A 288,358-nucleotide genomic window follows, 5' to 3' on the forward strand; every position below is an offset into this window, starting at 1 on the left:
TGACAGACTCATTATGATGGTTTTCTTCTCGTTTTCTTATTTAATTGTTAGGTTTCATCCATTCAGTATCAAAAACTGTGTGTAAAGTGCAGGACCTCAGTGGTCCAGAGCTTATCCTGAAAGCATCCGATGCCAGACAGGGTACACCCTGGGTGGGACACCAGTCTTTTGCAGAGAAATCACACACACACACTAAAGGCAATTCAGAGTCACCAGTTTATCTGAAAATCCTGTTTTTTGACTGTGAGAGGAAACAAGAGCACTCGGTGGAAACCCACACAAACATGGGGAGAACATAAATCCCTATAGTCTAAGTGGGTTTCAAACAATGTTTGAATTCACAACCCAGGAGCTGTCAGGCATCATCACTACCTGCTCCGCCACTGTGCGGAGAGGAAACAATGAACTGTGTTCATTCACAGGTAGGAATAATTTATTTACAAAAGACTGGCTTTTTGTGCTAATGCAGTTGCCATTAGACAGAAACATGGATTAGGTACATACATTAGGTAGATTAACCCCGTTTGCAGCCACCATGTGATTCTTTGGTCTTATCATCATTGCTGTCCTGTTTGACGAGCTGTGGTTGGACAGAAACAGCACAAGAGGTCAGGGTTAGACCACATGGGATTCCTCGGCTTCTACAATAACGCACACAGCCACAGGAGACGCCAGGGCTGTCATCAGCCGAAGTACACATTTCCCGCAATGACTTGCTTAATTTCTGGAGCCCCCGAGAACACATAAATTCCTTCTCTGAACTCTTACTTTGAATACCAGTCAAGCAGAGTATGTTTTCATCTCAGTGGTATTTTGGTTTACCTTTAAAATGACAGAAACCATGCGAATTAGAAACCAAAATACAACTGTCGCACTCAGTTGTAATTTGCACATGTTTTGTTTCGTTTCGTGGCAGTGCTTCAAAGTACTCCAGATTCATGTTCATAAGTCATCTGACATTTTACTGGAAGCATAATGTATACTTGAAAAAAAAAAAAAAACAGTGTTAAGATTCAAACATAAAAACGAGTTTTCAATTAAAATTTAGTGACCACTGAGACAAAGAGAAACACTGACATAAATTAAGAGTAAGCCATGCTTTTCTTCGCTCGCCTGACTGACGTGCGGTGGATATACGGTGCATCCGGTAAGGTGAGACGTGTATGATGGTCTCCTCCAACAACTGTGGCTCTAAGATTAAGGCTCCAGCTGTGAAATGCAGTCAGCCTCCATCATGCCCTGTGGTTTCTGAATTCACACATATATTCTTGCTTATGGATTTGGCTCATGCAGAAACCCCACGAGAGACTGTGTCTTCAAGAGAGAGCGAGACCCTTCTGTCAGGCACGAGACGCTTGACTGTGTCCCGCAATGAACTCTCATAATCCACTCTGGACTATTCATATATCATTTGCAGTGAACTTTTCTTTGTCTCTCACTGTGGGAAGGATCCACTGTTATCCCATAGCCTCGGTTTTCTCTCTGCATCCTGTTTGTTAAATTATTGGTTGGAAGTCGGAACACAGCTCCTCAGTATACGTTCCTCTGGCTCGTCTCTGTTGTTTCCTATTGTCTCTAGTGTTGTTCAGCGTGCGTTTTGTGTGCTGCTTTGTTCCACGTGTGAGATGGACAACAAACCAGCTGCAAGCAAGACATGTTTTATGATGAATATGAATACTTTTATGAGCAAGCACAGCTGTATAGCCCAGGTGGAACCAAAGCTGGTTCTTTTACAGCATCTTACAGCTTGGCTCCTTACATGTCTCATGTCCAACAGCACAGCTGCCAGAATGTCATGTTGTCACGTCCCGGGGTCAAATGACCCTTGGCCACTTAGCAGTGACAGAATCCCGCTCGCCTCACTTCTCTTTTCAGCTTTGCGTGCCTATGAGCCATCTGGTTTTATGCTCAATGTAATGACCTGCAGCTGGTGTTCAAAACAAAGACACAACCCCCCCCAGATGTGTGGCAGCTAATTGACAAGGGCAGGCTTCTGCAGCTTTTCATTTACTCGTTTGTTGTCTCATGACTCCGTTTGCTGCCAAAATCATGTTTGCCTGCAGATTCCAACTATATCGTTCGAGATTTCAGTCCCATACCTTTTCTAGGATGAAGCATTAAAACAGAGTACAGAATAAATACGCAATGCATGACACCCAATAGAAGCTACGTAATCATTTTTTGATTCGGTGCCAGACAGTATTTGTCCAAAAAGCTTTGGTCACGCAGTGAATTTTGATGTACTTCAGTGTGAACTGACTGTGCAGTAATGAACATGTAGAATATGAGTGTGAGATGCAGAGGAGCACTACACAAATGTGAGAGGCTGATCTACTGATCACTGGGAACCATCAGCTTGGAATCAGTTCATTATTCACATACATGCAGCTTCCCCGTTTTACAGACACTCCTTCAATGGGCTGTATGTCCCGAGTACAGTCGGTACTACGAATGAGACATTTGCATATCTCTACAACATTTTAGCTATCATAATAATGGATCTCACACACACTTTCTGGACCCCATGTCCCATACGGGGTTGCGGGGAACCAGAGCCTACCCGGCAACACAGGGCATAAGGCCAGAGGGGAGGGGACACACCCAGGACGGGATGCCAGTCCGTTGCAAGGCACCCCAAGCAGGACTCGAACCCCAGACCCACTGGAGAGCAGGACCTGGTCCAACCCACTGCGCCACCACGCCCCTATAATGGATCTCCCTGTTACTAATTTGTTCCTTAACTGATGCTGCTACTCAAAGTGTTTTACAATGTTTGGTCCATTTATACTGCTGGGCATTTTTAGTAGCGGACACCAGGTTAAGTAGCTTGCTCAAGGCAAACTGCAGCAGTAGTGTGGAGTATGGTTTGAATGGACAACTTTCAAGATCTTTCTTTTCTACAGGAGCTGAGTGTCATAAATAGCTCCTAATAATTGTGTTCCTATAAAACAACTTGTAATGCCAATTTGTGTAATAAACATTTCAATAGGGAAAATTGGGTCAGGGCAGAACACATTAAAAACAGAAATCACCACTTACTAAACATCTAGCGTACAAAAATTTAAATTAGAAAAGAAAAACCTACCGAAAAATAATTTATTGCAAATAAGCAACAAAGCACATAACAAATATGCAGATTGTGACCCTTTGTTCTTTCAAAATGCTTTATGACATCAAGCTTTTAATGTTATAGCCTTTTCTTAACCATCTCCAAGGGGCTTTCGACCACCAGAATATTTCTTAAAACCCTTTTCACTTTGGCCAGCTATGTTTAACTATAGTACAGTAGAAATTTTTTCATTATTTCTAAATTGTATTGGCAAAAGTTATCAAGTTTGGAGATATATTTCCTTATATTTATTCAAGTTACATCTAAAAGATGTAATTAGGACACATGTTGTCGCAGAACCGGCTGTACCTACCCACGCTTAGCTGTACTAATGTGTTACCCAGTTGATGCTGCCCAGAGGGTCTGACATGTGTCTCTAATGTTTTAAGGAGGAGGGGCAGAATGATGTGGGGAGGAAACAGCAGAGAGGTGTCACTGAAACAGGGGCCCGGAGGCCTAGGGCCCCCAAGTCTGCCTGCACTGTGGGAAACTTAGGAGCGGTGCTGACAGAAGTGTGTGACACGCCACACCATCACAACGATGCTCCCGCACCCCTGCGCTCCCCAAAGAAGGAAACTGAACCCGGGATCAGGAAAAGCCCGAAAGCTTACTTTCCACTCTGTGTCTCAGCCGGTCAGCGCATTAAGGACAGAGGAAATAAAATACACTCCTTTGAGCAATGATGAATGATCAGTCCACTCCGCTGTACTTTAAAGCGCCTTTGTATATACATAGAATCGGACAGCAGTGACCCCTTTGTTGGGCTAAATTCCATGTTCCCTGTATTTAAGAAATGTAAGAATAAATTAGATGTGATTCAGTATAAATAGGAACTTTCATGGTTTTGTTCAGCTCATCATTCATTCATTATTTCTAATATGGTCTCTGTGAAAGTGCTCTGTGAGAAATGCTCTGTTCCTTAGCCCGGCAGTTTCTTTTACTGCTTTTTTAATCAACGCATGACCATTATCATGTTTAATGCTAACAGCTCTATGCTAAAATCCATTGCCACAATAGCATCTTAATAAAATACGAAATACCAGCCTGGACTCAATCAGAAATGTGGACACGTTCTCTGAACCCTAAATTGTCATCTTCAATTTGTCACTTATCTTGAAGCAGTCTGGAAACTGTTATCCAGCTGCTCTGTGCAGCAATTGCTTGCAGATGACAGTCCTGCTCAGAGTAACTAAAAAACAGCCAGACTTGAGGACCATCCAGCGAAGCTGGGCCTTCTCAGAACCCTCGTGGTGGGCTGTCATCTTGGGCTGTCACAGAGGGGACAGGCTCTCTGGGACTGCATATGAGTTGGGAGACATGGGCCCCTGTGTGTTCTGTGTATCACCACAGCAGAAACTCTGCTTCTCCCACTTTCCCTCTGCACTGCCCACTATATACAGAAGTGTTGCCCTTATAAACGTGTCTTAAGTGCTACTGGCAGCTGACAGCTTTGATGCTGGGAGGTGATGTGTTTCTCAGTAGCGTTTTTTTACATGCTTTCATACGGGGCATCTTGGGCTGAAGGGTTCAAGGTGGTCTGGGTCCTTCTTCTGAGCTGATGAAGGTCTACATTTGAGTGCATTGGAGGGCTGTAGGCACTCTGTAAACACCCAGCTGAGCATAGTGGCTGTGAGCAATGTGGGCGGGGGGGGTCCCAGCCATCTTATCCACCTAGAGCAACACAAACCAATTTGGGTTCTCCTTGCTGCAGATGGGCAGTGTGCTGCAGCAGGGGACTCAAAAAACATGCACACACCACTAGGAAAACTGCACTGCCACTACTGAGTACAGGACCATCCAAGGAAGTTTATTAAAAATGCATACATCTATCGTCAGGAACTGCGCAGGGCTGTGGTGATCGAGACGTAAGTAAAACCAGATTAATCAAATTAAACTGAACTTCTCCATGGTCCGGGCATCCTGGTCAGTATGTAAATACATTGCAAGAGAATCACACACACGTACATACACCGATTCACCTGAAATGCATGTCTTTAGACAGTTGTGGGAAATTCAAGAGAACGCTTGGCGAACGTACAAACTCCACACAGACTGAGCTGGGCTCAAACCCATGTTTAAACCCACTGCCTAGGAGCTGTGATGCGGTATCAGTGTGCACCCCACTAAAAATACGCATATATGAAAACAACATGAGGATCAACAGATCATATATTAAGCATTATGGCTTGAAAAGTTGTTTAGTCAGTTTGATTAACATCAGAAGATTGGAATTCCAAAATTCTCAACATCGACGTGAATGAAAAAAACATTTCATCTGTACATTATACCACAAATTTAGAACCTAAAACCCCATATATTGTGTATAAATATAATGGACTGAAAAATGATGACAGGAACATCTTTCACTTTGCTTGGCTGTGGAATTAGAGGAGTTTAAAAACTGCACTTGGCTCGGTTTTTCTTGGCTTAGATGTGTCGGGGATTGGCCGTTTGCCGCTCAGCTCGGAGCAGTTAAAAGGATGAATGTCAGCGTTGGACTGAATGGAGTCTGTGTTTCTCCATGCCCTCGTTCACAGAAACATCTGTCTGTCACTGGCTATTATATTGCAGCATTTTGACAAGCAGTCCTGACACAACGGTCGCAAACATTCTTGTTCTCTCTCACACACTGTTTCACCTTGAGAGTTCAAAACTCAAATAGCTCCAAATACATAGCACTCATTTTCTTAAAAGAATGTTGTAAGAAAGAAAGAAGAGTGAATTACATGGAAAATTTTTATTTCATAAACCTATTCATTCATCGACTGTATTTGTCATTGTTGCTGGAAAAGTGAATAGTAAAATGAGCCAAAGTAGGTAATATGAATACACATAGAAATATGTGAATGCATTCTCTCACTGGTTATACTTGTATAGTAACTGATTCATATTTTACCAGTGAACTCTGAGGTGAGTCGAAAACCTATTAGTTTAAGGGCTGAACTGGCCCCCTGGCATCTGTCAACATCGCGCTGCAAGGGGGACCACTGATTTTAACATGTGCTGGATGTCGCATGGTTTAAAAATCAGAACAACCACACGTCCACATCTCTCCAGTCTTACATTTCTGAAAGTGGCCAAGAAAGCACCAGCAGGAAGTGGCAAAAGCAATGAAAAGGAACACATGCTAAAGCCCCTCTTTGGCACTGATTTAGGTTGATGGCTGATCCATTTTTAAAAAGTCTGCTTAACTTAGCTTGTTAGAGTTATGTTCTGACTGACAGACTGGTCCACCTCTCGCTATAGGTGTACTGTCACATCCCAGTGGCATTTTACCTCAGTCACCCCGCTGCTGGGGTGAATTGACTAAAGTGCTCATACACTGACTAAATTACTCATACTGACTAAACTGCTCACAGACTGACTAAGCTGTTCATAGACTGACTAAACCAGTTATAGAGTGACTAAACCGCTCATAGACTGACTTAATTACTCATATACTGACTAAACTGCTAACAGACTGACTAAATTACTCATAGACTGACTAAACCGCTCATAGACTGACTAAATTACTCATAGACTGACTAAACTGCTCATAGACTGACTAAAGCACTCATAGACTGACATGGAAAGCTTTCTGCTGGCCAGCACTTTCTAGAGAGAATCACAAAAGACAAAAACAGTTCCCGGTCCGGTAAAGGAAATGTAGGCTATTGGCTCAACTAGTGGAGTACCTTCAAAAAATGCAAAAGGCAAACTGCAAACCTCAATATTAAAATTTATAAAAGCAAAAGAAATCCAAAACATGGTCCTTTTAACGTTTTTCCATTGCTCTTTATTTCTCTTCTTGAAGTGTTCTAAGAAAGGTTTGGTTGGACCCGCTGGTGCTCGTTTCCCCTTAACAAGTTCCCCGCAGGTGTGGCCCTCGGACCCTGATAGGGGGGGTCTGGCCCAACGGATTCATTTGTATATTTAAACAAGTGCGGAAGTGCACTAGTAAGCGTATAAGGTAGTGTCCTATGAATGAAATCTGTGATCTGGAAAAGCGAAAGGTGTAGACCTCAGTTGTTCTGTGACAAAATGATGAACTTTTGCCAGTCCTTGTATGCAAGCTTTTTTCTGAAACATATTCATCAACACAAATGGGCTTCAGATTGAAATGGCAGGGCTCTTGGCCTCATGGTGTCACTGCTACAGGCAGCTCTGGGGCTCATTTGGGGCAAATGCTCACTGCATCGTTCATTTGCCCCCAGCGAAACCCGACATCCCCGCGTCAGAACCAAGGAGCCCCAGCGAACAATCAAAGGCTGTCCGTCCGAAGGCATGTGGGGACCTGCTGTGGGGAAACGCTGCCCACAGCTGTCAGACTGATGGAGGCCCACTGTGGCCTGCGGCAGAAAGCCAAGCGCACATCTGTGTGCTTCCCACCTACTTCTGAGCATATAATTTGCCTTTTTGGGGGGTGTTATGCTTGCCCCAGCATGCATTGTAGTGTATTCTCTCAACAGTTTGCAAGCTTACTTTTATAATTTGCCTCATAAAAGGTAAAGTAGCAGTACAGTTCCTTAAGGGACTGTATTTTCACTTTTGAGCTCTTCTCTGGATTTTTTACACTTTTAAAATGCACAGACTAACAATCCTGTATTTTAAACATTTGAATTTGGTTATACAATGCTTTTTGGCAAAGGTAACTTCAAACATAAAATCCAGTTTAATACTCTACACTGAATTTGAACAGAGTGGCTTTTAATTTATGACCTCTGTACAGATTATTTCATGTTTAATTCTTATTTTCTTGCCGTGCATAGTTTAATTGCATTTGACTTAGATGAAGCACAGATGGCTTCGGATCTTACTGCAGTACCGCCACTTGGCACAAGAGGGAGCGCTCTACAACATGACGTCGCTGTCGACATGACATATATCATCCTTCTCCACAAGGGGGCGCAGCTGAAGCGTAGCTGTGATAGTATTTATTCTAAAGTATCGAATACTAGCAAATCAATTATGCTTGAAGTAGTGGAGAAATTCTTCTTCTTCTTCTTCTTCTTATTCTTCTTCTTCTTATTATTATTATTATTATTATTATTATTACATTTAATACTTAATTATTATAGTTATATTTACAATAATAATGGATGAAAATTTTCAGTAAAAAGAAAGATTTTTTGGACATTTTTGTATAATTTGAGAATTTAAACAGCCACGTACAACAGCATTTACTGTAATGACCTTCTTTAGTCCAAAATGATATTTAGGTGTTCTTTTTAACCGTCTCTATTTCCCATATATTGCATTGCTAAATCTAAGTCATATGTCCCTAACTTATGCTGCTGAGCTGATTGATTGGAAAATAACTCCGTTGTTACATTTAATTATTCAGGGACCTAGTAGGACAGGGAAATAAATGGACTTCATTTCCTCCCAGAGTTTTAGTCTCTGAGGTTCATGTGTTCACAGGGTGAACATATAATTTGCAGTGTCCTTAATAATATCTAGAGAAGTAATAAAGATCTGTATTGCTATTAAAAATCAACATAACAGGCAATCACACCTCCTTCAAAAGGGTGGAGGGAGAAGCTAATTCCTAGTTCTTTGGGATTTTTTTTGCAGATGAGACTGTAAAAAGATGCATTTTATAAATGGGTAATATTACTGTACTGTATGGTTTGGAGTGTGGTGAGATGCCCTAGGGTAGTAAAAGAACCAACAGATAAAACACATGCCAGTACTTCTTGATTCTGTCATTCATCTCTTAGTTTTTTGTAACTTTCTGATAAAAGTATAAGATGTAATTTCAGATTAATTCAGATGAAAACTTTTAAGAGAGTAAATTCAAGGAAAAAGCTTGTTAATCTTAAAACTGTCGATGGCAAAGATGAGCTTCCCAAAGGAAGAGCAGAATGTGAATAGGAGATTTAGAAAACAATTCAGTGACTTCTGAGGGCACAACAGAGGGGCTTTCAATGGAAATGAGAGAGAACGTCGTCTCGACTGGGGTTTAGATTAAACCAAACTTATCCGCGTTGGGTCATTACACATTCATGCAACTAGTACACTGGCCCCTTGTGTCATGAACACTGAAGTTCTACATGTTCAAAGATAGGAGTTATATTTTCCAGTTATATTTTTTTAAATTCCTCTCTATGGCAAAAGGAAAGCGAGCCATGTTTCCACTGCCAGCCATTAGTTGGCAATAAAGTAAACCCAAACAGAATACCAATATGGGATGGACATGATTCAACTTTCTTCCACAGTGTTTACAGGTTGTCCTTGTTACTCCTCAGTGTCTGTGATCAATAACAAGGTAACAGACATTACAGAACATACTTATGGGATGAATCGCTTAACAGTCAGCACTGAGTAGGAGAAAAGGTTTTTTAGTCCTTTTAAAGTTAGTTTTAAAATGACTGTTAAATACAGTAATAAAACAGTTAAAATACAAGTCTTAAAAATTATTCAAGAACTGCACATGCTTATTGGTCAAATTGGTCAGCAATTAGAATTGAATATGAGGTGGGTTGCACAAAAGACATATTTTATATGTGTCTCATTTAATGCATTTTATTTTTTATGTAGCTAGAAATTAATGAAATAATATTAAAAGTGTTAAACTACAATGAACTAGCATTCTGTGTATGGTGTACCCTGTCTAATGCCTTGTGCATCAGGGTTAGGCTCCAGAACACCCTGCACTGAGTAAGTACTTTTGCTGTGGATGAAGGTGTTAGAGTACTTTTTCATTTATTATCACTTTATCTGAGGTTTTTACAGAACCAAACCCGTTATTAAATGCAGGGATATGTGTAGCTTTTATTGACTGGGCCTTAGTTGTAAAAATCACTTTGGATTTACAAACAATTGAGTTATGAACAAACTTCCGGTCCCAGTTGCGTTCTTAAATTGGAAAACCAGTGTGGATGACAGCATTATATTTCACCAATTTTTAATAGCTTCTCAGTTGCTTTTTCGTACTGACATTAGTACATTTCCCCTTGAACCTATCTACTCAGTTTGTTTTAATTTTTGTGCTGGTTTACACTAATTATTATCTGTCAGAATGCAACTCTTGGCAGCAGCTTGTTACTGAGTGCCCTGCAGTCATACCATTCCATCGCCCACTTCTCCTTCTCCGGCCTCCTATGACCCATGTCATTCGCCGAATTTCAGTTATTGACATCACTTGCCACAGGCGTTGCTGAAAGCCTTTTTCTGCTTTACCTGTCTGGTCAGACTAACAAATGCAGTATAAACCAACTGAAGGTCAAACTGTAGGCAATACATTCCATGCAAAGGGGTCATCCCAAACACCATATGTGCTAACAATACAGAAAAAATAACAATGATTACAGGAATAAATAGCAATGTAAAAACTCATTTTAATTCTGAGCTTTTCCAAAACTTGAAAAGGTGAAAATGTGTCCAGAACAATGCAGTTTATAGATATTTCTGGTGCTTTTGGGAAATTGATTTTCCAGCACTCCTCTATTCAATTTTTTGTTTTTTTAAACGAATATTTAAAAGTCATGTGGAACAATTTGTTTCTTCTCATGCTCTGTGTATTGAATGCAAATAAACCAATTAGCGAAAACTCATAACACTTATAACAAAACTCATAAATCTGTCATTATGATGAAAGACAGGAACCCACAGCAGATTTATGAGCTGAACGCAAGTCTGACAGAGCTGTGGACAAAACTGTTTTCAGCTCAGGGACATCGTCAGACAGATCCTTTGGTCTGGCCTTCAAACAAGAGCCCCAAAATCGCACACGGGGTGAGTGGATGGGAGGTCTACCACGCAGACGCGGTGAAGGGGCGGCGTCCAGAGGGCTGGAGAAATCGAGTGATGAGATCACGTTCGGCACACGGGACACCTCAGCTGGATGGATCAGAGCAAAGAATCATCTTCTATGTTCTCAGTGAGCGAGATCAAAAACCACACCAGGAGTGTGTGGATGTCACCAGCAGCTGCTTGAGCTGCTCAGGATTCCCACAGTTGCCTTGTTTGTTTATTTATGAATTTTAATCAAAGCTGCGAGTTTAATTCAGTTCCTCCCCGTTGCTGAGGAGGAGAATAACAACAGCTGGAAGTGCAGAGCAGGAACAAGGGGAGTGCGTTCCGGAAGTTTCTGTCCTTTATCGCATGCTGTAGACCTTGCAATCTGCAGAAAATTGCACAATCGATATTATTATTGAAAGGTATTGCAGAGCCTTTAATTAAAACCCGTGATGAAAAATAAAGGTTGTGTGAACAGCCTATCCAACCATCCATTATCAGTGAGTACAGGGTCACAGTGGACCAGAACCTATTCTAGGGTGTATAGGGTGTGAGGAGGAGGGTACCATGGGCATGACCAGAAAACCCATGTGAACAGAAGATGAACATGCACACTCCACACAGACTGAGACAGATTTGAACCCATGTCCCCCCAACTCCAGAACCATGAGGCACCAGCATTACATGGCCATGCCACCATGGTACCCTTTATGTCATAAATGCTACTGCCAATGAATCGGACACTCTTGTGGCGTACCTTTGTGATGCGCTTGCTGAGCTGCAGCCTCGGCGCCTGCATTCAGGTCATCACCTGCGCAGTGTCGGAGCCCCTCTCCTTGGCTGGATGATTGACAGCTCATGCAGACCACAAGCACAGAGCTGGCAACCCCGTTGAGTCACCCTACATAACCATACCAAAGCAAGCAATTAATTATACCTGAAAAATAATTTTTCTGGCATACTCTAAGAATTTTAATGACTTAGTTTCAGTTTTCGGAAGTTCAAAATGACAAATTATGAAGCAGAGAAAGCTATTCTTCATTCATATTTTGTTCCTTTATGCAACCATTACTTAATGTAACATAAGTAATCACCTGATATGAAGTGCGGACCTTTCTGTTTTCTTTTTCATTCAAAGTAACTACCGAAATATGCATACATTAATTTTGATAGCCTACTTATCCCACATTTCCATTGCCTCACTGAATACGAGCATTAATTTCCCCAAATGGAATCGCATATGCAATAATTTCCCACGTAAGTAATGGACTCCAACTTCTTATTTCCATGCAAATAGCCTTCATTACACACTCTGCACACTCCTGTAAGCAGGAAATAAAAGCATGATATAGATTTCCTTTTTCGATCCTGTCTTACTTCATGAAACTGTGACTTCTATGCGTACCTCCCTAATCATTATTTATCCATGTTTCTTGGAAGGATCATAATTCAGCATTACAGGTGTGTGCTTTATGGACTTCATGTTTGTAATCTGAAGCAAAATAATATTTCATAAATGAGGACAGGTGTATCATTCGAGAAAACTATTCTGTATGCAAAAAAAAAAATAAATAAATAACTGACCAAGAATGGGTCTTGACAGAAAACCATATTTTGCTTAACTTTTGCCAAATATTTTAAATGTGTTTATTAATGTTCTGAATCTGAATTGAGGACAAGACAAGAGAGCGAGCCAGGGAACGAGACATTACACTTTTTAACAGAGGGCGTTCCACAAACTGAGGTCAGGAGTGTGTTTTTTCTCTCTTCTCTTCAATTACTCTCCCTCCCCTTTCTCCCTCATGTGAAATGCTAAGAACGGCCGGCCCAGCTACTTCTGAATTATAGATTAAAGAGCCACACTCACTGTGGACAAGCTCAGTGGGTCTGTATAAGAACAGTACAAAGACTGTAGCTGTTGGCCCAGCTGAGGACCTCATTGAAATCACATATGAGGCACCTGTGTCCAAAAACATATAATATTGTGCATGTATATCATATATTGCACATACATAGCATACATATACAGTACATATCCAGGGTTATTACAACCCTGCAACCGACCCACCAGCATGAAACTGTAAACATCGTAGCGATTTTTATTTATTATACAAAACATCAGTTTTTGTTGAGTTTCAGCCCCGCATGGTTCAGCAGACCATTTGCATTTTTTATTTATTTAACTGACTTAAAGATTCAGCTACTTGCAATGATTTAACATTTATACAGATAGGCATCTTTCGGGCGCAATTTCAGGATAATTACCTTGCTCAAGGGCACTACAGCAGGAGGTGGGGCTCAAACCCGGGTTGAAGATTTGAGTGGAAGGGGCAGCTCTCCCCGCTATGCTGTCTACTGCCCCTTTTTTTTAATGGCTAATCTGTAACCATGTTAAACCTGCACCATCACAGAAAAATACGCAAAAAATGTACACTTTTTACTTTCTCACAGTGTTGCTCTTATTGTATAAAGACTGTAGCAATTTCAAACAGTTCTTCAGAGACAATGGTTTTGGTCTCAATCTTTTCACAATAATACTCGGTCCATTTATTGTTATATACAAATCCATGATGTTCAGCTTCACTGCAAAAGATGAATTCACATATGCGTATGCATTTCAATGATAGCCAACACTTACGTTTTTATACAAGCGGTCCCCCCCGACTTACGATGGGTTTACGTTCCGCGAAAGCCATTGTAAGTCGAAAATGCATTTAATACACCTACTGTAACCTACCGAACATCAGAACCTACTATACACGTTCGGCTATTACAGGCTTGCCACCTTCATCCTGGGCAATTTTTTTGAGTTTCTCCTCAAGAGTAATTACCCTTTTCTTCTTTCTTCACCAGTAGCAAGAGACACGTTTGGGCGTTTCTGTGACATTACGGATGCACAAAACACAAAATAGATACAGGGGGTATCTGTATAGCGGCCGCGTGGCAGATGCGGATCACTGCTGCTGCCCAGATTCGCGAGAGAGTGTCGCGCTGTATATTGCTTGCCCGGGAAAAAAATCAGAATCAAAATTCAAAATTCAAAGCACAGTTTCTACTGAATGTCTATTGCCAGCTCATCATCGTAAAGTCAAAAAATCGTAAGTCGAACCATCGTAAGTCGAGGAGAATCTGTAAATGAAAAGGTAAGTAGGCTGATATCTCAGGTGTCATATATACAAATATCAGTTTCAGTCACATGCTGGTCTAGACCTACAATGCTATCCCATGCACATGTCAAATCCGCATTTAATGTTTCCAAAACAACCGACTGTCACACATGTACGCATAATGTATAAAATTCATGGGATGAATTATCCATAGTCATAAAATAAATACACAGTTTGCACTCTAGTATTAAATCCCAGTTTATGTTTGTAATTTACAGTAGGCGTTAAACAAAAATTAAGCAAACCAAATTCAGAAGATTTTTGTTACATTTTACATGAAAGTGATGACATGCCTGTGTGCTTTTGGATTGAAAAGTTAAATCTGCTGCCAAAATGACCGATTGCAAAAAAAGTTTGATTTGAAGCTGTACTGAACATGCACCGAACACAGCAGAGGAGTGGCAATTGCAGGCACTCTGCATCGGGTGCAGTTAAAATCCCACAGATTTATCACAACCTAGTTATCTGAGCACTCCTGAATTCCCACAGAGCTCTGCAGAGCTAAAATCCCACAAGTCACCAATATGTAGGAGACTGATAAACTAGAGGTCACACAGCTAAGTTCCCACAGATCACTGGTGTTGACATGGCTACAACGCAGGTAAAATCCTAGAGATTTTGAGCGTTAAGATACCTGGATAAAAACAAAATCCAGTCTGCAAAGTGGGAAAACAGCACAAAGCTAGCGGCCATAACCAGACCTTCCAATACCCTTCACTTGCTCTTTAGTCTGTTTTTTTCTTCAAGCTTCAGTTTCTTGTGCAACTTTCTCCTCTTCTTCTTGCAGGCTAGACTTGAATATTCCCTGTGCTTGTTGACTCATGAAGGACAGTTCCTCCCACTTTATTCGATTCGCATTGATGCCATCCACCATGGGCTGCAACTTCCTGTTCAGAGTCACCAAAGCCTGGGAAGATAATATAGGTATGACAAGGTATCACTGGCATAATGCCGCTTGGTGGCTAATTTTTTTTAATGCTGGCAGTGCCCTTGATCCGTATAAATTGGAAGGAAATGGTGAAATCAGGAATTACACAGATGGTTTCTGCACCTGGTAAAGAGGTTTACAAATCCCATCAATCCACTCCAGCTGCAAAGCAGGCAGCTCATCCTTCCGATTGCGGTCAAAGATTGCCTACAGGGCAAAAAATTGGGAAGAAAAAGGAAAAAAGCTTGATGCTATTTACCACTTTTCCCAAACTTCAATTTTTTTTTTACCAAACATTTTGATTTCAAATTAAAGTCTCCACATTGCAGATGGATTTATTTATCAAGTTCTTGTGCAGTACCCCTACATAAATGGTACAATATGATGTATAGTTATATAGCACTTTGTCCTGGGCCTTCAAAGGGTTACAGAAGAAAACAAACATCACATATAACACATTTGTGGGAGTAGTTGTAAGAGAAACTTTAAAAGTGCACACTGTGTATTCTGTCTATTCCACAACAATTTAATCGCTCCATTTTTGCTTGAGAGTAGTTTGATAACATAGGTGCAGTGATCGTGAGTTTTGAAATAACAATATTACTATATCCCTTGTATACTGAGGTCAATTTCATACTTACAGCTGGTGTCAGCTTTAGCTCTGACCGCTCCCGGTCACCCTGCTCGAAAAATTCACTGGTTACCAGCTCTGCCACCTGGAAAGACAAAAGTGGAAACCAGGAGGTACCAAACCTTGACACAGCGAAAGAGTGCGGGAAAAAATACAAAAGCCATTCACAGGGCGTGTCTAACCTGTTTGGAGATTTCCCAGGGTCGGGTTACGGCCCCTAGGTCACATGCTGTCATTATCATGGACCTATTTGGGCCAAACTTTCCATTAGAACCAGTACTGGAGACCCACAGGTTATAGCAAAAAAAAAATCTACATCCCAAAGCAGGAGCCACTGACTGCGGACTCACCGGGGGGTCACTTTTCTTACATTCATTGTCAAGGAAATGCCTTCCAAATGAGTTTGTGAGCATTAAAACGGAATGAACGTTCACCTGAACATCTCTCTGTGCTCCTCATTGCTCCAGCTGAACTCCCCAGACAGAACGCACTCAAAGAACTTGCTTCTTTTCCTTAAATAAGAGCCACAGAAAGAGCACAGGGTGACACACAGCAGTGATACAGTATAGCATACTGTATATTTACAGCTAAGTTAAGCTTACATTTAATTTTTTGAAGGCTTCCTTCAATTTACCCTGGAGCTGCAAAGGCTTTGGGAATTCTTTACTTTCTCAGTGAATTTACAGCAACTACAATCACATTACCGTTTCGGGCAGTAACAGTAACAGAAATTCTGTGACGATAATAACTGTATAGTATCGATCACAACTATTAGTTAAATACACACACACACACACACATTTTCAGAACCGCTTGTCCCTTACGGGGTCACGGGGGACCGGAGCCTACCCGGCAACACAGGGCGTAAGGCCAGAGGGGGAAGGGGACACACCCAGGACGGGACGCCAGTCCGCCGCAAGGCACCCCAAGCGGGACTTGAACCCCAGACCCACCGGAGAGCAGGACTGCGGTCCAACCCACTGCGCCACTGCACCCCCCTTATTAGTTAAATATTTTACACAAAATCAATGTGGGGGGCGGGTGATACGGAATGCTGTTATTTTGAATCTCAAGCCAGACTTCCAAGAGTGATCCTTCTGGAGTAATGTTGACCCACTGGAAATGCAAGGTGAGATCAGTAGACAGAATGGCCTGTTTCAGAAGCTGCATCATGTTGCTGTACTCTTCAGAGCACATGCTGGCAAAAATGTTGTGACCCTAGAAAAGCAATTACGCAAAATTAACAAAGGTTGTTTTTTTGATAGCGCGCCATATAATTCAATTTCACCTTATTAAAATCTCTTAAATGATGCCATTGTTATTGAATGTGAAAACCCAACAATTTCATCCCTCTACAGTGTGCAGACCAAAAAAGTGCAGTTCACTCACAACAAAACATGGACAATTACACTGGTAGAGGGAAATGAGTTATAACCTACAACTTGATTTGTTTTCTGACATTAATGCAACGCCACAAGGTGAGTAAGTGATGAGTCCACCTTTGTTGCCTGGTGTTTGGCAACTGATAAAAGCTGGCCATTTGGATGCTTTGTTTATTTGCCATTATTTGTTTGCCACAGTCACCTCGCTCTGAAGAATCATGACAGCATGATTGAAATGGTGATGCTCCAGGGTGGCAGACGTCCCATACAGCTGTGCCAAAGCTGAACCGGACCTGCAATAGACAAGACAGAGATGTGTCAGGGTTGAGTAGTTATGTTACATATGTAGGCTGTCTTCTGCATTCCCGTAGCAGGATGCGTTCTGGTGACACACTTAGCCTGGAAGGCATTGTTGGTGCCACGGTGGTCCAAATCATGGCAGAGACACCCCACCATCAGCGCCAGAGTTTCCATGTCTGACAGGACGTCCTGGAAGCCAGCTGTCTGCGGAGACAGCCAGTAACACCTTAGTACTTCGCAGAAGCTACCAAAGAGCAACGCATGCAAAACATCTCCCATCGGATCGACCAACAAACTCACTGTGATCATGACAAACATGCACTGGGAAACATTGAAGGCGTGACGCCAGTTGTGGTAAGCAACAGTGCGGTAGTTCTTCCTCACGGTAAGCAGCCAGCGACACAAGACCTGGATGAGAAAAAACACTGTTGAGTGAAATCCTGCTCTCATTAGAAACACCACAGTTTATATATAGTATACAAAACCAGTCAAAAGTTTGAGTACTTTCACCGGAAAGTATTTCTTTCACAAAGGGCAGTGTTTAGGTTTTATGAGGAAACTAGGCTCCGCGTTTTCTCAGCTGTTCTCCAGCACTTCCCAGAGAGGTGGAACACTTGTGGGTTCCTTTGCTTGCACTCTGCTGTTCACTCCGTCCCATGCAGGTATTGTGCAGGTGTAATCAAACTTTTAACTGGTACTGTATGATTTCAGTGCCTTTGTGAATAGCAAAGGTGAAACACCAAGAATACACACAGTGATGTTGCATGGATGAAACTCCACATGCTTTGCTTCACATCAGTTTTGGTTCTGAGAACTATGCTCAGTATCTTCTTCCTCTCTGTATTGTAATTACATAAAAAACACAGAGCCAATGGACAGGGGCGTGTCTAAAGGGGTGGCACCGACCCCCCCTGAAATATGATCCCCCCCCAGTACCCCCCCAACACCACTGGGCTAGAATACTGTCAGTCTGACACTGCTCAATGCCATTGGATCAGAACGCTGTCAATCGCTGCCTAATTTGTAGTGTGGAATCACAGTACCATGTTTTTCAACGAGGAGTAGAGACATGAGTCGACCATAGACCACGTCTCTGTTCACGGTATGAACACACTCACTTATATATTCTGAAATATGTGGACTGAGGTGTTGTCGTTCTCTGCCTCAAAAATATGCAAAGGTGAACTCCAGATAACAGCAACAGTAGTGAGTGATGTAGCCTATCGATGGCGGAAGGCTACCGAAGCCATGATTGCCCTAGTAAAGATGACCCTCGATGGTATAACGGCTTCATAGCTAACGTAACTTCGGCAGACTTCCCACGCTCCCCCCGACCTGGTCCTCGGCCCACCGTGCCACCTCATTTAAAAAATCCTGGAATCGCCCCTGCCAATGGACCAGGGCTACTGCTGCACCGCACACAGTGACCTTACCTCATAGTCGATTTTAAACTTCTGAACGACTCCCAGCTCCAAGAACATGCGGAGGGATGCGGTGATCATGGCGTCGTCGTCCAGAGAGAAGTCACTGAAGTGGAACTCGTCTATGCCCAGCTCGCTGCTCAAGGGGATTTTCGCTGCCTGGAAATAGGGCCGTAATCATGGTCCACCAGCAGAAACACAGTTCCCCCAGATGCTGTCATCGCAGATGTGACAGCAGTCAGCAACCAGAACAAAACGCTACAAATCGACCACAGATACTGCAGTATCTCAGTGCAGCCACCACTGAAAAGACGGACTCATTTACACTAATTCACATGTCTACACTTTCAAATAATTTTACAACAAAACTATGTACCACCCTCCGGTTATTTTATCTAGTTTATTTCTGTTATTTTTGAAAATAAGCTTTAATTAAAGCAGGTGAAATTTAAAGTTGAGACAAGGGTATGATTTTCTGAGATCCTTTGTGTCTGACACATGCAGGCTTCATGGTTTTCTGGAGCTCCTCTTTTGCGTTGGGTAGGTTGTGTTTTATAATTCATCACGAACGCAGACCGCTGGAGAGAAACTTCTTGCTTTAATAAAATTCTCCAAGAAGGATTGCGGTGACTTTCCTAGACAAGACGGCATAGACAAATCATCCACAATGCACCGCAGCATCATTGTACCCGTGATGTAGATCACTGCAATCCCAAAGTAGATTGATGTTAAATTTTTAATACACTACACCGCACATACACTGACAAAAAAGGTGAAATAAAGCAACTGAAATAGAAAAAGAAATATTCATTGCCCAATTAGCATGCGGGTTAGGGATGGAAGCTCTACTTGCAACTCCCCTTGTCCGCCAACAGTGCAACTGGGGTGAATGTCCCATGTTACGAGCACTTATGACTGGCATCGTTTTAGCGAAACAGGTCGGAAATGGCAATATATAGGTATTTTCGAAAACATTTACTGAAAGAACACATTACATATTACAAATATTTTGCAAAGTTGCTAATCGAATTTTAAAACCTGAAATATATGTGGCAAGGAGGAGCGTGACCACATCCACTTCCTAGACTGTTGGCCACAGGTGCAGCCATAGTATTTAACACTATGAAGCGGAAGCTGGAAATCCTTTGTTTTTTATTTAATGTCAGGTATAAATTTTTAATATAGGTTTTAAGTCTGTATATGGAAATTTAATTAATATAAAGATTCATTCATTGTAAACAATGCAGACACACAAGCTGAGCTGCCTGTATGTCAGTGTTATTATTGGTAGGTCAAGTTTCAAGTTTCATGCAGTTTTGTTCAAAAATGTTAGATTTAAAATGTAGTTATGACTGTGGTTCCCCTAAAGTGAACATTAGTGAAAGTGATCCAAAAGTGGCATGATCACAAAAGTGTGAAGTCCTTAGCCGTGAATGGCGGTAATGGCAGACAATGACTGTAGCATTATTTGAATCTACCACATGCAGCAATAAACAACATTATATAACATTTTAGTATTGATTTTTGACCATTTCATTTTTAAGTGACCGTATGACCGATGTGTCATGTAAACCATGTGGTTATTATAGTTACCTTCAGCCTGTCCACCTCTACCTTGGAACAAGTGGCATGATAGGACAGCATCTGAGTCAACAGAATGTAGGACAGCCAGTCAGTGTCTTTAGCATATTTCACAATAATCAAGTTTGGCAGTGGAGTAAAGTAAACTGTATTACAGAAAAAAAAGTACATCCATTCACTCACTCAATCATTCATTCATTCACTATTGACGACTGCTTGTCCAATGTGGGGTCGCAGCAGTCCAAAGCCTATCCCTGAATCACTGGGAGCTAAGAGGACTACACCCTGAACAGAAAGCCAGGTCACCGTATGGAAATCACGCACTTATTCACTCACATTCACACACCCTGTGGGTAATTCAGAGTGAATAATCCACTAGAAACACATGTCTGTCCTAGATCCAAACCCACAGCACAGAAACTGTGCGGCACCAGCACTACCCACTGTTCTACCAATACATGTACAAATCAATCAACTACTTAAATATAAAAAATACTTAAATACTTAAAAACAAAACTCTGCAACCACTCAAACCATAGCTAATACTTAATTGTCATTAATCAGTTCTAAAACAGCTGGTTTTACTGTTAAACTTTGCTGGATCTCAACTTCTCCACACTTTGTTTGATTCTGCTGTTTCTCGCAGTGTGATAATTTGCTCGACTTTTTCTCGCAGGATCAGCTCCCTGTAAGATATCTGTGCTCCGAGGCCCGACAGATTGCTCTTCCTCTCCTTTATTAGGCACCAAAGAAGCACAGGACACATGGGGTGTGCAGCGTGTGATCTGATTACACATCCGGTTATCATTTAATGAGAGGTTCATGTACTGTAGGCATATTGGCCATGAATAAATGAAGAGAGGCTGAATATTTATGGTAGCCGGGCATGCTGTTGGTTGTTCCACATGAATAAAAATGAGCCGGTCAGCCTGGGAATACTGGTTCTCGCCAAGAGGAAAGTGAGACCCTGTGAGACACGGGAAGCGAGACAACTCTTACATCAAGTGCCACAGACTGCTTGGCCCAAGTCTTCTTCACCTGGTTGTACATCATTGTGTTGTTGATTCCGAGCCCGCAGAAAATCACAAAGGCCTGGAGAGAGAGAAAGATCAACTTCGTTAGCACGCCATAATCCGAACGGATCCAAAGTGACCATATTCAGCCAGCTGCTAAAATGCATATCACCTCAAAAAGTCTTTGATCCGCATCATTAAATGTCTTCCTGTCGAGACGGTTCAGGATCTGGGCAACCCCTGGGGAAGAGAGATGCCTTTTTTACTTGCCAGCAGAGTAGGAACTAGGCTGAAGAATGGATATGGTCCCTGGCAGAGGACGCACCGATAATCTGGTGGGTGCGGTTCCAGATGGGCACACACAGAATCGACCGGATGTGGAACCCGGATACCTGGTCTGCCTGCAAAAGACAGCACCGTGTTAAAGATGTCATAAGTGTGAAGTTCACACAATTATAGGTCGACAACTGGGTGTGAATGAAGTATACGTTGTATTTATGTTTCTGGGCATTGTTTTCCGTGCTCGTGGGCATGGTGTACATTTATTTGTGTGTGTTTATCACACCAGTTGTGTACATCTGTGTGTGTTCATGTACAGTAGGTTAGGCTTAGGGTCAAGGTTAGGGTTACTACAGGCTACTAGGGTTACTATGCGTGACTACTGAGCGGCGCATGCCTCTGCATCAAAGCGGGGGTCCTGACACACGTCGCTGATGTTGACGGGCAGACCAGTGGATGCCACCAGCTCTGCAATGCTGTTATTGATCAGCCAGTCGGAGCAGGACAGCTTCTCCATGCTGACTTTGTCAAGGAGACACACGGACAAGTTAGAAGACCTAGAAGACCGTCGGCGTGTAAGTTTGCAGTCATCCCAATGTTCAGCCTGTGTTGTTCGAAATGGCCACTGGCATATTCTATGTATTACCGTATGTATTTAAGGGAAAACAGTGTAGATCGCACCTGATCTCGTGATCGGCGCTACAGAGAGGAGACATCAGCTCAAACGTCTGGGAGAACTTCACCACCTGCAGGAGACACAACGAGGGAGACGGAGGGGAGGGAAGGGGGGGAGCGGTGAGAGGAGGGCACACGGAATTTGATGTGAAGGGGCCGAGCAGGCGTAGATACGGAGAGGGAGGAAGGAGCTCCCTCACAGGCGAGTCGATGTCCTCCAAGAGGAGAACGGAGCAGCGCTCGCACTGCAGGAGCGTCAGCGCACGCTGCATGATCTTCCTCACGATCTTCTCCAGGTCCGTCTGCTCCTCAAACAGATCGTTCACCACCTCCAACAAGGCCTGCCAGAGCCCCAGACACTACATCAGGTTTCTTTGTTCACACTTCAATATGTAAAATATATATTTTTTCCATCAAATACAGCCCAGAAATAAACAGGTAGGTCTCAAAAAGCATTTCAGTTTCAGCCTCCATAAATTTTACCTAAATATTACAGGGTATTATAGGGTATATCTTTGTCAGCACAGCCTGTATCTCAGCCCTTTCGACAGCCAACAGCTACCAGTGCATCCTCAGTACAAGGAAAATATTAAACCATGTATGAATAAATTCATTAGTATTTTTCTGAATGAGAGAACTGATGACTGGGCTTGTTTTCTATATATTTTGACTTTTTTGTTTTGTAAAACAGCATACTCTGGCCTTGCCCTCCAAAGTTCCCCGTGGAGCCTTCCATAATTAAATAACCGACCGGCTTGTGAATACACAAAAATAAACAAACCAAACCTACTGGGCCCTGGTGTGTAACTTGCCAGAGGGTGGCTGCATTATTATGAGGCAGTAGCCGGCAGACTGCGGAGCCCTTCTCACCCTGCTCCTCTCGTACTCCTTGCGGGATTCCGAAAACAGCTTGGCGTTGGAGATCGAAATTCCGCAGAAAGGCAGGTACATCTGCAGCACCTGAAGATGGTGCGAAGGCAGGAATCAGAACACAGAACACAGGCAGCAGCATCGCCTTGTGTACAAACAAACACAAGCAGAAGTAAAACCACGAGTCTGCCTTCACCACAAACATCTCTTAATTTTTTTTTGCATCTTCACTAGCCACGTTCTCTTACCGGTAATTGATACTTTCAAAGCATGGGTGCATTGTCTTTAATTAAATATTGATCAGCTGACACTTATTTTAAATATTGATTAGGCTTTGAAAGTAACAGACTGGGTGGCGAACAATCAGAATATCGTCCCTAGAAATAAATGGGTGGCCAGTTTGAAGGATGTTACAGCAATGTCATGTTTCTTTAGGGACAAATGAAATACATATGAGATCTCAGAGCAAGACATCTGATTGTTTGTAAGGCAAAAAAAAGAGAACTTGATGGGTGCTTCAAGATAACAAGTAGGATACTTTGCAGACTAATTCTTAAGCAACTATGTAGAACATTTACTGGTATAACATGGTACTGCCCCCTTGTGGGAAAATGTCAGAAAGCAGTGAAATACATCACTAACCTGTTGCCACACAGGACACAAGGACACTGCTGACTGAGTGTGCGGTATATGATCCTACCATTTATATCCAGTAACTGGTGTTAAATATTTAAATATTGAAAGTCCTTGTCCTGAAGATAGCAGTAAAATAGGTGAAAGAGAATTAATGGCTGTGCCATGACAATTCAGAATTTTTCAAGATAATACTAAAATACAGATTATAAACCATATTAGCATTTAGAACAAAAATTGCAGCTGATATTAGCCAAGAGGATTTCAGTGCCTTGAATGCACAGCGCACATGCTTACAGTGATAGAATGGGGTCAGGGTGAACGTTGGGTTCATGTGGGTTTCAAATTTGCATTTCTCCAAAGTGATTTAGAGATTTTTTTTTTTTTTGCATATCTGCACCGCTGGATATTTTTACTGGAGCAATTCAGAGTAATTACCTTCCTGGAGGGCACTACAGCAGCTGAGGGAGTGGGATTGGAATCAGCAGACTTCAGGTTATAAATCAGTGTCCTTATCTGCTATGCCTCCTGCTACCCTCACAGCTATATTTACAAGTTTAATTATAGGGTAGATACTTCTCGGGGCATTCGAGGGGTTTGCTAATTAGTAATCCTGCATTTGTTTCATTTGAGGTAAATAACAAGCACATCTTTGCTAAGCACAGAAATCATAACTCGGTGGTGAGAAGTAAATATTCTCTGAGTATATGAAACCTGATGCAATGAGATGTGATCTGATGAAACTAGAATATGTGATGCGCTGCACTATAATGATTAATTTAACATGGATGGGTCCCTTTAAAACTATACATGAGAGACAGAAAGGACTGATTGATTTTGGCTGAAAGAGAACACAGAGACCCACAAAAAGTAATTGCAGTGTCCATTTGAGTAACAATGTAATGTTGAATATTCGGCTTAAAACAAATGCCACAGAGAACTTTGGAAGTCTCGTTTATTTGATGTGAACTCCACGCACCCAAACAGACGGAAATATTAAGAGATAGTAGAAAACAGGAAAGTCTGAAAAGCATCATTAAAAAGCTGATGAATACCAGATGACACCGGACTGCCCAATACACCAGGCAGAAGCTTAAAATGAAAACAACAACACAAACAAACGAATCAATGAATGAGTGAAAAGGAAACAAAAACAAAAGTGTCACTGTGCTCAAAAGATCCAAACATTTCCGTAAAAGCAAACCATCCTAGCATACCACTGGTGTCTGGTGGGGGGGGGTTTATTAAACTGTTACGTAAAAGTAATTTGTATAACTTGTGGGGTCCAGTAACACAGCTGGAACTCTGAATGAAGTTTCTGATTTCTGAGTTCCTGGACAAGAGTTCTTTGGTTTAAATTGAGTAACTATAAATCCAGCCCTTTAGGTTAAAACCAAAACCGGGCAAAGGCAGGACTGAAGCTAATCCATTACGCGGCTGTACTTTTTTTAGCTTCACAGTTACTCCCTGGATTTGCATTTCTGTGAAGCTGACTTGACTGATGAGAGACAATGAAGTTGGTATATAAATAGGCTTATTTCATGCTATGATGCTTATTAGGCTGCTGTCCTAAAACTTGCAAATTATCTGTGGTATTATAGCTATAAAGAACATTTAAATTCTTCATATTGTGTAATATTGTTCATTATTGCAGCAATATAAACAAGCTGGAACCCATCCCTTGGTAATTTTTATTTCCCAGCTAATGGACAGAGAACCTAAGAAGGTGTGTCGCATTAAAAGATGCCCTTGGGCCTCCTCAGGGTGTCTTATTGTTTGCAGCTATGGGGTTGCAATACTGAAAAATGAACTGCATGTACAGGTTCCTCCTGTTAAGCCGTCCTGATTTGTTCCTGAAAACAGCCCGAATGTTGAAAAACCAAAGAATAAAACTGAAATTTCTTATTTCGTTGTTTACCGAGGGGAAAATTACAGTTTTCCCAAGCCCATCCCAAGGCACCTCAGAATCACCCTGAGACCAAATGTCATAGGGAGAGAGTTGTGTAACACATTAAAACAGAACAAACAACAATTAATAACATGATTTATTTCCTGCTGAAAGTCATTTTGAATTGTGTGTCCACTGAGGGTTTTTTCAATCGCCCACCAATCTGTAGCGTTTTCTGAATGGTCCCGTGACCACAAAGCTGTTTCCAGTCACACGGATGCAGCGCCAAACATGAACCAGTAAACACAGGCTTCCTCACCATCAATATTGCTAACATTTAATTCTACTTTATTTTTAACTTATTTCTTCTATTCTAAATTATATATACATGTACAAATTAGGTAAAGATTTATGACTTCATAGTTGTTTTTTTCAATTTACTGGGTCTACAGTGTAACAGCAAGCTATTTGTGGACATTTCACAAAGAGACATGTTACTTACTACTACTACCAATAATAACAATACAGACAGACACACACACACACACACACACACACACACTCTGAAACCGCTTGTCCCAACAAACCGGAGCCGCTTCCCCCTTGCGAACCGAAGCCTAACCCGGCATCACAAGGCACAAGGCTGGAGGGGAAGGGGACACACTCCAGATGGGAAGCCAGTCCATCACAAGGCACCCCAAGCAGGACTCGAACCCCAGACCCACCAGAGAGCGAGACCCAGCCAAACCTGCCACACCACCACGCCACCTAATAACAATAATAGTAATAAAATATTAAACCACAATGCATCTTACATCTTGACAGTTTACCAAGAGACCGAATAATGCGGAATATATAAATGCATTCTGGTTGAAACGGAGTAAAAAGATTCCATGCTCTTAAAAGGACAAGGTGCACGTGAATTAAAAGGTGGCAATAGCCAGGGAGAAGAGCCAGCACACTGTACCTGTGAACACCTCCCCGGTTCCTGAATACACTGAATGCATGAAATCTAGATATGATATACTTCCAAAGAGTACGCTGAACAAAGAAATCGGTCTGTCTGAAACCTCCTGGGGACCAGCAGGCAGAAAGGTCAGCATGCCTGTACTTTTGAGGACTCAGAATGGAGCACATCAGTGTGGTTCTGTGCTGAATCTTTCTTTTGACCCATGAGCAAGGCTCTCACAATGGCTTTGCCCTCTGCATTCAGTAACAGAGCTGGGAGAGAAGAAAAGAAGACAGGCGGGATGTGGGTCACCTTCTCGTCATCCTCCGTAAAGGGTCTGCCCCCTGGGTTCTTGTTGATGGCCTGCACCACACCGATGACCTCGCCATCACTGTTGCGGATGGTCATGCACAGGATGGACTGAGTCTTGTACCCTGTCAGCTTGTCAATCTCATCACTGAACCGATGGTCCTGGGGGACAGAGTCAATTACATACCACATACAGTAATGTAATATTTGTTATTTCTTTTTGCTCTGGACCAGAATATTTCACACTGAATTCTGCACGACTCAGTCCTGCAGTGTAACAGTCATTGAGAGCCTGTGTTGATCACTGCCAGGAGTGTAACAGCTTGTCAGGTACTGGAGGACTAACAGATATTTGCACTAGCAATCGGAGGAGTTATACACAACTACATTTGGCTGGCATCAACACCGGGTGGACACACTCCAACTCTGTTACATCTATGATCTCCTACAATGCTCTCTGTGCAGGAAGCCATAAACTAGAAACACAAAAGTAAATTTCAGAGACAGCATCAAATTTCTGTTTCAGGTATAGTGAGGACAACTGCTAAATGAGCAAATAATAATAATAATAATAATAATAATAATAATAATAATAATGTTCTTCTCTAGCTGGCTTACTTAGAGTTTTAATGAATATAGTCATTATAGTAATTTAATATATAACCAACCTTTTATTTGTATTATTATGTTTCTGATCCTTTGTTCATCGCTGTGTAACTGAGTGAGAAGAGCGCTCTATGAATAATAATAATAATAATAATAATAATAATAATAATAATAATAATAATAATAATAATAATAATAAATGAAACCGGTGTCACAAAAAGTGATGGGCTGCTACAGGAAAAAAAAAAAAAAAGCGCACCGGTCCGGAGCGCTACTTTGAAAAAGCTGCGCTGGCCAAGAAACGTCAGCGAACGGAGACGCGCTCGCGGCTCCCACGTGCACCGACTGTCACTGAGCGACCCACCTCGTACGCGTTGGGGACGCTGACCGTCTCTCCGTGCTCGGCCACGTAGCCGATGATGCCTTTGCCCCAGGGCACCTGCACCTCGCCCGAGTCCACGGCGCTGGACGAGGGTCGCACCGTGGTGCCCGAGTGCACGTCGAAGAACTTGGACACGAGAGTCCTCTTGTGGGCCGGGCCCTCCACGAGGAAGAGCGAGCACCTGTCCGCGTCCAAGAGGATGCACACGTTGATGAGGATCTTGTAGCTCAAGTTGGTCATGTCGAGCTCGTTGGAGATGTCCTTCACCAGCTCCAGGAAGAACTCCCTCTCGTTGGACTCCTTGAGCCGGTACTTGTAGTCTATGGCGCTCGACGCGTACCGCGGCACGCTGACCCGCGACTCGAGCAGCGCGCTCAGGATGTGCGCCGTGGTCGGCGGCAGCGAGCTCGCCTTGCGCAGGAGCGCGCGGCGGCGCACGCTGGAGCGTGTCTCGCGCGCGCTCTGGCTCACGCGCTCGTCGTAGGTGCGGTGCGCGGTCATGGCTTTGGACCGCGCGAAGTTGCGTCGGAGCTCCGTGTGGGAGGAGGCGCGCCGCTGCAGCCCGTCCGTGTTCGCGGGGGCGTCGGGGTCCCCCCCGGCGGTGCCGCCCCGCTTCTTGTTGTTGTTGTTGTCCTGGGCGAGCGGCCCCGCCGCCGGGGGCCGAGGCTCCCCTGGCCACGCGCTCCCGGGAGCGCGCTTGCCTCTCCTACTGAGGTACTCTTCGAAGAGGTCCGGGTGCCGGTCCAGAAACGCCTCTACGTCGGAGAAGTCGAACGCAGTCATCCTCCGAAGAGAGTCTAAGAACTTAATAATTTGCCAAGAACTGTTAGTCCCGCGCACGCGTCACCATCGTGGACAGCGGAGAATTTCTGTTTCGCACAGATCGCTTCGTCACTCATGCGTTCGGTGGGAATCGAACCCTTTTCCACCTGTTCCGGCTGCACTGACCATCATCATGTTCGTGGCAAAAATGCAGCGCATGCAGGCGCTTCCATTGAGTCCGCGGTACAGTAAGGGAGCCCAAGATGCGCAGCGCTTTATATAGCCTAGGCGAGCTGTCAGCTGGGGCGCTGCGTGGGGAGGAGGGTGTCGCTCCACACATTCTAAGAACACCCGTGATGGGCTTCAATAACTAAGGAGCGGCGCTGGGCCCCTTTTCCCATACAAACAACGCACATGGTCACGGTGTTAGTATCATCACACACAAGTTTAGTTCCACTTTTTCTTCCTATCATTTCACAATATTTATCCGACACTTTTGTTTGAAGCCACTTGGCTTGCAGTGTTAGTTATTAATCAAGTAACGTAATTGCTAATCCTTAATCTCACAATCAGATGGAAAAGGACAGTTTCATCACACTTGTCTATTTATAAAGCAAGATATCCTTACTGTATCAGTTTAGGGTAAGTACCCTCACCACCGTAGCTGGAGTGGGACTGGAACCCTGGGTCATTTGATTACAAAGTGACAACTCTATCATCCGGTTGAGGAATTTGACTGTAACTGGATCCAACCACAGAATATGTACACTGAAGATTGTACTGCACAAACTTAGTGTTGTTCAAAGAAAGACATCTTTATGTCCACATCACAGATATTTTGACCACCTGGAATATTTGACACTGGGAATTACTTGGCCGTTAGATGTTAATCCCATTATCATCATACACACACATCATCTGATACCGCTTGTCCCATGTGGGGTCGCAGGGAGCCGGAGCCTAACCTGGCAACACAGGGCATGAGGCTGAAGGGGGAGGGGACACACCCAGGACGGGACACCAGTCCGTCGCAAGGCACTCCAAGCGGGACTCGAACCCCAGACCCACCGGAGAGCAGGACCTGGTCCAACCCACTGTGCCACTGCACCCCCCATGTTAATCCTCTACTGCTTTATTTTCAGCGTATGTGATGCTGATCAGGATGGGTTTTTCTTTTCGGTATGGTGGCACAGAATCAAGGCTTTGTTCGAACGCAACATTTAGAGAGCCGCGCTGAACAAACACTCCCGGCGCGTGCGAGACTGCCTGTGCACACTGCAGACAACCAGTTACTCCTCTTCTACATCACTTCGGTAATGCTCCCCCCAGGTCTCAGCAATGCAGAGTGGCTTGTGGAGAGAGCAAATATGAAATATTTACAAATGCCACTGCTCTTCATTATTATCTGCATACTGATTAAAATTGTGTTTTCATTCTTAACTAATATTGCACATAAAAATCCTAATGGTTTTTGGCTCCCTGTGTGGTAATTAGACGTTGTTATAATTACTACCTTTATTATTTTTCTGTTAAATCTTATAGCTGAGAGTTAAAATGTAGCCCAGCATATCCCTCCAGAGCCTTTTTAATGCTGTCAGGGTGCAGCACTCGCAGCCCTGTTTCTGAGGAGGATGCTGGGTTTCCAAGGCAGTCTTTTCTCTTACTTCAGCCTCTGAGACACGCAAGAGGCTCCACTGAGTTGCACAAATTGTAGTTTAAAATATTCAGTTTGTTCTCTGGAAGACCAGGCAAGCACTGCTGCATGCAGCCTTCATGCATGGACTCTGTGTGTCAGTCCAGCTACGATCTGAACAAAGACTGGTGCGCGTCTGAGCATCCAACCTGTTGTTTTGACTTGAATAAGGTCTTTGAGGTATGCGGTCTCACCGGGAACATCGGTGCCCTGGGTTTTGTGGTAAATGTCGTGATAGTTGCATTCCAGTACATACAGGATCTGATCATTCACCAGACCCCGGCAAGAGCGCTGCACATTTTCACATCAGGACGATTGGTGGTCTCACTCAGAAGGGGTCCAAAATCAAAAGTCTGCAAGTCTCTGTTTGGGTTCCGATGTGGTACGATGAGCTCCTCCTCTCCCTCGGAACTGTTGAATGCCTTCAAAAAAAATCAAGAAAGGTCTGAAAACACATCTCTTTTGGATCCACTTCTCTGCCTATCTCCTACCAGCAGCATAAATTTGCATCAAACCATAACTGTCCTTGTATTTCCTACCCAAGTCTCTATTCCATAGACAGGTACTCAGTTTATAATTTTTTTTTGTTTTTAAATTTATTTAGCTAACACTTTTATAAGTGTGTATATTAAGCTACTTATAATTATTTACCTACAAGGTACAGTCATTTATGATTATATAACGATTTATACAGCAGAGTAATTTTTACTGGGACAATTCAAGGTTAGTACCATGATCCTGTGAAATACAGCAAGAAGTGTGATTGAAAAAGAAAAAAATATTCAGCTGAAGGACAGCAATCCCAGATTTACCCATTGCCCCCATAACACTGGTATCAGTCAAAGAAATTGTCAATAATCACGTGTCTCTATCTGAAGCTCTTTTTTAGTTGTGTTGTGCATTTTGATTTACCTAGAGTTGTATGTCACTTTGAAAAAAAAGTGTCTGCTAAATTTATATGTAAATGGTTGCTGGTTCTAGTCCTGGATAAAGTCCTGTTTTGTTAGCTGGAAGAAGTCTAAGTTCTGGAGCACACTTCAGAAGCGATTGTGAGGTAGGAGAAGGAGTATCCCATCACACCTGTTGCAGTTTGTCCAGATGGATTCCTACTCCTTGACCAGTCTTTGGCTCTCAGTTCAACCAAGAGAAATTTACAGCTCAGTAATATGTAAAAACAGAAGAAAAGATGTAATTACCGGTGTGTCATAACCAGATTCCAGGGGACTGCAGTCCTTGCTTCGGAGTGGAGTTTCAAGTCAAATGTGGAATGTCAAACCTCTTCCTCTGGACAACTAATTATTTTATAGGTATTTAATTTGGTGCTTCTTTTTCACCAATCTCATGATACATATGGGAGTCTTAGATTTTCTTTTTTTCCCCCGTGTTTAGGTGGACACATCTGGTAGTCACTTTCTGCACTGGCCAAATGATAGATAGGAATGGGTACAGAACTCCTGCTACTCCACCTCCCATGGTGAGAAGTGTTGGAAAGAGAGAGAGGAATGGTACATGTAATATACACACACACACACACACACACACACACACACACACACACACACACACACACATTTTCAGAACCGCTTGTCCCTTACGGGGTCACGGGGAACCGGAGCCTACCTGGCAACACAGGGCGTAAGGCCGGAGGGGGAGGGGACACACCCAGGAGGGGACACCAGTCCGTCGCAAGGCACCCCAAGCAGGACTCGAACCCCAGACCCACCAGAGAGCAGGACTGCAGTCCAACCCACTGCACCACCTTACATGTAATACATTTACATTTATTTATTTAGGAGATGGTTTTCTCCAAAGCAACTTCCAATGAACTCTATGTAGTGTTATGAGCCCACACACCTTATTCACCAAGGTGACTTACACTGCTTGATACACTACTTACACTGGGTCACTCATCCCTACACCAGTGGAACACACTCTCTCTGTCACTCACACACTACAGGGAACCTGAACAGCATCTCTTTGGACTGTGGGAGGAAACCAGAGCACCCAGAGGGGACCCACACAGACACAGGGGGAACATGCAAACTCCACACAGACTGAAAGGGAATCAAACCCATGTCCTCTTGCACCACCCAGGCGGTCTGAGACAGCAGCGCTACTCACTGTGCCACCATACCACCCTATACAGAAGTCTTTTGAAACTTCAGACTTAAATCACACCTGACTCGGCTGAGGGAGAGAAACTCCCAGAATATCTGCTGCCTTCACAATTCATTTAATTACCTTTTGAAAAGTATGGAAAATAATATTCTCAGACTGGAGAAAGGATTTTTGTTTGGAAGAATTGCATCAGCTTAGTGAGAAACATCAAAGCAAAACAATCTTATTTAAGCAGAAGGCTTTGATTTGTGGAAAATAAATGACCACATCAAAAAAGTATGCATTATTGATATAAGTAGATGAATGCAGTGTGTAAATTGTCCATGAATTAATGCTCTTTTGCATTTTTACTTAAAACACCTAAATGTTTCATCTGCTCATTTGATTTCTTTTTTTGGATATTTTATGCTTCAGTGCTTCAGTGAACTTGTGGCAATAATACAAAATGCATCCTTGGGCTTGGAGATACCCAGGAGTTTGACACTGTGGAGATAATCAATCCAGTTCTCCAAACATGAATATTAACAAGGAGTTTGAGTGGAGGAATTACCTTGAGGTATGAAGCATTCATAATGCAAGAGAAATACTGCAACTTAGAGAGACTAGCTTCTCTCTAAAAAGAGAGCAGAGTAGATGGTCATTGTTCAAGCCAAGTCTGAAAACGTGAACATAGTCGGGGGGAGAATTAGACTTGCTTGAACATTGGACTGGTATGTTCCTCCTTTATCCTTGTGGGTTAAGGACATTTTTAACCTCATTATTGCCAATTCAAGTCAAGGGACTCAGCTTCAGTATCTTTCGGAAAGGCACCCGAGCTGAGTTGCTCCAATAAAATATCCAGCTCTATAAATGGGTAATATTTATGGGATTCTTGGGATAAAATTACCTGTAGTATGTGAATACTAAAGTCAGTGTGTGCTTTTTGGGGTGGCTGCCAGTGATGGGTCAGCATCCCTTCCAGGGCATTCTACACCTCATGCCCTAGGTTTCCAGAATAAGCTGTGGACCGCTGCAACCCTACATTAGGACTACTGTATGTCTACAACTGCTTGTCCCGAGTGGGGTCACAGCAAACCGGAGCGTACCCCGGCAACATAGGGCGCAAGGCCGAAGGGGGAGGGGACACACCCGGGACAGGACGCCGGTCAATCGCAAGGCACCCCAAACAGAACTCAAACTCTAGACTCGCCACACAGCGGGACCCGGCCAAACCCGCTGTGCCACCACACCCCCCGCATTAAGACCACACACACACACACACACACACACACACACATTGTCTGAAACCACTTGTCCCTAGCTGGGTCACGGCGAACCAGAGCCTAACCTGGCAACACAGGGCTCTTTTGTTGCAGCAAAAGATGCCCCTTGGAAGTACTGTATTAACTGTATTACTGTGTGGCCATTCCATACTTAAGCAAACAGCATAAAATCAGCTTTTTATTTTTCCTAAAAATGCTCACTCACTCACGTTCTTTAAACACCTGTTCTTCTTTTGGCTTTGACTTAATGGCACATCCATCCATATTTTGTACTACTAGAATAAAACAAAATACTTAGGTTTACTCTACTATATTTTTGCAATTTTTCTTCAGGTTCCGGAACATCTATTAAATAAAATCCACTGTTTTATGTGAGCGTAAAGCAGCATGCAAAAACTGATGTTTGTCAGACTAATCAGTTTCCTTCTAGATCACTGCTGCTTGTTGACCAATAACGAATATCCTATCTCACCCTATGTCATATACTTCAGTCCTAATGACTTTTTTTCTGGAGGTAACCAATTTACATCAATACAACACATAATTGCTGTTCTCCTTACGCAAGGAACAAGGTCAACTTTAACATTAATTGTGCAAGCTATTGTTATGTGAAATAGGATAATGTAAACTAAGTACCTACTTAAGACAAGTAGGAGTATCATACCTGTAATGTAACACATAACGTTTTTTGCTATTCCTGGTTTATGGTGAGTATCGGTATCCATGCTGCTAATGCTACTGAGACAGCAATTAATAAGATAAAAATATCTAACACACTTCTCTGTGTATGCGTGCATTTGTTTGGTGCTTCTTTGAACATGGACACTGTACACCATCAGTACCACAAGAGATACTCGCCCTGGACAGAGAGCCAGGAGCGGTAACTGGAGCCCAGATGTCTCGGATGTCTGCAAACAAGTGACAAAGAGCCTGGTTGGGTTTCAGCCATCCCGTGAGTCTCTACTGGCTGTTGAGTTCATCCATCCAACCATGATATAGACACTCAGAGATGCAGAAAACCTTAACACAGAGACCACTCATTCTTAGCAGAGATTGTTTTTTTAAAAGGTTATTACTGATTTAATCGGTTCCTTCTAGGACTGTGACTACACCTTTCCCTTGGACAGGACTGGGAGCAGTAGGCAAGTTCTGGTGAAATAGTTAAATTATGTACAATATCTCACTACTTTAAGGCATATCAGATTAACTGATTTCTTGACAGTACAACTGTAATTGATTGATATTTGCCAACCATTACCCCAGTAACTGCAGTAACATCTGTAAATGGAAACTATTACATCACTGAAATTCTCCCTTAATAATAATCCGGTCCATATAGGGATACTAACAGTCATGAAGGCAGAATTTTTGTGTTTTTACATCCTTAATGCTGCGATGCAGATTTTGGTGTGAATTGTACATGTACTCTACTTACCCATGTATAACCAATGGATGAGGCAAGTATACAAATAGTACTCATAATGCTACAGTTGTAATAATTAAAGTGGCTTTCTTGAGCAACTTCTTTAATGTTTGCAGGTTCCGATAAGAATACACAGAAAACGGGAATACACACAATAAGGATGAAATATATTCAACTACTCAATGGCAGTGATTCGTCCCGATGCAATATGTTTATTTGATTAGTGTCTGTTCAGATAGGAAACTCGACACTCTGCAGAGTTTCCATTCAAAAGGCTGATAGAGGAGACTCTGCGCCCGCCTCTCAGGTGTCTCTGGTCCAGGGAGCAGCTGCTAACCCATTTTACCTCTCTCAGCTGAGGTAAGTTTCAAAACCTTCGGAATTGTCAGGAAAATCTCCAACAAATGTTATATTCCAATACATTTTGACTGCGAGTCTTTTATTAACGTTGCATGTTATTGTGAAGTAATGTAGCCGTGCGTTTCTGCCCTTGCAGAGTTTGAACTTTGTTGATGTGAAAAGAAAAAATGGCACTACTGCATGTCTAGTGAAAACACAGCGACGGAGTATGAATGCACTAATGACATTAAATGTGATGACTGAACTATGAAGGCAGTGCATGTAGGGCATTCCTATTCTCGGTCCCTGTGTCCCTGGAGAGCTGTCAGAGTGTGTTGTGACTCTGGAGATTGGTCTCTGTATAATATTTGTCCTACTGAATACTGAGTATTGGCTTGTAACTGAAAATTAATCATCTTATTTAGCCTAATTTTATTATATTAAATCCCCAGAACAACAGTTCCCATCAGGTCACCATTCATTATGAGTGAAAACTACTTGCAGATTTAGCACAGCTGAGTTCATAGGAGGGGGGGTGCGGTGACACAGTGGGTTTGGCCTGTGCCTGCTCTCCGGTGGGTCTGGGGTTTGAGTCCCAGGGAGGTCACAGGTTTACAGTCCCACCTAGTGCTGCAGTGCCCTTGTGCAAGGAACTTACTCCCTTCTACAAAAGTTATAAACGGGTAAATCAGCATTATGTAGCTTTGCACTGTAAGTTGCTTTGGAGAAAAGCATCAAATAATGTTATACTCTTTGATATTCTTTTATTTTTTAGGCTGAAATGTGGAATTTCATTTCTCAGCAGGCATAGCAATTTGTGGCTCAGAGGCAGGAGGCCCCCCATCGAGAAAGACACACCGCATGAGCCACATGACGACACCCCCACAGAGGGCACAGCAGCTCCCTGGGGGTACCGAGGGCCATATGCACTCCAGCTATGGTGGAAGCGTCATACCTGAGTACCGAAAAACATAAAGCACTGCAAACACAAATCGCTATGAGCAAAGTCTGTGCTTCACTTTGAACACGTAGAAAAACATTTAACCAGTTCCCAAATCAGGGATTTTCATTACACACCACCTCTGATAAGTAAAAAGTCCCCATGTTTCAGAAGAAGCACAACACACCTCCTTGTTGGAAAACAGTAAGATGCACTGCCTGGAGACTGTGTTTATTTTTTAAAATAATTTGCTATTGCTCCCAGAAATGTGGCAGTCATGCAGTATTCTGACCTCACATCCAGGAAGAAAAGCAATATCTACCTTACTGACCAGCTGTAAGTTCAGTTGTTGCTGCACGTTTTTAATTTATTGCCAAATCAGAAATCATTTTTACTATTTCTAGGAGGCGGTTCGTATCTCAGCAGTGAAATAGCGCTGATGAACTGGCTGTGCTACTGTTAGTCGCCAGATGGCGCTGTGGCTCTTGTTGTTTTGGTTAATATTTGTAATACTGTTATAAATATAATACTTTTATCATTTTTATCATTTCTTTTGGCTAGTATTTGTTCCACTTAATGACAGCAAGGGAAGTAAAACCATGTACTGTTATAAGAATCAGCGCTCAGAATTTAATTTTATTTGGTGCCATCCATGGGGCCAACCCACACACGCGCGCGCGCACACACACACACACACACACACACACACACACACACACACATCTGAGCCTTTTCACAGGATACAGGTAATTTTAGTGTATTTACTGTATTCCGCATCATTCATACCCTGTCCAGCATTTTGTGCCAATATTTCATTTGAATAAAAACAATGTAATCACTCATGACAAGTGTGATCAATGAATTTCTTGAATTAACAAGCTAAACTGTTAAACTGCTAAACTGCTAAACTGTACTGTAAAAAAAGGTAGTTAAATTTTAAATCAAAATCAGTCCAATGCCAAAAGCTGTAGTTTCAGACCCATCTGCCAGAAATTATCCAAAGCTCAAATTGCTATTTTTAAAGTCTGTAGCTTTGCTGACAAAATAAATAAATATTTTTAAATTCACTGCAGTTAATTTTTTTCAGTAAATTGTTTGATTTAGGAGGGGGTGCGGTGGCGCAGTGGGTTGGACTGCAGTCCTGCTCTCCAGTGGGTCTGGGGTTCGAGTCCTGCTTGGGGTGCCTTGCGACGGACTGGCGTCCCGTCCTGGGTGTGTCCCCTCCAGCCTTGCGCCCTCTGTTGCCGGGTTAGGCTCCGGTTCCCTGTGACCCCGTATGGGACAAGCGGTTCTGACAATGTGTGTGTGTATTAGAAGTTATTAGTATTTCTTTCTACATACTGGATATTTTTTGACTATGTGGTGTCTTCCCCTATCTCAACATCCCTGTTCTTTATAGTGTGTTACTGACCCTAATTGTCTGATGTTCTTAGTATGTCACAGGGTTGGCTTTACCCTCTTTGCAACTTCCTGTGACCCTCACAAACAGTGATTTTCAATGACTTCACTGTGTGATTCCCTGCGATGCCCTCTATTCCCTGACTGTGTTTTCTGCTTCCTGCATCACTCATAGTGAGAAGCTGACAAAGACTCCCATCCAGAGGCAACACCCATTTGAATCCCACATCTCCCGCTTTGCCCTGTTCCCCACCTTCTCTTCCCCGGACGATGCGGATACTGGAGTGCGTTCCACAGCGAGATCCTCCCTGAACCCTCTCATCCCCACCCGTGCTCAGGATGTTACTGTGCTGAGCAAGACCAAGGGTGAGGTGGTGGAAAAGACAAGCAGAACTAGACTGAGTGTGAATTTGTACTCTGTTCAGTTTGTTTTTACTATTAAAAATTGCAGGGGCAGATTGTGAGTGTGTATTACGTATAACTTTCGACAGACAGGAAAGGAAAATGAGAGAGACAGACAGGGTACAAGACAGAGAGTGATGTACTCTTGCATTTCTACACACAGTGCTTATAGTGGGCAGTCAGAAGCCAAAGTAAATACCTGTGCTCTACATATAGGTGCTCCTTTCCGTCATGAAGTTCATTTGGTCGGCAGGGAAAAGGCCCTCACTTGGCCAGGACAGCAGGGCTTCTACCATGTAAGTAGCTCTTGTCACACATTAGCACTCAGTGGGTTTCTTTTCTGCCATTCATTGATTTGGCAGGTATTAATCAAATACACACATTCTCAGAACCGCTTGTCCCATACGGGGTCACGGGGAACCGGAGCCTAACCCGGCAACTCAGGGCGTAAGGCCGGAGGGGGAGGGGACACACCCAGGACGGGACGCCAGTCCGTCGCAAGGCACCCCAAGCGGGACTCGAACCCCAGACCCACCGGAGAGCAGGACTGTGGTCCAACCCACTGCGCCACCGCACCCCCCTATTAATCAAATATTATACATAAATTCATAGTGAAGTATTTGACAAGACATACTTTTTAAAAATTTATGTAGCTGTAAGTAGGTGTACAGTGGTGCAGCGGGTAATGCTAGTATTTCACAGTTCCTGAGCTGTGGGTTCAGATGAGGCTTAGGGTTAGTTTATGTGGAATTTGGATGAGCAGTTCAAGGAAACATCTTCCACTTTCCATTTGACTTACTGCATTCCAAGTCACCAGCAAAGACAAGTGAAGTCCTCTACCCACCCCCTCCAAAGGCTGTTTGCCCCAACCCATCCCTCCGTCCCTGGAGCGCCACGTTGTGCGAGCGGACGGCTCGCATGCTGCGCAACCTGGAGCGTTCACGTTGGGTGACCTCCCATCAGCTGGACTTCACAGGAAAGGACACATTAATTGACGATTTGCTTTGCAATTTGCCCATTCTCTCCCATTCAGTTTGTCTTGATTTGTTCTGTAAAAAGGTATCAGAGAAACATAGTGCACATTTACATTCCCCTGTACCCAGGCAGTGGACCCATGAACCCAATAAAGCTGGATGACTTTCACGAGAAGACAATCGCAATGGTTGCTGGTGTCAGCCCCTATATAGTCCAGCTGGTAAGCTGTGTGCAGCCCACCTAAGATCATTCCTGATCTCTCGTCTCTGTGGCTCTGTAGTATGCAAGCATCTGTGGCTAGTTCATATTGCAGATGTTCATAGTCAGCCTGTTAGGTACTGCAGGATCTAAGAGAGTGCTGGATTCCAGTGCTTCTCCATGAAGTGTAGTTCCCCTCAGGTCTAATAAAGGTCTTCTATCTATCTATCTATCTATCTATCTATCTATCTATCTATCTATCTGTTTGTCTGTCTGTCTCATTGAAAGTCCCAGAATGATTGATGCCTGTGTGATTTACAGAGGGAGCAATCCCATCCTCAGTTTATACCTGCCAAACCAATGAATGGCTACAAGCAGAGGATCCGTGAAGGGCATCACTTCCTGCAGCATCACTGTCCACCTACCATTCAATATGATGGTCACACGGACCAGGCATCTTCCTCCCCTGAGAGGACTGATCAAGGCAGCCAAAATGACAGCCATAAAAGGACACCCATTATGTCAGGTATTCATAGAATTGGACAGTGGTTGTTGTTTGGGCATGAGGTGGAAATGCTGGAACTGGGACTGGCACTGTTAGATTGACAGGAGAGAAATTCTGTCAGTAATCTGGGATTCAAGGCTTTCCCTTCCAGCAAAAAGCAGGTCACCAAAGGGTTGAACAAGCTATTGAGCCTGATCCAATCTGGATCTCCTTCTACAGGTCTGGCCACCGGGCACCCTTGGTCTGATACTGAACTGAGGGAGGGAAGGAGGATCACTTGTACCAGCTTCAGCGGACCCCCATGGTCGCCTCCCATATCTTCCCACAGAGGGATTGGGGCTCCTCTCTCCAGGTCCCGATCCATCTTGCTGGCGCTCCAGGACTCCTTCAGCAAGACAGAAGCCCATCGATGCTTCCAGCAAAGCCTTCAGGGTTCTCCAGCAGACCTGCGAGACAGCATACGCACCGGAAAGCGGCACTGCTTCTACGGGTTCAACTCGTACTACTTCCATGATTGAGTGGCAGAGCAACATGAACAGCCATTCATGTTTGCTGGAAGACCTTGGAATTTAGCTGAAGTACTTCTGAGTGACTATTTTGGTCATAAACGGTAGTTGCAGGCACAGATTATGTCACTTGCTTACTAAAAAGAAAACTTTGAATCAAAAATGCAATCAATGCAATCAATGCACTTTAAATAAGCCAGAGACTCTTAGTGATATACTGTAGTTATTCATGGTTTTTATTTCTTTATTAGTTCTCTAGGGAGCATAATAAATTGGAGACTGCTTGTATCACGATTATCATCTAAGTGTGAATTTGCTGCATGTTCAGGTTGTTGCTATTGTTTGCATAGTTCAGTGCAGTCCATTAGTCAAACAATAAAGTGAAATCCAAGCTGATGTGAATTAGAGTTCCTTCAAGTGTGGATCCTTAAGGGCTTTTTTGCTGCCAAGCATAAATATATCTCTTATCAGTCATGCTACGAAATATTTAACATGTGATGCCAGTAAGAAGAATGTACATTTCTGCCTTGCCATCTCCCAAGTGAAAAAATGTCAGCTTCATTTCTATTGCTGAATACCTATGAAATATGAATTCTCAACAGTTATTTACTACCTTACTTTTCTCACTAAAGAGCTGGTTAATTACCCTCAGATGATGAGAACCCTGAATGATCCCAGAACCGTTACTTGCAATTACAGCCTCATCTGTGTGCACGATGTCACTTGTTTTTATTGAACCAGTGCTGATCCTGAAATGTTTATCTCACTATTAACTCTCCAGCAGAGTAATTAGCATGTAATTGTTCATTACCTTCCCAGAAGAGACAGGCATGGATCAGGGGTGATCTTCATCTGGATTAATGCTGGCTTCCAGAGAAGCAAGCTTGGATTCCTGTCTCAATCACATCCTGCGAGGTGGTTAGAAGAATTTTATTTATTGTCTGCGGTTCATGGGGGGTGCGGTGGCGCAGTGGGTTGGACCACAGTCCTGCTCTCCGGTGGGTCTGGGGTTTGAGTCCCGGTTGGGGTGCCCTGCGACGGACTGGTGTCCCGTCATGGGTGTGTTCCCTCCCCCTCCGGCCTTTCGCCCTGTGTTACCGGGTTGGCTCCGGTTCCCCGTGACCCCGTATGGGACAAGCGGTTCTGAAAATGTGTGTGTGTGTGTGTGTGTGTGTGTGTGTGTGTGTGTGTGTGTGTGTGTGTGTGTGTGTGTGTGTCTGCGGTTCTTAAAAATGAGGGGGTGCAATGGCGCAAGCAGCCTTGGCTGGGTCCTGTTCTCTGGCGGGTCTGGGGTTCGAGTCCCACTTGGGGTGCCTTGTGATGGACTGACGTCCCGTCCCGGGTGTGTCCCCTCCTCCTCCGGCCTTTCGCCCTGTGTTGCCGGGTTAGGCTCCGGTTCACCGCGACCCTGCCTGTAATAAGCGGTTTCAGACTGTGTGTGTGTGTGTAGGTTCTTGAAAACTGGATTATATACATTAGATAGACCTGCTAACATGGCAACAGGAGTGATTTGTCCTCCATGGTGGAGGTGAGTTGTGCCTCACCAATGTCTTTCTATGATGCATTGCTGTTCTCTGAGAGCCTGAGTACTGAGGGACAGGAAACATTCACACTTCAAGCCTCTTTACACTCAAATAGTCCAGAGTTAAAGCAAAGGACCTGAGTTCTGCTGTTTATGTTAATTTAAATAAACATTTTCTGTTTGCTGGCCATAAGTAGGAGGTGTTCCATGCGTTCATCAGTATTTATTGTGTATTCTCATCATCCCAGTGCCACAGTAGGAAAGAACTGCAATAATCTTTCCACATTCTCACTAATTGTGTACAATGTTGTTTTATTGCTCTTCTCTCTGTGGTGTTTTTGAGATTTGAAAAGAACAACAACAGTTTCCTGTTTTCTTTGTGCTCATGCTTCTGAAACGGAAATGAAAAATACAAAAGCGCTTTGTGTTGATTAACAAAGGTTACAAGTCTCAAAAACTTTCTTGAGATTGCTGATTTTTCAGGTGCTTTTAACAGTGAGGTGCCATACGAAGTGCTGAACAGCATGAAAATAAGATTTTTGATGCTTTAAACAAAATCAAGCAATTTCCTTTTGTCACCTACAACTTCACGCTTGATTGGCGCCTAAAAATTCTTCCTGCCATTTATTTTCAGAATAATAAATCTCTCTTCTCTACAAAATCTATACTTTGTTATAAATTCAAATTTTAAACATAGATTCTGTTGAAAACATTCAGTGACTAAAATGTGAAAACCTTACAGTAAATGTACATATTTACATTGCATAACACAGAACAAATAAACATGTAACAATTTAACTGCAATTAATGCCAGCATGACCCTGTGCTACAGAAATAATCCTTTTCTGTGAAGTTCTATATATTAGTCTAACATTTCCTAAAACAGGAGGTTACTTTTTAAAAATCTGACTTTACCTGTGGTTGCTGGGACAAAAATATAGCATAATTCCAATTTATTTAATCACTCTACTCAACCCTCCTATTATACTATATTTGCACTTTATGTACACTCCTTCTTTTGTTTAAATAACATTTATCAAATGCGTCATGTGCATTTCTTCATAAGAAGGGAGCAAAATATAGCTGCTCTTCATGATGACTTAAAAAAAGGGCTATACAATTACATAAGTATGCATAAATAATTTAAGGATCAAATGAGGCCTCCTTCAGTAATAACAAGGGTTGGTGAAACTTCAACAGCTGTAGCATTAAACGGGTTCAAAAGTTATGAAAAGTAATTTCATAGAATTTTTTTAAAGATTTTTTTTTTTTAAATTAAATTTTAAAAGAATTTTTTAAAAAGCTCATTTTTCAAAGAGGGTAAAATATTCATTGCTGATGTTTTTTCTTGTTTTATTAGCTGCAGGGTTATGCACATCTCGGTAGAACACGACTAAGCCAGGACATTTGCTCTTGTGGGAGCCATGTATCAGCCATAGTGAGCTTCGAAAACCCTTTTACGTGGTAGAGGACAGAGGGTCTGTACAAATCTTCAGTTTGTAGCCCAAACTCTGTACTTTTGTTTTGCTTGTAACAGCAAATAAAAAGAAAAAATTGTTCTCTGTTAATATACAAGGTTTTATTTTTCTGTGTGAGCTGGTTTTGAACATTCTAACACCGTTTCATACAAAACAACACCAGGGAGGTTTAAATGCCAGCGGCCTGTGGAAGAGTATACATTATATATATAGTACAGGAGATTTTTAATTTCCATAAATCATAACTAAACATGTCAGCAGGTGGCAGTAAGCGACACACTAAAAACATGCCTCCAACAATTTTCATGCCACCTTTCCGCAGGCAAACATAAAATTGTTATTTTTCCCTTAGCCAATGCTGTTGCTCCAAAGCAGCTTACAATGTTACGTTTGTACACTAAGCTACTTACACTGATTTACCCATTTTTACAGCAAGGTAGTTTATAATGCAGTGCTCTCTCTCTCGCTCACAGTCCATAATCACTTGTCCATGTCAGGTTATATACCCAGTTAAGAGTAAAACAGCAGCACGTGGGGTTCAGACCTGTTCCCTTTGAGTGCGAGGCAATGGCTCTAACCAATACGCCACCTGCTGGCCCTGAAAGACTGCATACTAGTATACATAATACATCATAATAAACAATATACTTCAAAGTTAGTCATATAGGAGTCAAATGAGAGTTCAGTTCCACACTTAGAACACTATGTCCAAGTTGAATAATCTATGTCTTGAGGCATCTTGACAGACATCTTGGAAAAACATTTCTATGTCCTCCTAGACACCCATCCCAAGTTTGTCGAGCGATTCATTGTGCGAATGGCTGACAGCTGTCAAAGAGGTGCATGATGTTCGGGTTGTGTAACTCTAAAATCTCATCGCTGGGGCTGGAGCTGTGTTGCCTGTGGTGTGTTCTCATCCCCAGCTCTGACTAAACCGTGAAAAAATGAGAAGAAGCAGGTGAAGGGAATGATTTGCTCTCACGTACCATGTTTAAGCCTCAGCGCTCAAGTGCTCTACAGTGAGAGTGCAGAAATCATAACCCATCAGTGAGCGGTGCTGATCTGAGCCAGAACGCCAACCACATGTCAGGAGCAATGGAGCAGGGTGCCTTTTTCACTCGGGAGATAGGCCCTTGGTGAGTCAGGAGCCTGATTCCAGCACATCTCAAAACAAGCACCTTCTACAGCAGCGTGCCTCCCACACTCAGAGCAACGAGCAGCATGGTGGTGCAGCAGGTAGTGCTGCTCCTGCACAGTGTCTGGCAAGTGTGCAGGGATGCGGTTTCAGTTCTTCCTCAGTCTGCCTGGAGTTTTTGCGCTCTCTCTCTGTGTTCAGGTGGGTTTCTTCTTACAGTCCAAAAACGTATGTTTCAGGCAAATGAGTTTCTATAAATTGCCCTTGATGTGTGTAAGTGTCTTGAGTTAGTGTGGTGTGTATGGGGGGTGGGGGTGTCACGACTGTCCAAAGCACAGTGTATTTGCATTCTAAATTGTCTTGGATAAAGACGTCAGCCAAGTACACCCTGGTAATCACTGTACGTTGCTCTGGGAAAAGAGATCTGCCAGTTTTCTCTGGATGGTAGTGCGCCCCCTGCTGGCTGGAGGATGCAATCGTGCACTCAAGGTCCACTTTTATATGTGACTGAAGTCTGGCACTCCTCATCCCCAGCCATCGGAACAAAATAAAGTCAATGAGCTATGTTGCTGCTAGCTGGTATTTTTAGAAAGAAACCATTTTAAGACTCTTTCTATGCAATGAATTTGCATAATCTGCACCAGGGAGGGGGTGGCACACAAATATTCACATTACAGTTTTGTTGTCATGGTGACTAGAGGGGAATACCCGATGTTACTCAGTTCCTTGTGCTTGCGTTCTGCTTGAAATACAGATTACAGATTTTTTTCCCTATCTGGAGTTTCCTTGCTCCAGAATTTCCAATAATAAATGTGCATTACTGCGAGGGGCTGAATATGCACATGCTGCGATAACTTCATCAAGGTTGGGCTTGCAGTGCTTAATGAATGTTGTGTGCCCATCAGTTAAATATAAATGCTTTGACACTACCAAATCTGAATGTGAACTCTTTGGATTGATGAGTGATCTGAATTTCAATGGTTGAACATAAAGAATTCTAGATTTATTTTCATATTCAAGATTCAAGATTCAAGATTCAAGTGGGAAGATACACATGTTACTAACCTTTGGATGCTATGGAGCCATAAATATATGAAATGTAAAAGAATACCTATTTCTGTGAATCGTGACAAATTTTTCTCAAGTCCTATTACTTTCTGTTTAACATACTTTTTACTATTTGCAGTTTTCGTGAAGGGATAAGTTCTAATATAGAACAAAGGTGTGCACAGTGACAGAATCAGAACAGCATAGACAGCATCTGGATAAATAATATGTTTGATAACAGAGCCTAACTTTTGCCTTTTCCTCCAGCTGCTATTAATCTCCATGACACAGTCCTTTGGCATGAGTTTAATTCTTTGTGGAAGAATTCTGGGATGGGACAACACAGGAAAAAGCTAGCGCATCCACAGATTTGATTCTACGAGGGATTGAGCACTCGGTCTATCCAAGACCAGGCCTATTTAACAAAGCACACATTTTCAACCCTCGGCTTTCACCTCCCCCATTCTTCCCACTTGAGATGGCCAGGTTTGTCCTTCTCGGACAAAACATCTAGAATGTGGTTCAAATGTATGTGACTTCTCTCACATTCTTAGGTGAGGTATTCTGGAGGAGTATTTAAGAAGGGATGACTATTTAACCAATTTATACACTTTACTATACTGTAACGACCCGCGTTACTGTGTTTAGGTGGGAAGATGTTTCATGTAAATAGTTGCATTGTGGGGAATAATCTTAAATGTGGGTGTGCAACCACTGGGGGCACTTAGGGGGAAAATGATGGGGTGATTGTGTCTATGAGTGTTAGGAGAGAACCTAGAGGTATTAAGGAGGTTGAGAAGGCTGGCTGTAGGTGCAGGTCCTGAAGAAAATGGGGTCATTGGACCAAGAGCATTATTTTCCTGGTGCTGGTGTTCAAATAAATCATTTGTGATGAACACCGCTTCTGCCCCCATTCAAACCCATGGTGCTGTGTGCCACAATACTACTATATACATTATAATAATATATAAAAATATATATATAGGCTAGGGGGCGCGGTGGTGCAGTGGGTTGGACCACAGTCCTGCTCTCCGGTGGGTCTGGGGTTCGAGTCCCGCTTGGGGTGCCTTGCGACGGACTGGCGTCCCGTCCTGGGTGTGTCCCCTCCCCCTCTGGCCTTACGCCCTGTGTTGCCGGGTAGGCTCCGGTTCCCCCGCGACCCCGTATGGGACAAGCGGTTCTGAAAAAAAAAAAAATATATATAGGCTATATTGCAGAGGCATAGCATACTTATTAGGGTGCTAAAATATCATCAATTCTTCCGTATGCAGCAGTAGACAAATAATGAGGGACAAATTACGGCCTGCTTCAGTAAACCCCCTTCCTTGTTATGGCTGTGATATACTGTATAAAACAGAGGAGTACTGGACTCAACCCCACGACTTGTGATCTGGCAAATAACAGCCACGTCACGGAAAAGACACTATTACCGAACGGCACCCGGAGGAGGGCATCGGGCGAGGCATTCCGTTCTGATTGGATACGAGAGCAATCAATCAGACTTTGCTCCTCCCCCTCCTCTCTAAACCGCTCTTATGCTGCTCCGCTGCTCCGAGCACACAGTCCTGAGTAAAGAGAGGTGACAACCTTCCACAAAGAAAACTTTTCAGGTAGTCAGTGCAGTGCAAGTTATTTTACTTTTTTTTCCCCCAGTCATTCTCAAGTAAGTACAGGCGTATGAAGCTGAAGATCCAACTGAAGCGACAGGAACGAACACGATATGACGATTTCATTTTTTTTTAATCGCACGATGATGATGTTGCCCAAGAAACTCAGCACATGAATGTGGCAGTTTATTTTAGGACTTGCAGCAAAGGCAAATTTTTTCCAACGGAACACTTGAGCAGAAGAGGGGGCGGCAGGAGCCCACGCACTGGCCAGGTAACTCGGCTCTCTGCTTCGATACCTGTTTGACAGCTGTCAGCGGACGTTGCGGGGCTCGGAACGCCCTGCCGCGAGCTCCGCGCAACGGTGACGTCATAGTAACGGTAACGCAGCAGCTGCCGGCGCGCGCGGCTCATTCATAATAACGAACGACTTACCTGCCGTCCTGCTTCGCTAACTTTCTAATTAGAGATCCACTTGCCTGTTTTCCCCCAATACGAAGTCTTACAGCAGTGTTAACGTAACATTATGGTACACATATTGTAGTTTGCGGTTTTAGTTAAAGTTATTAATTGCTTTTTTGGCATTTAAGCAATTTTTTTGTTTTCTCAATGAGGCTTGAACTTGAAGTTGATGTATATAAATTTTGCAGCTACACTAGACTAGATAGTGTAGATGTTGGTGCCCAACATGTTGCAACAAGTTTGAATATGAGTAGGTTGCCATAAGTCTTGACCTGGCCAGTTGGTATTTGAAAATTGCAAATTTCAAGCAGTAAGAGCTTGTTCACTAGTAGGACAGGGAGGTGAGGATGCACTGAGGCACTTATTAATAGAGTATCTGAACAGCACAGCCCTGTGATCCATTTTGCTCTTTTTCTAAATTGGGGGAGGGGCGAGAACCTACATTTGTATTTGGATCTGAAAGATTTGTATTATTTTACCACTCTTACCTTCGGTAGAAATATTACATTACAAAAGTACTTTTATGTCATCACATTAAAGAAAATCAAAATAGTTATTCAGAATTTTAAGATGTTTCTATTAACATGATTAACTGTCTCCATGGCAACCCACTTGTCCTCGCCTGTACAGTATTTTAGTGGGATTTTGGCAGAAGAAAAACTTCCAGACTTGCTGCCTGTGTGAAAACAACCTTTCAAACACAAAAGCTCCTTCAAACAAAGGGACACCTAAACTGTTTTGTGGCAGGTTATACTGTATATTTTATATATTCTTTAACACCTCTTTTGTCAACGCAGCTTTTTATGACTGGCTGTTACGCTCCCTTCTTCCACAATGGCACAGTGTAGGAGTGTGTTGCCGTGGTTCTGAAGTTGTTCCGTTTTACAAATGGAACGCATCTATCTTACTGCTACCGAGTGATGACAGTAACATGATGAGGTCCATACTTTTCTGCTGCATTGTCTTTAAGAAGGCTAGTTAACGGAACTCGCCAACAGCCTTTGTGATCTGGGACAATCAGATGCAAGTGGTTTTTATGAACACCGATTTTTTGGGTGTTGGATGTTATGAGGTGGTGTGATGAAAACCTTAGTCTGTTATTAAATCTCAATAGAGACATTACAGAGGATCTCCAGGAGACATGTTATAGCAAAATAGTGGTTACCTAGATACGCCGTAGACATTAGCAGGATAAGAAGCTTGTGCCGAGTCCTTTATCTGCACCAGTTTTCCATCCTGAATATTCATAATGTTGCATTCCCTGTTGTGGCATGCAACTGCTAGCGCTCTTAAATATTGTCTTCATATTTAACCTGTCATGAACAGGCAGTTCATTTAAAAAAGATCGTTTATGGTCCCCTAGCTGCTCGTTTAAAGTCTACCTCGGTACGTAGATTGCTAAGATTTTATTAAACACCATTTTCTTATATGTACAGCCTAGTTTTAATCCATCTTTTAGACCTATATCATAGATGCTACTGTCTGTTTGTTGTTGGACTTTAGACAAGTGCAGGATACGTTTTCCTTGTTGTTGCTGGGTTTTAATTGTAGGACATGTCAGTTTAATCCTCCTCTTCTATACATAGACTACAACTTGCTTTCTCTTAATGTTTCTTTCACTTCCCTCTGACTATTGGAGGTCAACCAGCATTGTGATGGTGTGAGCCAAGGTCATCCATTCCTGCACGGAACTTCAGTGAAGTGGAAAAAATTGCCACCATTTAACACTAAGGACACCGACAGAGATCAGGACCTTCTAAAACTACTGTTTCCATAGACACAGACCTGAAGTCCAGAGCAGAAGTTAGATAATACTCCTTGGGATGGTGGCTGGCTTATGTATAAGATATTTAGTAGTTTTTTCACAGTAAGTCAAGTTGTTTTTTTTCACCCCTTTGACCTGCCACAACTTGGTCTGGCTGTGTGTAGAACTGTAGCGCACCAGTACTATAGTCTCCGAAAATATGTGATTCCCATTATCCAATCATGCGTAGTTCTATATGTGTCACTGTTAATTCATTTACAAATATAAAATGATACTTTCATCTCTTTTAATTGATTTATTTATGGAGCTGCACCAAGAAGTTTACAAACAAATATTTCACCTGTGGGGGGCGCGGTGGTGCAGTGGGTTGGACCGGGTCCTGCTCTCCGGTGGGTCTGGGGTTCGAGTCCCGCTTGGGGTGCCCTTGCGACGGACTGGCGTCCCATCCTGGGTGTGTCCCCTCCCCCTCCGGCCTTACGCCCTGTGTTGCCGGGTAGGCCCCGTGACCCCGTGTGGGACAAGTGGTTCGGAAAGTGTGTGTGTGTGTGTGTGTGTGTGTGTGTATTTCACCTGTGGCATATTGGGGGTTTGTATGTAATTTATTGCGCTGAAACTTGAATACTTTCACGCGGAGTTATGTTATACTTTTATTTTGTTTTGAACTTAAATAAGTGTTATTTTCATGGAAATCCTGCACATCACAGATTCCCAAAGCCCATTTGAAGACCCCCAGCAGGTCCATGGATCCTAGGTTTAGAACCCCTGATGTAAAGGCATTAGGAATTCAGAAGTATCTTTCGGGCAACAGGCAAAAAAAAAAAAAAAAAAAAAACTGATATAAATCCAGCCGCATGCGCTTAGAAACTCTGTATTGTATTTAGCCCTTGAAGCAATGCGTTCAAAATGTTGTGGGTAGTAGAAGACTTTATTCGTTACCCCACAGCGCTTTGTGAAAGTTTGACGAGTGTAGCATCATGTTAATCCCCTTAGCAATCTGGCAGTGGTTCAGGACCAGCTGCCTGACCAGAAGGGGTTTGTGCTTGTGGTGGGGAGGAAGCCCAGCCACAGATACAGGCACAGATACAGGCAGTCTGGCTTTTTTGCCTGTACTGTGGGGTGGTTATGGAATGGCACAGGACTGTCAGCACACAGCGCTCCAGGGTAAATCCTCTCATAAAGGTCTGCTGTGTCTCTCTGGCTCAGGTAAATAACTGTGTTTGTGTGGTCATACTATGCAAATAATTGTTCTCAGTTTTCTCTTTTCATTCACACACCTCTGACAAGCACATTGTAGGTATTCATTGGATGTATTAAAGTAATGCTAACAGATTTAAAGGTTTTAATGGTTTCATCTGTGTGCTTTTGCTCCCACTTTGGGCATATGGACCTAAGTGACCTCATCTGTCCAGGTTTCATGTTACCTGTGGAAAAATAGGCCTTTAGTAACACAGCTACAAACTTGACTTCAGATGGAGAGACTGTAGGTTCATCTTAGAAGGGGCCCTGTTGTAGCCTTGGACACAGTACTTTAGCACAATTCATCACATCATAATCTGAAACCACTTGTCCCATATGGGGTCACAGGGAGCCAGAGCCTAACCCAGCAACACAGGGCATAAGGCCAGAGGGGGAGGGGACACACCCAGAACAGGACACCAGTCCATCGCAAGGCACCCCAAGCAGGACTCGAACCCCAGACCCTCCAGAGAGCAGGACCCGGTCAAACCCACTACACCACCACACCCCGTGTTTCAGCACAATTGTTTCACCAAAAATAATCTAGCTGTATACATTGGTAAATCACTCATTTGTCTGCTGTGTAAATCATACATTGCTTAACATCTGATCATGTGAACTATGGGACATTCTGAAGTGTAACTTTACTTTCCAAGTGTTAATTTTTTCATTTACATCCATTCACATTTATTCATTTAGCAGATCCTTTTCTACAAAGTGATGTACGTCTCTGAGAAAAATACAATGAGTACATCAGCATTTTTCTTTTCTCTATTCAATTTTGTGTCACCATTGCATATTCACTTCGGTATTGACATCTATTAGAGACTGCTTAAAAAGTTTCACATGACATTACACACTTTCTAAAGCTGCATTTTTAACATAATGAAAATAAGTGATCCTGTTTTCCTGATCTTATTTTTGTTATTTAGTGATAGAACAATCTTTTGGGCAACTTACAGCTTATAGATTGATGTATATGCATGTAATTACAGTACTTGCAGAGTATCACAATTATGTCACCCCTAGAATCAAGCTCATTCCCATTTTTGGTGCTTTCTACCGTATAAATGCCATTTAGAGTACAAAATAACCCGAATATTTTACATTTTTCACTATTTGGAAAGTACATTACACCGAGAAAGGTCACAAGCAAAGGGAATAAAAATAGATGTCACATACACTGATGGCAAAATAAAAAAATAGAGGAAAATAAAAGAGTGGAATGTACAACTGTATGAGATGCTTTTACTCTTTCTGACATTCACTCACTCCCTATTGATAACTGCTTGCCCTAGGCAGGGTCACAGTGGTCTGGAGACTGTTCTGGAAGCACAGGGCATTAGACTTGGCAAGGTACACCCTGGGTGGGACACCAGTCCATTGCAGTTGCTTATGACTGAAAAATACCAAAAACATGTAAAAAAAAAAAAAAACAGAAATGAAGGGGATTTTTCAAAGGTTCTTGTTCATGTTACAAGGGCTGAGGCTTGAGCTTAAGCTTGCTGTTGTTCTTGAGTTTAAAAATGGAATCATAGTTATTAAAACTACTTAAAGCAGTTGTTTCCTTTCAGTTTACAACCCAGTGGTATTTGTCACTCTTCACTGTATTTAATGTATGATGTCACCCTGATTTTTATAAAAACAAATACATTTTCCAAATAATAATTTATGTATAGAAATACTTAATAGGATGACTAAGACCAACTAGTTGAATAAATTAACAACTTAAACAAATAAACAATCATAATTGTAGCAACTGAAGTGCAGTTAAGTGCATAAATAAGTGAACCAGATATTAACACAACCATAAGAACTGAGCATTAAGGTACTTCAGCTAAAAAGTTTAAGTAATAAGGTGTTTACTAAAAACGCTGGTGAATTATTTTTGTGGCTTATATGTATTCCACGAGGACTGGTTTATCTTTGAGTTGCTTTCTCTTAACCTCTCCATGTGTTCTCACATTAGATACAGTTTTCTGAACATAAACACACGACTGTCTCCCTCCTTGTGCTGCTTAGTCTAAGTTAGGATGTTATGAATGTGATGGATGAGTTAAAATAAAAAAAAAAAATCTATGAATAAATAAACAATCAAACAACCACTTTGTGTCATCATCCCTAATAGTTATTATATTCAGGCTGCATCTCCAGCTCTAATTTGAGGTCATGCCTCGTGGGCCTTAGAAGGGCTTTGCTTTATCTGTGCTTACACCCATCATTTAGGAGAAGCTCAGAATGTGCCTGAGAATGTTTTTTTGACAATGATGTAGACTGTTGAGTTGGGTCAGCATGAGCAAGTACCCTGGCCTGACCTTCGGAGAGAGCCTGGTTTCTAAGTGCGGGTGGTAGAGAATTTCAGTCCATTACTCGGCACAGGAAGTGGTCTGCTCTAGTAATAGCCTGATACTCTGTTTTTTGTCTTGTTCCCACGTTCAGTCAGTGTCAGTGCATTACTGACTGCAGTGATTGCATGGATTACCATGTTTCTGAATAACCTTTAATACACTATTTCACAAGTCGCTGACCACATACAGTACTTCAAGAGTGCATAAGTGTTACGTCTAAGAAACGGGCAGTCTGCTGACTTCCTGAGGATGTTTAGCAGCAGCGACTCATGACTACGAAGTAAAAGGAGTAAAAGGAGGTGTATTGGTACAGTCGTTGTCATTCGTGTTTCTGCTGTGACTCACTGTGAAGCAGGATTGAGGAGGACTCAAAGAGACCCATTTAGTCTGACTGGAAGAAGTGTGTGGAGTCTCCATACGCATGAAATATTCACAGTGAGGGTCAGCGCTAGAGACTTTTGACGGCAAAACTGATTTACCGGACTCCATCTGCATCATTACACTTTTCAGTTTTCCGTAACGAGTGTATCACCTCGGGGCTGAATTAAAAAATTCAGAGCTCTTTGCCCGTTGAAGCAAGCTAGACCTAGAGCATTTCCTTACGTGAAGTTTTTTTCCAAGAAATATTCTACACTCTGCTTATTTTTGTGCTGCTGTTGCTGTATAGAATGATTAGATCTTTTAAATGTGATGTCTGAGGTTGTCTATTTCGGCTCATTTATTACCACTTTCCAGAACTCTGAAAATCTTACACTGACCATAAATCAAATGGTATGCGGTAGTAAGTGGTGGGCCACCAGGACTCATTATAAGAGATGAGGCAGGAAACAGGAGATGCAGTTGCCCGTTGCTGTGGGCTTTTATTTGCCTAGACAGCGGAGGAGGAAGGAGATGGGAAAGGGGGAGCAGGGAACAGGTAGGAAGAGGTTTCGTGCTGTCGGGGGCCTGGGAGAGTCGGGTCGGTCGGGACGCGGGGTTCGTGTCAGGGTTCGGGTCTGCAGTCGCCTCTATCTGGTTCTCCTCCTCGGTCTCTTCCTCCTACTGCTGGGCACCGGGGAAGAAATATGGGATGAAATCAGCCCCAGCTGTGGCTGCTTTGCCCCCGTCTCCGCCCCCCTCCCCTGGCGGCCTCGGCGTGCTACACTCATCTTTTGGCCTTCTCCTTCACAAAGTTTAACTTATCTAATCCAGTGAAGAACTTAGTGTGCCCATGAAGCTCCTCTGGAGACTGTGACAAGAGCCAGCTGGGATGATTGTGCTGGGGAGACAGTCAGAAAGTCCATAATTGGTTTTCATGTCACTGTGTTCCTACTCAGTTATTTTTATAGGTTCACTGGACAATACCTAAAACACCAGGTGCTGACTGTGCTCAACCTTTTTCCGACCTTGATCCCATACAATAAATGTGTTTTTACTGAGGAAAACCGTGCTGGATTATATGAGCTCAACCCAAAGATGACCAACATTGTATATTAGTGATTCAGTGCTTTTGACAGGGCTGTCATGTCACGAGAAGAGGAGATTACTGACCAGTACGACTCAGCTGGAAGTTGTGAAGCGACAGCAATCTGTACAAAGTCGCCCTGCAGCCGCTTCAACGGGCTGTAGGCAGAGTTGTCTCATCACCGCAGAACGAAAAAATAGAAGCTGTGCACTGGGAGTAGAGAACTTCAAAGTACATCTGTATCCTGAAACATCATGACGAGAAGTGATGCACTTCCTCAAAATTAAAGGCATACGGTTTCATTTCAGTAGTCTGATCATGTTTTTCATGCTGTACAAACTGCTGTCCTTCCAAGAGAAACACAGTTTATATTATTTCGATGAAACTGTTTAAGTGACACTTTTATTCAAATTAATTTAAAGCATTTGACCCAGTTATGCAGCTGGGCATGGTACTGCAGTAAATCAGGGTAAGTGTGTTTGCTCAAGGGTACTGCAATGGTAGCAGTCTATGTCCTTAAATGTTACATCAACTGCACCATGGAAATCATCACAAAGCATGAAGTATAAGTAACAATAGTTGTACAAACAGACTGCTTAACGTTTCTAAGTTGGACTGCTTTATGTGGTATTTAATTGTATGGTGACAAATTAATAAACAATGCTCTTCATTTTAATAACTCACTGGAATATTTAATTTATGTCATGTTTTGGTTATTTTAGTCCCATGTTATATTGTATTTCCATCTGTGATGCAGCAACCACAGAACTGTGAGCCTTTAGGCTCTCATTTTTGATTTGTCTCGAAATAATACTCCCAGAAGGCTCTGCTGAGAGAACGTTGCCTGCATGGCTAATATCTCTGCAGGCTTTAATAGACTTTTCATTCAGCTTTTCATGTTTCTAATCACTTCTTGTATAAAACAAGAAAGTAGAAATTGGTCATTTTTCTGCATTTCAAAAAATGGAAACGTTTTAATGCCAGAATATCTGGTGCATGTTCTTTGAAGCTTTTTCCTATTTCTTTTTAGAAACAGTAATTTTATTATTCATTCATATGAAAGACTAATTTTTTACAATGGAGACTTAGACACAAACTTCTCGTTTCAAAATTATTTATAAGATTTGTTAAAGCTTTGTCAGTAGATGAATTATTCAGAATCAAACAAATATGCACTTTCAACGGATCTTCTTATTAATCAGGGACTGCTACAGTTCATACGTATATTTCATACCCCCCTTTAGGGGAGCGTTAATCATCCTGTGCCCTCTTGTAGCAGCATGTGAGCGGGGATAGCTAGATGGTGGGGACGAGAGTGGTGTGATGAGGGAGTCCTTAAGGACCGTGAGCTGTGAAACAAACATGTTTCTGATTGAATCAGAAAGACTGGAGGAAGCAGCATGATTAGAGTGAAACCCTTAGGGATGAAAAGACTCAGCCTGGTCCCCATACTAACAGATGGGTGGTGATAATGAAGAATCATTATCAAGAATGAAGAATGCAGACATAACTGTGGATATATCTGTGGCCAATATTCCATCTACTCTGAACTGAGAAAAGGTCAAAATAGCCAAAAAATAGTTTCAGCTTGTAAATTGCAAGGTTACTTGTTATGACACCAGAAGTTCGTAGTATTTTTTTCTCTTTAAATGGTCAGCAGGCTGGTTACTTGTCCGACATTAGTTCAGCCAGAGGATGTTATAGACATAGAAAAGCTTCGCTGGTGTGGGTACCACTGACAGACACTACATTGAATGAGCAGCTTCCATCAAATGAGGCCCATGAGCAGAGCATGGTGGAGGAAGTGAGAGATTCCAGTGGAGCTCTCCAGCGGCTTGCTGTTCAACACCTGGTTGTTAAAGCCCCGTCTTAATTCTAGGTTTCCTTCCGTTTCCTTTTGGTTCCAGTTAAAGCATTTTGCCCGTTGTCATCTGACTCCTGCTGTTTTCAGGTCATTTTTGGGGTTGCAAAGACAGTTACTCGGGCGAAACGGACAACATTCAGCCATGGAGGAGGAAAGTGTTTGTCAGAGGAGATCAGAGCCACGCTACCTGTGTCCAGCAGTCCTTCAGCTAATGGTGCTTTGATGAGGAAGAAACTGAAGCCATAGGTAAAAATAGACCAGCCACTGCTTTGGTTTGCATGATTGAGAGCACCTGCTGGAGGCCCAAGGTCAGCCTTGTACCAGGCTTATTGCGGTCCTGAAATGTTGAGGAACCAAGAACATTCTGTGGCTGTGAAAGGATGTGAGACAGTCTTGACAAGATGGCATCACACCACTTTGAAAGAGGAAATCTCTATGACATGGCATTAACAGACTTTCTTTGAAAAGATGGATAAAAAAAATCCCCCAATGGCTGTGTGACTCCCAGAAAGCACCATCAATGTCCTCCTGTGCGTTGGTGAGGCGGACTGATTTGTTAACTTGGGCAAAATTCTCTGGAATTTACAAAGGTTACAGCAACTTCATAGTGCTGCAGCAGGTAGTACTGCTGCCTTCCTGATTTGTGGTTTGGGACATGGGTTTAAGCCTGTCTTAGACTATTTTGAGCTTTCATGTTCTCCCAGTGTTCCTATGGGTTTCCTCTTGGTGGTCCAGCTTCCTCCCAGAGTCCAAAAACATGAGCTTTGCATGCATCGGTTACTCTAAATTGCCTGTACTTTTATGAGTAATTTCCTTGCAATGGACCGAAATGCCATCCAGGATGTATGTTTCTCCAACAAACTCAAGGTCACCACAGCACAACCCTGCATTAGACAAGCAGTTGCTGATAATAAATGAATGGGAAATGTTACAGTTCCTGCAGTGACAAAATGTGCATCACTTTGATCTATATCATTTTGGATTCTCTTTTGCACAATGGTAACTCTGGGGCTACATGTTTTTTAGTTCCTTTAGAACTGCGCTTATATATTGCATCATATTTACATCTATGAGAGATAAAGGGAAGTCAGGGAGGATTAGTGAAGATCCTTTGGAAACCTTAAGTGATTATAACCAAGTACCAATAACAGAAACCCTGCGTTGTTATGGCAATAACATCAATGGTGGTTCTCAGTTTTCTCTTCTTTCAGCCAGAGAGCTTTGATGCACCCTGGCGTGTTTTGACCTTGCTCTTAGTGCTGCTCTACTTTTCTTCCCGCCCATCTCCAGCTCCCGCTGCCGCTGGCCTGTATTTCATCTGCAGAGGGAAAAGAAAGGGGATGGGGCGGGCAAGGTGGAGATGATTAATTGTCATGCCTGTCTGAGTAGGCATTCAGCCAGTGGAATCGTGCAAAGGAGGATGGAAGCCTATCATTCGGCCATCCATCTGGACATATGTCTGTTTCTTCCTCCACAGTCCTCCACCCACTGCACACAAGCCAAGCTGACCTGTTAAGGCACTGAAGCCGTGAGATCCCATGCCTTAGTGCTTTCACAGTGCAAAAAGCCACCCTCTTCTGTTTTCTCTAGTTTCATAGCTAGCTAGCTGAACGACCATCTTGGGATTCCAGAAAATGAGCAACTCTGTCTCAGGCTGAAACACACTTCTGCTGACTTAGGTGTTTTACTGAGCAGAGTTGGCAAAAGGGACTCATGAAATGTCCCCATTGTGGTGTGTCGAACAACAGCTCTGTTGTGAACTGCAACCGGCTCTTAGACCCATGTCCTTGCCTTGTCTCCTGATCACGTTGTGGCCTAGTATGAGATCGTTCCCAATTGCTGTCTGCGGCTTCATTGCTGCCACCCCAGGGAACACAGGCCCACTTTTACAGTCAGGAAGAAATATCTGTCAGTGTAATAATACAGGCTAGTTCCACAGATAGAACTTTTCAGACTATAATAATGCTTGAATTGGTGGACCGTGCATGAAGTGAATACATTTATTTTTGTCTAATGTCTGCTGGGGAGACAGCTCTTTGCCATCTGAAGAGTTTTATACTTCTTACTCTGGGCATCTCAGATGACAAGTCAAGCTTGGGATAGTATTTAGTAGGAGGGGGACAGGTTTATGCAGCCATGAAGAGCTGACAGAGAAAGAAAATTTTCACAAAAGCCTTTATCAAATTATGATAGTGTACATGAATCTGCTTTATCTTATTCTGGTTAACGGCATAGAGAAGATCAAAATTTGCCCTTCCTATATTTAACTGAAATTTCAATTGATGTAATATACCGTAAGATGCAATGATAAATGGGAAAATTAATCCCGTGATAAATGATAAATTAGAAGAATATTGTACATCTCAAAGGCAGAATGTTTCATAGGTTCTTGGAGTGTGCATTTAATTCGGAAAATGCAATTTTCTATACCATTTTAATACAATTGTTGATAGGCTAACAAATTCAAATGTGTGAGTATTTATGCATGGTTTGCCAGGGCCACATGTTGTTTGGACAAGGTTATCAGTCCCACATTTTGGAAACTGGTAGATGCCCTATACAGTTGATGGGCCTCTTTAGTTTTTGGATGAATCCAGGTTTACTGATCCTTGTTAACTCACTGGGATAATCTGCAGACTCTCCTCCTGTGTTTTTGTCTTTGAGTGAGCGATGGGTAAGGGCAAATTTTCATTCTCAGAAACACAGTGATGACCTTCTATAGGCTTAGTCTTGGAAACCCAAAACTTTGGAATGACATCTCCAACGTTGAGAGAAAAGAACGATGTGTGATAATGATCTGTCTAAGGATACATTAGATGATGGACACTTTATGTGATGTTTTCGGTGACAGTATAATGATCCTCTCGTCTGTCCTGCCCTTAACAGGTACGATCGTTAATGGTGTGTCAAGATCAGCTAATAAAGGCATGTATTGTTTCATCAAGGTGATTTTTTAAAGGATTTTTACTGTGTATTTAAAATGACCCCTTTCAAGGGTTTTACCATCCTTTTTTCAGCAATCTCAATGAAAATTAGGTTTTCCTTTAGCAAGACTACATGCTTGCTTTATGGCACTATTTTGGTATTTTTATATCTAGCCATACATAAGGCTTTTTAGGTGCTGGCCTCTGATCCCTGATCTTAGAGACAATCTTCTCATTTCAAGTCAAATTTAAACCGCTGCCTAACTCAGTTGCATTCAAATTTTCCTTGCCTGAGCTTTCTTCCTTCTCGTTCTCCCCAGATGAGTGTGTTTTCAGCAGTACTGCATGTTTTCCCAGGGGTCAGTAATGATTATGCTTCCCATTTAGGTAATGAATCACATATTGGACACAGCCCCTAATGCTGTGATGCAATGGTGTTTTCATAAACAGCTCAAAACAGCCGGCCACGCTCCATCCTGAGATGGTTTTGGAGGGTTAACGTACTCCCAGTGGAGAGAAGCAGTCGCTCAGCATTGGTCAGTTCACAGCTTCCTCTGTTTGCTAGTGTGAGTGGCTGCCACAGAGGTGGTGTGTAAGAACTTGCTCAATGTTTGTGCGGTGTTTAGATGCCTGTGCTCCCAGGCAGGCAGAATGATGCGTGGGTGTTTATCCACACATTTTACTCCCTCTGTTTGGATCAGACCCCTTACACTATGGGCTGCAGCCGGCTGTCAATTCTGGCTCCTGCAACTGGAATGATCATTAAACTGGCATGAACTCAGAGGCTCCTGTTCATTATGAACACCCGGACAGAGCTCCAGGTGTAATCTTATCAAAGCCGTGAGGCAGATTTCTCATCAATAATGCATATTGTACTGCAATAACGTCTGCTGTCATTAAACTCCTGTACGTCTGCGATTAGACAGGTGTCTCAGAAGCTTTTAATAGTCCATTAGGTTCCTTGGGGTATGAGAATAAAGATTTCCATTCTCTCTGTTTATCATTGTATCGGACCGTATCTTTCGGACAGGGTTGTCCATTATTCATTATTGGCGCTAATAGTTCTGAGCGTTCTACACAGACTCCGCTAATGCAGCTTGGGGTCATGATCCATATGTGTTTCATTTATTTCATACTTACAAGGCCTGTGAACTGTTGAACTGAAATACATGTGCATATATACATACGGTACTATTTTCCAAGTGGCTGTCAATGTAGCGTTTGCTCAGAAATTGTAATACGTCACCTACCAATTGTTACTTCATTATCACTCATTTAATGCTAGTAGTGCATTATATTTATCAGTTACTGGACATATTAAGTAATAATATTACAGTAATGAGTTAAACCTGATATTGATGACAGGTTTCCTAAAATTACTGATCTGACCTGATCAGTTGCGGTTTCTTGAGTTCTGCTTTCCATGTTTCCACTTGAAGAACTAGAGGGTGAATAAGAGCTGCAGTGTTGTGTTTCCCTTTACTTGTAGTTCCATTCAGCTGGAAATTCAATGGCTTTCTGTTGCAGAGTGAATACCCACTCAGCTATACTGTGTGTATTTTCCAGGGTGAGTAAACGCGAAGGAACTCTTGTGGTTTTTTTAGGCTCTGAGCAGTACTCTTGGGCTGCTTCCCCTGCTCTCACAGCGATTATATCTGTACTTTTATTATGCTGCCGCTACAATCACGGATCATTCAGATTGCAAACAGCAATGCTTCTGCTGTCTTTCGGAGCGCTCTCGCAGCGTGGAAGACATGGACGCCGCTGAAACTGATTTAACTGAACTTTTCTCCCTTTGTCTCATTGAAGGAAGTGCAATAAGAGCAGTGTAACAGGAGGACTGTGCTCTGGAATAGTGTATGCTGATTTCTTAGTGCGATGTGTGAAATTGTACCTGTGAATACAAGTACGTGTTCGTTTCCGTGTTTACAAACCCCTGTATATCCTGTAATATGACTGATTTTTTTTATCTCTTTGTAGAATTAAAGGCTAGAGATGAGTGGATGTTGGAGAATGCACAGTGCCTAGGGTGTCAATGCATTTTTCATTGGACTACCTGTCAGCACGTGGGCATAGTCCTCTGACCCCGCCAGCACACCCTCCACCCCCGATCTTTAGCTGCCACCCGCCAAACAACAGTTAAGGCATTACACGAAGCAGAAGAGTTTGGCCTTTCCCTTCCTCTGTGTCTACTGTCCATTCAAACGGAAAAAACACACTGAGAGTCAGAGTGCAGAAACAGTTTCCGTCTGGTTCTGTCACGTGTCTCTGCGCGTGTGTGTGTTCGCGTGAGAGCAAAAGGACAAAAAATGACTGCCCCAATTACAGTGTCGGTGTCACACAGGCATTGCAGTCTCAACGTACCATCCCATGCCTTTGACTCCTGTCCTCAGTGGGAGAGCTGAGCTGAGCGAGCGTTGGGTGTGTGCACACAAAGCAGTGAGAAGGGTGGAAAGCAGATGAATAAATGATGGCTGAGGCCGATGGAGGCAGCTGGTCCCTGTTGGCTTCTAAAGAGGGGATTTACTGTGGGGGCGGGGAATGGGGGGAGGGAATGGAGCTGCGTTTAGGTTCAGTTCGGCCTCTGTTTACGCGAGTGTGTATCCCTAATTCCAGAAAGAAGTGTCTTCTTCGGTGCATGTTGGTAAGCCGAACATGGCTTTAATCATCCTGTTCCACCTCCTTGCATAAAGATATTCTCAGGCCTCCTGTTTAGAATTTGTTTGTGCTTAAAATGTTGATAATGGACTCTGGATTAATCTTGTTAAATGTTGGCTTTACACCTCAACTGACACAGTGCAGCATAGTCCTGTACAACATAGTGTCTTTCTTCACTTTTCCGTTTTTCACACTGAAAAGGGGTGTTTGAATATCATACTGCTCAGTTTGTTCCAGAAAGTGTAGCTCTCACAAGCACTGCTTTCTTTTGTATTATTTACTTTTTCCCCATTTGCTGACATACCCTCACAGCAGCAGCCCTATGAAAGCATGTTTTTGCCACCGGTAGGAGTCTGAGCGCCGTGTTGGCGCGGTGCCCCTCCGCCGGCCGGATGGCATTCGATGCCGAAAGTGACACTGACACCTTGCCGCCGTGGTTAACCTGTCATGTGCCCGTGGTGCTCCTGCTTGTTGGTCGCAGGAGATTGAGATCTAGACAGAGCCGAGCTCGCGGCCCAGAGGAGATCCTGCCCATCCATGCCGAGTGCAAGCCTCGTGTTCCAAGGGGGATGAGCTCTTTCATCAAACTGTCCTGTTTTTGTCTTTGTGGCCTGCAGCAGAAGGAACTTTGTTTTTTTAGCAGCTCCCTGCGACTCTTATTCAAAACCCTTTGTTCCTTAAAATAACTTTCAGTCTAAATACTGCTGGCTAATAATAGGACTTGGGTGTCGAGAGATTCAAATGCTTTAATACAGGTACTCTACAGTAGGTACACTTGCAGGTTTAAAATTACTTAACATCTTGCTAAATATACTGTGGCTACTATATACGTGGAGAGGAGTCAAAATGATACAGCTGCAATGAATCTGGTATGTTCTTGGCTGGAGCCGCCAAAGTACCGCAGCTGCATTGTGAATTTTAAAATGTGAATTGTCTTTTGGGTGTCAGCGGTCAGCGAAGTCTCTCATGCTAAGAGTGTGTTGCTGCAATGTTTGAAATGTCTTGCCTGTGTTTTGAATCACTCAGCTGCCACACAGACTGGGGCACTGTGCATTGATTTTGCCGCTGTAGTTCTGAGGTTTCGGAATCACCTGGGGGGCCAAGGGGCAACAGTGCTGTGCTGTTGCTTAGCCATTCCCCACCCACACGTTTCCTTCAAACCCCTCGACCAATAACCTCCCACTCCGTCAGACTAACATCAACAACACATGACATTTAAAGCCTACATGCTGGGATGAAACAGAGTAACGTTTCCATTTGTACCCCATAAACACCGTTGAGGATGGTGTGCACTGCTGCTGCATATCACAGCAGGTGTACTGTTTGTCTGTGCCCAAAACAAGTTGATTTTGTGGAGATTTCTTTATCAAGTGTTTCCCATCTGTCTGCTGGATTTGGTAAAAATCACAGGAGCCTGAGAAATAGCAGCAAGTCACCTGAGACTCTGTGACACTCAAAGGCTCAAGGTTTGAGGTGACCTCACTGCTGTCTGCTGGTCCCAAGAAACAGTCCAAACAAAGGGGGCCTGACATAGCAGTAGGGATGCCGGAGAAATATAATTATCTCTGAGGCATCTGCCCAAGTTGTGTTTCACGATGTGCAGGTCTGATTTCATTATCACTGTGAGCTGATTGCAGAAGATCTTCTCAGAAACCCTTGGTCAGTGTCGGTTAACTAACAATCTTCTGACCTTGATGTGCAGGCTACTGTGGGTCATTCCCTGCTGTGCTCCAGAAACCTGGGTGTGTTGAGGTTGGTGATCATCTGCATAGGATTATAGCATACTGTGAATTAATACTCAAGTAAAGGTTGGTGTAAAGATCAGAGGGAAACTGAACGATGACATGCATGTGTTTTGATATCACTCAGCAGTGATGGCTGTTCTCTGAAATGAGATGTTGTTATCTGGGGTACGAGGGTTGTGGGGCTGTGGGACAGTTGCACAGTGTTGCACTTTTTTTGCTAACTACCGCCCCACTATGTTGCATCTGGCTCTAAGAATTTTGGTTATTGTTGTCTGTTGTGTTATCACTACTACCAGTTTCATCTTTCATTAACGAATTCTTTACTTCTCATGAAGAAGGCATTTTAATTCCTTTGTGAATTTTATATATTGCATGAAGTTTGTAAATTTTGTTTTTATGAAATTTTAATTTATTATGTTAGAACAGCATTGCATTCAGGTTGCATGACTAACCATGAGGCTTCTTACATCACATCCTGAACTAACAACAGACTTCAGTCATGTTCAGTTCAGTTGTCCCTTGAACCTTCTGACTTCCTCATATTAGTATGTGTTCCTGACCCAGAAAAAGTCTTGAGACTTTTCTATCATCTCCTTAATTTAATTTCATAGCGGATGCTTTTATTTAGAATGGCTTCATGGTACATTCCTTAAAAATTAAGGCTTTTTAAAACCATAAATTTATTGAAATGATTGACGTCCGGTGCCTCGCTCAATAATACTGAATGTAATAGCGCGTGAAGAAATTTTAGTACACATTTTTAAATATATTATACTTCCTATGAGTTAACCTTTTAGTCACTGCTCAGCTTATTGCTCAGCTTATTATTACCTTCAAAGACACATGACAACATGGTCTGGTATGGTTGTATGCTTTAGTTCCCCTTTGCTTTGCTCTAAAGCTTAAATATGGCACATACAGGAATCTCTGTACCAATATGTAAATTAGAGAATGTCTGCATCATTGCACCTTTCTTTTTTCACCCTTTTTATGTTGTTAGTCAAGAAATTTGCATTTCATAAGACTTGCAATGTCTGCTACTTAATTGTGATCACAGTGTATACATCCTCCTGAGACCTCCTGAGAGGATTTCTACACTCACCCCTACATTTGGTGTCAGCAAAATGTAGTTAAAGCACTGAATGTTCTCTATAAGGTGCATTAGGACTCAGCATTGTAGTATGAGTAGTTGGGAGGTAACTTTAAAATATATGTTCTCTAGAGTGGACAAAACTGGATGGCTGGGTTTTGTATGATCTGTACGGCACATTCTTGTTTCAAGTGCAGTGCTGATATGTATGAAGTTCTGTATTTCATAGTGACAGTAAAATAGCATACTTTGAAATGTTGCTCATTACTGTGCTACTTGGTTTCCACATACTTGGCAATAGGTGAGACACACTTATGTCAAGATCTCTTTCCCATAATGAGTGAGACACACCCAGGGCAGGCTTTGCATGCCTTTCTAGCACAATGTTCCTCCAGATTGGCCTCATATAGTATTCTTACTCCATTTGTCCAGGGTAATCCAGAGTGTCCAGAGGCAGGGAAATATGACCTGGGAGGAAGATTTCTGCTGAAGTCACACCTCTCCTGTGAGATGAGCTTGGAGGGGTAGACCTCCTCCATGGCCCAGAAGATGCCGTCACCATCCCGCAGCAACAGCAGTGGATCTTCCAAGCATGGCAGCCGACAGGTAGTGTTGTGCAGCTGACACCTGAAATCGTTCGGCCAGCAGGTGACATCATGGCACGCACAGACACCACGCAAGTTGTAATTATAGCCGTTCACTGATAGGAGACATTGCGAAAGCTACCGATATCACCTCTGAACCTATAGGACATACTAAACAAGGTAGCATCTGAATGAAAACATCAGGTTAACATCTTACACCTACTCTTTAGCTGATACCTTTGTCCGAGGTAACTTGGAATGTTACGTCATCAACTCTACAATGGTTTCACACATTTACACAGCACGGTTTTGTTACTGTATTGATGCAGGGTGAGTACCTGGTACTAGAGTAGCAGTAGGGTTCAGACTAGCAACCTTCAGATTAAATAAAGATAGCCTTAACTGCTGTGTCATATGCTAATGATTCCTGACTGTGTACCACCTTATATTGCTTACCACTTCACTACGCAGTAAATGGGAATAATGCCATCTAGGTTTTCTTCTGAATGGCTGTGTAGTCAGACCTGTTACAAACACTGCAAACACCCTGGCGAATCCCAGACACGTACTTATAAACACACAGTCCAGTGCTTCATTCATGCCGCTCACTGCCGAACGCTTCACAAAGTCCAGAACCTGCAGCCACAGAAATGTTGCATTAATCGTTAGCTTTCTTGTCCTTTTGAAAGATCATTTGCAACAGCCTGTTGCTGCCAGTATTGCTTCATGCATTACCCCACAGAGCATGTCTGTAAATGACCACACGATGACCACGGAAACTCCAAAAATTTGAAACCCAAAGGATATTAAAGTCAAAAGTCATTGAAAACATAGTTACTGTGTGGTTCTCACAAAGACCCTTGGTGTCAGGAACAGGTGGATATAAATAATTTTGCTGAATAAGAGAACATCCCTGGTTGCATGTCATGATCGCTGCTGGGGTGGTGCTGAACAGGGATGATGAAACCTCATGAGGGATGTGGACCTTCCTTACGCTGAGCCCAGTGACCTGGTTATGAGGCTGCAGAGCTCTAATCTCATCATCAAGTGTCATAAAGCTGATTACCCTGAGTTGCAAAGTGTTTTTACGTGACGTCTGTTATACGCGCGCACGGTGGCACTGCAAGTGTGTCTGCGTTCTGTAATGTAGTCCTCAGGATGTGATGCCAAATGGAGAAATTAAAAGTTGATTTGAACCAGAGGATGCCGTTACATGTTTTGCGGTGCCGCAATGACCAGCGTTGGGGAATCAGTGTTGTGTTACATTGTGGTGAGGGGTCAGCCAGCGAATGTGCGAGTCTCCTTCACATTCACCACACAATATCCATCAAGGTCTTCAGCGTGCATTTCTTAATTTCTTGAAAAAAAAAGTCCTTCGTGTTTGACATTCATGTCAAATGCTATCCCTACACTGGTACATTTTCTACGTTTCTGAGTTTAGCCCCTGGCATCCAGACAGAAGGGAGGGCGTGTTCTTCATGTCTTATGTCTCCCTTTTCATTTGCCCTCCAGGTATAAACTGTTATTTTTAGACACAGACCCCTCCCTCGTCCCCCAGCGCTCAGACTGTGTCCCAGTTCTTAAGGGAGAAAAGCAGAAACAGAAGACAAAATCACACAGCACTGTTCAGGAAGGATGGACTACAGAGTGAAGGACTTCACAGGAGCTCCTCTAGACAGGAGAGCATCTGAACAAACATCAGATAGTCACAGCCTGTATGCATTATAAAGGGGTGAGGAGTTCATACAGTACATATTTTAATCGGCATAATACTAAGTAGGTATATATGATTGGCTTTGTTTTAGGATGGGGACCTATGGGGACACACAGTTGGAGTGTGAATGTAAAGTGTATGGAATATGGAATATGGTATATGGTATATGCCAAACCCCTGCTCTTTGATCCTAGAATAAAGGAAAGATGTGAGAAGGACAGGACACTGAAAACAAGTTTCCTGAGTATGAGGGATGGAAGAAGATTAGTTCTGACTGGCACTATGCCTTACAATCAGGTCTCTCCATGAGGGCCGTGGGAGATGGGTGAGTACAGGGCTCTGGAAAACAGGGTAAGAGGAGAATGAATGTCAAGACTGAGCGTAGCACATTTTTCCAGTTCACAGCATCTCTGAACAAATGGCTCCACAGCCTTCACGGGAGCAAGGGATAACTTGGGAGATTCCTTTCAATGCCTGTCATTCACTGACGGCAGCTTAGACATTCTGGCTTTCACAGCACTATTTCGAAACAGAACGCGATGAGCCCCGACACCACCCAGATGATTCTTCCAAAGAGTGAGCACAGCCATAATCCGCCTCATACCCGCCAGGATACCGTAAACCCTTTAAAATAGCAGATGGCTTCTCAGCTATGATGTTCATTACTGAAAAATGAAGAAAAAGTGCCCATTTTCCAAGAATGATACAGAGCACATTACAAGTAAAATAGAACCTAACTGAAGACAGAAAGCATAAAATATAGGCTATGCAATCGCAATCAAGAGCTATGGACAAACTGAGACCGACACTTAAGCACCTTTTGCTTTATGTATTGAAAATTATTCTGCAAAACGTGCTTTTGAAAATTATACTATGTAAAGTTATGTTTTGTTAAACAACCATTTGCACATTGTCATTTGATTCACTGACCAATGCTCACGTATACAGTATAATACAAAAGTATTTGCCAAAATGGGGGGTGCGGTGGCGCAGTGGGTTGGACCGCAGTCCTGCTCTCCGGTGGGTCTGGGGTTCGAGTCCCGCTTGGGGTGCCTTGCGACGGACTGGCGTCCCGTCCTGGGTGTGTCCCCTCCCCCTCCGGCCTTACGCCCTGTGTTGCCGGGTAGGCTCCGGTTCCCCGTGACCCTGTATGGGACAAGCGGTTCTGAATATGTGTGTGTGTGTGTATTTGCCAAAATGTGTACGTCTGGTGAATGTTGACTACACTGTGTAGGGTGGATCACTGAATGGTTGATGCACTGAACAACCTGGTCGATAGAACAAAGTATGTTTAATTCAGAAATCACTGTAAATGATTGAGGAATAAAAAGTTAAGGTTTTAAAAGACAGATGTGGTGAGGATAATAGCAGTGCCTACATACTGGGGTCATGGAATAGCTGAATGCTGCAGAGGTAAGAGGTGGTGTGTGCCATAACTCGTCATTGCTATGTGCGTGCGTCTCTGCAGGACAGCTGGGAGATTGTGGAGGGTCTCCGTGGGGGGATCAGTAATGTCCAGGAGCCCCAGAAGCAGGAGGGCTTCCTGCTGAAGAGGAGGAAATGGCCCATGAAGGGCTGGCACAAGGTGAGCTCCTCTTTGCACCTTGAGAACCATGGTGTGAGTCTCACTCTCCCTTCCCAAACACTAGAAAGAAGAAAACGACACACAAATACATGTAGCAGTGGTTAAAGGTGGACACTGAAATAATAGTCACAACAGCTTAAGGGTCAAAAATGGCAAGTGGAATTGTGTTTTCGATGATTGTCGTAATACTTAACCCCATTGGTTCTATTCCCATGTTGTCCTCCAATATTACTTTCTCATAAAGGGTTACTCTCTCATGAGAAGCTGTTTGACTTGTAATTGCAATTCTCATTTTAACTCTGTTAGCTGGTAATCCACAGCCTAATTGGAATAAGTGCATTTGGCACCTTTTACACACCAGGGACGTCTGCCGTTTTAAAAGTTTACCCTTGAGAGCGAGGTAGGCAGAACCCAGCTATTAGCAGCAGTTTCACAAAACAGGGTGGCACGCACGGTGACTTCACTGGTGGGAGTCAGAACTGGTTTCCAATTGACAAACATGTCCTCCTTATTTCTGCAGAGATACTTCCTGCTGGACAAGGGCATCCTGAAGTATGCCAAGTCTGGAGCTGATGTGAGTGCATGGGGACTGTACTACAGTAGCTTCTGAGCACATGTGTCATAGTTCCCCCTTTATCACTCCATAGTGATACAACAAGATGATGCTTGTGGTCTGCTGTAGGCATAGGGGACTTTTGTATTTGGTCGCACAGCATTGAAAGATGGTCTTCCATTTAATCTGTAGAGTTGATTTTGATTTTGGAGAGGAATGAGATGCTTTTTTCCCCTCATTGATTGAAAACTTGCATATTTGTGTATCATGCAGATAAAGTATAAAAGACATCTAGTCTCCCTTCTTCCCAGATTGAGAAAGGCAAGCTGCATGGGTGCATTGACGTGGGGCTCTCTGTCATGGCTATTAAGAAGAAAGCGAAATGCATCGACCTCGATGCAGAGGAGAACATCTATCATTTGAAGGTGAAGCCCTTAACAGACTCTTACACATCTGTCAGGAATACAGTGGGCGACACAGGTGATTTTCAGATCACAGCTTCCACAGCTGAATGTGTGTCAACGCTGACCTACAAACAACCGGTTTGAAGGAATACCAAAAACAGAAGGTATCTGGAAAAGAGAAGCAAACAGAACCCTGAACGAGCCACCATTTTGGTTTCTCTGTCAGCACTGACATCACGATTCCTTATGTGCGTGTAGATGAAGACCCAGGAGCTCTTCGATGAATGGGTCTCTAAGTTGCGTCACCACCGGCTGTTCCGGCAGAACGAGATTGCCATGTACCCCCATGAGAAACCTCTGTTATACTCCCACTTTCCGCCAGTCTCTCCGATCCTGCAAGAGAGTGCCTCCATGAGGAAGGTAAGATCCCTGATGGTGATTCTCTGCAGAGCTAAGCTGTTCCTACAGTATATCAGAATCTAGGCTAAAGGAGTTGGCTCCATTCTTTCTCGTAAAGAATTTTCCTCAGCATTTTCAGCAATCACGTAATATGTGCTTCCTTTCCAGTATGACTTGCTTTTGTAATCGTTTTGAAACGTTTCCTTTGGGTGTTGAGAGAGGCCAGAGTTTTGTCTTTTTCCGTTGTCCTAGTGCTCTACCTTGACCAGGCAGTCGTCCGTCCACCCCCCGGGAAGCTTCCCCGTGACTTTCACTAGCCAGGCCAAGGTGGCTGCATGGCTGCAGTCCTCAGACGACATGGACAAATGCACTAAAGGTAGCTTCCCGGATACACCAACTGCTCGCGGTGACGGTGTGCGGATCCCACAAGCCGCTTACATCACTCCCACCCCTCCACCTCCCGCAGAGCTCTCAGTGTGTGAATCCTACCTCCTGGATCTCCAACATCTGCTGAAGAGCATGGAGGTTCTCCACCGCACGTACTCGGCCCCAGCAATCAGCGCCCTGCAGGTGCACATGCCCCTGAACCTCGTGGACCGCAAGGAAACCGGTCCCCAAATCCTCCTGCAAGCCTTCATTTTGGGGGTAGAAGGGGAGCACTTACACTTTCAAGAATAAAGAACAATTTTGAAGTGTAATTTTTAAATCCGGCACATTTTTGTAAATGCTGAACTTCAACATAGAAGCTGGGCTTATTTATTCTTGTTGTTCTACTGAAGAAAAGAAAAAATATTTCTCATGATACTGTCTTGATTGTCGCTCCTTGGCAGCTGTGCACTGTTTGGCTGTGCTTTCTGCTAAAGTCAGTGGTATTTTACTGCTGCCCTTACTGTGATCTCTCACTGTGACTTTCTGCAAACAGACATCTTAGAAAATGTACCCTTTTTCAGCCCAGACATTAGAGAGCGTAACTCAGTGTTTGTACTGATTTGACGCTAAAGCTCCTTTTCCGGGGCCGCGCCTACTCTCTGTTCCCCGTAGGCCTGCACGTTTGACAGTCCAAAAAAAGAGAAGAGGTTACCCAGGAAGTGGCGCTCCAAGAACTATGGGAAAGAAACCAAAACAACCCTGCAGGTACAAGCTTTTCAGCAGAGCCATTTGTGGTATGATATGAGGCTGGTTCTTTCTTTACTACGGTGTGTTTCGGCATACAGTTTGGACACCTCGAGCGCACTGTAACTATAATGGATAGTGTACCACTGTGTGAGTCGCAGGACCATCATTAGACTGTGGTCACCTGCCTTTTCTTCTACTGTTTGTTTGACTTGTCAGTGCAGTGCTGTGCAGTTATGTCACTTTCAGCTGCTGTGGTTTCCCACTTGTTGTGTAACTTTTGTAAGAGGAGTTTTTGATGAGCGTCCTGCGCATGTGACACAGTGGCTCCTTTGCGTTCGTTCCGCTGCACCAGGTTCCAAGCTGCATTTCCTCTGGGTCCGTCCGCCTGCACGCCTCAAACCCGAATCTCTCCACCGTGGAGCTGGGGAATGACAAGGCCTATCCAGAGCCTCTGGACTCACCTTCGGACGTGTCCAAGCTACAGGGGGATTTCTGTCGAGTGGCAGAAAACTGTGAGTCCTGAAGTTTCCTCAACCCTACAAGAATTAAACACTCTGATGATGTTTTTTCTCCAGAGTTTTTGCATGTCTTATTTGTAGCAGTTTTTTTTTTTTTTTAACTTCAACACTACAGCATTCATGATTTACATTACTATTTGCATTTATTTATGTCACAGATGCTTTTCCAAAGCATACATCACACACACACACACACGTATCCCTCTGTAGAAGTCAGTCTAACAGAAAGTGTAAAGGTGATTGTGAAAGATGATGTGATGTCACTTTATAGAGCAGCTGCGAGGTCAGGAAAGGACTGGATAAAAAGACATATTTCGAGACCCTTCGTGGATTTAGGAAGGGATTCAGCAGTTTTGAGGCCACATCCGAGCCAAAACCAAGAACCTATGGACCTTTGATTTTTGACCTCTCAGCCCGAGGTGGAGGAGTGTAGAGCTCTTTCTTTATTTTTCAATTAATCTAGTGGAAGGCAGTCCTTCAGGAGGATGTATTTCAGCTCTTTATTGTCCAAGATATTGTTTTTGAATGACACCATAGACGGGCATTAAGGGGCTAAGGACATAAACTTGAATCCAGAAGGTTGCGCATTCAAAACCCTGCTTCTGCCGTTATAACCCTGATCACAATACTTACGCTGAATTACTTCAATAACAATACTCTGTTCTCTAAATGGGTCAAATACTTGAAACAGTTTTAAATGAAAGGGCCACTACATCAAACTTAGAATTTTAGTTTACTTCTACACACGTAGCATGTTATGGGGATCCTGGATGTATAACAGAGATGTGGTGTTCTTACAGCTTCAGAATTCTGGATGTGCATATAGTCAGAAATAAGTGCTGTGGCAGAGGAGGGAGCTGTGTGCATGAACCTCTAACCCAATGAGCCTCCCATGAAAGCAGAGAATTCTGCATGTAGAGATGCACTGATGTGCATTAAGTCCTACTCAGGAAACGGATGTGTCTCCCATGAATAGTGTGCATTCTTCTAGATCAGATTTGCAGGACTTCCATTAATCAGTCTGATTTGATCCGGTGCATTATCCTTTGCAGTTGTATTCAAATGGAAGACTTTGCGCAGTGCATTAGGGGAAAAAATGCCGCAGCAAAATTATAAGATTATGTCTTTGTATGATTTCACTGCAGTACATACTAAAAATGGTGTGGAAACCAAGAGAAGAAAATGTTCCCTTTCTTATATCCAAAGTCAATTCCAGTTTAAATTCATATATAAAATCTTTCCTGAAACATTCTCCAAACTGTTCTTTGATGTTCTCTGTACTGGCCACATATGTTCTGTATGTACTGGCATAATTCTTCATTTCCTAGAACAGACTTATTATTTTGTTTCTGTTACTCACTTAGGTTTTTTAGGTAGGAATTAAGCTTTTACTGTTTGGGTGCATCCCACTAACTATGGCATAAATCTTAATTTAGTCCATGTATTGATTTTGTGTTTAAAGTGCTGTGTTCAGCTGACATGATTTATTTCATTACAGTTTTGTTAAACCTTAATTACCCTGTATGCCTATGACTTACTGCAAGGTTCATTTATCAAGCCTTACAAAAACTGTCTCTAAATATGGAGTTTATGCTTTGTGGTTAACTGACAGAATTTGTCTTTCTAGAGCATGTACCTGCTATGAAGGAATGGGGTGACCACAGCGGGTTTCACTCACTCAGTGATTACATTGTGCATTGGTAGAGCGTGACTTTTCTCTTCCGCCTCTGACCAAGCTTTTATTCAACGTACAGATCACGGGGTGTCCCACCGTCTCCCATCTCCACCCTCTCCTTCGCCCCTCCACCTCCTCTAGGTCTGACAGATTATTAAGGATTAATTAGCCCTTGGTCCAGCGATAAGGTTGTGCTGTTTAATGATCCGAGGTTCTCCTCCTTCTCAGTGCCCTGCCTCTTTTTTGTTATGGCTGACACTGTCACATTCGTTTCTGCTCATGGGCCAGCAGTGAGCTGTGAAGCCAAAGCGCTTCTGCACGTGTGGCCACCACACCTCATCATTCGCAGCCGGCTGGAACATGTGCCCACTATCCGTGGAGTGATGATCCCACTCCTTCCCCCCACAATGAATCACTGCACTTCCTGCCTTGAAGAAGCCATGGGGGGCATCCCAGTAGCTCACCCGTGCTGCTAGGGTGCCATCACGTGCAATATGTGTTTCTGTTTGCTCCCACAGTGCATGCCACCATGAAGTCTGCCCTCAGCTCTTTGGCTGCGGAGAGGGAGAGGCTGAAACAAGCGCTGGACCAGGAGATGCCCCAGCCCCCCTCAAACCAGATACTGGGGCTGAAGAGCGCCCTCGCTTCGGTAAGCCACTCTACTCTGTCTCATCGTGTACTCAGCCACACCACAAACTCCTAAAGACTTGAGATTGTTGAGCAGCACTAGCAGAGGCCCCCCTCCTGGGTGGGATCACACTGGTGATGTCCAAATCCTCGTTGGGCTTTTATCGGTGTGGGCTGCAGCCACCTGTAAGGCTGCGTTATTTATTGATGTTTGCTAGCGGTTGTTCTTTCCTACTTTCACAAAGTCCTTCGACTACTTACATACCGAAGCACTTTGACAATGCGCTGCGTCCCCTCCAGAGATTTCAACTGTCACACTTTTGTCCAGTTACTTTGTCACAACGCCATCTGCTGTTGAATCATAGGCAGATCCTCAGAGGTGTGTGGGAAGCGCTGGGTCTGCAGGTGGGCAGGCAGGTGCACGAGAGCTGTGTCCTTGAGTCAGTAGCGCCCCGTCCACTACACGTAGCTTTGCCTTACACTCGTCCGTCCTGCCCCTGGTTTCATCTCCGTCCTCGGCGCCGACAAAAACAGGGCAGGATGCGGCCGCTCACAGTTGGTCGCCGTCAGTTCGCATTTGAGCGTCGCTCGTTATTTCTGTCGTGTGAGTCTTTGTCCCTTTCCAGGCTGTTCTCTGAGCGTACACGGAGGGATTCGTGCATAATTCATATCCGTGGTCTCGAGATGCTCTTCCTGGCCCGCGTGCCATTCTGGGAACAGCGAAGAAATGTTCCGCTCTGACAAACAGGGCTCTTATACTCGCACAGAAAGTGCGAGGCCGAAACGAAACCTGGCCGCTCGGACTGGAACGAGTTACCTCTCCGGTCTCTCTGAGACACGCGATGGTACAGCGCGTGTCTGCGCAGCTGTATCGGCCTGTTCGCGACAGCCGGGGGACCTCATTAGCAGAGCCAAGTAGACCACAGGCTGGTGCTTCTGTTTCCTCTGCAGGCACCTCTTCAGGGTTAAGTGGGACATATTACTTTCCCATCAATTATCTTCTTAGTCCCCCAGAGGGTTTTTTTCACATACAGTATACTGTATGTTTTCATTTATAGCTTCGCAAAAAACCAGCTGGCTTAGTCGTTCATCTTCGATATCCGTCTTTTTGCTTATCGTTTCTGTGGAGATTAAAAGAAGATCTCGGTAAAGATGCCATTAGTGAACATCTTTCTCCGTGGTAGCTGTCACTGTAGAGCTTTTTACTGTAAAATTAATAGCTAAACTATTGCTAAACCTAAGCTTATTAGCTTATTATTTAAACTTTACAACTTTAATAATGACAAAAATTCTTACTTTGCTTAGCTAAATCAGCTTAGCCTAGCTTACTTAGCTTATTTTTACTTTAGGTTAAATCAGTTTTTCTTAATGGAAACGGAATAATATGAAATATCTGATTCGTGCTGATAAAAACGTGTAAACAAAAGAGCATAAAATAAAGATCCGTGGCCATAAATTCAAATGTCAATGATGTAAAGAGAAACTTGGGAAGGCTACGTTCTTACGAGGATCATTAGCTAAATTATTTTCGAACATAACGAACTGAGTCTGTGGAGCGAACGTACCCCTCGTTCTGATGTAATCAACCTTTCTGATTTTTTTAATTTTGTTACGAATCTCAAACAAAGTGATAAAACAATTCGAAACGCAGGAATTCGGTAGGCATTTTCAACTCGGTGCGTGATCGAGGCGCATTTTGAAGAGAGGCGTTCGGTTGAAGCGCTTTGTGTTGATTGTGTGTCTCAAACAACCGCCGTTACCTTTCCAGGCCGTAGCCCAAAACTCTGAGCTGAAAGATCGCCTGAGCAGGATACACGCAGAGTCGTGCATCGTAGAGCCCGCCGTCCTTACTAACGTCAACACGGGCCCCCTGCAGGTTGGTGCGGGCGCTGCATGTGGACGTCCCCCTTGCCGTGGCTGTCGCCGCCCACGCTCGTGTCTCACTCGCACTGCGACACTGATGAGATTCCCTTTTGTGTCGGCCGCTTCCTCGGCGCGTGTCCCTCCCTCCATCAGCTTTTTGTGTTCCCTCGTCATCCGCCCCGCATAACGCAGAAGGACTGTGACACCAGTGCGGTTTTGTTGACTGTGTTATGCCGCGGAAGTGCGCCGGGAGCCTGAACGTCCACGTAGACGTCCCGGCGGCCTTTCCGAGAACCCCCAACAGCATCTCCGTCAGTGGGTGTGCTTTGTGAATGCTCCCTCGAGTGCCAGTCGTAAATGCTCCGCTGTCAAATCACGCCTCTTCGGAGTTCCGTTTATAATTTCCGGATGTATTTGTTCATATTGTTTTTCCTCACGGTTCACAAAAGCTTTGTTTTCCTCAACCTGTCAGTCCTTTGCACCGCACTTGCTCGCCGCTTCACGCCAAAAGTGTCCGGTTCAAGGCAAAACCTGTTTAAAATAGCTTCCGTTCGTCGCAAGGCACCCGAAGAACTTTTCTGCAGTAGCTTCCGTGGAAGTTCTCACATGTAGTTCTTCGGCAATACTTTTCAGTTTTCGACACATTTAAATCACCGCACCTGTTCTAATGAAACGTAGTTGTATAATCATTAGCCTTTGTTTATTTGGCCCCTTCTAGCAAAGTCTATTACTTATTGTAGTCATTAGCTATATTAAATATTTCCTCTCTGGAAGAACCTGGTAGTGATATACTGGTTAAGGCTGCTGTCTTGTAGTCTGAAGGTGTGTGGTTCGAATCCCAGTCCTGTAGCATGCTTGATCAAGGTACTTGCCCTGAAAGGATACAGTAGGAATACCCTGCGGTGTGAAATGGCTCAATCATTGTAAGGTTGATTACCTAACATTGCAACATGCCTTGAACGAAGGTGCCATCGAAAGAATAATGAACAATGACGGCACTTGTATGCGCGTTCGTTGTTTATTATCATCTCACTAGTCTTTAGTTTTGTTTGAAGAAATTAGTGTCTTATCTTGGACCTATTTTTGAAAATATATTGCCAGTAAGTTTTGCCCCTTTTCTATCGGTATGATGTGTTCGCCCTTAGAAACAGGAGTCCACGGATGGGTCCCGTCCTCTCGTCCACCAGACGTCCAACGAGAGCAGGGCGTCTGTCACCGAGTCTCTTTCCGAGTTCTTTGACGCGCAAGAAGTGCTGCTGTCCGCCAGCTCCTCGGAGAATGAGGTGAGGGAGCCCGCAGCCGCCGTCATGGTCCATGTTGCATCCCCTTTTAGCTCTCCCGCTGAAAAAGTTCAATTTCCTGCCTTCTGTAAATCCCCTCAAATGCACGCTGTGGGTTAAGCCAGATTGGTGACATTAATCTGGACTAACCGTATCAGCAAATATGTATAAGGCCTAATCCTCGACATCGTAGTAATGGGAGTGCTGACAGCTTCTCCCACAAGCGAAGCGCCTAGACGCACGCGTCTTCCCGTTCACGCCGACGCTGGCGACTCCGCTGGAAAACACTGGAGCACGAATTCAATTGCTCTCATCTAAAAATACACCGCTGAGGAAGCGAGGTGTGAGAAATGGTCTCTTCCTCGCCGCCCTCCCCAAAACACGCTCCCCGAGGCGTCCGCGTCGACAGCACGCAGGTGAAAGAGATCTGCGGGCTGCTGGGAACCGCCCGGGGTTGGAGGGGCTGCGGGAGCACTGAAGGGTGTACTTTACCTTTCAACAAGCGGCAGACCTGCAGTAATTACACTTGTGTTCCAGGCCTCCGATGATGACTCATACATCAGCGATATCAGCGACAACATGTCCATGGACAACTTCAGCAACGAGGTGGAGAGTGAGAGATCCAACCCAGGTGCGGCACACAGTAGGGCTGGGGTGACAGGTCCGCTCAAGTACTAGTTATCGTCTCCTCGGCAGATGGGAGAATAAACATCTGTATTTTCAATATCGAAATGAAAAGTGTGCTTTGTTAGCAAGAGCCACCCCACCGGCGGCTGTTTTTCTTTCTGCTCTTATTGTAATGGTGCTGCATCCTTCTCGGTGTCCTCGCAAGGCGAGTCTCCAGTCCACAGAGCCCTGTCCTCAGCCAGCATCTCACCCTCCCCCATGTTGTGAGGTGTTAAGGCGAGCGAAGGAAAACAGGAAAATACAGGGAAATATTGTAAACACACTGTCAAAAGACTGCTGGGTGATGCAAAAACAGCTCTTGGATGACTCATCATTGCACACGTTATTATTATTTCAAAAGCTGAGATGAAGCTGGACTCGTGTCGCTCCCATTCCTTTCCATCGGGAGAAAGAGCGAAATGCATAAGTGGGTCCGCTGCGGTGAGTTAGCGGGGGGAAGTATCGGTGGGCGTGGCGTGCGTTCTTAGCCGATGCGCTCTGTGCCACCTCCCCAGGCTGCGTGCACAACGGCGACCCCCACAGGCGGCGGTCCTGTCTGCCCTCCCCGAGCCCCAACACGAGCAGCCTGAGCCTGTGGAACATCCTGAGGAACAACATTGGGAAGGACCTGTCCAAGGTGGCCATGCCGGTGGCCTTGAACGAGCCGCTCAACACTCTGCAGCGACTGTGCGAGGAGCTGGAGTACAGCGAGCTGCTGGACCAGGCCGCCGCCACACTGGACCCCTTCGAGCGCATGGTGAGCATACACGACCCTTGTGACCACATGGCGACCGTAGGATCCCTAGAACCACACACATACAGTACCAGTCAAAAGTTTGAGTACGCTCACTGGAAACTGGTCTTTGTCCACTAGACGTTCATTAGCAATTCTGATGAGGAAATGAGCCGACATGTCTTCCCAGTCCTTCTGCAGCAATATCCAGAGATACAGAACACAAGGCTCGACATTAACAGTTGTCTGACTGTCCGGAGCAGCTGATTTGTTTTAATTTTCTTAGTCGGAGCAGTGGAGCCTCATACTCGTCTGACGGACAGGTGAAGAATAAATTAAGATGGCTTATTAACAGACTGAATGCAAAGTAATGACTTCGGTCATAATAAAGAAACCTTGTAACGTCACTAATCTCCATTTGTTTTTCAAATCATTTTCTCACTAGAAAGCATCAAAATCCGACTCAAATAAAACAAAACAGCCAGAATACCTTGCTATTCTGGGTGATTTATTTATGTCGAAGCCTTTTTCTAAGTGTGCTTCCTATGACAGTAGACCGATTGCCTCGCTTTGATAGCAGTTCGCAAGGCTGTTTCTAACGAGACGTTTCATTTTAGAAAATTGGACAGCTTCAAAATCTGATGGGACATTGAAATGTAAAATATACTCGTCTCGTGGACAATAAAACGACAAAAAAGAATTTTTAGTCCTGGTACACGTGTGGGTCGCTTTGCTTTTATTTCTCCTCTGTACTGTACATGGAGGACCCTTCTATCTAGATGGTGTGTGTTGGTCTCCGCAGCACTACTCTTCATACATACACACAATACACTTCTACTTCCACTGAAAGTCCAGAAAGGTCCGCCTCTCTTTAGCCAGTCAGCTGCTCATTGCCCGTTCTCCCTGATGGTCCAGACGGCGCTCCCCAGTGGAACGCAGTGCTGTTTTCCTCACTAAATGCGTGCGGCTTGCAGTCGGACGCGAACAACGAACAGCGCGAGAGTGGGCGTGGGCGTGCCCCATTGTTCCATCTCCGCGCGGTGCCACGCTATCGACGCCGTCCGGGAAATCGCATTTTGTGGGTATTTCATTACAGGGCCAGCTCGAGCTGAGTGCTCTCGCTCCATCGCTTTCTCACACTCCTCCGTGAGCCAGTGTACACTCAGCGGAACCCCCACGCTGGGAGTAACTGCCCCGACTCTGGTCCTCCTCGCATCCAACCATTAGCAGGGCTATAATGGCTCCTCTGCTAATATGTGTGAGGAGCAGAAGCTGCACGTCAGGAGATGCTTAGAGGAAATACTTAATGCGGTTTTCTCCCCACAAACCCATTTACTCCGCACTTCCGGCCATCTCTTCAGCGATTTGCTTACAGCAAGCAGGGTGACACAGAGGCCTGGGGAAACTTGGCTTCGATGCCGAGCTTTCCGGAGCAGCCGTGACCCGGTGTCTCATTTCTGAACCTTATCTTGTCCAGTTTGTTGGACGCAGTCAGATAACTCTCGCTGGGCTGTAGTTCTCCAGCCGGGAGGATTTTTTAAATGTAAATTTTAAATTATGGGCAGCACTGGGTCACAGCGATACAGAGATAGACACAATATACAAAGAAACTGCAAATACGTCCACATACATAAAACAAGGGTAGAGGGTCAAAAGATCTGCAGTATTTAACAAGTGTGATCACATAGTACTAGCTAATAATTTCCAGAAGGGTGTCCAGCATTCCGAAATTCCTTTGAATTGTCCTCCAGATAAAATATTAATTTTGCACGCAGCAGAAAATTAAACACCGCGGTCATCCATTAATGTACAGAGGGAACTTGAGGAGACGACCACACCAGTGAAAGACATTAATATGATATGATATGATAAATTATATCATACATTTATTAGACTCTATAATTATATAATTTTCAATTAGAAAAACAGGAAAACGGGAAACATTTGCTGGAGGTTAATTCAACTAAAGGAGGTTGTACCCCTTGTTAAATACAAAGGTTCATAGTAGTTTTCTCTGGCCTGGACTGTGAATGTTTACACGATGTATTCGGTGTTGACAAGAAGTACAACTCTATTTTATTAGTGTGAACAGATTGCGTTTGTCCATTATTGTGACTTAGTTGAACATCAAACCACATTTTATGGATAATTAATGCAGACATTTGAGTAATTCCAAAGTGTTCGCAAGCTTTTTCTTGCAATTGTTGATACCAGGGATGTGGTGACAGGTTGTACCTCTTACTTAATTACCATGACAGGTAAGGTAATGTGAGAGAATAAACAAGTTCAACACCAGTGGCGCCCTGTCCTTAATGTCTTGACACTCTCGACATGATCTTCCCACAGGTGTACATAGCAACGTTCGCTGTCTCGGGCTACGCTTCGAGCTACTGCCGTGCTGGAGGGAAGCCCTTCAACCCCGTCCTGGGAGAGACATACGAGTGTGACCGTCCGGACAAGGGCTTCCGCTTCATCGCAGAACAGGTGCGGATCCACCGCTTCACCCACTTAGCCCACCCGTGCAGGTCCGTTCGGCTCTGATGGCACTCGCCGCACATGCCGGTGACCATAAGTAGCTCTTAAGTAGCAGCGCCGTGACCTCCAGTAAAACCGTGACCTCCAGTAAAAAGGCAAAGAGGTGGGTACATTAGGAAGCTGGGCACTTTTCCTCCAAGTTCCCTTTTAGCTGACAAGGCGAATGCGCTGCGAGTCCTGATTATGTGTGGAGACTGAGGGAGTACTGACTTTGTTGTGAATGTGTGTAAAAAATAGATGAGGTGCGCTGTGTAAACATGAAAATATGGTACATGAAAATCCAAGACCCCCTTAAAGAAATCCCAAGGCTGAAGTTTTGAACGACAAGATAGAACAGCTGATTTTGCGTTTGTGGTGTGGTGTTTTTGCTTTGTCGCTGGTCGTGTCGACTCTCGAGAAACTGCTGAGAACTTCTAACGCAGCAGGGCAGTTATTACAGCGGTACACTGCCAGAACCCAGCTGGGCTGCAGGACTGGAAAAAAGACCTTTCATAGAAATATAATAAACAAGACAAAAGGCAGCATAGACAACAACTAGGCACTGCGTTTATCCCATGTACATTTGGCTTCTCTTCTTAAAATAGAAATGTCTTAAACAGTTTTCAATAACTGCAATCATTTTCTATTTTGTCTAATACTCTACCCTTAACATGCAAATTGTAGACGTTAGTTATTGCTTCAGTCACAGTCGCTGATTAATAACGCAGATGTCCCTCAAGTTATTTGAGGGTTTCGTTCTAAAATCTCTGATATAGGTAAAATAAATAAAATTACACTGTGAGGCTTATAATTTTAATATTTTAGTAACACCGAGCTACGTTAAAATAAAAACTCAATTTAAAATCAAAACTAAACTTTGGAGTATCAGAGGCTTAAGTGCAGCTCAGTCAACCAGAGGTTACAAAAAAAAAAAAGGAGGTGCAAAAAAACTAAGTTGAGGACCTTTTCCTGATGATGTGAGGTGAAATGCGATGTGTGCGGTAATGGTCTTTACCTGAGTCACCACTTCACCTGATCGATTATGACTCAAACTGAGATGGATTGGAATCTACGTCTGAACCCAGAGGCCAGGAGCTGAAAGGCTACAGCGCTACCCACTGCACCACCCATGGAAGAAATAAATACACTCTTATTAGTGTTACATGGTGCAGCTCTCATCTACAATGATTTCCGTGTCTCCTCAGGTCAGCCATCACCCCCCTATATCAGCATGTCACGCAGAGTCCAAAAACTTCATCTTCTGGCAAGGTGAGGGAGCTTTGTCTACAGAAAACTCTAAACATCACCGTGCCTTTAGCGAAAGGCTCTTCCGATCACCCTGTCTGCGATACCAGGGCTAGTGAGTCTAGTGTCTTCGCTGGCTGACGCTCTTACTGCTCTCTGGGTCTTTCATCTGATGATTTCAGACATGCGATGGAAAAACAAGTTCTGGGGGAAGTCCATGGAAATCGTCCCTGTGGGCATCACCCACGTGGTCCTGCCGGGGTGAGTCTCCTGTCTGCCTCGTCTGACAGGCGTGACGCGCTGAGCTACGCAGACCTGAGCGGACACACATCTGACTGACGAACACCCATATGCCACACCTCAGCTATGAGTCTGACAATAACACGCAGTTAAAGACGGTTTACGGTTCAGCATTTGGCCCTGACTACTCAGAAATTACCCAAACTCATAATGTATAAATGTATACCAGTAAGTAAAAAGTTGATCTGTTAAGTTTCTTGGGTGTGGTAATATAAGACATGACAGATTTTTTTCCAGTAAAGCAACAATTTTAATATGAGAAATTACAAAAACAGTGTTATCTAGCAGCTGAATTTTGACAAACTGTAAAGACAGCAATAACAACATTGGAATGCTTACAGTACTATTAATAAAAAGTGTAAAAATACAAATATAATAGCTGGGCAGATTTAAAAAAAGAAAAAAAACAGGTACGGATTGAACTTAAGTTCATTATATCAGAAAATAACTGTTTTTGCAACATGTTGTCAGTAACAACAGGGGGTGGCACGGTGGCACAGCAAGTAATGCTGTTGTCTCACAGCGCCTGGGTGGTGCGAGAGGACATGGCTTCGGTCCCCGCTCAGGCTGTGTGGAGTTTGCACATTCTCCTTGTGTCTGTGTGCATTTCCTCTGGGTGCTCTGGTTTCCTCCCACACTCCAAAGACATACTGTTCAGGTTCCCCTATAGTGTGTGGATGACAGAGAGTGTGTTCCACTGATGTATGGATGAGTGACCCAGTGTAAGTAGTGTATCTAGCAGTGTAAGTCACCACGGTGAATAAGGTGTGTGGGCTGATAGAGCTCATTGAAAGTCGCTTTGGAGAGGTGTCTGCTAAATAAATAAATGTAAATGTAACAATACAGACTGGCCTGCAACGCCATGTTTGGGGTGACCAACTTGAACAATTTTTGCTCTTTTCATGCACCTTTTCTTCAGGCTGAGCTGTTGGATAAATGTATCATGGTTGCCATAATGGTCATATAACATCTCTAGTAACCTTTATTGATACATTTTCATTTTTATTTACTTAGAAAGATTATACTGTTGTTATGTTCAGATGATGTGGAAGAGAAAATTCAGGAGCTAAAATGGGCACTTTGCTTTACAATTTGAAGATAACTTCAGGAAACATTTACCTAAGTAACATTTATGTTAAATTACAAAGAAGACTAGTTGGCTGCCTAGATGTCTGTAATTTGATAGCGGAATATTGTGAATGTCTCCCGGAGGTTCGGATTAAGTTACAGTTGTACAGACTGAAGAGACACGAGTTCCCTGTCTAAAGCTGCCACTTCACTCTCCAACTACAAGCCAAAACAAATTAAATAACATTGAAATTAAAACCCAGAAAAACACAACTAGCTTGTAGCTTTCTGTCTTCTCCTTTTATTCCCTTTGCCTTCTGCGCTCCCGACAGGTGTGTTCTTTTTGTGAAATGACTGGCATTCAGCAATTTGCACTAATGAATTTTCACCCATGGAATTTGAAGAGAGGGGGGCGCGGCAGTGCAGCGGGTTCAGCCGTGCCCGCTGTGTGGCAGGTCTGAGGTTTGAGTCCTGCTTGGGGTGCCTTGTGATGGACTAGCGTCCTGTCCTGGGTGCGTCCTCTCTGGATTTACACCCTGTGTTGCCAGGTTAGGCTCCAACTCGCTGCGATCCCACTCTGGACAAGCGGTTGTTGATGTTGTTTGGAATTTGAAGATAGCAGGTCACTTTCAAGCAAATTTTATCGGGCAACTAATTTTCTAGGGAGCCCTCTGGCAATTGCTTACATTTACATTTATTTATTTAGCAGACAATTTTCTCCAAACCGACTTCCAATGAACTCTATGTAGTGTTATGAGCCCACACACCTTATTCACCAAGGTGACTTACACTGCTAGATACACTACTTACACTGGGTCACTCATCCATACATCAGTGGAACACACTCTCTCTGTCACTCATACACTATGGGGGAACCTGAACAGCATGTCTTTTGACTGTGGGAGGAAACCAGAGCACCCAGAGGAAACCCACTCAGACACAGGGAGAACATGCAAAGTCCACACAGACTGAGCAGGGATCGTACCAATGACCTCTTCAACCACGCAGGAGCTGCAAGGCAACAGCGCTACTCACCGTGCCACCGTGTTTATATCGTGTATTAGGTAGAGAGGGCTCTGCTCCCCCGTGGTGTGATGGTGATGCATGAGGTTGATTTTGTACCCCTGAAATGTTCTTACTTCTGGAATGACAGCAAACAGGTGTAGTGCCACACTTGCTTTGGTATCTGCGCTCAGACCCAAGCGGTTCTGGTTCTTTCCTTCTGCACCTCCACCTTCCCATCCAGGTTTGGCGATCATTACGAGTGGAACAAAGTCACCTCCTGCATCCACAACATCCTGAGCGGGCAAAGGTGGATCGAGCACTACGGCGAGATCTCCATCAAGAACCGCAGCAGCGACATATGCCAGTGCAAGGTCACTTTCATAAAGGTGAAAATCTGCTTATATACAGTATGAAAGGACAAAACTCATATATTCATTGACTAGTCTTTAGTTTCGCCCCCTCAAATGTATTCCGTAGTGAATTTGGTTCAGAGGTCAATAACTGACATTATCTGGTCGTACCGCTGTGCATGAGAGACATTCGGTAAACTGTTCACTGTGACAGCAGTTTTACGTCTTTATTTGATAGCCTTTATCCGAAACATATGATCTAATGTAGCTCCCGTCAACACCTGACACTTACGCAACGCAAATTAGTCTCTCAAGAATTCCAGCTAACATTAAAATTGACATTCAGCGAGAAGAATGTGTGTAGCTGTTCAATGAGACCTAAGGAGGTTGTACAAGTGACTGCAGTGGATTACTGCAGAAAGGCCCCAGGGTCAGACAGTATCAGCATCCCTTTTCATCGAAATTATTCTCTTGAGGCTGCAGCTCGGCACCACGGTAGAGGTTCTTCGACAAGAATTGCGTTAGCTGTTCACGCTTATTGTAGCGCTTTCTGTGGGCCGTAGGCAAAGTACTGGAACTCGGCAGTGAACGAGGTGGAAGGCTCGGTCACCGACGACAAGGGCAAGGTCATCCACACGCTGTTCGGCAAGTGGCACGAAGGCATGTACTGTGGGAACCCGCCGTCGGCCACCTGCGTCTGGAGGGCAAGTGAGTGACCCCGCGGAGATAGTCGGCCGCATCCACGCAGTTGCGATACGAGTCGCATACAGGAAGAATTACCCAACTGTATAAATGGGCAAATCACTGTAAGCCGCTTAACACTGCAAGCTGCAGCGGAGAAAAGCATCAGCTTAGTATATAAATGTAAATGTAGTATCCATGGTGGATTACTGTAGCAAATCGGCTATTTTGGATACAGAGCAGCGGTGTGCAATTAACAGCACGGCAAGGCTGAACTGATTCAGTAAAACATCCAGCTTTCTAGTATGAATGGAGAACACCGTCCTGTGTAAAATCACTGGCCAACGAGCAATGTGCTGTGATAGTAATAGTAACGGTGAAGAATGAAGCTTTACGCATTACGCAGTGCTGGTTGCGGACGCACGAGATGAGCAAACCGAAGCTATTATTTCCGTCGTGTGAGCAGATGCGATGCCTCCAGACCATGAACAGTACTACGGTTTCACCAAGCTTGCCATTGAGCTCAACGAAGTGGACCCAGCGATGAAGGCGCTACTGCCCCCTACTGACACAAGGCTGCGCCCTGACCAAAGGTAAATCGACGAGTTGGGGCACGAGATCGGAAGTGGCCTTTGTTGTGGTAAAGCTGCTGTCTGGCTGCTGCTGTTGGTTTTAGCTCAGACAAATCCAAGGGAAAATGTGTTACATCATACTTGTATCAGAAGCTTTTTAGCCCTATTAAAAATCAGAACTTCAAAAGGCTTTTATCGCAGAGCATTCGTCTCATATCGTAAATAACTTAGCTTTGTTTATTGCTCTCGTTCAACAGCTGAATGTATAATCTCAAATGCTGAGACACGCACGCACACGCGCACACACACACAACATGTTGTAGGTCTCAGTGGACTTTTCATGGCTGGATGTGGTGTGGAAACAGCAGGTTTCTTGGCCGTTAATGTGTAGATGATCCCTCCGCTGGGTGCTGCACAGAAGAAACACTGGCTGGGCTCCAGGTCGCTGGCAGGGACTTCTGAGCTCCGCTGCCAGACAGACAGCTTCAGTATCACACACTTGCTGTCTAGCGCGGAGTAGGAGCAGCGTTAGAGGGACCCCATCGTGCCGCTGAAGGCCTCCTTTCCCTGCTTTTCCATCAGGCTTCTGGAGGAGGGGAATGTGGAAGCCGCGGAAGTGCAGAAGCAGAGGATAGAGCAGCTGCAGCGGGACAGACGGAGAGTCTTGGAGGAGAACAACATGATGCACCAACCCCGATTCTTCAAGTAGGGCAAAAGTCTCCTTCTCCAACAGGAGAAACCCCAGATCTTAGTTTCCCAGTTGCAGTTTGTTGCTTTTTCATGGTTCCAGTTCTGCATGTGCAATGTGTTCTTTCATGGATTTGGTGTCTGTGCAATAAAGATGTGTGTGTGGTTGTGCGTGCATGTGCAATGCGCCGAGTTTTCTTTTCTCCTGTGCGTTTGCAGGAAACTCAAAGACGATACCTGGGTGAGCAACAACACATACTGGGACCTGAGGAAGGACTCAGGGTTCTCCAACGTGGACTTCCCTGTGCTGTGGTGACCAGGTCCTCTCTCATGTGACGTGTCTGCAGACGGCAGTTTCAAGGTTGTTCAGGCTGGCCCTGTTCACCGGCCCCGTTCATTTGCTGTTCATCCTCGTGTTTTTGCTGCGGTCCATCTGGTTTGATGCCTTAATAGAGAGTGCTTTTTGGAAAATGATGTAGCTTTTTTATGCAAACATATACCGTATTCTGAATGTAGCGAAAATATGCAAAGTGGCATCCCTTTGGGCATCTTTGGTGTCATTGGCTGCACGCGGGCCGCTGTGCACTGAGAAACCAACAGAAGCATAGTGGCTCCCTCTTGTGGCCTCGCTCCTATACAGATGGGCAGAAGAAAAATCACTGCTCTTGGATGTCGATTACATCGATGGTGCGCTGTCTTGGAGGTCTTCGCCGGCAGAGCTGTACTCTGTAAGAAACTGTTTTAACTCCTGAGATTTGCTACCTCCTCGCTGGAATGGCAATGAGATGCAACTGACATGGAAATAGCGGCTGTACTACATTGCAAAGACTTGGCACTCTTCCATAGCCTTACGCATTAAACGTGACTTTTATTCTAACATGGTTAAAACCTTGTATAATACTGTATGTTTGAATATGTATGAAGAATGTGTGATGAAAAGAAGTATGCCATCTTTAAATTCTGTTATATCAGCATTTTACCCTAACTGCTCTACAGCTGTAATTTTGCCTGTATGTCCATGTGAGCTCTACACATATTTGATCTATAACTCAGTGTATCATACTATTTGGGCACCAATCACTATCCTGTAGTAACCTCTGACTGATCTGATGTATGGCACAGATAATATAAATAATGATATATAAGCTTGATTTCTTGCCTGTTCCTAAATCAAAAGTGAGGTAATGGGCTGGACCAAAACAACATATAGGATTATAACTATTCCTCAATGCCCTGTTTCACCTAATTATACTGTATATTACAATTTGAACATCTGCACTGTTAAAATAAAAGGGACCTGAAGCCAGGTATTACAGCATTTCACTGTATGATCATTTGGGTATTGATGGTGAAAAGTTTCTAAGAACAGGGCAAAGATTTTAACACATATTTATATTTTGGGCAATATTTTGGAAATATTCATGTTACCATTTTCCACAATATATTCTTAAAATGACCTTTGAGCTACTATTAATACATCAGCAAATGAGGTGTTTCAATTTAAAATAGACCCAGCTGTGGAGTACGGCCTGTTTTTAAAGTACTTTGCAGTATTATGTATAAGATGCATACATTAAGATTTTAACATCTAATTGTAATACACATATTCCCAACTATCCCAAGCATGTTTAGCACGTTGTCTGCTCTTTATGTGTTTGCCCACGTCCTCGAACCAAATGACTGCACCTGCCCCAGATCAGAGCCCAAGAGTATAACAGGCGCTGTTCTGGTTCACCTGGTTGCAGAACCTCATTGAGTCAAACTGCTTCTCCTGCGAAAGCCAAAAGATCCCCACTTAGATCCTCGTCCTTCCAGTCCCTCTCCGCCCTTGTCCTTCGTTCCGTTTCCTGCCTTCCCGGTTTCGGATCTCTGCCTCATCTGGTCAGCTTAGATTCCTCTTTCGTCCCAAGAACAACGTCAGCGCTTTGAACGACCCACGCCTGGCCCTGACTACGATCCCGGATTGTTCCTTGTATGTGCTACAATAAACGAACCCATGATTGGGTCCATGCCAACTCCTCGGTTTCCCACCCTCATCCCCGTGACATTATGCAAATTGTGATTACTTATGTAATTAACCGCAGACCTAAAAGAGAAGTTTGTGCCTACCTAAATGTCTGTAAATGGCATGCAAAATGTAAAGTAATGAAGCAAAGGTTCATTCGTTCCCATAGCTAGTGTATCTCAGTGACAAGCGTCTTAATTCGTTCATAAATCAAAAGCCACTTTTATCACTTAGTGATGATTAATAAAGCAGTCTTCTCTCAATTTATTTGGGTTTGTTCTGAAAAAACTTAAGACAAAATATAATAACTTGTAGGACTTTCATTTCATTATTTTTCATCAATTTCATCCATGTATCCATCCATTATGAGTAGTCACTGGTGCAATTCCGGGTCACGGTGGTCCGCAGCCTGTCTTGGAAGCACGGCTGATGAGCCATTGTACTGTACACTCTTGACAAGACACAAGTTGTTTATTAACTTCAAACAACATAACAATCAAAAGGACTTTAAAATTCCTGAAAATGTAAAAATGAAAGAATATTTCCTCTCCACAATATGGCTGAAAACTGAAATACAGTGACTGTTCAAAAACCCATTTAGTACATATTGTTGCCTGATTCATCCCATAAACATGTGCAGTGTTCCATTCTTGTTATTGATCACCAACAATGAGGATCATTTGACACGACCCGTAAAATGCAGAAGTGAATTAAGCTAATCCTGTCTCGCCCTTCAGTACTGTTTGGAACACTTTTACTGCCAACTAATTGGTGGACATGCAACTACAAGCTGCTTTGCTCAACAAGCAATATTTCAGAAAATGGATAAGTTAAGAGAATAAAATATAATGCATAATTGGGCAAAAAATGTGTTTGAACATTTGTAACACACTGAGAAAAATGGAAAGTAGCTCAACTGAAAATATTAAAACAATACATTTACAATCAACTTAATACATGAGAACATAATTATATTGCATAAAGTCCAAGTGAAATTCAACACAGTCACCAAAAAGTGATGTGATCACGCTGAAACAAAATGTTCCAATCTATTTAGACTTCTAACAGACAGCGTTCACTCAACATGATTTTAACTGCTTGTTCAATTTACTTAATTAAAATTAGTTAATGCAACAATTCTTTTGCATTTTGTCTCATCTTAATTTCATTGTGTTCAATCCATCTACATTTACTTAATCCGGTTGTGTTGGGACTATGTGAATAATATTTGTTGTGTCAGTGTATTGCTGAAACAACTGAAAAAGGGAGGCTCTACTAAAAATATATACAGTATCTATTTATATAGTATATTGTATTATATATAGTTTAGTTATAATTTATTATATAGTTTAACATTCGATCAATTATTAAATATATATGAATGACACGTAATTAATAATAAATATAATTAATATATTGTTAATATATCATGTTATGCAGATGACATAGGGATACATGTTTTTTCTGTCTTGTTTTCTGGAAAAAAGGAGAAAGCCTCAAACTTCTTTTCGAGATGATGAAAACAAGACAGAAAATGTTGGCTTCAGTCAGTATCATGTTCCGAGTCTCAATTGTTTGTGAATGCGTGTTTTCACTAAGGTTTATCACAGCTTCATTTCTATGGGAAAAAAAATTTGATGGACTTCTGCTGAAACGTTGCCCGTGTATTCAAGAAATATAAAGTTTACTCCTTGCATATTTTTGTCTCTGCCTTCAGCGAGGTTTTTTTTTTTTTTTTTTCCCCGTTTGCGCGGGAGCAACTTCAAAGTGTGCGAGCGCGCGTGCGCTTTGCAAAGCACGACCATCGATCTGGAGAACGACACCTGAGGGGACCTGGTAATTCAGTAGACGGTAAGAATTGCAATAAAAATCTGATAGTATTCTGAATAGCTGTCCACCTAACGTTAAATAATTTTTTTTTTTTAAAAATGTGTTTTAAGAAAACCCTACACTTTTTTAAATCATGTCGACCGTTAACAGATTTAGGCCTATTTCGCCGGGTGTCGTGATCCTCGTTTCGCGATCGCGATAGTCGCGACAGTTGCGCGATCGTAATGTTTTTTTTTTTTTTTTTTTTAACAAATCACACTCATTCGTGATGGTTGCGACAGTTGCGCGATAGTCGCGACAGTGGTCGTCGCGGGAGTGGCCTCTCGTGCCGGTTTGTAGAGCCATTGTACCGAAAAAGTACCAGTGAATAAGTATTAATATTTACATCATGTGCATTTTAGCAGATGGGTTTTCCCCAAAGCTGCTTTCAATGAGCTGTATGTGTTATGAGCCCACACACCTTATTCACCAAGGTGACTTACACTGCTAGATACACTACAATCATGACATGGGTCACCCTCCAGTGATGGTGGTAATGTGTATAATCAGGGTAAGCACTTTTTTGATGTTGGCGGGCTAAAGAAAACACTCTAGGCATTCACCTAGAAAATTACATTTTCTCATACAACTACTGTTTGTTCTCTGTGCTTGTCTTTTATCTGAGAATGAGTCTTTGCATGAGTCTTCCCCTGAAAGCCTTGATAACTGAGCTTTACCAGTAATGACCATTGGCCATCTAACTGGCAAATCTTCTCGCTGCTTAGCCAAGTTCAGCTCAGCTAGATCAGCTTTCCCGCATTCTCCTACAGGATGACCGGCTACTCGGTGATTCCCCATTCATCCACCTCCATTCCAGGAAAGAGCAGATGGCCACATGCCACTACCATACTAGTGAATGCAACTGTGGAAGAGAAGAAGATAAGGCGAGAGAGATGGTATATCTTGGGTTACTTCCAACAAATCCAGCCTCATCCAGTCAAGTTAACATTTTAGGTATTCCTGTCAGTTTCCTTAATATTGCAAAGGAATAAAAAAGATGAAGGACTTGAAAAATGAATGATAAGTACAGATAGAGAAATTCTGCTCAAACACCAAGTACCGAGCTTCACAAGGCTAATCATCATCACAGATGACAAATTATGCTTTAAGTGCATCACATTAAGTATTTATTTGACGGTTTAACTAAAAGAACTCCACAATAGGCATCGTTTATTTTTCACTCCAAGCTCGAATGACGATAACTAAGCGCACTTTGAAACATTATCTTCATTTTATATTGTCTATCATAATAGAGTCACATGGCTGTCATTCTAAAGGTGCTATTGCAACACTGATCTCATTCACCAGGAATGTACTTTCCACTGCCTCTTAGATTGTCTTAACTTTATAGGGGAGTTTTCTCATGTACCTGGAGGAAAAGCAGACATGTTGATATGCATCTGCAAGTAGCAAAGACAGCTTTATTTACTGTGGTCAGGCCAACCCCATGTAACCAGAAGAGCACATCAATTTAAGATAAGAGCCCAAGAGTCATCTAATCAATTAATCATCCAGCTTTCGGCTTGCGGGAGTCATCATCTTAACCAGTTTGGCTCTGTATTTACAGAAAATTTACAGAGTAACATAGCAGTAAAAATGTTAATGTATTTATATAGCCGGATTATGTTTCAGTGATTGCTAGTGGTACATGAGCACCCCCACCCAACTATATATAGGGACCACGGATCTAACTCTTACGCATTAGACTTTATGTGAACTTTATTTTTATGCTTACTCCTCCTACCAAAACACCTACTCTCTTATCCAGCCCCTGATCTACTGATTTAGTGTCACTAGATCAAGGAGGGAATTTACCAGAATATCTTTGAAGACTCTATTCCCTCAGTTTATAAGGCTCGTTTTATTCAGAAAATCCCTTTTCCAGTGGGGAAAAAATATGCATGTTATGGTAAAATATCGCCATATCTCATTAGTCAAAACTACTTCAGTAGTCAACAGGTGTTTTCAAAGCAAAAGGAAACAGTTATGACAGTCTCCCAATATTAATTACTGTAAAATACAAACTCTATAATGCTGCACAGCTGTCTATCTGCACTCCTTCAGCTCTTCCATTCCTATTAAGTACTGTACACGTAACAAACGCTCACAGACAAAACATGCATTCATATGACAATTTTTATGCATTTGATTTTTAAATAAAAACAGTAAAGAAAAAAGAATGTAATCTCAACTTTTGGCCACACACATACAACGTGGGACAACAGAGATATTGCATTTAAAAACAAAACATTATTTTTAAAAACATGGTATGGCAACAATTATTAAGGGCACTTATCAATTAACAAGGGCCAATTATTTGATCACTCTGAATTCCATCAGAGGTACTGGGTCACAGCCAAAGAATTTACTGTTGTTTCTGGTGCTTTTCCCAAAGGCCTTTCACGCCTTATATTAGGGAGTGTAGGTAATATATACAATTACTCATATTTAGACTATCTGTCATTAAATGGTTTCCAGATTTCTAATAAGAAATCTAATAAAGCCTTAAGGTTAGTATGCGAGGAAAATACCATTCTATGGTACAGGTCACATCGGTGTTCAAAATGCAATGATATGTATTGCAAAGAAGTTTGGACTCTACCCAGGAAATGTGGTCTCACTAATAAAATAAGGTTTCCTTTAAAATTTTTCATATCCTACAAAAAAGTGTTAATGATATTGAAAGGATATCAGTGATTTATATGAATTTTGTGAGTTTTGGAAAGTGTATCATCGAGATACCTGAAAGTAAAAGTAAATTTCACATTTTTTCTTGTGTTTTTTTTAATAAAGCTGTGTACAGTATTTGGTAAATATCATATCCACAAACAAAAGTGGTCAAATGCTAAACCTAACCCTAACCCTACTGAAAACTGAGATGGGACGATATGTCAAGACTTCACAACATATTAGAAATAAGAACACGAGACACCCTTCAGTTGTTTGAGCTGTATAATTGGTCTGGAATGCGGGTAAACAAAAAAGGGGAAAAAATGTAATTAGAGTTGTGTGCATTCTTCTTACAGTATTTATTATTTATGTAACTCTATATGGTTGCTTGCTTTAGTGTAAAAAAAAAAAAAAAGAAACTTTTAAGAAGACCATTGACAGCCTGCAAAAAACAAACAGGTGGATCCTGGATCTGATCACACCAGAATTCTCACAGGAAGCACAAAGGTTGTTATACTTTGGACAAATCGTGTGAAAAGTGGATTCTCTCCAGTCGAGACGATGGCAATGGCTGGAAAAGTTGGAGCCAAACGATGAAGACGAGCAGCCAGCAACCGGAGGGATGGACTCAGCTACAACGACAATTGAACTGATGCACCCCTTCCAGCAGCGAGGACACAAGAGGAGGACAGAACATTCCAGAAGTACTGTATGTAGGGAGTCACTGAGAGCCCACGTTGACTCGAGGGCACTTAACACTAATGACATCACCCCCACCCAGGCAGGGCGCGAGAGAGGCGCTCGCTCCGCAGCCAGGGCAAAGGGCGGCGTCCCGGTGAGGGGTGTGGTCGCCGCTGTCACGTGAGCCGCCGAGTGGGGGGGGGGCTACGGACTCCTCGCTCGTCGTTTGCATGGCTGGAGGCCGTCGCGGTTCGTCTGTATTATTTCGTCGCTGTGTCCGTCGTCTCAGCCACTGCACCTCCTGTCGTCCTCTCACCTTTAGCGCGGTTTTCCACAGGTAAGAGAAGAAAGATTCCGGAAATCAGTGAGTTTTACTGTGTTTTTGTGCTTATAGCACGACGACGGGGTTCTTTCTTTCGTTTTTTTTCCCAATTCAATTGCTCACTACTTGCTGCTGCTCAGCTGCTGAATTTGCGAAGTAGTAAGTTTCCTATTCGCTGATGAAGAATGATATTTATTATGAATAAAGAATGCTGCGGGCTGTGGCCCGCAGTTGACAGTTGAGGAAGTGCTGTTCGTTCCGTTTGTTCTCCTCCTTCGGCACAGACTAGTTGTTTACGCTGCTGCATCACCTGCGGGACAAGCTGTGATTAATAAACAACAACTGTTAAAACATCCATTTGCTAGGTGAAATTTGAATTAAACTTTTCGAGGGGTGACGCCTTGCATGATTGGTGGGGTTTCGTACTATTTTCGTACTATTTTCGCTTTTGCTGTGCTTAGCTGGTAGGGTAGTGGTTAGAGCTACTACCTTTGGCCCAAAAGGTCGCAGGTTCGAGCCTCACCTCCAGCCTGTACTAGTACTCTTGAATAAGGTACTTACCCTAAATTGCTCTAGTGAAAAAAAAATTACCCAGCTGTATAAATGGGTAAATAATTGTAAACTCAACACTTTAACAAAGTGTCAGCTGAATGAACAAATGTAACTAACATGATGGTGATATGAAATATGTGTTCAGGGACCTTACAGCTCACATCATGACGGTAAGACAGGTGAGGAACAATCCAGAAGGGGCACTTCATGTGGCTGGTTAATTTTTTTTCCTTTGTGATGAGATTCTGGTTTTATCACGTGGTCAAAGATGGGGACCAAAAGACTTAGCTGAGTGTAGAAGAGGCTCATGGTGACTCCCCCCCCTCTGTTTCCTTGGTGATAGTGGCTGTCCCTGGAGGCCTTCCCCTCGTCACCCTACCCCTGCTCTTTCCCAGAACCCCGAGATGTTCGCCAAGGCTACCAGCAACTTGCTACAGCAGATCGACCCAGATGGGTTACTGATCCCAGTGTCCCGCCTGAACGATTCAGACAAGCTGGTCCCCCTATCCCTCGTGGTGAAACGCAAGCGCTTCTGGTTCTGGCAGCAGCCCAAGCACCTGGTGTCCGACTTCACTCTGAATGATGTGTTGACTGGGGATGATCCTATGCAGCCTGGTATGGTCATTCTAGCAGATAAGATGAACGTGTGCACATGGCGCACCATGTCAAGGTAGATGTTCTGTCCAAAAGTTCAGACCCAGTTGACACAATTTTGCTGTCAAACACTGACGATTACACCCCAGTTTGTATTTTATTGTGCACAGTCTGGGTATCTTTGCTTTTGTTAATGTATCAAGAACTTGTCTGAACACTTGTTCACACGCTGGTAGCACAGCGGTTTACTCTGGGTGCTCTGGTATCGTTCCACAGTGGAAAGACGAAGTATTGTAGTGGAATTGGTGAAAGATGTCAATATCTGCACTGTGAACATTCATCCATTATCAGTAACTGTCTGTCCAATGCAGGATTATGGTGGTCAAGATGTTATCCAGGAAATGCTGGGCCATCACATTCTTTTGTGTATGCAGGCACAAGACAGAGAGGAGAAAGGGAAAGATGGAGAGATTGTGATTGCCTTGTGATTGCCCTGTGATGGCCCGGCATTTCCTGGATAGCGTCTTGACCACCATGATCCTGCATTGGACAGACAGTTATTGATAATGGATGAATGTTCACAGTGAAGATATTGACAACTTTCTTGGCTATGATCATGTATAACTGCTTGTTTCCTCCCCGCAGATGTAGCTGAGACAGACTTTTTGAAGTACAAGGGCACCTTTGGGGACATCAAGAGGGGGAAGATGGATGCGGAAGTGGGCCAGCTGACAGTTAATGTGGAAGGAAAGGGTTCCTCCAAACTGCAGTCTTCCTTTGGTGCTTTAAAGAAACAGGAGGTTGATGTCCAGAGGCTCTTGCAGGAATCCAGGGGCAGGTGGGTCACTCAACTCTATACTTTCTGTGGGATATAGTTACCATGGTGACAGGAGGAACTGTATGCCAAAATCAGGGCAATGATGTTTCTCGGTCAGGGTTCTGGACTTGGAGCACTGCCTCATCCAGCAGACCCGTGAGAAGCAGAATGAGGCGTTTGGACTTGTGAAGGAGAGAATCCTAACCATGGAGCCCTGCTTCATAAGTGAACAGGTCCAGGAACAGGGCGAATGTGGGGCCGTGCTGGCATTTCGCAAGCCGAAGAAGATACAGGTGGGAGTGATGATGGGCTTTCAGTGGCTCTTGGGGTAAAGTGACTCAGTAGCAGTGCCTTTTGAAATTCCCACCCCTGCAGGGTGCAGGCTCTGAGTGTTTTCACCAGGATGTCTACTATAGTTCTGTGGTATTTCAGTACTTTTGGTAGGAAAAGAAATTTTGACATTACACTTCTCAGAAATCTCACTGTTGTTTTTAAACACTAAAGTTTGTAGCATTTGTGTATTCATCCTTGTTAATAAACGTGATATTGAAGTCGTTCAGTTAAGGAATTTCCATTGTCATGGATTTGTTGTAATTGCTTTCTTGCAGGTGTACCTTGCACTTTTGTCAGCACTTCTGTAGCATGAGACCTTAGTGTCTGTGGGTCAGAGGATGATTTGTGCATTTTTTTTTCTTTTTCTGTGTTAATAGCAAGGAAATGGATGTTTATGACAATTCCAGATTACATCATGAAAGTAATGAATGCTGTTACAGTATCTACTGCATGATGGATCTGAGATGTCCTGCTTTGTAAATTTGGGGCAAAGTTGAGTTTTACATTGGTTACATTAACTAACGTGCTATGTTTAATAAATATAGAAGTATGTATACATGAATACAATGTGTAATAGTAATACAGTACTGTGCAAAAGTCTTAGGCATTTAGATGGTTCACAAAAATATGTTTTAGACCATTATTTAATGTCTTCTGCATTAGTGTCAATGGGAAAGAGCATATTTTAGATTTCCAAGCTTTCCTTTTGCAAAACATTACAGTATTACAGTAAGGGTTTTGTATGTCATTAAAGTATATACACACACACACACACAGTCTGAAACTGCTTGTCCTGAGTGGGGTCGTGGTGTGCCGGAGCCTAACCCAGCAACACAGGGCGCAAGGCTGGAGGGGAAGGGGACATGCCCTAGATGGGACGCCATTCCATCGCAAGGCACCCCAATCGGGACTCGAACCCCATACCCGCCAGAGAGCGGGACCGGCCAAGCCCGTCGCGACCCTGCTCGGGACAAGCGGTTGTTGACGATGGATGGTTACTAAGCTTTGTAGGAAGTTTATTAAGAGCATTCTTACTTTACAGCTCCCCCCCGCCCAAGTGCCTAAAACTTTTGCACAGTATTCTACATTGCTGTGTTAACAGGAAAAGTGTGATTCCCCTGGTAGTGGTTAGATCTGCTGCCTTTGGGCCCAAAAGTCACAGGTTTGAGCCCACCCTCTGGCTGCAATACCCTTGAGCAAGGTACTTATTCTAAATTGCTCCAGTAAAAAATTACCCAGCTGTATAAACAGGTAAATAATTGTAAATACTTCAATATTGTAAGTTGCTTTGGAGAAAAGCATCAGCTACATGAATAAATGTATGAATGTAGTGTTTCATCTGCTTTGCCAATCTGATCATGTGGAAAACTATGAAAAAAAAACCACAGGTAATGCCTGGCTGTGTCAACTCTCACTACACTGCACAGGTTTCCCTGAATAACGACGGAAATATGCAGATGGACAGTGAAGTGCTGTTGGAGATTCCTGCCCATACAGTTGTTGCGTACAGTATCATTGAGCTGGAGGTAAAGGCTAATGGGGAGTACGGTGAGTGAACATTCCAATTTTCTCTGTACAGTCTCTTTATAAGTCTAAGATGATGTATTATAGTCATTAATTTAATCCTTCCATCATTCCAGAGCTGTGCCTTCTGCCAGATGTTTTGGGTGGGTTTGAAGTGGACTCCCACAAAGGGACCCAGTTTGTCCTCTGTGAAGCAACTGGGAAGGACCTGCAAACTGAGAAGACAACGCTCAGTGAACAGCTTAAAGGTAGTGTCAGCAGAGCTGTATGTGTATCTGTGGCTGGAGGGTACTCTCTTTATTGAGCTGTTGTGTATATATTAATATAATATGAAGTCTCTAGGTGGTCAGTCTCATGAGCTGTGAAGTGGCACCAATAAACCAACAAATGCTCTTTATGGGGTGACCTCTATCCTACCATTTCATACATAATCCATAATTGACAGTCTGTGCCACAAAGTGCTTTATATTGGATTTTATAATATCTATAGTGCACCGTAGCTCAGATAAACCAACAGAATGAGCTGTGAAGAAGATACGTTAACTCAGTCTGTGGTTCTTTACCCAAATATCAACAATATGTATGTAAAGAGTTGCAATGCATCTACTGCTAATATTACATTTATTTAGTTGATGCTTTTTTCCAAAGCAACTTAAAGTATTAATCTTCCTACAGTTTTTTTGCCTATTAATACAGCTGGGTAATTTTTACTAGTGCAAATACCTTGCTCAGGGGTACTGTAAGCCAGAGGTAAGATTTGAACCTGTGACCTTTGAGTCCAAAGGCAGCAGCCCTAACCACTATGCTGCCAGCTGCCCCTATATGTTTTTTGATTTTCAAGCTGTAGCAGATGTGACATTACAGTAGTATTTGAAAAATGGAGGTTGACAGAGTGGCGTGAACTACAACAAAAGGTAGAAACTTCTCGCCAGAGCCTGGAATCTCAGAATGCCATTACCATGAGCATATGGTTCAGCGCTAGTTGACTTTTCCTACATGCAAATATGAAACCAAATATCATTGCAGTTTAACAAGATGCTGTGTCTCTAATACAAGAGCTCTACCAGTTTTTATCTTCAGGGGTCAGAACTTCAGAAGTGCCCAATGAGGTCAAATGGGTGATCCTTCTGGATGGACTTGAGATGGGACTTGGTGCAGTGTTGTAGAAATATTCATATCTGTTTGGAGATGCCAGTGTTGCCTTTGTCATGGTTGAATTTTCACATTGTTAGCAGATGCTTTGTTCCAAAGTGATGTATAACTATTGTACAGTATTTAGCTGATGCCTTTATCCAGGATGACTTCTAATTCTAGACCTACTAAATTCCCTGCCCTCATTCAGTCATCTGTATAGTGTGTGGTTGAAGCTGAATGGATCCTTGGTTGTAGGCAACCATGTTCCAGAAAAACTACTCCAAAGTGCTATCCCCTGGAGTTGTATTTCCTGCAGTAACTAAGAGGCCACTGGATTGCATTGGATTGCAAAGGTTTTTTTTTTTTTTTCTCCCCCCCCTCATAGAAATGGGGGAACTGAAGGTTCATATCGAAGAGCTGGCTGACCTCCCCCCACAAACACGATCCAGGCTGTTTCAGCTTATAAAGGAAGCAATGCAGGACAGGGCAAAACTGGCAGTGCTGAATGATGTGGTGAGTAGATATAAGAGCATTAACAGATAACAAAACAGAGGCATGAGGAAATATACAGTGGCAAAAACCCTTTTCTGACCATACCTCCCTGGGCAAAAGGAATCTAGAGGAGTAAGCAATCTTGATCCTGACATTGATAATCGGCAAACACTGGTTCTTCTGCCATTTGGTCACAGCTGGATCAGCTCTGCCAGGGCAGGATGCCTGACCTGGGGCAGCTGGAGTTGTCCTCTCAGAGACACATGGTCCAAACCCTCTTAGACCTGCTGCAGCTAGATGGTCAGGAAGCTGGGCAAAAGAGAACCTCCCCACTTATAGCAAGCTATATGCTGGTCAATGCAATGGAAGGTGAGTAGCAGCATGCTGTAAACTGATGTCTGCTGTTTATCTATGGTGTTACCTGAAGTGAGGTCACCCAACTTCAGTCCTGGAGGGCCTGTTCTAGGAACATATTTGGCTTTTCCCTCACCAATCAGAGCCCCTTTTAGGGGTGGCACAGCAAGTTGTACTTAAGCTCGACAGCTTCTCCACTGAGAGATAGAAGTTGGCTCTGTGGGTATGGAGTTCATGCTTGTGTTGTGTGTGTACTTCAGTTTCTTCCCCCAGTCTTCAGCCATAAAGCTGGTTTTGTATGATACCAAGTGAGACCTACTTCTGAGATCTAAAGTTCAATCATTGATGCAAAAAAGCAACAACTGTTTCCTCTATCATTATGGTCTTTCTTGCAAACTTTGATCATATTCACATGTGATTAAATTGCAGAAATGAATGAAGATGGGCTAACTGCTCTTGGCTACTGTTCTAGTGCTCCAGTTCTACAGGCCTTGCAACAGCTGGTGAGTTGATCAAGTAGCAACAAGGTCTCTAACACTGCTTTGTATGTTTACAGTTGTATAACAGTAAACAGCATTTTATTTCGGAAGTGTCTATTTTAATTTTTTCCTCTATTTTCATAGGTGCAAACATTAGAAACAGCCAGTGAGTGTTCCTTGCAGAGTAGTAGTGTATCCCCCCTTCTTGAGGAGGAGATTTTTCAAAGAGTGGAACGTCTTTTCTCCTGCTGCAAAGTGACACTGTGGCGAAAGTCCAGTGCGGTGCTAGCAGAGGCAAGGAGTCCAGTGAGCCTTGCTCCACTGCTGTTGTGCATCACCATTCATGGGCTTGCTTCGTTGAGCAAGTAGTATGTTGTTCAAGGTGGATGGTTGTAGGGCAGACCCAGGAGTGCATTTCCTGGTTTGCTCTGTGAAGGTATGAAGACACTCTTTCCTATGTTTGCTGCTTTTTCAACTGGTCAGTTTTTGAGGCTTTGCAACAGGTCTGAGAGCTTAACAGGAAAATGCATTTAAGATTTAAAATTTCTACTAAATGTTTACTATAGGACAGATGACTGGGAGGTGGAAGTGGCTCCATAGGCAGGACTGAGGCCAAAGACAGCAGCTTTATACCCAAATTGACTTTTAATCAGGAGACAAAAATGGAGATGTGGTTCCTTTAAGGCCAAAAAAAAAAAAAAAAAAAAAAAAAAAAAAAAAGGTCCAACAGCAACAACCTGAAGTCAAGGAAAGCGCCAAACCAAATACCACCACCCACCAGTCATCCACAGGGATAGTATTGCTTCTCCTCTATTCTCAGCCCATGTGTGAACGTGGCTGGGTAGGGTATACGCTGGCAGCCCATCACACGCATTGCCCTCTATGCCATTGCTTTATCTTCCACCACTTTGCATATTCTGTTAGCTCTGATTACCTGAAGACAGACCACTTTTCTATTATATATAGTTAAGTTATTGTAAATAACTGTACATGCCACTCATTTCACATAAAGGTGGGGCTGACTGGCATGGTCTTGCATAAAGATGCCAGCAACATGACAAGAGCAAGATCCTTGTCAGCCTATCCTTTCCTAACTTTTAAAACTAGCTTGTTTTACAGCTGTATACATTTATAAATGTCACTTCCCTACATATGTCATTATTGGTGTGTCATTGCTTATGGCCAGACAATTCTCTTATATACACTGTTTATTAATTCAAATTCATTAATGAAGTGTGATTAATTCAGCTGACAAGAAACTAAAGGGGGAGAGCTGAAATCATGGTGTACTCAGTCACTTACTTCAACAAACCATTGTAGAGCTGCTTAAGTGACAAAAATGCCAGCCTGTCTGAGGTGACACAGCACCTGCTTCGTAAAGCTTCAGAATAGCTGCTGTGGGGGGAAAAAAAGCAAAAAGTCAAAAACTATGAAAACATTCAAAAAATTATCACTCTAGTTTATTAAATTTTAGTTCCTTAAAATACAGGCCTCTATTATAAAATACTTCCCAGTTCCCAAGAACTACTAAATAAAAAGCTAAATAAATTATACTAAATTTAAAATTGGGATGACAAGGGCAGGAGGATCTCTGCAATTCAGTACCACAAAACACTGAAGGAATAAGTTATACTTTGCCTAGAAGCAATAACCAAGACACACTAGACCATGAACACCACAGAAAGGGAGGAGAAAAAACCCTCACATGACAAATGTATACTGCAGCAAGTTAAGAGGTCAAGGATTTAAAGTAAAAAAAGTTGTCTACTCACTGAAAGGAAAATGTATCCCAGAACCTGGAATTCCATACAAATTACAGCACAAACAACAAATGAAAAGCTATAAAAAACTAAATTCTCACTTTAGGGGGGAGGGGGGGGAAAAAAAATTCCTTAAAGTAGGTCTAAAAGCTGCTAATGTTGCGCAAGAACTTCAGATGAGACAGGAAGGGTGATGGATAAGACGACAGACAAGTTACAGGTATGATCACCATGGTTACAAGGCATGTAAACAATGAGATGAAACAGGTACTTTAGTGTCTCCAAAAGAGCCCTGCTCGCCCCATTAATAAATAAAAATAAAAAAAATCTCACGAGTAGTCAATATTGTTGGAAAATTCTGCAGCCAAGATGCAGAAAAGGATATAAAGTGATTTAAGTGTCCATTTCCCCTTCATAGCCTTTAAAACTCAAGACTGATAAGAGTACAAACATGTTCGGCAAAAAAAGTTTTATAAAAAAATAAATAAGTACACTTCCCTTTGGTCTGAGTACAAAAATTGATCAGTGTACTGAGAGGTTTGTGGTATTGCACTGCTGGCACAATTCTTGGCTGGTCACCCAGTGACCCTACCGGCTGGGTGCCTGGTTCAACAGCAGCGGAAGCAATCAGTAGACCCAGCTGACTGGGACCCACTGTGGTTCTGAGCACAGCCGGTCCACAGCAGCCTGCAGCTCCTCGAACGCCTTGTCCAAGTTGTTGTTGACAATGGTGAGGTCGAAGTAGTGGCTGTAGGCCCTGCAGATCCTGGCGCTCTCGTCCACTGTCTTCTTCAAGTCCGTGTCCTGACAGAAATGGAAAGAGGAACAGGTGCACAATTTACTTCCTTAACTCATTGCAACTGCAATTTGTTTGAGTGAAATTCACCACTAGGATCACTGTGGAATGAATAACTCAACATTGTAATTTTGTACCAGTCTTACAGAACTTCCCTTCCAGCAAAAGGTTCTCAAAATACTTCTACAATAGCAACATGGCAGACCAAGCTAGTGGTAATGAAAACTCCCCTGCTTCCTAGGCAAACAGTGCCACCAAATGACCAGGCTAAATATCAGATGGGACTACTGACCGTGAGCAGTTTTGTGGTGATCCCTGCATCAACTACAGCTTTGTGCATTGCACGCAGTATGTCCAGCTCTGGAGCAGCTATGAACACCACAAATGGCATGAACTCCGATGTCCTCAGCACCTTCAGGGCCTACAAACAAACATCAGCAAGAGCTCCAGGATATTAAACTACAAACCAATATGGTAAGAGCTGCTGCCATTGGACTGAAAGGTTGCAGGTTCGGATCTCACCTCCAGCTGTATTACCCCAAGCAAGGTACTTATAAATAGCTCCAGTAAAATTACCCAACTTTAGAAATAAGTCAATAATTGTAAAGTACCTTAACATTGTAAGTCGCTTTGGCAAAAAGCGTCAGCTAAATGAATAGTAACACAGTTCAATAATGCCCGAAAGATAGATATCTGTGCAGTAGTGTGATGTTAAAACAACAGTTTAAAGTTCTTTCAAGTGTGACTGTACATAACCAAAAGTTAAAAATTAACATTCCATTCTGCACGTTGTGGGCAATGTCCAACAGCATTCCTTCATCTTAAAGTTCAAAGTCAGATTCATACCTGGGGGTTGACATCCAAGATGCAGGTCCGGCCAGTGTCCACCACCTCATGGATGGAGTCAATCTTGGTTCCGTACAGGTTCCCATCATACTCGCCGTGCTCCAGGTAGCGGCCAGCCTTGATATCTGCCTCCATCTCCACTCGTGTCACAAAGCGATACGACTGACCATCCCTCTCTTCATCACGAGGATGCCTTGACGTGACTAGCACAAGGGGAAGACAGTAGAAGGGATGCAACGAGAGTTTAATCTCATGTTCTCCTCAGTCGAACAGATGGCGGTAGCGAGGTTAAAAAAAATTGAACAGTAATAAGAGTTTGCATCCTTTTAGGGGCTGTGGTAGTACATGGCACCTAACCCCAATATCTCATGTTACAACTCGGTATATAGAAGGGTAAAACAAATGGTTATTAAAAGGGTTGGGGGGGCGTGGTGGTACAGCGGGTTTGGCAAGGGCCTGCTGTGTGGTGGGTCTGGGGTTCAAGTCCTGCTTGGGGTGCCTTACGGCAGACTGGCGTCCCCATCCAGGGTGTGTCCCCCTCCAGCCTTGCCCCGTGTTGCCAGGTTAAGCTCGAGTTCACTGCAACCCCACTTGGGACAAGCGGTTGTAGACATTGTGTGTGTGTGTGTGTGTGTCTGTCATTAAGAAACAGGAAGGAAACAATATGTCCAGTTCAGACCAGCAGAGGAACTCACAGGGCACAGTGGTCCCAAAGTGAGAGGGGTTAAGCACCATGAGTCGATTCTTCAGGCTGCGCCGGCCCACACCCTGAGCTCCGATCAGGACCAGCGTCTTCCTCTGGAACGGGGGCATCTTCGCCACCTCCTCATAAATTTGCAGCTCATGTCGGTCAAACTCTGATGTCCAGAGACCACAAGCAGCACTTAAACCCTCAACAGGTACCCACACAAATGAGGGAGGGAGGGAGGGAGGGAGGGAAAACTATAGGGAGTGGCATTATGCCTCACTTGTCAGCTATCCATATACCTGCATTCTTTGCTGTGAGGTACATCATCTTCTTCTTCTTCTTTCCAGTTATGGTCCCACAGAGCATACCTGTTCACAACATTCAGTCAGTGTTCTGGTCTGCCAGCAGAGGGGGCACATAGCCTAAAGCTCACACCACACTGGACATGCAAAATAAGCCAGGTGTCAGGTCCTATTTGGCACTGGTGAGGCAGCAGAGCTATGTTATGCAAATGAGGTCGAGTCTTAGAACAGGGCACAATAAAGAATGTGTCTGCATGAACGTATGCAACAAGGAAGTGTTGGAACTGCAAAACTGAAGTATACCTGACCCGTCCCAGTCTCTCCGGACAAAGGCTTTCCTCTTCTCCTCAAGGAACTGGCTGGGGATTAGTCCCGTGGCTCCACCCACCACGCGGCTTGCCTAGGATACAGAAAGGAAGCCTCACAGTTTAACAGCTTTTAGCTCTTTCATCCAGAAAGGCATCAGCTTCCTGTCCACCGTGTCCAAGAATAAACACCATTTAAGGTGGACCTGGTGGTATGTGCTGCCTGCACTGCCCTTACCTGCCACCAGTTGGGGTCCTCCCGGTTGACAATCTGCAGGATGTCTCCTCTGGAAAAGGCTAGCCCTGCCTCCTTGCAGGGGATCAGACTGTCATTGGCTGGATTGTACTCGAAGTGTGTCTTCAAATAGACCTAAAAAGCACAACACTTTACATGTTAGTAATCAGCTTCCCCCTGTGACATTTGGAACAAAGCCGCATGACAAATCATTCTGCAGCCACACTTCTTTAAGAGATTATGATTATGCAAAAAACTGGAAATGACAAAAATTAAAGGCTTCCATCTGTGTGATTGGAAACATGACATTTAATTCCCTGATTTTCCAACTCCTCAGACTTTAACCTACCCAACTTGATTTAATCGGCAGCTGCAGACTGGTTGATTTCTGAAAACAATCACTGACAGACAGCAGTCGGGCTGGGATGAAAGTTACCACAGTGGGCATGTCCCTGGGACCAGGATTAAACAGTATGGTACTCCAACAGTATGGAATCACTACAACTCGTCACAGCCAGTCACATTCTCCTTAGGGGGCTTCCTCTGGGAAACAGGAAGGGCACAACAATACACAGAAGCAGTTACACCCCCTCTCAGGGCTGGCAGGAACACTGCCAACATGATGACCCTGGGGGATGTGCCACTAACACCACATTTAGGGACTGCCACACACACACACACACACACACCAAAAAAAACCATTAGCATCAACACACGGGAGAAGCTTGATGTAGGCTGTCAGAACTGCCTTGCTCTATAAAGCCACACCAATAATCCTCTTAGGTAAACAGATGGGTCATATCAACAACCTGCTCACTTTCTATTCACGTCTCAAGCCTGGATTTCTGTGCTCCACAGATCAATGAGCTGGTGATCCCTGACCTTTGATTTATGTTTTCAACAGCAGCAGCAGCAACAAAGTCCTGCTTTCTTTCCTCCAGGGGAACAGATATAACTAATAATTCTGCTATGTCTCCTTGACATTTTTTATTTAAAGTAAAAGGAGTGTGGGAGTGAGAGACAGCAAGAGAGCAGAAGATCATCTTAGCCTAGCTTCACAAAGGAGTCTAGGACATTCCTCCAAGCAGCCCCCCCCCCCCAGACCGCTGCAGGAGTGCAGGAGTTATTAATAGAGCTCCCGGTCTTCAGTTTCAGCCAGCTGCTGCCATGCCCACCTCCTACACCTAGAAGACCTCCTTATTTAAAGCTGTGACAAATGTAGGCACAAGAAGAGTGCAGATGCCTAGGATACAGGAGAGCCTGCCCTGGGATGCACAGTGCTCAAGGGACAGTTTCTCATGGGCTCTCTGCCAGGAGCTGTGGCATGGCTGAAAGCATGTAGAGTTACTGAGCCCTGCCTCTTGTGAGCCACAGCATGTGTAGCTTATTATCCCAGCCCCCATCATGGAATCTGTTATGCCTAATAAAGCAGATAATTTTGCTCCAAATGTCAAAACTGCAACCACTTCATATCTGTGAAAGAAATTCACAAATGAAGATACTGCTAAAGATATGAAAAACACAATTTTAAAACTTTTTTCTCCAAAAAACACAGGTACAGACAGAAGTCTGTGTACATACTTGATGCAGATCCATACCAATACATTCAGCAGTAGATACCTTTATATATTGCTAAAGACCTGAATGCCAGTACATGAGTTGATGGGACAACTCCTAGCAGAAGTGCCACCAGGGCTGACCTTGCATGCCACACCTGTGTGGGGAGTGGTGGGTCCCTGTAGCTGGGCAGGATCTTGAGCGTGATGCTGCCACTGCACTCCTTCAAGGTTTCCTGGAGCTCTGCAGGGTTGCTGCCCACTTCCCGCCCGTTCACCTCCTTGATGATGTCGCCCACGTGCAGCAGGCCCTGCCGGTCGATCATGCCGCCATGCAGGATGCGCGCGATCACAAGCTCGCCCTTCTCCACGCGGAAGGTCACACCCTGAGTGACATCAGCCATCCGTGTCATAATGACATTATTGAATGTGTTCTAAATTCAGGGGTGTGGAGTGCTGGTCCTTTCAGGCCATGGGATGTGTTCTGGTTTTTACTCCAGCTCAGCCTTATCTGGGATGTTGACAGAATGTACCACACATTTTACTTCAATCCAAATGTTCTTGGCAAGAGCCCACAACTGTTTTTCAGTGGTGTTAAACTAAATTATTTAGCAGTGGTTTGAGGTATTTCTTCTAATTTAAAATTATTTCTGAAAATAAATATTTTATTTGATGTTTAACTACTGAAGGTGTAATAAAATATTCCTTGATTAAGTGAAAGGATTAAGATAATTACAAGCTTTTAAGGACAGGGAAAAGTTTATATTAATTTGGACTGAAATGACAATGAGTTCTTGGCGCATATGTGACGTGAATAATGTGATATTTTGTCAAAGTTCCAATCAAGGCTTTTCTTCACCTGACACAGCATACTGTTGATCACAACCATCACACATATGGAGACAATCTCCCTCAGGGAGACAGAATCTGTCAATTTCAGTGGTCACAGATTACGATAAACTATACACCTTTTATCTGAGAATTATGGATAAAAATGCTCAATACAAAGTACTTCTGTGTGAAAAGTACAAGAGAACCAATACATTGGTATGAATGATACTACTAAAACTCTCACCAAGGGTTCACTGGTCTTCTTTTGTATCCCTATCACCCGCACGGCATCTGCCTGTGTCAGAGAATTGCCCACTGCTGTCTCCTTAGTGACCTCTGAAGTCTCGGTCGGAGCATCATAACATTTGGAGGCAACCATGTCGTGAGCTTCTAACAGTGCCTGGGAAATCAGAAATCAAAATCAGGACAAGAGCTCATCTTCCAGTCTACAGGATACACTCACAATTTTGTTGCTAAATAAAAACCAGTCTCAATCATTTTAAATATTGATCAGCAACAGCACCTGATTTAATATTTTGTTCCTTCTGGTCATGTAACGTCCCACCAGCAAAAGGCATCGACTCCAAGTCAAATCTCAGAACTAAGGTAAGAGTTAAATTCTGAGTTCATGGTATTCCCTCCCGCCTGCCTGCAAAGCGCACCTGGAAGTGGGGTTCCTCCAGTATGTGCAAGAGCTCCTCAGCACTGTTATTCTGGTTTCTCAAGCCCCGAATGTCCTCCAAGATCTCCGTCACTAGCTGTACGTTGTTGGTCCCCACTGCTTCCAGCTTCACGTCCTCCAGTCGCTCATGCGCCTGGGTGGGTCAGGGAGAAGGGCAGCTTTAACAAAACACAGGCACCGCCTGGGACCATTTCACACACATTCGATTTGCAATTGGGGAAAGATGTCTGGAGAAGGATTCACCATAACAGTATTAATAGTTTGTTTTTATAGGCATATTCAAATTCATAATTTCTTGGTTTGCTTAATTATTAAAGTACAGGATACAAAAAGAATGTAGGCAAGAATTATGGCCATTGCATCCATCTATTCCAAAAGTAAATATTTATTGGAAATGCCGAAATTTAGACAAACATGTTACTCTTTTCAAATGTTCACAGATCTGCTTTTACTGGAAATGCAGTGTGAGGGCAGGAGCGTATTTTGCTCTTCTCTAATAACAGGACCACTGTAGTTACTGGACCTGTCTTCCTACAAATGGACAAGGACAGGTCACCTGGGTAACCATGAATAAACATGCTTTGTGGCAGCAAAGACTAGACTACAGGGCACGTGTCTGTTTACATTTCCACTGAAAGTGGGTACCAGTCCTGGACCCTCTGGCATAGATGAATGTCTCCTGTGATGTTACGTGGGCTAAGCTACTGGATGATACCGAGAGCGGGTCAAGTCAGGATGGGATGGACGTTTCACAAACCGACCTCGGGCTTTGCTCTCCATCCCATATGCTTACATTTGGATATTTTAATGCTGTACACAGTGAACAATGGGGTACCTTGGCGAGGGATAGAATGATGGGGCTTTCCATGATGCCTCTAAGGAAGATGAGGTCAATGTCATGGGCTCCTGTGGATTTGGGTAGGTCCATAAGATTGTCCAGGACTTTTCGCATGGCTGAGAGACAGGGAGAAGCCTTGTTACACTCAAATTCATACACCATCACAGAGCTGGCCCTCTGAGCTGAAGAAACTCTTGCTGACCTACTTAGGCAGCGCAGCAATGTAGAGCCACGTGAGAATATAACCGTCACCACACAAATCGCAGAAGAAACCACAACCTCTAACTGAGGACACTGCACTGTGCCATGTTGCAGGGGAACTGATCAGAAGCACCCATGCACACTTGTCAAATCTGCTTCAATATACCAGCAAAAAATCAACGTGTACACAAGGCAATATGGATGTACTGTGTTTTTAAACATTTTACACATAGTATTGTGCACTGGAAAAAACACACGCAAGTTACACGCTGCTGCAGACGGTGCGCCGCCATGGTTGGGCAATATTGATCTTCAAACGCCGGAACTAGCAGGCATTACAGTAATTCCCTCTATTATCATGGTGAGAGGTTCACTTTGGGAATTCTCAGTGCATTAGTGTTCAGTGTGCTTCAATCCCACAATGCTTTGCCAGCCCACAGTTGTAAAACCTTGCCCCTCAGAACTGGAGCCACACGCCCTAAGAAAATGACTAAGAACGTGGGCTTAGGAGCCAAGGGGTTACTCAAGTATTTTGAACAAAAGCCTTTTAAGAACTTAATACACTTAATGAGCTCAGCGTCATTTTGCAGAACTCGGATCGTGCCCTGTATTCATCCTCTAGGCCTTTGAGGGACAGTAACACACAAAACCATCAAGGGCATTTTCCTTGCATAATGCACATCACAAAAAATTCTCATACTTAATATAATCATTGCCACTTTACATATTTCCGGTTTGATTCTTGCTCCATATTGAAACACTGGTGCTGTGGACGTCACTGCTGGTTTGGGGCAGGAAAATATAATCATGACAATTTAACAAGCCTGAAAGGAAAAGTTGGAGTTGGAAAGAATGCAGCATCCGCACTCTAAAAATTCAACATAAATTGGAATCCTCGGATGACCTTTCAGAAGAATTTATGCAACTGCAACACTAAGACTTTAAGTTAGTACATTAATGGGTTGTTACACAACAGGAAAATAAACAGAGGCAACATGAGATCACAGTGCATCACAAGGTATAAAAACATATGATTGAGGAGTCACACAAGCACAGGGCTTCATAAAGTCTGGACAAGTGTAACTTTGGCCCCTGCAGGCCATTGCCAGGGATATAAAGTTTCCCATTCTACACAACAAATTGAGAAAAATGCCTGCAAATTTTCAGCTTCATCAGAAGAACCGAAGAGAGTAAAAGACTTCGTGACTGACCTTGAGGAAGAATCATCTCGCTCTGACTCAAAGGGACAGGTAAACTGGGCTTTCAATGAGAGATTTAATGCAATTCTGAACTGAAGCTGGCACTTACACATATCCCTCAGTCTCTCAGTAGAATTGCAAAGAGCTCACACTCAGTGCCTGAGGGAAGAAACGGAACCATTTGCCTCCCTTTGAAAACATCCCAGAAAGTACTACACACAGTCTCTCTCTCTCTCTCACACACACACACACACACACACACACACACACACACACACACACGCGAGCAGTGTAATGGTTCTCACCTATACCAGTTTAAAGTAGGAACATGAAAGATTAAAATGGACACATTAAACAATGACATGGAGACGGAATTTTAGGCTCTAATGCAAAAATCTCTGCAGTGCACCAGCACGTGTCTTTTCCATTCAAAAATTTCACACAAGGCTCTTAGCTCAAACAACCCCACAGACCATAGAGGCTTAAGTCAAATATGATGAACACTTCATAGCCCTTTTCTGAATAAGTTAAATAGCAAAAGTTTACATTAACTTCTCGTGACAGAAGAATCTGTAGTAAAACTAATACGCAGCAACAATTCCAAGTTATATTTTTGATACCATAAAATAGGCACAGTAGGGAATAAGACATTAAAGATTCTTATGTGAAAAGAGAGAGAGAAAACCCCCCCCCCCCCCCCCCCCCCCACACACACACACACACACACACACACACACACACACACGACCATTATTCCCTGTGCCCCAGCAAGAGTGTGGCGCTCCTCTATTCAAAAGTGTGTAGTTTCTCCATTTTGGCCCCAGTTCAGTGGAACAAACTCTCTTTGTACCTCTGAATGGCTGAACCCCTCCCAGGACTCAAGAAGGGTCTCAGAGCCCCTCTCTACTGTCTCCATATGTGAATGTCACCTCTATGGGCAGTAAGGTGTACCAGCAAGGTGGAGATACCATACACTCCTCTTTGATAACTCTGCATTTGTACCTAAAGCTATGTGTATGTTCTGGTGGTACTTTTGCACACCCAAAGTTGTACATAGTTTTGGAGAAAAGCATCTACTAAATTAATAAATGTAAAGCACTTTATTACTTATGAGGTGCAATCTGATTAAGCAGTCAATGGCAGCACCGTAAAAACCTTGCCAGCTACAGAAATGCCAACAAGGAAACTTCAAGACATCTCAGCTCTCAGAGAGGAAGTGCACAGAACACAGATGCCTGGAGAGTCCTTTCTGGTGGACTATGCCCCAGGAGGGGTGGAAGGCGATGATGATGTAGAAACGGTAAGATTAGTCTGTTTTCCAAAAAAGATTCTGACTAAAACAGTTGAAATGCTTGCAAGAGTTTGGTATGCTACAAAATAACTAAATTTCACATTTTAAATTAACTAAAAAGTTCTACCAAAAAATGTACAGAGAATGCACAAAGAATGGATCCATATAGTATTTTTAAATACAATGCAATACACGCGTCTATGTCGAAGGAGTAAGTTTGTTCACCATCCTTCTTTCGTGGGCTAACACAAGCATTATTCATCAAAGCGAAATCATTCTCCTGTACTCAAGTCTCCATTCTCTTGTGCTGAAGTCTCAAACAAGACATGAGGCAACTGCGAGTCATCGGTTAACAACAAAAAAAAACAAAAACTTCAGATCGTGAAAGAAACCCACACAAACACAGAGAACATGCAAATTGTGAAGAGAAAGCCGGGGGCAGATTGCAACCCACAACCCTCGAGAAGTGAAGACAGTATTACCTGCTGGACCACAACAACACCCAGATAAGAATAATAAGGGATTTAAAACTCTTTAAAATGTCAAGTATTACTACCTGCAATAAGTTGAACTGGACAAAAAGCGTCAGTTAAACAAAATAAAACGTGCATTTAATGCCAACACAAGCAACAACGGGGCAGTGAGTTTGACAGACATCTGGAAACAACAATATGGTTGCTGAAACCCCGGGCCATGACAACACAGAGGGGGATCTGGCTCGGAAAACATCCAGGGCCAAGCACAATGCGCAGAAACCAAACACACAAGTGCTTTTCCAGGCTGTCAGAACACCGCATCATTTCATCATTTCAATCCTGATCATGCTGGCAGGATCATGGCTATTCATCACATCCAAATATTGAAAGCAGTAACTAAAGTTCACCTGCAAGCTTCTCTAGAACAAGGTACTCCATAGCCCTGAGCTTTCCCTGCCAATCACTGGACACGTTTCATGTGCGTATTAAAGTGACATAGCAAAGTGACCATGCTACACTGCCTGAACAGAGGTTTGCATGTGCACATGTGCAGCATTTCACAGAATAAAGGCAAGGCAGATGTTATATAAGGGGAGCTTACCTGAGGTGGACTTGGCATTGGCCACAGTCATTTCACCTGCACACAGGACAATGTCACTGGCAAACTCAGAGGCAGAACTGGCCAGCGCCAACTGGAATGGTCTTCAATCGCTCCAAAAATAGGGCACCGGGGAAGCTGGAAAAGGCAAGGACATCACATTAGCAATTCAAAGGTGTGACACATTTCTCTTCATTATAAGAGAGATACTGCCCTAAGGCCCCCCCCAAAAAAAATATCGAACTGCCCTGTTAATTGTACAGTAGCAGTTAATTTGAGTACACTTGCAGGAAACTAGCTGTCTTTACAAGACACTTATTAGACAAGCCTGATCAGAAAATGAGCCTACACGTATTTCCAGCTCTACAGCAGCAATTCCCAGAGCTCTACAGCACTTGTAGGTCGCTTTGCTTTCACTTTTCTGCCAAATTCATCACATACAAGTACTGCCCAGCTGCATACTGGGTAAATCACCAAGTAGCTTTGGAGAAAAGCATCAGTAAAAATAAGTACAAAAGTAAATGCCCAAGTATTTCCAAAGTTTTGACTAGTGCTTTGACATTGATTTCAACAGCACAATGCTTTCTGGGAAACAGACCGTTGGTTAAAATATTTTTATAAATATGCTATACATATATTTTATATACACACACACACACACACACACACACACACACACACACACACACACACACCTTCTAAATAAAAGTTTCAGGCATCACTTTCCCCACTGTTCTCCTCTGAATTCAAAACCCCACCATACTGTATATTTAATCCAGCTAATCTTCCACATAGGCCGGCGCACGTAAAAATTACACTTAAATATCTTCATGAGTATGACAATGTGAAACAGTTCACTGTAGCATTTTGAAGATGCTCAGAGCATTACATACAGCAATTCCACAGAACTATATACGGAAACATGGCTGTAGTCAAGCAAAATTCACAATATCTATTTTACACATAAAGATTACAGGTTGTTGAATCATACTAATCAATGATTTACAGATGCCTTGTAGGCACCACCGATAATGCCTTGGTGGAAAAATGGTGACATTGCATCACGCTTGCGTCAGGAACCCGTGTGAAGTCCTTGAGGACAGAGGAATCTGGGCCCAGGCGAGCAACACTAACACTGTAATGCCTTTACTTCTACACACTGAGCGCGGGAGGCAAAGGGGTCCGACACATTTGCTGGAATGTTTGAGACGTTCAACGGAGGTCAAACTCAAGTGACATGATATACTCAGTGAACGTTTACCAGAAGTCTTTCTAGGAGCACAAACACAGACTTTTAAACTATTTGCAACTAGTAATTGCAATGTATTGCTAAGAACACTCTTAAGCATGTCTGCTTTAAATAAATCCATCCATTATCAGTAACTGCTAGTCCAGCATAGGATCACAGGGGTTCAGGGCTTTTCCCAAAGCACAGCATGGGGCAAGGTCCACGCTGGATGGGACACCAGCCCAACACAGCACAATTCTACACTCATTCACTGACACACACGGCAATTTTGAGTCACCAGTTTACTTTAAACATGTGTCTTTGGGCTGTGGAGGGAAACAGGAGGACCCAGCAGAAACTCACACAAATACAGGGACAACATGGAAAATTGGAGGACTGCGATCAGCGTAAACCCACATCCTAACTCGCAGCCCAAAAGTGAAATTAAACAATAAACCCGAGAGGCACCGGTTTAGTACTAGCCAAAAGCATTGTTTCTCAAAGTGCTAAGTTCTTAACCTCAGCACTCAACACCCATCTATTCCACTGTGGCTCTGCCAGAGAAAATTAGGTGAAACTGGTCCAGTAACACTGGCTGTTTCAAGTCCCAGCTGTGTCCCCTATAGCCAACACCACCTGAGGTGTCTGCAACCTGTTCATGAAATGAGCACCAAAAGTGCCAGAGTGATGCTGGGTAGCACTGGGAGGTGTCACCTGGCCTCATTCCTAACAGCCAATAGACACACTGATGCCTGCCAGCTCAGTTCCCTGCTGTAGACCCTAAAACCAGACACTTAACTCAAATGATTCCAGTAAAACAGCTGTGTAAACAGGTAAAGCCTGCAAGATACTTTTGATCGAAGAGCAGACCTAGTAACAACATTGTGTCATTACGTCCAAACTCTAAAAACTATGACCTGATGCAGATGTTGTCACAAACTGTATAAATAGAGAGGGACAGATGTTCTTAAAAACAGACATATAGACTTCCTACTACACCATTTTCCACTGGTTTCCCATTCAGAAGAAACACACTGCTCATCTAAAAACCACCTCTTCGCTTCCCAAGAAATCACACACAGGTCTTTTAGAGAAGAAATGAAACAAGTCAAACACACATACTTATCTACTGCTCACATCCACAGCTGGACCTGCAGAGAAGAAATCAAACAGGTCTCTCTCTCTCTCCTCATCTGTTGCTTGGGTCAACAGCCAAACCTACAGAGTCACTGAAGTAGGTCTGAAACACAGGAACACATACACTATGAACTAGCTAAGGTGCAATGCGGGCAGGCTGGCCTGGTTACACCATGTGCTACTTTCTGAAAGTGGAAACCAGGCACAGTACTTCCCCTCTGCCTGATCACCACGGACCACACTGGGGCTCTGTCCATTAATAACAATGAAACAAAGAGACAAAACCCAATGACGGGGAAAAAAAACTGAGTGAAAGAGAGCGTTATGTTTATAAGTTGAGCAAAACTAATTTAAAAGCTAGTTTCTTTATCATGCAATCAAGTGTAAAGAGTTCCATGGAGATGTTCTAGAATGTGGATGGGCACAGATCCATGGTGATGTTCTAGAATACTAATTAGTGCACCAATGCAAGGGCAGACTTGAGTCAGACCGCGTGAAAGGAAAAACAAGTTATGAGTTCCGCGGGGGTTGACGATACATTATTTCTAGGAATTAAACTTGCATCATTTCAGTGCTAATAAGAGTGCATGTGTCAGTCACAAACCCCAGGCCAGAGAACTTGCACGTTGAGTGTAATAACACCCGCCCACCAACTGTGCGTTGGCCAACAGTGCAACTCAGTGGAGTGCGACCCGCATTTCCACAGCTGTGAACACCCAGAATTCTCATCTGTCCAAAATTAAAAGCAGCAGGATGTAACAAGCCAAATCTACGGACAATCGGACAGGTCTGAAAGTGGGCCTGATGGGAGGAACTGCATCCCTACCTGTAAACTTCCTTCATGGTAATGACTGCAAGCTGCCAACACTGGAGTTCAATTTTTCAATCTACCCATTATCAATAACCACTTGTCCAAGACAGAGTCATGGTGGTTCACAGGATATCCCAGAAGTACAGGGGTTAGTCACAGTACACTCTGGGGGAAAAAAAGCACCACAGGACAAAATTGGGTTTCACCAGAGAACTACATGTATACTTATTCATTCAGCTGACGCTTTTCTCCAAAGCAACTTGCCATTATTTACCCAGCTGAGTAATTTTACTGGAGCAATTCAGGGTAAGTACATTGCTCATAGGTACTACAGCTAGAGGTGGGATTTGAAACTTCAACCTATGGGTCCAAAGGCAGCAGCTCTAACCTCTACACTACAAACCAGAGGCAGAGCTGAGACACAGAAATGGAGGTGCCTGACAGAGAGAAAACAGGAGGGATATCCTGATCTCAATTTTTTACTTTCTTTTGTGTTTTCTCAAGGGCCAACTAAGGCAAAAAAAAAAAAAAAAAGCTGTTTTCAAGCAACAGAAAGCATTCTACAGGCCCAGAACAGGAAAGGCATGCCACAGCTGGAGTAAAAACCTAAAAAGCAAAGCCACACAAATAAAACAAAAATAAAAAAGTTAAGATGAGGATACACAGCTTGCATTAGATCACCCATATCATATTTAGCATTATAGTTAACAAATACAACTAGTTATCACCAATAAAATGTTCAGCAACTTACAGTTATGTAGCTATTTATATAGATGAACAAAATTTACTGGATCAATTCAGGGCAGACACCTTGATCAAAGGGCAATACAGCAGAACCAAGATTTGAACTTGGGTCTTCTGACTGGAAGCTGATTCCTCTAACCACTATGCTATCTGCTTACCTACATCTTTTTTGGAATAACACAGAGGACAATGAAAACGTCATCTTCATTATCATGGCCACAGACATGCTGTAATGGTTTAACTGCTACTGTACATGCTGCAGAAGTGATTCCATAGTAAACACACAGCAGCTCATGAACTGCCAGAGAATCCCTAACAAAGGGAGAGGCATAAACTGCTTTTTAAGAAAGGGGGGGGGGGGGAAATCCATGCTATACATGTGACAAGCTGCAGAAAAATCATTATGTAACTACAGCATCAACAGGTAGTTCCCATCCTCCATCCCACCTACTAACCAGAACCCTCCACCTCCTTGTGCATTTGCTTTTCCCACCCTGTTTTTACTGCACTTACCATGTCATGAATTACAACTTTCCAATACAGGATGACAGTAGTAATTATACTGTTATGCAACACTGAATGATTTCATCCAATCATTCTGAGCATGATTAAATGTTTTAAATTTGATTACACTCCGCAAAGGCAGCCATTACAACAGCATGTGTTGGACAGCCTAAACCTTGCGTTCCATCTGTGGCGCTCCTAAAAATAGGTCGAGCCCCAAATGACCTGGTGACCTCTAATGACCTCAACCTCATCTCTGGCCAAAACGATTGCTCAGCAGGGAGACAACAGCCGTGCTGACATGTTTTCCCAGTCCACACATGTACACATCTAGACATCTGCTCATAAATACACTATTACAGTATTTATTTATTCAAAAAAATTGCCTGAATTCAAAATAGCCATTTGGCCTATGGTGTTATCTATTTATACAGCTGGGTTCTTACGGACAAAGATTCTTACCGAGTTCCTTACTGAACTCAGTATTTGCTGGATTCAAGGCTGCAGCCTTCTGATAATAATAATTAAAAAAAAAAAAAAAAAAGTTTAACACAGCCATACAGTTAGTATCCCACATTAAAATTTTTTATTTGCCAATTTTTAATTCCAGATATAACACAAACAAGTAAATATTAACTCTACTACATAAGTATACATTGTGTTAAATATGACTATGCAGTCAATTCTCGCAGGAAACGTAGACTGAACACCTAGGAGAAAAAGACATCACTTGATCGATACCATCTTTTTGCCTTTGCAAAATCACTACGGTTTACATGGTGCCCCTGAAAATTTAATCCAGTGCATGTAGATCACATCTCAAATGAAAATTTAATCCAATGTATGTAGATCACATCTCAAATCTTATCCTATTAGCCAGTCTATGCACTTCTAAGGTTGCTTGGCACTTAAAGAAAACATGGAAAAAACATTGTTAAATCAGGAGGTCAACTGATTAAATCAAGTATTAAATTGCTGAGGTACAACAAAAAATGTGGCATGCAAGAACAACATGACGAACCCTGGTACACCACACTTCCTGCAACTTCCATTCAGTTCGTGAAATTAAATGTGGCTTTCCTTATCCTTATTTCCTTGGCTCACCCTCTGACATGTTTCAATGCCCTAGGTACCACTACAGCCCTCAATTCCACAATTTAGCAGGCTCGCTTAAGAAAAGTGTGCAGTCACCAAGGCTGGATTCTACAACAGGAGAGTACGACATAGTTGCACTTTGTGTACCACAGTACACCGTGGGTGTCCTGTCTCTGTGCTTCCCAAAGAAGACAACACATACAGTAGTGCTGAAGCTTAAGACAACCACTGAAACTGAGGACACCTCTTTGGATAAATGCGAGAAGCTGGACACAAAATTGACATTTTGCAAAACGTTAGACAGGACAGGCAGGGTAAGATGGAGAACCTGATCAAATACCACATTTGACAAAAACAAGGGCCCTGTGGGATCATATGAAAAACTATACCCAAAATTCTCAAGCAAATAAAATTCATCCAACTTTGACCCACTTCTCAACCAACAATGTCCTAGAAACCTTACTGACAAAACATTAACCTTTGCAAAGTGCTAGATTTGAGTCCTTTCAGTCAGTTAAATGTAAATAAACAGGGAATAGGCAGTTTTACACACACCCACACACAAACTTCTGTTGAAAAGAAAAGACAAATGCTACAGAATCTCAAGAACACCGTGTCCTACAGAGATGAGAGATCCTGGGATGATACATAGGAATGAGGCATCGGCCTCCTGGCAGCCTGGTCACACTTCCATGCTGGGAGTAGAGGTGAGTTCTCAGCAGTATTCAGTCTTGCTCTGCTACCAGCTGTTAGTCATGCAATTTCCTTTTGAATGAATACAGCTTTCCTTCAAAAGTAACAAGGACGTATGAGACAAACATGGTAAAAGGTAGTCGAGTAAATAAAATTCTGCAGAATGTTTAGTGCACTGCTCGCAGAAACAGCGAATGAGGCAGGATACTTCTGGACAGGACACCACGCCATAACAAATCAAATAGACACACTCAATCACTCACATATTTGTGCACTAATGGCAATATAGAGTCATCTGAAATGTGTTTAGACTGGAGGAGATCTGTACAAATACAGGAAGAAAACAATAGCCTCAAAGACTAAGTCGTGCTGGCAAACTGATATCCATACCAAGTAAAATAGCCTACTGTAGATTGCCTATAAGTTATACAATTTAAGCTTATAAAAACATGTGCTGGAGCAAATAGAATAGTGCCTGAAGAGCTTCATCTCAAATGCTCAATCTTACTTTTCATGCGTTATGACATACAAACTTCTACAGGCATAAAAAAAAGCAAACCTTTATTGAATACTTCAGGAGTCCATTATCACACAATTCAGTTTACTATAACTGAAAGCTGAAGCATCTATTTATCTCATACCCTCCTGGAATACATTTTTTAGTACATTTCAGAAATTTCTTTGTTTTACTGCTAAACTCCAACACCACCATGGATCTTTAAAAGACTATTTCAAGCATCAGTAAGATAAGTCATGCTGCCATTGTGATCACATTTGCAAAATGTAAAAAATGGAACTCAAGCAGCCATCGACTACAGTGTTTACTGTTCTTCTAGCAGGGATTCAATTCATTGTATGGCAGATTATGGTGTAGGCAACTACTGATAAGTAAACATCATGGTATGTTTCTGCTTTGCAGAAGTAATTGTTTATGTGTAGACATACCCCTAGACTGGTCTCCGTTACCTGGCTGCTGTATGTCCAGATCAGCAAGTGAAGCAGCTCACACTGTCTATTATGAGCACTTTCATAAGTGCATTAAAACCAAGAGGATACAACTCTGACAACTGGAGTCCCCCCAACTAAAAACTAGCATCTGCCTCTTTAGTAGCTGCAGAACAACTGGAAAGGCCCACTGCTTTATAAGGTATCAGCAGAGAGAATAAATCACAACAGCAATAATCTTACAAATGAGAAAAATATGAACACAAATGGGGGGCACAGTGGCACAGCAGGTTTGGCTTGTCCCTGCTCTCTGGCAGGTCTGGAGTTTGAGTCCTGCTTGGGGTGCCTTGCAGTGGACTGGCATCCCATCCTGGGTGAGTCCCCTCCCCCTCCAGCCTTATGCCCTGTTGCCAGGTTAGGCTCCGGTTCACCGTGACCCCACTTGGGGACATGCAGTTTCAGACAACGTGTGTGTGTGTGTGTGTGTGTGTGTGTGAGAGAGAGAGAAAACAAATGCATAAGTGGTACATCTTGATATTAAGAAAATTTACATAATTCTATAAAGAAACCACACCATATAGTTAATCTTTCCAACAAGTAACCCAACAAAATGACTTGCTTCCAGTAAACAGGTTTTAGTATGAAATATCCCCAACACCTATTTTACATGGAGCCTAAATAAACTTAATAAATTTTATGAAATGAAAGATTCAACCACTCTAGGATTTAGCAAAAGGCTCCCACTCTCTTTAAAAAATGTGAACATGGCCTGGTGCATATATTTAAAAAGTAAACACTGGTTGACGACTAGTAATGGGAGTTATTCAATTTAAAAAACCACGCTGTATACCCGTTTTTCAGACACAAATTAATCCCAACTTTGTACTAAACTGCCCACAGGGATACTTCACTGAAACTTGAAAGGCTTAACTGTCTAAAACAAGTCCTACAAGTAATATTTTATGCCACAGTGTGAAATATTTAGGGACTATTAATTAATATTCTCAAATAATTCGACTGATTCTGACATTACAACACCGCTGTAAAGTCAACATCAAAAATCGTATCAACTGTCGGTTTGTCGCACCCCGTTCGCAAGTAACTCGGTGCCGCTTCAACCGTCTCCATTTCCAACTTTAACCGTCAGCACGCGTGACAAAGGTAACGGATCCGCCGGTCACGAGGCACCGAGGGCGTGCTACCTGTCCTCGCGCCGCACACACAGTAACGGCTCAAGCGGAGCCAGAGTCCCGCCTCGCAGCTTCGCGCGCTGCCTCAAGCGCCGCTGCTCCGCCTCAGCAAACATCCCCTTCAGCGCTGAATCACTGAAATTTATTAAGCATTTGAGTTTTGTCCTAATTTTAGAACGTTATTTTACTTCGAAGTCATGTCATCTAGCTACACACGACCGGGGAACCCACATGGCTTCACCGAAAGTCAAGCTAACCGTAGCGAAACGTAGTTCTAAAACAAAAATGTACAAAAATCGTGCTAATTCGCAACTGTGTGACCGACTGTCCACGTCCTCACTAATTCAGAACGTTCATGTAACCCCGCGAATGTCGCCAACTAACTTCGGGGCTCAGGCACGGGGGTTGTTGCCCAAAGTTCCAGCCAGCGCGGGTGAACGGCTCGCTGCTGACACGCGTCTCGAAGCTCCGATCCGCAGACACCGGGCTCAGCCCACAGGCGCCGGCGGAGGAGTTTTAAAAAAAAAAAAAAAAAAACCCGTCGGCGGAGTGTGCGCCGGGACTGTGTTATTAACTGGAAAAGGGTCGCGTTAAACACTGACACGTGCGGCCATTTTTGTTTCCACAATCAAGAACACATGGGGACGAAGCTCTGGCGTAAAACCAAATTACCCGGAGTGTTTCTTCCGCTGTCCTTAACACACGCGACTTAACAGTGAGAAACAGCAAGCGCTCTTCACAAACCCGCCTCGCTGTGTCAAGCGCCCAGGCATTCCTTGTCCGCCGCTACGGTTCGAGCAGCACACACAATCATCATGTAGTTAGCTGGATGGCCGTTTTTACCCGCTTATACGGCAAGTTAGCTGGCCGTACAATGGAGAGGAGGGTTAGTCTCGTTTATCAAAGCCAACTGTCAAATGGACAATCACAGCATGTTAATACAGACCAACTTACCTAGCTAGTTAACTAGCTAATATAGTTGTGGCCCCGCTATCGCCCGTCCAGCGTTTAAATGCCCCGACAGCACGGTCGACAGAGGATGCGCAGGTAACTATCCGCGCGCTCAATGTCAATCAAGTCACTAAGATCCGCCCCCTTAGGTGACGTAGGAGAGCAGAAGCCGCGGGGAAGCGGTACGGCTGCTTTCCAGGGTTTTCTGAGTCTTTTCAGAATTCATTGTAGTTCAGTATTGCAACGGTATTTCTAATATTAGTGCTTGATTGCATCTACTCGAAAGACTCTTCTACTTGACAAAAAGAGAAACATTGAGATCTGTCACAATATTTTTTTTATTTTGTTGATTAGGACTGGTTTTGAAAGCTGTTGAATACCCGAAAGTTTGTTATTTGCAAAATCGTGTGTTGGCAATATGAAGATCTTCAGATATGAGGAGGGCAAAGGGACACTATAAAATCGTAATGATTTATTTGTGTTAGGGTAATACTGACAAAAACAGGATAATGGTTTCATTTGTCCTATTCAATTTCATTTACACATCAATGCTATCAAGCACACTGATAATAATCATTCATGATGACGTTATATTTTAGCAGACAATAACAAAAAAAAGTGTAAAAGTGGAATCATTCAAGTTGGACAATGAAACAAAATTGACTTTCTAAGACAATAAAACAACAGGTCACAAGGGGATTGTGGGGTAGTTACATTATGTACTGTGTTTCCCCTGCAATTATAATACATTCTTCTGGGCACTGCACTTCACACATTATACTGGAACTGGCTCACTGTTCTTTAGTTTGGATTCCTCTTGCAATCAAACCTAATTGCGCAGTCGAATGTCCTTCATGGAATGTTTCTGAATTAGTAGTCGACTTTGTTCAGGGCTTGCGGAAAGTTTCAGATTACAGACATACTACAAGTTCTGTGTTTATAAATTATTCCTTGTTATCAGATGTAATAAATTGGGTAAAATAGGATGGAAAATCCAGTTTAAGTCTGTAATACTTAGAAAATATGGTAAACTGGTTAGTTCAACTGCTTTGTTGCTATTGTACATTTTTTGGTGCACTCCAGATAAAATGTGCTGGCGTAGTATAGTATAGTATTTCAATGATGAGATTACAAGCAGTGTAATGTAATCTTTTCTTAGTCCATGAATAAAGGGCAGTTTAGATCGTGACACTGCAGTGCACACAGGCTTTCATTGCACATGCTGCTAGGTACGGCTGGCACTGGGACCAATTTCCATTCAGCTGCTTTCTGCTGTCAGTCACCTCCTGTCCATATTCAATGTCACTTTCATGTTCTACAACTGAATAATTCATTCAGGTTCAAGAAGAGAAGTAAAACTTGTTGTTAATAGAGGAACAGTGTTACCACTTCTCATTCCTGTCTGCTCTTAAGTCCAGACTATCTTCTGTTTTCTAGTGTAATTATCATCACTACATGCAGCAGTTTGAAATAACAATGATCACAATGCAAATGTCAGCATTAGCATCAATTGATTAATACATTGCATGCTTACCGTTAATGGTTCTCTAACATGGCAAATCTTTTTGTTTGAAAATATGTCATAATGTGACAAAAACAAAAGTGTAAGGCTACTTATATGTATACTGTAAATCTGCACAAGTTTGTATCCAGACAGTTACATTTTCAGGAAAAATGTTACTATAGAATATAAATAACTGAATAAACTCAATAAAGTCATATTTTTACATGCCTTCTGCATATTACTGACCTATGGCAGACTGTTGTATTCCACTGAAGAATACTGGGTTTCAGATACAACACTGAGTTTAAATCCCACTGATACATCTACTAACAGCCTGGTGAACACTTGTTATTAGTGTAGTAACATCCAAGTGAAGGTTTATGTTTCAAGTAAAAATGTCCAATTTCTGTTTCCATTTGCAGAAGCAGTGCTGGTGTTCTGTGGGAATTGTCAAAAGCAACCACCTGGGAAAGATTTCTGGGAAACTATTAGAGCAGATCCTTAAATAATGAATTTTAATAGCACAAATTCACTGTACAAAAAACATTTTGTTCACATATAATTGCCAGAGACAAGGTAATTTCAATAAATGCAAACAAAGAATGGCATAGAAATACACTTCTGTAAATGCCGGAGCATTATGAACAATAATAGCTGCTAAACCAGAGGGCAACTGAACTTGACCTATCATTGGGTCTTCTGTGTTGAGAGGTGTAACATAGAATAGGCTTTGCTGATCTCACCATGCCAGAGGTTCATTGTACCTACAGGTACAAAGAGAAAACACAGGTTAAAAGTAAGAGCCATTAAGAACACCTTGGTACAGGACTGATTTCAGATGCCTTTAGATTTCTCATTTATTTGTTGATCCAAAATGATTCACAACTCCGAGTACACACACACACACACACACGCTGTCTAAACTGCTTGTCCCATACAGGGTCACGGGGAGCCGGAGCCTAACTCAGGGCATAAGGCTGGAGGGGGAGGGGATACACCCAGGACGGGACGCCAGTCCGTCGCAAGGCACCCCAAGCAGGACTTGAACCCCAGACCCACCAGAGAGCAGGACCTGGTCCAAGCCACTGCGCCACTGTGCCCCCACTTCAACTCAAAATAAACGAGTGCATTTCATCAACAGTTGGAGAGATACGGATAGAGACATGTGATCCACAAAGTGCAGTCAATTAGTCGAGTACCACAGTTTTCCCACCGCACATTACATGAATAGTCGCATTTAAAATTGATAGAGAGAATTTTTTAACAGATAAATTAGTGAAGGTTTATGAAGCAGGCAGGAGATCAGGAAAGGGTAGAAAAGAGATGCGTTTTTGAGACACTTTCAGTATTCGACTGCTTTCAGTATTGGCGACAAAAATTGAGAGATCACGCCATATTAACTCTTCTTATGTGTATGTGTTTGAACACAATGTATTACTAAACTTGCCAGAATGTTTTTTAGCCTACAAATACATAGGAACTCCTGAAACATAAACCTTGTGATGTTGTTGTTGTTCCATGCAAGAAATTTCCTTTTACACACTGATCATTAAAAAAATGTGCAAAACTTGTTGCAATTATCACAAAATTTTATGGTTTGACTTATTGTTGAGCTGGAGTTAAAAACTGTTTATTGCACTGAGGTCAGAGTCAACGTGACATGCAGAAATTCAGAAAAACAAATGTGTGTCTGTTTAATGAACGTATCAAAGAGTACCAAGGGCACAAGACTGAACTATGACACTTGACTTTTGACAAAGAGAATTCCTTAGCAAGTGTTTAGCTATCCTCACCCTCATTAACCCTCCCCCCACACTAGCTGAAGCCGCTTGTCCCAAGGAGGGTCACGGCAAGCCAGAGCCTCACCTGGCAACACTGGATGTAAGGCTGGAGGGGGAGGGGACACACCCAGGATGGGACACCAGTCCATCGGAAGGCACCCCAAGCAGGATTGAACCCCAGACCCACCGGAGAGTAGCACCTGGCCAAAGCCGCTGTGCCACCACACCCCCAGTTTACCCCCATTCACCCCCCATTCACTCCCTTGTGACTGCCATCCAGGAAGGTCCTTACCTCCACTGAGGAATGTTCTCTGCACTGTCCCTCAATGCCAGGTCACTGAACAGGGAGTCTGCTCTCGACCTTTTTCCATATCTATGGGTTTGAAGTCAGATTACGTGTAAATCCCTCTTTCAATTTATATGCCAATGAACTCTTATTTCCCTTAGCGACAGTCTTTAGGATGACTAACCTTATTAAAAAAATATATTTACATCACTATATTTATGCACACAGTATTGTGTAATTTCAAGACTTACATAATTCATTGACCATTCACCGTTTAAACTCGAATATAAGATGAAGAATAGAGTTGTAAAGGAACATACAACGTATTGCTTGCTGAATATCAGCCCACCTTTGTCGCGTGATGAGGTTGATGTAGTGCCTGAGCGCGGAGTAATACTTTTCAAGGTCTTCCGGTCCCGCGTTTTCTCCGGGGCTCACCGGCTTCGACGGGTATCCGTCCGCCAGCATTGTGATACAGCAGAGCGCGCAGAGAGCCGCGAGGCCGAGCCGCATGTTCAGGAGAGCGCGCATCTCTGGACGCACAGAGACACACTGAGGGACACCCAGAAATAGATTTTTATTAATGAAACATATCGCCACCACTTCCTGGTTTATCTTTAACACACTAAGCTACAGATTACTTTATTTTACAAAGTCTAGCAGGTGTAAGAGATCCTTTTATCCCGTCCATTAGCATTAATAATTAATATAAAATACCTTAAATCATGAGTCATCTTAAGATAGTCAATTTTGCAGTTCACACATAGACTGAAGTATAATTAGACACATTTCAACATTAAAATACAATTCTCAGACTGCAGTAACTTTAGGCCACAAGAATTTTATTTTTTACACTATATATATATATAAAAAGTGGTTTGGCGAAAATGTTAATAAAATAAGTCCGTACAAAGTACGAAGCCGATGATGTACTTTGTACATACATACTTTCACTTTGTACTATACTTTGTACATACTCTGTGCTAGATGGCAGGAGCGAGGAGGGATTATTATTATTGACACACTAAAGCCAAATAGAAACTGTTTGGGCCAGTCACTAATGGAAAAATAAACGAACAATAAATGTCAAAAATATAACAGAGATTTGTGCACAAATATACATCCACAAAATTTGCTAGAAAATGCAAGGATGTGTTCTGAGTAATAACGGATTGGCCCTCTCTGTCCAACAGTTTTTAATTCCATAACTTACTTAGCAAATTAATTCTGCAACTAAACTTTGATCACTGGAATAAATATTATATCTGCAAAATCCTAGAATTAAACCATTATTCATATTATTCCGTTCAGTAACTAATCGTCAATGCCCTAGTAAATGTATTTCCAGCCAGTGTATTATTTCGGTACCAGTTTCGACGTCCGCGATTCATGGATGAGTGTTAACACAAATACATAACAGTTGGACTGAGGCGAGAATAAAGCTGCAAATGTATAACCAGTAGGGACTCTTATTACCGAAACTCTCACGTGGGTTTTTTTTTTTTTTTAGTTATTTACACGAAGAAGGTGCGACGCACACAAACAAAGTTTGAGAGAAGCCGTAGGTGTGGTCACCCCTTCCTCCCGCGCGCGCTCCTCCGCGGCTCAGCCGGTTCAAACTCGTTCCACGTGAAACTTAAGTTTGCGAACATCTGGAACAATCGACGAGGGATCGTGTTAAAGCAAGGCAACGCAAGTAAATGTACTCACGTGTGTTTCTGAGGAGGACTGCAGCCGTTCCCAGATCCTCGTGTCCGCAAGTCTCCCCCGTGCTCTGCGAGCTGTCTGTGACGAGTCTCTGCCATTCCAGTGAATATATATAGTGCGCAGGGCGCGCGCCGCCGCGTGACCTGACGGAATGCAATACATCGCGGAGGGTGTGCAGTACCATCTTCTTCGCCTTAGGCAATGAACTGTTTCGGTGCTATTTGGAATGGTTTAGTGGTCATCACCATCATCATCATCATCATCATCATCATTATTATTATTATTGAGAGTGTGTTCCACTGATGTATGGATGACTGACCCATTGTAAGTAGTGTACAATACTAGCAGTGTAAGTCACCTGTATAGGCTGGTAACACTACATAGTGTTTATTGGAAGTTGCTTTGGAGAAAAGCATCTGCTAAATGAATAACTGTAAATTTATTATTATTATTATTATTATTATTATTATTATTATTGGATTTCACAGCTTTTCAGTTGGTATTAAAACTATATCTGCTCAAGAGACCAATTGAGAGAAAGTATAGCTGAAGATCTTGGTAGGGTTAGATTCCAGGATTTAGGTATAATTATGGTTAGGGTTGGCTGGTCAAGAGCAGCCCAAAGGAAAATACCTAGTTATTAATCACACGATGGATACAATGCATATCTCCGCTTGTTTTTGTAAAATAGTGATGGGGATGCAAACAGTTGTCAATTTTTTTTGTCCTGCAAAGTTACCAGCACTCTCAGAGAGATTAGAATAATGGATGGTCTTAAACAATAAACACAGCGAAAACAACGATGCTTCAGACAGAACAAATAAGAGTGACGGCAGACTTGCAGCATCATCAAAGTGTTGTCTTCAAAGTACATTTGAAGGCGTTTGCCACAGAACTAAAATAAATGTGGTCAGTAAGATAGGCTTACCACCTGCTGGAGCTCTCCCAGTAATGGTGCTTTCTAAGTTCTCTGCTCAGATGAAATTATTTTAACTGTGAACAGGGAGTAAAAAAATGTTCCGTTCAAAAAGAACAATTTATACTGTTGCTTTTCAAAATATCTCTTCATTATTTTTTGACTGGTAAAACCAGTGGAAAACATCACTAATTCCAAGAAATATAATTCTGGGCAAACTGAAAGCAGCTTGTCTGAATGCATAGACATGGTTTATATTTTGCAATAACAGAGTTGCATTTAGGCCTACTGCTTTGGAAGGGGTACAGTTTTATGGCAACACATTTATATTCGTACCAGTATTGTCTTTAGAAAGAAATTTTTTCAGTCCATAGGTAAAATTTTGTAATAGCAAACATATATTTGTTTTCACTGTAACAACTGGACACAATTTAGTTTGTCTGTGATAACACATTACAGTAAAAAAAAAAAACTATAATGCAGGTTTTTCAAAATACGTTTAAATATGATTTTTTTCAACATCTCGGTGGTCTGATAATTTTATTAGGTTATGGAGACATAGAAACAAAGCCGTAAAAAGTTGAACTTAAACCTAAATTAAAGTTTGCAACTGTGTAAAGCGGGGTTTACACTTCAGATGAATATTGTACAGTGGAAAAATGGATCCAGTATCGCTTTGCTTCTTCTGTGCTTACAGCAACATATTTAAAAACAATCTACAAAATTCCATAAACAGTAGAACTGGCACATCTATTCAAGTGAGCTTCATCAGGCTACTGTAGTTGTGGCGCATCTCATGCTTTTACAAATATTTTTTTTTCCTTAAATGAATGTTTATTAAAAGATAAGAAAATGTTTACCTGTAAAATATAAATGTGAATAAATAATCCTTATAATCTCTTAAGTACTCTTGATATCAACTGTCTTCTACTTGGCTACAACCCATTTTCAAAATTGCCAGGCCTGCTTACAGCTGCTTGGTTTAGCCCTATGTGTTGCTGGATGGGGTAACACACCTTTCCCCGCATTTGATTTTGGTCAAATTTATAGTTGCAGGCTCATACTAATCTTGTTCATTAATTTAAAAAGGCACCTTACAATGTTAGTTTTGTAACTTAAGTGAATTACAATAATTTACCCATTTACACAGAAGAATAATGTTACTGGGCCAGCTGTGGATCAATGCCTTACACAAGGGCACAAGAGCAGAAGGGCTGTAATGAAGAGTTTTGTCCCTCCATATAACTGTCTCACCCTGATTTAATTACCTCTGTAAAACTCGATTTATGGTTGACCAAGAATTTTCATTACAGGGAGATTTTTAACAAAATTTTTCAACCTGGATTTGCCATCATAGCAGGATTTTTATCAGAAATGCTGTGCTATCAGGATATAACTTTAGTTGTATATTTTTATTAGACTGCTTTATGAAACATATACCAAATACACACACACACACACACACACACACACACACACACACACACACACACATTTTCAGAACCGCTTGCCCCACACAGGGTCGCGGGGAACCGGAGCCTACCCGGTAACACAGGGCTGAAGGCCGGAGGGGGAGGGGACACACCCAGGACGGGACGCCAGTCCATCGCAAGGCACCCCAAGCGGGACTCGAACCCCAGACCCACCGGAGCGGTCCAACCCACTGCGCCACCGCACCTCCTATATACCAAATATTTAACATTCATTTTCTGAACTGATAGTAGGTGGTACCAAAAATTTCAATGTTGAGCCAAAAACTAGGATTCTAAGACTAAGATTTTGCCATGAGAGATAATAGATAAGGTTACGGGAATTATATTGCAAGTTAGGGCTGAGTTTACAAAGAACGAGTGCTGTTTATTATCAGTGTGCATTTGAAAAACATAACAGGTTGCATTTGTTTTACTGTTAGTCAAAAACAAAATATAGTTTTGCAATTAAAAGCGTTCAACAAATGTTCAATGTGCATGTGTTTTGGAATGGAAAAGATTAACTGCAAATTATATTTTCATAAAAATATTTCAGCCACAGTAAAATAATACATTATTCTTGCTATACTTAAGCCTGTAAAGCTGTGAATACATAATCCTCCACCAATGAAGAAAGAGTAAAATTGTTAAGAGGATTAAAGAAAGTAGAAAACAAATGAGATTCCATGTGAGTCACTGTAACTCCATGGCAAACACAGCCCAACACCATCTCCAAGGTCCTTGGTATTCTATGGGGAAAAAACCCAGAAGGTACTTTTGTATTTCAGTCCAAATATTCTTAGTGTTTGTAGCTCAGCAGAAGGTGACAACTGCGTTTTCTAAAAAGCTTGTATGTTATTGTGTCAGTGGATGAACTGAACAATGCACCCCATAATGGCTTCTATGCCATAATCATCACTGGATTTTATTTATACTGGTCAGTATGTACTAACATTCCTTACTTCTTCACACATATGATTAATACAATCATAAACATGTATCATTAACCTTAATAACTGAGTTTACAGTTACTGTTCACAAGTTCAGAACGAGGTTGCCAATGTGAAAAGGTCTGATAAGGTAAGGTAAAATGTTGTTTTTAAGGATCCTCATGCTGATCTACCCATTTATTTTGATGGAGCTTCATTTAAAAAAATTCTTAAAATATTAATACATTTTCTCAAGGAACTTAATATGAATCATTCCACATTCCAGTCAAAATTAAAATTAATGATTAAGTTCTAAAATTACATGAGTATGATTAAGTTCTGAGCAAACTTTGCAATATGTCTGATCAAGTGCCAGATAACCCGTGAAAGATAATACTGAAGATGTAAAGAAAGATTTAATTACAGAACTTCAGCATCTTTTATTTTTTTTCTGATTGCATGTGAAACATCTTAAATTTCCATGGGGCTCTGCAGAAAATTGATGCGATTATATTTGGGGATCTGAAGCCTATTTTTTTAATTTTCAGGTTCACAGTATGTTATTATTTGCACCTGTACCTTCCATCGCCACTTCAATGTTGACAAGTTGGCTGAAAATAACATTATTACACTACAAAAAATATCTAAAAAATTAAAAAGCACACCTGGTGTGAAGGAAAATGCAGGAAAAAGAAAATCCTCCGAAGCACCATACCTTGGTCACTCGTGAAGTACGACAGAAAAAACACAAAATATTTTCAAGTCAAAAACTGCAGGAATTTTTAAGCAGAAACTTTTTCAGAGCTGGGAAAGATAAGGAGTCAAACTGAGCTAGAACTCTAAGACAAAAGCCTGCATGCCATTTCATTTTCTTCTCAAACATGTGACACTTAATTCATTATCACAGGCCATTATCTTCAAGCAGGTACTTTCAAAGTGCTTAACTGCACAGAAACCAAGAAAACCCTTTAAACAAGGTTCACTGTAATGAAAATTGATGTTCTGTAATAGTGAATCATTTCAGAAGCCTGGAGAAAACAGGGAATTTGGAGTTCTGTTTTAGCAAAGCCAGTAGGTAGCTAAGGACCCTGATTTATACTTACCTTGAACTGCTCCAGCCAAAAAAAAAAAAAAAAAAAAGTCAGCTTTATAAAAAGGTAAATCCTTGTAAGTAGCTTTACACTCTAAGTACCAGAGTAATATCATTAACAGATACACAGAACAGTTTCCGTTTAATTTTCAAGAGATTAATCTATCTGGGTCTGTGCTGAGGAACACTGAACGGGTGATAAAGTTCTGCGGATGTTAATTTTATTGGCATGGTTTGGTGTCTAAAACTAGCTTGTCAAAGAGAAGAATGAAAAGTGAATTGCAGAGATTTGATACAGGATTTGATTGTTCTTAACTGAGTAAATGATTATGGAAAGTTTGCAGAAACAAGTAAATATGATTCAAAACAACCTGTAATCTTTTTTCCACATTGTAGAAGTACAGTATATAGGCAGAAATGTGTCTATAGTGGGGGCACATCAACCTAATGACACTGTTTACTACGGAAACTGAGTTCTATCAGCCACACACTGTGGGGAAACATCCTTAAAATATAAAAGGAGAGCATGAAAGTTAACTCAGAAGAAATGAACAATACAGATTAGTATTACACACTTGTTCACCTTTCATGAATAATTAAAATAATAAAATCCAACCTTTCATGAGAAATTACTGTGTTTATTTCATTGTAGATTGTGAGACTACCCAGCTGTGTTAATTAAAAAGTGGCAAGAGTTATGCTGTGGTGCAAGGAAAAAAATTCAATCCCTCTACCCAGGAGGGAGAAACTTTAAAAAGAGCAAACTGAAGAATCCCATCACCGCCTGTCTGTTTACCGACTCAGAGTGAATTTAAAATGCTGCTGATGACAAGTGATCGCGGCAGTATGTGAGCATTGCTGGAGACAGGAAGAGACTGCTGAAGAACGGTAGTCTCACTGTGACAATCAAACGTACGGGACTGTTTTTGCATTCTGCACTTGTAACTCATAATAAACACCCCAGAAGACCAATAGTTCTGGAGCTTTGTAGAAACAGCAGGATCATACAGAAGACCAGGATCCAGAGTTAAGGGTCATGAGTGACATTACACCGCTAGTTGCTTTTCGATCCCTATCAAGTATGCTACAGCAGAGCTGAACACAGCATACGTTGTCAGTCAAAAAATTTGAGCACACCTTAGGGAAACATTTCGCCTTGTTTGACAACTTTAATTTTCAAAAATTCACAGGAGGAAACGAGGCTTCAAATCTTCTCGGCTTTTCTGGAGATGCAGGACATCTGTGGGTTGCCCTGCTTTCACTCCTTTCTCCACTTCACCCCATACAAGTTCTGTGAGTGTGTATTCAGACTTTTGTACTGTACATGTTATCTAGCTAGAATGTATATTCTGGTGTTGTTCACATAGCTGGTTTGTGCCTTCCCATCTGCCTATATAACTCAACAGCAAAGTAAATGTAGCCAAGGACAATAATGTAACATTTTTGTATAACCACATAAGTAAGGGTTACAGCACTGGGATTTGCAGGTTTCAAAGCGAACATGAGGAATGTTGTCCTCTTCAGCCAGAAAGAAACCTGAGCTCTATCATTAAATACACCACTTCAAATAAGAACACGATTTTTGCACTGATATGAAACATTACTGATAACACGTACCCAGCGAAATATGTGTTGACCAGCTGATATAGCAGAGGGGTCTCTGTGGAGAATTCCACCAAGAGCCTCTCCTTCCTAACCCACCACATCTGCACCCATATGTTAGTCTCATTGCTGTAGAAGACTTCTGGGATCTCTCCGAATCAATGAAAGCTGAAACCGGAAAAGCTTAGTGACTAATTGAGGAAGCCTAGAGATAGCATTAAAAAAAATAAAGAAATCAACCAGTCTTATCTGTGGCTTTCTTCCTGTAATGAGCTGGTCTGTGCTCAATGCATTGCTCATTCTCATATCTCTACATCTCCTGCTTCCAGCTCTCTGCAGTCACCCAGTTAATTGTGTGTGAATTCTGTGTCCTCAATCCACTTTGGGTATTCCACTCCCAGATAGCTTCAAACTATCTCCAAGGCAACAAAGTAAAATGAAGAAAAAAACTACACTGTTCAATGAGCAGAACCTAAAACTGGCATTAATGGCAAAAAAAATGACAATTAGTATTAGTTACACATTAGCTTATGGTAACGGATGCCAAGTTACATTTCCTAATCACATTATGTTCTGTTCTTTTTGAGCAGAAGGACAGCAAAATATTTACTAACAGCCAAAAAAACATTAAGTTCAAAAGTACCATTATCAAGTACCACAAACATCGTCCATTGTTGACAGTGGTTCTGTGGGTCTATTTTTAAAATTTCTTGTTACAGTGTCCACAGCTTAGAGCTGTGAAGTAACAATGCATTTGGGTGCTATTCTGGGTACCGGGTGGTTCCAGCTGCCATATCCAAAGACGACTGCTGCAAGGTAACCCTTTCTCAACTGATTCATGACCTCAGGATATTCCAGCCTTAGTACCTTTCAGTAATAATGTTACCAAGAGCCAATGACTAATCTGATACTATTCAAAAAAAAGTTCAATAATCCTGATGTGATCAGCAGATCATCACTAAAAGGACCCTGGTTTGAATCCCACCTTCTGCTGTAGACCCTTTCAGCAAGGTACTTACCTTGAATTGCTCCAGAGAAAAAAAATACTGTATTGTATAAATTGGTAAATCACTATAAACTGCTCAATATCCAAAGTCACTCTGAAGAAATGCATTAGCTAACTAAATGTAAACCATATTTTAGAAAAGTGGAAAAAATGAACAGATATCCAGCAACAGAGTCCTCTACCCATCTCCTGGACTGGTGACACTGTAAAGGCGTAAAGCAGTTATTTTTCAAAATGAAAGTGACAAAAATTTATCAGATACAATTTCTTTCAGGGAAAAAACTACAAAAGGGCTTTTAACTGATAAAGATGCTGAGGAATACTAACAATAATTTTCTCTGGAAAGCATTTTTCAAGGGAGACATATTTCGGGTGATGGGAGCTGGCAATTTCCCTTCCGGCAACTCGATCAGACAAACAGCGTGAGGGTGGAAAGGACAGAGTGAGCAGAACAAACACTACAGGCCTAGAAAGGCAATCTTCACAAGACAATTCAGGATATTTTGTATGGAAAAGGCTATGTCAAGGTCAAAATTAAAGTCAAATTGTGTTGTGTCCTGATAAAAATTTCCTCCACAAATCTGCATTTCTAAAGGAGAAAGCAAATCCCGGGAGGGAAACGTCTGATGCTTTTACCTGCTTTACTGTGGAATAAAACCTGATATACCACAGTTTAACTGCTTCTCACAGCTTGGATGAAAAATGGTTTGAAGGAGACGCGCCCCCCCCCCCCCCTTCCAAAGTTGAGACAAATGGGGGAAAAAAGACAAATTAGTTCAGCCTTTGAATTTTTTTTGCCTCGTGATCTTTACTTATTAACTTCAATGCAACAAAAATGGTCAAAGACCTACACATTTTCAGGGTATCTCAGTGGGAAACAACAAATAAAACTCAGAGCAAACACTAATCTGCAGGAATGATAAATAAAACATCTGCAAGAAAAGTTGAAATTAATATTTTAAACTAAGGGAAATGTATGTATTCAACTGCTATTTTCTCACAGCTGCTGTTCAAAATGAACCTCCAGGAAATAATCATCTGAAAGGACTTCAGATGCTGTTAGCCTTCCAGAACATCTCAGAAGCTTTGACAGCAGAGCTTGGAGTTTGGGATCCTGTTGAGAAAATTTCAACTTTTTGCAAGTGTTTGACACTACAGCACAGTAAGATATTTAAAAGAAAGAAGTAAAAAGCATAGGCATTTCAGACACTGCTTGAAAAGCTTCGGAATTACATACCATTTTCAGTTTACTTATGTCAGGTGTTTGTCTTTCCATTTCCAGTTTAAAGCTGAAATCTGGGAAGTGTACCTGCAGAAAACTAAATGTCTATGAGAAAGACTAAAGCAGCAGTGTTCGATAATAATTGGCAAGTTATGTAAGTGAAGGTATATGCACGTGAAGCCAAAAAAGGAGAATCCCATACTGGTACTAGTCCATGTTCCAGCTCACTTACACCTTTCACTTGCTTGTGAAGGAGTATAGGTGCTCCACAAATGTTTTGAAGTATGTGCATGAGGTCTTACCCACAGCAGCAGGCATCCAAAGGTGTACATATCGCTGGCTGGAGATGGGGACTGTCCTTGGCCCACTTCAGGAGGGATCAGACTGAGGGACCCAGCTATCATCCCAGCATCAGAAATTCGCTGCTCCTAAAATAAATATATGGCAGCATAGAGTGAAACCCAAAAAACTACTGGTCTGTCAGCCAGCTGCATTTTTCAAGGCTGGGAAAGGAATAGTTATATGTATCAGAGGAGATGCTAATGAACCACTGTTAATAGATATCTGTCTATTAAGAGCTGAGCTGGAATCCAAACCAGCATACACAGAGGTCCTGCAGGAAGAGAACTGATCTGTAGGATGCTCTGTTATTGCAAGAGAATCTTACTAGATAAAAAGACAGGTAAAAATCCATTTCTGGAAGAAAAACAGCTTCCTTCCCAGGACTGGGACAGTTTTATTGCGGAAAGCCGAATTTCAGCCAAGCACCACCTTGGCATAAACGAGACAGAGGGGAGAGAGGAAGTTTGTGAAAGATTCTCACTGTTGTCCGGGTGAAGTCGAAATCACCCACCATGCCTTGCTGTCGCTTTAGAACAAATACATTGTTGGGATGCAGAGACCCGTGGGTGATACCGAACTTGTGGAGAGATTGCAGCCCCAGTGCAACGCCCCTCATTACTGCAACAGTTTCCTAAAGGGAGGGAAAAGGGGGGGGTCTTTTTTTAAAGATTCAAGTCAAAAATAACAAAAACATAAAAATTTACATTAACAGCAATAAACACAATGCCAGAACTCACAGCAGTGTTCAGAGGATTGCTTTTCTGCACAGCTCGCAGGGGACCATTGGCAAAATACGGCACCATAACATACACCAGTGGGTCAGACTGACATGAAAAAGAGGCGAGAGCTGTTTAATGTGCTGCAACAATGCATATGGGAGGAAAGGTTAAAAATGCAAGGGTCCGAAAAAAGAAAAGAAATGGTTGGAAACGGAACGCGAACCCAAATTTATATTTCACATTAGAATTGCCCTTTTGTAGATATTTCAGATGTGGAATAGGAGCAGATGAGTAACAGGAAGAAAAAAATTGTTCCAGACAGAGAGGATATGGAAGAAGGAAGTGGTGCAGTGTGTATGACTGCTCTCACTCATGTACCTTGCCAAAGAAGAGAGCCAGCAGGGGCAGGAGCCCAGTCTCCTCACTGGGGGCACTTGCTCTGTAGTACTGCGTTGCTCTCTCCAGCATCCGTGCCTCTGCCTCCTCGTCAACGGAGTAGCCCTGGAATCCACGAAGAACCATAACAGATGACATCTCAGTCACTGAGGTGACCTTTTGTCTGTCCTCTCAGGCCTAACTTTAACAGATATGGTGTATTTCCACAGATGCTGAGGTGTTACCTTAAGCACAACCCTCTGGCCTTGAAATTCCGTGCAGACCAGGGGCCTCCTTGCACTCAATTCCCGGAGGGGCTCAGCACAAAACAGGTCCCGGTCCAGACTCTTCACCACAAGCCCATCAGTCCTCTGCACAAGTAGCCCCAGACAGAAATCAGCAGCCAGCCACTAGCACTTAACTGACACCTTTATTGACAGTAACATATTATGCTAGATATGTTGCATTAAAGTCTTACAGTCTTCAAAACAATTTAAAATAACACATATACATAAAATAATTCAGATTCCCCCAGTCACCTGAAACACATATCTTTGGACTACAGGAGGAAATCCATACAAACTCCAGACAGGCTGAGCCATGTTTGTACTAACCTCTGAACAGAGCCCAGGAGCCACCCATCACCACAGACACCATTTGATTGATTTGTCAATATGTCTTCAAAGTTGTTACTGCAGTAAGAGCTATAGGGCCAGCATCTTACCATGTAGCTCAGGAGGTCTGCTTCAGGGTATAGAAGAGGCAGCTCAGGGAAACTGTCATTTGCCAAGGCACTCAGCTTTCGCTGAAGAACAAAGGGGAAATTAAGGGCATGATAAACAGGAACTTCCAAGTTCACAAATAGTTCAGGTTAAACTATCATACTCTTGTTTGTCAAAATTAGAAACACTGTGTAAATTGCACGCCAGCAACACTGCATGCCGACTAGGGTGCCAAATATGTTCAGTCATGTTGGCTCCTAGGCTTTAGAATTTCACTTTATTTTGGCATTTAGCAACAAAAATTGTAGGACAAATCTTACATATTCCTCTTTCTCCCGACTGATCTCCCGAAACAGTACATTTCGGGTCTCAGCAATTTCCTCCTTTTTCTTCTTGATCTCTGCGAAATCCTGCTCTTCTGCCTGAGTTCCATGAATGATAACAGATCTTGGCCAGATATCCATCTCACTTAAAACCTGAACGTTGCCAAAGAAGTCTAAAGACTACCAAATCTAATCCATGCGATTAGACAAATGGGGATTTGATGTTGGCAGCAAATACATTAAAGCCTTGCAAAGCTAAATCTTTTAAAATAAACCATGCTTTAAAATGTATCCAGTTCTCATAACTTAATCCATGGTGTTATTTGCCCACAGCTGAAAGCAAGCTATTTTATTCCAGCACTAATTACAAGTTTGAAAAAAGTCCCAGTGGTCAACTGTAATTCCTTTTAGTTTTCCCTACTACCTACACATGTTTAAACAGCCTTATACATGTTTGGTTTTTAACCATAAAACCTTGCAGCTTCTCACCTCCTCCATGCTGCCCTCCTCCACCATTTTCCAGCGCAGCTGTGACCTCAGGTTCTTGATTCTCTTCTTGATGGTTAACAGCTCTTCCACATTTGGTATGTTGTCCTGCCTCTGTAGAACCTCCTCCTTGAACTGCAAACACCACAGCAAGTAACAAGCGGACAGACACAAACATATCACAATCAAACGCAATGGAATATGTTTTAGTTCCTTAGCTGTCCACTCATTTACAAAAACCCATACATAATGTCTATATGAAGTCCCTTAACAGAAATGCAAGCAAATTTTTCCTCACATACAGTACCAGTAAGAAGTTTAACTGAGTGACAAATGGATGCGAAAAACTAGACAGACGAGTGAAAGCAAAGCAACCCACAGATGTCCTGCATCTCTTGAAACTGCAGCAGAAGAACAGAGCAGACATGGCTCATTCACAAACTAAAATTTTTAGCTGAATCCTTGTAATGGGGGAGGGGGAAGTTTCAAGTAAGTTTACTCAAACTTTTCATTGGTGCTGTATGTCCGTCACAATAGCAGAGAAACTGATGAACACAGTATCGGTGTTTAGGTAAATTAAATGTAATTCTACAAACACAATGAACTCTAAACTACTTCAAGATTTTGAGCATTGTCTTTGTGTTAATCCTTTGTACTTCTCTCACCAGAGTGCTCAACAGGTACTTTTCTTGGATGCTGCACAGAAGGTTCTGCTCCTTCTGGATCTGCTGCATCACTTTATAGAAAGCACTGGAGACTATCTTGATGTCTTGGTTGTTCTGCTCCTGTGGGTTGACATCACAGGCTATGTTTCACCAATGCCATCTGACCAACCGGATGGCAACTGTCAACTGGGCTGACACTCACTGCCAAGGAGACATTCAGCTCTTTGCAGAGGTTCATTTCCGCCCTTTGCACAAGACCATCCACACTCACAGGGACGTCACTCAGGGACACGCAAGTTTTGTTTGATAGATTTAGGAGCTGGATGGGGGAGTGAAAGAGAGAATCCCAAAGCGTGTCAAACATTAACATCTTTCTATGGACAAAGGACATGCAGATCTGCTACTGAAACGCTGACCCCCCCCCCCCAAAAAAAAGAAAACAGGGCAGCCAGGGCACCTAATGGTTCTAACAGTTTTCATTAACAGAGAACAGAGCATTTGCATTTCTATTGTTACTTTACTTAAAAGCAAAGCTGACTACCAAAACCATCAGGAACCTCTGAATCTGCTTATGAGGTACATACCATACCACGTGACCAAATGCATCCCACCACATGACCCCTAAGCTTCAGAATACCTTGGCCATGTTGTCAAACCAGCAGCACAGAGACTCCAAAGCCTCTTCAGTTGCCTTCCTCACAGCCTGGGTTTCCAGCTGCTTCTGTCTCTTCCATTGGCAGAACTGTTCAAATACTTGATCTCCAACATCTTCCATGGAGAATGAACCAAAGACCGCTGACAGAGATGCACCCACTTCCTGCAGGACACAAACGCTTATTACAGATCTTTTTTTATATTAGATTAACTGCACTAATTACTCAAAGAAATGTGTTCTATGTGGAAATAATTCATTTTAAGTGTGGCTCTGGCTTCAAGGACACTGAATGTGAAAGGAAAGCCCGTCTGCTGCACCTGGAGTGTGTCCATGCGTCCCCTGATCGGCAACTTGTCCACTTCCTGAATGTAGTTATCCACGGCAGCTGCCAACACTTTCCTCACACTGTTCCTTTTCCCAATCAGATTATCCAGTTCTTCTTTCTGCCGCATGAAATTTTACAGCATTAATTACTTTCTGCTAACAAGCGCCACCAATTCCATTAACCCAAATACACATCGTTTTAATAGCTTACACCGATCTTCAGTCCTACAGTTAAAGCAGGACAAAACATTCATAGTGCAAACATGCAGTGCGTCATTTTAAAAAAAAAAAACAACACTATCTTGTTAATAATTTAAGGTCCTACTGGCCATCTGATATGCCAACAATTACTTGCTTTAAAAAAAATGTAGAAAGTCTTTTACCTAGATACTGTGTTTAATTAAACTCTCAATCATGTCCAATAATTACTTATGCAAGTGGAGTACAGGTTAGAGCCACTTCCTTGCACACAGTGGACCCAGGTTTAAATCCTACACCTGCTGTAGTGCCCTTGATCAAGTTACTTATTCCCAACTGCTGTTAAATGGGTTAAATATTTTAAGCTGCTTTGGAGGAAAGTGACAGCTAAATGAATAAATAGTAAACAAATTCCACAGATTTTTTTTTCCTGGCCAAAGCTGTGGTAGATCTGGCTGCTCACAATGTACTCCATCCAACCAGACAGGTGTTTTAAAGGCAGGTGTACTCCCTGCCAAACCCATTACTGTCACATCAGACAGATGCATACGGCAGAGAGCTGCTGCCAATCCTGCCATATTGGCAAGCTGTTTGTGGCTGGTTATACGGTATCTTACATACATGAGAAAGAGATACATTAAGCTTACAAAGAATATTACAACTTTAATGTGGAGTGTGACTATGACTATGGTTTTTAGTAGATGACAATCATAGTCCCTCTGCTACAAGTGAGGGAAAGCCCAGTCATGAACACTCACCACATAACAGGCCTTCACCATATCCTGCAGCAGACTGTACTCCTTCCAGGCAACATCAAGCTCCTCCATGGCAACCGGGGTAGAAATGCAGTTGTTTGTGACAACATTGATGGACTGTAGGAGGCTGTTCCCCAGGGTGCTGCTGGGGATACCCTCTCTGCTTGAGAGACCAACATGACATCATGCCATCCTGCGGTCTGGTCATCTACTTTCTCTTTACAGCAGACTTACTCATCTCAAAACAAATACACTAAGTACTAATCTATTTAGACCTAAGAAGTTAAGATATGAATGTGACCTCTCTTTACCTGTTAAGCCAATGGATGGCAGTGAAGTATGTCAAAGTGCCTTTTTTTTGAGAAGGGGTTCTAAATCTTTAATTCTGCCTACCCAGAGTGTTTGCGATTCAGTGCCAGTAGGAAGGCATATACTATTATGATGAAATGATGAGATGAAAGTGGTGAAAAATGCTGTGCATGGTTATGAGAGTCAGTCAACTATTGGGATTGTACAGAAGTTTGTTCAGGAACCGACGTACTACATGATTTTCTCAATAGGTTTTAGTGTAAAAGAAGAAAAAGTCAAAAAGTTGTGTGGAGGCAGCACCTGACTCCCCTCACTGCCTCGACCTTTTTTGCCAGTGCGGAGAGTTTGTCGCCCACTGCTCTCTCCAAACGCTTATCAGCCTCCTCCACCTTGGCATCTGCTTCCTGCTTCATCATCTAGATACAGAGGTCAACAGAGGATGTAGAAATACAACACGGTATAATATGCATGTCTGTCAATGGGTTAATCTGCCTCCAGACAGCAAGATCACCTCTTTTCAATGACCCACAACCGTCTATTTGTCACTTAGAACACAACCGCACTGCAGTTGCAAGGTAAACAAATCCTGGTACAATCTCTAACCACAATTATTACTGCGCATAAATGCACTTCCATGGACCACTGCACAGAGACTGACCTTTGTAGTAAAACTCTCTTTGATTTGTTACAAATCAAGAGAAAGGTATAAAGCTGTTCATCTCTATGAAGCATGACAATGAAGTGATGTAATACAGCGAGGCAAAACAACTTGATAAAGAATGGCCTTTAACAGCAGCAGACAAGCATGGAGTATCCAGTTGCATTTTAAACATTAGAGACAAACCAGCCAAAAGAAAAAAATTCATTTTAAAAAACTGCTGCTATAAGGGTGAGATAAGAAAAGCTTTAACTTAATTCCCAAATAATCTCTTCCCCATGATAGCAGGGTCTGCTAACCCCTGACCTCTCACCTGCAGCTTTATCCCAGCTTCACCCAGCTGAGTGAAGAGGTTTTCCATATTTTGCTGGAGAACCATCTTCTCCTCCTTCAGCCTCTCTACTTCAATTGTGCTCTTCAACATAGCTTCCTTCACCCTCTGCACAGGAACAACAATTTAGGCCCCACTTGGGAACTGAACACACAAACCTTGACAAGCACAATCTATCCGTTTGCAGTGAAGTGTGATTACGCTGTCTACGACTATGCTCAAGAGCCAAATGTCCGCCCATCAACACTGGTGGTACCCTACTCCAAATTCAGGGGTCACACTGTAGTTGTAGAAGGCTCACAAAGACCGGGGAAGAACTACAGAAAATACATTAATGTAGCAGGTCCTTTCATCCAAAGCAACTCAGTGGATAAGGGTATGAAGATTGCATTAAACAGCCAAACAGGTACACAAAGTATAACCAATTCAATGGGAATCACTAAATGTACTGCAGATGCGGTTAATCGCGTGACGACCCGCATTACTGGTATTTAGGTGGGGAGATGTTTTGCATAAATAGTTGCATTACGGGTAACTTGTAAATAGCGTGTGTAACCACTGGGGGCACTTGGGGGGAAAATAATGGGGTGACTGTGCCTACAAGTGTGTTGGGGGGGAGCCTGGGGGCGCTAAGCAGGCTGGGAAAGCTGACTATAGGCACAGGCCCTGAAGGAGATGGGGTCCTCGGACTGTGAGCATTATTTCCCTGGTTCCGGTGTTCTAATAAATTGTTCATCATGAACGCTGCCTCCGAGTCCCTCTTCGCCCCATCCAAACCCACGGCGCTGCACGCCACAATAGCAACAGCTGTTGTTGTTCACATCCCATGCTTGCATCTTAAAAAACTATCCCACTACCAAAGTCAGATAAGAGTCACAGAAACGATACGGTCATATCCAATTGCTAAAATGGATGTTTAAGAAGGGTGTGTGCAATTGTGCTACGCTAGCTAAGTGGACAGTACTTCAGCCAAATGTTGCCTGAACTGGTGGCTCTTTAGAGATTTATCTGTTAAAGAAAACAAATTAAAGGACATGCAACCATGATTTGAACCACTTATAGAACAAAAAAGCTCAGCTGACCTTATGACCGCAGAGATCTACAACTCACACTGTGCCCTTAAAGTCCCATATGACAAAGGTTTACCTGGAGCTCAGCATGAGCCTCTTGGAGCTCCCTCTCCAACAGGAGGGTGTTCTGCTCCTTGGCACTCTTCTCCACCTTCAGCCTCATATTCTCCTCCACCAGCTCCTTGTCCAGCTTCTTCTTCAGCAGGTGGGCAGGCTGGAGGGCTGTCGTCGTGCTCTTCTCCCTGCAAATGCAACCGTTACCATTTAGTAACTGGAGACCTCCCCGAAAATCCTCAGTTATCTACATTATATACATTCAATGTGGCAAATTTTGTACACACAGCCATGTGCATATACTAGGAGGAAACCAAACAGTTCAAAGAAACGATCACGGCACTGCACAATTTATAATTCTTAATATTTTTAAAGTAACCTTCAAAGTGGTAATTAAATGCTTCATTTGTCTCTTGTCATGGGGGTTCAAAGAAATACCTAAATATACATCAAAGCTCACTGACAAAAAAGTCACTTAATTTAACACTGTCCTACATAAAAACAGTACTTCTTGTCCTGTCTGCAGGTGTCTTACTTGAGCAACTGATGTTTCTGATCAGGTAACACGGGTTTCAATTTGGGCACATGTCCAGCCGAGCCCCACTTCTCGCTAACTCCCCGATTTACTCTCTTTGCCCACAGAATGGATGAGTCCTGGAGCTGGGAAGGGCAGGGGCTCTCCAAGTCCACAGGGATACTGAACTCGGCAAACTTCATCCTGAGAACCTCCTCTCCAATGTCCAGGTCACCGAGGTAAGCATGAGCCAGAATGATCTCATCCAAACACACAGACTTCTTCTGGATTCGCAGTTTCTTCCCACAAATCAAGCTGTGCAGGAAGAGCTTTCCCTGCATGCAGCATGCAAGGAAAGCATTGACATGCAAAGTGAAAGGTCCAACACTGACCTGAAGAGAGCGCTCAGCAATTCATAGGTTTACAGAATATCCCAGCGGGTTCTGATCACCTGCAAGAAATGATGTGAATCTTCTTTACTAGACAGGTGGAAACCCCAGAGCTTGAATGTCTTGGCCAGGCTGTCTGTCTGCAGGTCTTCCGGTAGCTCAACTAGACACGATCTGCTCACGAGCTCCGTATTTCCATAATCAATATACAATACTTGGAACTGAAAAAAACAAATAGCAGAAATGGTTTTAAATCAAGAACTCATTTCCAAAATCATTATTAATGTACTTATAAATATTTATACAAACAGCACAGATAATTGCCATATCACAAATGGAAGAAAAACCAAACAGTCTGATGCATGAAGACAATTATGTATGGAATGTTTTTTGTACAGAAAAAATACATAGATCACTAATGCATACCTTTTCACCATTGTGCTGCTGTACTTTGCACCTGTACCAGCAGTTGTCCTCTGAATACAGTGCTCCATACACCTGTACCAACAGAAAGCATTCTGTCTTAAGAACAGCAGTGTCACCCAGATAGGATAAATGCGTGCTATATGTATAAGCACACTGTCCGTTCTGCATCCATTACCTTTCGAGGAACAGGATTGCCCGGCAGCCTCTGTGCCGTGGGACACTTCTGAGACAAAATACCAGTCATCCTCTGCACAGCCTGGTCATCATTTACACTCTACAGTTACAAGTAACACATGGTTACAAGCCAAGGTGTGACGTTACACCACAGATACACACACACACATTTTCTGAACCGCTTGTCCCATACGGGGTCGCGGGGAACCGGAGCCTAACCCGGTAACACAGGGCGTAAGGCCGGAGGGGGAGGGGACACACCCAGGACGGGACGCCAGTCCGCCGCAAGGCACCCCAAGCGGGACTCGAACCCCAGACCCACTGGAGAGCAGGACCCGGTCCAACCCATTGCGCCACCGCTCCCCCAATAAATATCAGACATTATTATTATTAACTAGTAATGGCATTATTAATTATGTATCTTTTTGGTTAATCATATAGTTTTAGGTACTTTTCCTGGAGAAATTCAGTCTAAGTAACTTGCTGATGTAGCCAAGGATACTGCACAGCAGGAAGCCGAGATTGAAGCTTCAGGTTACAGCTGAACGCCCTCAGCTGCTACCCCAGAAGAACATGTGAGACGACGTCTCAGACGGTAACACTGTGACTGTGTGGCTTCACGAAGAGCTTCGCGTGACCCCTGCCTGTCACTCCCAGCAGCCGCACGCGGTTCGGCCACAGACCTGAGCCCAGAAGGTGATGGCGTCCGTCACGTGAGTGACTCCCACGAGCTCCACTGGCACACAGAGACAACAGTGAACGTCAATCACTTCTCTCTCGCTAGGGCCCAAACACGCAGAACGGACTTTTTGCGGTCACTTACTCTCCTCCAGGGACCGGCGTTGTGGTTCTCTTCACCGGTTCGGTTCCTAACGAGAGAGAGAATCACACACACACACACAGCCTCGCGAACAGAACCGGTGCCAACGACACACAGCTCTCTCCTGCGAGTGTGTGTATACCGCCAAACTAATGAAACCAAGCAAGAAGTAAACGGACACAAACTACCAGAACGACTGACTGAAAATAGTGCGGCATCATGACCATCATCATGTCGGTGCTTCCAGCCAGGCCGCACGTTCAGAGTCCGTAACCAGAACTAAGCCTTAGCCTAAGGCCTCGATTTCTGCATTACGGACATTTCTGCTGGTTGTTTCCAAACACTAGCGAACGTGGATTCCACCACGAAGAGTCACTGAACAGCTGAAAGCTCTAAATTAATTCAAAATTACCCAACCCTGGGCCGTCGGCAGGCTAACGGACTCCACAGGCTACCTAGTGGATCCCTAGTGACCACACTGCTGGAGCCTCGAGCTGCCCAAGTATTTTTACTGATTATTATTATTATTATTATTCATTTTATTTCGAAATGTGAACCCTAGTTACCAGTTACGATATGGCATACGACCATGGCATAGCGCATACTGAGCGTTACCTCTGGATCAGGGCTACCGGACCGGATTGAACTGGACTGGACCGGACGGTACTGGCAGGCTGTCGCGAGATTATCGGCGCTAGTTATCGTCCCTAATTGAGCGGGAGCTCGAGGGCGAAGACCCCGCAGTTCGCACGTTGTCCGCACGTTCAAATGGCGAGAGAAGAGGGGTCAACGGGGGTGTCCAACGTGCGGACCGCTCGAGTTTCAGTACAAAATGTTAATTTATTAAATATTAAACATTAATAAAACGTCCTCTATACCCTAAACTTAACTGAATCACACACTATAATATTTCTACTTCGACGCACAGCGCACTTGAACAAAATAAAAACAATAAATGTTTCTATTTAAAATATGTGACTGATCTTTGTCGCCCTCGGATCAATTCACAGCAATGATCGCGTCGCTGTATTAAGATGTTGATATCACATCACGAGCAGATCGGACACAGGATTCAAACGAGCTATTTCAAACAAGGGTTCGGGAGTGGGCAGAAGAATATTCCCCTTTACCGAGGTCTCTTTGACTTTGTTGTAATAATATTAATACACGATTTTGTTTTACTGCGGAATTTCCCCGTTGAGCATATGCGGTTTTCAGATGGCATGGCCGGACATTTAGAATATTTTCTACATTATTATTGTTTTTAATGCTACTAAAATGTTATAATAATAGTGTATCCCAGAGTTGTGAATTTTTCCTATTCGGAGTATGACTCGATGATGTCGTCAGAAACGCCGGAGTGGAACTGAAGTGTCACAACTGATTATAACGCTGCGGATGTGGAATAAATGGTCGGGTCAGTAATGTCCACGCGCGCTCACGTGCAGCGCTTGGGCGGGAGGGCACGATACCCGGCTGCTCCTGGAGACACCGTGGTCGTGTTCCTGCTGCCCCCTATTGGCCGCACCTGGAATTAATCCCTCAGATTTGAACTGTTGAATGAACAAACACACCTGTGTGAGAAAGGGGCTCAACTGGACACATTGTGTAGTGCAGCAAATTAAGGGCTCCAGTGCTCAGTGGAATTTCTACAATATTCCTCTTTTAGTGCTGATTTTATAATTTTGTGTTCACATACAGTGATGCCCACAGGGTGGACAGCTGGTAGCATAGTGGTTAGAACTGCTGCCTTTGGACTCACAAGGCCACAGGTTGAGGGTGACATGTCAGTTTTGGTGAGCGCCTGCTGTGGTGGGTCTGGGGTTTGAGCCCTGCTTGGGGTGCCTTGCGACAGACTAGCATCACATCCTAGGTGTGTCCCCTCCCCCTGTGGCATTGCACCCTATGTTGCCAAGTAAGGCTCCGAGTTGCTGCAATCCCGCTCAGGACGAGCGGTTGTTGCCACTGGTTGGCTACAGCTTCAAATTTAACCTCTGGCTGCAGTACCATTGAAGAAGGTACTTACCCTAAACTGTTTGAATAAAAATGATCAAGCTGTACAAATGGGTAAATAATTGTAGGTATCTTAACATTGTCACTTTGGAGAAAAGCATCAGCTAAATGAATAAATAAGTAAAATCAGTAATATGACATGCAAGATTCTATGTGGAAATAATACCAATCAAGGTGCTCATGTCTCACTTGTGGCTGACAAGGTGATGGATGTAAGAAATTAAATAACGTAACACTGATAAGATAATTATACTTACAACTGAATACGTTTTCATCAAAGCCAACAGGTAGCGTAGTACTTAAGAGTACATTTACTTGTTTCCCATTTACTTTGTGTATAACTCAGTATTCAAACCTAACACTGCAAGGTGTTTCAGACAAAGCTGTCAGCGAAATAATTTTTAATACACACAGTTTCCTTAAAAGACTGAAAACATACAGGCACTACAGTTTTTTCAAAAATATTTCATTACACACCCCTTAAAAAAAGTACCACACTGAATAAGGGACAAAAAAAAAAAAAAAGTATAAACAAAAAATGCAGAATTCCATAAGCAAAATGGAAGCATTGTTCAAAATCTGTCTTGTACAGTGTGAAAGAAACAAGTACCAACCAGTTCTCTACAGATATTTTTCTTTCTATGTTGTAATCAAAGGCATCCCATGCATTGTTTTCAAACACTACACAACCAGCACTTGGCATTAGGTCCCTAAAGACCTTGTGAAAGTCCTGAAATGCAGCGGTCATGGTTAGTGCTTTTATTGTTACCTATTCTATAGGTAATTTAATTAGCCCTCAAAATAAAGGCATCAATGTTATTTTAATGTCAGATCAAGAAAAGCACCATCATTTCTTGTTGCCTACAACTGTTTCACACCTCCTCCCTCTCCAAAACCTGAGCGCCAATCTTTTGATTTGTCTTCATATATGAAATCTTCTGGTAATATCTCAGTAGGCATAAGACTCAGCTGCTCATCGAAAGAACGAAGAGTCCACAGTTTCTCCAGCTCGTACAGCTCCCTGGTCTCTGGAAGCATGAAGTGGACAACAATATGTCCTTGGGGAGGAGAAAACATATTTGTGAGCTTATAGATATCCGAAAAACAGTGCATGCACACAAAGAAAAATTCAACAGATAAAAGTATAACACGACTTACCAAAATCTATACAGAGCCAATCTTCAGAATTCCTACCCTCAATCCTCACATGTGGGTCAGCATCTGTCTTCATACTTTTATACTGCCAGAAAGAACTTATCTGATGTTGGGTGCCTTAACATTTGCACATATAGATTTTCTTCTTCAAATCAGAATATAACAATCCAAAATAAAGAACAAAAAAGTCAACTGAAGTTCACCATTTCCAAAAGTACAAGTGTTGGAAATTCATAGATTTCCTACTGATATATAATTTAATGCCACAAGAGAGGGGACTTAATCCTCCATCTAGTACAAGGGCCTGTTTTAACTGACCCAAAGGGGGACACTATTACTATGGGACAACTTAGCCCTGGTAAACTATTTGTAAGCAAAGATTTAAAAAATGCATTTCAGGCAAACTGGTGAATCTAATGTGTATTCAGTGTGTGTGTGTGTCCATTGATGTCTGCTGTCCCATTCAAGGTACGCCTTGGCTTGAGCCTCTGGACCACTATTACCCTGTAGGCTGTGGATAGGTGGGCCTGTCCAAGCTCCCTCCACTTGGTATTATTGAAAAAATGGAAGTAGATGTTCATGCAAGCATCAGTTATGAGAGAACCTAAAAGACAATTACCACTTTGAGAGAATACTCCGCCATGGCTATAAGATGTCTCGTCGAGGAACCGCTGACCACGACGAAGTAGTCTACGTACTTCATCTCCTTGGGCACGTTTATCACGCACACGTCTGCGGCGTTCTCCTGGCGTAAGAGCGCCACCACAACGTCGATGTTGAACGTGCAGGGGGGTCCTGTGGGGGGGAGATTGAGTGAGTGACATCACAAGGGACACATCAAATCCTATACATCATGTCAATCTGTTATGTCTCTGTGCTAATGTGATGCACAAATTGTATTTTCTGTGAGATGTATGTCACTTTGGAGAAAAGCATCTGCTGAATGAATAAATGTAAATCTGCTATAAATATTGACTCTGTACCATTGCAATTACCTAGGCTATAATGGTAAAGTAAACCAACTTTACAAATTAAGAGTTATAAACTTGTCTTGAAACAGTGGTGCACGATTGAACATCTGAATAGGCAAGCTGTGTGTGTGTGTGTGTGTGTGTGTGTGTGTGTGTGTGTGTGTGTGTGTGTGTGTGTGTGTGTGTGTGTGTGTGTGTGTGCGCGCGCCTAGCACCGTTTCCTGACAGGCTCCGGACCAGGGCGGCCCTTTACTGGAGAAGGGTTATCGATGGTGAGACAGAGACAGCGCTCGGGTTAACTTACTGACGTGTTGCTGTGGCAACTACTTACGTTTTCTGACATCCTCGTCATCAGTTTCCAAATCCGCTGCGGACCCGTCATGTCGCTGCTGGGTCTGAGCCTCGGTCATCACGCCTGCGCTATGTGTGGTAAAAGTTTTACTAAAACTACTGGCACTGCTGCGGTGGTGGTGGTGGTGGTGATCGGGGTAAAATCTCATCTTCCACGAGTATCGGTCACGGCCGCGAGAGAAGAGGGCGCCACGGCGAGAAAGAAAACACGCGGCCGTACTGGGACTGTCCTCCTCCTCCTTCTTCAAACTGCCACACAGACTAAGACTTCTCGTCGTCGTGTTCGCGCGAACAACATTCCAGTACAATACTTGAGGAAGGCTTCTTCTGCAGGAGCTCAACATACACCTAATACTATAACTGTTCATTTCTCTTTACAACAAATGTTGAAATGACCAAAAAAAAAAAAAAAACTCTAACTCGAAAGGTGATCTCCTGGCAAGAAGAAGAAGAAAAAAAAATAACCTTCGGATGCAATGCAGGTTTGCTATTGGTTGATGTTTTATCCAATCACCGAAGACGCCGCTGTCTGACACTTGCACGCATCGGACGAAGTACGCCTTAGCGCCATCTACTGTAGCGGAGGGTGCATTTTTGGCGCTGGAAAGCCTGATCACTACGTTTGCATTTACTGTGTTCATTTAGCTGACACTTTTCTCCAAAGCGACTTAAATGTTAAGCTTCTCATAATTAGTTACCCATTTATACACTTGTGTAATTTTTACTGCAGTAATTTAAGGTAAATACCTTGCTCAAGGGTACTATAGCTGGAGGTGAGACTCAAACCTGCAACCTTTGTGTACGAAACAAGGTAGCAGCTCTAACCAGTACACTACCAACTGCCCACACTTAATTTCCTTTCTTATTTACTCCTTGTCTTACAGTGTTAGGTTTGTATACTGGGCTGCTTTCAGTTATGTACCAATTTATACGGCAGGTTGAGTCGCACGGTGGTGCAGTGGTTACTCTTGTACTTTGCAGGGTTTGAGCTGCAGGTTCAGATCCAGTTTAGGGTGTGTGGAGTTTGCATGCTGTCCAAACACGTGTGTGGAAGAAGACACTGGTGAACAACTACCTTACCATGAAATCCATGCAAGCGGTCACTATGAGACTGGCCCTTAGAGCACATTCGCTTTTTCCTAGGCCAGTTTAGTACCTTGCTCAAGGGTAACAGCAGGAGGAGGGATTTGTTCTGGGGACCTTCCGATTTCAAGATAGTGGCTCTAACCTGTGCAGTACATGTTTGTCCTAACTTACTAAGGAAAAAGTAACTCAGAGCCTCCTGTGGTACTAATGTGTTACTGTCAACTGTAACGAATCCTCTCAGTTCTGCAGTTATACACCCATAGATGGGACTAGTTGCGTAACTTGCCAGATGTTTCAAGGGACACCCAACGGTGGCCAGAAGCAGCTGGCACTGTCGAGGGACCCTGTCCTTCGGGAGCTGAGGGAGTGGATTACCATGATCTGGACAAACACCTAGCAAGAAAGGCTCACTGCTGTAATTTCCACTTCTTCCAGAATGAGCCAAGTTGTACTGCTTTAAAGGCCTGAGACCTGGAGAGGGAGTGCGAGGGATCAGCAGGACTGCAGGATCAACAGACACACAAGGACAGAAGGAAAGAGTCTCAAACTGTGCAATCCACCAAAATGTCCTGCTGCATAGTGCAGTGTGCGTGTATTTCGGTGTGCTGGGAGACCTCCGCTTTATTCCGATAAACATGTTTTTAGCGTGCCAGAGAAGGTCTTTATGTTTGTGTCACGTCTTCTGCTTTGCTTGTGGTCACACCACATGGCTTCCTGAGCAGACGCCGAAAACATGTTGATCTGCAGAAAATATGCAGAATCAAAAATCGCCTTGAATGTCTCCAGTTAAAAAAGAAGTGGCATAGTAAAGATGTGCTCCCGAATAAAAAAGTTACACAAACCCACGAGCAATGCATTTAAAATTGTATTTCAGTGTGTATACCACTGTGCAGTGCACTAAAATGAGTAATAAACAAACAAGTACCATTTTCAATAGTTCCTTAGGTTAAATGTTTAAATATAAGATTTTAATGCAAGTTACTGTTGATGTTCTGATTCATTTTTCCCACATATTTCAAGTTCATTTTCTATTACAGTCATTTTAATGAATGATTGTGAATAGTTTATATGTTAGCTTTTTTGTGCCATGTAAACACTAAAATGACATACTGAAGTATATCTCTCACACTAAGGTTTTCAATAATAATTTTCTTTCCACTAAAATATTCTCACTGCGGGGGGCGCGGTGGCGCAGTGGGTTGGACCGGGTCCTGCTTTCCGGTGGGTCTGGGGTTCGAGTCCTGCTTGGGGTGCTTTGCGACGGACTGGCGTCCCGTCCTGGGTGTGTCCCCTCCCCCTCCGCCCTTACGCCCTGTGTTGCCGGGTTAGGCTCCAGTTCCCCGTGACCCCGTATGGGACAAGCGGTTCAGAAAATGTGTGTGTGTGTGTGTATTCTCACTGCTGTTGGCAGTTTTTAAGGGTTTTTTTTTTTTACAGGTTTAACATACCTAGAAAGTCACCTCTCAATAAACTGTGGCACAAATTAATATGTCATGAAGGAATGGACAATAGAATGCATTTACATGTGGAGAATAAATAGAATCATGTCTCTGGTTTTATATTTTTTATTATCCACAGCAATATTTACTGCACGTAAAAGATGACATAACACATTGATTTCTATGACTCACCTTCCAATAGCCTTGAGCACCAGGCTGAGAAGAAAGACATGAATTTAAACAGGTCTGTGGGAAAGTAGCATGTTGCACGCGCACACACACACACACACACACACACACGCAAACTGCTTGTCCCGAGCAGGGTCGTGGCAAACCAGAGCCTAACCCGGCAACACAGGGCGCAAGGCCGGAGGGGGAGGGGACACACCCGGGACGGGACGCCAGTCTGTTGCAAGGCACTCCAAGCAGGACTCGAACCCCTGACCCACCAAAGAGCGGGACCCGGCCAAACCTGCTTCACCCCCGTGCCCCGTGCTTTCTTGATCATGCTATACTGTATCACACTTGATAAGAATATATGTTTCAAATTTAGTATTTCAGACTGTGAAAAAGGTGGAACTTAAGAATGGTGTGGCGCATCTTCAGAACCGAGACATGTCCTTGATGGAAGATTTTTGCCTTTTTATTGTGCAGGAAGTAAGTTAAAATGTATGTTCATTAAGTTTTCTTTAAAAGAAAGGTACAGAATTTTACTGCTGGTAAATAAAAACAGACCTCATATAGCACATCATTTTCTAGGCATGTGTTTTCAGCTCACTGCGAACATCAGCAGAGCCATAGAGTTCGACACAAAAGCAAACAACCCTGAATCACGTTGTAAAACCGACAGCATTCAATCCGAACCTTGAACCGCGACCAGTCAGATCCAGAAAGCTGAGATACTGTGGGTCCCAGGGCTTCGCTCAGCAGCTGACTCTTCTCACAACTTTTCTCAGGAATGTAACTTATTAATACAAATAAGATAAGATGGAAATAGACTAGTTTGTTTAGCTGGAGGTGTGTGTGTGTGTGTGTATATATGCTGTATATATATATATATATATATATACAGTATATATATACTGTATATATAAGTCTAGTCCATCTTGCACTTCCCTCTGTATGTGTATGTTGTATCAGGATGGCGCTCCTTCTCTTCACGTTGCTCTCCGTACTCTCCACGCTGGCTCCCGCGCTGTGTGACTTGGAGGAGATGCCCTTTGTGGAGCCTGCAGGAAGGCGCTTTGCTGGAAGGAGCAACTACACCATCCTCACTGTGCCCAACGGGGAGCAGTTTGGGAACTGGACTTGGCCAGAGATGTGTCCTGAGGGATTCTACGCCGTGGGCTTCAGTCTCCGGGTAAAACACACCTGTGCAAAGGCAGCACTTCTGAAGAGCTGAACATCGACAGCAGAAACACCACTGACTGCAGCTAGAGCTTCAGCCAGCGATTTCATTTTTGTGTGCTTCATTCCCTCTAAATTATGCATCCATATATGATATTGATATATAATATAATATAATGATATTTCAAGAAATGTTAAGTTCATTTCATTTACATCCTAGCAAAAAGTGTCGAAATAAAACTGATTAATGAATCGATAGAATTAAATTGGTGGTTTGTGTTTATCACGTTCGCCCTGAGTAAACTCAACACGTTTACATGTATGAAGAAGAACACCTGTCTTTTTCTAGGTGGAATCAAATCAGTACGGCTCGGATGACACGGCTCTCAACGGCATTCGTCTCTTCTGCTCCCGGCCTGGAGACAGAAGCTACCTGTACTTTGTCGAGTCTCACACTGGATAGTATGTATTTATGTCTCTTTTGCCCACGAAGATCAGAAATAATGTTGTTGAAAGCGTTTGAGAACTGCTCATGCAATCACGGGTTTAACGGTTTCCTGTAGAATTAATGAGACAGTTGCAAACTGGCTTTGAAAAAGTGTCATGGATGTAGACAAAGATGATTATAATTATTAGTATAACAATAATTATTATTATCATTGCTACTTGATATTTGCTTTTGTCAAAAGCTTTTGAGTTTTGTCCGGGTGAACAGGACTCAAACTCACGACCGTCCAACGAAACCCCCAGGTCTGTATACTTAACTGCCGCTTTGTTGCAGCTTCGGTGACTGGACTGATCCTCAGTGGTGTCCCGGTTCCGGCATCCTGAAGTCCTTCCAGCTGCGCGTCGAACCTCACCTGGGCCTTTTTGGGGACGACACCTCGGCCAACAACATCCGCTTCCGCTGCAGCACCAACCCCACGCTGCAGGGCCAAGGCATGGACTGGGGCGAGTATGGCCAGTGGAGCGAAGAGTGCAACACGGGGGGCATCTGTGGCCTGGAGACCAAGATGGAGGTCTACCAGTATGCGCTGGATGACTCCTCGCTCAACGACGTGCGCTTCCACTGCTGTTTCTAGAGCCAGAGGAGGAAGGTGAGACTCATGTTCTAATGGTAAGTCTTCAGATCAGTACTTCTTGAGGAAGAGGAAAGCATGTAGAATGACAGGTATACTGTTCAATACCGGTCCTCTCGAGACTGGGTTTAACTCTCTGCATTCAGTATGTAGTTAGTTCATCTGTCACAGTAATAGCTATTGGAATAATGTATAACAGCTTTAACATTGACGATGTATAAACAGTGTAACAGCACACCTCAAACTGAAGGTGTGAATTTCACAGTGTATGACTTTGCTTGTGTTGGTCTCTATGTAAATATTTTTTTTTCGGATAAAAATGTATGTTTTACCTAAATTTTTAGGTGGATCCTCAACTAATGTCCAATGTCTCTTTTTGTCTTAGCCTTGTCCCCGTTGTCATTCTCTTAATGACCAGCAGACGGCGCCATACAATCAGGCCCATGACTTGAACAAGGAAGACATGAAGATTTTCACTCAAACCTTTTGCAAATCAAAAATAAACCGATAGACTAAGAAAATAAATTAATTAAATAGGCAAAGTGAAATTATAGCCAAAGGTCTCTTTTGAAGAGTTAAGTTTACAAAGTTCATCCTGACACATCCAGCATGCTTCGAAAACAATACACAGCAGGTTTTTATTTTTTTTTTCAAAGCTAGTCAAGTGTTATTATAATAAAAAAAGCAAATTAAGGAAATGTGAGTAAAGTCTTTTTTGCTTAATTTACACAGTTCACCTGCAGTGGGATCTGTTCGAGTTAAAAATGTTACATATTCTTACTTGCTTACCATATTCTTCTTGGAGGATCTATAAGAAATAAATAATTAAAATAGAGGAGCGCCAGCCATATGGACACGGAAACTCTGATGAACGGAAGCAGAGGCACAAGTACAGATGTTTCAGCAGAACAAGCGGAGGAATCAGTAGCTGAAACATGGACAGGCTGGACAGACCCTCAGAAGATGTGGGGATGGAGAAAAACAGCCCGGTTTGCAAAGGATTTACTGGCCTTCATGACAGGAAACAAAGCAGTGAACAACTGACTCACTTTGGCAGGAACCACAACAGCAACCTGGGTTTCAGAAAGAGCTCTGCTAGCGGAAGTCTCCACCTCTAGAGCACTTTCAGAAACCAGAGCTCCTAGGCAATCTACCAGTGTGAGGACAGCGTGATGACACCCAAACAGGTCGACGGTCCCACTCACAGCACTTGTTTCTATTATTAATATTATATTAGCCTGTGCCGTCTACAGTAATGAACGCCTACTTGTTCTCACCAGATATCACGTGTGTTCTGGCAGTGGCACCTTAATTTCCTCTTTTTTCCCTTTATTAAAAGGTGAACTTCAGGGTGCGGCTCCCTGAAACGTGTCCGCCTTATATGCATGTTCAGTGTTAGGCACAACGTTGAATAGCCTTAGAATATGTGTACACACGTCATCCAGTGTCTGGTGATGTCATTATTCGGATTGCTTGCTCGTATACAGTAATAACGCCGACAATCTCATAAAGACTCATTGTTACTTTGATCAGTAAGGATTTGAAGCACTTTCTTTCCATCCAATACTATTACAATACTGTGTTTTGTCCAATTAGTGTTTTTAAGAAGTTATATTTTAAACATATCACCAAGATGTGCCTAGTGCTCATATTGTCACATCACTATTAAACACATATACTGGTCACTTTTTTTTTGTAAAATTTGTCAGTTTTTGTGGCTGAACAGCATTTAAGTTTCTGTGCAATAGCTTTTTACTATGCATTTCAGTGGTAGTTTGGTGTTTGATTGCCCCCATTTTTTTCATGAAAGCATCTTAATGAAAAAACAGGCTTAAAGAACTGCTTGCAATATCTTTTGAGAAGAAGAGAAGATTGGTTTTTCTAAAGATGGCTGACACATGCAGATATCTATCCTGTGATTCTATTATTATGTTTCTATTATTTTCTTGTTCATTTTCTTATTCATAAGCTGCTCTTATTCAGGCGCACTCACCTAACATAATGAACAAAACTACTGGCAGCAGTGATTTATTTGAATAAGTAATACTCTATATGGTATAGTTTCATTATAATGTAAAAGACTGTTATAAGCAGAAAGGTCTTAAAAAAACACACACACACACTGAAATATCAGAAGCAGTACAACCAATAACCTCTTTTAGAGTAGCTATATAATATTCTAATTTGTACTATTGCCATGTTTGCCAGATCCACTCCTGTAAAACTTGTAAGACACAATTATAGCTTCTCTGATCAGCTTCAGAATAAGAGCAGACCCATAAATTTAATTATTTTTAATACCAGACCAAACCTTTCCCTTGCCAGTTCAAAAACATTAGGTTAGAAGTCTTTGTGGGTTTAATAAAGGGTCCCTGCTGCGATCCTTCTGGAAACAAAAGGAAATGATAAAAAAGGAGAAGTGCACAAATGTCACACATTTCAGAGCCACGATATGCCTTTTCTTTTTCAAGGACATCTGCTAGTTCTCCTGTGGTCATTTGTGTGATGGTGCCCCCTCCTCAGCACATCGTGGTTAACGTGGTTCTCTTTTCCCAAACCACATTGTTCCTCACAAAGTCATTATCCCCCACTGCATTGCAGTGCCGCTGACAATATTACAGGAGTTTATGTCCCCACATCTTCTTTTTTCTGATCTTCCAAAATTGGTGTGTGACACTCTATGTGGGTGTGTTTGTTGAGCAGCGGTAGCTCTGAATTAGTATTGGTAAATATGTACTGCAGATATTTACCGGCAGTCTAAGCACATTTTAATTCTATCACCAGTTCCACACACTTAAATGCATATGATTTTTACGAACTAAAAAGCTAAAAGAAACAGTAATAATCTCGTGTTCACTAATTGTTTGGCAATTCATTGCAGTAAAATAAAAATGTGTCGAATAAAAGGCATACAATTCAAAAATCTTAATTTCTCATTCTTTAAACCCACCTGATTTTTTCAGACAAAGAATGAAGAGAAAGTTAATGGGGGAAACTACCATTGGCTAGATCAACATCATCTGCTACCGCTTGTCCCGTACAAGGTCGCGGGGAGCTGGAGCCTAAGCCGGCAACACAGGGCTTAAGGCTGAAGGGGGAGGGGACACACCCAGGATGGGATGCCAATCCATCACAAGGAACCCCAAGTAGGACTCAAATCCCAGACCCACCAGAAAGCAGGACCTGGTCCAACCCACTGCGCCACCACACCGACCTTAGATCTACATCTATTGATGAATAATTTGAGGACCTGAACAGCCACTGACAGCAATCTAGAGCAATGCAAGTAACACCATACATGTCTACAGGTGGTTGTAAGATTTAACGGGAGTAAACATGAGTTAAATATTTAGTTACGTTCTATAATTAATTGACTTTGCTCATCTCTGAGGGGAGATGACTTAGTCACGCCAGTAAAGTATGTAAGTAGCCTTATGTACTCTAATTTTGGCAGTATTTTCAAAACACACCTCAAGAAATATTAATATTTACGTAATCACGGTCACATTTACTAAAACGCAAGGGCTATATTGTCAAATGTGCTATGTGCTTTTCAGGTGTTTTTAAGAAACATTTAAGAACTATTCTGCAGCAGCAGCACTGTAAAAAACGGTGTCATGTGTTTTTCAGTTCCCAGGCAAATGGTAAAATATCAACACTAATAGAGACTCGAGGTCCTCACACCACATGTGATTCATTACAATGGCTTGGGAAGAAAGGGAAAAGCCTTTGTTACACAAAAGCCTTGACACACATCCCGCTCAAAGTGGATTAGTGCTCTGTGTTGAAGCCATTCTGAAAATTATTTTCAGCATCATATATAGAGTTGAACCCGTTGACGTGAGCACGTGCAGAGAGGAGGGAACCTCAAGAGAGCCTTGGTGTTGGCCAGCGTGTCCACACTCTTCTGGAACTTACTTTATGCTTATAGACGGACATGTTGACCGACAGCTGCAATGGGGGAAAACTGACTTCAGGTGAGGATTAGCTCCATCCATTGTCGATAACCTCTTGACCAATGCGGGAGTGCGGTGGTCCAGAGTTTTTCTCGAAAGCGTAGCGCGTGAGGCTGGGAACACCATGGATGGGACTCTAGTCCCTCAAAGGGCAAATACACGATTTGAACAGCTGAACCACAGTTCCATGTGAAGCACATCTTTGGACCGAGGGAGGACACCAGAGAAGCTGGAGGAAACTCACACGAACACAGGGAGAAGAGGGAGAAGAGGGAGAACAGGTAAACTCCACACAGACTGAGCCGGAATCGCACCCACGTTGAACCCCTTGTGCCGCCCCACGTGAGAACTCTTCCTGTACGGATAGGATGGAGGATTTTACAGTGTCACCGTGAACACGGTTTACATTCCAGCGAGTGTGCTAACGAACGTTAACACGTAACAGATTTGTTTGGATGCCAGCCCCTTGCAACAGATGTACCATGTCCCGTTCTTCCTCAGGCATAGGTTTACGCCAATGGTCACAGTAAAATTAACAAAGCGTTTCTCTTGTCATATTTCAGAGTTTTTACAATCGCTGGCCCGTCTCCAGTCACTGTGTATTGGAAACAGGGCTTTTGGGAGGCATCTGCACACAAGTCAGCATTTATCCACATGCGAACGGTGATTGGTGGAGGCTTGACCCACAAACACAACCTCCGTGGGAATGAAACTGTTGTTTATGTAGTTAGAAGCTCGCTCAGTTCCTCCGCTAATTAAAAAGCTATAAACACCTACAGTAATGAACCTGAGGCTGCTGCTGTGGCCGACGGGGGCAAGTCGGTGCCATACTAGGCTGCTCGATTAGAGGATTTTACACCCCGGAGGGACTCTCATAGGCATCACCTCATCAAGATTACCGTAACCATGTTGCTACTTTAGAGACCAACTCAGAGACGGGCTGTTGTGGTCTTTGCTCTCTCCTCATTAACATTCCTGCTGCGATCATCATATCGGCGGAAAGAGGACAAACGCTGGAATGGACACTTGTGCAATTTTCGAGACAAAAACAAGCTGTTTGATGCAGCGAAGGGAGCTGCATAACGGAACTCCTCAGCGGAACTGGACGTGTCCTGCCGCGTCCGTACGTAAAGAACCATAGTACTTGCAATGACTAAGGTGTGGCAAAACAAATATATTCATGTTAGAAAATAAACACCAAAAAAGCAGATTTATAATATACAAATTATACAGATGTCAGGAACAAACAAACAAGACCGAATGACATCTTACAAGGAGGTAATGAGCGCAAAGTGAGTCGTTTCTCTAAAGATGATGGCAGCAGTAACAGCAGTTCTGTACCCAGAAAACCACACACAAGCAACACCAAGAGCAGATGGCGAGAGCAATGGCTGCAGCAACTACAAACACTTTTAGACGGTGCAGGTACCGTGGTGAAGAGAGACCGCGATTTCTGTCCAGCAACAAGTTATGACACGAAAGGGTTGCAGTCGTCAGGGCTCCTGCTGAGTGCCTTGGCACTGCTTAATGGATGAAGTGCAGCCCCTTATGAAATGACAGCACACTTCTTGTACTCTTCATTGACATCACGATCTTCATCACTGCCCACTCCTAAATCGACCCACTTCAAGTGTGTACTTTAAATACACTTGGCTGTTTTTCCAACGGAGGTAAAAGTGAACTGAAAGCATACGCGCACTATTCTATTGATACTTATCCTTTTGCACCAAATTGGCCCAATTTAGTACAGTTTTTTGCTTTGGTTTGCTTTATTTGTCATTCCCATATTATATTCTGCGCCTGCACTTTCACAAGTCACGAATATTGAAATATATCCATTTGTAGAGGATCATTAAAAGCGATCTTTCATAGTCCACTAACCCCAGCCGAGGATGCAGCGTGGTCAGGAAGTGGGTACTTGTACCTCCAGTTATGTCATTTACCATAGAACACATGTCACTCCTCCACTGTAGTCACTGCACATTGTATAAAGAACATGTATGCCCCAGAAAGCCCTGCTTATTGTTCGTTACATACGTCGTGGACATGTCTTCAAGAACACATGCATACAGCAAGAGCAGAATGTCCTGTTTGCAATCAACACATTTAGCAGCAATTATAAAAGCAATGAAAAATAAAAACAGTGATTTTGGCAGACTCAGATATTTCATTCATACGAACTGCTTACAGTTAACCATAAAGGCATACAGTATTTGTAAAAAAAATAAAAAAGAATATGAATAATAAGTTTTTTTCAAATGCCAGTATATTTTCATAAACGACATCAGCTGGAAAAAGTATTTTGACATTTTGACACATTGTTGAAAATGTAATTTTGCATGGTTTTGACAAACCGCAGTGCGGTTTCAATTTGTCCAAGAGAGTGGAACATCGATAAAGCAGTTTAAAACATGACCTCTGTCTTTCTCTCAAGTCCACGAACTTTAACTCCCTAAACACGTTATCCCGCTAATTCTGAAAACACAAGGTTGTGGGCATTTTATTACGTCTATGCTATATAACCATAAACATCATAGAAAGCAGCGTTAAATTATCCATAACTCCATAAATGTAATATTAACAGATGTTGAATTTAAGTGGACTCAGCAGTTTAACAGCGATTCTGAAGTGGGATCCTCATGGTCTCTGCCCATACCGTCATAAGACACGCATCACTTTACTATAGATTTACATGGCACACAACATCTGACTGCTTTGTGCTTCTCTTTCTCCAAGCTGTCTTTTCACAGAACACGTATAATGAGTGTTTAATTACGCAAAAGCTGTAATTAAATTTCTATTGACAAGCTGTCTCCCTAAAACGGCTGCAGCTTATGTGGGTTCACTGGAAATGCCTGTTTTTACATGTCTATTTTTTAAACGCGGCTGTCGTGCAATACGCACTGGCCTATTCCCCTCACCTATTTGCAGGAGTTCTGCGTCTCTGACACGGTCAGGTCCGACCTGGTCGGCCGCACTCGACCGTGACGCGTCCTAGGTGGCGGTACAAGCTTCGACAGGAAGCGGTCTACTGCGTTTACTGGTTGTGATTCGACTCAGCGGCCGATAGCGTGAGCTGTACTGCTAACTGACTGAACCGGCGGCATGTTGAAAAAAAACAAAAGAGAAAAAAAAAACCAGGAAGTTACACCGCAGCTGTTGGCAAGTGTCAGTTCTAGTTTTAGTCAAAAACTATTTTCAAACCTTTTAAACCACTGCGGTGACTGCATGGATCTTTATTAACAACTGGGTCCAGGGGAAACATCTGTATTTATGTACGTTGCCTATTCCCTGCCAGAAATGGGTTTTCTTATAACAAGCGCTTTAATTGGACAACACTTATCAAACACTTCCTGTCGTGATCGGTAATACAGCAATAACTAACACAAGCTGATGTTCTCCAATAGGCAGAAAATGTAGAGGCCTGATGCAGGACCATAAGCTTTTGCAGACCATATACCACTGACTTGCCTACCCTCACAATCAAAAAAAAAAAGAAACTTCATGGTGATTTCAGTGTAAACTGCTTAAAATGTCTAATCTATGCAAAATACATCAGCTTCTCAAAATATATCCCAGCTTTACCGCCAGTAGTAGCGAGCTGCAAAATGCCTTTGTTTCCTCTGGAACGTGGCCTGCTCTGGGTCAACGGAACAGGCCATGTGTCTGAGTGTGTGCCACAACACAACATGGCCATTACCCCACAATAGTTCTCACACCTACACAGTATTTATTTCTGAGGGAACATCTGGACATTTCTTAGTCACCACACAAACGCAAACAACCATTTTTAATGTTCAACTGCAGCCCATCGCAGAATCCAAAGAAATGATCATTCTGAGTGACAGGTAGCACATAACTTGTAGATAGCCAGGCGGAGCTGTACCTCTGCTTGTCGCTGTTGGTCAGGAATGGGTGAAACGCTCAAGTGTCCCCTATGCTAGACAGGGTCTCTTACTCTGACCCTTCTGTGCCAAGGGCTGCTGAAACAGAGGAGGAGTCCACAGCCTCTGGGATGCTTTCAGACTCCACAGAGACCAGAACTACGACTTCACTGTCTTCTCTGCTTAGCTCCGATTGTCTCGCCACGCTGTCTTCGCAGGCTACTGATCCACGTCCATCTTCCCTCCCTCCTTTCTGCTCATTTGGGTCTCCCACCTTGTCCTCCATCCCGTCACCGATGCGGGCAGCTGAGTTCTTTGCATCGTCCACTTCAGTGAGTCCATCCTTCACTTGTCCACGCACCACCTCTTCTCCAACCTCTGCTCCTTTCTCGGTCTGTGCCTTCGACCTGCTTTCTTGTCCCGCTCCGGACTCGTGCTCGTCTCCAGGTTCTCCACCTCCCCTCTCCTCACCATCTTCTGCACTGCTCCCAGCCTCTCCAACTTCCCCCACAGCTTCTGGTCCTTGCTCTCCCTTTCCCTTGTTGCCTTTCTCCAGGCTTAACCTCTCACTTTCCTGGTTGTCATTATTCTTCCTTGCCACTTCCTCATTCTCCCCTCCTTCATAGGTCTTTTGTTCGTCTGTCTCTTTCTCCAACCCTGGAGACTCATTTTTCTTCATTTTCTCCTTTGGCACATCTTTGACAGAGTTCTTATTGGATTTATTCCTGGTTTTGAAGTTAAGTATCTAAAGGGAAGCGATAAGTGTGATATGTTAATAACGGCACACTATTTTGTACTCTTCTCTTGAACATTTTGAACATAATGACACCCTTTCAACTAATCACCTAGTTCATTTGTTTGATTAAGATGTAAGTGAAGTGTAAGGCAGTGGTACAGTGACCAGAAAGTTTTAAGAGTGTATAAAAGGTGTAAAAAATAAACTTCAAATAAGACCATAAGGTGATCAATAAAAGACTACAGAGAAGAAACCCATGTAAACTCTAAATATTTTTGAAAACAATGAACTCCAGCTGGATGTGCATGACAATGGAAGTTATAAATAGATGACTCAGATCATCTCGGCTTCAGTCTGTAAATGAACAGAAATAATCCTGAGGGACAGACTTGATTCACCCCCGGGGCACAAGCTAGCTCTGCTAGAAACTGTTAAAAATAACAACTAACCGGTAAACTGAACAAAACAGCTTTAAAATGACAGTGAAATATTACAGTTTAGGAGGAAGAGCTCATCGCCTGATGTAAGCCTTCTGGTTCTGTTTTTGTGGAGTGACTGTTAGAGGAGTTCAGTGGCCTTGCTTTCTTTTTGCCTCCCGGGGTCACCCACAGCAGTGTGCTGCAGTTTTAGTTTGGAACAAAATAATCACTTTGTGCAACTACAAAACAGAGTCAAAAAGGTGAGAGGTCAGTTATGAGGACCTGTGAGAGCAGAGAGACTACTGCCTGAGAAATTTCCCAGCGCGCTCTACAAAGAGAGGGTCCACACAGTGGCTAGCGCTCCAGGGTGAACGAACGCGAGCTCTGACATGAACTTCTGCACGTTTCCCTCCCTGGGTACGGTCACACCCCATGTGGAGGGGAGTAGGATGGCTGCAGACTGTTATTCCATGGCAACAGTGCTCTAAGGAGATCTCTGCATGTGCCAAGAAAAACAGGCGAAGGAACGTGGGGTCGGGTACCTTGGATTCCTTCTTCTTGCGAGGCAGGATGGGTCTCTGGAGGAAAACGATCTGCTTGGTGGCCAGGCTTCCATCACTGCAGGAGAGAAGATTAATCACACATGGGTCCCCGCTTCCCGTCTGCGAAAATTACCCCCGCACATAATTACTGCAACCTCTCAGCACCCTTAATGGATGCTTCAGAACCTAAGCAACAATTTCCAGCCTCGTATGAAAACAACATTCATCACCACTTCTCTATCTTTACACAAAAAAGATCACCTAGAGCTGTTTTAGAAATATTTTCCCATCCCATTGAGATTAACTCCTATTTTTTAGCCTTCAAAATGACTATGGTACCAAGGGGGAAGAGTCTAAAGTGGGTTTTCGTCGGCTCCCAATGGGAGAATGTAAAGACCAGTTCCAAAATCCTGGAGACAAGGCTAGTGGAAAATTCTACTTCCTCCAAAAAAATTGTAGATTGTGAACCTGTGAGACAAAGCTCCTTCCACTCCTCCATCACAATGTAGTCAGTGTAGTGTCATTCTCTCAGTGAACACAACGATAAAGTATATGGGACCTCAACAAATATAAATTTGTCCCTGATAATGATACGTGAACAAACAGATGCTAAATAAATGTAAAATATCAAAACATTTATCTATAATACTGATTTGATTAATTGCCCAATTTTCCAGTGTTGTGTATGACTTCTGAAAATTTTTTTAAAAATATTACTATAACTAATCAGTGAAAATGTGACAATGTCAATATTCCTCCAGTCCAATAGGGGGCAGTGCACTCTCCAGCTGGACTTGTTACTTGTTTAACTCAATTGTTGGTGCTCAGAAAGTTGGCCAGAGTCCTCACAGACCACAGATACTAGTGAGAGATGATACTGAAGTGTTCAGAAAACAAGCGCAAATGCTTGACAGAGACAGAGTGTCATTGAGGTTTTGCCTTCCCAGATTACGGGGTCTTAGCAAATGAGAACTTCAAGTCAATCAATAATGTGATGAACCAATCCACTTTCCTTGTTTCACGGAGAAACATGTCTCCTTAACTGCTTGAATGGAATTAGTTTTTCTTCCCATGGTGATGTCCGCCATTAGCGGGACCACAAAATATTGGCAATGTTGCTCTGTAAACCTGTACACGAATACTGGGGGGCAAATTAAGGTTTGAATGCCCCAAACCCAATTGTTAGACCTGTGATCCCACTGATCAAATTAGAGCATAGCACAGTATACTTTTCTTACACTGCTCCGTACTAAGACAATGCAGCACTCAAAAGGCACTGCTTTCATTTCCACAGTCATTGCTAGGACCTTCTGCTGAACCACTGGCTGGGAGGACTCTTGTGCAGGTGGAGTGAATGAGCTGGTCTGAATCACAACTGGGATGAATGGTTCAATAAGGTCCATTGCAGCTTCCATTCTCCCACGTTTCCACCACTTTGTACAGTGGTACAGGAGAAAGTGTCATTCACCTGTTAGTCTTAACAAGGGGCGTTGGCAACACACACGTGAGTCTCCATCCATACATAGCCAGAGACTGGAGCAGGGGGATGTAGTCAGTCTTCACAGCAGCACCCTGCAGAGAAAGCAGATGCACGCACGCGCACACACACACACACACACACACACACACGCGCACACACACACACACACACACACACACACGTGCAAACGCACGCAGTTTGTCATTCCTAAACTTGAAAGTTTTACGCTGAGAAAATTGAACTTCATTCACGATAAGACTTGCAAGTCATTTTAATTTTCAGGATTAATTCACAGTCTTCCAGGATGTACAAGACAATGCAGCTTTATAATTAAAAAGGTGAAAATGCATTCAGGTTCTTAACGGAATCAATTCAGTGAAGGGTGAGGAAACTATCTAGATGAAAACGATATGCATGCTTGCTTTAATTGTAAGTATATCACAGCCGACTGCGCTGATTGTTTTTTTTACGATCACCAAGACTCAGAAAACAAATATTCCGTGCTGTTAAGATCCTACATGCCATTTGCGTGACCCTTTACTCAGTGTTAACTGTCTTCATCAAGGTAGCACATTATTAAAATGTTCATAATCTATGAGAATACTCTTTAGTATATATGTGATTTTTTCCGAGGGTAATAAAAGTGGATGTTATTTGTTCTTACGGTCAAGTTTAATGTGAGCACCTAACATCTTCAGCTGCTCACACAATGCAAGACAACGGTGTGTTTTGAGTCCTTGGCTTTATACTCTTCATGTGTGCAGCTGTTCATGTGGAACTTGGATGGACACGCTGCTTTCGGGTCTCGCGGCCCGCAGCGTCTGCAGGAAGTGGGCACGGTTTGGTTTTGCTGCACGCGTTCCCTGCTGTCGACCCGAGGCGGAAACCGTGCCACGTGTCGACTGTGTGAGACGCGGCTCGCAGAGATTCCTGGAAACCCGCTCATGTGCTTGCACCACAGATATGGGGGGTGGGGTCAGTTTCATCCTCCAAATGCCTACTGACATCCACCGACCGAAGCAACAGTAGAGATAGGGATTACATTCAAACTGGAACGAGCATCACCGCAGCCTCAACACTGAGCCTGAGAAGCCAATTTACCCCAATGCATGCTATTCCACACATCGGTAAGGTAGTGGTTAAAGACATGCACTTTTAACCTAAAGGCTGTCAGTTATATTCTCAGGAGGCGCTATGCTTTAATTCCCCTAAATAAGGCACTTTACCTGAATCGCTCCAGTAAAATCTTCACCTGTACACATGAGGGGAAACTATAAGCTGCTTTGGATAAAAGTGTAGGCGAAGCAACTAAATAATAACAATGACAGCCGAGTGCTCCTTTGAAGTCCCGAAGCTGTCAAAGATGATGTTCAATTAACCTTTCTCAAATCCAGATTTCTCCATTTTTGAGGCTGAAATGACGCTCGTGTAGAACCGAACTGCGTGCAGTCGGTACGAAAGAAAACTCGAATGAGTAACACGTAAAACTGAAGATCAGAGCAGAGGCAGTTCTCAAACTGGGGCGTAGGATGTTCTAATACAACTCAGGATTACACGGTCTAAAACGTGTTTCATCACACGGCGTGCGAGGCCGAGTCAACTTGTTTCAACACAGGGGATGTAGACAACGTGTAACCTGTGTTCAGAGTGTGCTGCGATAGTGTAGAGTTTACATTAACACACAGACATGCTGTCAAGAATCTGCCAGCAATACGTAGAGGCCACGTACACTCGGACTCTTAAACGGGACTCTTGGGGGATCTCCGAGATGGGATTGGTCTGAACAGACTCTGGTCTAAACCAGGTTTAAGAAAAGGCTGTGGTAAATCCCAGAGGCCCTCCTGCAAGACCCTAGAGCACAACCCTCAGTAAAATATTCAGCTTCATAAATGGGAAAAATCGTCTACTGTGTCGGATAAAAGCACGAGATAAGTAACAAAATAATTGTTTAAAATGCATTTGTGGAACTTCATTAAGTTCATTGCAGTTCGATTCCATTTTGACTCAGCATGCCATTATTGCCTGATGGGAGAATTCCCCTTTTGCGTTTTTCCTCTCCGCATATCGAATGAACCTGAACGTGAAGCCGGACTCACGTTTGAGGCTTTCGGCCCCGGTTTCTGAGTGGCAAGTTTAAAATAAATGGTAACAGGGATAAATTATTAAACGCCGCCCAATTACTGGAGATGAAAAGGAAGACGGAGTGCTCATTCCTCAAAAAGACAGGAACTCTACTCATCTCATTATAAGTACATGCATTTAATGTTAAGTTCATTTTTTCCAGAGATCAGCATGTGGCCTATGAACTGCGAGACTTGCAGTCCAAAATAACTGAAAAGTTACTTTCAAACTGATTTAGCCGGATCAAACGTTATATCAAAATTGTCTTTTTTTTCTGGGATGTTTATTCATGGAAATTTCAGAGCTGGAGACAAAAAGCTAAACTGCAAACAGATAAATGTAAAATGATGAATGCTTTGAAAACTGCTCATTTCAATTGGAGGACTGCAGCGCTATTATGCTAAACAAGTTCTGGCTTCACTCTGGAGTGAACTGAAGTGACCGTTTTCATTTCTCTCCTGTATATAGACGTGTTTTAATGTGCCACGCTGGCAGGAACACATGCAGGTCTCTGACGTGAGACTTGCTCTATGTAGGAGCCACTCTTCAGGGGGTCTCAGCTGGAATTAGAACATCACAAGGCCATTTTAATTACATTTTGTTGCAGTTCGGTTTCTGCCGACCGCGACTGAGTGGTCCTGCATACCCTTTTCTGCTTTCAGTTCCTGAGATTGAGGACTCTCTACGGAAACTCCCATAGTTCCCTGGCAACATTTACATTCATTCAGCTGACGCTTTTCTCCAAAGCGACTTACAATGTTACGATACTTTACAATTATTTACCCATTTATACAGTTGGGTAATTTTACTTGAGCAATTTAGGGTAAGGACCTTGCTCAAGAGTACTGCAGCTGGAGGTGAGATGTAAACCTGCGACTTCTGGGTCCAAAGGAAAGAGCTCTAAGTGCTACGCTACCAGCCGTCCCTACGTGCGCGCTGTGCGGTTTTTCAGACCCTTGTGCTTCTCTCTTTGAGAACGCCTTCCATCGAGCGTCTGGTCAGTTGCTCGACCACATTCCATATCCATGAAAAAAAGTGCTGCCCTGATAAGGAAGGAGAACATCTTGGCTGCAAGACGCTGAGACTTTCATGCATCAGCAGAGAATGAGAACAAGGGCAGCAGCACCCTAAAATCTTCTTTTCACAGAAGTGTTGAGAACAGAAGAAAAAAGAACTAAAACGAAGAAGGAGAAGAAGCAATGACGTGACAAAGTAATGACCCGAAATAGTTCCCATTAAAAACTGGGTTCTTAGAAATCAGTGACTCATGGAAAGATTCATCACAGTATCTGATATCCCTTGTGCTTCTGAATCAGCTAAAAATGAAAGATAAAAGCACCGTCTGAAAAACTGCAGTTAAACGCAAGGACGGAGTAATACAGAGGGGATGCTTTAGACATGAATTTGCTGGTTATTTGAATATTAATGCTGTGAATCTGAGGCCATTTGAAGAGACACAAAGAGACTGCACTGGCAACAGATTCTGTCTCAATCACTGGAAGAGTGTTTCTTGAAGCATAAATACATTTATTTATTAATAAAGTTATTTAATGAAATGCAGCTTAAGCATATCAGTCACTAAAGTTGATCCGAGTTTCCTACATAAACATGAGAGGAATACTGGTTTCCAGAGAGCAAATCTCCAAGGAATATTTCCTTTGTAGAGATTTTTTTCCCTAAACTTTTGCATGCCAAACATACACAAAAGTACTGTAATTTTCTTTTTTCTCGAAAAAAAAAAAAAATCACTCAGCATTAAGGTTGCTAAGAGATGCATTTGAAATTTCCCTTCACACTAAAAGGTAAAAGAAATACACACATTACTTTTTTATAGTGAGGGCAATACAGTACGTATAGTTTAAATGGCTAGTTAAAATAACTATGAGAGACTTATAAAAAGATATTTCATTAGTGAAACCCAGGTTTAATCTGGGTTAACAGGAGAGTGTTTTCAGGACACAGACTTAAAATCTGAGCACTGTCAATTAAAGCCCCCAAAGGGACCTTGGTGCTGAATTCAAAATAACTGCACAAAAAGGGAAAAACTTTTGGATAAAAACGTGAGCAAAGCAACAAAATAACAATGAAAGAATATTCATGTTGAAGCGAACACAATCCTGCATGTTTTTATGATGTCTATCAAGTAATTCTAAAAAGGCCATCAACACATGTTCCTGTTTGAGATTCAAAGCGAGGCAATGACAGCCCGAGAACACAAACCGCCACTGAATACCGATTTGATTTCAAATGTGGGAAACGAGCATAAAGACTGTCACAAAACTAAGGGTCCCAAAAAGCTTGAGGTCTAACTCAGAGCAGAAATAAAACAAGCGGGACCCTTCAAAGACATCTTCACGAGAACGTACATGACTTGTTCAACAAGCGACTTAATTAACAGGCTGTCAAATGACACAGAAGAAGATATTCTTGAACATCACAAACTGTATGATTGGAGAGCTGTGATGAATAAAAAGTAAGTAAACAAACCTGACCCTTGTCACGGTGACAGCTTCACACTTAGAAACAATGTTTTAAATACCCAACAAAAGTTTGTACTGTTCGAAACAAAATTTATTCACTCAGGTTTATAAATAGGCAGAGCAGAGCCACTGACGGTTTCAAGTATGTGGTCTTACTTTGTACAACCTCGCAAAATATGACGAGATGCAGTTTAAATTTGAATGTATAGATATAAACGCAATATATGCTCTTGTACGAGTTCCACGGCTGAATTTGCTACCTTGATGTGCTCCATCTATCTTTTCAGTTTGAAAGGGCTGGAGTACAATTATCATGAATCCTATTCTTTCTACAACAAGAAGCACAGTGATTTATGTAATATGATCATAATTAAGAAAGCATGAAGGCTTAAAATGGAGATATGGTTAGTGGCATTTTTTTCCTGCTAAAATGGAATCAATCATTTCGATGTGTGAGCCTCGTGAATAAATAGACTCAACATACCAGGGGTTCTTTAGACATTATCTGGAATGTTTGCACAAAAAAGGTATTGGGCTTCTTCCACGCAGCACTAATACACTGAAACAGCTACAAACAAGGCAGGCGCTTGAAAAAAATGCAGCTTCCCAATCAGCACATGCACACGAACTCTATAGTGCTCTTAAATGACAGTCTTGCCAGAGCAATCATCTGCAGTCATGGACGCCTGCAATGTGGCTACGTTGCCTGGCAACTCCATCGCTCTTTAAGGGGTGCCACAGATTTCTGGCAAGATGCGAAACACAAGCTCTCTTGCTTCCAAGTGTACAAAACCATGCTTTACCCCTACACCCGATAAGTGTACAGACCAGTGAATTAAATGCCCACATGAGAACTTGTTTGTTCCAGTTCTCCAGCATATACAGTATATTATGACAATATGATATACTACTGAAAAAGAGAATATTTCATGACTAGTCATCCTGCAATTGTCGACAAAGTGCTCGGCAGCCATGTTGCTCAGGGGGTGCCATTGGTCCAACTGGTTCTGTTCGCTGAGGATGAAAAGCAACGTCTTTCAAAAGATGTTATACTTTCAACAGACAGTGCTCATTATGAGTTAATTATGGGATGTTGAGAGAAACTAAGAGGCCTTTTTAAACTGCTAAACATATATTGTCAGAAAGTGGATGGATAGCAGCAAAATGTGTCTAGAAATAATTTTATAAGGTACTGGCAATTTCTGTCATTGCTGTTGTATTGCTTCACAGATATTTGTTTAGCTTGCACTGCTTTCTGTTGTATATCTTATTATTTACTTGGACTATTTAGAGATATTTTCAGTCAAACCTTTCCAAGAATCAAACAGCAGTGCTCTTTTTGGGGTTTGAACCAGGCCCTTAAATTTGCTCACTTCCTGCAAGACCATTTTAAGCAACTAAAATAAAATATTAAAGTAATCAAAAATATTACAATTCACCTTCCTTCTAAAAATTCCAGTTACTGCACCCATTTGAGCAATGATCTGGCTTAAAAATGCAACACTGCTAATACAAGCGTTAAAGTGCTTGTCATTATTACATTTGACCTGAGATGTTTTTCAGAGTTACAAAATACCGTACATTTTAAGTCAATTTCTGCCTTTCAGTTCCTGGATCACATTGGTTCATGAATGAGATAAAACTTTCCGAGCCCCTTTTCGACCGCACAAGCAACACCATTTAAACTTTATTCTCCCTTTGATTTCCGTTAAAGTAGCTCTTACTGCTTATCAGTAAGGCTGTGGTACTGAGTGTGTGATATGTGCTAAGGATGTACACTTGTCCCAGATGTCAAGAAACAATGTTCTGCACATCGCGATTCACTGAGGCTGAGACTCAGTCCAAAGCGCCATGTAAAGCTCCCTGTAAAATAAGTAGTCACAGGTATGGTTCCCAGGCACAGAGATACACCACATACAGAGAAAAAAACCCCAGCAAGACCATTGTGGGGTTTAAGTTGAACTAAACTCATCTGATCAGTAGCAGTGACTTCACTTGTTGTTCAAAGTTGAAACAAAACAGGGCTTTTAATCGGAGGAGAAACGGCTCGACGAGGAATCTGTAAAGGAACAGACGCAAACGTAGAAGTACTGTCTGAACTCACATCGATAACGGTCCACTGCTCTACCACGATGGCGTCGTACGCGGTTGCTGCGCCCGACTCCCCCTCCGGCCCCTCTTGAAAGATGAAGACACTTTCCACAGACTTTGGAGGCAAATCTGCAAAGAACAGACCCAGATTCAGCAGGAGTCCTGAATTACACAAAGGAAAGGTCATTGCGGTCGGGCCAAAACAAGGCTGGCGCTAATTAGGCGTTGTTCGGCAAGCCAATTACACACTGGAGGCTGTTAATGATTACACGAGCCAGTTGTGTTGTCATAGATGACCCCCAGTGAATTACGCCTTGTAGATTAATTGGGCAGATTAGCCAACCAAAACTCTGATCGGCAATTAACTTTCTGAAAGCTGAACTGAAATTTTTAATTATTTCATTCTACATTGTAATTAAGTAACAAAGCAAGGAGGGTTTCTTTCTCGTAGCGTTTACGGATATTTGTTTACTTCATCCCCTACAAAGAATTCGCCAATTTTTATATTCAGTTCAGTTCAATTAATTTTCATAGTGCCCTTCTCAGAAAGGTTGTCTCAGTGTGCATAACATAATTTCAATATCATCTGTCTGTACAACTGTTGTTTTCAGCAAAAACATTTATTTACAAATATTCTGTTCTCCAGGCTCAAAGCAAGGAACTCAAATATCAGCCTGTACAATATTAGTTATGCATTCATTAGATGAGCATAAATCACGAAAATTGCTTGGCAAAATATGTATGTTTTTGTGTTTAAAATAAATTTGTTACTAAAGAGTGGTGATATCCATAGTTGGGACAGCCTTCTCATTTTATATGTAGTGCACATACCTTACAATGGTACACAATGTAATGCCTTGTACCTTTTATATCTTCCCCTTTAAGACAAATATATATATATATATATATATATGTGTAAAAATTGCATCCTGACTTCCACTTTAAGAAGAATGCTCTGAAGCCTTAATGGTGACAGAGCTTCCCATCTCTGCTCCTTCACCATTGCAAGCATTATCCAATTCTACAGAACTCCTTCTCATGGCCTGAGTGCTTTCCCATTATTTCCCTGACATTTGCACACTAATAATGTTTGCACAGGCCTGTCTCTCTTCTTCAGGACACTCAGGATTTCATTATTACTCTGGATAATGGGGATCAGGGCTCGGGTGCAGGAAGGGGGGAGAGCAATGGGATGTCGAGGCTCCTTTCTTCTTTCCGACAGCCATTTAGGCCGCACTCGCTCAGGTGGAGACATCTCCATGCGCTTTCAGACACCGCCATTGTCCGCCTTTTGATACATCCCGTGTCCTCACTTGGGCAATAATTGAAAATCGAGACCTAGACTGGGCGGTCTCACTTGAGTATTCAAAGTGACATTTGGGGATAATCTGGACATGAGGCAAGAAGGCAGCACAGTTATACCACTGCTGCTGGTAAAATGATTCCCTTTGCTAGTGTGGGCAGCTATACTCTGGACTGTGTGTGTATATATATGTGTGTGTGTGTGTGTGTGTGTGTGTGGATTCAGGTTTGTAACTGTCTGCTTGAGGTCATTTCCTGCTGGACGAATGAAAATTCGAAATAAAGCCAATATGTCCCATCTTCTACATGATGTAGACCTGGCAGATGAGAGGAGTCATGGGCGCTCTCCACGAATCATCAGCGATGGTTCAGGTATTTTAAATGGCACAAGCATTGGTCTTAGAAACAGGGACTCCCATGCAGTGGCAACTAAATGTGACGATACCAGCTGATACCACTGCTCTAAAAACTTGGGTCGCACACCCAGAGTCACAGAGAATCCGAGAAGAGGTGGTAGCGCAGTGCGCACACGCTCGCAGATACACGTGTACATGAAAATAAGTGCTTCCCCTTTTTTCAAATAACATGTAGACAGTTTCAAGTGTGACATTCAAAGTCAGATTAAAACCTTTAGAAAAGTGAATGCAAATCCAGATGGGTTTCTGCACACAGTCATTAATATACATCATACAATTTTTGATATTTTTGCAGGTGTGCATGTTATTACCACCATATATGCATGCTTTTTGTAGGAAATAGCCTCAGCTCAGTGTACCAATGGGACCTTTCAGGCAACATCTACACTACACTGTCTTCTCTGCCCTAATTCACTAATATGGCAGATGTAAAGTGGAACAAAAATCCTTAAAGAGTGCAGCTCTGAGCCATGAAATGCATGAAACCCTAACAACATTCTTAAATAAGTGCTTCTTTCATGAGGGGAAGGCACCAAATCTCCAGAGTGATGACATTCTGATGTCAGACTCACCGCTAAAGGACAGAATCAAGAGAAGCGACACGTATGTGTGTGTTTGCCTTTTGTAAGGAGTTCATCATTTCTGTACCTAATATTGCTATGGTTTTCTGGAAAAAAAAGTAATTTTCATTATTCGCTGTGCCGAGACCATTACTAATGTCTTATGAACAAAGGTACTGATGCAGCTTCTGCGCTGTTTGCCAAACATTTTCACATACACGGTGAGCTGCCACTCTTGTTAGGGCAAAAGACCTTTAAATCTTTGCTGTTAACCCTTGGTTCAAACTCCATCACAGTTGCCTCACTTGCAGGCATTGACTCATTCTACAGGCCACACTCCTTTCCTGAGTGCTTTCATATTCCTTCCTATTCTAGCCATGTCAATCAACAGAGTCCTAAGTGATGAGACAGAAGACAGGATAAATAACGCCGATATTACAGGTGACTTTCAAATAGACAAGAATTAAAACACACAGTTACTACAATAACCTTTGTCAATATTGCCACAAATAACTTTTGATTTGATTGTCAGAGTTGTCATTATGCTATGTTACTGTGAATTAAAGAGGACAAACTAGGCATATACACAATGTGACTCCTGATTGGTAGATGTAGTAATAAACTTTTGAAAGATATGCAATTTGGAGCTGTGAACCCATAGGTTCCCAAGTTTCTTAGAACTTGATAATCTTGTTTTGGTATTAATGCCTTATGAAAAAGGGGGTCTGTACTTTGATATTGCCCAATAGGAGACTCCAAGGAATTCTTCTTTTCAGTGTTGCTTTGAATACAATCGAAATGACCATGCAAAGTTCATAAAGTTGCACATCCATAATAGGTTCACAGCCAATTTGCTTTAACACACACAGGGAGCGTGTTTTTCAATCCTTGGCTATTATATCTGCAGATTTTTCTGCAAGTGACTTATGGAGGTGCTTTGCAACAGTTGGATGGGTGCATGCAAATGCCTCCATATCAGTCTCAATAACAATAACCCATCCATCCATCCATCCATCCATCCATTTTCAGCACTTCTCTGGGATGTGTTGCTGATGACCCTCAGCAAACTACAGGTTGAATACACCCTGGAAGAGACTCCAGTTTTCTTTTCCCTTTGTGCATGTTTCAACTTGAGATTGGTTTTAGAGTACTGTTGTTTTTGAACATTAGAGGCTTTTCTACCATAAGAAGACAAAGATTTGCACCACAAACCACAGTTCAAGCTACATGATTCAGCCATGGTCACTAAGACCTCTTGCCCTGACCATGTGATAACTACACAGCAGAAAGGTATTTAAGGAGCTGAGCTCAGAAGGCAAACAATCACGAAACTAGAGGCACTTGCCAAAAAGGATGAAAGGGTGAATCACTGAAGTGGAACAAGGCTTTTGAAGGAGATGCATTTTTGTTGGGTTTTTTAAGGAATGTCTTTATTTTTCTTTCGAGTCTCTTTGGTCTCTGCCAGGATTAAAAAGAAAAAAATCTGTTTCTTTTCCTTTTTTCAGCTGAAAGTTTTTATCTTTGTCAATAGCCCAATTCTCTGACTATATGGCGTTCATACACAATGCTACATTGGATTCCCCTGCAGTCCTTCGGTGTGCAACGTGGATGTCAATCAATACAGATGGCGAGAACTAATAATAATTGCATGCCTCTCCAAACATAATATATGCAAAGATGTGCAAATTTGATATCGGCTTAATTATCTGTGTTTCAGAGTTGCTGATGCATTTCTTTCAAGTGATTAATTAAATACGACGCCCGTTTGCACAACCGGGTTGACAGAGGAGCGATCAAGATGAAGTGCCATACTTTAGAAAGTGGCAGTAGTGTTTCAGTTGAGTTTTGAGCTCAGCGGCCTCATCTTCTTCCCATGCTGATCCCCAAACCCTTTCAGCCAGTGGGTGCCCTTGACTGCTGTGTTACCATTCAAACTGAAACATGAGAGGATTATTAGTATTCCCCAGGTTTCTGTGGAGAAATTAGGTAGCCGCTCTTGCTTTTCCGTACCGTTTTTGCTCCCGAGGTGGAAGTATCCATCGACCAGTGATGAACCACTGTTGAAGTGCTGGGTCATGTGATCCAACCAGCTGGCTTCCACCATGACGACCTCCTCATCCCGGACCTGGACTCGGAGGGGAACCTTCACCGTGTAGTACTTCAGCAGTCCTTGGCCCGTCCCAGGGTGGTTGAACAGGGCAAAGAGCTCAAGTCCTAGAAATGTGGAGAGGAGAGAAAGTGCAGACTTTACAATAGTGATTAATCTGAGCTCCTGAAGCCCTAGAAGAACTCTGCACTCTGTAACCTCACATCTGAAAAAACAGATAGCGTTTATGCTTGCAACATGCAAGAGGGATGAGTTTCACAAAAAACTGTTGCAAAATGAACAAAGACACAGAGACAGTTTTTGCACTGTTTACCAAATATTTTTTCATCAGCAATGAGCTGCCAGATTGCACTGTCCTCACCCACCAGACAAACCCTGAAAGTCTACAGCTGCGGTTCTCAAATCTTTTGTTGCACAACTCGGAGTCATTTGTCCTAAGCAAAACTTGCACAAAGAATTTTGTCGGACAACTTGTCCTCGGGGAAGGCTGTAAACTCAAGCGATATTACCCTTATGTCTGGGCCTCACACTTTCATCAGCTGGATGGGAGCTTCTTTCAGCAAGTCAGGGGAAATCATCTCTCAGTCCAGCTCAAAAGGTTGCCTGAAGTGGGTCACTTTTTGAGTCAGTGGTGTAAGAGAGGAAAACAGCCCTTGCGTATCCACAGAAACAAAATCCAATGTTACCCTGCTGTTTCTAGACGGGATGTTTTCTAAACTGTTCTCTTCTATTTCTATTTCACTATTTCTTCTTTTTCCTCATTTTGCTCTCTAAAGCACAAAGTTCCTTAGAAGAACCGCAACTGTTTCATATGATTTTACTGAAGTGGCTTCTACATGATTAGCTTTCAGTGCACGACTCATTTAGTACCTTTCACCTTTAGAGTTAGACAAGTCGACTGTGGTGAAAAAGCCCCTCTGTGTGTGTTCTACATAAGCTGTTACCTGAGTTGCTTAGGTGAAGAGTGGAGTCAGTTCAGGACCTCAGATAATCAAATTGACATTCCAATTGCTCCCAACAGATCCAGAGCTGTTTCTGCAGAAACTGGCAAAGAGACTCTTCTCACTGCTGGATCTTTTAATCCCTCTTTTAATGTGGGCTTATAGCAAAAAGCTGAGAAGTGAAGCTTTTTAATGCAAATAGCTTTAAATACAGTTAAACTAACAGAAAAAAAAAGAACATTCAGCAGTGCCCAAGATTAGCCTGATTGATTAACATGCTACATCTATGTGCGGTCAAGGCACCCTAACACAGTTTATCACTTCCTATATGCTGTCAAGGATGCCCCAGTAGAGATCTGAACAGCCTTGCTCCACAGCAGGTACGGGCCCTACAGCAGACTCCAGGCCAAACTACCATAGTCTAGTACTTCTAAATAATGAACAGTTTTTTTCCTCTCTCCTGAAAACATGCATGTATCACTGTTTGTAATCAATCTTGCCCTACGTTGAATCATTTTCTAATTTTGTGTTGATGAGCATGATCTTTTTCTTTGAGGTTATTGAATATATGCATTTACCGTACCTTTATATACAAACTGGAGATAAAATTATCTTTGCAAATTTTTTTACTTCAGTCATTTTTATTTTTTTCTTTACCCATTACAAATTAATGTAAATCAAATATTCAGCTTTCAAACTACATGATAGACTTTCTTAGGACCCTACCAAAGCAAAGATGAACAGACCCCTCAAAGTCTGTGAAAACTGCAGTAAAATTTCAGCTCACATTGACTACAAATAACCGACACACACACACACACACACACACACACACACACACACTTTCAGAACCGCTTGTCCCATACAGGGTCACGGGGAACCGGAGCCTACCCGGCAACACAGGGCGTAAGGCTGGAGGGGGAGGAGACATACCCAGGACGGGACGCCAGTCCGTCACAAGGCACCCCAAGCGGGACTCGAACCCCAGACCCACCAGAGAGCAGGACTGCGGTCCAACCCACTGCGCCACCGCACCCCCAACAAATAACCGACAATATAACAATATTAGAAGTTACAGTGCTGTAAAAATGTTTGTTATACTTGCACAATTCTTTTAAACTGAAATGAAGTATCAGTTATGTTTTACATTTACATTTATTCATTTAGCAGATGCTTTCCTCCAAAGCGACGTACATCTCATGTTTTAGAAATTGTAGAAGTTCAGCTCTTGTCTGAGGGGAAAAGAGCCGAAACATACAGCATAGGCTGCTTTTCTTTAAATTTTTAGTTTGGTTTTTCTTTTTCTCTCTCTGTCTTACAAGTTTGTACCTCAATTTTTCTTAAAAATGTTCTGTAAGTTCCTCTGCAAGTTGCAACCTTATGACTTTTCTCAAAAAAAAAAAAAAATCCCTGACTGTGCAAAACTACTTCATTTAGACAGGTTTCACACACACACACACACACCTTCTGAACCGCTTGTCCCATATGGGGTCGCGGGGAACCGGAGCCTACCCGGCAACACAGGGCGTAAAGCAGGAGGGGGAGGGGACACACCCAGGACGGGACGCCAGTCCGTCGCAGGGCACCCCAAATGCGACTCGAACCCCAGACCCACCGGAGAGCAGGCCCAGGTCCAACCCACTGCGCCACCGCGCCCCCTTAGACAGGTTTCATTTAATTTTAATTTTTTTTTTTACAGAAATTGGTGGGAACAAAACGAGTGAGTGAGTAACGTGATACTGCAAAGGAGACTGAGCAGTTACCCTTCAACTCTGTATAAGGACAACACACAATGTTTTACATGAAAATCTGCAATGACAACAGTCACTAAATATAAACCAATAACCTCTCAGGCACTTTGGTGGCTCAGAGCAAATGATGTCAATTTGCATGACACAAACATGCAAGTTTTGCAGATAGAGAAAAGTTTCACAGTTTGACCCCACTGGGCACAAAATAAAGGAAGCAAGCAAACAATTTCCTTGTTGTGGTAATGGTTTAAACTCTGTATCACGCAGGGTCTTGACAAGAATGACTAATTCAGGGCAAGCGATGCAGTAAGCAAACGCTGAATGCACGGGTTCCTGCCATTCGTGACGCTTGAACTGAATGTGGAAATAAAAAGTGGACTATTTTTCTTTCTGGTTCACAGTGAGTTACACACTGAGCCTACTTGGTGATGTTCTGGATTTAAGTGTTGGGAGGAAGTATGAGACAGGTGTCAAACTCAGCGAACTCCCCGACACTATAAATAAATTTAAAATGTTTCGTTCTGTTGTCTCCATGCCGCTCTGAAACTCCAACCTGTCTGGCCCAGTTAAATGTCAGATTTCTCTGTAAAAAAGCAAACTCAGGCACGTGTCTTCTGACATTTGTACCTTAAAGCGGTATCAGACTGCCTCTCACCTCTTAAGAAATTACTGTCATTTAACTGTTGTGCTTACTTAAAATGTTACTAATTAATATGGCAAGATCGTTGCTGAAGAAATGGAGGTCAAGCTCCAAAAATGCCTTGTGGGACCTGAATGAGAAAACTTACAACTGCAACAGTAACGTCTGACTTAGTAAATGCTCACTGATGAGCTACTGTATTTATTCGTGCCCTTGGAGGAGGAAAATTTCCTTCCCTAAGTTATATATGGAGAGTGGAATACAACAGAATAAAAAAATTACAGTACAATTTAATTCACATTCGGGTATTGAATTGCAACGATCACACTTCCCTTAGAGCATACTCACACCTGTTTCTTCTCAGAATTTGTGCAAATAAAAAATGACAAACTTCAAAACAACTTTCCGCAATAAATCGTAATTTACTGTAACACCACAACATTTTTTCTTCACTGCCCTTGTCTATTTTTGCGTAAATTTAGGAGGGAGGTGTGTATTTCCACTTTCTGTTGCTATTTTCCCTCAAAGCTATTGATATATGCAAGATGCTGCTGCTTTCTCTCTGCCATTTATTCCAAGTCCTACCCTTCTTGAAATTTTGGTTTCATACTCATGGTCTGTAGTATAAGCAACGAACAGGCATGTGGTTCTCACAGAAATACATACAAGGGCTTATCCTGAGGCAGATAAGACCAGTTTCTCCTGGGGAAGCTGCACTCAGAGAGACAGATACGGATCCTCTGTTGTAGATTCTGCTTTAAATACTGACTGCACTAGAATCAAAGGATTAGATCAAGACTGGTATAAACACACACACTGACTGGAAGCGATTTCAGTTTACACTGGCAAATGCAAACAGACCGGGGATGTCTCAGCACTGAGTTTTGGAATGTCTCATAAAAAAATTGGGTGCAGCGCGGAGAAGATTGCAAAGGACCTTTGACCAACACACAAGCTGGTTCCAACCATCACCAACAGAGAGACATGTAGAAGACGACTGGCTTAAGATGAATGAACAGGAGCAACCAGAAAGATTTTTAGCTGTGTTATGCAGCTGTGAAGTGTTCTCTGTATGACATCCATACAGGTGAAACTGGTCTGTGTGCTGCAGGTGCACATGGTATAAGTTAGAGCCATTTTTTCAATCTGTCTGGTCTTTGATTCTGACCATTTCACAATAATTCTTCGTCACTACGAAGCTTAGCAAATATGCAAACATTTGAACAATGAATCTACTTTTCTATATCTTGGTGACATTACTGAGCTTTTCTGGCCTACAATTTCCTACTGTCAGTTTAGTTATGACACAACATTTTTCTTGTATACAAAAACACATGGCTTGTACATATAACGGCACTTTTATATAATAAGACCTTATGCAAACCTTGCTTTGGGTCAGGTTAATGGTGGCTTTAGGGAGGAAGCTTTAGGAAGAGGTCATGTAGAATCACTATTGTTATTCCAGTATATCCATAGGACTCAAAGAATTCAATGTATGTACTTCTGTATTTATTTATTTCTACATTTCAGGAAATTTAAATTTGTGGAAAAAGCCAGACTCTTTGGAGAAAACTGTTTTCTAAATTAATAAATGTAAATGTGAATGTAAACTCACCCTTTTTTGGCGGAGAAGGTTGTGTCTCTTTGTCTTTAGCTATTTCCTGTGCAGTTGCTTTATTATTGTTATCCGGCATGATGTTATTGTCCGTTATTTCCAGTGGGTGGTCGTCTGTTGATGGGAGGATGTCTGGTGATGGAGACACTTGACCTTTAGAGAGCTCCTCAGCTCTGTCACCAGTGCTCCCAGTGTTCCCAGTCTGGGCCTCAGTGTCATTTAACACCACCTCTTCAAACTCAGAGTCTCTGGTTTTTGTTTCAATCTCTGTTTGAAGGTCTTGTTCTTCCAATGGACTCTGTTGCTCAGGATCCTGGTTTTGTTCAGCCTTTGACCCTTGGACAGAACTAGGGCTTGAGTGAAGGGACAGTGAAATTTCATCTGGGTCTTCTTGTCCCAGGACATTGAGTGCTCTGCTGGGCTGCTGAACAAAACCAACAAATGCAATTCCCTGTTCTGCAGCATCCTGGATCTGACAGAAACAAGAGCATACGCAGTCAGTGGGATGAAAAACATGAGAAAGCAAGGTTTCAGTTACACAAAAATGTCATATACTTTCACATTTTAATTAAAAAAAATTCCTGTCTAGATTTAGTTGATTATATTCCACTGTACAGCCTAATGATAAGACAAGAGTATTGTAGAAAAAAATAGCTCAACAAATTCTTCTTTTAACAAAGCAGCATGATGACAGGCTATTGGCTACCCTGTCATTGTACCTTTGGTAAAAGTACTTAACCTACATTAAACTGATAAAACATTTAGATGTATTAAAATTTGCAGGCCACTCTGGATGTTATAGAGCTTCTAAAGAGAATTCTACAACAACAGAAATAATTAATGAAAGTCTGGAAATATTGTTACAGTTTAAGAAAATTTAGACAGTTTTGCTTGTGCAGTTATGCTATTGATACCTGTGATATCCTTGTGAAGCTATATTATTCTTATTCTTATTCTTATTATTCCAATCAATTTTTATACAGCGACTCGTGTTATGTACATCGATTCATATGGTGGTAAAAGACCAATTGCACTTAAGAATCACATGTCTGCATCTCAGTCTCTCTTCCTGCTGATGTAATGAACACATTGTATTTTCTGTGAGATGTACGTCGCTTTGGAGAAAAGCATCTGCTAAATGAATAAATGTAATGTTTACAGTATTGGAAAAGGGTATTGTTGAGTAATAAAAGAGGGAAAAGAATTAAAAGATAAGAATGGTAATTGAGCACTAAATTCATAGAAAATGTGCCCTGTTTTCATGTGCAGTATTTAAATGATGCTATTGTGGACTGTCAAGAAGATTTGCATGTGTGGAAAAGAAAGTAAGAAAAAACCAACTGATGTATTCTTGGACAATAATTCAAAGACATGAGGTGTAGAACTATCTTTACACTGATCTTTTTCTGTTACAAATTATTTCTGACATTTCCTGTCAACTATGGCTTTATGCATCGTCAAACATTTCTAAAATAATAATACATTTATATCAGTCAAACATCATTCATAAAGGCAAACATCTTGAATGACATTCACAATGACATTTCTATGTTAATTTTGATTGTAACAATTGAGAGCAATCTCCAGAAATAATAACCTTTTAATGTTGCAGTCATGTAAATGTGGTATTTAGATATATTGAATCCTTTCGGTTTTCTTTAAAATTAATATTTTCTCTAAGAATGGTAAGAAAAAGACAATTTTTATAGCCCCATGACCTCAAAATTCAATAGTAGTTATCAGCTTAAGGCTCTATAGTATCAAACACTGACTATAATATCAACCACCCACAGACCTGTGGACATTGTATCAGTGCCTGACAGTTCAGATCCTAAAGTTTTGAGTCACACCAGGTAGCACACCGGTTAAAGACAAGCACATGAATGTGAAAGGGCCATGTTGCAGTACTTTTCAGGAAAGTGACCTTTTCAGGAAAATAGCCATCTTAGAGAAATAATTGACTGGTTACTGCATGAAAATGCAACAATAATGTTAAAATGTAATTATGCAAATAAAGGGTAGTTCAATTGTATGTATCCTGTAACTTGATTGTCCTGGTCACAATACAACATGTCTTTTACAAGCTAACAGTTTTAACAGTTATAATTATCCAAAAGGTCATTTACAGCATCAGATGTCTCCATTAATACTGGGAGGCAAGTAAAAATGTCATAAAGACATAAAAAAAATCTTTCCTGGACAACTGAAAGATACAAAAAAAACCCATAGATTTATGGTATTACGCAACAGTATTAAATGATTAAATCATGTATATACATGTCATCTGTACGGGCAGCTGGTGGCATTCTAGTTACACCTACTGCCTTTGGACCCAAAGGTCACATGTTTGAATCCCAGCTCCAGCTGCAGTATCCTTGAGCAAGGTACTTACCCTAAATTGCTCCAGTAAAATTACCCAGCTGTACAAAAAAGTAAATGATTGTAAGTAGTGCAACGTTGTAAGTTGCTTTGGTGAAAAACATCAGCTAAATGAATGAATGTAAATATGACAATGTTTCAGAAAAGTCATTTGCAGGAAGCTTTTTCTGCAATTTATACTGAACTGAAACACACATTTGACACCTTGCATTTTCCCTCTGGATCCAAAATCATTTTTGACTAGGTAATTGTGTCACATCAATGTACCTTAAATCCAATGTAGACATTAATATACCAGTTCAGCTGAAGCTGAGCAGTTGATAAAATCGCCACACATAAGGGTGACTGCATCTCTCATCTTACCCGTTTCAGATAACCCTGTATGAGCTCAACACTGGGGACCTGATCAGCTGACAGACACATCTCCATCTCCAGGCGGTTATCACTCTTGGCCTCTGGCCTCTCAACACTGTAGAAAGTGAAAGAGAGAACAGCGGCCCTGTCTTCGTTAGAGACAGACAAAGCTGTGATAGTGAAGAAACATAAAACAATCATACTCACAGAAGCCAGTGTATTTTGGGTAATAAAATCATACACATCTGAAGTGAATCCTATTGAAGAGGGTACCTTTCGAATGATCAGTGTGCTATTGAACACATTTGCCTTGAATTACTTTGGACTGAACACTTTCAGTTGTACTGAATGATACTGCCCACTTGACTGAAACTGTCTAAAATAAATAATCATAAAGTAAGCTTTGAAAGACATTGATTACATGTCACTAAGCATAAAGCACTTCAAGCCATGTCAGTTAAAAAGATCAGACATGGACATAGTATGTTGTGAGTCATTAACAATGATCCCAGTAGGAGCACAATATTTTTAGAGGGTATGTTCAAAGTCTGTTAAAAATATATATTTCATGATTACAAATTAAAACAACAAAAACATTTATATTCATACATCCAGGAAGGTAATGCCCAAAATGAATATCTTGGCCTGATTTTGCATTTATTTTAGTCTGCATTTGGGAGCTGGGGCTAATGTATTCTCAGAAAAGTTCTATTTTCAACACTCAGAATTGTGCTTCTGTTCCTGCAGGGTCTGATGCTCTATTTCCTGCTGTCCGCTACCCTGTCCTGTTGACATTAGGACTGGGGGCCCCCACCTACCCAGGGCTTCCAGACACATGCCCGCAGGTATGGATTAAGTACGCTCCAAACGAGTCCAAGGAGGCTGGAGGTTTATGACCGAATCGGTGGTTTGAGCTAAAGTACACACCGTTCTGATCAGGGGCTCAGAGTCATTTCTTTCACAGTATAGAGCATCAGAACCATGAAATCCCAACAGCAAGTTCACACCACAAATTCCTGACAGTACTCTATGAAAACATAGGGTTCTGAAATATTGATAGTTGTGCAACTCAGTTGCAACAGCACTAGTACATGACAATTGAAAGTATCCACTAGCCTTTGCTAATAACTTCTTTTCTCCATATATCTCATTAAAAAAATCAGTTTAAAAATAACTACATTAAATTTTGGACATATTTTTTATTCCCAGCTTTTCTAAAATGAATTATATGTAGTTTAAAAATACCATTGCGACTTAGCCGGTAGATCCTTTCACAATGTACCCACGAATCTCAGGGGTTTCCATTCTTTGCCAGTGGAATTTAGCCCAGACTGATTTACTGACAAGAATCTAATACAAAAAATGTCTATTTTGTTATTAAGTGCTTCTAACCGTAGTACTACAAGAGCTTTCCATTGCTGTGTTTATAGATATGCAATTTATAGGTAAAGCTATAGAAGCAATTTAAGCAATTTGCTTAACGTTGAAAGAAACAGCATTTCTATTTCAAAAGACATACACCACTAGTGCACATTTAGTCCTTGGCTAAATATCCTTCTCTGGGAATAATAGTAACAATTCCATTCTAATGTGCAGCAATTGCCCCATGGACAGAGGCTTTAGAACGGATGATGGGACCGGAGAACGGTTGGCATTTCATCCAGAGGAACTCGGAGTGTCACAGCGCAGCAAGTTACGATAAAGCATTTACGCAATGCTACGTTGTGCTAAACATTCGCAATCGTACTGCTTCCTTTTAGCTAGCTGGTGTTATAGGGGTCAGTTTGTTCTAAGCAAGCCAGGAAAAAAACATGCCTTTCTCTGCAGTTTCTCCCTTGTTTTGTTCTCCGTTTTTTGCTAGCTAAGAGAGAAACAGTTTGCTCTTTGATTTCTGGCTTCGGCCCCTCGAGACTAATGCTGATGTGAGCTGCCGTTTACAGGGATGCATGCTGCGATTCAGCGGGGGTGTTTGGCAGGAGCCATCAAAGGATTTGCGTCCTTCCTCCGTTCCCTCTCTCCTCACCTTTACTGTGATCCACAGGCTGTCTTTAGGTACCCTTTTTCTTTTTATTATCTCTTCAATGCGGAAGGCATCATTCTTAGAAAAACTTATAACCACCAGCTTTTCCTATTGTTTCAGTATCACAAAAAAGGTCAGATTTTTTTCCATCCATGTTAATCTGAGCCTTGCCAATAATGCTAAATCTCACTTCTTTGCCTGTTTAACTCAGCGGTGTTGAGGTTGGGTTTGGCTGGGTGGGGGATGTGTTAGGGAGATGTGGCAGCGAAAACTCAGTGCTTAGGCCATGACCTTGATGACTGGGATTCCTAAGGAAGGAGGGAGCATGGAGAAAGGACTCATTTTCATCAAAAGGGGGCTTTATTCAAGACAGACAAGACTCTCAGCTGATCCTGGCCTCTATTAACTGTTCATCCATGACAACGTAGTCTTGCTTTTTTTGTACATCGGTTTACAATCAGCCTGTATTGTGCTCATGGCTCAATTATTATTCAGTACTTCAAATAAAATTGACATGACTACCTCAGGTAGAAGATATTACCAAGTGAGAATACCATTTCTCAGCTCTTTTCTACATCTGCTAGTGCAATATTCTTAGGAAAACGTTATCTACAGCAAGCAACAACACAGGAACGAGAGATTAAAATATGGCCCCAGTGAAATGACAATCTAAAAGTGTTCATGTGAAGCTCAGTGCGGATAACGTTTTGAATTATGGATTCATTTCTGAGGAATTCACAATAGATTCCTGGACTGTAAATTAGATTGGTGGTGGGGGGTGGATTCCAGAGATACTGGAGTCTGGTAGCAGTGGCCTGGAATGTGGCTACTCCAATGGCCTTGAACTGGGAGAAGCAGACACCGCTCCCGGCAATCGTCAGCGGTGGTCACACGCTTGTTTTGGTGAGCACATGGAATGAAGTTTATAAGTGGGACCTTTGTGACATTCAAGAAAGTCCTGTCTGTGCAGAAAGGCTCTTTGTGCAACTCAGTAGATACTTGATACTTGGCCTAAACGTAAAATCTTTCCTCAGTCTTAAAAGCAAGCAGATAAAAATGTTTGTTCTAAAATCTAATGTTAAGCTGGTCATAAACAACTGCTACAATCTCACCCTGAAACCAGATGATTCCCTGATAGAAACCGACAAGGCTCGAGTCAAACACTTAAGGAGCAAATACCTCCATAAACCATCAGTGTATGAAACAATAGCTGCCGTAATATTTATCCGAAATTCCTGTCCTCAAAGAAAATGGATGTCGTTGTTTGAACAGCTATTGCTGAATCAACATTATAGCCATGAAGGCTTTAAAACCGGGTTGAAGATCAAATGTGACACAAAGATAAATCATTTTGTCTCAGTGTGTAAAAACAGCATATGTGTAAGCAGAGATAGAGAGAAAACAGGCTGAAAACAAGACCAGACTAATGTTTTGAGACAAAGGCTTACATATAGGCCTCAAATCCTGGATGCCTGAGTTAGCTTGAGATGTTTTGAGAACTGGAGAGGCAGGATGAGTGATGCCGCTAGGGCAGGGGTCAGCAGTTCTGGTCCACAAAGGCTGCAGGGTGTGTTCGATTTCACTTCATCTCAGTATCTAATTGCTTTTTTAAGAAATTATCTGGAACAGCAAATCAACGTATTTCTGTGCTTTAAGAGTAAATCAGAAGCTAATTAAAATCTATTTAGAAAGCTGTAGGCCCACAGATCAAATGGAGCTGGTGGACCCTCCTCCCAACCACCATCAACCCACCCTTAGTCTCCCTTACTTGTCTGAGTGCCGGATCAGGACAGCCCTGTAGAGTAGACGCTGTGCACTGGCTGGCTCGGAGCTACAAGGGTGGATGAAGGGGTGCACGGCCGCCAGAACAAACCCCTGCTGGTACAACTCCAGCATCTGGCCAGGCAGCTCCCTCACGGAGGAAATGCAGAGCATGGATGTCCCATCTGCAAAGACAAAGCAAGAAGACTGTTTAGTGCCCAGGAGAAGCAACACCGTGTAGAATTATACAAAAATCAGGCAACTCAAGGTAAGTAATAGACCAAAAAAAGACACAAAAAACAAAGCTGAGGTCCATGCAGGTTAGATGGCAACAGTCTATGCTAATGGAGGTGAGCCCTGGAGCTTGATGCATGGTGATGCTCTGGTTATTGCATCTCTTAATTGATTTCATTATTTAGATAACTCAGCTCCTCTGTTGTTTCAGGTGTTCAGTAGATCAGCTGCTTTTTGAAAGACAAAAAAATCCCATTTCCACAGTGTGGCCCTTATGGATCATGGTTCAGCTACTCTGGTCCATATGTACTTCTTTTGAGAAGATTTCGGACATTTTTGGAACCGCTCGTCCCATACGGGGTCGCGGGGAACCGGAGCCTACCCGGCAACACAGGGCGTAAGGCCGGAGGGGGAGGGAACACACCCAGGACGGGACGCCAGTCCGTCGCAAGGCACCCCAAGCGGGACTCGAACCCCAGACCCACCAGAAAGCAGGACCCGGTCCAACCCACTGCGCCACCGCGCCCCCCTTTGAGAAGATTTTTAAATGTTTATTTCTTTTTGCACAGTACCACCTGATTTAACTCATTAGTTGACAGTCTTGTTTAAGAAGATGAGGTGAAGGGTATAAAACCTGATAAAGCTCTGCTTCGTTGGACCAAATAACCCATATGTAAGATGATTTGCTCACAAGAGTGATGGCAGAGGAGGTGCCTTGGTGAAAATGGTATGTAAATGGTCGCGGTCCTGCACTGTGACTTAAGACTGGATAACTGTTAGTGTTACGGGTTAAAGAATTGGTTTTCCTTTCCATTTTACTCAAAGTGAGATGAGCTCATTTTACTGACCTCTGATATCTCCTCATTAGTGTTTCTTAGTGCCAAATTATCAGGACCTCAGACTAATGAAGGATTTGACTGACTAGATGATTTTTCAAGGGGAGCTTTTTCAGCAGTCAGCAGACTTTAAACAGCACGGAACACAGACAACAGTAGGGAAGGAAATGTGACCCCATGGTCAAAATCAGAGGTGTGCGAAACAACTAGTGCAGATCCTGTCCAGCAGCAAGCTCAGAGACATTGTTATGTTAATGAACTGCGTGGAAAGGTCTCTGTTCTCTGGTTAACAGGAAAATACACCATAACCGGCACGTAACCTATTTTCTTGATAACAGCGGTCGCACCAAAAAATTCTTCAGCGGAGGCTGTGCAGTGTGATTTGTCACATCTGAGCAAGATGTCAAGCCGGCATTGCAGGTAATTACAGTGCCGCACCAAACAGCTTGAGCGGAATCTCCAGGGGAACGACATGTGGCACTGAAGCAGGACGGGGGTCACGTGACCTCAGTACAGGACCAAGGTGCGTGAAGTTCTGACAGCCTTGGTGACAAGAAGTGCAATACAGGCAGAAATGGGATGTATGAGGCTCCGCAAAGAGCTCTGACAGTGTGAGAGAAGTGGGTAGTGGCGTGTGTTTAAAAAATGTAAATTTAGTAAACGGTACATTAATGGTTCTGTGTGTTTGGCATGTGAGCTTCCATGGCAGAATTGTAAATGGAATGAAAAAAGCAAATGAAAAAGGCAATTTTTCTATATTTCCAAGAACTATCATTTATTTATTTAGTCAAAACTTTCTCAAAATGAGCTTACAGTTTTTGTATTCTAAACTACTTAAAGCTAGTTTTACCCATTTTATACAGCTGGATATTTTTTACTTGAGGGTAAGCACTACAGCAAGGCATGGAATGGAACTTGGGTTCTTTCATTGCAAGGTGAATTGTAACTACTCAGATACACACACACACACACACACACACACACACACACACACACTGTCCGAAGCCGCTTGTTCTGAGCGGGGTTGTGGCGAACCGAAGCCTAACCCGGCAACATAGGGCGCAAGGCTGGAGGGGGAGGGGACATACCCAGGATGGGACGCCGGTCCATCACAAGGCACCCCAAGCGGTACTTTCACCCCAGACGCACCGGAGAGTAGGACCTGGCCAACCCGCCAGCTGTGCCACCGTGCCCTCCCTACTCAGATACCCAATTTCTTAATATTAGGAGTTTTTCCAAACTAGTATTTTCCTTAGTTTTACTCAAGCATGATCCAAATCAGCTGAGTAATGCTGACTAACCCCTTGCGACTAATGATGGCATACATAGGGCCCACACGTGGGAGTGAACATGGGATGGGGGTCTTTGATCCCCCACTGCATATTTTTTGACATTTTACACTGCCAGATTTGTATTTGAGTCATGGATTTATCGTTGCCTTCAGGCAGAAAACCAAATAACAAAAAAAAAAAAAACATAAGTACAATACAGTACACAACTTATTTTTTTGCATATCGTAATAAATGATAAATCAAAGTAATGCACCAGCTTCACAGATCACAAAATCCAAACATTCTCATAACATCTGTATATCTTTAATTAATCCTGCATTTTAATTTGGGTTTGATTGTGCAATTGCTGCTCTGTTCCCCGAAGGCAACGTGCGGTGTTTGCTGCCACTGTGAACGGGAGGATATTAGCATGACTGGATTCCCCTGCTCACATTGTGAACCCTCAAGTTGTAATGAATAAATATGGAATGGCTTCCATTACAGTCCAGTGGGGAAAGCCCTGGGGTGGGGGGAGGGGAAGCAAAATTAAGACGACTCTACAACTCTTGTTGTTCTCCAAACTCCTATGGAAATGAAACGTCGATGGAAAGAAAATCAGAACCAAAGGGCCTTTGTTCAAAGTGAAAAATCAAACAGAACATATTTTTTTTTACCACCGTATGTAAACACGATAGTGCTGAAGTGGACTTTAAAGCATTCATGTTTGCGCTGCAGTGGAGCCAACGTGTCTACTGACCGGCCGTGGTCTAGCAAAGGCTCCTCGGCTACGCGCGGGCGGGACGGACGTATCCAGAGTCAGACTCAGCCTCCTGGCGTAAAGGCAAAGCTGGCTTTTATTTACAATGACACAAATTAAAAGCAAGCACAAGGCACGGAACAGCAAAGCATTTGCCAAAGAGGCCTTAGAAATGAAAACTATAGGGAATGCGGGGCGGAGGGTGGGGGATCCCAACTGTACTCACTGCAGGCAGCACCAGCTGTCTCTGCCTCTTACTGTCTCCCCATCGCCTGAGCTTTTATCCAGCGCTCTCATTATGGAGAGTGGCTCCAGCTGCGACTAATTGGGGAGAGGTTCTGAAGCAGCAGGTTGTGGGAGCTGCAGGCTCTCCACACACCCCGACAACTTTTTTTACATGTTTTTTTTTTTTTTTTTTTTTTTTTTTTAATTAATTTCCTCCCCTAACACTTTCATCGTGCCTTTTTTTTAGCTGGCAAAGAGTTGTGCGTGTGTATACTTTCAGTATATACACACACATGCGTATGTGTGCATACACATACATATGTTGACCAAACAACATAGTAGCTCACTGACAACATAAGAAAAGTAACTGACATCTGGGTGGTTAGCAAGAACAGGGACAATCATTTAAGAGCTTTCGTGAAGTACACTGTGACAAGTACCTGTGTCTTGCTCTCTTTGGTCAGTTCAGACAATTCCAACATTAATCCAAAGAGTGGACCTCACTCTATACACTTCTACCTGTGTGGTATGGAATCAAGCACAGGTGATTGCCCAGGCCCTGAAATATGGGTAACTTTGTCCTCAAACTAACTACTCGCTGAGGTTTGCTGCAAAGTCCATATACGTACGAGCATGACATTTCATGCGATGCAAGCAATTGCTCAGGGTGGTAAAACGTCTCGCTTCATTGGCTCCACCTCCTGATGGAATGATTGAGCCCAGGTCACTTTGGGAAAATATCTTCTGCTGTGGATCAGCACTCAGGTGGGTGCACATTTCATTCATGTATTTCCATCAAGACGTGGCAAAAGGTGATTTGCAAGTCAATATCACTATAGCACATTAGCCAGGTTCACAGACACACTGAATCCTACCTGTGCACTTTGATTTTGGACTACAAGGCCCTAAACACTGTGGCTTTCTGACAGAGATGTCTTTTCATCGGTCCTGGCATCTGTCAGCTTCAAAGCTGCTGCTCATGACACATTAACAGACACGGTGAGATTTGTCTCTGAAGCATCTGTCAAATGTGAACTTCCAAGACTGTAATATTGCACTGAACGTGCTGGGAAAAGACTGGAATGCGTGGTAGTCAGATGCTTCACAGACATCTACAATAGCAAGCAAATATAGCTATATATAGCTTGTACCATGGTGACTGCGTTTCTATCCAGTAACCATGAATAACGCAACACCCTATTTTAAGCAGTCTTACTCAGGAATTTCACAGATGTGTTAATGACAAGTTTGTTTCTGAATTAACTAAGAAATGTAGAGATGATCTCATCCACAGCAAATCTTCTTGAGCACTTTCAGTAAATATTTGAGTTTCATTGTTGTAAGCATTTGAAGAAATGTTGGCTACGCAAAACAGAGAAGCTTTTTTTTTTTGTTTTGCTTCTCAAATGTTTCTCCCTTCCACAGAAACATTTTGACTCTTGCCTTGCGGTTACAGTAAAACAGTTCCCTTTCGGACAAGGTTAGCCCAGCTTCAGATTCACTTGCAGATACTACCATGGAAGACAATTCCAGCTTACTGCAATGCTTAATAAGTTAGACAATTCTCCACTGTATTGTTACGCCGTTGTTTTTCTGAAGCTGTGCACACAACAACAAATGAGTAAATATGAAATGAATAGTCTGAGAGATACGAGCAAAAAGGTTCTGCCAGTTTGTGCAGCTGAGTTGCTCGGGGACGCAATTCAATCCGATTAGCATGATCCACGATAAGGAAACTGCCTGGCATGAATTAGTTCTGTGACACTGGACGAGGTGATACAAGCTCATTCACAATCTGTTGTTCCAGTTTCTTTCCCTATCGAAAGCAAGCATGTTTTCAGTGCTGCGGTAATAACTCAATTTGCTCTATGTGGAAGATCAATTCCCATTCAACACTGAAGCAAAAAAGGAACACAGTTTGAACGTTAATTTAGTTTCTAAAGACGTCATTCAGTACTTTAGTTTTTCACTGAAGAGCTTTCAAAGAGAAATGGTTTTGACTAAACATTAAGTGTATAATGTCTCTGTTCATAAGTATCTATGATATTATTTTAAGCAGTGACAACTATGGCCATTAACTTTGGTGCGTAATTGTATTCAGCTGCTATAAAAAGTAACATCCTCTTCAGTCTCTTCTGCGCAGAACGCCTGAGCTCCATTGGTCCTGTCTAGGCGGCCATCCACGTCATCAGTTATCATTCACTGCGCCGGCGAAGAGACCCCAAGGGCACCACTCAGTGAGTTAATTAAACGGCTAACGAGCTTTCGGGAGGAAAAATGTTATGGTACTCCAGGCTTACTTCCTCAAGCTCCGTGGTCTCAGCGTGTCTTGGGGTGAGAATCGGAAATGAGTACTGAACACGGGCTTCGTTTGTCTCGACATGACACTGAGCAGATCGACCTGGAGCCTAAGGACATGTGTCCTGTGTTACAGTGCCATCTGAGGAATCAGTACCGTATCCATCGGAAGTTCTTCCGATTTTTCCATGGTGAGAAAGACTTGGAATCTCTCCAGCACCTCTTTGCAATGCAAAGACAAAACTCAACCCTCATAACACTAATGGGTGCATCTGTGCCTTTATTACTGTCAGTCAGTTCAGCCTTCATGCTTTGAAACTGTGAATCTCAAACATTTATTTTCATTAAAGCTTTATGTTTCACAAGAACATTGCAGTGTTTCGTATTCTGTCTCTGAGAAATTACAAAATTCAAAAATGCTTCACATTTATGTGTTTAAACTTTGGGTGACCATAAAGAGTGCTTCTGGGAAAGCTCTGTCCTCCTTTTGTGTCCTTACTGCTAGAAGGGGTGCATCAATTGTCACTGTAATTGAGCCCATCCATCTGGTTGCTGGTCGTCCGCTTCATCTTTCCTCTCCAACTTTTCCAATCATTACCATCTTCTCGAGAGAATCCAATTTCCTCATGATTTGTCCAAAGTATGGTAACCTCAGTCTCATCATTTGTGCTTCCAGTGAGAATTCTGGTTTCATTTGATCCAAGATCCATCTGTTTGTTCTCCTGGCTGTCCATGGTCTCCTTAAAAGTCTCCTCCAGCATCGCAGTTCAAAGGAGTCAATGTCTTTCTAATCCTGCTTCTTAAGTGTCCAGCTTTCAGATCCATATAATGTTAATAACAGCCCATATCAGTAAATATGTAAAATATAAAGTGTTAAATATTATGTGTTCTAGGTGTTCAAAATGTACCGCAGGGTACTATTATGATACCAAATACAGAAGCAATGATATAGTAAGTTCAGTTCTAGTCACATTATTCAATGCGGATACACGAACAAGAAAACAGCCAATAATTCATTATGGCAGGGAAATTATTTATAAACAGAGGCTAGTCTCTGAACCTCTGAATCACCAAACATCAGATTTTATTAATGGAAACTCTAAGATGATATTTTTTCCCTCTGATGGCAGTTGCTTGGAGACGGCTCTTGAAGGGTGAGTAGCGTGAGGTGTGTGTTCATCGGTGAGGTATTAGTTCAACCCAGCAGTTCAGAGGCTTATAAACAGCATTCCTGGTGAAAACCCACGGAGCGCATATATCAAAATTTGATAAATTTTGTTTTTCATCACATTCTTTTTCTTTGAGAAGTGCTCCATTTGAAAGCATATATTTACCTTTCTCATATCCAGAACTCACCTTCGTCTGTGATTTATGTCAGAGGAGCTCCAGTAGAGAATATAACAAATCCCTCAGTGTGACACTGTCCATGAACTCTGCAGAATAAATGTTGCTCAGTTGTACTAGTATGGTATCAAAACCAAGTTTAATTTCCCCTGAAATTATCAAGACACCTGAAGGATGTTTATAGTAGAAAAACACGTACGATAGTACTCAGTGATAGTTACAGTGTATGGTTATAATGCAAACCACATGCACAACCCACACCAAAAAGGTTGGCAGAAATCTTCATCTGACAAGCATACTCTGTGTCTGTAATTCAAGATAAGGACCATCCTCAAGGGCTCTACAGCAATGAGAGGAATTGGAACTGAACCAACAAATTTCGCATTGAAAGTTTATGTCCTTTCACCACTGTTAGCTTCTGTGACACTGTAAATATGTGAATCTGAGCACCTGAATTTTAGTAGTAGTAATTCGCTTCCTTAGCAGAATCTAACTGCTTATTTGTTCCTCTTACAAAGGGTCCAAAATCCAAAGTCTCCAAGGTCCAAAATCACAAAATCACGACCCTAATGGTGGAATGAGCTCCCTCTCTCCCTCTCCCTCTGCTGATTGTTCCCTCCAGCTACATAAGTTAAACCATCACCGTCTTTATGTATGTTTGCTACCTGAATGTCACTCCTACAAGTAGGTAACTGATTACATGTTGCATATGATTATTTGAGCATATATGTGTTAAATGCCTATAGCACAGTGCTGAAGTACTGTGAAAAATACTCCATAACCTAGACTAGTTAACTACTGAGTTGTATAAATAGTACTGGCCAAACCTATAAGTCAGTTTAAAGGATCTGCAAACAGGGCCACGGTCTAAACATGTGACTGTGATGGAATCTCAGGGTACATGAGAACGGGACTGACGCATACGCCCAAGAGCGATTCTAACAGATGGCATTCATTGCAATGGAATAACTGGTGCTGCTCAGCATAAAAATGTCCCACACAGTCCAAAAGTTCAACTTGCAGTTCAGTGTGCGTGCAGGAAAGGCAGGGGAGAGTTGAGGAGAGTTGAAGAGGGCTTTACTGGAGGTTGAAGGGTATCCCACGTGAAGGCCTAGGACACCTACATACCATTGGGATTGCTGGCTTAAATGTACCATAACAAGTCTTTGCAGACCATTAATTGCTGCCAGAGTAAATATAAGGAAATGAGTCAACATGTCTTGCAGTCCTACAAACAGCTGCAGGTCTCCTTTTTATATTAAATAAAGCTTTCAAACACTGGCTGAAAAAAGTTAGACTTTCAAATATTCAGTCTAACGTTCAGAGGTTAAGAACTAAAGTTTAAATATGATGCAGCTCTGGAATGTGTCAGAAGAGGATTTGACGCTGAAATGTTTCTAGCGTGTCGAGTTGCCTGTGAAGTTCTTGCATGCTGCACGAACCACAGTGGCTGTGCAGAACTCATCTCTATAGCCCATTCCACACGTCGGTCCAAAACTCCTGCTCGAGCTGTGAGGCAGCAGAGCTGGAAACACAGTAAGGGGAGCCACCGAGGCGGTCCAAATGAGTCAACAGTCGCAATCTGTTCTCGCGCGCTACAGGAGCGGTGTCATGCGGAAAATTCCCCTCCTTTCGCCTCCTTTGCTTACACATACACTTTCAAGATGTGCTTTGCTTCAGTTCATCATTCCACCGGCTCCAAACTGGCTGACTGGCAACTAAGTTGGGTCGCTGCTCTACGGAACTAAACTTCTGTCCATTAAAGAAACAGGACTGGCTCAGCACATTCATAAAAGTAACCGCTTTGAAGCAAACAGCATCAAAAACGCATTTGTGCACATATATTTATCTTGAAATTACTCCTTGATTAAATCCTGTTTTGAAATAGTGGGAGTATTTTACTTTGGTGCTGCACACTAGCATGGATTATGACATGTGCATGAGTGATTTTAATTGTGTCACCATAGTAAAGACAGGTAAACTCGGTCGAAAGAAGTGCATAAGACAGTAACTGTCACGCCCCCCATGACGGCGCAACAGGGAACACCTGCCACCACTCGTTAAACGCAGCTATAAGAACCGAATGCGACACACAGCACGGTGCGGAACCTTGTTCGGCCTTATTGATCACTCACGCTCCTCGCCCTGCTCCCCGCTCCTCGTCCTCGCCCTGCTCCTCGTCTCCGACCCACTGGTTTGCCTGATCACTCGCCTGTTTCTTGGATTACGGTTCTTGGATTTGCCCCTTTGGATTCTGTTTGCACGTTGGTTACCCTTTGCCTGTTTTGACAATGTCTACCGAACCGCCCCATGACCAAGCTTCCTGTGCTCCGCACTTGGGTCCGACGCAATCGCGCCGGGGAAACACCAAGACAGTAACATTTCCATAAAATTCCAGTCCTCACCATTTTCATTATTTTCCCCTAGTCCTCATACAATATACTGCGAATCTTCATATCAAAGTTTTGAAGAGCGTATATGTATACGAACACAGGATACCTGCAACTAAACTGAGATATTGCCCAATATTCAGAGTTATTGAAACCTCAGCTGGAAAATAACAAGAAACTCGTCTATATTTTCTTCATAGACGTTTGAACATTTTTCGATCGATATTTTTTCAGTGCCTTATTTCGAGAAAGACCTTCAGGTTTGCTCCCTCTTGGAGTGAGTCAGAAATAAAGATGTGAAGGAGGGGAAAAGAATGGAGTCTTCCATACTCTGTTGAACTCCGGTTGTTTACGTACTCTTGTGCCACAGATCTCCAGATTGAATTAGGGCAGAATCAATACTGCCATATTGGATCAGAGCAGGAGGACAATTACGGCCAATAAAGCTCCACGGGAGTACAGAGGGAGAATAGCGCATTTCTCTGGTGGGCTTCGCACAGATGCCTAGCTGCAATGTAGGAGCTGGTAATAACAGCAGGAGCCAGGGGCGACGGCAAGCCTCCCAAAAATGAATGGACGAGTACGTATCTGGACCGCCTCCTGCATCACATTCTGCTGCGAAAATTTGCTTCTATAAAGGTGAAAGCTATTAAAGGCATGTTTAAAACCAGATGAAACGGTAAAGTAAGAAAACGTTTTCATAGCCGACATGTGCTTCGTATTACGGAGCGGGTCTATTATGGAGTCTGCAGAAGAAAAAAACAGAGCAGGCAAAATGCTCTGTAGCAAAATATGAAAATGAACGTAATCTGGTTCAAAAGACTTTGGTCTCCAACGCATTGTGCGGGGCTGCGTTCTGACACGGGGGCAGATAAATAGACCCCAGGAGGAAGGAACTGCATAGAGGCCTCCATTTCCTGTTGACAAAAACAGTAAGGCAACGGCTGACAAAGACTTTTCTTAGGGCCAAAGGGAAGAACCGGTGTGTTTACACCGAAATTTCTTCATATACAGCATGTACTTTTAAACTACTACGAGACAAGAAGCAAGTACTCGGCCGAATGCACAGAGCTGGAGTCTGAAGTAGGGCAGTGCATATGGAGCAAGGCGATAATTTCATTGTCTGGTATTAAGCGTGCTTAGGAAACCATTTCTGACATAAATATATAATTTCCAGGAAATGTTTTAAAGGTGTGGAGAAAATTACATTAACTTTGTGGAAGGCAATAAGTGCTAATGGTCACCCGTATCTGGACTACGTATTGTTTGCAGATCACTGCGCTTCTGTTCGCATCTGTCATGTTCTTCATTAAGCCCTGGGTCATTTTCGGGGTATTTCAACCCGAATTTACACACATACACCTCCAGAGACTTCCTATTCACAAAACACAGCAGCACAAATGTCAGAGACCTCTGGCATCTATCCACAGCGTATACTTGCAGGCCATACTTCCACACGGTGTGGTGAGACAAAGGCGTAAGGAACTTAGCCCAGCTAACAAGGTTTGTCAGCCTCCCAGCACAGTGAAATGGTAATGAAGCCTTTGACGAATGTAGCTATATGCAGCGGTCCCGAGGAGCGGGCAACGTGACCAGCGAAGCAGCGCAAACCGTATTCATCTGAAAGTGATGGGCTCGCCGAAAGGACCGTTAAATCGCTGGAATGAAGGGCTCCGTGACACGGTTCACAGGGCCACGGTTGAGATGTACATTCCTCCGCAATGACTGAGGACGTGCGGTGGCAACCCCATTACGTTTTCATTATGGACATAATGGATCACGTGGCCAGAGGGATGCAAACGCCGTAAATGTGGACTGAAATGGCGTTAAGCAAATGGCTTTGAGTGTCACTCATCAGGATGGAAACGCATTTCCTTCATTCCAGACAGGGAGCAGACCCAGATGAAATCTCCGCTGTCAGCTACATTCCCTAATCCTTACAGTAGACAGACTTTGCCTCAGGAATCCTGCTAACATTCACTCTGGGACTTCGGGGTGGATGGGCTTCTCCTTGGCCAGCCTCACCCTGCACGACGGGTGGTCTTCCTGCCCCCGGCGGCACAGTACGAACCCTGGCAAGTACTCAAGGTAGTCTAGAATTATTGGAAACTGGACATATTGTACAAAGTTTGTCTGATCTGTGTCCTCCCTTGGTAAGCATGTTTTGTTTTAAATATTCTTTTTTATTCTCTTATCAGGGTGGGTCTTCGTTACAGCCGCGGTACCACTCACTTTGCATTTACCATCGTTTTCAGGTGGTGCGGGCTTTATCTGAAACCCCAAATTAATATCTCAAATATCCATGGATTACACTGCATTTTCTTGTATTTTTATTTTCCATTTTAATGTCCCAGTTCAGATGTGTGTTTCTGCCTGTAAAAAGGAGTTTGCATACAAAGCATCTAGTACGTGCCAGGAAGCCCCGGGGGTGGAGCCCTGGCCCTCCTGACCGCTGCTCATGGATTCTCTGTCGGTCAGTATTCTGTTGCCAGACTCCACCCTTCGACACTTCCAGCATAAGGGAGAGCTTGCCCCCCTCGCTGCATGAGTCCCAAAGGTGGAAGAATGTCACAGCCATAAACTGAGGTGTCAGAGCCAACTTAATCTTCCCCTTCCCTGGCAGAACAGTGGCAGATTATTTTCCTGCTACGCAGCTCCTGCTCAAGGACAGCTCAAGCTCAGATGCTGGGATTCTGCTCCAGAGGTCATCGAGGCGCTCAGCTTGAGCGCCTTGGTCAGTTTGGCATCTCGAGGGCCACCCACCTCTGTTCACACTTCTAGGCTGTAGCAGGTGATGCAGCACATCCTTATATATGTATTCCATACAAGCTAGTAGAGGTTTATTAACATATTCTGGTATATGAAAGGCAACTTTTAATTCTATTATTGCAACCTGCCTAGGGGGTATGTAATGCAGCTGGGTTCAGTTAAACATAACGCTTTGCAACTCATTTCTTCCCTATGTGTTTATGAACAAATCTGCTATACATAGGCACATGCAATATTACTTCTGCAAATGCACTGCTTACATTCATTGTAATTTAGTGTGCAAACGAATCGTAGACAGTGGCTGATATGAAAGAGCTCTGACACAAATGCAGCAGGAAACAGAACAATTAAGACTCTTGTGTCAGTATAACCTCTCTGTGGTTGCGGGTTGTCTGCAATTATATTTTAATTTGGTCCAAATTATCCCAAATTTCATGCAGGCGATCTAGTTTGCATATCTGGGTCACATAACCCTACAAATGTCAACGACTATGTTGCACAGAAGTATGATGAATAGGAAGTGTTGTAAATAAATTCCAGAGTGTCGTCAAAAAAAAAAAAAGCTGTTGTAAAAATTGTGAGTCGGTTTCAGATCTCTGTTTAACTCAAAGCTTACTGCGATGCAAATCGGGGAAATGAGTGTGTCTGGAGGAGGAAAGAAAGGATGGCAGAGGGTCTCTTGGACAGAGCTGGGGATCACCAGCATGGCTTTGCGTTAAGCCGCGAGGACGGGGTCGGATTTCCGCGCTCGGTTTTTTGTGCATTACGGAAGCGCGGCGCAGGATTAATTTGAACATGAGACAGAAGTGTCACAGAGCCCGTCGGCGTGAAACACATCTTACCGCCCCGGTGACAGGCCAGCCTCAATCCGCTTTTTGTGGAAGGAAAAAAAAAGAATTACTATATTTAGAGGGAGCCTCCTGAGAATTCTGATCAGCACCCAGGCCGAGCTGTCGATGTGAAAAAGACAACACCACCAGCCTTGCATCTCATAAATACCTCAAATCCTGTCTCCTTGTAATGCGTGGGTGAGGAAAGTGAAAGGTGGTGTAGAATGGAAGGGAATGTGAGGCACGTCGTGGAATTCTGGCAAATTACACCAGAGCTCTATTTTCTTCTTCAGTTTACAGACAGGTCAACAACACAAGTCAATGATGAATGGCACCTTTTAAAAGTCTCATTCGTGTATAATATTCTGTGGGATTCTGCACCATATAGCAGGTCAATGACAGCATAACATGCTATTTTGTTGTCACTTTGTTGGTTTTGTGACACCGTTCTCCATAGAAATGACATACAACTTTACTGATCTACACTGTTTCACTAGGATTTAAACGGGCAGCCTTCGGGTAGTACGTTAACATCCTTAACAGACACACAACCCATTGCCCACCTGCAGACAAACAAGTTTTGGCCACAAACCCAAATTCATTTTCATGGATACAGAGCGGCGTGTGTCCTGGCAACCTGAAAAGTACAGGTTCACCACAGCAGACATGAGAGAAACACATAATGAAAGCTAAGCAGCACACTAATGAAGCAGTTCTGTTCCTCCATTACTTATATTAGCTCTGGATCACGGTTTCAGCCGTCCAGATTGAGGAAGGTACAGGGAGATCACAGCTGCAAACATGTGATTATCAAGACAGCTTATATAGTATGCATGAAGTTCTTTAACAAGCCAGCATTGGCACTGAAGCAGGCTGGGTTGCGTTCGAGACGGCTTTCTATTTTGGAGTTCCTCTTCAAAATTAGGTGACCTATTATAAGTGTTTATAAAGCAATTATAAAAAATATATGATCGCCAAATGTTGCGTTACACCCTTTTATCTAGCTTCATTCCTAGTCATTAGTACAAGTTCTACGCTTCTTTTTGGGGTTTACGGACAACAGACCTCTTTTACTTGAACTGATGCCACTGGTGCGTTTGAAATTTTGAATTCTGCATTTGATACTCTTTGCTTTTTACTATAGTTTCATCCATTAATTCCGTGCCGGCGGCCAGGTATGACAGGACACCTCACCGATGTACAAAATTTGACTTAATCGCATAAAATCCATTGAAACAGCTGATCATTCATTTGTGCTCAAATTCCTCATGTAGAGGGTGCCACGAAGCCTTACGCTAATGAGATGGAAAGAAAAACATTTATATTATAAGTAATTCGACCGGAACAGAACCCGAGTTAGCCATGTGACAGCGATCAAACAACCTGTTCTCCAAACCACTCCACCCCACACACAGCTCACATTATCTCAGAAAGCATTAACGCAGTGCACAGAAAGAGTACTCGCTATTGGTAGGCCGGACATATGCAAAGATCTCGCAGCAGATCATCTCAGAGGACGGGGGTGGACGGCTACTCAGGCTACTCACCGTCTCTCCCCAGGATAAAGTCCAGGAAGCGGTAGGTGTAGGCCACTCCCACCTTGGTTTCCACCTGCGGTCGCTTGAGAGTTGAATAGATCTTCCCTGGACTGTTCTCATCCGACCTCTTCAACTTGGGGAGCCTGCAGCCCATCTCACCTGCGTTGTTCTGCACCTGAGCGAATGGGGGGAGGGGAAGGGAAGGGAAGGGGGTGGAGCGAAGAGTGAGTCCACCTCCCGTGTAATTTTCTTGAGGCAACTGGTGTCAGAGCTCAATCCAGGTTTGGGAAAAGTGAAGCAGCTAGGTCCGGAAGGTATCCACAGAGCGTCTCTGCCCTCCAGGACTTTCTGTGGGGTGGGAGGGGGTGAGAACCAATAAAGAACGGTGCAGTAGATAAACGCCTCCAAATAAATAAATAAAAACATAAATAAGCTTTATATTTCACGGGTGCCCGAGCCTGTTCCTGCAGGGGTGGAATTAATGGAGACAAGCGTGGAACAGCAGCAATCGGCCGCCGAGAGCCAAGAGCCGCTTGTCACACAAATCCAATGTGACAGAGGTGCGGCGTTTCCACCAGTTCCGCCACTGGTAGGTAATGCGCCGTCGCAAGCCGCTGATTAACCCTGGGGATCAGCTGACGAGAAACACACTTTATTATGTTGGCGTCTAATTACACCGTGCCGATCCAGACAACCGACTAAGTCCGTGGGGCCATTGTGCAGAAGAAGAGCGTGGTCAAATCGTTAATGAGCTGAACGGGAAGCGGGGAAGGTGAAAATCAATAGCAAAGAAATGCACCATCAAATTAGTAATTAGGAACTGAGTTAATGCATCTCAAGCACCACCTGAAGAAGGTGCCAGCTTTTATTATGCTGTGCACAATAACGGGAGGATAGAGAGCGTCCCACATCAACTTTTCTTAATCACGGCCACGGGAACAAACCCGGAGCCGTGCGCGAGCACGGTGACAAATTGCAGCCATGTAGACGTCCCACACGGCCTGCAAGCGACACATTAATGAAAAGGGTGCCCTCAAAGAAACAGTCGGTAAACAATTATGATGTTAATTGAGCCAACGTGTTCTTTAAAAAGTACTTCAGGAAGTGAGCGTGCAGAACACTGGGAGTGCTCACAACAGCCTGTTATCTTCAGAAACCAGAACATTCTTACAAGAATTTACATAAAAACGGCCTTTCTTCCAAGTGCCACCGAGGAGCGTGCGCAATAATCACTCTCCCGCTATGTAAAACACCAAACATTTTCTACCTTCAAAGGCAGAGAAAACACACCCAGTCCTTATTAGAGGCAGCGAGTGAAGCGGTGAGCAGTAACAGTTAAACAGTGTGTCTCCGTCACACACTTTCCCCGCTCCCGTCTCCTCTCCGTTTCTTTGGGTCCAAGGGGAGGCTGACTGACTAATCTGCATGGCGGAATAAATCAGAACAAAGAGAAACGTGAAAAACGAACGGAAGAAAGACACACGATGCAAACTCCGCAGACTTGGCTTATTTGCATCGCTTGTGGATACACCGGGGTGCTGGGCTTGTTGCGTGAAAGGTATTTTTAGATCAGCCCAAGAAAGTGGGAGTTGATGATCTCAGAATGACTCTGCCATAGCCAGCCACACATTCGCAGCGGAAAGGTATCCTCGCAAAGCTACGCTTCCGAAAAATGTCCCGTCCCAGACAGACGAAACGGAATTGCACCGCAGCCAGCGTGTGTTCAGAGATCACCGTCGCTGCAAGAGTGAGCGTCATAGGAAGTGCTCTGTTAACAGATTGTGGTGAGATGCTGCGTTTCCCCTTCTCTTCCCCAGCTATGCCGCAATACTGGGGCCAGAGGAGGCACAGTTGTTGCAGCCATCCCCTTCCGGGGAAGGACCACGGTCTCAGTCCCACTGTAACACGGTGAGCAACATACTTTGAACTGCTCTCGTAAGAAAGGCTCAACTATATAAATGGGCGCATCGCTGTAAGCAGCTTCGGGCGCACACGTATGTCGTCGTAAGTCGACTTGGACAAAGATGCTAGCAAAGTCGTGATAAATAATTGAACACATTGCTCAATTTGGGCAATGCTTTCTTCTGTTTCTTTCTTTTTTAATAAGTTTTCCATGCTTTTATGAACCTTGTTCTTTCAAATAATGTTTTTGGGAGGTTAACTCATAGGCAGAAGTCTGACTGGAGTGCCTTGGAACACCAGGAAGACCCGCATTTTGCAGGTTTGGGGCCTTGAGGAATGGGATGGATGGGAATTAGGAAGGTCTAAGGTCACCAAGCCAGCAGTATGACTCACATCCAAATACAGAGCCAGGCTAACAGATTTTATGATGCTAAGTGTTACATAGAAGAATGTGACATTTTGCTGCCATTTCCTTCTGAAGGGCTTTTTTGGTGGTGTCAAGAGAGACCTTTGCATCACCTCCACTTTTTGGACATCCCTCTTCCTTCCTGTCATGGCTGCCCACTTCCACTAGGCAAGCATCAGCAAGGCAGGAGCTGAGGCCTGCGGAGGACAGTAGTAGAAAGCAGAGGGAGAACGGTCCAGCCTGTAGGCCTGGAGGTCCAGATGACCACGAATGGAGAGGAACAGACTGCCAGGCAGATGTGGAGAGAGCACACTGGAAATGTCTTTTGTGTAAAAAATGAGCAGTGTCCTTGTGTCCATCACAAGGCCAAACTCGATGCTATTTTTAAAAGAAAGATGCATTTGGCTTTTTCGAGCAGCAGGAATGCAGGATGTACAGGGGTAAGGAACTGTGTGTAATAACTCACTATTTAACTGAATTCAAGGAAAATGTATGCATACAAGGAAAAAAACGGAGTGTGTATTAAATTAGCCTATTTTCGTCCAAATTATTTTGTATTTTCATTAGTAAGAAACTAATCTAGAGTATAAAAAATGTTTAAGACCATCCGGCAGCCTTGCCTTACTGCACAGCCCCCAGCTCCTGCCAGACCCAAATGTGTCCCACCGTGCGCTAGTCACAGTTGGCTGATGACATAGCTGGGAATCAAACTATGGTATTAGCTACAGAGATGAGCCTGTGCTCTGGAGAAGCACGCATTCATTGGCGCAGTCACTCAGGAACATCTAATTCGACCATTTTTAAGCTCTCCAAACCTTCAAAGACATGCAACTTTTCAAAGACTTGCAAGATTTGGGAAAGACAGTGGTTTACCAATAGCTGGGACTTTAAGTGGCGACCCGGCGGTGGCATTCTTAACACCGCACTCTGCAAGCTCGTAATAGGATAAGACAAAGATGATGAAACGATATGCAAAAATAGGAAGCTGGTTGCCTGATGCGCAACGCAAATGCGCCGCCGTTCTCAAGCAAGACTGGGAAGGAGTCAACGCAATTTGAAGAAGGAGCCCGCAGTGCGTCTGCACCTCCCTTGAGGGGAGCAGGGCCTCCACATCAGACCTGAACCCTCAGCTAACCATTTATCGTCTCAAGGCCCAAGCTCGGCTCCTGCCTGTAAATTAAACAGAAATGCAGCAAGCCATTGCCATGGGAACCAGCCTCTCGACTACTCCAACCTTAGGAGAATAAAGGACACCCATCTCTCTCACATAATAGTTCTTAAGACTTGCTGATGGCACACCAGCTATTACACTCCTTGCTCCTTCCTGTTGATTCATAGATTTTTTTCTGAACAAAGCAATAACGATGCACAAAAACTGACAAAAAAGTAAGAAAGCTTAGACATTTCAAATATATATAACAATAGAAATATTTTTTCAGTGAAAAATAATGAACTGAATAGTATTATTAATTAAAGATCCATCTATATGTGTTATGAAAGGAATTTTTCATTTTAAAATGCACACATGAGATAAGCAGTACAAATTTTAAATCAACTTTACACACCAACAGTTACTCATTTAGCTGACACTTTTCTTCAAAGTGACATACAATGTTAAGGATACCGTTATCACAAGCTCATGATTATTTATCCATTTACAGCTGAGTAGGTTCACCAGAGCAACTTAGGGTAAGTACATTGCAGAAGAGTACTACGGTCAGAGATGAGGATCAAACCTATAACCTTTAGATCCAAAGGTAGCAGGTCTAACCACTACTCTACCAGCTCTCCTCTAAACTGTATCACTAATGTTAGTATAATTTTTAGGGAAGGACAAAGTGGACAGGGCAGTGCTAAGACGCTGTTAAATTGTCCCTCTCAAAAATCAATGGCCCATCATTTTTACTCAAGCTGTAAAGAATTAATTTTCAGTCACCACAGGGTCTGTATGACATAAGGAATCCGCCTGGGCTGTTAAATTTAATTTCATGAAATTACTTTTCTTTTGGGGGATGGGGATCTGGTCATAGTAGTTATTTAAAAATGATAAATACATGTGTGCTGTGTACATTAGATTTATGCACATTACAGAAAAGATAAGTGCATTTCCAACACCGCGTGTCTGAGGTTAACATAACGGGATCAATACAACCAGTATTTTTTCACATCATTGATTGCAAAGATCTAAACAAATTAACTTAGTCACAGCAAAAATTTTACATTTTTTTCTAAAGTTTAACTAAAAAAAACAAGATTTAACAACTGATAGACAGATATTCCTGAAACGGAACATACATAGTATCATCTCCCAAAATATCACAGTACAATGGCATAAGATTTGAAAATAATCTTTCAAATAATCATTTCATTTTGCATAGATCATGGAAAACAAATGTGGATTACATGAGACCATAATCCACTCAAACTGCTGTCCAGATCAGTGAAATGTAAAAAAAATCTATTCATCTTCCACCAGGATCCCTGACAATGAGCACATGTGAAATGCTTCTGCTAAATTTAGGTTTGAGAGAATGATTAATATAAAAGCAGAGAACATTACTCTGGTGGCTTATTCTCATCATAAATTTGTCTTTTTCACACTCCTGAATGGACACCTTGAAGTCATTCTGATTATGCTTGCATAATTCACAATGCGCTCTGATTTAACAAATACCACATACTGTTGTGTTATTACAGACAGCCTCCTAGTTCTAATGGAAATTTTTATCTTTATGTATTCTGGATGGGGGAGATGGATATGGGTTGAGCTGCTCCATCAAGCATTTAATGTTTGAACTTCAGTCTGAATTGCACGAAAAAAAAAAATCAGAACCAAATGCAAATTAAACATTGGACAATCTAAATGAATAAATGCAGACTTAAAATGCATATGTGATTAAATCCAATATATATTTAACTAATTTCACATCGGATGCACACTCAAAATTTAATCAAATTTGACCTCTATCAACGGGGCTATTTAAATTGAAACTGCAATGGGTCATTTCTTGCATACATTTTTAGATTTCAGATACGTTAAACAGCAGGTTGGTGTAATTATTAAGATTCCGAACCCGTGATGATAAAGTTGCACGGTAAGCTCCAGGAGAAGCAGTGCCGTTGTGTCTTTGAGGCGAGTACTTAAGCTCAACGTCCTCACTGAATACACAGTAGTACAAATGGGTGGAAAGTCAGAGAAGATGCAGAAGGCAAGCCAGGACCCTTCTCGCAGCACATTGTTGCATTTCACCAAGGGTGAGATTGAACCTGCGGGTCGAGCCCTGGGAGGACCAGGGGCCTCCGCAGACCCCCATCGCCCCAGATTCCACAGCGAAGGGGGAGATCTAACCCACAACTCTCGGTGCCTGAGTTACATCGATGCGGTTAAATCTCTCCGGTCTAGGCGGCTGGAACTTATTAAAGGCAGCCCCCACCACCCCTCGAACTCTCTCTCTGACTGCCGGGGAGGCAATTTACTGTGTCATGCACATCTCATTTACGGCACAGTTGGGGTTCGTGTGACTGAGCCAGGTGAAATGTGTTGCTCTGGGTTCTCCTGTGACTGCGAGGCGGTTTGTAATGCTACGGTCCAGCGTAAGTCGGTGAAGCACTCCGTGCGCTCAGATGTTTACACTGCAGCTCTGCTGCTGTGCACAGCACACATAGCACAAAACGTACATCCATGGTACAGAGTATACACTATGTATGTGCACTAACTTCAGACCCCCCTTCACTATGACTCAGTAGATAAAGTGCAAGTTTCAGAAGCACTTTTCACTCCATTCCTGCTTCTATCATCCCCAAGTTAAATCGATAAACGGAACATTTTGAGCAACAACAACAACAAACAGTTACCTGTTCAGAGGCTGAGGAGGCAGAGTTAGCACGGGCTTGTCTCGGAGATCAGTCGTGAGCGCCTGGGCTGTCTTGCAGACACACTCATCTCAGAGAGAGCAGCGCCCAGCTTGAGTCCACAGAAATCCCCCCTCGGTGTTCTCGCGCGCATCCGAGACGGGAGCCGCAGGCTTTCGCTTGTTTTCTTTCCCAAGCAAAGACTGCCCGGCGACGGCGACAGCAACAGTCAAATCTCAGTCCCCCCAGGCAGATTGGCTCCGGTCGCCCCCACGGGTGAGCGGCACGCGTCTCACCTCCTCTCTTCCTCAAAGTACGGCTGAGCTGTGCTCTGCGAGCTCAGGGAAACCACATCCTCTGACATCTCTGCCTCCTCGGCTCTCTCTCCTCCTCCTCCTCCCACTACTGCCTCCCCTCCCCTCTACTCCCCTCCCCTCCCCTCCCCTTCCTTCAACTGGCAAGATCTGTCTGACCCTGGTGCATTTTGGTTTGCCCCCCAACCCCTCCAGCACACACAGACATGCACACACACACACCCAGTCAAACCAACAACCTCCACTCCCTCACCAGACGGAGACTCCCCCTACCACTGCCACAGTTCCACTCGACTGTCCAAGGTACCCAACAGAGAGGGAAAGGAAGTGGGGGGGGGGGGGGGGGGGGGGGGGGCAGGGAGGGAGACGGGGGCAGAAGGAGAAACGTATGTGTGTGTTAAGGGGCATAGAGGGTGGGAAGACAGAGGTCATGGGAGGCAGACATTGCCGCGACAGTCCACTTAACGTGCGTGAACGCGATGCGCCGGCCGCAGAGGTGAGAGGATCCCATCTCATTCTCTTCTGAACTGAGATGTATATTTAATAAACCGCAGATGAGACCCCCTTTAGCAGCACATCTATTATTCAGCGACGGGTGCGAAAGGGCAGTCAGGGGGGACAGGTGTCTGACATGGAGCCCTGTTTACCTTCCTTAATTAGCTGACGGAATGCTGCTGGGGTCTACAAAACACAGGACAACTGGGATCTGAGCGTCATCTGGAAGCAATGCAAAGCGCATTCATAACCGGAATGTCCTAGTCCAGAAATAACAACAAAAAAAAAAAAACTGCTGGGCAAAGAAGCCATGAAAACCTGTATCGCTTAATGATGAAACATTGATTTTGAAATCAATGAAACATCTGATTTTGGCAGGGCAGCACTGGTCGCGAAACCCTGAAGCAATTACAAAACAGGCCCGCACACAGTCTCACACTCCCGTACAATGAAGAAAGCTTGCTTGGGTGATTTGTCTCATTATAATCACAAACTTCATGGGCAAACGAGCAAGTTGTCACAATAACGCACAAATCTGTACAAATTCCCAGGGAGGACATTTTCACAATACTTGTCAAGCTCTTTTCACGCGTAGGCTGTTTTCCCGTTTTTTGCAATTTGGCTTATAATATCTCAGGTTGGATGAGCTGTTAATTGGATAGACCCCCTGTCCCTTGACAATTATGTACTTAAAACATCTACAACATGTTACAATTCTGGAAGAGATACGGACATGTCCGCACATACGCGTGTGCGTGTCTATGTGAGTGAGTGTGCGCTATGTAACACCAATAGTCCTGTTCATTGTATGCATGTTGCTTATGAAAAGGTAAAAGCATATTCATTCCAGTATGTATTAATAGTGAAAAATAAGCATCTCATTTGTTTTCTTCATGACTTAAAGAGTTGGCTGTGTCACTACCCCTTGAGAATTCAGACCCATTTGTGGTTAGTTTACAGCAAGTTTGATGATGAGAAATGTCCATAAAACACTCACATTTATGATTTCCATTACAGCTGTTGCGAGATAATTGCATCGGAAAAAAGTCAGCAAGCACACGGTAATCCACTGGAATCAGGCTGGTCAACCCTAGTTTAAAGAAGTGTGGAATCTGGCTTCTGTAAATATTTCTGTACAGCTTATAAAAAGCCTATAGTATGGCAATATTTACATATGACCTTTAACAAAGACCATATCAGTGATTAATGGATAATGATTTAAATGATAAATAGAATGTATGACTTATGAGCATGACATAAAAAGAAACTTAAATGTATTACGTATGATAGTAGTCACGTAAATAAGGATCCGTGATAAATAGTAACTTTAGCTTTCAGGTTTACACTTTATCAATTTAAAGAGCAGAAACACCACAGAACAAATGGGCTTTAGGTACAGTCTGTAAAACACTTGCAGGGTTTTCTACCCCGATTGCTAGCGTTGGGATAATTCCGGAGCCACTTTGTCTCCTTGTTTTCCATTTCAGACAGATCTCATGGAAGAGAGATGAGGGAAATGTGGTGCGCTCTGATCTTCCTGGGGATTCTACTCCACCTCTGCCTCTGGGCCCAGGGGAGGAACCTGCTGTCAGTGGTATAAACGCAGCCCCACTTCACATGCCGAGGAATCCTCTCCCTTCAGACAGCCCTGGTCCATAAGTGCCGAGGCAGTTTCACCATCTAAGTGGCCCGGTTCCCCATGGAAACAGCACGAAAAGCACCCGACTGTGGCAATGAAAAGGTTTCTGTAGAGGACTGACTAAAAACATCTACTGTGACAGGTACCTTTTTTTAACAAGAATCTTACTCACATTTATTCATCTGACTGATGGCTTTGTCTAAGGCGACTTATTTTTGGCTATTGTTACTTACAGTGATCCGCCCATTTAAATAGCTGAGTAATCGGTTCAGGGTAAGAACCTTACTGAAGGGCGTTGCACCACAAGCGAGGAGCTGAACAAGACCTTTTGCCTGTAAGGCCACAGCCCAGTTACACATATTTATAAAGGGCATATGTTCCTCTGGCAATAAAAGCAGAAGTGATCAGTTACCGCGGTTTTAAAGTAGTAAACCAAATTTTGCTGTGAAATGCCTCCCTGAAGGTTTTCTCCCTTTATGAGAAACATTTTAGGTCATTCAGCAGCCCAATCTTATTTTATGTCCATTAAGGAAACTATCACCAGGAAGTCTCTAGGAAAGAAAAACAAACAAATTACACATTTAGAGCTTGTGATGGTTTTTTGTGCAAGTTTTACACCTTGGAAGTTAGCTGCTTGGAACTAAACCTTTTGGGGATGCGACCTTACGGATGGAAATCAGAGACAAAAAAGATTTTTGCACTTTATTTACCTTATAATGACTATGTTTATACTGGCAGACTCATGCCCCTAGTGTAACAGTGTTACCATACACTAGAAATGTTGAAGACATCTATTCGCATGGGCCCTCACATGATTAGTTAACACAGAGTGTTGGTACCATCTGCTATTGCAGTATATCAAAATCGTACCCAGTGACACCTAAATGACTCTAATTCGCTAGCAAGGTGATTAATTTCCAGGGCGTTCTTTGGTCGAAATGTGCAAGAAACATCACTCCAGTCTGCGTGTGCCTTGTTACCCAAGAGCTGCTCCACGACAGCCAAGATACGATGTAGAAAAAGTTCATGGATTTGACGGCTCTTCGCGAAACACATCGCTTGGAATCATTCGAAGTTCAAGTGCTGGTGCTGACAGATATAAATCGGCTTCGAGATGTTCACCAAGGAAAAGAGGCCGACCTGCAGGAGAGCCAACAGCTCGTCCAGATGGAAACAAAGCCTCACGCTACACTATCGACTTGGCAGGAAGGAACTGGAATATCGCACATGAAGTTCAGACCTACAGACATGTTAATCGCACATATGATGCACATTTAGAACTGCTCGCAGTTTTTCATTTCCAGGCTGGTGTGATTCTGCCAGCAGGGAACTGTAGGAAAGTATGGCGATGTATAAAGGAATGTCGAGTGCTTCGCAACACTGGCCCCTGGTGGTCAGTACAAAATACACACACATGTTTATCAAAAAGGGGGGGCGCGGTGGCGCAGTGGGTTGGACCGGGTCCTCCTCTCTGGTGGGTCAGGGGTTCGAGTCCCGCTTGGGGTGCCTTGCGGCGGACTGGCGTCCCGTCCTGGGTGCGTCCCCTCCCCCTCCGGCCTTACGCCCTGTGTTGCCGGGTAGGCTCCGGTTCCCCGCGACCCCCTATGGGACAAGCGGTTCAGAAAGTGTGTGTGTGTTTATCAAAAAGGCTGTGATATGATACAGAAATGTTATGAATAAAATCGCCGTATGCGATTCTGTACAGGAGTGCTCTTTCTTTTACATGCCTGGCAGCCTTTCAACTCTTCTTTATAAGTCGGTGTTTATACTTGATGCGCGCTCGTCACAGTTGCGTCTAACAAGTTACAAGGAAAGTTTTTCGCCTCATTTCTCTTCGTTCAGCTAGAGGAGCTTTTGAAAGAAAACATTCGTCCATTATGGGCAAGCAGAGGTTCATTCTTTTTTGAGTTAGTTTTGCCAGAAAGCTGCGGTTTGTCTCATTTTGAAATGACATGTTTCTTGGGTACAGTTTTACTGAACACACTTTATGCTCAGTTTGATTGTTACCATTACGACAATAATATTACATAAGAAAATGTCAAGTTTGACAGAATATATAAGGTATGTTAAAGTGACATCAGTTCTTAATGTTAAATACACGTGCCCCAAACTAGAGTGTAACGTAAGCAGTAACAGCAGACTTTTTTTTAAAGGTAAACTTCAGTTAATTTTTCAGAGATCTATTTTATTTATATAAAACGCAGGCCCCAGGGCAGCATTATGACCAATTTTCACCTGTGATGATGCTGTAGAAAATGTTGAAATATGTGAGCACTGATTTGGTGAACTTATTTGGTATTTGTCGTTTAATTGTTAAATGCTGAATGTAACTTTTTATTACTGCAAACACACATTCCCAATTTTGTAATAAATCTTGTTCCTTCTGCATCCGAATCTTGTTCCTTCGTTGTTAATTGCACACCACTACATCCCACTGAGACCATCATTTTGATTCTGCATTGGTCATTCAACCAATAAAGTATACTGGTTGCTCTTCAAACTGTTAGGCTCTTAGGGTTATACATGCTACAAGGTCACCTTAACCCTGTTAGAGCACATAAAAGTAGCTAAGTTTGTTGATTTCAGTGTTCGATTTTGTGTGTGTTATTTGTTAAATCAATGGGAAGTGGCTTAAGGCAGTGCTGTGGTGGGTGTGGGGTTCAAGTCTAGCTCAGGGTGGGTGGAGTTTGTTTCTCCTCTTGTTTGTACCCTCAAGACATGTGTGCAAGGAGACACTGGCATACCATGTTCCTCCCTTGCTTTGGAAACCGTTAAAGTGGTTGCTATGAATCGAAATCAGCTTGAGATTACCATCCATTTGTTTATTAAATCAGACTGTTTTATGTACAGCATTTTTACATTATTTATTTATTTAGCAGGTGCGTTTCTCCAAATCAGTATACAACTCAGGGTAAACAAGAGTACATTTCACAAAAGGCAAAGGTGTTCTAGATTATGTAAAACAGATTTTATGGCTCATATGACATAGCACATTTACTGCACATTTGGATAGTGTGTGCAGTCCTACAGCAGCACTTGTATATGTCTGTATATGCAGTAGGTTAAAGGGTGTTGCAGCAGTCCATGTGGGGTATCACCATGGTCGGGGCAAGGAACTTTGGAGAGTGTGTTGTGAGATATGAGTAGATCCTATGCATGTTATGCAAGAGATATCTGCCATGGTTATGGATTCATTTGCTTTATGTGCTGCCTTGAGTGCTTCAGTGTGTTGTTATGACTTATTAAATCACATTTTAGAAGCATTCACACAGAAATCCAGAAATCTCACAACTGTAGCTAGACTGAACAAATCACGTTCATATAATGTTATTAACAACCTAATTTATTAGGAGATTGTGGTCTTTTGTAATTATTTCATTAGTTGTATGGACAGCATCTAATTTTATTGCAATGGCAGATTTAATTTCTTGAATGGATGCATATTATTTCCCCAGCCAGACTCAAAACTATTTTTAAGATGTTGACATTTCTAGTGGCTTAGAACAGAATGTTTATGTTTGCATTTAGTTGAGTTAATGTTTTCAGGGTAAAAGAGTAAATTTACATAAGTATTCTTTTTTGACTCCTCAATGCTGTGCTTATCTGTAGATTCAGATTGATATCTGTCAGTCTTCATTGGCTTCCATCTGTTTCAGTAGAATAATCAGGCCTTTACGCCATGCTGGTGACTATTAAATACCTATATATTTAGTAAATATGAGGTACATATGTTTATTATACATTTTTAGACCTTTCAGAGCCTGCTAAAAATATCTGTTCAATCAATTCACTGATTCATACTCTATATGCCTGTATAACCCCTATTCAACACCAGATGAAATATTTAATATAATTTAAATCTAAATGCAAATATTTGACGTCAGTCTCTTGCCAGAACAAGTCTTAACCTAAAACCAATTTTATTCTCCCTGTAACCCACACATTTCTGAATGCATAACATTTAGAAATAAGAAGTTAAATATGTATACTTTTTATAGCAACTTATTTCCCAGAGTCACTTATTTTCGCTCTCCTGTGTAGCACTGCCCATTTTGCTGTTTATCTGTGATTCTGTGTATGTGTTTGTGTGATCTATGATCAAAAATGAGACTTTGTACATATTGTGTGATCTATGATCAGAATAGTATGTGTGCTATGGGTTTTTCACTCTTCATTACTCATTCAGTAAACAGCAGGGTCTTCAGTCATTGTCCAACATGCTGATTTTAAACTTCTGAGTTTTCTCCATTAGGTTATTTTTTTCTGAAAATTTCAGAATCGGTCAGATTTTATCCTGCTGGGTTATTCAGTTTTTATGTGAGATTTGACCCACATAATTCTTGTCATCCAGGAAAAATCCAGTGTGACAGGAGTGGCCATAGGCTAGATGTTATGTCCTGGTGAAGTAATCCTCCCGAACAGAGTTGGATCACTTTGGATTATTGTTTTGTTTCTTTTTGTATAGCTCTTGGATTTTCAAACGTTCCTTGAATAGGCACTGACTTCTCCCACTTCATCAAGCAGACAAGAGGTGGTGCAATTTACATGCCTGAACCTTAACACATGGTTTGCTCAAATAGAAATATGTGCTATTGTTCTTCTATTTGCACATTTGGCCATTAAGATCGCCTTTGTACTACACTCCGTACGCCCTCTACAGTGTAATGTAATCTAATCTGCCTTGTTTTTGTAAACGTTCTAAAGAAATGTAAAAGTATTGTAAATGTCACCTTCAAGAATAATGGGGGGCAGTGCTGTCAGGAGCCCTATAGGTTGTATAAAAAGAGTGCCAAGCTTTCATCAACTCCCAGAACACCCAGGAACGACCAGAGCAACTTTGGCTTTTCTTACTGAAGGATAAACGGTAGACATTTTTTCAAAGTCTTTTTGCTTTTGTGAGTTTTTGAAGTTTCTCAGAATGTAGAGGCCTGCCTTAATTGCACCTTTTTATAATTCACACTGCTTGGTTGTTCATAGAGCAGGAAATGTGAGGTGTTGATGTCCAGGTAATTTGGTCTTGACAGACTGGTTTGGTCTTCAGTGTTTCTGCGAGATCTCAAGGAGGAAGATGTTCATGTCCAGCGTGTACATCCTCACTCTGTTGCAAGTGTGCCTTGTCTTTGGAGAACTGGTAGGTTAGTATAATGATTAGTATTATGTTGCAGTGTGTTTACCACAGCAGGCAAGATACCCCAATTATAAGGGTAGGGCATAAAAAGTGTCAAAACTTTTAATCTTTCAGAAAAGTGGTCGTAAATTCAATTAGTCTGTCTGTGTAGTTTCCTAGTCGCATCAAATGCATATGTACAGACATGGTAAGTTATAAATTTTGCAGTTAATATAGTTTAATTCATGTTTTAGGTAAAAGTAAGTAGCATGATGTTATGAAAATGAAATGTTCTTGATAAAGTACTGTGTGGGCAATGAAAATTAAATGTATTAATGATCTGAATTAATTTTTTTTACTTTTTTGTCCTACATGTGTTGCTCAAAGACACGTAAGTACAACATGGTGAACACATCGTACTATTAGCAGATACAAATGATTCAGTTCGTAGTGTGAACTGGACTAATGCAACGGTGTGTGTGTGTGTGCGTGTCTGTGCTGGAAGCTTTGACAGAAATCTCTCCGGAAAATGCCACTGTTCAGCAACAGATTGTGGATTTGCACAATGCCTTTAGGAGAGCAGTTGAACCTACAGCTAGCAACATGCTGATGATGGTAAACCTCTTTTTCTTTATTTCCTCTCGCCTGACAGTGATGTCTCTGGGTCACTATTCATGAATCCAGAGCTTTCCCTCCATCTTTGCATTATATAACTCTTCGTTAAAGAGCTAAGCAAAGGCTCATGGCTTGTTGGTGCTGATGTCTCTGCTGAACACCACATCTCAAAGTTAACAAACATTGAGAAAGTGGTTGAAACTTCTGCTGCTTTTCAGATCTGGTAAAGAGTTATGAGTTGCTCTCTTTTATACTTGTTGCTGACATGTCAGGCAACAAGAAAGGGCGCTAAAGGAAAATACTCGTCACAGTCAGTGTACCCTTACCTGGCCCTGTGATTACTGCTTTGTGCTTGTCTGAAGAAATACGGGCCATGCTGATGTTTGCTTTTCCCTGGAATACACCAGCGAAGCCTGTATTTGTCACTCGGAGCTCACCTTTCCACTTTCCGCAGAGCTGGAGCGAGGAGGTGGCAGCCAGCGCTCAGAAGTGGGTGAGCCAGTGTGCCCTGCGCCACGGCCCACCCAGCAGCCGCATGGTCTGGGGTATGACTCCCCTTCTGTCTGCTTTTGTTTTTTCAACTTTTTCAAAACTTGACACTTTTTCTGCGACTTTTCATCACGTTGGTCGTAGGGGTTGTAGCCCATTACTACTACATCGTTTACTCCAGCTCTGCAAACACTTCTAGACAGGTACCTTTCTGTTACAGATTTGAGTTGCTTTATTATGATTAAGAGGCTATTGATGATATCTGGAGTCATAGATCCAGTAGAAGAACACACTATGTCTATGTAGGGGTATTTCTACGTGTGACTTTTATACTACACTAACCCACCCCCAAGTTTTATGACAAAGCTAAAAAAAATTAAATCAATGTATGCAATATACAGTGACACAGAGCACTAATACGGAGTTTGTTCGTTCTATTATTTATTTTCATAGACTATCAATGTGGAGAGAACCTGTTTCTGTCTGATAGCATAATGGCTTGGAGTGATGTCGTCGGGGCCTGGCACAGCGAAGTCAAAAATTACCAGTATCCCAGTGGATCCAAAAATGGCGGACAGATCGGTCATTATACACAGGTGACTGTGTTACTTTTACTATAAATCAGCATTAATTTCGAAAGCTGTGTTTCTGTGGCGTTTGAAAGCCCCATTTTACCGTTTTGACAGAACAACACTGTCTTGTTATGGGTTCTGGTTATTACGCTAATCATTGTGCTCAATGAATCTGTGAAGAAAGATGTTTAAATGAGAAGATAAACAATGGCAGGTGTGTAAATAGTGAACTTTCCTTCACATTATCCGTTGTTATAGGTTGTGTGGTATGGATCTTATAAGGTGGGATGTGGAGTTGCCGCCTGTGAGAACTCAATATACTTCTACGGATGCCAGTATTTTCGAGCGTAAGTCATCCTCACCAGCACCCTTTCATCCAAAGCGACTTGTCGCTAAGGCTGATTTATAAAACTGAATATTTTACTGGACCAAGAGTAGAACAGCAGGGCTCCTCCTGGAGTTTTAACCGCAAAACGTAAGGTTACAAGTCTGTCTTTAGCAGCTATGCTACCACCTTGCTGCTTCTGCACACTGTTTAAAACAGGAGTCCCTATCAAGACTGTAGAGCCCAAATCACTCTGTGGGAGTGAAGACGAAGTGTGAGTGGACAGCATGCTGTGGTAAGAGCTAACCTGTGACTAAAGCACTGCTGCGTGTTGCAGAGGGAACTTCCGAGGGGTTCCGCCGTACACGGCTGGCCCTCCCTGCGGTGAATGCCCGAACAACTGCGAGGACAAGCTGTGCAGTAAGCGTCAAATTCCATGCTCTCCCGTGTATAAACCGAATTCGTAATCTTTATGTAACAGAGTTTATGTACGCATGGTGCAGTCAGTAAGTTTTAAGATCGGCTGCAAGTTGCAAACCATCGACACTTGCGGTGCAGCAGCATCACGTGGCGGTCAGTGTGAGAACTTACCGACTTGACCTTGTGTTTTGAGGGGTGGGGTATATGCATTATTCTAGGTTTTTTCAAGATTTCTGCATATCCCTTTGCACACATTTTCTGTGTTCCCATGTATGGTGTTCTTTACCTCTCCAGCAAACCCATGCCCCTATACTGACAAATATAGGAACTGCCCCCAGATGATGCAAGAGGGAGGCTGTGGCAATACCTTTGTGAAGGCCTGGTGCCCAGCATTGTGTGAATGCCAGAACAAAATCAAACCGGTAGCAAGAAAGTGATGCTCTACACATCACGAAGATTTCTGCCATTTAAAAATAAACATATTAAAATAAGTGTTTTGTCATTTCTCGCTGTTCCTTTGTTTAAAAAGGCGTATTTCATTCAGTATGTAATCACAGCAATGACAGAACTGATTCTGAGAAGCAAGAGTTAATGGGTTATTAGATACTAGTCTGGAACAAGCAATATTTTTTTGCTCAACTTCCTTGACTGCTTTGAAACAGCAGATAGTTGTGTATTTAATACTGTAATTAACAAAACATTAATTGCCTTCATTTAAAGAGAACATTGATAATCCCGCACATCTAAGGTGGAAATGCATAAAACGAGCTGTGAATAATTGACACTTGCTAATTATTGTTGTTTTCTAGTCTATAATTACAAAGTTGTAAAATGAATCTATAATAGATATATCTTGCCGTGTGCAATTTGCTCCCTCCCACATGCAGAAAGCAGTTGGCTATCTGATTACCTATGAAAGACAAACTCTTTTGTCTCAGACATCATAGAAGTTTAAAGAAATGTTGCACCAAGCCTTTACATAGAGAACCTTGTCAGACATAGTCACAGAACATTAAACAAACTTATGAACTGTGAAGAATTTCATTCAGCAGCTTTTCATGAATACTTCAATAATACAGGAAAGTTTAATCTTCAAGAAAAGGTCTGAATGCAGTTGAATGCCTGTATGTCATTGTTATGCTTTAGTTTTTCTGATTCTTTGTTGTCAGTGAATAATCCTATGAAGCTGATTTCACTGACTATAAAATGTTTCGGTGTAATTACAGTCCCATGCAGAACAATATATACTGTACACTCATTTATCCATGCTTGTCCCGCGCTCGGTTGTGGTCGTCCAGAGCCTAACCCAATGATGTTGGATACAAGGAAGGGTACAAGGCAGAGATAAGCAACATCAGCAAGGTAATCTAACACAGGCTCAGATCAACTTAGAGCCACCATGTCACCCGACACGTCTTTGAGCTGTGGTAGGAAATCCACGTGAACATGGGCAGAACATGCAAACTCCACACAGACTGAGTCGGATTCAAAGCCACATCTGAATCCACACGCCATAAGGTATACCTGTGAGGCACCAGTGCTTCCAGCTGTATCACCATATTGCCCTGAATATAAGCATGTTTTTAAAATGTTGAATGCAGTATATGCAAATATTATAAAGTATACTATATATAAATACTGTGCATACAGAGAGCATTAAGCATGTCATTATTTGTGTATGTCATGTATTTTGCGGTCATTTGTAGAACTCACTCTTGATAGCAGCTTGCCCTAAGGAAGGGTCATGGTGGTTTGGAGCCTATCATAGAGCCATAGGCTGCTAATCTTAATGCACACACTGTCTGAAACCACTTGTCCCGAGTGGGGTCGTGGCAAGCTGGAGCCTAACCTGACAACACAGAGTGCAAGCAGACACACCCCAGACAGGACGCCAGTCCGCTGCAAGGCACCGCAAGCGGGACTCGAACCCTAGACCCACTGGAGAACAGGACCCAATCAAATCCACTGAGCCACCATACCCCCTCACAACTGGAAATATTAAACATTAAACATTGGTAAATATTAAAATAAAAATTGGTTAGTTGTGGTCACATCTGATATCAAAAGAAAAAAAACAAGTATTAGTATTGTTAGTCTGAATGAAAGTGATGGGGTTATAACAGATGTGGAAGAGAAAGGATGGAATTCTTGCATTTTTGTTTCTTTTTTACAGAATTTGCAGCTGCAGCTGCAGCAATATTTATCCACCATCAGGTGTCCCTGTTGTAATATTCATCAGCAGACCTCCTTGGTAGGGCATGCTGTAGTGTACTATTTAATATTACCCGCCAGCACAGCACTGCTGACCTTAGATGAACGCGTTTCACTTTAATGTTCCCTCAGCAGAAGTCTGTGCTCTCTTCAGTAAGGCGCGGGGTTTGTCCAGCTACTGCATCTGCTTTTCGCTTTGTCCCTCAAATTTATATAATGAATATTTCTGAACCGAGCGACATCAAGAAGGTGCCCCGCAGCTCCAGGCCTGTGGGTTTGGATGGGGGGTGTTTGAATTTGGTATGTTCTCCCCGTATTTGTGTGGGCTTCTTCCTGGAATCCGAAGACCTGATTCAGGTAAACTGATGACTTTGCTAAAGGCCCTTTGTGTGTGTGAGTGAATGAATGTTTGTGCGATGGACTGACATCCTATCCACGGCGTACCATGCTTCGTGTTCTATGCTTCCAGGATACACTCTGGACTACCGCGACTCGTCACTCTACAAGTGGTTATTAATGACATTGATGATGGACAATATTTCTGAACTGAAATTCATCCCGTTCTTAGGTTGAGACCTGTCATGTCATCACATGTTATAGTCAAACCTCAAGTTCTCATCATTAGACTCTTTAAGGTTATTTCACACTTAATATTTGGTCATTAAAGAGAGTCTGTCAGTTAAAGAGTTAAAACAACTGGCACTGACTGCTGCTCATTCTTTATGTTCACTGTGAAATATTTGTTTCACCCACCTACCCCTGAAAAATTCTGGCCAAGACTCTGATGTGCTTTTTTCACTTAGCACTTCTATTATATTTTGGCATGCTACCCAACACGTCTATATTGTTCCGAAGGTACTCTGATACCTTCTCATACTTCTCAGCTGCACCCTTGGCTGTGTACCAGCTCTCTGTCTGTCATTAGATGCCATTGTCCTCAGGCAACAGATTTTGGGTTCGGAAATGAAGATCAAACCATGGTGACACCGCGGTCATTCTGTTGCCATTGTCCTCTGTTGGTTCTTCATATTGCACCTCAATCAGCCCAGCCAAGTACGCTTGCCAGACAGCAGTAATAACAATAAATACACTTTTGGCCTGGATCCAGCATATCTTTCCAGCTATCAACTTCTGTTAATTGAAATGATCTTGATGGTTTTTATAGAGTTTTACTTATTATTTGAAAAAAAGAACATTATGCACTTGAATCCAAAAAGATTTATACATAACCACTGTCTTCAATGTCGGGAATATACAGTCTTAAATATACAGGATATAATTACCGTCTTGAATATTTCAGCAGGGTTGTTTCACAAGATTTATGATCATAAATATAAACCTTTATGCTCTGCAACTTGTATTATGAATCCACTTATTTGTTTAATATAAAGCTTTGTCTCAAAAGTCTAAAGTATAAGTAAAACAACAAGACGAGACTTCTTCCCACTGTAGAGTCATATTACACTGCGTAACAGCATTAACAAATTAAGATGATCTGATAAAGACCTAGACCATTCTCTTATTCAAACAATGAGTATACAAATTTAATCTGTGTTAAAACTAGTTATAGTACTAATAGCACACATGATCAAACATGTATGACTTCTGATTACTACTAACGAGCTCTTTATCTTAAAAACAAATACAGATAGGGAGGTGTTGATATCAGCATTTCTTAGAATTGTTGGCGTGTAACAGATTATATGAAATTTCAGCACATGCCAGTACAAATTAACAGGATATTTAATTATTGCTGATATTGTTCATTGCCACTTAATGTGTCACATGTGAAAAAGAAAAGTTTATGTGTGATGTCATTCATAACACCATGGCCACAAGACGATTGAGTTTTGACTGGTACCCTCCTTTGGTTTAATTTGTGTTGTATGAGTGACACTTTTCTAATAGTCATGAGAGAAACCTATAAAGTGAAACTCACACACATATCATCCGAACTGCTTGTTCCATACAGGGTCAGGAGGAAGCAGGAACCTAACCCAGCAACACAGGGCAAAAGGCTGGGGGGGAGGGGACACACCCAGGACAGGATGCCAGTCCATCGCAAGGCACCCCAAGCGGGACCAGGTCCAATCCACTGTGCCACCCCACCCTCCCTAAAGTGAAACTCTTATTTACTTATCCTTTAAATTGCAGTTACTGTTAAACTGTAACCCATTGGTATGGTATTTGAAGAACACATTCAATTTGACAGATACTGTTCTGAAAATGTACAGTGGACCCATTCAGTGGAGTCCATGCAGTAGGACCCATACATTGGAGATCATATAACAGCGTACATACAAACAGTTCGACAACCAGGGGCGTAGATACTTACCTTCCGCCGACTATACCTCTGCCTAACAGACATACTGTTTTTTTCCATGCATATCATAACAGGTCCCCTGCCATTACAATAGAATATGTTGGGAGTGGGGGGGGGGGGGGGGGGGGGCAGCCACTGTTACTTGGACCCCTGAGGCTTATTTTTCTTCCCTTCTGCATGGTGGGAGTTTTCTGTTTTCTTTTCCTCAGCTGTCAACTGCCTTATCATTTTTGCTACTCTCTGTATTATACTGTAAGAGGGGTGTGGTGGCCCGGTGAGTTTGACCAGTACCTCGCTGTGTGGTGGGTCTGGGGTTCCAGTCCTGCTTGGGGTCTGCAGCAGTTCCGTGTTTCTCCCTGCATTTGCCTCCCCTGACATGCAGAGGAAGGACCTGGCAATCCACCTGTCCCTCCCTTGACTTGCTTTGAAAACGATGTGAGCGGCTGCCATGGGTCAGGCTTGACTTTGCACCTTGCAAGCATTATGTACACACACACACACGTTGGCTGAAGCCCCCTGTCCCGAGCGGGGTCGTGGCAAGCTGGAGCGTAACCCGGCAGCACAGGGCATAAGGCTGGAGGGGGAGGGAACACACCCAGGATGGTACGCCAGTCCATCATCACAAGGCACTCGAACCGGGACTTGAACTCCAGACCTGCTGGAGAGCGGGCCCTGGCCAAACCTTCTGCGCCCCCTGCATGCATCGTACTGTATTTTGAAAATATTTTGTATTGCATCCCAGGCTTTATTCGACACCCTGTCACCTAGGTGAGAAGAGCGCTCTATGAAAATAAATAGATGCATTGATGACATCGATGCGGTGCAATCCATGCACAGACATCCCAGCTTTGAAAAACTGATTGGAAAGGAAGCGGAGTGAAAACTTGTGGGACTCTTCTTATAGCGAGGACGGAGGAGGTGCTGATTTCTGGAAGACTCCTAGAATTTCTGGGAGATTTAGGATTATCTGCATACCGTGTGTTTGGTCAAGTTTGTAAAAATGGAACCATACTGTGAGATTAATCCAATGGGGCCTGTACAGTGCGGTCCATACACCGGGGTACATTTACATGGCCACCTATAGTGTGGTCCATACCGAAGAGGGAGGCCATGACAGGTGCTGAAGAAGTCCCGACCGCACTCATCACACCGTGCCTGTTTCTCTGTCCTTTTCCTCGTTTTTACGGAACAGACAGTGTCAGGAGGGAGACACCGCAGGTCTCGGTAGTCCCACACTGTCCACTACCCGCCAACAACTGGAACTCAGCGCCTGAGCGTGTTCAACCAGATCATGGCAGGACTCTTCATTCACTGCCACGTTTGAAACCCGCACCACACCACACCACACCAGCATCACGTTTGCTTTATGTGCTGTTTTGACAGAGATGGACATTTTCTCCAAATTACACGTGTATGATGACACTGTATCTGGTAAAAGAGAGTGGGAAGCAAAAAAGATACGGTATGAGATCCAGCAAAAATGAACCCCTGGCTGGTTCCAAAAAGAGTGAATAAAGGCGGAATACATGATGAGGAGGGAAGGAGCATTAAAGGGATTTAAAGAGGTTTATTTGCGAGTGACCGGTGACACACTCGGGAGCGAATGAACACTGAACAGCGAGTCCACGCGCAGCAGCCACACGCGTCGGACACACACAGGATGCTAGCGCACCTAGCGCGCGTGCAGCTAGCGCCGGCTGGTCTCGCGCGGAGGTGCTCTGCCTCGTGCACAAACGCCGCGCGCGCCCACTGACGGACCCACAGTTCCTCACGCACGCGATCATCTGCAAGAGCCACACAAACGTCTGCGCGTTCGCGCGAGTCCCCCGGCGGCTTTTATGGCGGAGCCGGGTGGCAGCGGTGGAGTTTTTCCGGCGCCGCCGTCGTCGCCGGCTACGGGTGCAGGTGCGGGTACCCGTGCCCGTGCCCGTGCCCATGCCCGTACGGAAAGAGAGAGCGCGGTGCCTGCTGGCGGTGCGGACGCGGAGGCGCGTCGCGAGGAGCCGCTGACGAACGGGGAGGGCGGCGGGGCATCGGGCGCGGGCGCGGGCGCGCTCCCGCTCCCGCTCCCCTCCGAGCGGCTCGAAGCGCCTCCGAAGAGCAGCATTATCAAGGTAAGTAGAGACTTGGAAACCACGTTCTTATCGCTCCATTCAAATTTCACGGCGTGCAAAACTGACTATGATGAGGCTGCGCTGGCCGTGGCGTAGCTGTGGGTCACGTGCAGCCAGGTGTTCGTACATCTGTACCGTATCCAGCTTTACCTGACTGAATACCTGTACTATACTATAGCATCACTGGTCTGGACAGTCAGCCATGCAATAATCCTCCTTTTGACATGATCATGTAATGTAATGCGATATGCATATATTCACATTCGTACAAGCTTGCCTTCATACGCAGCTATATGGTCTGGACAGCAGGTGGCGGAATGGTTAAGGACACGCACTTGTAACCTGGCGATTACAGGTTAAAAAGACCCACTTCCCGCTAGTGCTGTAGTGTTCTGAGCAAACCGCTTACAGTTACAGTCAGTTCCTGTTGAAATGGGTGAAAAGCTGTGTTTGTTTGAAAAGCATCAGCCAACAAATAAATAATTACATGCATAAATTTACATTATATTTACATTTATGCATTTGGCTGATGTCCTCCAAAGCAGCACAGAACCCAGAGTAAGCAAGAATGCATTCCGCAGCAGATGGAGAGCTATAGATATAGCTCGCATATTCTGACATGTAGTATAATGCAGCAGAATAACATCTTGTTAGGTGTTCCGGGGTCAAGAAAAAAAAATATAATTAATATTCAGTAGAGTTCTACACAAATTAGGCTGGTTTGAACAATGGAGAAAACTTTTTTTTTTGTTCTAATTCGAATAAAGCACTATGGTTAAGGGATCCACAGCAGGGCCTCTCTTGGGACTTAAACCCACAGCCCCCAGGTTACAATTCAGTATTCTTAACCGCAACGTTGTGTCATGTCCTAACAGAAGCAGGTGCGTGTTAATGCTGTTAAAGATGCATTTTCTTACTAATCACAGGCCATCCATTCCACGAGAAGCTTCGGGTGACCCTTTTGGCATATCTGATGTTACCTCCTCTTTTAGGAGGCTTGGGACAGATGTCGCTTTGCCTTGGCGCGTGGACGGCGGCGATGGACACGGCCAGCAGAGCTGTGTGTTTTCATAGATGTCAAAGTCTGGAAATGTTCAGCGCCTGAGATTCCACTCAAGTGTGAGAAATCAGACGTGAGGCTCACGTATTGTTGACGGGGGAGGGGCTGTCTCGTCGGTCTCGCAAAGGCTTTGTCAATTTATTTGGCCATAACACCAGTTTGCATCAGATTTCACCGCTGAGAAATATAATGTTTCCCCGCTTAGGCGAGGAGTGTGAGATGTGGGGCAAAGACGCAAGGCTCGCACTTGAAACGTGTGACTTGAGAACTGTTTTGGACTTATTTCAAAGCAGATAATTACCCGGGAATGTTGGCTGTATGGTGTGTTATCTGCCATTAATAAGCAATGCAAGAAATGTTGCGTCATTTCTTTATCCTTGACCATTAATTCTCTTGCAAGCTGAGACACCCTAGATTTAATTTTTAAAAACTGTTATTTGTCTCATGTACAGGATGTACAGGATGAAAAAGGCTGAAAAAATGTTCACACGCTATCTTTTTTGGAGTGGTTTGAATAGGATGTTTCATTACATGTCTTATCAAATATTAATATGACTTTATTGCACTCAAACGATGATGCGCCGTTAGAGCCGCAGCCATTCTTTAAGGCCTGGGATCAATAACAGATCTATCATTTGACATACTAATGCGTTAAAGTAATAGCTGATGTCATCGTGTGGTTTTGTTGCTAACATTTCAAAGCCAAATATATTGCAGGCACATTTCATATTTTCCGTTTTTACTGGAGGTGGACAAACGTGTCCTGTTTTCGTGGGATGCCAAAGCCGTATTAGGTGAGCATGCGGGTCAGAAGGTGTGATATTCCCAAGGGAGCTCTCCATGCCATTCCTTATCTCCTGTTCAGCCAGTATCCATTTGTCCTCTGTCCAGATGAAACCCGTATTCCTCGAGTGACGCACGCTGACACTGTGCCTGACCTCTCTGTAGCGCTCCTGTCGGCCGGGTGCGAATTCATATTTGTGCTCAAGAATTTAAAAGCGCTTCGTGCGTATTCTGATCGCCCAGATAACCAGCGAGAAGGCTGACCATGCAAAGCGCTCTCTAATGCAGCTCTTGTGCGCGCTCTCTGGTTTTCAGCACGTTGAGCAAGTTCGCCGTCTCCCCGCAGCTTTGAAACTAGATGTGCATTTGTAGGGCGTGGTTTTACATTTTGATCGGTTACTTTCAAAACACTTGTTGAAAACCGTGGCTTCCGTGTGGCCTTGGTGTCCTTTAGAAATTAGTACCATGTAACTGCTCACCTCATGACCTGAAAGCCTTTCTTTTCGCCTGTTATCTTTATTAATATTTTGTATTTGGCTGATGCCTCTGTCCAAGGTGACTTACAATGGGGATACACTGCAACGAACACCCTGTAACGATTCACCCGTCTGTAGAGCAGGGCAATGTAACACACTCACACTTGCACATGCATTATGAGCAATTCGGAGTCACCGGTTTACCTGAAACACATGTCTCTAAACTGTGGAAGGAAACCAGAGCACCTGGAAAAAACCCACATGAACGCAACGTGGGGCGAGCATGCAAACTTCCACAGACTGAGTTGGTCTCAAAGAACTGGGTTGAAACCCACAGCCCAGGAGCTCTGAGGCACCGGCACTAGCAGCTGAGTGGTCATGTCTCACCTTTATTTTGCAAAAGTGGAACGTTGCAGCAGTGAACGTGAACTAAATAAATACACAATGACCGAAATACATTTTGCTGAGATTACAGTGTTAAATAAAAAACTTAAGTGAGCAAGCAGCTAAAAGTATTTGACTAATTGTGCACCAGTGGAAGGACAGCGAGAACTATTAATAATTTTTGTACGGCTACATGGTAATCAATATCGGCAAATGATGTTAAATGTCCCAATCAAAGAGGCCGCTAATTGGGTCTTAACAACGAGCCGATAAATCATGAGGACAGTACCTTAAAAATAAGTGTTTAGATTCACGGCATCCCTTCTTTCTCTTTTTGCTTGCCTTTTTACTCGTGAGTATTTTTCCCTCAGTATCCCATGTCTGTAAACACTATATGTTCATTGGTACATTTCATCACTGATCTGCCCTTCTTGGAATCGGCACTTTGGACACTGGGTTCTAGCGCGAGTCCTTTTGTGCCGGATGTCTTTTGCCTCGTTTCCAGTATCTGGACCGTGCAAAAGCACCTGCTTTGAACGTGTTATATTTGTTCATTTTGCACTCTGTTGCAGTCACTGGATAGTTTAGTTAACTCTCAGGAAACACTGCTCATTTTACTATGAATCATACCATGAGTAGTCCAGCTCAGCAGAAATCCATTAGACTCATTAATCCTCAATCTTTAGTGAATTAAAAACCTCACTGTCATTTTACATTTTCCGCCCCATTAATGACGTCCAGACACGTCCTTATTCTGAGTGGAAAGGCTCTTTTTTTTTTTATTCAGACACCTCTTGCAGATCTCATTTTGGGAACAGAAACAAGAGGGCGGGACCCAGACTCGCATGTACCGAAGCGACACTTGCGTAATCCTCTCACGCAGCTCGGCGGTGTCCGCATATTAGCTGGAGTCATGAAATGAGGTGCGGGGAGATGCGTGCGGAGAAACGCGCAGCCGGAAAGTCGGGGCCCAGATGTGAACTTACTGCTTCCTCCTTGTGTCACATCATAACCGCAGTTAACCAGGTGCACGTCACCTTTCACAAAGTTAATTCAGATCACTTTCAACTTCCGGTAAAAAATAAGCTATACCTGTTGCCCTCGCGTACCTCATTTATAGAACAGCCGCCAGCCGATTTCTTTATTTTTTTGCAGGCGGTCTTTCGGCTTGTTTTGGTGGAAATCGTGCGGACGTTAAAAATTCATTCAAGTAAACATTCGGGCATTTATAAAACTGACGGCTTTAAGAAACCCGTAACGTTCCAGAAACATAGGCACGTTGCCAAAACAATGGAACACTTGTAGTTTAGATCCCCAAAATTTGATGGGAAAAGAAAAATGGATGGGAGGGAAGACACTGCTGCAAAAGCGCCATATGGAATTCAGAATATTGAAGAGAACAAGTACATTTCATTTGCGTCGCTGTGTTCCGTATCTCCTCTCTCCTGGCACGTCTTCCCACCTCGCCACCTCAATATGTCAGAAATTGGAATTGTTGAAGAGATGCTAGGGAAAGATCCAAGCTTTCATCCAACTGTTGGAACCCTGATATTTATGTAAAAAAACTGACTTACGAGTAGTTTATGGTGTTGGACTCCGTCCAGGATGACTACTGTCACAATTTGGAATGCAGAGAAAAGACGTTTTTACCCATGCCATTGTTTCACATCAGATAACACCATTTAACATGCTTCTCACAAGTGCATTAGAGAGATTAGACACATTTTTGGGACCTGAAGGGAAGGGATTTGGCTGTGGTCTGCACCGAGGAAGTGGCACTATCTTCATTGTTGGCAGTTTTATCAGGATAATTACCTTTTCAGCATAATTAGCTTTGCCTTGAAGGTCTTGTATGAAATTGTATTATAGGATTCGGGCGGCAGATGTATAGAGGGAAATTTTGTACTATTCACGCTCTGACGGATCTATATTGCGATAATGACTGACATTTTGAATGCTTTACTACGTATTGTTCTCTGTCTGGCTCAGGCAAACTTTTCAGAGCTGTTTTGATGCTTCTGCTGTTGGCCTGACCAACAATTTTCTCCTGCCTGCGGCTTGTTTGAAATGAACATGCTGACTGATTTTAAAGCTTAACAAGATTTTCGTGCCAAAATTCCAGAGAGCAGCCCGTAGCGTATAAGTCAGCGCATCGTGACCGGGATGTGTACTTTCATGCTGTGAATTACAGTGACTTGTGGATACTTATAAACTATGCCACTGTAACGTGAACATTCTATATGTCTCTTTCAGGCCATGTTTTTTTTTCTTTCTAACCGTGGGGAAAATGTTGCTGCTCTAGGAATTTCCATGGACTTGCTTGGACATGAAAACGGTGGGGTTCACCGCAGGTTGGCCTGCAGGCATTTTTAAAAGCTAAGGATTTAGGATTATGACCCTTTTACCTCTGGTTTTACCTATAAGAGGAAAAATCTGTGCTTTTCTTGCTTATCCTTTAACACTGTACGAGCAGCATCGCATGTTGGGGGGTGAACGCCAAAGCCAACAGATATTTTAGGCTGGAAGTACATCCGAGATGTCATAGAAAAGGATAAAACACTGTGTTTTTTACGAGCTATTACATGTTCATAAAAAACCTGGCCTAGACTAATTCCTGCCATTAACATTTGGTTGTCCATTTTCATTGAAAGGAGGAGTAGAAAAAGGTATTGAAAGGAAAGTCACGGGAAAAACGAGTCAATGGGCACAATTGTGGCTGAATGTCTTTCTCGTGATAGCACTCATCTTTGTATCAGGGTCATGAAGTACCTCCATCTCTTGCTCTGACACTGGCTGCAAGCATGTGTAAAGAATGTTGCATCTCAATGGTGAATTTATTTCTGCATCTGCAAGAGATTGAGGAGGGTTCAGAAGCGACATCAAATTGCGAGTCGCTGCAGGCAGTGGCAAATTGTAGATCAGACAAGATCATCTGTTCACGATGAGGTCATCCTTGAAGAAATGCAGATATTAGGTCTGTCACTTAAGAAATCCGGCACAGGATACGGAATCCTTCCCCCTAGGATTATTTCCTTTTCTTAATTTCTAGAAACAATTGTAGGTTGCTAAAATCCGTGTTTATTTTTTTATTTTTTAATACGCTTCAGCTGTATAATCTCTATGTTTACCATGGTCTTACCAACACGGTTGTGTTTCGATTGATCCAGTATGCAGCGTTGACCAGCAAAGATGGCAAAACATAGTGTTTTACCTTTCGGAAGAGCTCTCAAGTCAATAATAATTTCATCCCCGTTTTTAATCTCTTCTGGGATGAAGGTCCCTGGAAACAGGCATTCTGTTTTTCAACTGAAAATGGTAAAAGGGAAACCAAGGAATTAATTCAGACCTGGTAGCACTTAAAGTTGTTATAAATCCAAAGGGAAAAGAGATGGAAAAACTGGCTGAGGTTCAAAAACCAGCTCTTAAACTGTCATCTGGTTACCTTGGACCTGTTTATGATCATTATTTACTGCGTGTGGTGCATTACTGTGTGAGATGTAGCACAGGAGAGGAACATAAACATCTGCGGGCTCGGAGTGATGCATAGCAACTCGACTCAACTGGGATACTGTAAACTGGTGACCGTGTCGGCCGTGTAGCAGTGTGTCCGTGCGAGACCTTGGTCTGCTAGCGCTCAGTCTCGAGCGAAGGACTGAGGAACTGGAGAGAGATTTCTTATTACAGATGCTCCTCAACTTACGATGGTTCGACTTACGATTTTTACACTTTGTGATGGTGAGCTGGCTCAATAGACATTGAGTAGAAACCGTACTTCGAATTTTCAATTTTGATTTTTTTTTTCCCGGGCGAGCGATATACGTTGCGATGCTCTCTCGCGATGCCGGGCAGCGACAGCAATCCACGTCTTTCTTTGTGTTACACAGAGGTGTGTATTACTAGGTGTATTAAATGCATTTTTGACTTAGAATATTTTCGATTTACAGTGGGATTCGTGGGATGTAACTCCATCCTAAGTCAGGGACCACCTGTACTTATAAACTTATTCTCTGCAGCATGACATCGCTCACATCAGTAATGTGTTCAACATAGTTATTAATGATTACCACTGCTACATTTTCATGATTTTGTCACATTTATAATTTAGATCAGGTTTTCATTTACACTAGAGTATCTTCAATTAGTTCAGTTCTGCATGTTTCAAGCTGAAATTGGCCGTTAGTTCCCGCACGCAAAAAAAAACACTATCTTGGGCACATGTGTTATTTAAAGCACAAAATACTGAGTAAAGTAAATATTGCATGTTTGATTCGGTTAGCGGGGGGTGCGGTGGCGCAGTGGCGCAGTGGGTTGGACCACAGTCCTGCTCTCCAGTGGGTCTGGGGTTCAAGTCCCGCTTGGGGTGCCTTGCGACGGACTGGCGTCCCGTCCTGGGTGTGTCCCCTCCCCCTCCTGTGTTGCCGGGTTGGCTCCGGTTCCCCGTGACCCCATATGGGACAAGCGGTTCTGAAAATGTGTGTGTGTGTGATTCGGTTAGCAATATGTAGAATTTTTTTATATTCTGTGCTCCAGGTTTTTTCCACATCTGACATTCACGTGCGCTTCGTTGAATTTAATTAAGGCTGCTTTAATTTTTTTTAGCCCTAACCTTGCTGTCTAAACCGGTACAAAATTGCTGCTGAGCCATTTCATGAAATGGTTTGAAGATATTGCATGTTTGTTGATTGGGAAATTTTGAAAAGAAAAGGGCTAGAATGGACTCCCTTTGTCTAGTTGATTGCCAGTGATCATGGAGCATAAAATGAACAACAGTTTGTTTTAATTGGCAATGAATACATTGTTCTCCTGGGAACGCATTTGAGTGAGCGCTTTTTTGACCGCAGCAAAAATACGGTTGGTTCCGTGTTGGCAGTAGATGGACTTTGTGACAGCTGTGGCAGATGACGGCGCAAGGCATCACTGCTAAGTAACACCGTTACTTTCTTGGAGGTGTTTTGTGGGCTTAAAGCCCTAAATTGCAGTCTAATGGCTCAAAAGATTTGGCCAGAGTCCAGGCCACAGCAGCATATGCCAACTAATCAATAAGAACTGCACCGGAGGTAAAACATCTTTCATCGTGGTAAAGCTGGGTGCCATTCAGAAACAGAGTAACTGCCAACACGCTCAGCCTGTTGATTACTTCCGCAACCCCAGTCATTTACCTCATTTACCTCGACTGTGGCCTGTGTCACTCAAAATGACCACATGTGCTAGTAGTTCTCATCTATTACTCAAAGGCCCAGAATGAGATTTTGTTCACATAACCTCTATGTAAATGTGTTTTTGACTATGCATCTGTCTAATATCCATAGTTGCAATGAAAAAGCCAAAAATCTATTCACGCATTTGTTTGAATTCAGGGTCATGGTGGTATATCCTGCGAGAATAGGGTGAGGAAGAGTACACACTGGATGGGGCACCAGTGCATTAAAGGGCGATGACACGCGCTCATTCACTCAAACGCACATGCACTGCGGGCAGTTTAAAGTCTCCAGTTCGCCTGAAACACGTCTTTGGACTGTGGGAGGAAACCTACGTGAACATGCGGGGAACATGCGAACTCGGCACAAGCCGAGCAGCATTTGGACCCGTGTCTAAATTCACAACCCAAAGTGCCGTGAGACACCAGTGCTACCTGCTGTGCCACCATGCTCCCCAGTTCAATGAAATAAGACTGACAAGGTTCTGAATTTATTCTTGGGAGATTAATGTATCTGTGGATATTATGATTTTCTTTATGTCCTTTGAATATTTGTTACGTGTTGAAATTATTGTTTCATTAAAATTATTGATTTTATTTATTCATCGGTTGCTTATGAGTTTTGTAAAACAATTTCCTGCAAGTGAAACATTTCCTGTCAGTTTTTCAGGAAATCATAATTTACAATTGTTGCCCTTAAAATGTTAACACTGGTTCTAATAAAGCAAAACCTGTGCTTTGCGATGTATTCTTTAGACACCTGAATCATAACTTACCGTTGATTCAGCTCAATTATTGATGCGTGTTCCATAAACCTGAAATACTGCTGTTCCTACAGGTCCTGAAAAAGTGCACTCAGCAAAATTGAAATATAAATTTGATCTGAAGGGTATTAGAGAAGAATAATAAGAGGGCACCACATAAGTAATTCTATCTGCAGCTTTCATTCAAATTTGAATTTTCAGTGGAATAAAGCAAATGATGTAAAAGATGTAACAGTAAAGCTAAGTTAATGATTCAGTGAAATTTTTAAACCAGGCCCCTAAGGAAATGTGGCCTGCTTGCGTTGGTGCTGTGAATGAGTTGGAGTACTGTGGGCTGGGTATGCAGCTGTAAAGCTTTGCTTTGTGTGTTGACATCAACTTTCTGAATTCCTTGATGAGATGTTCAAGAGAAGGGAATGGTTGGGCAGGTCAATGTGTGCGGCTTGGTTGAGCCGCAATTTTAAATAGCTGAGACTCTCCCTTATCGGGCGCGGTGGTGCAGCGGGTTTGACTGGGTCCCGCTCTCGGGTGGGTCTTGGGGTTTGAGTCCCGCTCGGGGTGCCTTGCGGTGGACTGCTGTTCCATCCTGGGTGCGTCCCCCTCCCCATCCGGCCTTGCGCCGTGTGTTGCCGGGTTGGGCTCCGGTTTGCCGTGACCCTGCTCAGAATAAGCGGTTTCAGACTCTGTGTGTGTGTGTGTCTCCCTTATCCCAGTTGTCTGAAAGTCTGATGAAACCTGCTAGATTTTGCACCTTGTTCTCCTGTGACTTCATGGACAATAAAACGCTCATTTCACGTTCGAGTATCCACCTGGATTGCAAGTTCCAGAAGTATTTTAATGGTAAGAGGCCAAAACATCTGTTAGAACCCTTCTGTGATGAGTACTTCTTTTTGTGATAAAACAAATCACTTTCTGTATATGAACAGTGAAAAAAGTAAACTTCACTGCAGTTATTCCAACTTTAGTTGTAGGCTTTTTTTTTTCTTTTTTATAACTGTTCTATCGACATTGTTATGAATGGCCTTTGAGGTAAAGGTTTATGTAGACAGCAGTAAAAATTAAAAAGGTACTTTGGATAATTACCCTCGGGGTGTTTCCTGCCGTCATCTGTTCATAAAGAAATCAAGGCTGTGTGAAAATTGAACAGTATTTGTTCTAATGTGCTGTTTGACGTTGATCGAAAGAACATATCAGAATAAAGTGTAGTGAGTTGTTTCTTATCTGCCATTTCATTTGACACCGTTTTGTGCCGCTGTGGCTTTCGTTCCTAAGTTGGCAGTGCAGTGGCTGAAACACTTGTATGACTTGCCATAAAATGAGATACTTACAGAAATATTTTGAATGGATTTGAATACACGTTAACACACACACAGTACATATGAAGTCCTCATGGTCGTGATTCATATTGCTCCTAAGCACATTTATATCAGCTTTCTTCAGCTATTTTTGGGCATTTATTTTTAAACATAACACTTCAGCAGCCTGAATGTTGGCTGGCAGCAGCCAATGCAGCGTGTCAAAAAAGTCTGATACTTTGACAGACTGACACAGTTCGGATTTATACATTTTTTTTTTTTTTCTCTGCAGGAATCTTTAATTAATGTATTGGATTGCTTATACGGGCACTTATGAGGTTTGAACATGACAGCTACAGGTTGCAAGCGTTTGAAAATAACCTTTAATATTTTGCATTGGAGAATAATGCTGTGCTTCTGGTTAGGTCCAGCACAGTTGTGTCCCCTTCGTGATTCAAACCCTTATGCCGCCGTGTCCAGTACTGTGTGAGATACTCCAGCCTTGGAACTAAGAGGGGCTCCTGGTGGATCTTCTGATGTGAACTAGAGTTCTAGAGTCATACACTGACAAGCCCATCATTACTAACAAATTTAAACAAATGGATCCATTAGCATCTGCATGCTGCAATTGTGAAACACTCCCAAGTCACCATGAATCACAAGGAAGTGACCTTATTAAATTGCTCCCATTGCACTTAAAATCCATTTTAAAACCATTATATATAGAGCTGTCTTGTCTGCTGGGATATATGTCACTTTGGGATTTGGTTGGCTAAATCAATTCAGTCATTATTTAGACAGTAAGTCAAGCACCCCGTCTGTCCGACCAAGAATAAATTGCTAATTAGCCGTGCCTTGGGCTTTGGCCTTGGGCGTCTCGGGCTTCGCTTCGCACCCTCTGGCCTTTCCAGAACTTGACTGATAAGATGAGAAGGCTGTTGCTGCATGACCACCACCCGCTGCCCTCAAGTGAGCGACATTTTTTTAATGCCATACTGATCATGATGGGCAGGCATCTCAGATGTGGACAGACTGTCTGGGGACATTACGTGGGCAGCTGCTTGGAGTGGTGCAGGGCTACTCGGAGACAGTCCCCGGGGGCTTAGCTCAGGACTGCTTTATTCTAACCAGGCAGTGAACCAACTGACTCAACTTTCTGTCTTGAGTGAATCAATGTAGCTCCTTTTCTGAGCCTCATTTGTGTAAATAGAGGTGGAAAATCAGCTGAACTGCAGTGGAACAGCCCAGGAGTTTTGGGTAATGGACTGTGCACCTGAGCATGACAAGTGGGAGTCCTGTTTTGGGTGACTCTGTATCTGACATGACCCCTATTGCTACAATTCCATCTGAATAAATGGACGTGTTAATGAACTGTATGAGCTAGACGTAGGGTAGTGTCTACCAAACATAGTTCATAATTCAATGCTGCTGCCGTTTTTTCCATTATCTTGTGATCGTGGAATGTTGAGCATGTGAATAATAGCATAGCTATCCATTCTTTCTGACGGCTCTACTTTCGAGAATTCAATTTTGGTCCTTTCGATACAGAATGGGAAAGCTGTGTGAAGAGGCGGAGAGTTTGATTCTTACTGTGGCTTTGGGGCAGCTGGGGAGTGTGTCGGGGGTCATTTATATTCTTTGTCATGGCATTTAACATTGTATAGTTAATGAAGTTATGACCCATACCTTGGATTACAACACGCTAGCAGAGAAGAATGTCAGAAACATTAACTCTGCAAGAATCAGGAGAAAGGAGAATCAGAACTGCATGAAATTTGTCCGGAAATGTAAAGAAGCACTATTGTATGTTCTTTATGCTCTGCTGAATGCACTTTTTGTACACACTGAGATGTATGTCCCTCCAGAGAAAATAATACGCTAAATGGAAAAATGGAAAAATGTGCCACAAACTAAATTACTCTCACATTCTTATACAGAGCTCAGGAGCATTACAGGCAAAGCACACATCCGTTTCTGACACATCAAAATTAATCAGCAAGGACAACAACACAATGGGAAAAGTACAGTGTTGGCAGCAAACTATCAAACAACACTGCTGGCTGCAGCGCTGATGACAAATCTCATCTGCACTGGCCTTCAGCGACATTTATGGTGAGCATCACAGGTGTAAGATGAATTAATCAGCCAATCTGCCATCCATTGCAGGTATCCGGAAAACAGGCAGAGAGAGAGAGAGGGGAAGTGAGAGAATGACAGCACGCAGCTGAAAGAAGACAAGGAATCCGACAAGCAACAATGCCAGTTCATATAGAATGGAACAGCTCTCATCTGATGTCATATATAGTACGGATCTTCCTCGGAACATCTTAATACAAGTGCAGAATGGTTTATTTTGATGACACTTTTGAGCATTAAAAACAAACAACTGAGCATTAAAAAAAAGAATTAAAAAATTGATTATTAAAAATGTTGGGATTTTTAGATCGGAATCAATTTAAGCATCCGTTTGTGGCAAAAAGACAGGCTTCAGAGTTTCTTCATGCTATCAAAAAAACTATATTGTCTGGCAATTTTATGTAATTTTAAGGAGTAGTTTAGCCCTCCAGCAATTAATGATTGGCAGCAAAAAGTTATTCATCATTATAACTATATAATTCATTATACCTATAGAAATTTATATAAATTTAGTCTATATAATGTTTGATTTAAATGGCCTTGGATAAAGGATTGTGCTAAATAGGAAATAGTAATAATATGTACTCAACAAAAAAATTTATTTTGCCTGAAACTAAGGATGTTTTGCATTGTTACTTGTGATGTCATGACGTTCTGAATGGTCAGGGCAAAGGACATAGCTGGGGGTCGCGGTGGCGGAGTGGCTTTGGTTGGGTCCTGCTCTCGGGTGGGTCTGGGGTTCAAGTCCCACTTGGGGTGCCTGGTGACGGACTGGCATCCTGTCCTGGGTGTGTCCCCTCCTGGGTGTGTCCCCTTCCACCCTGTGTTGCTGGGTTAGGCTCCGGCTCCCCGTGACCCCGTATAGGATAAGCGGTTCCAGTGATGTGTGTGTGTGTGTGTGTGTGTGAGAGAGAGAGAGAGAGAGGGTGTAGCATTGGGCAGCCCCCTACAATGTGAAAGAAAAAACCAAGGTGTTTCTTTGCCTGGATCATAGTAGATTACATAGTAGTAAGTGTATCCTATGTGAAACATTCCCTGGTGTGGAGGGGAGATTGCCCCTGTGCCTCCCTTTTACAAACAGTTTGCTTTGAAATGCATTTCTCTGTTAGTGACAGGTCAGTTGAATTGATAATAGGCTGAATTAGGTATGACCAATATGAATATTCCCTATCCAGTATTGAACAAGGGACATTGTGAGTTTTATGGATTTATTAATCTGTCAGCCATGAGGACATTTTACTTTGGAATTAAACTATGAGAGTGGTTTGGCATATTTTATAAATACTTTATAAATGCATTATAAAATCTATATTCTTCAGTGAAAATATATAAAATCTGTACTCAGTAGAGAGTATAGGTTTTATATATTTTTTCCACTGAAAATTGCAGTTTTGCTTTTAGTTGCATAAGTTTTATAACAGAAACACATAGTGTAGCCAAGCGTATACTCAGTATTGTGATTTGTAATCAGTCTGCTTTTACACTCCTTGCATTGCTTCGTCATCCTATTGCACTAACATGCCTTTTGCCACCTTGAGCTAAGATGTTTCCTGTAGATGAGTGTTGAAATGCTATGATACAAAGGATGGGAAATGTTCCATACCTGTATCAGCGGCCCCTTCTTGGTCTCACACAGCTGCAAAGTGACAGATAAGTCACAATTCTTGGTCATCTGCCCAAAACTGCAGCTTCTCTCTTCTTCCTCTTGCTATTTATAAATGTTAATGTAATGAAAGATCTGTTCATTTTATGAAGGAACATCTTAGGTTTTGTCCCCTTGCTTCTTCCCTCCCTACTGTGAGTTCTCAGGGTCCAGTTGTTGAAGTTGTTGATGCACCAAATGCATCATATGAGGCTCATTCAATCATCTAAACTCCCAACAAGAGGATGAGTCAAGTGGGAATGAGCTCTTTAGGGATGTCAGGCCAATGGCCAGTGGTGGCAGAAAGACAAACAGACTCCTTTTATCGAAGATTGAAATGCTTAGAGTAGAACCAACACAGACACAGCGACAGCTGTAAAACATCACAATGATTGTACCCAACTTGGAATCACATCAAGGTCCAAAAACTGAGTTTACAGCAACACAGTTTGTTGATGGCTCGCTGATGGACAAGATTGTATCCACAAATATAATGAGCTGCTGGGAAACTGGTGGGACGCTTTTTGAACAAATGAACTTCCATTTTTTGCTTGAGGAAGTGATACAACAATGGGAGAGGGTGCTCGGAAGGGCAGGGTGCTAACGGTTCTTAATGACTCAGGCTTTAACTAAGCACACAAGCTTCTGGATTTTTCAGTTTCAGCAATGTTATGAGGCCTCTTACATATATGTCCTCAAATTTGTGTCCTATAGGTAAATCTTTTACTCCTGATTTTAATTCAGTGGAGTTTACACAAAGAGTTTGGAAAATGTCACTTGTTGCTTTTCACTAATTTTTTGCAATAGTCCATGTGAAGCACTCTGGAACAATTTGTGGAAAGGGTGCTATACAAAAGTAAAGTGAAAACTAAAAACGCTGGTGGAACTTCCCTGTCTCACTGGCCAAATTTGTACTCTTTTGAATTCAGTACAAAACTTTAATTCAATCTCTTAGATGTTTTCTCAGCAATAACTCGTTTTATAATGTTGTCTAGTTGAGTGCATAGTGAATAAAATGTCTGTATTTTATGGGAAAGATTCAAAATGAACGTTTGAAATCCTCCACACACAGACTCAGCTTTGGGTGTACCAGTGTGCTGCTTCCTATGAACCTTGGTTCGCCTGAAATGGCTGGATTCACTGTTCTGTAATGGGTTTAGGGAAATGGGAATTTGCAGTAATTCAATTAATGGAACCAGTGTGGGCTGTTCAGGCTATGGCCCTAGTCATTGTACTTGCATTTTCCTAAAGGAGCTCATGTTCCCACTGTAAAAACAATAGCAGTAGCATATTTGGTATTCATCATCTCCAATATTGCCTTTGATAACTTTATAATACCTGAAGCTTCATGAACCTGTTTTATTGAGAGATGTATTTTATATGCTCAGTTTTACTGTATGTATATTTCCATGCCTTAGTTGCTAATTCAGGGTCACTGTGGTCCAGAACCTGAATAACTTTGGTTAACACAGGTACATAGGTGCAGCACACAGCCTAAGTGGGATGCCACTGCATTGATTTCAGTCTAATGATCTGTTATTAAGAAACAGGGAAAAAAAAAAAAAATCACTAGCTATTTGAAGGGTGGCCCAGTCGGTTTGGCCGGGTCCTGCTCTCTGGTGGGTCCAGGGTTCAAGTCCTGCTTGGGGTGCCTTGTGACAGACTGGCATCCCGGCCTGGGTGTGACCCCTCCCCCTCCAGCCTTGCGCCCCGTGTTGCCAAGTTAGGCTCTAGCTTGCCGCAACCCCACTCAGGAAAAGCAGCTTCAGCTGTGTGTGTGTGTGTGTGTGTTTCACGTACACTTTGTGGAGGCTGTCAGATTTTGACATTATACAAATTTGAGTGATGTGAGACTGCTATACTTAGAGTCCTACAGTACTGAACGTTCCAGTATTTCAGACAAAGCAATATTGTTGTGGGTGTCCCCATCTCTAAATGTCACTGTTGTGGTTGCTTTTCTCTTCATGCTTGTTGAAAAAATTTGATCATGAGATAATGTTGCTTTGGTTTGTTCTTAGTCACGATGCAGTTGTTGGAGAGGAACTTTAATAGATCTGCTTGTGCACTGCTAAGTACACAGTATATCCAGTAAGACAAAAATAGCCTGCTTTATCTCATAGGAATCTATTCAGCAGTAAGATTACCAATAGATGCTTACCAATAATCACTTGTTGAAAAGTACAAAACAACAGTTGTCTGTCGATCACCTAACAAAGTGTAAATTTGAGTAGTGGATGTCTTTCATTTTTTTGGATCACAGCTTCAGTGGATATGGTGATGAAGATTAATTTTTTTAATTAGCCATAAGTACATGTTGTGGTGTTTAGTTTCTTTTTAAAAAAAAAGACATCTGGCAAGAACAAAACCAAATGGCTTTAAGCTTCTTGTTTTTCTGGCAAGTTTAATGGAAAGTTCGGTCACAGGGTTTCCCCACGGTAGAACTTCCGGTAAGAATTTGCCTGTTGTCTGCTTGGTGCATGGTGCATAACAAAAAGTTATATATTGTTATCTTTAGGAGAATGAACTTAGATGAAATCAGTATTCTTTTTGGAGCAATTGTTTAGGGTCCTGTTTCAGAAACAGAATTACATGAATTCTCATTATTAGTAAAAACTTATTTATATTGTGATGAGTCATAATACAATGCTACATTAAATTTGTTTGTTACATTCTTACCTTCGATTCTGCTAATAATATTACTTGTCTGATTGTCACATTCTGAAGCAAATTTCTACAGGTTTTATATAGTTGATAAGGACTGCACACCCAAAAATATGGTGTTCGATATTAATATCTGCATAGCTTTGGGACTCATTTTAAATCCAGCCAATTCATGCTGGGGAGCTTGTTATTTAATTACATATGCTTCCACTATGCGTTTCCTGATATTGATCGAAAGAGGAGACCATGTGAGGCCTCAGTCTTCCCAAGTTGAGAGCTAAACGACAGGAATCAATCAACGCTGAGCTGCACATGCTTGTTGAATAGAGCCCAATCATTTTCTGAATGAAGTTGATAACATTTCACCTCTCAGTTGTTGAAGAGGAATGGCTTGAAATCGAAAAGGTCAATGTTTTCCATTGGCCATGTTCTGTGAAGTCAAAACAGCTACACAAAGAACAAATATGGAAAAATGTATTCTTAAAAACAAATCTGCTCGCTGTGTGGTTTTGTGTTTTTCTGCCCAGGTGTGTGAAAATCATAAATGTGTGTAAAATGGCGCCGTTGTACCAATATTCAAGTTATCTAAACAATTCAACTCTAAAAGTGAATAGTAGGCCTACAGTCTATGTAATTGAGACATGAAAAATACACAAGCACCAGGTTTACTTTGGGACAGATCCATGCGGTAAGAATCCGAGTTGGAGAAATCACTGTGCAGTTGGTAGAGCCAATGTTTCTGCAGGTGGCAGACTGTTGAAGTGACATGACTGCTTATGCATTGATACCCAGTGATGCAAATCACAGACCCTGTCCTGTGGGTATAGAGGAAGAGGTGTGATGGATATCATTGGCAAAATGCAGGTCTAGGCAGTGAGGTGTGGAAATATGAAGGTTTATAGGAATGCAACTTAGTGTGAAAAGGTGATAGATTCTCTTTCAAGATAGAGTATTGCCATGTTATATAGAATATCTGTTTTTCGATGTTCACGGAAAACAAAGGTGGGAACATGGGCGCAACTATCCTTAAAATCTTCAAAAACTGATATTTTGAAGGAGGGCTCCCTTTGTTCAGTAGAGAACAAAAACTAAATGTGCTGTATGTTGCATGTGAAAGTTTTTTCCTGTCTCCTCGTGCATCTTCCTTTCTGTCTACGGCCTTCTCATCTTTGTAAGAAGATGAACTCATTCAGACAACAAACCTAGAATACAAATCATTACACCTTCTTTGTGAATTTGAGTCCCATGTGAATGTCCAGGGTTCAGTGCCTTTGTTATTAAGACCTTGCTCAGAATTCCACTTACTCAGCTATCTTTTTCAGCTGATTCTTCTTGAGATTATTACCTGGGGAAGTGATGGAAATACCTCGTATGTCTTTCTGAATCATCACATCTCAATAAAAATGTCTTTGTGAATCATTAAATCTCAACAGAATCTTCCTTTGTTTGACTGAGAAAAGTGCTGAGCTGGCATATGAACAGGCATTTTTCATATGGAATGATTAGGTAACGATATAAAATATGGAAGCTATAATCTACATTTAAAGCCTTATAAAAATGAGTTTATTTAAGTTAATGTAACCCTGCTATATTTTGTTAATTGCTTTTGATAGCTGATAGAACTGTATTTGTTTTATGTTAAACACCGGTTTCAAACAGCTTTATGTAAAGAAACAATAGGTACATGTATCACTAGCCTTGGATTATAGCCCAATTTTTAACGTGTGGCTCTTCCTTTTTCAGGATGGCACAAGGCAGTACAAGGAGAGGAAGAAAACGGTGTCTTTCAGCAGCATGCCTGCAGAGCGAAAGATCAGCAGTGTGAGTGACTGCATTGGTGCCATGGTGGATGGCTCTGAGCTCAGGAAAGTCCGCTCCAGCTCACGCATTTACCACCGCTTCTTCTTGCTTGATGCTGACATGCAATCTCTCAGGTGGGAACCATCAAAAAAGGAGCCTGAGAAGGCTAAAATTGACATCAAGTCTATAAAGGAGGTGCGGACGGGGAAGAACACTGACATTTTCCGAACTAATGGGTTATATGAACAGATATCGGAGGACTGTGCCTTCTCAGTCATATATGGGGAAAGCTATGATTCTTTGGATTTGGTTGCAAACTCAGCAGATGTGGCAAACATTTGGGTGACAGGGCTCCGGTACTTGATATCCTATGGGAAACACACTTTAAACATGATTGAGACCAGCTGGGACAACCTGCGCTTCTCCTGGCTGTCGGATCTCTTCTCTGAGGTAGATGTCAAAGGTAACAAGGAAATAAGCTTGTGTTCTGCTGTGCAGCTGATCAAGGACTTTAATCGTGGACTGAAAAATGTTAAAATAGAACTGAAGTTCAAAGAGTTGCGCAAAACTCACAATAAACCTGGGGGTGATGTCACCAAGGATGAATTTATTGAGGTTTTTCATGATCTTTGCACTAGACCAGAAATTTACTTTCTTTTAGTTCAGTTCTCGAGCAACAAAGAGTTCCTTGACATCAAGGACCTGATGATGTTTTTGGAGGCTGAACAGGGGATGGCCCAGGTAAGTGAGGACACCAGTCTGGAGGTCATCCGGAACTATGAACCCTCCAAAGAAGGACAACTTAACGGGTGGCTTTCACTTGATGGCTTCACAAATTACCTCATGTCACCCGAGTGCCACATATTTGACCCTCATCAGAAGGTGGTGTGTCAGGACATGAGCCAGCCACTCTCACACTATTACATTAATTCGTCACACAACACTTACTTGATAGAGGATCAGTTCAAGGGTCCCTCTGACATCACAGGGTATATCCGTGCCTTGAAAATGGGCTGCCGGAGTGTGGAGCTGGATGTGTGGGATGGCCCTGACGGTGAGCCAGTGGTGTATACAGGCCACACTATGACATCACAAATTTCATTCCGTGGCATTATAGAGGCTGTCAATAAGTACGCCTTCATTGCATCAGAGTTCCCATTGATCCTTTGCTTAGAAAACCACTGTTCACTAGAGCAGCAAAAGGTCATGTTCCAACACCTGAAGAAGATCCTAGGAGAAAAAATTTACACTGATCCTTCCAACCCTGAGGAGAGCTATTTACCTTCCCCCTCTGCTCTTAAAGGTAAAATTTTGCTAAAGGCTAAGAAGCTGGATGCAGATTGCAACAACTCAATAGGAGATGTGACCGATGAAGATGAAGGAGCAGAAGTGTCCCAGAGGGTGAGAAGTGAAGCAGGGGAGTCACATAATATCACAGCACCCCAAAAGTTCCAGCTATCCAGGGATCTCTCTGACTTGGTAACATTGTGCAAATCAGTTAGGTTCAAGGACTTCCAAACAAGCTTCCAGAGTCAGAAGTACTGGGAGTTCTGTTCTTTCAATGAAGTTCTTGCCAGTCGATGTGCCAATGACAATCCTGGGGACTTTGTCAACTACAACAAGAAGTTCCTAGCTCGGGTTTACCCAAGTCCAATGAGAATTGACTCCAGCAACATGAACCCTCAGGACTTCTGGAAATGTGGCTGTCAGATTGTGGCTATGAATTACCAGACCCCAGGTCTAATGATGGATCTGAACCACGCCTGGTTTCGGCAGAACGGAAACTGTGGGTACGTGCTGCGCCCAGCCATCATGAGGGAAGAGGTGTCCTACTTTAGTGGAAACACTAAGGACTCTGTTCCTGGGGTGTCTCCCCAGCTCCTACACCTTAAGATCATTAGTGGGCAAAATTTCCCTAAACCCAAGGGATCAGGTGCCAAAGGTGATATTGTTGACCCATATGTTTATGTGGAGATTCATGGAATTCCAGCTGATTGTGCAGAGAAAAGGACAAAAACTGTCCGTCAGAATGGGGACAACCCCATTTTTGATGAGAGCTTTGAGTTTCAGATAAAACTTCCAGAGCTAGCAATGGTGCGATTTGTGGTGCTGGATGATGACTATATCGGGGATGAATTTATAGGACAGTACACCATCCCGTTTGAGTGCTTGCAGCCTGGTTTTCGGCATGTGCCCTTACAGTGTCTAACAGGGGAGTCGCTGCCACATGCATGGCTGTTCGTCCATGTAGCCATCACCAACCGACGGGGTGGGGGCAAGCCTCACAAGCGAGGGCTGTCTGTGCGGAAGGCCAAGCGCAATCGAGAATACACCACGATGAGGTTACTGGTTATCAAAGCTGTTGACGAAGTCTTCAAGACTGCAACGCAGCCCCTGAAAGAGGCCACCGACCTCCGCGAGAACATGCAGGTAAAGACTCCAAACACACACTCTGTTTCCTGAGAATTTCCATTTTTCTGATTACTGTTTTTTTTACGTTACTGTATGTTGACTGAATGAAGATAGCCAGAGCAATTAAGTTTAACAGGAAAAAAAAGACATGATTTAGCATTTTAGAGAAATGCAATAGTTGTATTCATTTGCTATTAAATAATCTAGCATCCTCAGTGTCCAGCTACATTAAGTAATGGAGAAATGCTTTCCTGCTTTGATAGATGTCTTTAAGAACGGTCATATCTGAATCCACAGGGCACATGATCTCATGTAATGGTTTGATAAACACAAAATTAAAGTTTATTTTCTATAACCCTAGGAGGCACCAGAGTCAGTCTCATGTAGACTGTCTGGGAAAGCTGGTCTGGCTTATATCAGTTCTGCATGAACTTCTGTGCAGAGTCTCCAATAGTTTGCAAGTCTCAGAAGTCAACTGAGTGACATTTTTGGTTGTGCCTTACATTGTAAAGTCTGCTTGCTGTACCATTTTAATATTTTAAATTAAAAACTTGTTGCATAACAAGGATTTCTTTTTGTGCTATAGCTCATGGCTGTAATAACACTAAAAGCAGATTGCAATGTGAATGATGGAGGTGACCTCTCTTGGGTTGTCCGAGGTACAGGAGAATGGAAGGAGGCAGAAATCATATAGATGCATTGGTCTTCCTGTTGGGCGGTATTAATCCGCTTTTGTTAATTATTTTATACATATTTAACATTTTTCTATACTTTATTGATAACTTTAAGTATGTACTTACTTGACCTGTGACACAGGAATGAAAAAATTAAAGCATGAATATGATTTTCTTTTGCTTATCGAATTCTCTGTAAATTCCCCTGACTTATACATATTTTATTTCTAAAGTTGGAATCCAGGCAATCACACTAGTCATTAGGGAATCCGGTTGTGTGTTCTTATTCTGACTTCTAATTAGAGTCTTAGATCTGTTGCCAGTGGGTTGCCTGTTAGGCTAACTCTTCACCAGCATATAATACTGTACAGTTGTTTTTTAACACTTGATATACCATCTTCCTTTGTCTCACCACAGAATGCCATTGTGTCCTTCAAGGAGCTCTGTGGACTGTCTGCAGTGGCCAACTTCATGCAGTGCATCCTGGCCCTCTCTTCTTACTTGACCGGAGCAGACAACACCCCTCTTCTGGTTTTCAACCTCAAAGACCAGTACCCCACCATAGAGCCTCATAGCTTGCTTCCTGAGGTGCTTAAGAAAGTTGTGGCTGCATATGATGCGGTGAGAATGCTGGATTTGTATCTGGATCAAAAAGCACCAGACAGGAAGGTCACATCTAAAGAAATTCATATATAATTATGCATATATAAATAGTTAACTTCTCAGAGTGGAGACCATGCTTATCTTGAAAAACAACCAAAAAGAGTCATGTTGGAAAGTCTTACAGAGCTGCTAAGAACACTTTCAATGCACATATTTTTGCAAGCTGGTTTATGATTGGCAGGAATGAAAATAATATTAAACATCATTAATTTACCAATACTCCACAAAGTTTGATAATTTACCTGGGTAAAAAAAAACTGAAATATTTTTCAAGCTGCCAATTCATGTGACGCAGAGATTGTGGCTTATTTAAAAATGGTAGTACAAGTGGTGCAGATGATATTTTACTCCTCTAAAGACTTCAGTGTCCTTTAAATAACATTAAAAAATGTCTATAGGCCATAGACTAATTTGATGTACTGTTGCTGAGTGTACCTGTGAAGAAAGATAGAAGGGAGGTGTAGTGTGTGTGAATCAGGCTCTTGTAAAGTTTAAAAGTACTTGTCAACACAAGTTGCTGCCATAATACATGTTACTCTTTGCTATATATCTTACATGTCAAGTATCTTTTTTATTATACAATATAAATGAAATGTGTGCTTTTATTATGAGCAAATTGCAGATCTCACTTTACCTGCATTCTATGTGATTGTTCAACACTTAGTGCTTTCATCTAATCTTTCGTTTTTAAAATGAATGATGTTCAGCTATCTCGCTATCCTAGCGCAGTAACAACCAAATTAGAAAAAAAATGTGCAGTGTCTCTTCATTTTACTTTCAAATGATGGCATGAAGTTTCACTCTCTAAAAAGATGCAGCTCGCACCCATTGCATTTTGTCAGATTTGTTCAGCTGCTGTTAATCAGCCGTGATGGATGTACACACCTAATCTGCTAGATTTCCGGACAGGCACTTAGAATGTGTTAGAAGTAATTATTGTATAGTTTATGCATTTTTGCCAAACGTTCTAGGTATTTGTCGGTGCGTCATGCTGCTGTCGTCTTTCTCTTCCTGCTAGATGATCCAGACCAGCAGGGCCGTGATGGAGAAGTCCGATGCTGTCTGTGAGAGGATATTGCAGATTCAGAGGACTGGTAAGAATGGGATGCCGCCACACAGTGACGTGGGAGCATGGGAACGGTGGAAATGGTGTGGAGCGCAGTCTCTGCCAGATGTCACAACCACAACCTCACACGTTCTCCGCTGCTGAAAAAGGTGGTAGTTCAGCTGCAAACGCTATGGGGACGCTAAGTGATTGACTTAGAAAAAGCTTAATATAATTTAAAATCTGGGAGCTGTTATTTCATTTATAAAATTTACAATCTTCCTTTTATCGCGAGTCTATGACATGTACTTGAAAAACATTTTCTGTGATGCATTCATCATACAAATGTTTCATGTGGTGTTTCCAAACACCAACTGTCGCTATTGCAGCACAGTTGCTAGGAGTGTCAGGACTTCCACACACTTTCTTTTAGCAATGCACAGCTCACTCTGTTCACATCCCCAGCTCTGAAAGCACATATGAGTCACAGCAGCTCACATGCCAGAAGGGGATAAACCAACACAACTGCAGCCCCTTATTTACAGTGATTAATAACGGTCAAGCTCTCTCATATTATTCCTGTGTTTGGTTCAAGGATTTCTTACCATTTCATTTTGACGAAATGCAGTAGTGGAAGCTTATTGAAAAAAAACACCAAAAAAAGATGCTCGATGGAAATATCAAGCTTGAAACAATTAATTTGCAGAGTTTTTTTTTTTTTTTAAATAATAAATTAATAAATACAGTTATGAAAAAAACACCTTATATTTTTCCTGAAAATTAATTGAGGTCCTGGGTTATTTAGAAGGTTGCTGGATCTTAATATACATCTAATGAGAATAAAACACTGATCCTAAACGAGCAGTATGCTGGCTTTTTGAAAATGAATTTCTGGACATGAAAGGGCAAGAAAATGCCATCATTCTATTTTAATTGCTATCTCATCGTAATGTATTATTGTTACTCCATTAATATCATATCTTTAAAATTTTAGTAAAGGTTCTGAGTACTGAATACATTACACAGATTTGAAAGTTGGAAGTAGTCAATTGCATGTTAGAAAATGAGTCTTGCACTGAAAGTCAGTTTTTTTGTGATGAGCGGAATTTAACATTCAGCCAGTGACACATCTGAAATATATGCATGAAATATACTTAGAGGAGAAACGTATGGAGGCAAATGGTTTGTGAACCTAATAAATGCACACCATCTCATCCAAAAGAAACCAACCCAGTGGAACTTGACCAGTGGGTCTTGTTTTGGCTCCAGGCTGGAAATTTGAATTCAGACAAGCTCTGTTTGGAATTTCTGCATTCTTCCTGTGTTTTATGGGTTTTGTTGTTTATCTGTTTTTTTTTTTTTTTTTTTTACCTGACTGCAGCCAGTCATGGTTACAGATTTACATCAATCATCATACTTTCTCATGCATCTTCATGCAAACAACATGCAAACTCCACAAAGAAAATACCCTGGCTGAGTTTGAGTCCTCCATCCTGGGGTTGCTGGACAACAGAGCTACCTTTTGAACGAGGACGTTGCCCTTTATTTCCTCCTGTAGGAAAGCTTCTTTGCTGAACCCACTGCCTTGTTGGCTCCACTGAGCTGACACCAGTGCTAACACTTTTGCCACATTAGCACAAAACCTGAGATGCAGTGGCACATCTCCATGGCGATGCACTGCAGTCATTTACCTGCCATAGCAGATGATGGGATCGTTTCACTCATAATCTCTAAATTTTTTCATGATCTCGAAAAGCAAAGATATGCTTTTCCTTTCTTCATCGAATGACCTGAAGATATCTACAAAGTAAACAGTGCACACCAGGAAAGTCTGTGATGAATGGGTATATTAATTTATCCTTTGGTAAAAAGGACTGCATGTACTCCATGTTTAAACCATTTTTTTACTCACTGCATCACCTAATTGTTCCGTTTTGTGTGATTTATCATTCCAGTGTATGTTGCTGAACTTTTGGACTGAAGGAAACTGACGTTAAAAGATATCAGAACGTAGATTATCCTTTCCGCTATGTCATTATTGATTTCAGTAGTCTTTCTTTCAGCTCAGAGCATATATCTACACTTTATGTATCTTGCATTTTATGATTAAGATTTAGGTGAAATAACCCAGTCTGGCTTACAGGTCGACGCCACATGCAATATTCACTGTCTTCTGTCTTGGCATACTAAGCACTTTCCTTTTCAGTGGGAAAAGCCAGTAATAAAATTTTTGCTGAGGGAACTTTGGAGGCTGCGCTGTCTGAGCTAGTTTGCAGGCTGCAAGGCTAAACCCTTTGGAAGTCATTTCCTCGCTGCATTAACCTCAATAAGCTACAGGTCTTTCCTGCAGGATTAAGAATTTATTAGTTTGACGTTATGAATTTAAAAAAAATATATGTACTTCCCCCAGTAAGCGTCTCCGTGCACAATTTAACGTACAGACGTTTTTTCTTTACTCTCGAACCCTGTAATGCATATTGACGCCAAAATATTGCTGTGGAAAAGAAAACGGAAACCCTGCGCAGTGTGTGGGCGATGTTGTTTTCGTGAGAGCTGAAAAGGCTTGAACCTGGAACGATTCTTGTTATACCATGAATCAGACTGTATATGTTAAAAGTAACAATATGAATGAGTATTTATATGGTAAACGTGACCTTTGAGTAGCTTTTGGCATTTTTTTCCACCGGGGCAATTCAAGTGAAGCGAAAAATCCTTTATCGTCTTCTTCGTTTGTCTTTTCTATGGCACATTTCAGTACAAATCCCCTTTTTGTTTCTTTCTTTGAGCCGTACAAGCGCAGAACTTTATAAAGGAGTAATGTGACAGATCTAGTTGTTCTGTTCTATCGTTAACAGTCTTTGGTAAGCAGCGGAGACCTGTCAAAGGCCTAATAAAAACAGATATCGTGCTGCGTCGTCAAGCGCTGGGTTTCCAAAACACAAATGTTGTGTAAATATTGACGTTCAGATATCATTTACTTTAACCTGAAACCAACTGAACACACTCATAATTGAGGAGAGACTCCTGACTGTACAGAAGCGAAGCGTTAGTCGTGCTTTTTTTTAGACGTACACTTTCCACTTCACTAGTGAGATACGTCCAGTGGAATCTTTTGTCCTGTAGATCTCTGACAGATTTTTTTTTTTTTTTTTTCCCCCCACCTCTTTCCGGCAGCAGGGAGTGCATCTCTGCCATCCCTAATTCGGCATGACCCACGTGTTCTTGCACAGAGTATTAAACGGTTTGTCAAGACCTATGCCATTATTTATTTTCAATGAGATGCACAACAACAGCAGCGCAACTTTTGGATAAGTACAAATATTTGTATGAACATTTGGGACAATTGATTAAAGTGCAGAAACACCTGCAGCGCTAGGCTGAGTTTGCTCCGCTGGAGTCTGGCGTCGACCTGAGATCCATAGGCAACCCTTACGCTGCGTGGTAAAAATCCCTAGCCCTGGCCCATACGCTATGAAACGAGAAAGCCTGGCAAAAACTGCATGCCTCTCTTCTGGCGTGCACTGGGCCTGTGACTAATTGTTAGCACTTTTTGTAATATGCAAATGAACTGCTAGGAACTGCTAGCCCTGCGGGTCATGCTCTGTTTGAAAAAGGAATACTGTTTGCACTCATCGACTTTGCATAGCAGCAAAATACTTCTATTCCTATAGGATTTTATGAGTGAAGTAGCATTCACTAATGATTTTCAAATGCTCTCAGTACTCGCTCTAATTAAATCTCATAAATCTGAAGTTATGTATGAAATGAGCACTGCTCAGATGCACTATGAAATAGCATCTGCTTTAAGGCCATTTTGTTTCATGGAAGTTTTTTTTTGTGTGTAAAAAGTTTGAGTTCAGTGAAAAAGTTTTTTTTTTTATTCCCCCCCCCCAGTTATGAACTGATTTTTGTTTCAAACCACTGATGAAATCTATTATTTATGTGGATTCATAATAATTAATCAGAAAAATTGAATATCTCCCCTTTTCGGCAGCTTGCATGCAGGTTGCTAAGCAACCTCAATGACAGAGCAGAAGTCAGGTGCAGCATCTTCAGTGCTGACAGTGCTTATAGGGCTGCTGCGAATTTGTATGTAGAAAACCTCCACAAAGTGAACTACATCACTGAATTACGTTATTAAAAATAGTCAGTCATCGATGAAAAATGCGATGGTTTACTTTTTTGCCATAGAAGGTAGAATTTTCCATAATAGCTAAATAGTTATGTCATTTTCTTACACATTGTCGTCTTGTTAGAGGCCTCTCATCAGAACAGTGTCTTTTCACAATGTCTTGGGATCTGCTATTGTACTAACCTTTGTAAGGAGACCAACTACTTGTAGTCCATCCTCAGCTGACAGGCTGTGTTTATAAATATTTTAATTTGCTGCTTTGACAACAAATGACCCTCATTTTACATGCCACCTGTTACTGATAATAGGAGCAATGAAAACAGCTCTCACTAGGACAATTAGCTTTTCAGCATCATGCTGGACTGATGTGAGGCTGTGGGTAAATTATCTGTGCATTGATGCATAAGGACTCCATGTTGACATGTACTGTTGATGTATGGTACACCATATGGTTTCTCCTAGCAATGGAGTTCCATGACAACCTACACAGCCTGGCAGTGAAAGAGGGGCTGAAGGGCCGGAAGCTGCACAAGGCTGTGGAGAGCTTTACCTGGAACATCACCGTCTTGAAGGTGAGGAACCTCTGTGCAAAGGGGCGTCTTGTCGGCTAACATTCACAAGTTTGCTGTCTAGGAGTTTCGGACTTTGGAGGTTAAAAAGGCAGCAAAAAAGCTTAAATTATGTGTTCCAAAACCTGGATACATGAGGTTCCTTCAGAGACAGGTAATCGGAGTGCAGTGTGCATAGTCATCAATGCGATGTTTCATCATGCTCAGGAAAAAGGAGTTTCTAATGTATTTAAGAAATCTTTGAAATCTTTAACTAATATTCCAGGTGAGCTAAAATGCAAAAACTAGAGCTCTGTGGAGCATGTAAACCATCTTGGGGCTAGAAGTGAATTTCATGGGTCACCTGCCCTGTAATCCTTCTCCATCAGCACAGTTTATGGATGGGGGCAGACTGTTTCACTGTTTGTGAAATCAGAATGTAGTTTACTTTCTTTTCTTTGTAGTTGTACAGCAGAAGCTCTTGCGTAAAGTGGCTTTGCACATTTACATTTTTTTCATTTAGCAGATGCTTTTCTCCAAAGCATCATACATCTCAGAGAAGAATACAATATAGAATGATTTTGTGTGATTCCCACATGTGGAATTCCTATTGATTGCCCACCAGAACAGTGTTTCCTTAAACATTCCCTGCCTAGAGTTGTAGCTTTGACAACGTTACTGTTGGCTGCTGAATTTCACAGCTTTTGTTTTTTTGATAATTGTTTGCTGAAATTAACATTTATTATTTTGATGAGTGATACATTTGATGTATTTGTCCAGGAAATAGTCTGTCTTGTTAAACACAGTTTTAAAAAGAGTAATCGTAGAGTGGAAATGGATATAGTGGTTTGTTAATCATAAAGTCTATAATATTTATAGTCTGCTTAGACCTACAGAGAATTATAGAGACATTAATGGGTGATGCATTGTGCTGTACTCAGTTTACCATAGTTCATATCACATCATTTATTCCTCACCTGTGTCCATGATGTCAAAAAAGGACTGAAAATGTTAAGCTGCAAGTGAGATAATAAGCAAAATTCATGAACGACTGGGACAGTTGCACTTACTATAGTGGATTACTTTGTTGTGGAAGTCAAACACCTGGGCCAACAGTTTGGCATTCAGTTTGTGTTGGCATTTGCTTTTTATCTTGATGTCATTTTACTGTTAGATGACAGAGCTTTAGAACAACTTGCATGATTTCAGGGCTCTTTTGCATCCCTTTAGTGGTGATATATGAGCTGTTGCCTGCAAGCAAAAAGCAGCTATTGTGACATTTAGTACCACCCAGGAATGTATTATCACATCAACATTTCAACAGCTTTTAAGTGGAATTTTAATCAGACTAAAACTCAATGTGTTCATATTATCTGTTAATTATAATTTCTATGATTCTTGCTGATTTTTTTTTTCTAGTTTTTGTAGTTAATCACTTATGCTCTATTCATCTGAGCGTCTTCACTTTTCCCTTTAGTGGAGACACAATGAGGGCATTTGAACATATAAAGGATAAACAATTTATTCTTTCATAAAGCAAATTGTAACTATATCTGTCTAGACATTTTTGCTCATTTTATGTTGTCTGTGAAGATTCTCAATCATCCAGGTCATGGTATATCAATAAAACAAAGGCAACTGGACTTACATGCATTTTCTTGAAACCATTTCATCACTCATCCAAGTGGCTTCTTCAGTTCTAAAAGACTGGTGGGGAGTTTTGGTTTTAAACTTGGAACATCTATGGGTGGAGCCCATTTGAGACTCACATGACTGGGGTCTGTTAACAACCCAATAATCACCTGCCAATTGGAGGATCTTATTGAAATTAACCTGGGTGGTGTCCTCTTTTTCTACAATTAGCAGTACTTAACGACCCATTAATGGCCAGAACCACCAGACCCAAGGTGTAAATGGTACAGCTGATGATTTGAATTTAAATGCAATGTAGTACAGTCACCCACATGAGTTTGGTGGGTGCAGGGCAAAGCAGAACTACATGGAAAATTGTAAACTGACATTCTTTGAGGTGAAGACATCCACAGGGAGGTCAAGGTGTTTTCATGCTGGTGAATAAATATGTTTACGGCCGGTACATGGTGCGTGGGTCTTATTTTTCCTTTACATTGAAATGCTCGTGATCTGCTATTAGTTGCTGACATGGCCAAAAACCTAGTGTCTCTTTCTATTCAGGGCCAAGCAGATTTGCTCCGACATGCCAAGAACGAGGTCTTGGAGAACTTGAAGCAGATTCATTACGCTGCACTCAGCAGCAACCTGTACAAAAGCGGTACGGGAGGCGGAGCAGGTGCTGTGGCTGGAGGTGTGACCGGAGGCGTGGCCGGGACGAGGCCCCGTCGTACCATGGAGACTCTTCCTGAGAAGACGGGGCTACAGGAAGAAGAGAAGAACCTTCCGGACAGAACACTAAGCCCCTGATGTCCCACAGAGTCTCCAGCAGTGGAAAAGGAGTAAACGCAGTTACTCTGTTGCAAAAGGTATAAAGTACACTTTGGCGTTCATAAGAGGTGCAGACTGTAGAAAAGCTATAAGGTGATGAAATACAAGGCAGGATGCTTACCATGGTAGTGTATGATAGTATACATGCGTTTAGTGAAATGTAGCAGGGCGCCGTGAGAGAAAGCTGTTTACAGTAATTACCTGACTGATCTACCCATGACAGTTCTCACGTGTGTACAGAGCTACTGTATACTGCGTGTTTTTTTTTTTTTTTTAAGAACTGTGCTGTGATTTTTACCTCATGAGAGTCATGCACCTTTTTACAGAAAAGTGAAATACCTTTCTCCTCATTCTTAAAGCTGAGCATTTTGTGCATTTTAACAGACCAAAAAACTCTGGGCTGCCAAGGGTGATGAATTTGACCCTCAACCTTTTACATTCCTGTTTGGGAACTGCGTCTTGCGCACTGCAGCGGTGCTCGGGAGTCTCGGGCCGTGGCGTCCGCAGAGCACCGAGATGTATTCCCGCAGCTGATGTTGTGAATTGTTAGTGTAAATTAATAATAGCTTCTGAACCATTCCAGATGTTTACCCTGTCGCTTGGTGGATACATAAATAGAATACTACGTCATTGCTATTAAGCTGCCAATAGAAGGAGAGCATCAGGAAAATTATTTTATTCTGGGCCTAATTGCCTTCCCCAAACAACACTTCCAGTCAGGTATTGTCTCTGTTGAGTTAGATTTCCTGGCGCTACATTGTACCAACTGAAAAAATGATCTTTTACCCTGAGTATACTACCAGTGTCTCTGTTGATAACCAAAATTCACCATTTATGCCAATGAAAAGACATGCAATATAATGTGAATTTGCAGTTTTGTTCTCGTATGTTAACACTCTAGACTCCAGTGTGAACTAATAAATCGGCCTGAAGTGCACATTTTGTTTGTAACCATAATTTAAAATCCCATTATAATTTTATATGGAATGTGTTTAAAGAATTGTTTTTTAAATTGTTTTCATTTTCTTTAACATCAAAACAGAATTGGGCCATAGCACTTTATAGAGAGAGAAACCAAGAAAATACAAATACAGGCTTTCGTCACATAACAAGACCTCGAAGATCTTCTCATAAAGAGAATGTTCCGAAAAAACACTCTTCATTACCAGGAATTTACATGAAGAAACAGATCATTTATCCTGCGATGGACAAGGATAGGTGTAACCCTCCTAGCCTGGCACCCATTGCTTTTGGAACAGGCTTTGGTCTATCATGGCCCTGGTAACGAAAGTGAATGTATGAGTGAGTGAATGAGTCAGTCAGTCAGTCAGTAATAATGCATTCCCGAACCACAAAAGTCTCACCGGTTTATTTAGTTGATGCTTTTCTCCAAAACAATTCCGAATATTAAGGTAATTACAATGATTTACTAATTTATACGCCTAGGTAATTCTACTAGAGCCATTTTCAGGCAGTACCTTGATCAAGGGTCCTAAAGCAGGAGGTGGGATTTCAACTTGGGTCCTTCTAGCCCACTTGTGAACGTGCCGCTTCTGTCATAATTATTATTACCTACCCAAGTTATTTTTGCAATTACCATAATGATTGGTAATACTTGTAACACCTCTCTGCTGAGCTATTTGTAAATTGCCATTTGCCATAAAAGAAGAGTAAATCAAATGACAGTCATTTGTAATGATAATGCCTTTCAAGAGAATTCTATGCATTGCATCACTTCAAGTTTTACATAAGGCATTGAATAAATTCATACATTTAATTCAGAGAGAAAAGTGTGAAGAGAGTCTGGCTGTCCCGCTAGGTTTCTCACAGCTGAAACAGATGTTGGAGAAACCAGGAAGGTACCTGATGCGCAGCAGTGACATCCCAACTTCAGTGATTCAGTGACACTGCAAGTTCAACAGCAATATGGAACAAGTACATCTGTTGTATATTTCTGTGCTTTGAAGCAAGCACCGGGAAAAAAGTGATAATAGATTGCAGACAACCTGCCCTGAAGTGCTATGAAAGATCTCCCATTGGAGGTGCCCTCTACTGTTGAACAAACCCTCAGTGCCGCCGCCTCTTCAATATTACATCAGTAAGCAGGCAGGCCAAAGAAGAAGACATGAAAGCTGGACTGCGGTAATTGAAATTGAAATTACACTTTTTTTCACACCGTTTGCGCCTTCAATATTGCATCACGGAGCCGGGAGAGAGGAGAGGACATGAAAGCTGCTTATGTGGTAATTGTAATTAAAATTAAATGTTTGCCAGTGCAGTTAGCTGTTTAATATTACATAACTGAAGAGACAAGATAAAGAAGGAAACATGAAAGCTTCCTTTGTGTTATTTTTTTACAAGGGAGCGTATAATTTATAAAAAAACATCTGCTCAACACAGTTTAAGGCTAATTTTAAAAGAGGTACTTCCATGCCTTGAGTGAACAGAGTGACACGGATGCCTTTGGAGTTGTCCGTCGGGGCGCCCCAGATGCCCCCCCCCCCCAGCTCTCGCCAGTCTGTTAAACATCATTAGCCTCGCTCTGGAGTGTACACATATCCTCATGGAGAGCCTTCTCCTGTAAATGAGCCCCCCTGGAAGCCTGCTCTCTAAAACCCTGTGCTCTTAAATTGAGCTAAACTAATTTTCTCCATGTCTGCTCTGCATGCCAGCGTCGGGCCCTGCAGGGCTGCGTGCTAATGAGCGGGGCGCAGGGTCGCTCCTGTTTGCGTCGCCCGTCAATCAGGGAACGCCGGGGGCGGGTGGCGGTGGGAGGTGTCGAGAGTCACCTTTGACGCCCTCTTGAATTTGGATGACGTGCCATCACGCTGCCGTGCTAAAGGACGTGCCTGAAAGTTCTAGAAGATGCTTGAAATGCCAAAGTCGCCCAAAGCCAGAAGGACCCGGCCGTTCCCCTCAAACCCCGCCTGAGGAAGTGTCAGGAGCAGATTAAGTCAGGCATTACCCGTTTTCAATTAATTTCCTGCTCCTGGATGACACCCGTCCCAGTTCCACTTCTCTAACATTTAAATTTAAAATACAATTTATACATCTCCTGAACTGGAGACGGACATTTCTGCAGCTAAGATGATTTAACCCCAAGGTCACTGGTTGGAGTCGCATGAGGAGCCCTGCGGTATTACCCTTCAGTGGTGTACTTAACCTAAATTGCTCTAGTAAAACATCCGCCTGTTCAGATCTGCAAAATGCGTGATTCTCTGGATGCACGTGTCAGATAAGAAGTAATTTTGCGCACGATAATGAGAGTGAGAAGCAAAGACTGGTTAGGGATCTGACAATAGGTGACTGCACTTGTAGATAAGAATAATTTTGCGCATGATAAAGAGCGCGAGGACCAATCGTTGCTTATTATCTGACTATAGACGACAGCATTTATCTCTGCTTGTGTCCCCTGTCCTGAGAGGAAATGCAACGTAAGGTTGCGTCATAACTTGTTCCCACCTTGGGCGGCCTCTCTGTCCAACGTGACTGAATAAGCAGCGTCGAGGGCGTGAAATATGTCTCCCCCAGTCCATTTTAGTGTGAATATTTCATGCTCTGCCAGACATTAAACTGCACTTCCCCAGAGACGCTACTCCGATGGTCTTCTGACTCGCCCCTTTCGCAACGCGCTTGCTCCGAGACGAATGGCAGTTCACGTCCGGAAGATGAACCGCGAGGGGGGCGAAACCACACGGAAGAAAAGGTGTACTGTAGTACGCACTGATCTGTGCCGCTGTAGTAAATAAGGCAAAGCGGGCAGCGCGCCACTCTACTCTGCCAGCTATGGGCTGTACTGCCACCTCCAGTCCAGCGCTGAGCACTGTGCGTGGAGTTGCACAAAGATTTTACAAGCACACCTCTTTCTGTGTGTTCATTCATTCTTTTATAACAGAATTCTTCCTGACATTTATTTATTCTTTGTTACGAAAACAGTTGGCAGTGCTGTGCAGAGACAGTGTTGGAACTGCTGCCTTTGGATCCAAGGGTCACGGGTTTGATTCTTACATTTAGCCGTAGTACCTTTCAGCAAGGTACTCACCCTAAATTGTTCCGGTAAAATTACCCAGCTGTATAAATGGGTGAACAACAGCAAGTACCTGGAGAAGTGTCAGCTAAATGAATAAATATGCTTTGGGAGAAGAAAACACTGATTTAGTGGAAGACTTCACTGGCACCACACAGGCACTGTTCACTGTGATTATCTGAGCAGTGCGTCAATGTCTGCAGCAAGGTTTCACCGCGAAATCACTGCCCTGCAGTCTGCAGCGGGTTTCATCTGGTGACCCTTCACTCATTTTACAGAAAGCAGAGAAGAAGAGACTGAGGAAGTCTGCTCCTGAAGGCGATGGCCCCTCTCAGCGGGCAGCTAGTGTAGCCACATTATAGGGTTACACTGCTCAGTTATTTACCCTGCACTCTCTTGACCTTATGACCTGCAGGGGAATCTCTCATCCACGTGAACCGAGAACTCAGAGTTTGGTAAGAATGATCTAAAGACGAACGTCTGCCAGTCCAGCGGTGCTCTAGGAAGGAGATCACACGCTCTGCCTGTTTCTCCAGGGCTGTAATGTTCACAAGGGTCAATACTTAATGCAATTAGCACGGATGTTCCCATCCGTGAGTACCGGGCCTCTCCCTCACGTGTTTCTCCGTGGCTGCTTGTAATGACGGGAGGTGGCGACGCTTTCCTCCAAGGTCACGAAGCTGCTTGTGCATTTACCCATGCGACAGTACCTGGATAAAATGAGCAAAGAAAGAAAGAAACAAGCGGTGGGTAAGTTTGTTGCAGCTGGCTTTACTCCCCACCCGGGGAAACGAGGCCCGCTAAGTGAGCTCAGCCCGACCGCACAGGATCAATGCAAACGCTATTACTGAACACAAGCAAGAACAGAGCATGAATAAGTCATGACCTCAGCAAATCTACTTTTCAATGTAGCCACAAGAACATAGCATTCTCTTCTAGGAAATGCTCACTGTACTTCATTTAATTTTGTCATTATTCTAATAAACCAAATATATTTGTAATGCGAAATGCCAGTTTTGTTGTTCATGCTGATGAATGGAGGAAAATGAAGACATATTAGAGACTCATAACCACATCACTACTACTTGTCTTGAAGGATTTACTCTATCAGTGACAGCGAGTAGATTTGCAAGGCGGGCTGCAGGGGCCAGCGGGTAGTGCTCTGGTCACGGTTGTTGCATCGAGGTTGAAGGAGCCAGGTTTGAATGGCCATTCCTCCTCCACTGCCCTTGGGTCAAGGTGCCCCGAATTACTCCGGTAAAAACGACCCAGCTGTATCAACAGCTAGATCATTGAAAGGAGCGCCGTATCCTGACTGTGCAAGTGGCCTTGGACAAAGGTGTCAGCTAAATGAATAAATGCTAATGTACGGTGCTGCAGAGACTTCAAACCGTCTCCTCATCATCAAGGGTCCACATTAGTTGAAAGACATCTGGGCAACTGCAGTCTGCAGTTCTTAATCACCATTTCTTATTACATGGGGGGAGAGGGAGAGAGAGGGAGAACCAAGAGTTAACCAAGAATCAGCGGCGATGTGCAGGTAATAGCTTGTAATTATAGTTATACAGTGGAAATTCTCTAATAGCTCCTTCACAAGATTAGTTCTGACAGTTACACACATCAAGAATGATAAAGAAAACTGGAGATAATGAACAGAGGCAGAAGGAAGATGTGGAATGAGAGAGAATGGGGGAGACTAACAGGTCTCTGTACCCTCTGGAATTCCCTTCGCTGGTTTCAGTGTGTGTGTGTGTGTGTGTGTATGTGTGTGTGTGTGAGAGAGACGCTCTCTTAGCGCTGAGGGCTTTATGGCTATTTTAAATTCTTAACCATGCACTTGGCTCAAAACAAGGGCATCTGTTACCCGAGTAAACAAAAATAAGCATAAAGTGACATGTCTGTGCTCTGGGGGCCACATCCAACATAATTGCTGTCAACCCCGGTGCCGCCAAGTAAATCACACCTATAGTAAGAGACGGGAGGGAAGAAAACAGGCCTTGGAACGCAGTGAAAGCTCACCTGAGTGAGGAAGCCTAAAACAGGCAGCGCAGGATCCAAGACAAGTCCTTATAACATTAAGGGGTGTGTTCAAGTCCCACAAGGGCCCTGACGTAGCAGTCTTCAGCAAATTATTAACCTGGGATGTTCCTGTAAAAACAGGTTAAGTATGGAGGGGTGGGGGGGTTCAGATTAAATCTTCATAATTAAAACGTCAGAAGCAGTGGAGTCAACTTATTAATTCTGTAAAAACTCTTGAGGGGAAGCGTTGAAATATAAACCTCTAACATGACATCAGAAATACTGGCAAAATCTATCTATCTATCTATCTATCTATCTATCTATCTATCTATCTATCTATCTAGCTAGCTCAGTGTGGCGTGGCGTATTGCGATATGTTAGCACGCCATCTAGTGGCCGCCTCTTGCCGTTGCAGAGGCCTGCGACGAAGCTGCGACAACAGCGGGCCGACATGGAGACAGTGCGCGGCTGTTGCCACGGCAGCAGTTAGCTGGATATGGGTCACAGCTGGAAGAGGATCACAGCTTGTGTGTTCACCTGAATCAACATCTCCTAATAAATGGAGTAAAGGTGCTGTTCAACAACATAAGAAAGTCAATTTGTTATCCGCCTGCACCGTCAACAAAAGTAGACTAGTGAAATGCCAGCTGGACGCAATGAGAGCACCTTCCAGCCTTGGCCACTAGATGGCGTGTGGAGCCCAGGGAAGCCATGGCAACGAGGCGGCGTCATCTCGTGTAATTATGTGTTGGCGGGTAGGGGCCTGTCATCGGAGAGCGTCTCCAAAACCCAAACACGGCCTTCGACAGGCGTTGACACAAGCAATTGTCGTGCTCTCCTTTTGGCTCGGCTCAAAGGGGCGAGGCTGTCAAAGAAGTCTGGTTGCCAAGACCACCTTGTCCCCGCGGCTTCGGTACACGAACCTGACCTTGTCCACAAATGCGGCGACGAGAAAACAAAAAGAATAGAAATAAAAACTTCTCGGCATTCCATTTGGCTCCATGCTACGAGGGATATTTCGCGCCTCGCGTTGGGATCGGATGCACGAGCCCGAAGCTCTTGAATATTCCGAGGCTCGACATTTGCACGTTCGCTCGCGCGCGGCGCTCCTTTCACGGGAGACGTTTTCAGAAAGTGGACAATTTCCTGCCTCCATTTCCTCCACTCAGATGCTCAAAGGCGGCTCCAGCAGCCAAACGCCAACCAGGGTATCCGTGCCGTGGCCCCGCCAACAGCCACAAATGCCATCTCGGCAGCGCGGGCCGCTAAATGGCTCCTAACTCTGCCACTGCGTTCGGAAGGGTGTGGGGAGCGCGCTGTCATTTGTCTGCAGGAGGTGTAATAAAATCGGTGCCCAAAGTACATTAAAATGGAAGACAGCGTTGAGGTGACTCCAGCTCCTAATTAAAAACAGATGTGTCCATTTAATATCCCTAATACTGCAAGGGAGAGAGAGACAATCACTGCAGAAACATCTATTTTGCTTCATTAAATTGAGAGGCCTGATAGCAATGAGGAGAGAAATAATGAATGGAGACAGGCATGTTTATAGGCTTGTTTAAATAGTATTTTCCAAAAGGAAAAAAGAATAAATGAAAAAACTAACCATGCTACATTTTTACAATAGCGCTACATCACAAAAGCTGATATATATTTTTAAATAAAGCTCCATCGTGAATGACATATACAACTGTCATCAGCAGAACTGCTAACAGGCACGTGTGAGCGTTAATTGTAAAACACGGCAACCATTACTGGGCGTAACAACAAATACGTAGGCGCTGCAGGAATTTTTCCAGCAGTTTGTAAAAATTCTTTATATAATTTATAGGTAATGGAGAATTTCAAGATGCACATCTTCACTGAAATTATGCTCAATATGCAGAATCCCCATTTTAAAATCTGGAGTATGAAGTCCGTGGAATGCAATATTTCTCTATGTGAGGAACTGCGTTTCTGTAAAGATATTGGCAAATGTATGCTATATCTACATCTATATCTCTATCTATATCTATATATCTAGCTGTAAATGTATAGTTGTACAGTGACTCTCTCTCCTCTCTCTCTCTGTCTCTCACACACACACACACACACACACACACACACACACACACGTCTTCACTGAACTGACCAGATTTGAACCAAAGATATCTTAGATGACGTGTTCCTTGCTGCTTTTGGAAAAGAGATGTGTGCACAGTCTCAGTGGTAAACAGGACTAAGCCAGAAGAAAACCATCCTTGCTTTCATATAAGTAGATATAAACGGTGAAAAACTATGTGTCTCAAATCAAGGCAAAAAGTTATCAACACTTTACCTTGTTTCATGCTTGTTAAGCCAACCAAAATGGCCTGATTTACAGACTGTAAGACATGGTACACATAGAAAGTCCTTTGAGGACTCAGTTACTTACAGACTTTTGATCATGTTAAGGGTATGGCGAGGTAAAAAATGTAACCATAACCTCTGCTGAAAAAAAAATCTAGAAACTGGGATTTGGTGAGGCTCATTGATGTTATGCTCTTAATTATCACGTTGGAAGTGTGAATGTTGTCACCAACTGACATACACAAAAAGCCTCAAGCCAGGGGACAAATCATCAAGTGGAACACCCGTTCACACCACCCACTAGGTCAGAGTAGTGGAGATGCAGTACATTGCCTCTGCATCAAGCCTTTGACTGCAGACTGTCTGGGAATGACGGTCATCCTGAAGGTTGCTTCTTCTGTTCATCCTCAGAACTGAACATCTGCACTATTAGCTTTGCCGCAACACTCCAGTTTACAGTAAACATTTAGCACCCAGAGTGTTTTAGGGCATATTTATGTACAATCTGAAAATACAATCTCTGTTTGTCTCTCACTCTCTCACTCACTTTTGTCAACCTTTACCCTTGTCAGGGTGCAGGGGTCTGGAACCTATACTGGAATCTCTGGCTGCTAGGCTAGAAGGGATACAACCTGGACAAGACACCAGTCTATCACATTCTGGTTCCTATTACTTATTATTTAAATAATAAAAACATGTATTTGCATTTCTTCAAAAGGAAAGTTTGTTTGGACTTCTTATTAATACTACACACACACACACACATTTTCAGAACCGCTTGTCCCATACGGGGTCACGGGGAACCGGAGCCTACCCGGCAACACAGGGCGTAAGGCCAGAGGGGGAGGGGACACACCCAGGACGGGACGCCAGTCCGTCGCAAGGCACCCCAAGCGGGACTCGAACCCCAGACCCACTCGAAAGCAGGACTGTGGTCCAACCCACCGCGCCACCGCACCCCCTTATTAATACTAATTTTGCCAAAAATATGGCTTGAACAAAGGAGATTTCTGAGGACCTCTGACAAAGAGTTGTTGATGCTCACCTGTACAGAAGCATGATAGAACTCCACGCTGGACTGGAAAAAGTTACAAAACCATTCCTAAAGAATTTGGACTCCACCATTCCACTGTCAGGCAGATCATGTAAAAATGGAGGAAATTCAATAACACTGTTATTTTCCCGAAAGGTGGTCAACCAACCAAGATCACACCATGAGCAAGGCGTGTCATACTCCAGGAGGCCACAAAGAAACGCAAGGTAACGTCTACGGAACTAAACACCTCGCTTGCATTGGCTAATGTCAGTGTTCATGAGTCCACCATAAGAAAAATACTGAACAAGAATGGTGTGCATGGCAGAGTTTCAAGCAGAAAGCCACTACTCTCGAAAAAGAATATTGCTGCCCGTATACGGTTTGCTGAAGAATATGTGGATAAGTCAGAAGACTATTGGAAGAATGTTGTGCAGATGGATAAAACCAAAACAGAACTTTTTGGCTTGAATGAGAAGCATTATGTTTGGCTAAACGCAAACAGTATGTTCCAGCGTAAGAACCTTATCCCATCTGCGAAACATGGTGGTGGAAGTATCATGATTGGGGCTGCTTTGCTACTACTGGACTAGGACAACTTGGCATCACTAATGGAACTATGAATTCTGAATTGTACCACAAAATTCTACAGGAACTTTGAAAGTGAATCATGCAGCAAGACAACGAGCGTAAACACACAACTCGTTCTAGCAAAGAACGGTGGAAGCAGAAGAACGTTGATGTTTTGGAATGGCCTTGTCAAAGTCCCGACCTTCATAATATAGAAATGTTGTGGAAAGACCTGAAGTAGGCGGTTCATGCAAGGAAGCCCACCAGCATCCCTGAGCTGAAATTGTTCTGTAAGGAGGAATGGGCTGAAATTCCTCCAAGTCGATGTGCAGGACTGATCAACAGTTGCCAGAATCATTTAGTTGCAGTTAATGCTGCACAAGGGGATCGCATCAGTTTTTCGATGCCAAGGTTCGCATACTTTTGCCACACATGTATATGTTGATTTTCTTCAATAAAGATATGAACAAGTATAATGTTTTTGTCTCATTTGTTTAACTGGATTCTCTTTATCTATCTTGCATGAAAATCTGATCACAGTTCAGGTCATATTTACACAGAAATACAGTTAATTCTAAAGGGTTCACAAACTTTCAAGCACCACTGTATGAAGCATTTAGTAATGTTAGAATGTCATTTAAATTTTCTAACTGAACTGAAAAAGAACAAAATAAAAACAATAAATAAACAGAAATTTATATCCTTCTGTCGAGCAAATAGACTCCACACCCAACATGTAATATCAGCTAATTGGCACTGGATTGATCAGTTGTGAGAGCTGTAAACAAGGCTCAGAGGAGCACTTCAGTGATCTAACCTGGTCTTGGAGCCAAGGGGTTTGCCGGGTGTCAGTCTGGTAAATAGGGCTCTGCGTGCGCGCGTGTGTGTGTGCGTGTGTGCGCGTGTGTGTGTGCCAGCCTCGGGTGGGGCACACTCCCTCTGGGCGCCTATCACCCACCCGCCAGGCCCATGGTGGAGGGCCCCTTCATTAGCAAAGCCTGTCTCGGAAGGATTACTATTAGTGATGTCGTCCCCTGAGCCACGGTTCATGTGCTGGGGTGGCTCGGCGAGGCGACAGGTGGCCTGGAGAGGCGCTAATACCTGCGCTAATAATCAACGCCGGGCCTGGATAATGCCTGCGGGGGGAGAGGAAGCCGTGCGCTGGGGCCACTGTCGGGCACAGCCGGGGGGACACTTCTTGAGGATGGCTGTAATTAGGAGCCAGTAAAAACACTCTTCACCAGAGGGGTAATCAAGGACACCAGGGCTTCCGTAACAATAATAATTATCAGCAATGAAAACAATCAGCTGCGCGCTTACTATTCTATTACAAGGAGGCCCCTGTACTGACCAGGAAGCTCCACGAAGCCACTTCTGACAGTGGCAGCAGAATTCCTCTTCAGATCCAATCTGACTTTAATGCACATAACCCAGATAATAAAGACACGCTTATTGTAACCCGACCAAGGGGTCAGAAAGACAGGTTGTGTGGCCATTGTGCAGCGAGGACGGGAAGAGGGAGGGGGACCTGTGCAAATGTCACTCACTCGCAGGTCTGCTGTTCGGGAGAAGCAACCACTTTCATCGTTATCAGTGAAAGGAGAAACTTTGTCACTGTAATAATACATTTACAATACAGCTGATGAGGTAAGTTGCTGGACACTTTTTTTTTTTTTTTTTTAATGAACACAAAGAACGCTGCATGTCCAAATATACAGGGGGTGGTTTGTAGAATGCTGTTCGAGCCTTAAGGATATATTATGTTTATTTAAATTTGTGGGGAAAAACCACTTCAAACTCACATACTATCCTTCAATATTATATGACATATTGAATAATGGAATCTGAATAAAGCTGCATTGACATAATACGTACCCTACAGCACATTAAGCGTTCCTGCCCATAGGATTTTTGTATGAAGATAAAAAGACTGTTGTGCCCTTGGCAGGACTACGCTATGCCTGTGTAAACTATCAACTTTATCTACTTTACAAAGCTGTTTTGGTTCAATGTGTTGCTGTGAGTTTTCTCCAACGTATGAAACACATAGAATGTATTTTTTAAATAAAATCTCAGTTTCAGCAGATATGAAAGGATCATGTGTCAAGGGCAGATTTACACTGTGACTACTCATGTAAATTCAAAACGCTGCTATTTATTTACGCTAAAATCTTGTGTTTAGAAATAAACATGAACTTTCAGCACTTTGTTTCTGTAGAATCGGTCCTTCACGACATTAAATTTTACTTTGGATCGCTGTAATGCGATCATCGAAGATCCCACACTAACTGGCGAGGCCTTTGGCGAAGGAACCTTTGCTAATAAAGGGAAGGAGAACGAAAAAGAAGGGAGAAGCTCTTTGGAGATTTATAGAACACGGCAACAGAGTAGCGAAAGTTGAACTCTGCCGCACGCAGTTCCAGGGGGCTGATGGGGTACGTCTCGAGGGAGCCATTAGTGGCGCGATCGGCAGAGCGGCACGGGGGACGTGGTGCAAGTCATGAGAGAGCGCCGGAAAACTCACAACACACTAACAACACCTGTCACCTCTGCGCCTAATGAGAAACACAATTAGCAATTAACACTGCGATCTGTCAGGGCTAATATTGGCTCCTCACACACACAAAAAGCCAAGGGTGAAATAAAGAGCATATACCTTCCTTAGCACTCGCGTCTAAGCGTCTAAATGTAAGGAATGAGAAAGATAGGCGACATTCTCCAGTAGCAAGTCATGAAAATGTTACACGTTATAGAAAATAGCATGGACTCACACATCCGGCTTTAATAATTCACATTCTTTCATTTGGCAGATGTTTTTCTCCAAAGCGAATTAAAATTCAGCTATGATGTCAACAGCTGAGAAATAGAGACACATACAGGAAAGCAAACGTAAAAAGTACAGTTGGTTGGGTACCTCTCTTCCGTACATGCTTTCTGCTAAAGTAATTATTACAGCAGCGGTTTAATGGTGCCATCAGGAAACCTGGGCCGAAGTGTGTGCGGTGTTTAATTATTAATTAGCCATTGTTATTTGCGTTTTTTGTAATAATTTTTAATATTTCAATGTAGAGTTCAGTTGGGAGTCACAGTCTTGGAGCAGCCATGATTGTACTAATTCCGTTTTGCGATGTTCGAATAAATCTGATACAGCAAGCAGACATCTGAATGTATTTACTTGCAGCAGTATAACGTAGTAGTTAAACTATTAATGTAATTAAAGCGACGTAATTTCATAGTCCCGGAAAAAGCAAACCATTCTATAGGGCTCCAGCTGGTGTGAACTTGTATTAACATATGCAGCTCTGAGTCAGACAAATTAGAAATAACAACCATAACAAGGATGATAATAATTATATGTAAATATTTAAATATGGGGTCAGTTTTGTATAAATTTATAATATCAAAGACATCTGGCGGAGAATAAAATAAATGTATTTTGTCCACAGTCATCACATTTGACATGACACTTGAATGTTAAGCTTGAATATTGGAAACAGTTGGATGGGAAGAGAACAATCGGCACATTAAGTGCTACGCTTAGTCCCAGCAGAGGGTGATTAGAGTAAAGCAGGAAGGACATTCGGATCAAACTGGCCTTAAACTTTGCGCTAAAGCTGCAGCCACATGCAAATGATGTGCCGCTTATGTGATGAGAAGATGTATATGAAGGCGACCTGCGTTACACCCGGAAGGTGACATTAATAACTCTAAAAACAAAATGTGAGAGCGGTAGCCGGAAGGTCGGCCCATTGTTCCGATGAGATGCCACACCGGGACGGGACACACCCCACCGAGACACTGCTCCCCAAGAGCACCGGCTTATTACCCCAGACTGCTGACAGCGATTGCACCCAGTCGAGCTGGCACCGGTCCACGCCAGTTCCATTCTAATTGGATGAATGGTTTCGGAGACATCTCAGCGATGATAATTGTGGCAGCGAGGCGGGTCAGTGGGGATTTGAAGTGTTAAATCCAATTCTGAGTTTGTGTCACTTGTTCAGGGGATGTACCGGAGTACGGACCATATGTCACAGTCCCCAACTCCGAGAGATGAATATTCAAGAGAGGAGAGTGAGTAGCGGTACTTGCCTGCATCCTCAGTAAGGAGCATGTTCCATCTTCAGGACAGCGTTTGTCTAGCGTGTTGCTGTGCTGTTACCATGGACACGAGCACAAAGCAAACAAAATGCATTATCAATTTGCATGTTAAATGTGAATCAAATTGGTATCGCTTTTGTGATGTTCAGCAGCAATGCACTTCCAGCGCTGAGATTTCATGAGCCGAACTGTATTTTGCCCAGTTTTGTTCCGCACACTCGAGCTGTACAATTAGCTGTATTTGAGAGTCCGGAGAGACTAGCTGAAGTCTAACGGGATATCATGCTTCCGCTGAGGCTTCAGTAGACCAAAGTAGGTCTGAATGTTCAATAGCTATAAATATAAAGGACTGGAAAGACAGACCATGTTCCAGGCAAAGGGCTCATTAGAAGGGGCCCTTGACTATGTCTGTGTGAACGCAGGGTCGTCCCTTCTCGCGTTCTCTACGCTGATGTCAAGACTCCGCTATATTCAGGAGGGCACCGAGGACTCTTTTGGGACTGTTTAAGGTCTCGGTCTTTTAATCGTAAAACAATTTTTAGAAATGAGCGTCAAGCAACTCGTGAAAAATGATATACTTAGACTATGGAATATGCAATGTACTGTGGTTAATGAGCACAATTTATTTCTCATGGTAGAGGATCAATTTAGTTGAGCGTGCACGACATGAGGATATAAAGCTAAATGCAACTGATAAGTCATATTCAGTAGAATGGTCTACTGTCAAATTACAAATGGACAAAAAGCCCGTACAAATGTGAAAAGCTATTAATATGTTGGCCAACATCTTAACTAAAAGTCCACTTGAACTATGCGTGAACTGCGTTAACCAGCTGGCGAAGTAGCATAGTTAAACACACAAGCAAACAAACAGCTTGAGAGGGATTTCATTCAATTCATTATTCAAAGAGGAGTACTGCACGGTCATAATTATGAAGTCATATAATTCTGTAAAATTAGAGCAGCATTTTCACCTTGGCTGCCCTCCTATTGGCTGTTGTTGTGTAGATGAACAAACATCCTGCTGTTGAACTGCTGAACTGAAGTGACATTTGGCCCAACTTACGACTCTTACAATGTGCAATATATTGTTTAGATCATTTATTTCCACTGATAAATAAAAGAAAAAATGAAACTATTTTAACCCATTCACACCCCCCCCAAGCGGGATCACTGAGTTTGACAACACTGGTTTTGCTAAGTGTCAGACCACCTCTAAAGAATAAAGTTTTAAATTTTTCTCTGTTAGAAATAATCATTTTTTTTTTATGATGAAGCAAATATGTCTTTTCATACACCTCAGAAATTCATAAGTAAAAACACATTTTACAGCAAATGTACTACTTCAAAAAAATGTGTAATAATACGATGCAACGCCAAATTAAAGTTTTACAGCTATTTTTTGATCACTATCAACTCAATTTGTACAGTATACATGAAACACAAAGGTAATAAAAATAAAGTGCGTTCAAATTATGGCTTTGAACTAACAAATAATGCTCAATTTTGTGTGCAGTTTTGATGATAAATCTGAACATTTTTATGTACAGGACAGTTTTGACTTCTGAAGACCAAAGAAGTTTTAATTTTAATTATCTTATTTTGGGATGTTTAAATAAAATACAGCCAATATATCACTGAATACAGCTGCTCGTAATAATATACAGTAGAATCATATGACTGATCTAATTTGCTTACCTGTAGTACTAATAGTTCTATTAGAGAAGTGACATTAGATTAGCGACATCGCTGACCCTAACCCTAACCCTAACCCTACGGCCTTCAAGCGCATCACTGTCCTTTCTTCGTTATGGCCTGCATCTACACAGTGATTTGCGTTGATTCACGCTATCGTTGGTAAACACCGGTAAGATTCTGGCAGAAACACCGTTGTGTTTCTCATCAATTCCATGTGCTGTTACTCAAAAAATGCTGATGTTATCTTTCTGAAAACATTTTATTACTTTGCACCAGTTCTGCACGCAGCTCCCCATGTAATGAAAGCTGATTGAAACGGTGCCATCCGACAGTCTGACTGTACTTTGAGAATCACGTGTCTGCATCTGCATCTCCTTGTCTGTGGCTGAGATGCACTTTGGTCTTCTTTCGGTTGTATGTCACTTTGGAGAAAGAGGTCTGCTAAATGAATAACTGTATAAAGCCCACTGCATTTTAATTAGAAAATCATAAAAACAAGTAAAATGTTATTAAATGACTGGGCAAAAAAATATTTTACTGTTCAAAATAGGCACTTTTCTCACAAATGTTAAGGCAAATTTGTATTTAACAGTCATGGAAATTTCTTTGAAAGTTATACAGTTGGCCTATAAACTGTGAATTTGCCTTCCATGTGACTGCAGCCAGAGCATCACGCAGCGATTCGTCTTTGTTCGGACTGTCATTTCAGCGGGACGGTCGACGGAGGCTTGCTGGGAGAACATCCGGGCTCGTCCGGCTCCAGCAACGCCTCCCTCCCTGCTTCCGGACCGTTCGTGTTTGTAACCGTTGCGGAAAAAGGAAGCGAGACCGTGTCTTCGGCGACACCCCGACGCAGTGGGGCTGCAGTCACCTCGGGGGGAGAAACGGAGCCGTACTCGATACTCGGGGTTAACATGAAACAAAGCGCAAAAAAAACCTTTCTTGCCGGCAAAAGAGCTCAGTAGCCTGCAGGTGCAGGGAAACATCTGGTGAGACAGGAAGCCGAGGGTGCAGAGGACTCTTCAAATGACAAGTTTTAATTGGGCTGTGTGTGTATGTGTGTGTGTGTAGAAGAGGGGGGAATTAATACCATGGTGGTAATTAGATCCGTACATTATCTCTAAAACCCCATTGTCGGGGCATCAGGCATCCAGGAGAGTTGAGGGCGTACTGTAGCTATACGCTACCGATTGAGGGTTCTGCGATCAGCAGCAGATGAGAAGAAATGATGATTCGGGTCTCATTATCTTAGTTTCTCAGTAACAGTTCATTTTGGTCATGCGTTAGAAATTGAAATACGGCGAAATAAGAGCAAAAAATCTGGGAAATAATCAATGACGTAGGGATATTTCACTACAGAGTCAAGTCAAAGCCCGAGTGGCTTTACTGTGATTTCTGCCATAGACAGCTGGTACAGGACGCAGTGAAACGAAACAATGTTCCTCCAGGACCATGGCGTTACACAGAAACAACACAGAGTTACCAACACAATAAACAATAAATATAAATAATGTATATATATATATATATATATATATATATATATATATATATATATATAAACATAATAATGAATATAAACAATAAATATACAATAAATGCTGTAAATGTAAACATACTAGTTAAGGAGCAGCAATTTAAGAAAGAAAAGTGCAAAAAATTGCCAAGGGAGTGGAATGGTGTTCAGTTCAGTACGTGTGTGTGGGTTGGTGTCAGACCAGTCCCTGGGTACTGAGGAGTCGGATGGCTTCGGGGAAGAAACTGTTACATAGTGTGGCTGTAAGGGCCAGAATGCTTCCGTACCTTTTTGTAGACGGCAGGAGGGTGAAGAGTTTGTGTGACGGGCGCGTGGGGTCGTCCGCAATGCTGGCGCCTTCGCGGATGCAGCGTGTGGTGTGCATAGAGAGATGTGTGCCTGTAGATATTTAACCCGGAACTGCCAGGAACCTCGATGTTAGAGTGTTTAATTCTGTATTATTATTAGTATTATTATTATTTACTTTTTATTTAGCTATGGCCTTTCACACATTTCATTTACAACTTTGAGTGCCTTATTCCCAGTGTGCGATGGGTCGTTTTTCCTGCAGAAGTGAACTCGGCTGAAGTGTTGTCTGCAAAACAGAAAAGAGCAATTTGCCACTGCAGATGATTTTATAAAGGACGAAGTGTTCGCCACCTGCCTGGACACGCGTCCATGTCACTGCTGCGACGTTCAGGAGGTCCGGGGCTGCGATCACACTCTAGCCTAGTGACTAGTTTGGGCACATGTCATTCATTTAAAAGAGCTGAAGGGGCATTCGAAATGAGCACAGGATATGACACATGTCACCGTTTGAAGAATTTGGTATGGGGTACCACATACTGAGACCAAAGGGGAGCCAAAAAAAGGTTCCAAGCAACTGCCTCGGAACGGGAGATAAATCTCTCCGCATTACTGAGCTACACTTAAATGCGAATGCAAATCTAATGGAAACCAAACGTTTCATTTATTGTAACATCAATTGCAGTGACAAATCCTTCTTTACTCTTTCGCAGACAACAGTTAGCCGGGTTCAGTTCCGCAGGCAAAGCGATCAATCAGCGAGGGGGAACAATGCACTCAATCAAACCGGGGAGGAGGCGCGTTTTCCAAGAGACAAAAGAGTCTCCGTGCCACCCCTGGAGCCGCGCGAGGACCGGCTCGAGACACGGGTTCGACACTGGAAAGGGCTCCCCTCCCTCGCTGCTCTGGCTCCTCGCGCTGTACAGGTTTGCTGAAAGGGAGCACGCGCACATGTAGATGAAGTGAGTAATTATGATCAGGGGAGGGGCGCACTTCATCACGGCGGCTTCCATCTGCGACCCGACAGCTCATAATTCCAGGCATCTGCTTTCATTTGTAAAGCGTTCATTTAGCCCCTTGGTTTGCCTTTTGCTCTCGGCCCCCTCCGTGTCATGCCCGCCCCCCACGCAACCCCGCCCCATCCCCCCCAGAGAGCACCCTGGGTGCGGTCCATGGGCCTCGTCCACTTCCTTCGCTGTGCCTCTATGTCCTCATTCAGCCACGCGCACAGCGCAACCCGCTTCGCCCCCCTGGGGTGTTACCCACCCAGGGAGGTGGGGGTCTCCGAGGAGCGGCGCGATCAGCGCTGTGACAGCTCACTGCTGGACAGCAGCGTATTGCAATCGTCTTCCAGTCATGGACATACATTGACACTTGCTATAAGATGGTTGTGGAGCGTATTAAGGGACCCAGCGATGTGACTGTCAAAACAAGCAGGCTGATTTCCTCTTCTAGGATGTCTGTACCACAGTTGTCACTCCACACACACACACACACACACACACACACTGTCTGAAGCTGCTTGTCCCAAGCAGGGTCACGGCGAGCGGGAGCCTAACCCGGCAACACAGGGCGCAAGGCCGGAGGGGGAGGGGACACACCCAGGACAGGATGCCAGTCCATCGCAAGGCACCCCAAGTGGGACTCGAACCCCAGGTCTCAGCCAAGCCCGCCCCACCCCCCCAGTTACTCTACACTCTGTTCAAATATAAATGAGACTCTTGAGTTGTCTTGTTAGTAACTGTAAAAGTAGAATGTCCTCATGTCCGGACTAGTTATTCCTGTACCGAAGCCATCCGCGGTGACTAGAGTACAACCAGATGAACTGCACTAAAATACACCTGTGACCAGAGCGCACTGAGCACATGCAATGTCCACCGGCACAGCCGGGACCCTCCGCAGGACACAGCGAGGAGAAAGGCTGAGGTGAGCGAGCAGAAGGTGAGAAGACAAGCAGCGGGACCTGACTGATACCAGAGAAGGGCACTTTGTGAGAGAAAAAGAGAACCCCAGGGACACTGAAAATTCATGTGCTATAACTTCCCATTGTACCTGTTGACCCAGTGCTTCTGGGATAGGCTATGGGATGGATGGACACATAATGATAATAACAGCAGAAGAAGAAGTTGGGACAGCTGGTAGTGTAGTGCTTACAACTACTGCCTTTGGATCCAAATGTCACAGGCTTGGTCTCTGGCTGTAGTACCCTTGAGCAAGGTACTTACCCTAAATTGCTCAAGTAAAATTACCCAGCTGTACGATGGGGTGAATAACTGTAAATAGCTTAACATTGTAAGTCGCTTTGAAGAAACGCATCATCTAAATTAATGAATGTAAATTGAAGAAAAACATCACAACACGATTTTTTATAATTTAACATGAATCATTTTTATTAATAATTTTATTATGTTATTTATTGCAATATTATAAAATATTATTATTTACAAGAAGTAAATGAATAAAGAATTAATTCATTAAAAATTTATTATTTATGCATAATTTTATTTACAGTAAAATAGTATTCATTGTAATAAGGGCATAATTCCATTCCATGCTACCTGATTTTTAATATTTAGTTAAAGTCTTTTCAAAAATTCTGCTACACGTTTTAGCATGCCACGTAGGTTAAAATGTAATGAAATTCTGAAGTTGTGGATATCAAATCCAGCATAGTAGTGCAGAGAGAAAATTTTTCACTGGACCAGAAGCTGTATGTCCCAGTGCGATCAGTAGGGGGCGTACTTTTCACATAGAGTTTCCAAGAAAGCCAGTAATTCTGGTGCGGTGGGTGGGGGGGGGTGACAATAAAATCAAAAGTTTATCATGAAAAGTGTGAAGAAGTGACATCTGTTGTAAATATATTTGGTTATATTATTGTGTCCTCTGGGAGGCTGCGCACGAACTCTCAGGTACCTCTTGTGTAGAGCGGCACAAAGGCACAATCCATCAAGTTAAGGGTGAAGTTGCCTGCAATCAAGTCATCCCAACCTGGGAGGGAGCTCACAAACTCACAGACTGCACCACCATGGGACAGAGGATGTTTGGCCAAGAAAAATACATTAATATTTCGCTAGAGCCAGAAATATGCTGTATTACAGGTAGATGTACACATGACATCTACATTCCACAGAAAGACACGGCTCAGGAGTAACAAAACACCCCTAAGATGAGCCCTTAACTCAAAGTGCTCTTAACTTTGAAGGCTGGACTAGTTTAAAACAAGAAAAGAATCAGAGCTGGACAATATTTAGATCCAGATAAAAGGTGCGGATATATAGTACACCAGTCTTTTCAAGGTTAAAATACAAGTTACAGTTCATTAAATGGAGAAATTTCCTTCAATCACAGCAGGGTAGGTAAGGCAAAATCAAGGGGAAATATATAAACATGGAGCAGCACATTTAAGGGTTATATGAAGGATTGCGCAGAATAAAGTACATTTAGCGTAAGGATTTTTTTCACAAGTTCAGCAGTTGTCGGATCGACCCTTTATCGTCCATGTGAATTGCCACCCGTCTTGGTGATAACTTGCTGCCTTCCCTGGAAGTGGCGTGTAAGGTGTCTTATTTCTCCAGCGTGTGCGATTTGCGTGTGGCGGTGAAACCGGAGACGGGCTGAGCGGCGGTTCCCGTTCCGTAGCTCCAACGGCAGCAGCCCGTTGCAGGATGAACCGGAGGTGTGATCAGAAGCGACTGGGACAAATCCCACCGTTCGCTCTAAACAAGTGTTTTCGCCTGCAGCGATCTCAACACCCTCCTAAAGCCCCACCCATGTTTACTGTAAAAACGTAACACTCGGAGGATCACTGCACTGAAGGTACCCTGCCCCACAGCAGCGCGGTAGGTGAACGGGAGCAGGCCGATCGATGCTGTCGCCACAGTTACCGTCACACACTCCTTGGCCTTTGAATGCGGGATTTAAAAAGAGTTTGAACATTCGCGGTCATTTGGTTCTTACATTCTTCATTCTTCACGAACCACCTGTCCGCTGCCCACCACATAGTTGGTCAGTTTTGTCCCGCCTGTCGTGAAGAGGCTCACGGCGCTGTCCAAATAGTGCACAGAGTACATGGTTGGGTACACCATGGTAAAGTACACGGCTGGGTACACCCTAGAGTGGATGCCGGTCCAACACAGGGCGCGCACTCACACTTAGGCGAGGGAAGTTTGGAGTCATAAGTTGTCCACAACAACCCGTTCTTGTACCGTGATGGCGACCAAGTAAATACAGGAAGAACGTGCAAACCACATGCAGGTAGAGCTCAGGCAAAATCTGAACCCACGGGAGCTGTGAGCACAACATGCTACGCCTCTGGCCATCTAAATCACACATCCATGTCCCATAGGAAAACCTACAGCACAGCTCCAAACTCAGAAGAACCCTCAGCCGCACCTTTCTTGAACGCGCATTGCATGATACACAAACTCTATTTCAATATATGACACATTAGAAACACAAAGGAAGAGGAGAATCGGGTTGCTAGTGGTTAGAGCTGCTGCCTTCGGACCCAGCGGTTGCAGGTTTGAATCCGACCTCCTGATGTAGTGCCCTTGAGCACTACGTACATACCTCGAATCAATACGGTAAAATTGTCCAGCTGAATTAACGAGTGAATGAGTGTGTTTTGTGCCATCTAAATGAACAAAAGTAAATGTTACATTGTTAGTAAACAAATTGCTACCATTGTAAAATCAGTGCAATTGACAGGACTCCTCCATCTCTTGTTTTCTGTCTCAGCACATTCCTGCTCTAGTCCACCATGCGGTGAGCTCCGTGGAGTCGGTCCCCCACCTCCCCCGGGACGGCTCCTGCCTGGACTTGGGCTCCCTGTCGACTGCAAAACAATTAACGGCCCGCTTCCTGCACTTTACGGTCAGGAAAGCAGCTGCCTCTTCGGCAGGCCTTGGAGGGAGCGAGGCGCCCGGTGCTCTCGCTTTGTGGCAGCGCCAGCTGTTTACCTGCTCTGCCTCCGCTTGGTCTGTGCAGTGCGGTCTCTCTCTCCTGGTGTTCAGCCGTGAGCCGAGCAAATCAAGGTAAACAGCACTGTTTCCAGACGCAACAAAAAAAAGCACAGCTCCCCATTCAATATAACATGTCAGTGGAAGCTGAAGGCCCGTGGTTCATGCAGACTTGACTGCACTCAGCATAGGATGGTGGAATTTAGACCAGGTGTTCGCATAAAGGAACCCTGCGGGCACTAACGAGGGGCAATTGAACCAATGACAAGTGTCAGCCAACAAGAAAAAGTCAGATTCCATCTTTTTTTGGGATTTTGTGCCACGCGTGTTGTGTCAGAGTATTTACAGACATTCCTCAATTTACAAAATTCATCTGCTCCTGAAAATGGTCTAGATATCAAAATTTCAGATGCTGAAAGCCTTCTTTCCATTATTTTAAACAGGGAATATAATGTGTTCACAACCTATCCAACGCCCCCCCGAAAAAAAATTCTGAAATATCACTAAAATATTGTAAAAAAACCTATGTAACTATCAACTCGTATTTTCAGAATAATCTAAAATACACACACATACATAGTCTGAAACCACTTGTCCCGAGCGGGGTCACGGTAAACCGGAGCTTAACCCGATAGCACAGGGCGCAAGGCTGGAGGGGGAGGGGTCACACCCAGGATGGGACTCGAACCCCAGACCCACCTCCAAAGTGAGGCACATCGCAGTTTTCTGCTTCTGTTCAGAATGCCAGGGTAATTCCCGCTTTTCTTTTCAATTGATCTCTGCAGGAAGAGCAATAAATCAAGCATGGATTCACTGAGCATGTTATGTTTATTGTGAACAACTTTCTAAAACTGCATGCTGTTTCCAAAATGTGTATACATAGACAAAAAACCATCAGGTAAACTTTTCCTGCTAATTGCTCCGCTGTCTCCACGGTAAATTAATTGAATAAAACACTCAATATAGCCGACAGACTCACCTGTGGGAATTAATTCACTTCCCATAATGTCTCACTTTCTTAAAGAAACATTCTCACATCCCTAACACAACAAAAAGAGGAGAGATCTGGATGTAGAAACCCCAGCTACAGTACATTACTACACTTCTGTTTCTCACTTCAGATGAATTTTGCTCTAATGATAATCATCTGAACCGCTTGTCCCATACAGTGTTGCGGGCAGCCAAAGGGGGGCGAGACACACCCAAGATGGGACACCAGTCCGTCACAGGGCACCCCAAGTGGGACTTGAACCCAAAGCCCACTATGGAGCAGACACAGGCTAAACCTGCTGCGCCACCATGCCCCCCCACTATAATGATAATAATTAGTTATAATAATAATAATTAGTGATAATATAATTTTAGTTTTGTTCTTAAATTGAAAACTGAGTATCAAAAGCCAAGAGCTGTTACACCAAAATTTCAGATGAAGAAAGTTTATTTTGTTTGATCAAATACCTACACTTAAGTTTAAACAACTATTTTCAGGATGAGATAGACATCAAGTGCACAAGCGATGGGGAAGGTGATAAAGTCAGCGCAGGCCTCTGTAGGTCTGGCTATATTCTCCAGCAAACAATCCCAGTCTGTACTGATGACTGTATCTCTGATTTCTCTCTGGTTGCTCTATAATTTTCAAATTCTTTATAACTTTCTACAATTTCTAAGTTTGTCCTGTTTGTCTTTATCCTTTTCTGTCCTTTTATTTGCAAAAATTCCAAAATGTTGCAGTGTAATAATAAAAAAATCATTTATGTTCCTTTTTCACAAGTGTGAAAAAGTAACAGCAATGTTTCACTACCTGGGATGTAGGTGATAAAACAGAGTTCTGGTGAAATTAGGTCATTTTCAACAATTAGTGCCAACGGAAACAAAGGGTTAAGCGTCTTTACACTATTAAAAATAACCAATGGAGCTTGCGGTGGCCTCATTTAGCTACCTGAGAGCCCAGTTTCACCCCAGGTAGAAACCAGGTCCCTGTGACAAGGAAGTTATTCATTAATTATACTCTCTATTTCCACAGAGCCAAGCTGTAAACAAGTCTGGGGTACAGGAGGGGGGGGGGGGGCGCTGGGTGCCACACTGAAACTGGAGTGGGTACGATGGGATGGGAGATGTTGGAGGAGAGTGCGAGCGCAGGGTGAAGAAGAGAAATAAAAAGTGGAAGAGGGGAGAGAATAGGAACAGCGAGAGCAGAAGAGATGAGGAGAGAGAGGTGGGATTGAGCTTGAGGGGGAGAGCAAGTCATGGACATTTCCTATAGCTTAGATGAAACGGTGTAGGAACCGTAAACCGGCTCTGCTTGTAATTATTCCAATTATCATGGCACACTATGAGAACTTGATTAATAACATAGAAGATATTGTTGTGGCAATTAGCCATATGGTGGTGGGACTCTTCTCTGTCACGATTTTGCCATTAGCATCTACTTATGTTTGTCAGAACCGCGCATCCGTGACGAGCTCAGATTTCTGCTCACCTTGCTCCTGCCCAAGTGAGACGTGCCGGAGAAATGTTTATTCCTCAGAGTTCCTCGCCTCGGTTAATTTTTCATGTGGCACCCGGTCTGGCTGGGGACAAATGTCAGAGAGTGTCTGGGACGAGCCATCAAATCCCGGCTCTCCGGGGCCTGGCGTACCGAGCGAATTACCTGACGTGTCTCGCGGAGCATTTGGCCGGTGAAATTAACGGCGCGGCCCCCTTGCGCCGACTCCGCGGTAATTTCCCGACGCCAGCTCCCCTTGTTAAGACCTGTTGGAATCCTCCAGATGGCAATAAAAATGCATGATGACTGCGGAACCCCTTAAAGCGGAAAACAAAAACACGGGCGAAATGGCGGCTGGACATCTGAGACCATCTCAACGCAGGCTGGGCTAGGAAGAGGAGACGCATAAAAACGTTATCATCAAATCGTTCATTTAAGAGCCATTATTAGAAATTTGGTGGTCAGTAGACTTCCTCCGTTACTGAGAGACATCTGAGTCTGACATCTCACACGCAAACACACGGATACCCTCGGAGAACTCATTGGCCAGCAGAAATAACCCCTTTTCTGAAAATGGCACAAAGATTACTTACACAGCTGTAAGAGTAAACGAGATAATACCGGTGGCTTATTTTTTTTAAAAAAAGATTTTCTCAACAAAGACACTCTTAATTAGCTATAATTATTTGTAATACTGAGAATCTTTATAAACAACACTAATTATACAGCATTCAGCACTTGTAATTCTTCTGTACACACAAAGACTTTTATAAAGGCTATTGGATTCTGCGGCAGGGGGCACGGGGGCGTGGTGGTGCAGCAGATTTGGCCGGGTCCTGCTCTCCGGTGGGTCTGGGGTTCGAGTCCTGCTTGGGGTGCCTTGTGATGGACTGGTGTCCCATCCTGGGTGTGTCCCCTCCCCCTCTGACCTTGCACCCTGTGCTGCCGGGTTAGGTTCTGGTTTCCCGCAGCCCTACTTGGAAGGGTGGCACAGTGGGTTGAACCGGGTCTTGCTCTCCACTGGGTCTGGGGTTCAAAACCCACTTGGGGTGCCTTGCAATGGACTGGCGTTCTGTCCTGGATGTGTCCCCTCCCCCTCCGGCCTTACGCCCTGTGTTGCCGGGTTAGGCTCTGGCTCCCAACACAACACCATATGGGACAAGCAGTTCAGACAACAGATGATTATCATTATAGCAAAATTTATCTGAAGTGAGAAACAGAAGTGTAGTAATGTACTGTAGTTGGGGTTTCTACATCCACATCTGGATGACGCCACTACCCCTCTTGGGACAAGCGGTTTCAGTCAATGATTCTGTGGTGTTGCACTGGCAGTTGATGTCCTCACATTAATCATACTGGTCCAGCATTGCTCTGGTGGTCACTGTGGTCTGAAGCCTGCAATATCTACACTGTGGTTAGCAGCTGGTGCGTAGATCTTAATAGCTTATTAACTATTAGTGTTGCCCAGCAACACGGTGGGCATCAACGGCCTGTTGAAGTAAATGGTGAAAACACCTCCCAGCTGAGGCCCGTGTCACGCGGCAGCTTGAAGGAGCGTAATCCTCACGGCCGAGAGACACGCACCGGGCGCGCGGAGGGGTGGAGCAGTCGGCACGGTGGCCCCGAGTCACACTGCGGACCTGTTCCCTGACCCTCGCGCTCAGACCCGATGCCATCAAAACAGTCACGTGACACACGGACGCTATGCACGAACACAGGCCCAGCGAACCGAAAACGGCACTCTGACTCACGCGGCGTGCTGGCCTACCAGCGCTCACTCATACTTTACATAACTTCTCACATTTTGTAGCCAAAGAGCTAAAAAAATTATTAAGTAGGTGGAATTCAAAACTTCAAACTGTTAGAGGAAGGTCATTGTAATGCCTGACCAAAATTACACTTAAATACTTAACCTATTAATTTTATTACAACTGGGGATATAATCTTACAGATGAACTTGTTGTAACCGCAGCAGGACACTATGAGATTCTTAAATCCTTGCATTATGAATATGCAGAAACCTTGAAAGATTACTGCATATTCATAGTGGAAGGACTTGAGTATTCATATAAGCAATATTGGATTGACTGCAATCATATAAAAAATACAAATAGCAATAATTTTAATATAAAAAATATTAATTTTAAAGAAATACATGTGATGTTCAACTTTAATTCTGTCAAAAAAAATTTAAAAAATTTTTTGTAATTGACTTTATCATATTGGCATGTTACATACACAAAGTAACATGGTTTAGGAAGAGTCCCACTTTTGAACACTTCAGATGAGACGTAAATGCGAATTTGCAAGTAATTTCAAATTGTAAAAATAAAAAAGGAGGCATACCTTATCCTTGTTTACTCTAATCTTTTTTCATAATCTGTGTTTGTGTTGTAATATGTACCGGTAATGCTTTTTCATATGGTTGAGGAATGCTATATGTACCCGAGTTACACATTGTCTATAAAACCATTTGTTTGTGCCACTGAAAAGACAAACTGATGTTTTAATTTTATTTTGAAAATTAGATAGTACATTATGAATGAAAAATATTTTAGAGCATGACTTTGTCCACCACATCCAAGAAGTTCTCACATGAGCAGCTGAGCGGCACCAGTGGATAACATCCTTTTACGGCTCATCTTTACCCCGAACGAGCGTCACGAAGCATGGAAACTTTAGAGCGAGACCGTTGGAGCCCACCTTTTGAGCATCGCACTCAAAGGCGGAAATGGCGCGGTCCTGCCGTCACCGCTAGCTGTGAGAACGCAGCACGGCAGCGGCGAGAAGCAGGCGAATGACAGGACGGGTCACGCGCGCTCTCGGTAAAGCCCCCTTTTGTGGCTTCCGACAGAAAATCCAGCGAAAGTCAATATGACAGTTGAAGGGTGTTATAGGGCCTCAAAGTGATTGTGTAAACACGGTGAAAGGGTAGCAGTTCTTTGGAGATGATGCGAGACACTCTCTGACACTTGCACTTGTCTCGTTTTTTTCCCCACGTGAACTTTGAAAAGACCTACTTGTTGAATACCAATGACAGGTGAAAAACATCTTTGCGGGGGATGAAAAACAACTATTACTTAGAAAAAGATTGAGCAACATTAGTTGAACCAGAGCGTTTTTACATTTTCATTTACATTTGCTCATTTAGCAGACACCTTTCTCCAAAGTGACGTGCATCTCGCGTGCAAGAAAAACGTGAAAAAGTAAAAACTCGCCAGAAAAAAAAAACATACGTAAAGTCGTCATTAGTCGAGTAAATAGTTTCAACCATCAAATTCCTGCAAAATTCTTATCGTTACCTTATTAGAAAAACACACTTGCAAAGGACATCATTTATTTTTTACAGTATAAACTGATAAATAAAAATAATAAGAACATTAATAGAGTTACAGCCCATGTGTTTTGAGTATGAAGGAATACATCTCACATGTGGAAATAAAAAATAAATATATAATTGACAGTATAATACACACATTGAGTAAATATACTATATAGCATTTTACAAATTTAAAAAAAAGACACAATGTATGTAAACTATACTTTCAGTGGTATCTTTTGTAATGTCACATTTACGTATCATACCTCATTCAGTGGTAATTTGAACAAGAGTTGTGTATTTACCGAATCGTTACATTTCTAAGACTTCCTGAGACACTTTCTACTCAACGGTGTCTCTTTTGCAGCCTGAGACTGTGGACACCAGACATCAGTCAAACTAACAAAATTATGCATTTGTCTACTACTTTGTAAAGGGAAAACACCAGACATGTTGTTGACATGTAGAGTATAATGAGAGCAAGAACAACAAACCGAAAACACGTAAATTACAAGCCGTGCATTTAGAGTTACTGCCTTTTATTCATATTGAAAGTATAAACTTTGCCTAAATTTTATTTAGTCAAAAACCAACATAATGGTGACAGGGAATTCAGTCTGTTATAAGTGTTGAACTCAAAATAGGGCCCTGAGCTTCAGTGTTCCCTCAGTTCCTTCACGCTGACAAATGATAGTTATAAACTGGTGAAATTTAATATACGTGTAAACAAGCAAAGGACATACAGGGCCAACTGATGCTGAAATTCTTATAGAAAAGCACATTTGAGAGGGAATAATTTTATCTGAGCTTCATATGTTTGTGTCAGTAACATGAAGTGAACACCCAAAATTACGTGTTTCGCATGTTTAACAGGATTAGGCAAGGAATGTTACCACAGGAACTCTCGGTATCTTACCATCTTTTTTATTTTTGTTGTTGCATATTTATATATTTATTTTTGCATGTTTGTGTCTTTAATACTGATATCGATGTTCGTTTTGAGCATCGCCTGTGATCATCCCGCTAAGTTCTCTATTCTGGAAGAATTTGTTCCACTGGCTTTGAATGCGGAGAAATGTAAAAAACCTCAGCCTATTAAATCAGTCAATCATTATTGCCACATGGAACAGATAAAAAGAGTTTATAATGAAAGCTTGTTTTTAAACCATCTTCAGTGCGGTTGTCAGCTGATTGAAACTTGGTTGCACCTAAATCTTATCAGTACATCTGAAAAGCTTAATTGCATTTACTCCATGCCATAAGGTAATGAGCATGAAACTGAAATCCAGAAAGTACCACACTACAATGACTTTGTGCTATGTACTATTGTGAAAATTAAAGGCATGGATGCTTAAGTGTATACTTCATTCCCATTGCAACTCAGTGGCATAAAGACCGCTTGTTGCTTGAGCCCCCAGATATGGAAATGTCAAATATAAAATCCACTTTCTTTGAGTTGCGCACACTGTGTAAAGACCGTTTCGTTTCAACAGAGTGCAAAGACTGCAGTGATCTTGCTGGGAGGGTCTGGACATCACGAGCTGAGGTGGAGCGATGCTTGGCAAGGTGAGGAAATGTGAGGAAGAACCAGTGCAGGTGGTCAGGACAGGAGGACAAATGACAAAACTGACCGAAACCAAGAAGGAGATGCTCGAGACCATATTCACTGAGGAAAATAAAAAATTTTATGAAATAAACTAAATTTCTTCATGGCATATCAAAAAAAAAAGAAAAAAACTTTTCCTGAGACTTGGTCTGTAACTGTATTGACTGCTGAACACCTTTTAGGTATGATGCCACCTTATGAGACACTTTGCTACTGACTTTACAGAAAAGCAGAACAATATAGAATACAATACTGAAGATGTGCTGATCGGATGAGACAGGACAAAGACAGTTAGGACCTTGTTCAAAGTATTACAGTAGGAGACACGAACTGAACCTGGGTCTTTTGAGTCAAAAGGTAGCAGCGTTAACCACTACGCCACCTGCTGCACCCATTAGTAGGTGTTTATATATCTTGTCCACGACTGACAGGTGCTCATAGGCGGTAGTTCTTCTAATACTTCTCCCCCGAGCTCTTGTTTTAATAAAATTCAGTTGTGAGATGCATTTTTCGGTATGGCACCAGGGGTTGCCAACAAATGATCGTCCCCCAGGCAGAAAAACTAAGCTCAATTGAAATGATTCAGTTTCTTCACTGCGTCCCCAGTTTGCTCCACATGGGGTCACCGGACAGAGCAGATCAGGTCTGGGGGCTCGAGTGAAGGGAGCGGAGTGTTTCTCCACCGTTTCACTTTAAGAGGTCGGCCGTTATGCCCCATACCACATACTGTCCACGGTGCCAATGTGCTGTCACTGACATCACGTGACATCAATCTTTTCTGCTGGTTATTTCTCAAGGCAGAGGGTGAAAGCAACACATGAGTACATACATTTTAAAGTACGTTATGTTTTGGTATGCTGTCCTCTATTATCTTTGTTACTACCAAAAAAGACCATAATTCCTTGGAAACAGATCAAGAACAGACGCTGTTTCGGTCCTATCCTACCACCTCTGATTCTTCCATTTACGGAGCTGGAATTCTCCGCGGGACTCGGTGACCACCAGCATCGCAGTGGCTTCCGTCCTCCTGGTTTCTAATGATTTTTCAGTGAACTAAACATACATGGCGCTGTAGGGCTGTCTTTCACGAGCCCGTCGGAGCAGGCTTATCTCATGTGGATCTTGTTTTTCCTGCTCTCTTTGCGAACGAAAAACATTTTGCTGCATATATTTAATTTGTTACAGTCGGAATATTCAAAAATATGAACAGAGGTGTATAATTCTTTTGGAGAAGGATAATCCTACCTATGAAAAACTAAACAGGCAGTGAAAAGAAAAGCCGGCGCGGAGGAGATGGTGATTTATTTTGTGCCGAATAGTCTTCCGAACGAAGTCCGTTTCAGAGGGAAGGGAAGAGATTTGTTGCATTTAGTGCGATAACATGCAGATGGTTTTACCTGGATATCTTCCACAGTCTATTTGGAGCAGGAATTTCCTCCACTTTAAGATGTTTATGTTCTTAAAGCTCAGAGAACACAGCTTGCGAATCTTTTTTGGCTCCTCATTAACAAAGTAAATCACAGTTTCTGACCTTGTTACTAGGTGACTGCTGGCCAAGTTTTTAGAAGAGCGTAAAGTAAATCCAGCAGCAGGTCCTACCCGAGACACCTCCGTC

The 288,358-nt window shown here is 42.7% G+C and overlaps 12 protein-coding genes across 24 annotated transcripts; 6 read left to right on the plus strand and 6 right to left on the minus strand.

Annotated features, from left to right (window-relative positions):
- Positions 1-14,634: 14,634 nt before the first annotated feature.
- Positions 14,635-28,750, minus strand: pde11al (phosphodiesterase 11a, like). Of its 4 annotated transcripts, none has more exons than XM_029245899.1 (20): positions 27,825-28,750; positions 26,858-27,016; positions 23,076-23,165; positions 22,406-22,546; positions 22,212-22,276; positions 21,928-22,048; positions 21,577-21,652; positions 21,424-21,491; positions 21,238-21,330; positions 20,251-20,301; positions 18,670-18,816; positions 17,537-17,644; positions 17,331-17,440; positions 17,139-17,229; positions 16,672-16,772; positions 15,989-16,066; positions 15,737-15,800; positions 15,565-15,639; positions 15,047-15,130; positions 14,635-14,902 (listed from the first exon to the last, which is right to left on the minus strand). In XM_029245899.1, exons 1-20 carry the CDS (start codon positions 28,623-28,625, stop codon positions 14,738-14,740), a joined length of 2,688 nt encoding a protein of 895 aa, XP_029101732.1. In that variant the 5' UTR covers positions 28,626-28,750; the 3' UTR covers positions 14,635-14,737. The 4 variants fall into 4 exon arrangements, with proteins under 4 accessions (XP_029101732.1, XP_029101730.1, XP_029101731.1 ...); XM_029245897.1 differs by having other exon boundaries at positions 21,928-22,060; XM_029245898.1 differs by having other exon boundaries at positions 21,928-22,052; positions 22,210-22,276.
- Positions 28,751-36,309: 7,559 nt separating this feature from the next.
- spmip4 (sperm microtubule inner protein 4) lies at positions 36,310-40,375 on the plus strand. The gene is made up of 7 exons (XM_018740621.2): positions 36,310-36,398; positions 37,953-38,143; positions 38,396-38,475; positions 38,990-39,152; positions 39,280-39,374; positions 39,674-39,878; positions 40,077-40,375. The coding sequence occupies exons 1-7, from the start codon at positions 36,310-36,312 to the stop codon at positions 40,373-40,375; spliced, it is 1,122 nt and encodes a 373-aa protein (XP_018596137.2).
- Positions 40,376-47,087: 6,712 nt separating this feature from the next.
- osbpl3b (oxysterol binding protein-like 3b) lies at positions 47,088-88,242 on the plus strand. Of its 3 annotated transcripts, XM_018740712.2 has the most exons (23): positions 47,088-47,426; positions 65,121-65,294; positions 68,455-68,571; positions 69,092-69,145; positions 69,436-69,549; positions 69,787-69,948; positions 70,180-70,303; positions 70,394-70,497; positions 70,969-71,061; positions 71,396-71,555; positions 73,755-73,885; positions 75,632-75,739; positions 76,872-77,009; positions 77,544-77,637; positions 78,188-78,429; positions 80,752-80,889; positions 82,125-82,188; positions 82,347-82,425; positions 84,779-84,923; positions 85,451-85,595; positions 86,035-86,161; positions 86,723-86,845; positions 87,047-88,242. In XM_018740712.2, exons 2-23 carry the CDS (start codon positions 65,226-65,228, stop codon positions 87,141-87,143), a joined length of 2,628 nt encoding a protein of 875 aa, XP_018596228.1. In that variant the 5' UTR covers positions 47,088-47,426; positions 65,121-65,225; the 3' UTR covers positions 87,144-88,242. The 3 variants fall into 3 exon arrangements, with proteins under 3 accessions (XP_018596228.1, XP_029115766.1, XP_029115767.1); XM_029259933.1 differs by lacking the exon at positions 75,632-75,739 and having other exon boundaries at positions 87,047-88,241; XM_029259934.1 differs by lacking the exons at positions 47,088-47,426; positions 65,121-65,294 and adding an exon at positions 67,175-67,311.
- A 5,881-nt stretch (positions 88,243-94,123) lies between these two features.
- On the plus strand, positions 94,124-103,520 carry gsdmeb (gasdermin Eb). Of its 3 annotated transcripts, XR_001965591.2 has the most exons (11): positions 94,124-94,389; positions 95,270-95,541; positions 96,166-96,358; positions 96,456-96,630; positions 98,098-98,218; positions 98,311-98,442; positions 99,714-99,841; positions 100,018-100,189; positions 100,604-100,677; positions 100,798-101,089; positions 103,451-103,520. XR_001965591.2 is itself a non-coding variant. In XM_018740763.2 (10 exons), exons 1-10 carry the CDS (start codon positions 94,283-94,285, stop codon positions 101,020-101,022), a joined length of 1,599 nt encoding a protein of 532 aa, XP_018596279.2. In that variant the 5' UTR covers positions 94,124-94,282; the 3' UTR covers positions 101,023-102,477. The 3 variants fall into 3 exon arrangements, 2 of the variants coding, with proteins under 2 accessions (XP_018596279.2, XP_018596280.2); XM_018740763.2 differs by lacking the exon at positions 103,451-103,520 and having other exon boundaries at positions 100,798-102,477; XM_018740764.2 differs by lacking the exon at positions 103,451-103,520 and having other exon boundaries at positions 94,314-94,389; positions 95,322-95,541; positions 100,798-102,478.
- Positions 101,344-122,637, minus strand: pals2a (protein associated with LIN7 2, MAGUK p55 family member a). Of its 3 annotated transcripts, none has more exons than XM_018740759.2 (13): positions 122,559-122,637; positions 113,261-113,395; positions 109,490-109,608; positions 108,635-108,787; positions 108,217-108,372; positions 107,300-107,527; positions 105,589-105,720; positions 105,349-105,445; positions 105,043-105,111; positions 104,751-104,912; positions 104,056-104,258; positions 103,502-103,630; positions 101,344-103,217 (listed from the first exon to the last, which is right to left on the minus strand). In XM_018740759.2, the coding sequence occupies exons 2-13, from the start codon at positions 113,289-113,291 to the stop codon at positions 103,041-103,043; spliced, it is 1,656 nt and encodes a 551-aa protein (XP_018596275.1). In that variant the 5' UTR covers positions 113,292-113,395; positions 122,559-122,637; the 3' UTR covers positions 101,344-103,040. The 3 variants fall into 3 exon arrangements, with proteins under 3 accessions (XP_018596275.1, XP_018596276.1, XP_018596278.1); XM_018740760.2 differs by lacking the exon at positions 122,559-122,637 and adding an exon at positions 115,608-115,683; XM_018740762.2 differs by lacking the exon at positions 101,344-103,217 and having other exon boundaries at positions 103,282-103,630.
- Positions 122,638-124,558: 1,921 nt separating this feature from the next.
- Positions 124,559-127,921, minus strand: LOC108927374 (pro-neuropeptide Y-like). Its single transcript, XM_018740637.1, has 4 exons — positions 127,837-127,921; positions 126,476-126,678; positions 126,133-126,213; positions 124,559-124,823 (listed from the first exon to the last, which is right to left on the minus strand). The coding sequence occupies exons 2-4, from the start codon at positions 126,655-126,657 to the stop codon at positions 124,799-124,801; spliced, it is 288 nt and encodes a 95-aa protein (XP_018596153.1). The 5' UTR covers positions 126,658-126,678; positions 127,837-127,921; the 3' UTR covers positions 124,559-124,798.
- A 7,725-nt stretch (positions 127,922-135,646) lies between these two features.
- On the minus strand, positions 135,647-147,195 carry stk31 (serine/threonine kinase 31). Of its 2 annotated transcripts, none has more exons than XM_018740604.2 (25): positions 146,992-147,195; positions 146,380-146,500; positions 146,240-146,292; positions 145,558-145,656; positions 145,383-145,454; positions 145,019-145,177; positions 144,589-144,902; positions 144,076-144,241; positions 142,912-143,037; positions 142,241-142,356; positions 141,635-141,791; positions 140,672-140,797; positions 140,337-140,516; positions 139,902-140,018; positions 139,700-139,819; positions 139,038-139,169; positions 138,546-138,647; positions 138,228-138,308; positions 137,749-137,874; positions 137,507-137,629; positions 137,147-137,233; positions 136,921-137,040; positions 136,370-136,495; positions 136,083-136,154; positions 135,647-135,959 (listed from the first exon to the last, which is right to left on the minus strand). In XM_018740604.2, coding segments are annotated over exons 2-25 (2,892 nt in total). In that variant the 5' UTR covers positions 146,381-146,500; positions 146,992-147,195; the 3' UTR covers positions 135,647-135,842. The 2 variants fall into 2 exon arrangements, with proteins under 2 accessions (XP_018596120.2, XP_018596119.2); XM_018740603.2 differs by having other exon boundaries at positions 136,891-137,040.
- A 1,778-nt stretch (positions 147,196-148,973) lies between these two features.
- Positions 148,974-151,298, minus strand: malsu1 (mitochondrial assembly of ribosomal large subunit 1). The gene is made up of 4 exons (XM_018740711.2): positions 150,847-151,298; positions 150,164-150,339; positions 149,548-149,629; positions 148,974-149,447 (listed from the first exon to the last, which is right to left on the minus strand). The coding sequence occupies exons 1-4, from the start codon at positions 151,232-151,234 to the stop codon at positions 149,251-149,253; spliced, it is 843 nt and encodes a 280-aa protein (XP_018596227.2). The 5' UTR covers positions 151,235-151,298; the 3' UTR covers positions 148,974-149,250.
- A 2,550-nt stretch (positions 151,299-153,848) lies between these two features.
- On the plus strand, positions 153,849-155,853 carry LOC108927359 (vitelline membrane outer layer protein 1 homolog). Its single transcript, XM_018740620.2, is given in 3 exon segments — positions 153,849-154,751; positions 155,088-155,200; positions 155,520-155,853. Coding segments are annotated over 3 exon segments (768 nt in total). The 5' UTR covers positions 153,849-154,430.
- rftn1b (raftlin, lipid raft linker 1b) lies at positions 155,737-210,385 on the minus strand. 3 transcript variants are annotated; one of them, XR_001965586.2, is made up of 12 exons: positions 210,028-210,385; positions 203,874-204,039; positions 189,380-189,557; positions 185,601-185,706; positions 182,859-183,330; positions 177,815-178,018; positions 173,540-173,655; positions 166,823-166,926; positions 165,355-165,430; positions 163,660-164,402; positions 156,150-156,264; positions 155,737-155,816 (listed from the first exon to the last, which is right to left on the minus strand). XR_001965586.2 is itself a non-coding variant. In XM_018740710.2 (10 exons), the coding sequence occupies exons 2-10, from the start codon at positions 204,016-204,018 to the stop codon at positions 163,728-163,730; spliced, it is 2,076 nt and encodes a 691-aa protein (XP_018596226.2). In that variant the 5' UTR covers positions 204,019-204,039; positions 210,028-210,385; the 3' UTR covers positions 162,067-163,727. The 3 variants fall into 3 exon arrangements, 1 of the variants encoding a protein (XP_018596226.2); XR_001965587.2 differs by lacking the exon at positions 156,150-156,264 and having other exon boundaries at positions 155,792-155,816; XM_018740710.2 differs by lacking the exons at positions 155,737-155,816; positions 156,150-156,264 and having other exon boundaries at positions 162,067-164,402.
- Positions 210,386-217,540: 7,155 nt separating this feature from the next.
- Positions 217,541-220,437, plus strand: LOC108927358 (cysteine-rich venom protein). Its single transcript, XM_029260069.1, has 7 exons — positions 217,541-217,607; positions 218,085-218,194; positions 218,649-218,739; positions 219,137-219,279; positions 219,514-219,602; positions 219,918-220,000; positions 220,295-220,437. The coding sequence occupies exons 1-7, from the start codon at positions 217,541-217,543 to the stop codon at positions 220,435-220,437; spliced, it is 726 nt and encodes a 241-aa protein (XP_029115902.1).
- A 24,388-nt stretch (positions 220,438-244,825) lies between these two features.
- Positions 244,826-256,985, plus strand: plcl2 (phospholipase C like 2). The gene is made up of 5 exons (XM_018740650.1): positions 244,826-247,276; positions 248,350-248,553; positions 249,614-249,689; positions 254,235-254,344; positions 256,514-256,985. Exons 1-5 carry the CDS (start codon positions 244,841-244,843, stop codon positions 256,757-256,759), a joined length of 3,072 nt encoding a protein of 1,023 aa, XP_018596166.1. The 5' UTR covers positions 244,826-244,840; the 3' UTR covers positions 256,760-256,985.
- The last annotated feature ends 31,373 nt before the right edge of the window (positions 256,986-288,358 follow it).

The sequence above is a fragment of the Scleropages formosus genome, chromosome 18, assembly GCF_900964775.1.
Source record: "Scleropages formosus chromosome 18, fSclFor1.1, whole genome shotgun sequence".
Taxonomy (NCBI): domain Eukaryota; kingdom Metazoa; phylum Chordata; class Actinopteri; order Osteoglossiformes; family Osteoglossidae; genus Scleropages; species Scleropages formosus.

Bases quoted from the DNA above. Each gene is read 5' to 3' on its own strand.
- pde11al (XM_029245896.1), bottom strand. From the start codon at position 28,625: ATGACTGCGTTCGACTTCTCCGACGTAGAGGCGTTTCTGGACCGGCAC. The intron at 21,492-21,576 runs GTGCGTCCTCTG...TCTCTTCCCCAG, and splicing joins CCGCACCCACCAGATTATCG to GGGTTGCCCAGATCCTGAAC. The intron at 17,230-17,330 runs GTGTGTCACCAG...TGTCTATTGCAG, and splicing joins AACAATGCCTTCCAGGCTAA to GTCCGGTTCAGCTTTGGCAC.
- spmip4 (XM_018740621.2), top strand. From the start codon at position 36,310: ATGACGACACCCCCACAGAGGGCACAGCAGCTCCCTGGGGGTACCGAG. The intron at 38,144-38,395 runs GTGAGGTGGTGG...CTCTACATATAG, and splicing joins TGTGCTGAGCAAGACCAAGG to GTGCTCCTTTCCGTCATGAA. The intron at 39,153-39,279 runs CAGGAAAGGACA...TTCCCCTGTACC, and splicing joins CTCCCATCAGCTGGACTTCA to CAGGCAGTGGACCCATGAAC.
- osbpl3b (XM_018740712.2), top strand. From the start codon at position 65,226: ATGGCCCAGAAGATGCCGTCACCATCCCGCAGCAACAGCAGTGGATCT. The intron at 69,949-70,179 runs GTAAGATCCCTG...CCGTTGTCCTAG, and splicing joins AGAGTGCCTCCATGAGGAAG to TGCTCTACCTTGACCAGGCA. The intron at 77,010-77,543 runs GTGAGGGAGCCC...CTTGTGTTCCAG, and splicing joins CCAGCTCCTCGGAGAATGAG to GCCTCCGATGATGACTCATA.
- gsdmeb (XM_018740763.2), top strand. From the start codon at position 94,283: ATGGCTGGAGGCCGTCGCGGTTCGTCTGTATTATTTCGTCGCTGTGTC. The intron at 94,390-95,269 runs GTAAGAGAAGAA...CCTTGGTGATAG, and splicing joins TTTAGCGCGGTTTTCCACAG to TGGCTGTCCCTGGAGGCCTT. The intron at 95,542-96,165 runs GTATGGTCATTC...TCCTCCCCGCAG, and splicing joins GGATGATCCTATGCAGCCTG to ATGTAGCTGAGACAGACTTT.
- pals2a (XM_018740759.2), bottom strand. From the start codon at position 113,291: ATGACTGTGGCCAATGCCAAGTCCACCTCAG. The intron at 105,721-107,299 runs GTGTGGCATGCA...TGTGCTTTTTAG, and splicing joins ACCCACCACTCCCCACACAG to GTCTATTTGAAGACACACTT. The intron at 105,446-105,588 runs GTAAGGGCAGTG...TCTGTATCCTAG, and splicing joins AGGACCCCAACTGGTGGCAG to GCAAGCCGCGTGGTGGGTGG.
- LOC108927374 (XM_018740637.1), bottom strand. From the start codon at position 126,657: ATGCGCGCTCTCCTGAACATGCGGCTCGGCCTCGCGGCTCTCTGCGCG. The intron at 126,214-126,475 runs GTGGGCTGATAT...TCAAACCCATAG, and splicing joins AACCTCATCACGCGACAAAG to ATATGGAAAAAGGTCGAGAG. The intron at 124,824-126,132 runs GTAAGGACCTTC...TTGTACCTGTAG, and splicing joins GAGAACATTCCTCAGTGGAG to GTACAATGAACCTCTGGCAT.
- stk31 (XM_018740603.2), bottom strand. The intron at 144,242-144,588 runs GTAAGACACCTG...TTGCATTTGCAG, and splicing joins CAGAAACATCAGTTGCTCAA to GGAGAAGAGCACGACGACAG. The intron at 142,357-142,911 runs GTGAGAGGTCAG...CTCTGTATCTAG, and splicing joins AAGCTGGGATAAAGCTGCAG to ATGATGAAGCAGGAAGCAGA.
- malsu1 (XM_018740711.2), bottom strand. From the start codon at position 151,234: ATGAACAGTTATAGTATTAGGTGTATGTTGAGCTCCTGCAGAAGAAGC. The intron at 150,340-150,846 runs GTAAGTAGTTGC...TCCCCCCCACAG, and splicing joins TGACGAGGATGTCAGAAAAC to GACCCCCCTGCACGTTCAAC. The intron at 149,630-150,163 runs GTAATTGTCTTT...TCTTTCTGGCAG, and splicing joins CGGAGTATTCTCTCAAAGTG to TATAAAAGTATGAAGACAGA.
- rftn1b (XM_018740710.2), bottom strand. From the start codon at position 204,018: ATGGGCTGCAGGCTCCCCAAGTTGAAGAGGTCGGATGAGAACAGTCCA. The intron at 185,707-189,379 runs GTAAGGGAGACT...CACTTTCTACAG, and splicing joins CTGATCCGGCACTCAGACAA to TGTTGAGAGGCCAGAGGCCA. The intron at 178,019-182,858 runs GTGAGTTTACAT...CCACATTTCTAG, and splicing joins ACCTTCTCCGCCAAAAAAGG to GACTTGAGCTCTTTGCCCTG.
- LOC108927358 (XM_029260069.1), top strand. From the start codon at position 217,541: ATGTTCATGTCCAGCGTGTACATCCTCACTCTGTTGCAAGTGTGCCTT. The intron at 219,280-219,513 runs GTGACTGTGTTA...CCGTTGTTATAG, and splicing joins AGATCGGTCATTATACACAG to GTTGTGTGGTATGGATCTTA. The intron at 220,001-220,294 runs GTAAGCGTCAAA...TTACCTCTCCAG, and splicing joins CTGCGAGGACAAGCTGTGCA to CAAACCCATGCCCCTATACT.
- plcl2 (XM_018740650.1), top strand. From the start codon at position 244,841: ATGCCTGCAGAGCGAAAGATCAGCAGTGTGAGTGACTGCATTGGTGCC. The intron at 247,277-248,349 runs GTAAAGACTCCA...GTCTCACCACAG, and splicing joins ACCTCCGCGAGAACATGCAG to AATGCCATTGTGTCCTTCAA. The intron at 249,690-254,234 runs GTAAGAATGGGA...GGTTTCTCCTAG, and splicing joins ATTGCAGATTCAGAGGACTG to CAATGGAGTTCCATGACAAC.